The sequence below is a fragment of the Marasmius oreades genome, chromosome 8, assembly GCF_018924745.1.
Source record: "Marasmius oreades isolate 03SP1 chromosome 8, whole genome shotgun sequence".
Lineage (NCBI taxonomy): Eukaryota > Fungi > Basidiomycota > Agaricomycetes > Agaricales > Marasmiaceae > Marasmius > Marasmius oreades.
This window is the reverse complement of record NC_057330.1, coordinates 136,713-363,937: the sequence shown is the minus strand read 5'-3', so window position 1 is coordinate 363,937 and position 227,225 is coordinate 136,713. Positions and strand designations below refer to the sequence as shown.

At 45.5% G+C, this 227,225-nt stretch overlaps 53 protein-coding genes across 61 annotated transcripts; 25 read left to right on the top strand and 28 right to left on the bottom strand.

Annotated features, from left to right (window-relative positions):
• Nucleotides 1-3,155: 3,155 nt before the first annotated feature.
• E1B28_012018 (uncharacterized protein) lies at nt 3,156-3,461 on the bottom strand (the record flags this gene model as incomplete). The annotated part of the gene is made up of 1 exon (XM_043157083.1): nt 3,156-3,461. One exon carries the CDS (start codon nt 3,459-3,461, stop codon nt 3,156-3,158), a length of 306 nt encoding a protein of 101 aa, XP_043004449.1.
• Nucleotides 3,462-5,684: 2,223 nt separating this feature from the next.
• E1B28_012017 (uncharacterized protein) lies at nt 5,685-7,259 on the top strand. Its single transcript, XM_043157082.1, has 5 exons — nt 5,685-5,958; nt 6,019-6,188; nt 6,244-6,529; nt 6,596-6,957; nt 7,021-7,259. The coding sequence occupies exons 1-5, from the start codon at nt 5,889-5,891 to the stop codon at nt 7,090-7,092; spliced, it is 960 nt and encodes a 319-aa protein (XP_043004448.1). The 5' UTR covers nt 5,685-5,888; the 3' UTR covers nt 7,093-7,259.
• Nucleotides 7,260-7,545: 286 nt separating this feature from the next.
• On the top strand, nt 7,546-8,251 carry E1B28_012016 (uncharacterized protein). The gene is made up of 3 exons (XM_043157081.1): nt 7,546-7,677; nt 7,742-7,965; nt 8,017-8,251. The coding sequence occupies exons 1-3, from the start codon at nt 7,659-7,661 to the stop codon at nt 8,041-8,043; spliced, it is 270 nt and encodes an 89-aa protein (XP_043004447.1). The 5' UTR covers nt 7,546-7,658; the 3' UTR covers nt 8,044-8,251.
• Nucleotides 8,252-8,788: 537 nt separating this feature from the next.
• Nucleotides 8,789-9,415, top strand: E1B28_012015 (uncharacterized protein; the record flags this gene model as incomplete). The annotated part of the gene is made up of 3 exons (XM_043157080.1): nt 8,789-8,885; nt 8,962-9,296; nt 9,350-9,415. 3 exons carry the CDS (start codon nt 8,789-8,791, stop codon nt 9,413-9,415), a joined length of 498 nt encoding a protein of 165 aa, XP_043004446.1.
• A 580-nt stretch (nt 9,416-9,995) lies between these two features.
• Nucleotides 9,996-10,366, top strand: E1B28_012014 (uncharacterized protein; the record flags this gene model as incomplete). Its single annotated transcript, XM_043157079.1, has 2 exons — nt 9,996-10,157; nt 10,214-10,366. The coding sequence occupies 2 exons, from the start codon at nt 9,996-9,998 to the stop codon at nt 10,364-10,366; spliced, it is 315 nt and encodes a 104-aa protein (XP_043004445.1).
• A 2,823-nt stretch (nt 10,367-13,189) lies between these two features.
• E1B28_012013 (uncharacterized protein) lies at nt 13,190-15,108 on the top strand (the record flags this gene model as incomplete). The annotated part of the gene is made up of 8 exons (XM_043157078.1): nt 13,190-13,246; nt 13,306-13,343; nt 13,394-13,461; nt 13,517-13,602; nt 13,662-14,116; nt 14,171-14,340; nt 14,405-14,878; nt 14,942-15,108. The coding sequence occupies 8 exons, from the start codon at nt 13,190-13,192 to the stop codon at nt 15,106-15,108; spliced, it is 1,515 nt and encodes a 504-aa protein (XP_043004444.1).
• A 760-nt stretch (nt 15,109-15,868) lies between these two features.
• E1B28_012012 (uncharacterized protein) lies at nt 15,869-17,979 on the top strand. Its single transcript, XM_043157077.1, has 7 exons — nt 15,869-15,999; nt 16,078-16,287; nt 16,347-16,703; nt 16,765-16,934; nt 16,999-17,284; nt 17,351-17,703; nt 17,773-17,979. The coding sequence occupies exons 3-7, from the start codon at nt 16,616-16,618 to the stop codon at nt 17,836-17,838; spliced, it is 963 nt and encodes a 320-aa protein (XP_043004443.1). The 5' UTR covers nt 15,869-15,999; nt 16,078-16,287; nt 16,347-16,615; the 3' UTR covers nt 17,839-17,979.
• Nucleotides 17,980-19,520: 1,541 nt separating this feature from the next.
• E1B28_012011 (uncharacterized protein) lies at nt 19,521-20,826 on the top strand. Its single transcript, XM_043157076.1, has 5 exons — nt 19,521-19,620; nt 19,683-19,837; nt 19,894-20,179; nt 20,256-20,605; nt 20,672-20,826. Exons 1-5 carry the CDS (start codon nt 19,533-19,535, stop codon nt 20,735-20,737), a joined length of 945 nt encoding a protein of 314 aa, XP_043004442.1. The 5' UTR covers nt 19,521-19,532; the 3' UTR covers nt 20,738-20,826.
• A 949-nt stretch (nt 20,827-21,775) lies between these two features.
• Nucleotides 21,776-24,568, top strand: E1B28_012010 (uncharacterized protein). Of its 2 annotated transcripts, XM_043157074.1 has the most exons (14): nt 21,776-22,318; nt 22,384-22,601; nt 22,673-22,686; nt 22,809-22,869; nt 22,941-22,965; nt 23,016-23,035; nt 23,090-23,161; nt 23,230-23,421; nt 23,488-23,542; nt 23,606-23,704; nt 23,775-23,870; nt 23,928-23,983; nt 24,058-24,190; nt 24,251-24,568. In XM_043157074.1, the coding sequence occupies exons 1-14, from the start codon at nt 21,894-21,896 to the stop codon at nt 24,462-24,464; spliced, it is 1,680 nt and encodes a 559-aa protein (XP_043004440.1). In that variant the 5' UTR covers nt 21,776-21,893; the 3' UTR covers nt 24,465-24,568. The 2 variants fall into 2 exon arrangements, with proteins under 2 accessions (XP_043004440.1, XP_043004441.1); XM_043157075.1 differs by having other exon boundaries at nt 22,310-22,601; nt 22,673-22,698; nt 22,755-22,869.
• Nucleotides 24,569-26,855: 2,287 nt separating this feature from the next.
• On the top strand, nt 26,856-29,093 carry E1B28_012009 (uncharacterized protein; the record flags this gene model as incomplete). The annotated part of the gene is made up of 9 exons (XM_043157073.1): nt 26,856-27,002; nt 27,057-27,278; nt 27,333-27,370; nt 27,428-27,495; nt 27,548-27,627; nt 27,683-28,140; nt 28,190-28,359; nt 28,413-28,859; nt 28,915-29,093. 9 exons carry the CDS (start codon nt 26,856-26,858, stop codon nt 29,091-29,093), a joined length of 1,809 nt encoding a protein of 602 aa, XP_043004439.1.
• A 1,477-nt stretch (nt 29,094-30,570) lies between these two features.
• E1B28_012008 (uncharacterized protein) lies at nt 30,571-34,475 on the top strand. The gene is made up of 12 exons (XM_043157072.1): nt 30,571-30,943; nt 31,022-31,365; nt 31,430-32,314; nt 32,380-32,631; nt 32,681-32,721; nt 32,773-32,840; nt 32,893-32,969; nt 33,019-33,075; nt 33,125-33,515; nt 33,570-33,734; nt 33,785-34,153; nt 34,207-34,475. The coding sequence occupies exons 3-12, from the start codon at nt 32,123-32,125 to the stop codon at nt 34,224-34,226; spliced, it is 1,632 nt and encodes a 543-aa protein (XP_043004438.1). The 5' UTR covers nt 30,571-30,943; nt 31,022-31,365; nt 31,430-32,122; the 3' UTR covers nt 34,227-34,475.
• A 695-nt stretch (nt 34,476-35,170) lies between these two features.
• Nucleotides 35,171-38,873, top strand: E1B28_012007 (uncharacterized protein). Its single transcript, XM_043157071.1, has 11 exons — nt 35,171-35,310; nt 35,396-35,849; nt 35,904-36,161; nt 36,226-36,263; nt 36,318-36,385; nt 36,437-36,513; nt 36,564-36,620; nt 36,680-37,073; nt 37,150-37,314; nt 37,386-37,742; nt 37,801-38,873. The coding sequence occupies exons 2-11, from the start codon at nt 35,667-35,669 to the stop codon at nt 37,821-37,823; spliced, it is 1,620 nt and encodes a 539-aa protein (XP_043004437.1). The 5' UTR covers nt 35,171-35,310; nt 35,396-35,666; the 3' UTR covers nt 37,824-38,873.
• Nucleotides 38,874-40,125: 1,252 nt separating this feature from the next.
• E1B28_012006 (uncharacterized protein) lies at nt 40,126-42,349 on the top strand (the record flags this gene model as incomplete). The annotated part of the gene is made up of 3 exons (XM_043157070.1): nt 40,126-40,513; nt 40,746-41,802; nt 41,866-42,349. 3 exons carry the CDS (start codon nt 40,126-40,128, stop codon nt 42,347-42,349), a joined length of 1,929 nt encoding a protein of 642 aa, XP_043004436.1.
• Nucleotides 42,350-42,669: 320 nt separating this feature from the next.
• On the top strand, nt 42,670-44,828 carry E1B28_012005 (uncharacterized protein; the record flags this gene model as incomplete). The annotated part of the gene is made up of 10 exons (XM_043157069.1): nt 42,670-42,748; nt 42,800-43,110; nt 43,163-43,193; nt 43,252-43,359; nt 43,414-43,527; nt 43,596-43,796; nt 43,858-44,008; nt 44,068-44,220; nt 44,270-44,488; nt 44,552-44,828. 10 exons carry the CDS (start codon nt 42,670-42,672, stop codon nt 44,826-44,828), a joined length of 1,644 nt encoding a protein of 547 aa, XP_043004435.1.
• Nucleotides 44,829-46,522: 1,694 nt separating this feature from the next.
• E1B28_012004 (uncharacterized protein) lies at nt 46,523-47,834 on the bottom strand (the record flags this gene model as incomplete). Its single annotated transcript, XM_043157068.1, has 2 exons — nt 46,523-46,950; nt 47,009-47,834. The coding sequence occupies 2 exons, from the start codon at nt 47,832-47,834 to the stop codon at nt 46,523-46,525; spliced, it is 1,254 nt and encodes a 417-aa protein (XP_043004434.1).
• Nucleotides 47,835-48,078: 244 nt separating this feature from the next.
• E1B28_012003 (uncharacterized protein) lies at nt 48,079-49,635 on the bottom strand (the record flags this gene model as incomplete). Its single annotated transcript, XM_043157067.1, has 5 exons — nt 48,079-48,957; nt 49,012-49,256; nt 49,306-49,381; nt 49,488-49,520; nt 49,600-49,635. The coding sequence occupies 5 exons, from the start codon at nt 49,633-49,635 to the stop codon at nt 48,079-48,081; spliced, it is 1,269 nt and encodes a 422-aa protein (XP_043004433.1).
• A 968-nt stretch (nt 49,636-50,603) lies between these two features.
• On the bottom strand, nt 50,604-52,047 carry E1B28_012002 (uncharacterized protein). Its single transcript, XM_043157066.1, has 3 exons — nt 51,937-52,047; nt 51,015-51,880; nt 50,604-50,953 (listed from the first exon to the last, which is right to left on the bottom strand). Exon 2 carries the CDS (start codon nt 51,746-51,748, stop codon nt 51,083-51,085), a length of 666 nt encoding a protein of 221 aa, XP_043004432.1. The 5' UTR covers nt 51,749-51,880; nt 51,937-52,047; the 3' UTR covers nt 50,604-50,953; nt 51,015-51,082.
• A 2,601-nt stretch (nt 52,048-54,648) lies between these two features.
• E1B28_012001 (uncharacterized protein) lies at nt 54,649-56,984 on the bottom strand. Its single transcript, XM_043157065.1, has 9 exons — nt 56,768-56,984; nt 56,491-56,712; nt 56,394-56,431; nt 56,272-56,339; nt 56,137-56,219; nt 55,624-56,078; nt 55,404-55,573; nt 54,898-55,350; nt 54,649-54,842 (listed from the first exon to the last, which is right to left on the bottom strand). Exons 1-9 carry the CDS (start codon nt 56,912-56,914, stop codon nt 54,652-54,654), a joined length of 1,827 nt encoding a protein of 608 aa, XP_043004431.1. The 5' UTR covers nt 56,915-56,984; the 3' UTR covers nt 54,649-54,651.
• A 1,108-nt stretch (nt 56,985-58,092) lies between these two features.
• Nucleotides 58,093-58,419, top strand: E1B28_012000 (uncharacterized protein; the record flags this gene model as incomplete). Its single annotated transcript, XM_043157064.1, has 2 exons — nt 58,093-58,318; nt 58,388-58,419. The coding sequence occupies 2 exons, from the start codon at nt 58,093-58,095 to the stop codon at nt 58,417-58,419; spliced, it is 258 nt and encodes an 85-aa protein (XP_043004430.1).
• Nucleotides 58,420-58,738: 319 nt separating this feature from the next.
• On the top strand, nt 58,739-59,221 carry E1B28_011999 (uncharacterized protein; the record flags this gene model as incomplete). Its single annotated transcript, XM_043157063.1, has 2 exons — nt 58,739-58,994; nt 59,049-59,221. 2 exons carry the CDS (start codon nt 58,739-58,741, stop codon nt 59,219-59,221), a joined length of 429 nt encoding a protein of 142 aa, XP_043004429.1.
• A 937-nt stretch (nt 59,222-60,158) lies between these two features.
• On the top strand, nt 60,159-61,345 carry E1B28_011998 (uncharacterized protein; the record flags this gene model as incomplete). Its single annotated transcript, XM_043157062.1, has 2 exons — nt 60,159-60,936; nt 61,014-61,345. 2 exons carry the CDS (start codon nt 60,159-60,161, stop codon nt 61,343-61,345), a joined length of 1,110 nt encoding a protein of 369 aa, XP_043004428.1.
• A 699-nt stretch (nt 61,346-62,044) lies between these two features.
• Nucleotides 62,045-63,417, top strand: E1B28_011997 (uncharacterized protein). Its single transcript, XM_043157061.1, has 6 exons — nt 62,045-62,104; nt 62,238-62,330; nt 62,383-62,654; nt 62,723-62,877; nt 62,929-63,199; nt 63,308-63,417. Exons 2-3 carry the CDS (start codon nt 62,258-62,260, stop codon nt 62,556-62,558), a joined length of 249 nt encoding a protein of 82 aa, XP_043004427.1. The 5' UTR covers nt 62,045-62,104; nt 62,238-62,257; the 3' UTR covers nt 62,559-62,654; nt 62,723-62,877; nt 62,929-63,199; nt 63,308-63,417.
• A 234-nt stretch (nt 63,418-63,651) lies between these two features.
• E1B28_011996 (uncharacterized protein) lies at nt 63,652-66,064 on the bottom strand (the record flags this gene model as incomplete). Its single annotated transcript, XM_043157060.1, has 9 exons — nt 65,760-66,064; nt 65,484-65,705; nt 65,387-65,424; nt 65,265-65,332; nt 65,130-65,212; nt 64,620-65,074; nt 64,404-64,570; nt 63,901-64,350; nt 63,652-63,821 (listed from the first exon to the last, which is right to left on the bottom strand). Exons 1-9 carry the CDS (start codon nt 65,904-65,906, stop codon nt 63,652-63,654), a joined length of 1,800 nt encoding a protein of 599 aa, XP_043004426.1. The 5' UTR covers nt 65,907-66,064.
• Nucleotides 66,065-66,129: 65 nt separating this feature from the next.
• E1B28_011995 (uncharacterized protein) lies at nt 66,130-67,110 on the bottom strand. Its single transcript, XM_043160818.1, has 4 exons — nt 66,931-67,110; nt 66,757-66,863; nt 66,589-66,701; nt 66,130-66,534 (listed from the first exon to the last, which is right to left on the bottom strand). The coding sequence occupies exons 3-4, from the start codon at nt 66,640-66,642 to the stop codon at nt 66,244-66,246; spliced, it is 345 nt and encodes a 114-aa protein (XP_043004425.1). The 5' UTR covers nt 66,643-66,701; nt 66,757-66,863; nt 66,931-67,110; the 3' UTR covers nt 66,130-66,243.
• Nucleotides 67,111-68,278: 1,168 nt separating this feature from the next.
• E1B28_011994 (uncharacterized protein) lies at nt 68,279-71,441 on the bottom strand. 4 transcript variants are annotated; one of them, XM_043157058.1, is made up of 9 exons: nt 71,243-71,441; nt 70,972-71,193; nt 70,875-70,912; nt 70,753-70,820; nt 70,618-70,700; nt 70,101-70,561; nt 69,882-70,051; nt 69,382-69,828; nt 68,279-69,326 (listed from the first exon to the last, which is right to left on the bottom strand). In XM_043157058.1, exons 1-9 carry the CDS (start codon nt 71,387-71,389, stop codon nt 69,112-69,114), a joined length of 1,851 nt encoding a protein of 616 aa, XP_043004423.1. In that variant the 5' UTR covers nt 71,390-71,441; the 3' UTR covers nt 68,279-69,111. The 4 variants fall into 4 exon arrangements, with proteins under 4 accessions (XP_043004423.1, XP_043004422.1, XP_043004421.1 ...); XM_043157057.1 differs by having other exon boundaries at nt 70,972-71,174; XM_043157056.1 differs by having other exon boundaries at nt 69,382-70,051.
• Nucleotides 71,442-73,891: 2,450 nt separating this feature from the next.
• On the bottom strand, nt 73,892-74,827 carry E1B28_011993 (uncharacterized protein; the record flags this gene model as incomplete). The annotated part of the gene is made up of 4 exons (XM_043157055.1): nt 74,490-74,827; nt 74,334-74,436; nt 74,132-74,274; nt 73,892-74,061 (listed from the first exon to the last, which is right to left on the bottom strand). The coding sequence occupies exons 2-4, from the start codon at nt 74,417-74,419 to the stop codon at nt 73,892-73,894; spliced, it is 399 nt and encodes a 132-aa protein (XP_043004420.1). The 5' UTR covers nt 74,420-74,436; nt 74,490-74,827.
• An 88-nt stretch (nt 74,828-74,915) lies between these two features.
• Nucleotides 74,916-75,653, bottom strand: E1B28_011992 (uncharacterized protein; the record flags this gene model as incomplete). The annotated part of the gene is made up of 6 exons (XM_043157054.1): nt 74,916-74,976; nt 75,029-75,148; nt 75,201-75,231; nt 75,283-75,335; nt 75,394-75,528; nt 75,589-75,653. 6 exons carry the CDS (start codon nt 75,651-75,653, stop codon nt 74,916-74,918), a joined length of 465 nt encoding a protein of 154 aa, XP_043004419.1.
• Nucleotides 75,654-75,658: 5 nt separating this feature from the next.
• E1B28_011991 (uncharacterized protein) lies at nt 75,659-76,809 on the bottom strand (the record flags this gene model as incomplete). Its single annotated transcript, XM_043157053.1, has 10 exons — nt 75,659-75,701; nt 75,753-75,819; nt 75,892-75,916; nt 75,976-75,983; nt 76,034-76,068; nt 76,132-76,140; nt 76,194-76,229; nt 76,305-76,352; nt 76,432-76,658; nt 76,717-76,809. 10 exons carry the CDS (start codon nt 76,807-76,809, stop codon nt 75,659-75,661), a joined length of 591 nt encoding a protein of 196 aa, XP_043004418.1.
• Nucleotides 76,810-79,050: 2,241 nt separating this feature from the next.
• Nucleotides 79,051-82,334, bottom strand: E1B28_011990 (uncharacterized protein). The gene is made up of 23 exons (XM_043157052.1): nt 82,162-82,334; nt 81,983-82,099; nt 81,699-81,925; nt 81,584-81,631; nt 81,482-81,517; nt 81,413-81,421; nt 81,313-81,347; nt 81,244-81,251; nt 81,164-81,188; nt 81,025-81,091; nt 80,871-80,963; nt 80,678-80,812; nt 80,575-80,627; nt 80,484-80,514; nt 80,297-80,416; nt 80,227-80,243; nt 80,150-80,162; nt 80,005-80,088; nt 79,929-79,940; nt 79,745-79,869; nt 79,589-79,691; nt 79,387-79,529; nt 79,051-79,315 (listed from the first exon to the last, which is right to left on the bottom strand). Exons 3-23 carry the CDS (start codon nt 81,896-81,898, stop codon nt 79,131-79,133), a joined length of 1,542 nt encoding a protein of 513 aa, XP_043004417.1. The 5' UTR covers nt 81,899-81,925; nt 81,983-82,099; nt 82,162-82,334; the 3' UTR covers nt 79,051-79,130.
• Nucleotides 82,335-82,702: 368 nt separating this feature from the next.
• E1B28_011989 (uncharacterized protein) lies at nt 82,703-85,960 on the bottom strand. The gene is made up of 22 exons (XM_043157051.1): nt 85,626-85,960; nt 85,342-85,568; nt 85,220-85,267; nt 85,101-85,136; nt 85,039-85,047; nt 84,942-84,976; nt 84,876-84,883; nt 84,796-84,820; nt 84,662-84,728; nt 84,511-84,603; nt 84,317-84,451; nt 84,212-84,264; nt 84,125-84,155; nt 83,949-84,068; nt 83,879-83,895; nt 83,803-83,815; nt 83,658-83,741; nt 83,573-83,584; nt 83,391-83,515; nt 83,233-83,335; nt 83,031-83,173; nt 82,703-82,974 (listed from the first exon to the last, which is right to left on the bottom strand). The coding sequence occupies exons 1-22, from the start codon at nt 85,797-85,799 to the stop codon at nt 82,790-82,792; spliced, it is 1,743 nt and encodes a 580-aa protein (XP_043004416.1). The 5' UTR covers nt 85,800-85,960; the 3' UTR covers nt 82,703-82,789.
• A 1,191-nt stretch (nt 85,961-87,151) lies between these two features.
• On the top strand, nt 87,152-92,709 carry E1B28_011988 (uncharacterized protein). The gene is made up of 11 exons (XM_043157050.1): nt 87,152-88,001; nt 88,056-88,106; nt 88,160-88,222; nt 88,300-89,055; nt 89,111-89,176; nt 89,225-89,299; nt 89,419-89,493; nt 89,549-90,637; nt 90,704-92,289; nt 92,349-92,402; nt 92,462-92,709. Exons 1-11 carry the CDS (start codon nt 87,236-87,238, stop codon nt 92,483-92,485), a joined length of 4,605 nt encoding a protein of 1,534 aa, XP_043004415.1. The 5' UTR covers nt 87,152-87,235; the 3' UTR covers nt 92,486-92,709.
• E1B28_011987 (uncharacterized protein) lies at nt 92,696-94,654 on the bottom strand (the record flags this gene model as incomplete). Its single annotated transcript, XM_043157049.1, has 7 exons — nt 94,454-94,654; nt 94,077-94,404; nt 93,248-94,014; nt 93,157-93,191; nt 93,030-93,094; nt 92,846-92,967; nt 92,696-92,782 (listed from the first exon to the last, which is right to left on the bottom strand). The coding sequence occupies exons 3-7, from the start codon at nt 93,446-93,448 to the stop codon at nt 92,696-92,698; spliced, it is 510 nt and encodes a 169-aa protein (XP_043004414.1). The 5' UTR covers nt 93,449-94,014; nt 94,077-94,404; nt 94,454-94,654.
• Nucleotides 94,655-95,107: 453 nt separating this feature from the next.
• On the bottom strand, nt 95,108-95,753 carry E1B28_011986 (uncharacterized protein; the record flags this gene model as incomplete). The annotated part of the gene is made up of 6 exons (XM_043157048.1): nt 95,108-95,131; nt 95,196-95,379; nt 95,443-95,467; nt 95,526-95,583; nt 95,636-95,663; nt 95,719-95,753. The coding sequence occupies 6 exons, from the start codon at nt 95,751-95,753 to the stop codon at nt 95,108-95,110; spliced, it is 354 nt and encodes a 117-aa protein (XP_043004413.1).
• Nucleotides 95,754-97,489: 1,736 nt separating this feature from the next.
• E1B28_011985 (uncharacterized protein) lies at nt 97,490-98,186 on the bottom strand (the record flags this gene model as incomplete). Its single annotated transcript, XM_043157047.1, has 4 exons — nt 97,490-97,812; nt 97,873-97,919; nt 97,977-98,104; nt 98,166-98,186. The coding sequence occupies 4 exons, from the start codon at nt 98,184-98,186 to the stop codon at nt 97,490-97,492; spliced, it is 519 nt and encodes a 172-aa protein (XP_043004412.1).
• Nucleotides 98,187-99,230: 1,044 nt separating this feature from the next.
• On the top strand, nt 99,231-101,763 carry E1B28_011984 (uncharacterized protein). Of its 2 annotated transcripts, none has more exons than XM_043157045.1 (11): nt 99,231-99,493; nt 99,551-99,818; nt 99,880-99,954; nt 100,018-100,072; nt 100,131-100,254; nt 100,311-100,364; nt 100,433-100,680; nt 100,737-100,885; nt 100,948-101,002; nt 101,065-101,366; nt 101,423-101,763. In XM_043157045.1, exons 2-11 carry the CDS (start codon nt 99,591-99,593, stop codon nt 101,585-101,587), a joined length of 1,455 nt encoding a protein of 484 aa, XP_043004410.1. In that variant the 5' UTR covers nt 99,231-99,493; nt 99,551-99,590; the 3' UTR covers nt 101,588-101,763. The 2 variants fall into 2 exon arrangements, with proteins under 2 accessions (XP_043004410.1, XP_043004411.1); XM_043157046.1 differs by having other exon boundaries at nt 99,543-99,818.
• A 1,283-nt stretch (nt 101,764-103,046) lies between these two features.
• E1B28_011983 (uncharacterized protein) lies at nt 103,047-104,233 on the bottom strand (the record flags this gene model as incomplete). The annotated part of the gene is made up of 6 exons (XM_043157044.1): nt 103,047-103,483; nt 103,528-103,618; nt 103,677-103,736; nt 103,803-103,907; nt 103,963-104,045; nt 104,098-104,233. 6 exons carry the CDS (start codon nt 104,231-104,233, stop codon nt 103,047-103,049), a joined length of 912 nt encoding a protein of 303 aa, XP_043004409.1.
• Nucleotides 104,234-105,357: 1,124 nt separating this feature from the next.
• Nucleotides 105,358-107,200, bottom strand: E1B28_011982 (uncharacterized protein). The gene is made up of 6 exons (XM_043157043.1): nt 106,847-107,200; nt 106,649-106,791; nt 106,414-106,586; nt 106,064-106,346; nt 105,668-106,011; nt 105,358-105,612 (listed from the first exon to the last, which is right to left on the bottom strand). Exons 2-6 carry the CDS (start codon nt 106,734-106,736, stop codon nt 105,550-105,552), a joined length of 951 nt encoding a protein of 316 aa, XP_043004408.1. The 5' UTR covers nt 106,737-106,791; nt 106,847-107,200; the 3' UTR covers nt 105,358-105,549.
• A 54-nt stretch (nt 107,201-107,254) lies between these two features.
• Nucleotides 107,255-108,988, top strand: E1B28_011981 (uncharacterized protein). The gene is made up of 7 exons (XM_043157042.1): nt 107,255-107,628; nt 107,684-107,755; nt 107,813-108,123; nt 108,182-108,247; nt 108,312-108,386; nt 108,436-108,582; nt 108,651-108,988. Exons 3-7 carry the CDS (start codon nt 107,931-107,933, stop codon nt 108,869-108,871), a joined length of 702 nt encoding a protein of 233 aa, XP_043004407.1. The 5' UTR covers nt 107,255-107,628; nt 107,684-107,755; nt 107,813-107,930; the 3' UTR covers nt 108,872-108,988.
• Nucleotides 108,989-109,240: 252 nt separating this feature from the next.
• E1B28_011980 (uncharacterized protein) lies at nt 109,241-112,478 on the bottom strand. The gene is made up of 24 exons (XM_043157041.1): nt 112,439-112,478; nt 112,173-112,390; nt 111,816-112,091; nt 111,702-111,759; nt 111,571-111,641; nt 111,496-111,515; nt 111,387-111,447; nt 111,269-111,325; nt 111,196-111,214; nt 111,111-111,145; nt 110,996-111,058; nt 110,873-110,934; nt 110,802-110,817; nt 110,710-110,744; nt 110,638-110,656; nt 110,486-110,586; nt 110,320-110,427; nt 110,220-110,270; nt 110,115-110,167; nt 109,931-110,065; nt 109,814-109,865; nt 109,705-109,758; nt 109,549-109,649; nt 109,241-109,490 (listed from the first exon to the last, which is right to left on the bottom strand). Exons 2-24 carry the CDS (start codon nt 112,188-112,190, stop codon nt 109,327-109,329), a joined length of 1,629 nt encoding a protein of 542 aa, XP_043004406.1. The 5' UTR covers nt 112,191-112,390; nt 112,439-112,478; the 3' UTR covers nt 109,241-109,326.
• Nucleotides 112,479-117,031: 4,553 nt separating this feature from the next.
• On the bottom strand, nt 117,032-119,351 carry E1B28_011979 (uncharacterized protein; the record flags this gene model as incomplete). Its single annotated transcript, XM_043157040.1, has 15 exons — nt 117,032-117,207; nt 117,265-117,436; nt 117,487-117,599; nt 117,661-117,852; nt 117,921-117,952; nt 118,001-118,046; nt 118,108-118,122; nt 118,179-118,244; nt 118,304-118,387; nt 118,447-118,625; nt 118,711-118,793; nt 118,845-118,955; nt 119,013-119,077; nt 119,149-119,156; nt 119,225-119,351. 15 exons carry the CDS (start codon nt 119,349-119,351, stop codon nt 117,133-117,135), a joined length of 1,368 nt encoding a protein of 455 aa, XP_043004405.1. The 3' UTR covers nt 117,032-117,132.
• Nucleotides 119,352-121,470: 2,119 nt separating this feature from the next.
• On the top strand, nt 121,471-123,561 carry E1B28_011978 (uncharacterized protein). 2 transcript variants are annotated; one of them, XM_043157038.1, is made up of 8 exons: nt 121,471-121,642; nt 121,700-121,749; nt 121,804-121,864; nt 121,927-121,971; nt 122,027-122,067; nt 122,132-122,211; nt 122,273-122,999; nt 123,064-123,561. In XM_043157038.1, the coding sequence occupies exons 2-8, from the start codon at nt 121,715-121,717 to the stop codon at nt 123,314-123,316; spliced, it is 1,242 nt and encodes a 413-aa protein (XP_043004403.1). In that variant the 5' UTR covers nt 121,471-121,642; nt 121,700-121,714; the 3' UTR covers nt 123,317-123,561. The 2 variants fall into 2 exon arrangements, with proteins under 2 accessions (XP_043004403.1, XP_043004404.1); XM_043157039.1 differs by having other exon boundaries at nt 121,471-121,749.
• E1B28_011977 (uncharacterized protein) lies at nt 123,545-125,317 on the bottom strand. Its single transcript, XM_043157037.1, has 5 exons — nt 125,130-125,317; nt 125,009-125,072; nt 124,703-124,882; nt 124,127-124,591; nt 123,545-123,953 (listed from the first exon to the last, which is right to left on the bottom strand). Exons 2-5 carry the CDS (start codon nt 125,050-125,052, stop codon nt 123,653-123,655), a joined length of 990 nt encoding a protein of 329 aa, XP_043004402.1. The 5' UTR covers nt 125,053-125,072; nt 125,130-125,317; the 3' UTR covers nt 123,545-123,652.
• Nucleotides 125,318-125,371: 54 nt separating this feature from the next.
• Nucleotides 125,372-127,434, top strand: E1B28_011976 (uncharacterized protein). The gene is made up of 10 exons (XM_043157036.1): nt 125,372-125,498; nt 125,549-125,663; nt 125,729-125,797; nt 125,861-125,984; nt 126,043-126,187; nt 126,246-126,401; nt 126,473-126,648; nt 126,701-126,836; nt 126,929-126,991; nt 127,065-127,434. Exons 1-10 carry the CDS (start codon nt 125,407-125,409, stop codon nt 127,399-127,401), a joined length of 1,413 nt encoding a protein of 470 aa, XP_043004401.1. The 5' UTR covers nt 125,372-125,406; the 3' UTR covers nt 127,402-127,434.
• Nucleotides 127,435-128,014: 580 nt separating this feature from the next.
• E1B28_011975 (uncharacterized protein) lies at nt 128,015-132,909 on the bottom strand. Its single transcript, XM_043157035.1, has 21 exons — nt 132,817-132,909; nt 132,646-132,760; nt 132,512-132,576; nt 132,124-132,453; nt 131,708-132,052; nt 131,461-131,649; nt 131,260-131,405; nt 130,910-131,193; nt 130,790-130,846; nt 130,620-130,731; nt 130,519-130,560; nt 130,347-130,465; nt 130,141-130,290; nt 129,977-130,073; nt 129,784-129,915; nt 129,519-129,712; nt 129,096-129,459; nt 128,944-129,033; nt 128,804-128,853; nt 128,556-128,706; nt 128,015-128,496 (listed from the first exon to the last, which is right to left on the bottom strand). The coding sequence occupies exons 2-21, from the start codon at nt 132,733-132,735 to the stop codon at nt 128,372-128,374; spliced, it is 3,132 nt and encodes a 1,043-aa protein (XP_043004400.1). The 5' UTR covers nt 132,736-132,760; nt 132,817-132,909; the 3' UTR covers nt 128,015-128,371.
• A 250-nt stretch (nt 132,910-133,159) lies between these two features.
• Nucleotides 133,160-135,883, bottom strand: E1B28_011974 (uncharacterized protein). The gene is made up of 2 exons (XM_043157034.1): nt 133,691-135,883; nt 133,160-133,632 (listed from the first exon to the last, which is right to left on the bottom strand). Exon 1 carries the CDS (start codon nt 135,592-135,594, stop codon nt 133,693-133,695), a length of 1,902 nt encoding a protein of 633 aa, XP_043004399.1. The 5' UTR covers nt 135,595-135,883; the 3' UTR covers nt 133,160-133,632; nt 133,691-133,692.
• Nucleotides 135,884-136,625: 742 nt separating this feature from the next.
• On the bottom strand, nt 136,626-139,924 carry E1B28_011973 (uncharacterized protein). Its single transcript, XM_043157033.1, has 20 exons — nt 139,732-139,924; nt 139,653-139,669; nt 139,470-139,576; nt 139,241-139,409; nt 139,130-139,175; nt 139,005-139,064; nt 138,820-138,941; nt 138,620-138,746; nt 138,458-138,553; nt 138,382-138,394; nt 138,302-138,319; nt 138,228-138,242; nt 138,087-138,165; nt 137,969-138,026; nt 137,797-137,906; nt 137,705-137,738; nt 137,478-137,640; nt 137,402-137,410; nt 137,287-137,343; nt 136,626-137,222 (listed from the first exon to the last, which is right to left on the bottom strand). Exons 1-20 carry the CDS (start codon nt 139,813-139,815, stop codon nt 136,801-136,803), a joined length of 1,806 nt encoding a protein of 601 aa, XP_043004398.1. The 5' UTR covers nt 139,816-139,924; the 3' UTR covers nt 136,626-136,800.
• A 3,823-nt stretch (nt 139,925-143,747) lies between these two features.
• On the top strand, nt 143,748-148,603 carry E1B28_011972 (uncharacterized protein). 2 transcript variants are annotated; one of them, XM_043157032.1, is made up of 7 exons: nt 143,748-143,840; nt 143,912-144,013; nt 144,210-144,236; nt 144,352-146,228; nt 146,283-146,428; nt 146,496-148,052; nt 148,107-148,603. In XM_043157032.1, exons 1-6 carry the CDS (start codon nt 143,825-143,827, stop codon nt 147,667-147,669), a joined length of 3,342 nt encoding a protein of 1,113 aa, XP_043004397.1. In that variant the 5' UTR covers nt 143,748-143,824; the 3' UTR covers nt 147,670-148,052; nt 148,107-148,603. The 2 variants fall into 2 exon arrangements, with proteins under 2 accessions (XP_043004397.1, XP_043004396.1); XM_043157031.1 differs by lacking the exons at nt 143,748-143,840; nt 143,912-144,013 and having other exon boundaries at nt 144,082-144,236.
• Nucleotides 148,604-150,187: 1,584 nt separating this feature from the next.
• Nucleotides 150,188-150,569, top strand: E1B28_011971 (uncharacterized protein; the record flags this gene model as incomplete). The annotated part of the gene is made up of 4 exons (XM_043157030.1): nt 150,188-150,221; nt 150,278-150,313; nt 150,376-150,441; nt 150,495-150,569. Coding segments are annotated over 4 exons (211 nt in total), but the record flags the coding sequence as incomplete, so codon positions are not given.
• Nucleotides 150,570-165,937: 15,368 nt separating this feature from the next.
• E1B28_011970 (uncharacterized protein) lies at nt 165,938-167,475 on the bottom strand (the record flags this gene model as incomplete). Its single annotated transcript, XM_043157029.1, has 10 exons — nt 165,938-166,138; nt 166,187-166,310; nt 166,364-166,451; nt 166,515-166,667; nt 166,724-166,802; nt 166,861-166,882; nt 166,939-166,971; nt 167,026-167,263; nt 167,314-167,332; nt 167,389-167,475. The coding sequence occupies 10 exons, from the start codon at nt 167,473-167,475 to the stop codon at nt 165,938-165,940; spliced, it is 1,044 nt and encodes a 347-aa protein (XP_043004394.1).
• A 3,851-nt stretch (nt 167,476-171,326) lies between these two features.
• Nucleotides 171,327-173,765, bottom strand: E1B28_011969 (uncharacterized protein). Of its 2 annotated transcripts, XM_043157027.1 has the most exons (7): nt 173,500-173,765; nt 173,190-173,429; nt 172,756-173,128; nt 172,433-172,696; nt 171,976-172,356; nt 171,841-171,907; nt 171,327-171,785 (listed from the first exon to the last, which is right to left on the bottom strand). In XM_043157027.1, exons 3-7 carry the CDS (start codon nt 172,849-172,851, stop codon nt 171,742-171,744), a joined length of 852 nt encoding a protein of 283 aa, XP_043004392.1. In that variant the 5' UTR covers nt 172,852-173,128; nt 173,190-173,429; nt 173,500-173,765; the 3' UTR covers nt 171,327-171,741. The 2 variants fall into 2 exon arrangements, with proteins under 2 accessions (XP_043004392.1, XP_043004393.1); XM_043157028.1 differs by having other exon boundaries at nt 172,756-173,429.
• A 1,424-nt stretch (nt 173,766-175,189) lies between these two features.
• On the bottom strand, nt 175,190-176,967 carry E1B28_011968 (uncharacterized protein). Its single transcript, XM_043157026.1, has 9 exons — nt 176,727-176,967; nt 176,620-176,672; nt 176,539-176,555; nt 176,417-176,482; nt 176,284-176,356; nt 176,153-176,216; nt 175,792-176,100; nt 175,621-175,715; nt 175,190-175,525 (listed from the first exon to the last, which is right to left on the bottom strand). The coding sequence occupies exons 1-9, from the start codon at nt 176,839-176,841 to the stop codon at nt 175,343-175,345; spliced, it is 975 nt and encodes a 324-aa protein (XP_043004391.1). The 5' UTR covers nt 176,842-176,967; the 3' UTR covers nt 175,190-175,342.
• Nucleotides 176,968-181,443: 4,476 nt separating this feature from the next.
• Nucleotides 181,444-182,828, bottom strand: E1B28_011967 (uncharacterized protein). Its single transcript, XM_043157025.1, has 3 exons — nt 182,214-182,828; nt 182,082-182,158; nt 181,444-182,025 (listed from the first exon to the last, which is right to left on the bottom strand). Exons 1-3 carry the CDS (start codon nt 182,787-182,789, stop codon nt 181,920-181,922), a joined length of 759 nt encoding a protein of 252 aa, XP_043004390.1. The 5' UTR covers nt 182,790-182,828; the 3' UTR covers nt 181,444-181,919.
• A 4,847-nt stretch (nt 182,829-187,675) lies between these two features.
• On the top strand, nt 187,676-190,333 carry E1B28_011966 (uncharacterized protein; the record flags this gene model as incomplete). The annotated part of the gene is made up of 12 exons (XM_043157024.1): nt 187,676-187,849; nt 187,901-188,065; nt 188,116-188,349; nt 188,416-188,538; nt 188,593-188,727; nt 188,777-188,857; nt 188,914-189,039; nt 189,095-189,137; nt 189,208-189,290; nt 189,344-189,524; nt 189,578-189,951; nt 190,001-190,333. The coding sequence occupies 12 exons, from the start codon at nt 187,676-187,678 to the stop codon at nt 190,331-190,333; spliced, it is 2,052 nt and encodes a 683-aa protein (XP_043004389.1).
• Nucleotides 190,334-227,225: the final 36,892 nt, after the last annotated feature.

The following is a 227,225-nucleotide window of genomic DNA, read 5'->3' as shown; positions in this document are numbered from 1 at the left end:
CGAGCAACATGCGCTATCCCGGCATGGCTCAATTGCGGGTCAATACAGACACAGTCAGGGATGTTCCAATAGCGGCGAAAGGACCCGAGCAGTTCCCTCAGTGCACAAAATCAATAATATTTAAAGGACTAGAATTTAGAATTTATTGAGTATTTATCAGATCTGACACAGACGGTGTTGGACAAGTGCCATTTAGATGACCATGGACCTTATTTATATGTAAGTGACAGTAAGCAAAATTTGAGAGAGGGTAAGTGTGCTTAGGTGAGGGTAAGTGACTATGTAAGTGATGTGTAAGTGAAAGTAAGTGACTAGTTAAGTGGAGGGAAGTGACGAGGTAAGTGGAGGTAAGTGACGGGTAAGTGATGGGTCAGTGACAGGTAAGCGAAAGTGAGTGACAGGTAAGTGATGGGTAAGTGAGGGGCTATACAAGATGCAGCACACCACAACAAAAAACGAGATGCAGCACATAGCTCATTGAGCCTGAGACACAGCACACTCAGCTTAGATGCAGCACACCAACTCGGAAATCAATTTCCGAGTGTGCTTCAGATTGGACCCCACTGTGCTGTGGGTCCTGTCGTAAATTCAGGGACAACTACACTCAAAAAAAATATTTAAAAAAATCGTACGACATTACTTATGACACGACATGCCATCATCACGTGATACTGTTGATGTCGTTCAACACACCATTGTCAAACTTCCTTCCATTCTAGTCTTTTTTCCCACTGTTCTCCTTCTCAAACACTTTCAAAAAACAGTAGTTAAATAATAATCTATTGTACATACTTATTATAGAGAGAATAGAACATTTATTTGAAGTGGAAAAGGGAGGGACTGAGGGTGATGATGGATGTCGAAGGAAAAGGGAAAATGCTGTGCTGCCAGGGTCCGCGGGAGCCGATATTCCCTGCACGCTTTGGGGTGAAACAACCATGTGACTATTTCCCACCCAGTCTCAGCATGGGAGTGTGGGAAATAGTCACATGGTTGTTTCACCCCAAAGCGTGCAGGGAATATCGGCTCCCGCGGACCCTGGCAGCACAGCATTTTCTCTAGGGCTGGGTATTGAACTATTTTTCGCTCGTAATGTAATGTATAGAACTTTGGGGTCCCTCGTATCGATTGTTTTGAATGTTTTAAACGGGTTTTAAACATATAAGCGCCCGCCGCAAGTGGTAAAGTATTTTGGGGTTCAGTGCGACAATTAGCTCTAGAATGATGTATTTATTAAACTCTGCCCTGTAATTCTCCTCTCCCCAATTTCTGGCTCCATTGCTTGACCGACATGACTTGCGTGAGGGCAGTACTGGTGCAGTACTGGTGCCATGCCTTCGGTAACGACTGAGCAATTTGATAATTTCCAAATCAACATACTTGAGAAGTGAACATCTTTCCGCTGGTGCAAAGAATTATTCTGACAACGACCCCAGCGTTGAACATTGAGAGGTCAGATGTTGAATCAACCTTTTAAGGATCCGGGCAGTTGAACAAGGCTTCCGCGTTGCTGGGAATAGGATTCAAGAGGTTGGATAGTGTGGGAATGGGAAGTGGGCTGTACGTGACAGAGAAATATCATTGGCTTGTCTGATTAATTACCTAATCATGACGTAGTTCAAAACGGTTCAATACCAGAAATTTTTGACCAAGTTGGTATTGAACGTTTTGAACACGGTATGTATTTGTATGTATCAAACCAATCAATACGAAACCCAGCACTAATTTTCTCTTTTCCTCCGACATCCATCATCACCCTTCAGTCCCTCCCTTTTCCACTTCAAATATATGTTCTATTCTCTATAATAGATATGTACACATAATTAATTAATTAACTACTGATTCTGTAAGGTGTTTGAGAAGTAGAGCAGGGGGGGAAAAGACCAGAATGAATGAGGTCTGCAAATGGTTTGTTGAACAAAATCAACAGTCACATGTGATGACATCACAACGTGTCATATTGGGCATGGTACGATTTTTTATTTTTTATTTTTATTTTTTTGAATGTATTAGTAAATTATAACAGGACACAGCACACCGAGTTCGATTTACAGCACATTCACATGAGGCGCAGCACACTCGGAAATCAATTTCCGAGTCAGTGTGCTGCATTTAAGCTCAGTGTGCTGCATCTTGCACCAGATATGCTGTGTGCTGCATCTGGTTTTTCGTTGTGGTGTGCTGCTGCTCGTTGAGCCCCGGTAAGTGATGGGTAAATAATAGTAAGTGACAGGTAAGTGACAGGTAAGTGATAGTAAGTGATAGTAAGTGACAGGTAAGTGAGAGACCGAGAAGTTATTGGAGAATTACCTTCATATACGGCATCCGCACGTCTGCTGGCCTGAGTCCCAGCAACGTCAATGCTCTCCTTACATTGATGCTTAAAAAAATAATGTAAATGCTTGTCTCTGACTCGGGCTTAGACTTGGACTAGACTCCCGGCGTCAGGTGTGTATTGCTCTAGTATTCTATTACTACATTTATTGGGTACAGTACAGGTTTGGCGGCAGTGTTCTCCGGTGAGAGGCAGGTTTGGTGGCAGTGTCAAGTGTACAGGTTCGGTGACCACGGATTCGGTGGCAGTGAAGTTCAGTGACAGGTAAGTGATAGGTAAGTGATGGTTCAGTGAAAAATATACGGTCACTTACTGTCACTTACCCTGTCACTTGAATTTGTTGTGGCCCGACATGAGGCCTGTCATCTCTGTATAAGGTTTGATGTACAGCACTCTGCTGCATGTTCTGATGTGCGTTCCGACTTATCGATCATCTGGTCGAGAGAACGGAGTTTGCAGATAACCGCTGGACGCGAAGACTCGGAGTGTAAAAGTCAAAGTTTATAACCATTTCCAACCCAGTGAAATTTTCAAAACAGAATGTTACGAAGAGTAGCACGCATAGGTATGATTCGATAGGCACCAGTGCCAACTCTCCATTCGCATCATTCTCCCCAAGCGCCTTGATGGAACAGACGGCGAGAGCGCCGAGAGCTGGGCCGTGTTGAATAGGATGTCTTGGCCAACGGTCTCGCAAGCTCTGATTATCAAGGAAGAAGGAAAAGGTTAACCGTTGAAAAAGGGAATAAGTATGGAGGACGTACCAGGTGTCTGCTCATCCAACCGTTGAACGCGGCCGTTGGACGTTGAACGTTGAGGTTTATTTCGTCGACGTAAGATCCAAATCGAACTTTGGAGGTTCATATCTTCTACGCCAATTCCCAATGCATCGGGTCATGTGGAAAGGCGAGCGAAGCATATGTTTCTGATGCTGTTGTTGTTGGATGTACTCGAAAACGGCAGATGGAGAGCATTGCATTCCTGGCGAGCACCACCCAAAGTGAGCGATAGGTAACGCGGCAACTTGCAAGGGGGTCTTCTGTCGTTCAGCCAGGTCTAGAGATCTACTAGTCTTACTATTAGAAGCGATATGGCAACAATTTAAAATAAATAAAAAAACCCACATAAGAACACTGACAACATCGTATCACTCTGTCCTAACCCCCATTTCCATTCATGTCGAGACAAGTCTTCGTTCAAAATGAGAGTTCCTGCGACCTCTCCATCATACGACCTTGAGAAAAAAGAGAAAAACCCTTCATCGTCCAACTCTAGCCAGAAACACCAAAGTAAAACGTACCTCGGTGTTTTCTATGCACAGAGATATCATATATCAAGCTTCAAGTGCCGCGTCGGTGTGCTATCATAGCCTTGAGTTGTCTTCTAGTCGACATCCGTCGAGTCCGAAGTTCAAAGGAAGCGGGTGTCGTCCCAACATGCACAGGTACGGAGTGAACGTGGGAATCAGCTCGGTAGGTAACCGGTAACAGCCGGATTTTGGATGCCAGAATTTCGACTCGCTTCACGGTTCCCGTAGCGCTCGACCCGGTTACTACTGATTCTTTTGATAGAACACGAACATCGAGAAGAGGAGGACGATAAAGTATTAGTAGAAAGAGCTTGGATTCGCTGACTTCATTTAGCAGATAATCTTCATTTACGCACAACACAAAAACAATACTTTTAAGTTTTAACTACGCAAAGAGAGGGTTCCACAACTGGTTGGGATTACTCGGGTTGGGGGAATTGGAGTCGCAGTCCCACATTTGAAGCTAAAAAAGAAGAAACAGCCCCAAATTGTCAGTTGCAGTCCAGCGGGGTTCTATCACCGATATCTGAATGCGGAGCACTGTGAGCTCATACTCTAAGTACGACCCGCCAAGACGGAGGTTGGCGGTGAAGATTGGGTTGCCTGCGGAATGTAAAGGACGGTCAGGTTTAAAACCGAGTCGAGTAACTCAAACCTCACTAAAAGTCGCCTTCAGTAACTCGACTTGGCTATTCATCCCAACTGCCACACTCGCTCTCAGCCTCTCAGCTTTTGTCGCAGTCGTACCTGTCTCAACCGTGCCTGTCTACTCCTTCGATGAAATGGGAACATTTCTGATTCTTATACCTCTTCCGATTTCCAACGACGTGGAATACTAACGATCACGCATTCATGATGCCCTCTTAAATTCAACAATGAACAGATGCTGACTTTCAGCTACAGAACACGTTGGAAGCAGCCGTTCCTGATCCTGCCGAAGTTCCGTTACAGACTCGATAACTGGCCAGAAAGAGCCCAAGGCGGCGAAGCCTAGATCGGAGTAGATGTCGGCACATATTCATAGTCGGGAGGGACAAGGCCATTGAGTCCGACCTTACAGCTTTCTTCACTTTCGCGAAACTAAAATTAGGTATTACGAGCGACTTCGCGGGGTTCTATCACCGATATCTGAATGCGGAGCACTGGGCGGTCTCATGAAGAGCAGAGTATGGCGGTCGAGGTTTACCCCACGGATCTTGAGATCAAATGAGTTTCTGGGGGAGAAGTAAGGACGACAGTCAAGGACATACCCCATCCGCGATGAGTTTATCTCCTATAATCTCCATATTTGCCCTATAGTTTGTTCCCACATGGCTTATGGAGATTAACCCTACGCATACACGTAGTCGGGACGAGTATACGCAGCTACAGTGCTTCTTGAAGAGCGGGAAACAGAAAAAAATGATTAATTCTCCGAGTCAGCTCTCGTATCGATCCAGCATTCCACCGTCTTTGGTCATTGATCTTGATCTCGCGGTTCGAAGAAACTCGTAGTCATTGTCGTCGTCGAGGAGTTCAAGTAGAATGAGATATGTGTTCTCGATGAACGAGAGGAAGAACTTAATAGTGAGGAAAGAGAGGATGATCATATGTGAGAGGAGTAGGTTTTCCGGAGGCCGGGCGGGAGGGCACGGGTGGTGGCCGGTGAGGCGGGAACAAAAACACCAAAACCAAGTCCGTAGTTCCAGACCATGCCTGAACGCCAAAGAGTAGGGAGATAAATCTGTTAGAGTACAAGTATGTTACCTCAAACTTTAGCGCTGTAGGGATGTGGAGGGAGGGAAAAATCGAAAAGAAATCGCGAGGGAAGAGGCTTTGACGATGTTGAAAGCGACGAGAGACGCGGTCGTCCGACTAGGCGTGGGAATCAGGCACGCCAGTCCACCCTTACGTAAGTTCACTCCTTCTTCCGAAACGAGTCCGACGACGGCCTAGTCTGACTCTGGCTCATGCCTAGCCTATGTCAAGCGAGGACTCGAGTGCTCAAGTTCTCAGCAAACTCCAGGCCGTCGATGTCACGACTTCAAGCTTGTCATACTCCCTAGGCTTGTTTCTGACATGTAGAACAGATTCAGTTCTCGCGAGCGTAGTAGTGCCAAGAAGGTACCCAGTCAATGGTTCCGCCGTCAGTGGATAATACTCTGGTCCAAACCTTACAGTACGGTTTGGCACTTACAGGCACCCGAAATTCATTAGAGTATAAAGGACGGCACACGACTGTCAAAAGGACATACATTTTCAACCATGCTCTCGACAGCGATTGTATTCACGATATTCGTCGCAGCAGCCAATGCTGCTACTCAACTCGAAAGAAGTTCGTTCATGAATCTTCTCTGACCATATCCCACGAGTACTCACGTTCTTTTTACTCCAGCACAAAGCAACGGAATCCCCAAATGCGTCTCGGCATCCTCCAAGTCCTCCGGATCTTCGGTTGTCATTCATGACTGCTACACCGGCGACGCTTCAAGATATAACTGGGAAGTCTCCACGGCCCCCCCACCCACAGCTCCGGGCCCTATCAAGCTCTTTGGCGAAAATTTGGTGAGTTTTTTTCAACCACAGCGACGATAGATTGCTAACTCATTCCTGTTTCAAGTGCATAGACGTAAAAGACGGCGTCAACACCGACGGCACCAAACTCCAACTCTGGACTTGCTTTGCCGGAAACTCGAACCAACAATTCGTTTCTTTGAATTATGAAAGAGTCTATCAATGGGCGGGAACGAATAAATGCATCGATCTTACCAATGGCGATTTTACGGATGGAAACCAACTTCAGATTTGGACCTGCGATCTCAATAATCAGAATCAATGGTTTTCTGGGAGGTCAATTCCAGATACGGAAACGGTCGACGTCAAGCTCTCGGTTTGGTTCAATTCATGTGAGCCTCCCATTTCGCTTGCGCTGTCGTAGAATAAGGACATACGCTGACATTCTTGTTCTTTAGTCCCCCCTCCCCCAGATCTTCTGTGCCTCACTGCCTCCCAGAACACAGATGGAGCAAAAGTGGCACTTGCACCTTGTGAGAACCCCTCTACAACCTTCCCCTCTGGCAACTCGACCTGGGTTGTCCCTCGCGCCCCCCTCTATGGGCTCGTCAGGACATACGACGGCTCCAAGTGTTTGGATTTAACCTCCGGAGACACCTCGAACGGGAACGCGCTACAAATTTGGACTTGCGACGAGGAGAATCCGAATCAGGTATGGACGATTGAGTCGCTTATTCCTAAAAGACAGCCCAGCATCCGGAGGATTGGGAGGGATAAATGTGTGGATATCAGGGATGGGAAGTTTGAAGCTGGAACGGACGTAAGCTTTTGTTTTCTCTCTCGCCCACTCGAGTCGATGTGAGGCTGACTTTTCTTTCTCTAGATTCAGATATGGGACTGCGATCCGAGCGGAAATGTTGGTCTTGATCAGAGCTGGATTGCTCGACAGCTGTGAAAAACACAAAGCGGCGGACTTTTCCTTCTAACACTATGGACTTCATCTCTCATCTTCTCTCGTCTTTACGAGGATACTAGATATCATCTTTAGGTATCTAGTTGCTCGGAACTGTAATAGTAATGCTACGATTCCTTCAGTAATGGACCATGTTATGAGTGAAAGAAGAACGTGACATTCGACGAAATTAACTTCCTGCTGACGCTGGTATTGGAGAGACCTGTCGAGAGCAGCATGCATGATGTGTGGTAAACGAAGATACGCCTTATGGCTTGAGTAGACTCATTTTTCCGTGCACCGGAAAGCTTCTGAACGAGTGGTCTCAGAACCAGGCAGAGTCGAGTGACTATCCTAATGGCCTTTGATAAGCGAACTTCAACAGTCCGATGGATGACCGTACTCGGTCACGATCAGTTTGAGAGGACCAAGCGTGGGAAGAATTTCATGCAACGATTTGTCACCTACACCCACCCACACCGCACTCAGCCAGCTAACGCTTTTGCTTCTGCAAAAGTGACGACCTCATATAAAGGCAGCAAGAGAAGTCTTGAGCTATTGAAATCGGTATGAAAAACTACTTCATAGGTATGGTTTTACTGTTATATTTTAGAAAACGAGTAATGACGCGCACCTCTTCTTTCTCACACAGAATCTGAACACTCTCAAGGTCGTAAAGAGAACGTATCTCGGGCTCGAAAAATGGCTCAGAACTACCTTCAAATGCCGGAACGTGGGCTTGAGCATGGTAGCACTGCTCTGAGCTCGCTCGGCTGCATCCTCCACCTTCCGAACCAAATCACCCCAAAGGGAAATAAGGAAAGAGAGGAAGGATACATTTTATCTCAAAGGTGGACTCGGCGTTCCTCTTTATGGGTGCGCATCTCTACTTATCATCGTGACACTGTCTCATAAGTATTTACCCAGAATCTTATTACTGACTCGTGTTTGTAAGAGTCGGCACCCTTCTGCATCGGCTTTCTCGCTGTGGCTAAACTCGCTCGCGGCATATTACACTTCTCGAATTTGTTGATTGTTATAAGGATCTGGCCTTGCCATTCATGGGCATGAGGTAGATATCAATCTGTGATTTCGGGGGATCATTTATCAACATTTATTGCAACCTGAACTTCGATTTTAGACTCTCTGGATTTCCATGAGAATATGATCAAATTTTGTACATATGCGGACGTGAGCTCAGAGGACATCGGATGGCACGGTCTGTTGGCAAGATACTGGGGTTTTCGGTGAGCATTTACTCTATTGTTCGTCCTTTATTGCAGTAAAATCTTCAACAAGTACTCTACGCACAGAAATCTGACTGCAACTGCGCACTTGAGTACTTAATGCATAACATCACCTCACATAACACTCACATTTAAACTTGCCTTCCTTATAGTGATTAATCAATACCTCCCACCCTCCCTGATGCTTCCATTCTTCAGTACGAGTTTAATTGGTCTCGGCTTCGTGTTCTCCCGCTGTCCATCGCTCGGCGCTCACCCGAGTAGTAATCTCAGTCCATTCAACTTGAAGCCCTTTGTCTTTTCCTGCGGGCTCATTTTGCCGTGTGCGAAGTCGGTGTAGATGGATCACTGATTTCTACACACGCGCAGTCCAGTCCAAGCGCTCAATAAATTTCAGGACAGTACAAAAGTCGAACGCGAAGGCCACAGGAAAACCAGTCTCTCTTCACAAGATGCAGACCGTCTTCCTCGCCCTCTCAGCCCTCGTTGCAGTCGTTTCAGCCCAGGTCCCTGTCAGGCTTGTTGGTGGACCACTACCTGCAAACCCTCGTGAGTGCAGCGTTCTCTAACCCTCCCCCCCTCACAACACGCAAACATACTTATCTCGTTTCCTCTACCCATGCAGCTCTTTGCTTGGCGGCTGCCTCCAACGCCGATGGCGCCAGCATCGCCCTCGCTCAATGCAACAACCTAGGCACCACTTTCCCCAATGGAAACCTTACCTGGGTCATTCCTTCCCCACTTGGAACTTCTGGACAGGTCACGACATTCAACGGGACGAAATGCCTCGACGTTCGTGACGGTCTTACTACAAACGGGAATCTGGTTCAAGCGTGGTCGTGCGCTACTGGGAATACGAATCAGTTGTGGCAATACAATGGAGGTTCGACCACGGTTTCTTGGGTTGGACAAAATAAGTGCCTGGATATTCGAGATGGGAACCTCGCGGCTGGGGCTCTTGTATGTCGTCGTTAACTTGCATTTTCTCCTCATCTAAACTCGACTACTTTTAGGTTCAGATCTGGGATTGCATACCTGGTAATACCAACCAGTTGTGGTTTGCGAGTTTACTCGGTTGAGCTGACGTCTTCATGGATGGGACTGGGTGGATTAAATGGGGGTAGTTGTTCGATATAGGAAAAAGAGGCATAAATCTGTAACGGTTCCGCCAGCTTGTAAAAAGTAGTACTGAAAAATACCCAAATATCGTTACACCGTTAACTTTCCAAACGGACTGGATTCAGAAAAGGAAGAGAAATTGGACTGATTCAACCTCGAGCAACCTTCCAAACAACGTGGGGTTATTTTGGGGCTGATCTAGATGTATCATGTGAGCTACTAGAAAGGATTCGAGCAGACTTTTTTTCGAGTCTATTCAGAATCTTCGCGGCATAGGAGCCTAAAAGGAGGTTCAACTTGGGCGAGCACGTGCCAAATTCTAGTTTTTCTATCCGCACGCTCATGCGCTCAATGGTCGTCCTCTTAACGGCTTCCGATTCGTTCTCGGCGCTGCAACATTAGAAATGGATATGTGTTCAAGCGCCGAGCAAAATCGACGAGCGTACAGCACAGCGTTTGAACAGCCTTCTGACAGCTCTTCTCCTTCAATCATTACCTGCCTACCCACCTCACGCCTGTGCAGTTTCTACACCCCGCGAAATGTTCAACCATTCGTCTTCTCACCGGTTCGGCAACGCAACTTTCAACAACGTTCACGGAAACCAGCACATCTACCACAATCATACGTACCACCTTCAGCACCAACATCAACTTGTGCCGGCTTCTGCGGTAGAAGGATGGAAATTGAAGATGTATCGGGAGGTGCGTGCGCCCTTGACTATCGGATACGAGTCGTCTTGACGTTCGAACCTGTCTAGTATGACTGGTTTCCGACAGGCAGAATCATAATTATCAGAACCGTTCATGTGTCAGGCGTTGAACGAAAAGAATACGAAGATGATCCCGATCACCTTGATTCGTACGAGAGAAGGGACAAGTCGAGGGTGTTGAACTTATCGTTTAACATGTGACCGTGTCAGTCACAAGACTTAGACACAAGACTTCATAGACATTAGTAGTTACTCATGTACATACGTCTGTCACTATATTTACACTATCATTCACATGGATAGTTTACTTATCTACCAATAGCTTATAGACCTCACAGTAGATGACTGAGCATTCTCTCACATCTACTTATATCTACCAATAGCTATATGACCTCGAGAGATAACAAGAACCTTGTTACTCAGACACATTCATTAGATACTATCTTTAGTTCTAAACTCACACAGACGTGCTTAGCACGACATAGCACGACATACCTATTATTATACCTACAAAGTAGTATAAAAGCTAGGTAGTAGCAGCATGTAAAGACAGGCTGTTCTATACGAATATCCTACCTCTTAACTCTAACAAAGTTACTATCTCAAGTCCTATACAAAGTGAGTCATACCACTGTGCACTTAGGCTGACAAGCCTTGCACCCTGCTTTCAACAGGTTATGGGCCCCGAACGCCACAGACTTCCTAGTCAGTGTCAATGGCGGACAGACCTATGACCCTTTGCGGGACATAGAGAAGTTCACCAGTGGATATCGGACATGGCAAAGGCAAGAGTTATTTCATTCATCTCTTTCCTTCTATACTAGTATCATGGGCCTTCACTTTCGTACAAGCCCTATATCTACATTTTACACTTCTTACTCCTCTGGTCGTGCCCGCACGCTTGTGCAACGCAGACTGAGAAGGTTTCATCCATTTACACGGATGATTCACTTGGGACAACCGTTCGGACCCCAAGTTAGATAGCTTGTAAAATAGTCACGGTCACTTTCGTATTTAAATAAGTAAAAACCTCCACTATATGCTATCAGTCATATAAACGCTTAGTAGTTTATAAGTTTGTTGTTTTGGGATCGCTCGTTGGACAATGCCTAAGCATGAACCTGCGGGTTTCATGTGAGAAAGCTTGTGTAACTGACGCTGATCAATCAACAAACTTTAAAACAAAAAGCTTTCTATTGGCATATAGATTTTTACTATACATAGTGAGTCCGGGATTGAGACCGGATCACTGAAGTGACACATGACACATGGAATTAGTTATCTTAATTGATAACAACCGTTTGTGGCCAAACGGACTCATAATCTAGAGAAAAGCAGATTGTTTAATGCAATAACTTTTGCTTACAATCTTATTTCTTCTAGTGTCTTCCACATCCAACAACCAACAATCTGTCTATGTTAAAACCCCTACTGGGTTTAATGTACCAGTTGTTCCTGGTTCCAATACAGGATTTGCTGTCAGAAATACACATTTCTGTACTCTACAGTAGTTTGTGAATGTATCAGAAAATTCTTCCCATTTGCATGCATTTCCATCGAAGATCGGGATGACGGAGATTCCGGCAGTAGAAGGAGTTTCGGTGTTATTAACCATTTGCGTGTAGAGAGGAAATTCCCTAAGATTCGCGACAAGAAAATCTGATTCATCATTTCTGACAGCAAATCCTGTATTGGAACCAGGAACAACTGGTACATTAAACCCAGTAGGGGTTTTAACATAGACAGATTGTTGGTTGTTGGATGTGGAAGACACTAGAAGAAATAAGATTGTAAGCAAAAGTTATTGCATTAAACAATCTGCTTTTCTCTAGATTATGAGTCCGTTTGGCCACAAACGGTTGTTATCAATTAAGATAACTAATTCCATGTGTCATGTGTCACTTCAGTGATCCGGTCTCAATCCCGGACTCACTATGTATAGTAAAAATCTATATGCCAATAGAAAGCTTTTTGTTTTAAAGTTTGTTGATTGATCAGCGTCAGTTACACAAGCTTTCTCACATGAAACCCGCAGGTTCATGCTTAGGCATTGTCCAACGAGCGATCCCAAAACAACAAACTTATAAACTACTAAGCGTTTATATGACTGATAGCATATAGTGGAGGTTTTTACTTATTTAAATACGAAAGTGACCGTGACTATTTTACAAGCTATCTAACTTGGGGTCCGAACGGTTGTCCCAAGTGAATCATCCGTGTAAATGGATGAAACCTTCTCAGTCTGCGTTGCACAAGCGTGCGGGCACGACCAGAGGAGTAAGAAGTGTAAAATGTAGATATAGGGCTTGTACGAAAGTGAAGGCCCATGATACTAGTATAGAAGGAAAGAGATGAATGAAATAACTCTTGCCTTTGCCATGTCCGATATCCACTGGTGAACTTCTCTATGTCCCGCAAAGGGTCATAGGTCTGTCCGCCATTGACACTGACTAGGAAGTCTGTGGCGTTCGGGGCCCATAACCTGTTGAAAGCAGGGTGCAAGGCTTGTCAGCCTAAGTGCACAGTGGTATGACTCACTTTGTATAGGACTTGAGATAGTAACTTTGTTAGAGTTAAGAGGTAGGATATTCGTATAGAACAGCCTGTCTTTACATGCTGCTACTACCTAGCTTTTATACTACTTTGTAGGTATAATAATAGGTATGTCGTGCTATGTCGTGCTAAGCACGTCTGTGTGAGTTTAGAACTAAAGATAGTATCTAATGAATGTGTCTGAGTAACAAGGTTCTTGTTATCTCTCGAGGTCATATAGCTATTGGTAGATATAAGTAGATGTGAGAGAATGCTCAGTCATCTACTGTGAGGTCTATAAGCTATTGGTAGATAAGTAAACTATCCATGTGAATGATAGTGTAAATATAGTGACAGACGTATGTACATGAGTAACTACTAATGTCTATGAAGTCTTGTGTCTAAGTCTTGTGACTGACATGGTCACATGTTAAACGATAAGTTCAACAGAGGGTGAATCGAGCAACACACCTGGCTTGTCTTGTCGAAGGGATGAAAGAGTCTTCTCCATTTCTATGTGTCGCGTATACCGGAAGTGATGCACATAAGGTTGTTATGGGCTTCTCTGTGAATCAACGGATGGACTACTCACCTTCTTGAACGCAAAGGTCTTCAAACAGGATTGCCTCGCATTTTCTGGTATCAGGTGCGCCTCAGTTTCTCGTCCTTCAGCTGGCCAATATCAACGACAATTAGAAATGCCCATGTCATGCAGCTTCGGGGATTTAATGATTCCGATATTCCCATGGTCATTTTCCACGAAGGTGACTGTCATAGTATTAAGTCCTTAAACTTATTTCTGATTCTCTTTCGGCATAGAACTCATCCCGGTGCATCATGTTTTGCAACGGCACCGTGAATCATCCCTAGCTCTGCGATGCTATTTTGCTTTGCAAGCCAGCATCGTACGTTTCCTGTTCATAAAGCTCTCATCCATTCTAATAGCGAGTCGCCGTGGACATAGGCAAAGAAAAGTATGTACGGATGGTACCAGACCGAGGTGGACAGGTTATATTGCGCTAATGTTTGGATTCAGCCAAGGAATGGAAGGATCTCGTTTGGCCCTCAAGGACCTCCACCTGAATATTTTTTTACTGCGTATGCCGACTCGCACCTTGAAAGTTGCTCTGCCATTCCAGTTCTCCCCTCTGACATGTACAACACGACTTGTCTTCTCAAGTATCTTCTCAACTATGCTTCAGACGAGTTTCTCCTTGACTGCCTTGATTTGGCATACATGGTTGACCTACCGTATCAAGAAAAAGTGTACATTCCTCGAAACGATCACGTCTGGCTTTGTTCATCCGGTCGGCCTATTGCGAACTTTCAATCTGGGTCCTCTTGGATTCCTTGGGCATGGCAATCCCCATTTGTCAAAGACCATTTCCAACCGATCACCTTGGAAGATGGGAGGACACGGTATGTCATTTGATTATCTTTCGGCGATATACAGTATACTTGATCAGCTTCCAGATTATCTATAAAATCCATTGCTCATCAGCAGGCGCATGAGATCTTGATTTCATTCGAATACGAGATGGGTCCAAAACATCCATATCGTTCTAGATATATGAGATGGTTTTCCCAATCATGCAGCATTTTCAGCGCAATGAATATACCAAGGCATGAATGGTCAGATTGCAGTGAGTATATTATACCAACTTTCTGATCCCGTTCGAATGAATACCGTCTTACTTACTTTGATAGCGTTGTTTGACTTAATTTCGCTGATGCTCAGGATCGATCCAAAGACATTGGACCACAAAGGTGACACCGAGTTCATTGCCTCCGATCGGGTACCGAATCACCTCGAAACTCAGTCTTATCTCTTCGTACTTCCGCCACCTCAAGCCGTCGACAATTCTCCCGACGTAATTACTTGGATATCAGGGAAAGATTTGTACTATTGGTCCTCTGATCCTGATGGACAAACGATCATGCCGGAGAGTCAACGCGTAAGACTGGGGCTTCCTTCGTTTGTTCCGCGAGCTCAAGGTGTATACCACGCCTGGGGAACCGACACGTACGACCTCATCCGGGCATGGCAGGAGGCGAAAGGTTTTGACCCCTCGACGACCGATTTTGCGCGTTCTTTGGGCCACCCGATTATGGAACCAGTATTTTCCAACCCCATGGACGGTGGCGATGTAGAGCGTTTCAGGGCTCTCTCCGAAGATACGGGTATGTCCCCATTCGATGTTTTTGTAGCAATTGGAATAAACATTTTCATTTTATCCTCTTCAGATGTACCATCTTATACTACGCTGAAGGTCTATGATACTAGCAACGAGGGAGCCATGGATGTAGATTTGCTGACACCCCTTTCCAGCTTGCAAATGGAATCAGATGACCACGGAGCCTCTGTGATCGGAGGTTTTGTGTCCGCGAGCACGGATATGGAGGTGGATTAGGGGGCAGCCAGTTACGGGGCTGAAGCTCGTCAGTCGTCGCCCGAAATAGGTACTGGAGACTTTTGTTCCCTGGGTTTCGTCTTTTCCCCCCCAGACGAACATCGGCTCCTCATGAAGGTACCTTGACTCGCCCCCGACTTCATCCACTCAGTGCCAAGTGGGGATTATGAGTCGGCAAATTCGTGTAGAGGATCGAGAGCATCAAAATCGGTGTCTTCCCCCTCGCCTCCAGGGTTCATAGGTTCGTCTGAGTTGGCTTGCTTCCATTCGATTTTTTGATTCGTCGCTCGTCGTCACTCGAGCGGATATCGATGTACCACCATCTACTAGTTTGTGTACATGTATCAGATCACCGTCTAGCATGTCCTCCAACTAACCCTGAGATGGCACTCTCCAGACTTGTGCAGCGAACTCCCGATAAGGTGATATCTGTACCGATCTATCGAACGAGCGAAAGATACACTCGCCCTATCGCCCTGACCAGTTTCACGCGAGTCAGAAATTACTTCCTTCCGTGCTGATGTTCTTCAGCTTCCTAAATCCACATTATCCAAAAGATATCTGACTTCCCCACAATAGCTTAGGCCACTCGAAAGCGGGAAGGGAAACAGTAGCGCTCCATAACGACGATGGTAGGGGAATATGGCTGAAAGTTGGCTGAAAGTAAAAGTTCGTCAAAGCATGGGTCCAAGCACGCGGTCGTGGGAATCCCGGGACACGACGGTGGCGTGATCGATATCAACGTCAACCCTTTTTTCATCCTCCATGTTCAACTGAGTTTCTCGCCTGCATTCGACTCCGCTCATCTCAAACCCGAACCAAAATGGGGAAAGGAAAATTCCGCCATGACATTGACTCGGCCCCATGGCTCCGTTGCACTGCCTCCCAAAGGCACGCATTTCAATTCAAATTTACGCAGCACAAATGAATTTCCATTCCTTTTTAAAACCTCTTTTGCTCTCAACTTAGATCAAAGCCGAATTCTGATATGGCATGTCCGCGATGACCAGGATGTTATGCGGTCCAAGTTCAGTAAACCGTCAGCATGAACTCCCGCTGAGACGATATCATCACCGAACGGGATGGACTTACAAAGTCCATCTGCAACGTCTATCCAAGATGACTATCAGTCTTACTTTAATGGTTATTGGGAATCTCGAGAAAGGTACTCTATTATTGGTGAGTCGTTCTTTGCCATATCCTATAGATACCCTTATAACAAGTTACGCCTGGAATAGTTGCAAGGTGCACCAAGTCATTGTCGGCTTCCTTACGCCGACGTGCGAATAAATCTAAATTAGGGGTACACCTCTACATTTTCAGCTAATCCTCCTTCGTGATCTATTTCAATTTCCCGGGTTACCCGTCAGTTTTCTTGTTCTACCCATATTTTTACCCTTTGCCCATTTTTACTTGTTCTCTTGCCGAGTGCCGAACTTCAGGGGGTGTATAAAATCTCAAGGAAATATCCTCCATCTTCAAGGTTTCCGCCGGGCTCTCTCTTACGATGCGTTCAACTAGCACTTTCCTTACCCTTTCTGCTCTTGTTGCGTTAGTCTCTGCTGGCGTGCAGCTCGAGAGCAACAATATTGGATGTAAGTACTCAACGCAACCGTTTCATCCAATTCTCAATTGACAGAAATAACTCGTATTTAGTCCCTAATAAAGGAACCCAAGGTTGCATCGCTGCATCTTCCAAGTCTGCCGGCGCTCCTCTTGTCATCCACGACTGCAACACTGGCGACGCGTCCAACTACGACTGGGATATTGTAGAGTTCCCCCTAGACCCAACGCCTCAACAGATCAAACTTTTCGGTCAAGATTTGGTTCGTTTCTGCTTTTCTCCCCCCCACTTTGTCGACATCGGTGGCTGAAGAACGTCTACAATAGTGTGTGGATGTTACGAACGGAGCTAACAATGACGGTACCAAGCTCCAACTCTGGACATGCACCCCCGGAAACACCAACCAACTCTGGAGCCACACGAGCTCGCTTGGTATTTGGCAATGGGCGGGAACGAACAAGTGTATCGATCTTACGGATGGCAACGTCAATGATGGGAACCAACTCCAAGTGTGGACGTGTGATTCTAGCAATATGAACCAGCAGTTCCCTGGAAGGACCGTTGGGGACACTCAGAGCGTTACGGTTACACTCGAAGGAGGACCTGATATTTGTACGTTTTCTCCCGACGTCGTCCGACTAACTTCTTAAAAATTGTCTTCCCCGCCCCGCTTTTTAGCACCCAAACCCCGTCTCTGCCTCGCCGCCGCTGAGAACTACGACGGTGCCAGAATCACACTCGCCCCCTGCGACGACGTCAAGTCCGCCTTTGGTAACGGAAACGTCACCTGGGTCGTCCCTCGTGCCAACCTCGCTGGCCTCATCAGCACTTTCGATGGTACGAAATGCCTTGACTTGTTCAACGGAGACACCACGAACGGGAACCGATTCCAACTTTGGACTTGTGATGCTTCGAATCCGAATCAGATTTGGAAAGTCGAGTCGCTTATTCCGAAAGGAAGAGCGACGATCGATCGGGATGGGAATAAGTGTGTGGATATTAAGGATGGGAATTTCGTTCCTGGAGCTGATGTGAGTTTTGAGTTTTTCTGTTCAGTTTCCCCCTCTTTTTGAGCTTAAAATGACTTCTTTTTTTATTAGCTTCAAATCTGGGACTGTGACGCATCCGGAAATAACCTCAACCAACGCTGGATTGCGGTTCAGTAAACTATTACTATAAGTATACCCGTTTAAACACACTCTTTTGATTTCTGTGGACTATAGTTTTGAATTGGACTTGTAGAAGGCCGGTAGTAGTTGTTGTGCTACAATAAAATCAGCTTTTAATGTCGAAATATCTGTGCACGATTGAAACTTTGAGTCAAGAGATGTTCATTGCAAAACATGACATGAAAAGTAACTACAAATTCGGATACCATGACGAAGCAATTCTCTCTATTCAGGAACTGCTCACATGTACGGCTCATGCCGTTAGAATCCGAGAAAAGACGAAGACGGTGCCACCGCTAAAGGTTACGAGAATAACCAGCTTCGTTTTGAACGTCAGCCCGAAAAATCGACAACAAGAACGAGCATTATATATTATTGATGTCTTCGGGCACATGTAAGTTCCACATTTAGCCAATTTGTGTGTTTCCCTCGATATACGAACATGGCTTGTAGGTAGCGAGCCCCATCGGACAGGAACCGGTCCCGTCGAGCGCTTTAATCCATCGATGCACAGAATTCGAGACTGGGGGTGAGATATGTTGCGGGGAATGTCGGAAAAGCTGTTGGCTCGATGCTAGTGGGCGATACAGGCAATGGTGGCGATACGCAGACGAGGGTTGGGGAGGTTACGCGTCGAGGTTAGGCTGACGTCGATCATTAAGAAGGAGGTCGAGTTATGATCGGATTGTGATTCGGGGTTGCTTCGCAGGCTTTGAACGTTTTTTACAGTAAACGGTAGCTGACTCCAAGACGACCAGCATCCTCCTCTTTTTAACTCCTACATCCAGACCATTGACCAACGCCTTCTCCCGGAAGATCCTGAGATACGACTGTCAGTGTCAGCTCTTCATTCGGGCCATCGCTAACAACATTTTGTGGTTTTGGTCCACGCAGTAGCGCTGGTAAGAGAAAAGAGAAAAGGAGTCAAGAAGATGGACGCCTCTCGTTGAGCCTGAACTCGAAATCTAAAATCCATCATGGCCGAGAGCATCGTAGAGCGAACGTTCGGACCGGACTGACCGATAAGGCCGAGTCCCGACGTTCCGGCGGACGTACATGATTACATAATCATGAGGGTTGGTCAGAACGGCCATCTTCCGACGTCTTTGAGAGAACCAATTCTTCCGATCCGGTGAAAACTGCCCGCTCGAGCATGCGAAACTTTGCGCCCTACTGGTGTCAGCGCTGATTGGGCCTCGCCTCTTTACGCAGTCGAGAATTTGCCCCGCACGAAACAAGGTCGACCACAATACAGATGAGACCGAAGATGTCAGACGAGGTGGTGAGGCAATGGCTTCGGTCCGCGTTTTGCTTCTCTCTTCATGTTCCATATCTCTGACGGATATCTCGACCTTGGTGAAATTCTTTGGAAACTCTCAGCGCGCCTCTGGAGTCTGGACCCATCGAGTTCTTGACGGGAACTCTATTCGAGATGACTATCACTCCTGCTTACCCCCGCTCATAACGGATGGTTCAAGAGTCCAGAATGTTAGGCGTCATGCGCTTTTACTGTCACTTCCTCAAATCTGACACCCATATGCTACGCCGCAGAAACGACGACGATTCCCGTGTTGCCCATGATTTAGCCGTTATACGCGACCTTTGTCCTCTCAATTGACCCGTTCCTCGAGCGCCGACTGGGGGGGTATAAAACCTAAAGGAATCACTCTTCCACCCTCAGCTCTTCTGCGATGCGTTCAACTTACAGCTTCCTTACTCTTTCTGCTCTGGTGGCTGTAGTTTCGGCTGGAACGCAGCTCGAATTCACCAAGGATGGATGTGAGTACATGCAACGTGTTCACCCTTCGTAAACTCAGCTTGACCTCTACCACTCGTTATAGTCTCCCGTTGCATCGCTGCATCCTCCAAGACTCCCGGCGCTCCCGTGGTCATTCACGATTGCAGCACTGGAGACGCTTCAAACTACGATTGGGACATTGATGCCTTCTCTACAGACCAAATTCCTCAACAGATCAAGCTTTTCGGTCAAGACTTGGTTCGTTACTTCCACCCTTCTCCCTCGCGTTGATGTTAACAAACGTTTTACGACAGTGCGTGGACGTCACAAGCGGCGTGAACGCTGACGGTACCAAGCTCCAACTCTGGACCTGCACTCAAGGAAACACCAACCAACTTTGGAGTCACACGAGCTCCCTTGGTATCTGGCAATGGGCGGGAACGAACAAGTGTATTGACCTTACGGACGGAAATATCAGTGATGGGAACCAATTCCAAGTGTGGACTTGTGATTCTAGCAATATGAACCAGCAGTTCCCCGGAAGAACGGTTCCGGACACTCAGACTGTTACGGTTACACTCGAAGGAGGACCTGCTCTGTGTACGGTTTTTTCCACATTCCTCACACTGCACATCAGAAATTTAACGGTTAACCTTTTCCCCCTCTGCTCCTTCAGCCCAACCTCGCTTATGCCTCGCGGCTACTGAAAACACCGACGGAGCTCGAGTCTCTCTCGCTCCCTGTGACAACGTCGCTTCCACCTTCCCCTCCGGCAACATCACCTGGGTCGTTCCCCGCGCCGACTTGGCTGGTATCCTCAGTACCTATGGTGGTACTAAATGCCTTGACTTGCGTAATGGAGATTCTACCAATGGCAATGGACTACAAATCTGGAGTTGTGATTCCTCGAATGTGAACCAGGTGTGGAGAGTTGAGGGGCTTATTCCGAAGATATCCCCGAGGATTGATAGGGATGGGAATAAGTGTATGGATATTAAGGATGGGAATGTGAGTCCTGGAGCTGATGTGAGTTTTCCCCCCCTCTTTATGTTTTTGTTTTTTATTGAGCTTAACGGTTTTCTTTCTCTTAAGATTCAAATCTGGGACTGTGATCCCAACGGTACCAGTGTGAACCAGCGATGGATTCCTAGACAGTGAATATTTGGGATGATAATAATACCTCGGACTTTTGGACTTTAGACTTTTTTTGTGTAGGGGGTCATGGTCGACGATAATGATAATTTGAATTTGTTATGCTTAAGGGCACATCGTCATTTCAGTCGAAATGTTTGTGCACCGAAAAGCGGATGTAGATGGCTTTCGAAGGTAAATCTTGGCGAGTACTAAGCTTTTGTTTATAATGAAAGAGGATATTACGAGACCACAATATCGCATTGGATGTACATTGAAGGTGATTTTTGTTTCCAAAGTGGCACAACACTGATAGCGGATTGAGGCTAAGAAAGGACATATTAGGAGTACTTCCCGAGGCATATTACTCGTGTATAGGCAACAGGTGGGAGGAGCCTAGACCGGGAGATTAGCGAAGATCGTACTTGACGTGAACGCGAAAAGACCATTGAAGTAGTTGAGGGTAAGAAGATTGTAGGGGAAGAACTAGCCACGGGCCATTCGACCCACTGGCAACGTGCGTAGGACAGCTACCAAATTCAACGTTCAAGCTTCAAGGATTGCCGATACTGCAAGGTTCGACAGAAATGAACGTGGCGTGGCGCATTCCACAGATAAGTGCGACAATCAATTCAGTCATTCGATGATACCTCCGTAAAAGCGGTGTGTTGAGAGAAAGTCGCGGAAGAGAAAGCCTTCAACTTCGCTGCTTTGTCGCTGCCAGTGCTTGCCTTTGAGTGTCTTGACGAAGAGCTATCGGGGTGTTGACTATATATATGTAAATACCTGAGTTACATTTGTGACGTAGATAGCCAATGATATCGTTTTTCGTTTTTCGTCTTGAGAATTTGACTCGGAGATCCCTAAGACTATGTTCGGCAATTCGAAGGCGCGCCCCCCATCGGACCATCGATCTATTCGGGCGGACCATGAGGGAAATTAGGCTTTATGTAAATTCTTCTATGGACACCGAAGGACCCGACGTACGGTGAGACGTGCCGAAACGCCGGCGCATATATCCATATAACGAAGTTCTGACGCCTGTTTGGGAAATATACACCGCGTGACGGCGCCGCGATCACTGAGTCACAATGGGGCACAAAAATTTAGCGGTGGTCCAGAGCTTTCCAGGGCTTTCCATTTCTCCACCACCTTCCCCAGTCATCTTCTGCAGTTCAGAAATATGGCCTCAGCAGCTTCTCACTATCAAGGTCCTGCGTCCCTTCCTTCGGATTACGCTTTGTTGTCGCGCTATGCTGCTCGCAATACACTTACTGAACAGAACACCCAACAAGAAAACGATAGAACTGATGAAGAATCTGACGACGAAGACGTTACTCTAGATGCTTCAAGAGGCGATAGCTCCGAGCACTGGAGTGTTCCTCGTCGTCGGCGGTCCTCAAGAGTTTCCATAGGTCCTCACACCGAGCCCGCCATCGAACGTGTCGTCGCTCCACGGGTATGTTCGAACGAAAATACTCCGCTTCTCAACCCACCGCGGATTGTGGAAGACGTGGAACGAAATGATCGCACCGCACAAGAAAGCTCCGTTCAAATGTTTCGCGATGAATTACGGATCTTGACCAAGTATTCAATTCCTGTGTTTTGGTGTGTGGACATTTCATTTTTCTTTCTTGGTCGCGTGTCCAGTTTCTTATTGGTTGAATCACTAGCACACATCTTTTAGAGTTTTCCCTTGTCATTGCTTCTGTTCTCACAATCGGGCATCTATCCACCAAAGCTCTGGCGGCAATAACTCTCGGATCGATGACCGCAAATGTAACAGGACTCAGTATTCTTCAAGGGTTTACCAGTGCGCTTGATACCGTTCTTCCGTCTGCCTGGACGTCATCCCAACCCCATCTCGTTGGATTGTGGGCCCAAAGAATGGGTATGCTTCCGATTTCCGCGTTCATGTGCGGTGATTTATACACCCCTCCTGACTTTCTTTTAATGTGTTAGGTGTTGTTATAGCTGTCACGATCATTGTCAGTTTTTTGCCTCATGTCGTCGAGAATTCTTCTCACCGTTATATTTCTTTTAGCCAATGCTGATGATTTGGTTTAATGCCGAGGCGATCTTACTCGCTTTAAAACAGGATCCAGAAGTCGCTCACCTTGCTGGAGTATATTTGAAATGGTTGTCGCCGGCTCTACCAGGTGAGTATGAAGTATGTTGTGCGCTCATGTCGGCGTCATCGCTGACTACATCGCTCCTCTCTTTTTACCAGCGTATGGTTTTAATTTGGTTAGTCGGTGAGTCAGTCCTCAACGTCAATTTGACCCCGGCGCTGATTTCACTATAGGCGGTATTTTCAATCACAAGGTAGGTTCACGGCAAAGCGCGAAAGTTGATATCGACGAAATGACAATGTGACAGGTCTCTTCACCGTCCCTACACGTATCATTTTCGTGGTAGCTCCTATCAACGCGCTCTTGAACTATCTGCTTGGTAAGTAATAATTAAAACCGAAGGTCTATCGAAAGACGGCGTTCATCCGTCACGGCGTTTATTGACAGTTTGGGGACCCGAACCCATCCGTCTGGGTTTCATTGGAGCTCCCATTGCCTCCGCCATATCGTTCAATCTTATATCTCTCATATCATTGATATATGGCGTGTTTTTCGTACCCAGAACGGCTTGGTATCCTATCTCCAAGCGGACGTTTACGAGCTTGGGTGCTTTGGTACATTTGGGGCTCGGTGGCGTCGGTGTGTAACTCTATACTTGTCCATTTCCTCTTGTCTGGTTGAGGCTTAATGCCGTCACTTTAATAGGGCAAACTGCTTCAGAGTGGTGGGCTTGGGAGTTGGTCGGTCTTTCGGCTTCCTTGTGAGTTCCGGTTGTTTAGATACCCTGACTAGTGGCTGATATCGTTCCCTGGACATGATGTAGAATCAGTCCAGTAGCTCTTGCTAGTCAATCCGTGCTTCTAGTCTCTTCATCGGCAACCTTTCAAGCTCCGTTTGCGCTCGCTGTTGCTACTTCTGTTCGGTAAGAGAAAAACTTTCGGGATTGCTTTCCGAACTGTGCGGAGGGAACTGATGCGAGTTTTTTGCGTTAGGATTGGGAACCTGCTTGGAGAAAAAAGAGCACGACGAGCAGGAGTTGCGGCCAACGCGGCGCTCGCTATTGCGTTTATCATTTCAATTGTATGGAGGTTGGTATCTTGTGTCACTTGCCTCAGTGTTTTGGTTTTTTAATGTTTTATTACCAGCCTTATGTTCTTTGTCTTCCGAGATCAATGGTCGTATATCTTCAATGACGATCCCGGTGCGGTATTTTTACTGTTATAATCAAGGATCAAGAACGTTCTCTAATACAATATATCGGTTTTGGTTTTCCAGAGGTTGCAGCACACGTTTCCTCTACGCTTCCGCTGGTCGCTCTATTCCAAGTGTTTGATGGAAATGCGGCGGTCACGGCTGGTGTATTAAGGGCAAGAGGGAAACAAGTCGTCGGTGCATTATTGAATCTGACGTATGTTCCCCCCTTTCAAATCATTTTTTCTCGTTCGTCTTTGACACGATACCTTCCTAGCGGATACTATGTTATTGGTATTCCTTTTGGAATTTGGCTAGCATTTAGTTTGAATCTCGGTCTCCACGGATTATGGATTGGTCTCACGATCTCGTTGATTTTTTCTGCGGTATTCGGGACGGCGTTGTGTTTGAGAACGGATTGGGACCATGAAGTGGCGAAGGTGATGGAACGAGTTGCTCAAGAGCACAAAGCGGCTGAAGATGAGCGGTAAGGATGACGGACGCAGATTATAAGTGTTATCTCCCAAGCTGCTGTAGATTAGGGTTTGAGGTTTCTTCCATAGCTTTGGATGTATATAGCACTGGGTTTTGGTTCATCTCTGTCTCGCGTGTGAGAGGAGTGATCAGGTGAGTGTAAACATGATGAATTGTTTGGACGCCCAAGCTCTCCCGCGCTGGTCCCGATGTGGGCCAAAGCTCAAGCCGGCACAGGCGTAGTACGTAGTACAAGACAGGTGCTAATCTAATCTAAACTAAGAAAGGAAATGGGCAAGTGGAAAGGGTGGGATGAAAAAAGAAAACCACCGTTGAGATGATACAGCAGTAAATGTTCGACCCCAAAGACTCAGATACCCAAATACAAATCATATATTGCCAAGATTGAAAGGTCCGACAGAAACGAACCTCGCCTAGTAGCCCACGGATGGGTGCAATGGGCACAACTTGAGTATAGTACTGGCTTTCGTATCTGCCAATAGAAAACCGTGGAAGAGAAGGCCTTTTTCGCCGACCGACGAGCCTTCAAGTTCCAAATTTGCCTTCGAGTGTCTTGAGGAACGGTTAACCGACGCAGACTTCTCCCAGAAACGGATCATAGGTAAGAGCTTCTTTTTTCCTTTGTCTTGTTGTTCGGCCGATGTCGAATATGAGGCCCTAGCGATTACTTTGGTCGTCAAGTAGAGGTAAGTAAAAAAAGTAAACGTACCTCCTAAGTTTCATCCCAAAATCTATAAGAACGTGCCGCTCCTCTTAGACCACCTCAAGAACCGTCCATTCTCCCGCATTTATCCACCACGAGTTCTCTCAAGACAGAGAATGATCTTGGAGACCACCGCCAAACTTGGATGTTTAGTTTAACGCAAGGGCTTCTAGCAGGAAATAGAAAAAACATTGAGTGACGGGGTTAAGTATGGCTTGAAATCGGAAAGCACTCACTTGGTTTTGTATCAGCCTTTCCTGTCTTCAGGATCTCAAAGAAGCTTGGAATTAAAAAGGAAAGTTACTTACTTTGCCATTTGCGCGGTCGAAGAAGGCGGAAGGTGTAGCATCATCATCATGGGTGACCACAGCGTCACACGCGTTTCAACTCTCCCACCTCATACACGACGACACCTGCTTTCTCTATCTATCTATCTATCTGAACTTCATAATCAATGGATCTCAACTAAAAGACATCATAGTACACTGAAGCTGCTCCTGATCTCTTATACATTGGAAACACCAATGGCCGAGGTACGTTTTACTTTGGCGTTTCTGACTAGGATTGATCAATGTTTTCTATTTCTTCCAAGGTCGCACAGAGAAGTCGCTGGAACGAAAACTCGTCTCAATGTGAATGAAAATAGGGTTCAGACAGGGTGATTTCATCGAGTGCAGCCTGTGCACATACACGAGAAGGGGCCTTCTTGCGTGCGTTTTTTGTTGTTTTGAATCGTCACTGCGTTGTTTCTAATCCGAGTTTCTACACCTCGTTAACTGACGGATAGTCTTGCTATCGCTCTGGACGTGCGCTCGCCTCAAACGCATGACTGTTCATTTACTGTTTTTGGGTACATACGACAACAGCATCAGGAACATGTATTATCACTCTCCTTTCTGCTTGAACCAGTGCATTGACGATGTCAAAGATGGAATTGATGCGGGTGTTACGCTCCGTTGGGGACTTTGCTTGCTTCAACCCTAATAGGAACAACTATCTCCTCATCGGACCAGACGCGGTCGGATGGTCAGATACCTTGTACGTTCCTCCATCTTCCCTTTTTCAACAATTCTTAACATTTTGTCTCTCCTTGAGAATCAGAGCCGGCATACCATGGACCAAGGTCTCTTCCTGACCACAGAATTCAATGCCGAAGAGCTCTCGTTCTCACCGTCTGCGGCATCAGGGCGAATTCATATTCAACCGCCGTGTCAATTTCTTGATCAGTGAACCGATAGGTTCCATCCAGGTACTTAGAGGATATGATATGAAGGCCGCGTATGCATCTTATCCTACTTACGTGTGCTATGTGTTTTTCTTTCATCGTACCTCTCAATGATCCTGTTGACTGTTCTACGATAAGGCTTGTTGTCAAATTTTGAATTTCACTGCACACTCCGAGTCTTCACGTTCAGCGGTAACGTAGGAACGCCGTTCCCTCGATCTGTAGGATGTATCGGTATTCCTCACAACGCGACGCAACGACGGTAAACCTCAGGCACTGAGAGAAGAACACGGCATCAGTCGGAATTCACACCAGAACGTGCAACATGTAACTTACATCAAACTTTATACAGGGATGACAGGACTAATGCATGATGCATGATGTCCCACGAACAGCCCTTCAACAGCGTTTATCTTGCCCCATCACCACCACCAGTACTGCAGCGTCGACTCCTTCAAAATGTTCAACAACGCGTCTCACATGAATTTTGGAACTGCGAACTTGAGCATCGTCCACGGAAATCAGAAAATTGTTCATTGTCTGCAGCACGAACGTCAAGTTGCCGGTCCCGGGGAGGAGGAATGGAAAGTGAAGCTGTATCAGGAGGTACGTCGCTTGAATACTTTACGAGTGTTTTCGTTGCATTCATAGCTCTCATAGTATGACAGATTTCCTGCAGGGAGAATCAAAATCCTCAAAACTTTCACTGAAAATGGAGTCTATCGAGAAGAATATGAAGAGGACCCCTCAAATCTCAACGGGAAAGAAAGATGGGACAAGTCGAGAGCAAAATGGACTGCACATCTGACCTGTCTTGTCCAAGGGGTGAAAGAGTCTTTGCCGTTCTTAAGTATCACATACACTGGACCCGATGCGCAGAAGGTTAGTACGCATCACTCTATCGATTTGAATAGTGCGATGCTCACCTCAAAGTAGGTGTTCAAGCGGGATTGCCTCAGATATTCACGAAACCGGTCTGTCTAACCTCCTTATCCTGTAGTTGGCAGATATTAACAGCAGCGAATGAGTAGATATGGAAATGTCGTACAGCTAAGAGGGTTCAATGACTCGGATATTCCGATGGTCCTATTTCACGAAGGTGAGTATTGTATTGGATCGTCGAACACGTTTCTGGAATTCTTTCTATACAGAGCTTATTCCAGTACAACATATTCAACGGCACCATAAATACTCAACTCTGCAATGCTATCTCACTCTCCAAGCCTGCATCGTGCGTTCCTTTGGCCATGGATTTATTCCATTCTAACGTTATCACATGGCTGTAGGCAAGGCAAAATGTGCCTAAATGGGATCCGACGGAGCGGATTTCATATTTTTGCAAAAATGTGTGGATTCAACCAAGAAATGGAAGAATATCTTTCGGCCCAGCCGGACCTGAGCCTGATTTCTTTCACGTCGAGACTTTCCCCGTGTGGCAGCTCGAAAGTTGCTCAAACATTCCGGTTCTTCACCCTGCGACGTACAGCGCCGATTGTATTACCGAGTACCTGATCAAGTATTGCCCGGATCAGATCTTCTTGGACGTTCTCGCCTTTTCAGGCACACCGAACAGCACAGTGTATCCAAAAATAGAAGACTGTCCGCGTCATAGATGCCAAGTTTGGGATCGCTTTTCTGGCCGACCGCTTGCAAAATTCCGGTCCGGATGGACGTACAGAGTAGGGTATTCCTGGTTTGCTAAAGAAGACCTCCACCCAATCGCCATGGAAGATGGAAGGACACGGTATACTGTTCACTCGTAAATGTCGAGGACACATCTAATTGTCGTCCAGGTTTTCTATAAATTCGGCGGCAGCTCGGTTGCAGATACAAGAAGAATTTCTTTTAGCGTTCAGATATGAAATAGATATTCCATGGCATCAGCGACGTCACGGATGGCTATCTCAAGCGTGCAGCATTTTCAACACGCTGAATATACCAAAGGATAAATGGTCAGACTACGGTCAGCTGCGTTCCTGATTCCATTGAATATGATGCCTTCCTGACACTTGATAGATTTCATTGACTATATTGAGTTGCTCAATCTCGGTACCTTGGATCATGACGTTGAAGACGACTTTGACACAATTGCCCCCAATATTGATGAATCTGACTATTACCTGTTTGTACACCCGCCACCATCCCTTCCTGGCGGATTTCCCGACATACGTGCATGGATGTCAGGGAAGAATTTTTACTATTATTCCTCGGATCCTAACGGGAAATCTGCCATGACAGAATCCCAATGTTTGTCATGTCGGCTCCCTCCCATTGTTCCAGATGTTATGATTGACGGATATTGCTGGAACTCTGATGTGTACAATTTAATCTTGGCATGGCAAGAGAAGAAAGGTTTCGATCCCACCACGATGGAGTTCGCTCGTTCGTTGGGCTATCCTATCATGGAAGTCATATATTCCGACGTGGATGATCGGCATTTTGAGGATCTCTCCGAAGACACAGGTATGTTCCACTTGAATACCCCGACTTGAGCTGAAATAACGGTTCCCTCTCTTAGATTCACTACCGTCTCATACGGACAGGGTCAGTACTGGAGGCGAGGCCATGGACATAGACATGCCGACAGCTTTTCCACAGCTGCCAGGTATCGGTTCACCGTTAGATCGGTTCCAACCTACAGGCGACGACGAGATGGTGGATGACTCGTTCATGGACACAGCCATGGAAGTGGACTAACGATATTGAATGCTCCGCGGCCATGTCATCTGGTTGTTTTACACAATTGCAACCTCAGAAATTCATCCAGCGCGGCCCATTCCATTACCCCCGCCATTCGTCATTTTGGGCACGACGTCTTTCATCGAGATAAACTCGGATCCGGACAGGGACTCTTTCGAATCATCCCGCAGCGTGACATCTCACAGTTGAAAATAATTTATAAATTGTCGTACTCGACTGGTTTGTAGTACATATAAATCATGTTCCACCTGTTCTACGGAGATTCACTATTGTTAAGTACTTCTCTCACTTCACCGTGAAACTGTGCTGGAGAGGTAAGGCAGGAAGTGAGAAGGTACGTCGTGGAGGGCGAACTTGATCAGGGTGAATAGAAAAAGAGAGTCAGTACTTTGAATTGAAGGAATAGGAAGGTGCAACTCACAACTTCGCATCCTTACCTAAATGCTATTCCAGCCACCGATGAATCCTTCTGCAACTGACAGCTTCTCTTCTTGGCGCATTTTCTCGTTGGCGATCACTGCGACATCTCGATCCCGTCCCTGTAGCTCCAATTCCCTGAAGGCCAGAAGAGGGTATCAGAAGCGACCAAGCACGCGCCACAATATTCTAAGACTGTCAGAGCATTGTCCTAAATAAAGGCCATCCAACACCTCTCCCCGGAAGCCACCCTCTGTGATTCCACTGGACCGAAAAGGGGCTGTTGAAGTCGAGTTACAACCCGCACGGCGTACAGTCCTGAACAAAAGTGAGCAGTATGACTTATGAGGATAATGATCATTGATTAATGATGACGAACCATGGTTACCGCTTCGTGCTGCAAGCTGAACCCCCCAAAAAATTCCTGACCACCAGCAAACATGAGCTTTTATTCGGTGTTCCAGTTCCTCCGATGCATTTTGGATAGTATCGTCGACTCCCGTTGACGTAGAGATGGCGACGATGGTCTCATGGAGGGTAGGCTATGGTTCTAGGCTTCGTTCATCGACATCATTCATAGATTCGTAGATTCGCATGGGACAGTAATGGTTATCGATTGGGGTTGGTCATGTTGAAAATGGTTAAGGAGATGAGATGGAGGAGGGCCACGAGTAGTTGTTGAGATGATAAAAGATGAGGATCTTCGTGAGACCAGCAGGCTGTTGTCGCTATCGTCTTGTGAAATCTAGGGCATCATAGTGGTGCTCGCTCGACGGTTGAGCCCTTGTAATTGTTCTGCATGGTTGTTGAGTTCAATAACGAGCCTCGAAGACGAGAACACTGAGCTCAGAGTATGGGCCCCCCAGATGCGTGTTTTCTTTGTATTATCGCCCTCTCAACGAATAGAGGAGCATGAAGGCGAGTCCTCAGTAAGTAAAACGTAGGCGGAGAAGAAAAGGACGCATGTTGAGCGTTGAAAGTTAAGTAAACGCGCAGATCACGCCACCGTGTCACGGCTTAGATCTGCCGGGGGTAACATTTCCCCATTTCCCCCTCTGCCAGTGCTTTGTCTCAAACCACTTAATCTCGATTTTGACTCGCCACATCTTTCGCCATCCGCTCCTCTTAACTCATCCTTATATGCACCTGACCATTTTCTGAACTTCGCTTGCAAACATCGCCCAACAGCAACCCCAACATCCATTCAGCCTCGGACCGCAGCTGCACTTGGACGACCCAGGTGGCTGGCGTTATGATCTATCAAGCCATGGTCATGCATCTTATTCTCCAGAATGCGAAAGTGCTCAACAGCGACGGTCAAACCCAGTTCGTGATGGGGAGATTCGGAGGAAGTTGGGCTCAAAGATTTGGGAATAACGAAACGTGCGGTTATGGGCATTTTTGAGCATGAGCATCAGGATGGGCGAAAGGTTAGTTACTTCCCTTTTTACCTTCGTTGAATGTTAAGCCATGGGCACAGAGACGAGTACTATTTGACAGGATAAAAGTTCACAACATGATGGCAAATTCCAGGTTCAGCCTCTCCACCAGCTCACTAGTCGCTCCTTCCTCCGACACCCGAATCCCTCCAATCAATTTCCTTGTCTGGTGAAGCCAGAGTAACAGGTGTCACCGTATTGTCGTTCACGTTGGATTTGTGATGTTGAAGGATTCTGTCGATGATTTAGAGTCGGCTGGTTGTCGACGACGACGCCTGGCCACTGTAGGAGCTCACAGGGAATTAAAGAGATAGCGAAGCCTGATCATGAGGCGGATCCAGGAGATCCTTGAGGGGTCTCAAGGGGTATGGCTGCCTCTAGGGCGATTGGTGATAAGTGATCTGAAAGTGCAAGTGAGTACGCAGTCTTGTCTGGCTTCTTGTTCTGTTCGTTCAATTGGTCTGATACGTTCATAAGTTGGAGTTCAGACTTTGTGTTGTGCTGGCCATTCCCCCCTTGACAACCGCTGGCGCAGCTTGGTGATTTGGTTATGGCGATTGAAAGACTCGACTTGAAGATTGAAGGTTCACTGTTCTTTCAAGTTGAACGCCTTTCACTCAGCATCGAGAGCACATCAGGTCTTATCCGTTCATTTCCCGATGATCCCGAACCGAAACATTGTCATCCCCGCCGACGGCACGATAATTTGTGCTTTGGATCATGTGGACCGGTCGCACCTCTTCTCATGGAATCTCACCTCAACTTGCGCAGCACCGGTGATTCTGCGTCGGGCTTCCAGAACTTCCAGAACATAATCAGGTTCATCGACCGGATCATTGGGCAACTGGACATTGCCATCTTCATTCGCTTTACTTTCACTCGCATTTTCAATTGCTTGCTGCCCAACGGCTCTGTTGGTTACTTGGAATTGCGACTGCTACCGTGTCTTCCATATAAGTACTTAAGTACATTCCCGCTCCCACGTTTTCTGATTGACAGAACTGCCACCTGTCGTAGGTCGGCATCATCTACATATATAATGTCCCCGTATGAGTTGATGCCAATGCTGTGTTTCCTGTTCGGCGCAGCACGAGCTCCACCTTCCACATTACTATCTCTCTTACCACCATCTACTACTCCATTTCTCCCAGCACTTGTACTACATAGACAATGGGCTCCTCCGCTCGCGCTCAGAATATCAGTCTTGGCGACAACTCTACCTTTATCATCGCAGGGCAAGACGTAGTCCACAACTACAACAATGACGATCCTACCGACGTCCAACTCGCGTATCCGCACACAGGATCATCAATACCGCGTAGCACTTCCCCGGGAAAACTCACGGTGCTACATCGTACGTTGGTTCGTTCAATTTTCGAAGATGTGTCTTTTCCACGGACTGACATCAGCATGGGATCGACAATCAGGTCGACGCCAAGGAGAAGGGATTCGAAGAGGTTGGGATAGGGAAGATCATCGTGCGGGAAGATGTTTCCTCGAAGAGTTTAGTCGTTCGCCTCAAGCCGACCAATCCTTTTCAATCAAGCAACGATTCCTTGGTGAAAATACGAAGAACAGTTCAGTTCGCAGAGATCGATGGTGAAAATATCGATCGACGGTTTACGGTCCTCACATTGGATTCTGAGGATGGCGATGAGGATGAGGGAGTTATATGGAAGGCAGGTGTGTTCTTCGAGGGAGGTAACTTGGAATTGATATGTTTTGCAGCTATGGAAGCAAGTGTATGAGAAGTCGTCCTTTGGGCCCCGGTGCGTTGAGAGGATCTGGCACGATCCATAATTGCTTACAATTTGTTGCAGGAAAGCATACTTACCCCAGCTTTTTGGATTGTGCCGATCGTCGAAGCCGGCTCTGGTTTACCATCAAGGTCAGTTTTCTCATGGTTTATTACCGCTAGGGTATTGATTCGTACCGTTCAGAGCTTGTGGGTGGAGAGGATATCATCGAGGAATATGCGAAAATACCGATTGTCTTTGCTTACCTCTGGTACATACATGTGCGTATGTCCCTTCCTTCATGACGGCCCAGCTCATCCTCATGTTCAGGTCACTTCTTATCGTGCTATATTTGAAGATGGCGTCGTGAAGAAGTACTCGATTCCAGTAAGACCACGTGGTGTCCTAAGGTCTTTGTAGACTAACATACCGACAGCTTTCAGAACACTATCGGAACTGGATTTTTAACCTGAGCACTCGCTCATGGGTATATGATATCACATCTATCGCTCTCTCCGATGTTGAAGACGATTCTCCCCATGTCTTCTTCGACAATCCGCCTTTTCTTCCACGCCACTGCAATCCACGTCTCGCCTCTGGCGAGATACTGCGCGATATTCCGGATTACCTGTCTTTAGTTTCAACCCTCAAGTCAAAACCAAACGTTGAAGGCTTCAAGGACTTTTTGCGGCAAGGAATTCTGAGGTTTGGCGCTGTCATTGATCGCACGAACCCTGTAATCCTCGCTCACTTTCCTGTCGTCCCGTCTCCGCAATGGTACCATAAGAGTATGAATCCAGAAATCGAATCCAGCTATTCAAAGTCAGGTGAGCTGTCACGCCTAATTCTCCTTTCAAGCTCTAACACGCCGTGCTTTGTAGTTCCCTCGCGTCTCGATCTCACTTTTGTGAAGAAGAGCGATCATGTCCGTTTGAATCTACGCTTCTCGCTCCGACTACCATTAGAGGCTCGCCAACGGCTTCGGGTTGCCTACCTAACGCAAACGACCTCTGTCGATAAAGATGAAGTCGAACAGTCTGATCTAGGTATCGAAATTCGTTTATCCTTCTCGATCCGCTAATAACAATATGATAAGTCCTTGTCGAGGAAATTCGATTCAAACTAGCTGGAGATTTCACCTCGGATCCCTCAAGTCATAAACCGCCCATACATCTATTCGTCCCGCCTCCGGCGATTGAATGGGCTAACGGGGCCCCTTTTATTCGCTGGCCATTGAGGGCCTCGTTTTACTACTGGTCGTTTGATCCCAAAGGCAGGGATCCAATTGCGAAGGAAGATTGGCATCAGTACGGGATTCCAACATTGAAAGTCAAAGATGCGTGGATAGGGTCTAGTTGGCCAAAAGAGTTGTATGAGGCGGCTCGGGATTATTTGGCGTTGAGCAGCTACGGTATGGATGGCGAACGGTTTGCGAGTGAAAACGGGTATCCGATTTTGGTTAAAGGTAAGAAGACACCATACCGCTTGAAAGCTGTTAACTGAAGGTTCGATATTTAGGTGATCCCCACTCGGATTGAAACTCGAGGCCACACTGAAGGAGTATATCAATTCTTCAAGTAGGTTGAAAAGGTGCTCTGAGCAGGAAAAGGGTCATACGTAGTCAATCAACGCAACCTCAGATACGCCGGTCTTGCGGGGTGTCGGCATTGCGCTTTGTACGGAGCATTCGGAAGTGTCAAATCGTTAAAATACTTTTTGTTCTTTCTTTGAGGGGCCTTTCTTCTGCATCGTCACCCTCCGCGTCAAAATATTATTTTGCTGTCCCCGTTCACGGTTCCCGTACCAAGTAAAAGTACTGGGAAACCCGAACTTGTGTCATTCTCGTCTAATCCCTGAGTTATGCCTCTCTCAAAGACGACATTCACCCGTAGTCAATCGAGAGAACTGCATCATGAAGAAGAAACGAATCAGGATGCCTTCGCGTAGTCCCATGTGGCATATGCGACTAGGTCACACCACCGTGGTACTTTCTTATCGTCATCCATCTCGCGAGCTGAACGTTCCCCCCACTCAGACTTCGATTGTACCACATCTTACCTTTGAATCAACTCGAGTTATTGAAGGCCACGCGGAACATGGATCATGATGGGAAGAAAAGGAGTCTTGTTGAAGAAGGGGGATCGGAAAACGCCGAGCGGTAAGGAGAAAAGAGCTCACCGGTAGGGAGGATTCTACACGATTGATGTTGAACTGGGTCCTGTGGGACTGAACCAGAGTAAGTTTTCAATCTTATATTAAGTCTGAATGTTAACTTATGATCACGACAAACAGGTGGGACATGTCTCCTAACAAGCTATTGAACACCGAACGCTACGACCTCTTTGAAGTGTTCAAACGTTCAAGAGTTCGGTTCAAGCATAGTTTAATGTATAGATACCAATCTATCATCTCCGATGCCGATTCAAATGGGGACCTGGTGCTGGAGTCCCTTCTCCATTGACACGGTAACTCGGGGAATCAATTGAAATGTCGTGAATCCGAGTATCTCAAGTTCTTTCCCAAGAACTTTCCTTAGACGCGCACTGTCAGTCTCATTAATGGCATCAGTTCGCGTTATCCCTCCCAGTTGCCAAATGTCAAAACGTCCATCGATGGTAACCAGTGGGTAAATAATCATCATACTGTTCTTTACACCTTTTTGACAACTTTCCCCTGAACTTTGATATGATTTTATGATCTTCGACAGGCACGGTGGTCAAAACTTATATCGGTCTTGACATGAATGACTTCCTAGCGATTTATCCGGTTTTTATGGTTTCAGATTGACAGAACTTTCACATTCACTTAACGCCCCCATCATCATACCTTGGTGACTCGTCGCACGATCAGCGCTTGCGCTTTCTGTCAACGCACAGCACAAGTTTTAAATTCGACTCAAGTTCCCCTCCTAGTGCGGCTCCAGCGAGGTCAACACTACACTCTTCTTCCAGCTCTCGGAGTAGACAGGCAAGACTACGATGGACGCCGACCTTTTCTGCCATGCCCATGATATGACTTTTGGCCCCAACACGAGCTTTAACGTCGTAGGGCGCGATGTAGTCCACAACTATTTTACCTGTGTTTGCCGCCGTAATGGCCAACTTGAAGCTCGACGCGAAAGCGAGTCCTCGAAAGCTATGACGCTATCCAGCGCTTTCAAGGTTTGTGGTTCCTACTAGTAAGTTGTTCTCTGGACGGCTGATACTTGCGAACAGGAACGACTCGGAGCCAAGAAAGACGGAATTGAAGTGATTAAACGAGCGAAAGTAATCATGCGGGAAGAAGTCTCTTCGAAGTGTTTAGTTGTTCGCCTCAAACAGACGAACCCTTTTCGACCGCGCGTGGTAGAAGTTAGAAGAACGGTTCAGCTTGCAGAGATCGCGGGTAAAAATCCCGATAAAAGGTTCACAGTCGTCACTTTGGAGTCTGAAGATCCGAATCCGAATACCCTTAGGGATCAAGAAATATGGAAGGTAGACAGCCCATCCCTTCGAAGAAGGAAGGTATCTGGTATTGACAATGACTTTTTTGTGTCAGTTATGGAAACGAGTGTATGAGCACTTGTTAGCTCACCAGTGAGCTCATATAATCTGGTAGTGGTGATATACGATCGCTGACTTTCATTACAGGAGGTCATACTTCCCCCAATTATTTGGATTGTACCAATCGTCAAACCCGGCCATGATTTTCCACGAGGGTTGGGTTTACATTCCTGATTTTCTTTTTGTGTCTGATTCCCGGCGCCCAGAACTTGTTGTTGGGGATAAAATAATTGACGAGCATGTGAGAACGCCGATTGTACGTGTATACCTATTGTATATCCATGTGCGTATGTCATTCCTCCAGATTGTACGTCCAGCTCATCCCGTGCTTAGATTACTTCATGCCGTGCTCTATTTGAAGACGGCGTTCTGAAGAGGTCCTCGATTCCAGTAAGACCACAATACTATCCTATCCCTCTGCTCTTCCCTATCTAAAGTACCATAAACAGTTTTCGGACCAATATAGCGACTGGGTTTTCAACCTGAATACTTGTTCATGGATATACGACATTACATCTATTACTCTCTCCAACACAGAAATCGAGGCCCCGAGCGTCTTCTTCGACAATCCACCGTCACTTCCACACGCCTGCAAGCCAAAACTCGATTGCAAAGAGATAGTCGGCGCTGTTGGGCCTGACTACCTGCGTTTTGTCTCAACTATCAAGTTGAAGATAAACGTCAAAGACCTAACTGAATTTCTTCGCCAAGGATATTTGACATTTGGTGCTGTTGTTGACCGCAGGAAACCTGGAATTCTCGCTCATTTCCCTTTCGTTCCATCTCCTGGGTGGTACCACAAAAGCATGAATCCGGATATCCAAGCCACGTTTTCAGAATCAGGCAAGTGTTAGCTTTCAGTTCATTTTTTCCAACCCCGTGACGGGTTCAAAATAATGGGTATCATCATTGACATTAGTACCTTCGCGCCTTGATCTCAAATTCAATGTGAAGAAGGATTCCGTACGACTAAATCTCCGCTTTTCCCTACGACTAACGCCAGACGACCGACACCGGCTCCGGGTCGCCTACCTTGCTCAATCACTCTCTGTCCATAAAAACGGTATCAGGCGATCTGATCTTGGTAGGTATCGAGATCCCCGTTCTTTCCTTAAGGTTTCTGCTCAACGACAATTGATGTTTGTTTATGGGTAGTGTTCATCGAGGAGATTCGATTCAAACTGGCCGGAAACTTTGTGAGGGGTCGACCATCGGCATACCTATTTGTCCCGCCTCCGCCAATTGAATTGACCCATGGCGTTCAATCCACTCGGTGGCCATTAGCCGCCCCGTTTTACTATTGGTCGTTTGATCCCGAAGGAAAGGATTCGATCCCAAAAGAAGATTGGCATCAGTATGGGATTCCGGAACTCAAACTCAAAGAAGCATGGGTAGGGTCCAGCTGGCCGGAGGAGTTGTATGACGCGGCTCGGGACTATTTGGTGCTGAACAACTATGAACTGGATGGGGAACGGTTCGCGAGAGAGAATGGGTGCCCAATGTTGATCAAAGGTCAGAGACTTCATTCGATCTAATGGTCTGAAAGTTATTAACGGAGGTTTCCTCTCAGGTGATCCTCACGCCTCGGTATGAAAATCAAGATATTTCTGAGTGGGTATTATATGTATTCAATCGGAGAGGAGAACACTGGGCTACGTAGGACGTGATAATGCCCAGTGAATCTGTCTGGACGACGATAAACGTCCGGATACACCCACACCAGAGTCATCGCAACGAATGATTCGACTCCCTGGACTAGTGGCAGCCGCGAGCGCTATCTGGTTCAGTGCCGGGTCGACAAGTATAGCGTGCGGGACGCGATTCCCGACGCTATCAAGTGTGGCTGAAGGGAGCAGTTGGCCGAATTTAGGAAAGGCGGTCTTTTGTATCGACATGCATTTGGATTTTTTAAACCTCCTTTAATTGGTATCTTGCTACAGATTTATCCAGTTGCCTGATTTTATCTTGAAACCTTGGCAACTTTGCGACACAGGAGCAGCTTTCGTCCCGCATGCTACCCTATGAGTGGTTAACACAGACACAGAATGTTCAATAACGCCTGTTCCGTATACGTCACCGCTATCTTTCCTTTCCCTTTCTCTGTTCGTCTGCCTTAAAATGCTCTCCATCCACATCTAAAGCCTCGGAGAATATCAGTCCCATCATGGGCAAACCCAAAGAGCGAGCGAAATCCGTCGTCAAGGGATCGAAACCCATCTTCTCTTCCCATACTCAGATGTCGTTACTGTCAGAGGTCGTGGTACAGGAGCAAGTGCAGAACAAGGGGGTCCCATACGTTAACTGTGCGGCATGACGAATTGCCCGTCTGGATCCAAGAACCAGTAGTACTGCTTCTTCCCTAACATTCAAGTGTCTCTGTCCGAAAAATCATCCGCAAGTCGTGGTGGAGAGTGCAGGTAAAGGTAATGTGTTGGTCATGGGGAATCGCGACATGATCCGTCAACCAGTGCTACGTCAGCCGCATAGAAACAGGAAGGTGATCTTGCACGCACCATGTCAATATGACCCTTTTATCTTTCGGTATATTCAGCGTACTGAGAACGCGGATAACCAGCTCATGATCATCCATGATCCTTACAGCGGTTTGCAGAACGTAGGGCGCGAGCGGGTTTTTTCCCCGCGCGACCAAATTGATGTTCCGACTGAAACTGAACCTTCCAAATAGGCTCAGACCGTCTGACCACGTGACACTTAAACCTAAATTTGGATGTTGTCGCGTAGCAATCTCCATATTTGGGATGTTATATAATGGGAGTGGGCAATTCCCACTAGCCTCGCGTCTGACTTACTAATACACACAGCCACTCAAAACATGTCCGTCGCTCATTCCAAGCTCGTTCCAGCGCTAGTGCAATGCCTTGTACTGCTGAACTGGCCTTGAATACAATTTTCTCACATATGAAGACTATATGAATGTTTATATATAGCCGAAGGGACTTGTGAGGGGGTAAATAGTAGTGCTTTGCACAAAGGACGCGTCGCAACGCGCTGTGTCACACTGTGACATTGCCTGCTGCCACTCAAAAAAACTATCATTTAATGGGGTCTCATGAACGCGATACCCCCAAACTGAGTATGCCAGTCATGATTTTAATTGGTTTCGTGAAGATTGTTAAGATGAATATTGACAGAAATCGAAACTGATCAAGATATGGTTGTAATGGTGTGCATATCTCAGTCAATTTTACCTTTTAAAAAAATTCATCTTAACGTTTTCAAGTAACGAATATTTAATGATTTATCATGAATTTAGCTGATTTCTAGGACGAGCCACGAACCCGTCCAAAAAGCGGACACTTTTCTAAGTTGAGCCAAATAGAACCAAATATAATTGACCGTCGCGGGAATTGCCCACTCCCATATATAATGATATATTGCGCCAGGTCTCAGCACGTGATTAAACACAGTTTGCCCCCTCATTTCATATCAAGTTTGAACTGGAATCTCAGTCATTTTGTTTACCACAAGAGTAATCTGATACAAGATATGAAGTGGCCTATGGAATATTTAGCTCAAGGGAACTTGTAACTAAGGCTATGGGAGGCCATCTGCAAGCATCAGACTGGTCGGAAGTTTCGGTCGGAAGATTTGGTCGGAACATCAAAATTTGGTCGCGCGGGAAAAAAAACCCGCTCGCGCCCTACGTTCTGCAAACCGCTGTAACTTAACTAAACTAAACCAAGACATCACGTATTTGAGCCATGGATGTTTGGTAATTGAGCAACGACGAGAACTAGAATTCTTGACTGAATAGTAAATGATGAGAACTTGAAGAAAAAGAAAGCAAAATCGGGAACGGCGTGATCATCAGTGACCATCGATCATTACCGCGGGCCGAGAAGAAGTTGAGCTTTTGCGCTGCTCAGCGCTGCTGATGAATGGCCGACCGGCTGTGAGCCTCAGATCTCTACCCACCCTTTCCTCCTCAAACCCACCATCCGCTCGCTCAACAGGCTCTGAATCATCAACTAGTAAACATACCGCTCGTTCTCGTCGCACCAAATCACAGGAAGTAGAGCAGCCTGAAGAAAAAGACGTAGAAGAGAGACCTACTGCCAGCGCTACGATGCTCTCACCACGAAGCAGTAACTACGAAAGATTAGAAGGAGGAATGGGGCCTGGTAAAGTGAGGAATAGGAAGAGATTTGGTTGGAAGAAGTTTGCCATTGGGGCGACTATTCTTATTGGGCTGGTGTGGCTCTTCGGACCTCGAGAGAATATCAAGAGGTTACCTTGGTCGGCGTCGGAGGAGGATATGGACGGTGAGGGTTCTTTGCTATGATTCTCCTGAAGGTCTCTTTTCCTTTTTGGTGGGGAATCCGACGAGGAAAAGGATGCGTGCTCGACGCCTCGGCCGACGCAGGCGACGACGTAGCCGCTCTCTGAAGGATCTTTTCTGGTTTTTCTCCTCGAGAAGCTTTACACGAAGATGCTACGTTCCTCACCTTTATATACCCTTTTATTGTCGTGCATAATGACTGATATATCTCACAGTAGGTGACTCAAACCCAAAAACCTATCCTTCTAGACCAAACCACCATACACCCACTGATGACGACGTCGAGATCCACCCACCTCCCCCCAACTCGGGTTCCAACGCTCACCCAACCTCGTACGAGGAAGACTCCGACCCAACTTCCACAACCCACTGCACAAAACCCTATTCCCCAACATCCTCCCTCGTCCAATGGGCACTCATGATCGACGCAGGTTCGACTGGCTCCCGCATCCACATCTACAAATTCAACAACTGTCAGAAAAACCCTTCGTTCGAATACGAAGTATTCCACATGATCAAAGGAGGACTCTCAGACTACGCAGGAAAACCAGAAGAAGCCGCTGAGAGTTTAGACGTGCTCATGGACGAAGCTCTCCGTGTCGTTCCGGAATCGCTCCAATCTTGTACACCGGTTGCGGTCAAGGCGACTGCTGGGTTGAGGTTGCTCCCCGGTTCGCAATCGGCAGATATTTTGAAGGCTGTTGAGAGGGCGTTGAAAGAGAGCTATCCTTTTAAGCTCCACGAGCCCGATGGGGTTGTGATTATGGATGGGAAAGATGAAGGGGTGTATGCATGGATTACGGCGAATTATTTGTTGGATACTATCCGGGATACGACGAAGAACGCGGATCATTCCGACACGTATGCTGTGCTTGACCTCGGAGGAGCATCTACGCAAATCGTGTTTGAACCCAAGTTCTCCAAGCCGGATTCGAGTCTTGAAGAAGGGGATCATAAATATGACCTCGAGTTTCTGGGAAAGAAATACGTGTTGTATCAGCATTCGTATTTGGGGTATGGGTTGATGAAGGCGAGGGCAAGGATTCATCAGATTGTCGAGTTTATGGCTTCGCTTGATCCTTCGCGAGAGAAGGCGAAGGAGAAGGGATTGGAGGTGTTTGGGAACCCTTGTATTGCCAAGGGTATGAAACGGGATGTGGAGATTGAGGATGCGAAGACGGGGGACAAGAAGAACGTGACGATGGTTGGCGAAGAAATTGGATCGTTCGATGCTTGTAATAGGGTTATTGAACTGGCATTGGCAAAGGATGCGTGAGTAGTCTCGTGTTTTGATTCTTTGCATCCCTTACCAGCGGCTTACACACGATTTGCCAGCATCTGTAAACTCAAACCCTGCTCATTCAACGGCGTCTACCAGCCGTCTCTCCTAGACACCTTCCCCAGCGGAAGAGTCCTCCTCCTTTCCTACTTTTACGACCGCCTCGAACCGATCCTCTCTGGATCTCACGCGCGCTCTTCCTCCTCTTCCTCCGAAGATCTCATCCAAACCTCATCTCCAAGCGGAAACCCGAAACTGTCGATCTCCTACATCTCTTCTCTTGCTCGAACGATCTGCGAAGGTCGTCCTTCCTGGGACCAGAATCTCAAACCTTCCGTTGCGCTTATGAAAGAACTAGAAGGAAGACCGGAGTATTGTCTTGACTTAACGTTCATGCATGCGTTATTGAGACTTGGATACGAGTTTGGTGGGGAGAAAGAGGTAGAGCTTGGGAAGAGGGTTGAAGGGACCGAGTTGGGGTGGTGTTTGGGAGCTACCATTTCCATGGTTGGTGGCGGGAATTTGAAGTGTAGGGTGTAAGGTGTCCCCGGTCGAGTTGTCTGGGCTTTTACACCCCAGTTGCCCGATTTTATCTTTCAAGTCCCGCTTTTGGCGACTTTGCGACATAGGTGGGAGTTGCTTTCGCATGCGATATGAGTGGTTACAGAAAGTTCATTAACGCTTGTTTCGTACTATTCATCCGCATGCGCCACCCTTAGGTTACAGTATACTATACAAGTGTCAACGAAATCAAGAAATAATTTTTGATTGAATCTTTGGGCGTCGCATAACGGAGAAACAATTTCTATTGAGGAGCTCGGATTGCCCGGCCAGGCATCGCCACAGCGCTGTTCCCTTTCATGACACGCAGGTGCTATTTTACTCAGCCATCCCGGACGATCCGATCTGCAGTATCCGATTTGACCAGGTTGCCCGTGGGTGGTGAGGAATTCCTCCGTTTCTTGTGTCTTTTATAACTCGTCTCAACAGCCATCTGCAACACCATCCCCATCCCCAAGATGTCTCATGAGCCTCCCTCTCAGCCAGTTTCAGAAACGAGTCTCAAAGATGAGCGCGCCACCAACGATGTCAACGGATACAGGACTTTGGCTAACCTCCCTGGTGCCCAAAAGGGTGTCCTCCTGGGCATCTTCTGCCTTTCCCAGTTTCTGGATACCTATGCAAACTCTGCTTTGTTTGCTGCTATACCCCACCTTGCTGTCGACCTGAATATCACAAATAGCGACTCGGTCTGGCTCATTAGTGGTTACCAGTTGACCTTCGCGTCCCTACTGCTCATAGTACGTCTCAATATTATGACCTAGAGTAATTGTCTCATATTGGTCTTTACAGTGTGGCCGAGTCAGCGACTTGTACAACCCTAGTGCGTGAAATCATTGCTACTTCCGACGAACGTTCCATCACTTATTGAACACCATCAGAGATCGTCTTTCTCTTGGGTGCGACAGTCATGGGAGGATTCTCGCTCGGAGCGGGCTTCGTTCGCTCTCAGGTCACACTCATCGTGCTACGGGCGATGATGGGAATCGGTCAGTCTCGACTCTGCTCTGTTTTACATCAAAGACTGACCCGTTGACGTCTAGGGGCCGCATTGACCGTTCCCTCAGCTCTGTACATCATCATCCACATGTTCCCGGACCCGGCCTCCCAGTCGAAAGCTGTAGCGGCCTTCTCCGCTAGCGCAGCTATTGGAAATGGTGCGGTTCTTCCTGTTTTTATTGCGACCTCGTAATTGACTGCTTCCACTCCTTCTCGCTCCCCACAGTCATTGGCTTGCTTATTGGTGCGATGATCGTCACGATTTCCACCTGGCCTTGGGTGTTCTACTCATTTGCTATCATTGCTGCTATCATCTTCGTCGGTGCCGCTGTCCTGGCACCATCACCTCGCCGAGAGCACGTTTCTGCAATCGAAAAGGCCAAAAGGTTCAAACGACTAGACCTATTCGGGGTGCTTTTACTCACCGGTAAGCAATTTCCGTATGAGTTCAAGAGTTCGAAATGTCTTACTCATTCCGAACATGGCAGCGGGTCTGATTTTGTTCATCTTCGGTGTCACAACTGGTTCGGTGAACGGCTGGAATACCGCCCGATGTCTGGCACCGTTGATCATTTCTTTCTTCTTGATCGCTGCATTTTTCCTTTGGGAGGCTCGTTTACCGGAGGATATGGCTGCCATGTAAGTCCGCCAAAGGTACAAATTCTATACTATGAGGATTAACTTGTGGTCCCTTCTAGTCCCCCAAACCTCTGGAATTATACAAACTTTGCGGTACTTGTGCTATGCGGAGCTACCATGCCCTTCAATTGGTGGGGATGCGTACAGCTCCTGTTTTCTTGGATTTGGCAGAACGTCTACGGATGGACTCCCATCCAGGTTGCCCTTCGCCTGTAAGGAGTTTAATCACCCGTGGTGTATTCCTGACTGATTCGTGCAAAGCCTTCCCTTGGGATTGCTTGGTTTCCCAGTTACAGCTATCGCAAACGTGATGCAGCAAAAACTGCCTCTCAAGTGGGTTATCTTTACTGGTCAAGTTATAGGGATAGTTGGAACTGTTCTGCTTCCTTTCGCCGACTCACCTCACCACTATTGGCCATTCGCGTTCCCAGGATTTGTTCTCGGTACTTCGGGAATGACGATCATCTTCGCGACAGTAAAGTACGTGTGTCTGGCTGTTTCGGACGATATTACTAGAGTATTGACCTGCGTCATGCCCCGCAGTATTGCTGTGTTCGCGGTAACCCCGCCCGAGAAAGCTGGTGTTGTTGGATCTATGTTTAACTGCTTCCTGCAACTTGGTTGCGCTGCTGGGACAGCCATCGTTACCTCCATCCAAACGAGCGTGGACGACAGACATGGAGGACCCACAGCTTGGGAAGGTAGAGCTGCGGGACTTTGGTTCCTCTTCGCACTTCTGGTTGTTGATACGCTTTGCATCCTCGTGTTCATGAAGAACACGGTTGCCCCCACAAAGCAGGAGGCTGAGAAAGCTGTGTAGCGAAATAGACTCGTTTGCTTTGAACAGTCCAGCTTTAGACCCTCGCTCCCTTTAGTTTACATTTGTAAGTTATTCTGTCCTTTTGCATATAAACACCTGTATCGTACTACAGTCTATCTTGATTGGGGCTGTAGGAAGGACACATGCACAAGAACAACTATTGTACTTCAATTTATTCTTTCGCCACCGTACAACAATTTGATATCTAATATGATGTTCCAACTTCCACGTCGCCGAGATTCCAGAACGCTCCAACACTTACACGGCGGGTCTGACTTAACAAACTTCTCCTGAGAATCTTTCTGGTCTGTGCCTTCAGTGCAGTTGTGAACGAAATGTGCGAAGGTACGACTATCAACTGCATTTCGACCATGACGCCGGCAAACTTCCCTGCGAGAACCGCATCTAGGTCTCTCAACAACTTGAACTCGTACTAACGCATACTGTATCGTTGTAGATGAATAAGGCTTGATAACAAATTCAAGCCTGCGAAGATGAGAAGACCTTAGGGTGCCGAGCATTACACGGATCCTATCGAAACCATGACTTCGAGTGCCTGCAGCCGCGACAAATCGCAGTCTAAGTGAGTTCGTTAGAAAGAGTCGTCTAGTTAACGGGCTACCAAAGTTTAAACAACCTTACCTCGTAATGTACTGATTCCAATTGATAAACAGAGTTGTCAAAGTCTCCGAACAAAGTTTAGAGTACTTATGACTGCATTTTCAATTCCAACTGAAATTTCTAAAATTGATCGCGGAGGATGTGAGGATAACCACTCGTTGAAGGAGGTCATGGCTTTTTCAGAAAATGAGTGAACGCAATGGAAACTTTTGAGGGATTCTGGAAGGGTGCATCTGGCCACCTTTGGGGGCTGGGATGATAGTTCCGGGTCTTTATCTATCCAACCGTCGATATCTGCACCAAGAACCTTCAATCGAGGAAAAGAGCACATAAACCGGATGATATCTTCAAAATGCTCCATGCTCAATGTTGGAGAATGAGGACGAGAGGAATGCAAAAAAAGCGGGTGCATTGGAGAGAACGTTTGATCAGTATAGATTATGGAATCCGACTAAGTTCACTCCCAAACTTTGTATACCGGTAGTCCATTTGTCCTTCAAACTGCCATGTCAAGGAAGTCTCGGAACAGATCTTCAAGGTTAAATACATAACCATCAAGATCGAATATGAGATGCCGGACACATCCTGCAATCGTGGAGTCGTTTATCCCGGCGTTTGAAGCTTTGAAGGCTCGGCGGGTAGTATACGTAGTCGGTCGAAAAGGAGTGGAGCCCACGATTTGTATACGAGTCTGATGGAGGAGAGAGTAGACTTGTCACTGAAAATATTCAGGATGCGATTGAGCAGCTCTGGGGGAGTCTCAGGCAGACGGGCTGAGGAGACATACTGCAACCTTTATTACGAGGAACTTGAAGGCAAGTTGACACGTGCGTGACCCCTCACTTTAGGGCAGGTCGGGCAACTGGCAGAGCTAAACCAATTATCTCACACGCTAGGCTTAGGGCAGGAGCCTCGTAGCGATAGAATTTGCCTAAATCTCAACGTGAAGATACAAGTACAGCAAATCTTCATTCTTTCCCCCTTTCAGCAAGAAACACATACTCCCAGGAACGCATCAACAAAGTCCCAATCCTTCTCCTTCCCTTTCCACTCTTTCTTTCCTCACCCCTCAGTCAGTCCGCACCACGGTCAACTCTTCGCCAGCGTTCAATAACACTCCACTCCTTCGGCCCATCCTTGTAAAACGGAATGACCGACAACCGGCCTTGCGAATGACACCTCCGTAGGATTTTTCGGATCTGTTCTTCCGCATCCATAAAGAGGACATACGAAGCCATGACCTGGATTTCAACCATGACCCCAACAAACTTATCCGAACCGGCAAGAACTTCATCCAACTCTTCCCACTGTCCATCATCAGCCCACATATGCGAGTGTTCGAAGGGAGTAGGTTCGATTATGAACTCGATCCTCCGAAAACGACGAGATTTCAGGGTGTCGAGCATGAAATGCATCTCCTCAAATTCGTAATTGGAATCAAAGTTGACTGTGAGGATTTCTAGTACATCAAGTTGCGATAAATCGCAACGTATTGAATCGTCTGTTACTGGAACTCATCAGAGGGGGGCGGGTTGAAATCCTTGAGAACGAAAACCCACCTTGTATTCCTGTATTGTAGACACCACTGATCCTGAAGTTGAGAAGTAGATGTCTCAACGTCTTGCAACAAAACCTAGAATAATCCTCCAGATTCAATGTCCGCGTCCAAAGAACAGAGAGTTCTTCGACTGATCGTGGAGGGTGTGATGCTACCCACTCTAAGAAGTAGGCAATGGAGTTGTGGGCGAATGGATGTGCGCAATGAAAGCTTTTGAGGGATTCTGGAAGTGTACATTTGACAATCGCCAGAGACTCGGATGTTTTCTCCGAACACTCCAGCCAAGCGTCAAACTTGACACCGAGAATCTCTAATCGAGGGAAGGAGCACATAAACCGAATGAATTCTTCCAGATTTTCGTTGCAGAACCATAAATTCAGTTCTACGATATTGGAGAAGGAGGAGGTGAGGGATGTGAAGAATGTCGGTGCCGATTTGTCGAAGAGGACGTCGTCGAAGGTGTAGAATATCAATCCTAAACTTCGTAAATCCCCGCTGACCCCTTTCTCCTTCAATCGATTGACTACGCCGAGATAGTATCGAAGCAAAACTCCAGGACCAAGACCGACGGCCTTGTCGTCTTCAAACATGATATGTCGAATACGCCTCGCAATGACCGAGTCATCTTGTGAGAGAATGGATTCGCATGGTGAGTTGAAAGGCTTGGGCTTGATGCAAGTTCGATCAAAGAGGAGTGGTTGAGCCAACGACTCCCATGATTCGCATACGAGTCTAATGGTAGAGAGTGTGGCTTTGTCGTTGCAAAACTTCACGATGTGGTCGAGTAACTCCACGGGTAGTCTCAGGAAGACCGGCTTAGCAGACATGGCAAACTATATCTGTGAACAGAAGAGTCAGAATCAGATTTAAGCGTATACGCAATCCGAAAATCACCGTCGCTTTGTGAGAGGCAAGATGTCACGCGCGTGACCTTGCATCAGGGCCTAGGCTCCAAATCGATTTAACCTTAGGGCAGGTCAGAAAGAGCCCTTCGAGTGGCCTAGTAGCATGCCGCGTAGTGATAGAACTACATTCCCAAGGTAGAAGTACTTATATATACAAGTACAGCAGTTATCCTTTCTTCGCTCTGCCTCTTCGGCGAGGTTGAGGCTCGTACTCTGAATCAGAAGTACTTCTACTTCTTCCACCCTCCCTTTCCGCGTCATCCGCATCTTCATCAGGAGTAGACGGTTGTCCTCTTCTCGCTGCACCACCCTGAAACACGCCAGTCAACTCTTCGTCGACTGGGGGGCGTCTTGCCGGCCCACCAGAACCAGATAAATACTCCAGCCAATTGTTATCACCAGCACCAGCACCAACACCAGCACCGCTGCCACTGCCGCCGCCACTGCTACTTCCACCACCCCGGTGCTGCTGCTGATAGGCACTAGCATGCTGAGGCCACGAAGCAGCCGTCCCGTTCCCGTTGCCAACAGGTAACACCAACCCGTTCGGATGAGCGTTGCCAGCGGATGGCATAGCTTCAAAGATGGATAGCAGATCATTAAAAGACGATGAACTGTAGGGATGCGGATGCGGATTCTGGTTGTCGAACAAGTGTCGATGACTCGGCCCGTACATCTGATTCTGGTACTGATATTTCCCTCCGTTTTGGGTCGAGTATTGCGTTTGTTGAGGGCGGTACTGGAACGGATGATGGGGAGGGTATTGTGTCTGGGGGTGAAAAGCATCGAAGGGAGAAGACGGGGAGTTGGCTAGACTCGAATGGGGTTGGGGATACTGGGGGAAAGGGTTTTGTGATTGCTGTTGCAAATAGCCAGAGGGCATGGCCGACAGCGCTGAAGTCCTGAGATCGGGTGAGGTTTCCCGACTGTGAGTTGAGGCTGGAGTCGAGGAACGACCTCGTTTGAGAGACTTCGTCGGCGGTTGAGAAACACGCTTTGTACTGGTGTTCGTTGCAACCTTCGTGCTTGTCGTTGCTTCGTTTTTCTGGGTAGGGTATGTCCGTCAAAAAAGGAAAGAAAGTAAGAGTTTTAACCGCACTCTTTGTCGTTTCTTGGGCGGTTCAGGCTGCTCTTCCTCGTCGTCTTCGTCATCTTCGTCACCATCTGCGTCGGCGTCTTCATCTACCTTCCTTCCGCCACCTTTCCCTCCACCACGCGAAAAGTCCCCAGGACCTTTCGAGTCCCGCTCCCCAGTGAACTTAGAGTGCTTCTTTATTATATCCTTGACCTTGGAAGAACAGTACTCGTAGAGTTTCTGGGTTCCCGGTTGGGTTGGTTTCTCATCTATCAACGCGAAGATTAGCTATAGAAAAGAAAGGCGAAAGGAACTTACCAAAGATAATGACAACTACATCCACACTACAGAGAACTCCTAACTCGTAGGCTTTCTTGAACAGCCCGTTCTTCCGCTAAAGATAATAATAGATCCGATTACGCCAAGAATGTGCACAAAAATAGTATATGGTGGGCGTATATGAGCGCAAGGGATTCCCAATCAAATGGCATCTTTATTACCTTGAGAAAAGTAACTGAACGGTTGCGTTCATGCTGTAAGACAAAGAGGAAGAGAGGGAACGGTTACATCGACGAGGAGGGAAGCAGGGAGAAACAGTTGTAGACCGCTCACAGTTATAGGCTCAATTTCAATTTTTCTGCGTCCCATGTTGGATAGTCAATTCTGGCGATGGCGAGCGTCGTCGTCTTCGTTCACTGTGACGGACAGCAGGGGGGGAGAAAATAGAAGTTTGCTGACGAAAAGTTATGTCATGATTCAGGCCAAAAATAATATTGACCTCGGTCCGCAAAGCACGGCCGCCGTTCCGAGGCGTTGTCGCGTGATCAACGGGACTCCGATATGCCGCCTGCGGCTGCTACTGGACTCTCTATGCCGCAGCGTTGCCGAGCCGCAATCATGGAAGGCTCTCTGACCTGCCCTAAAGCGAGGTAAGCCTTGTGGTCACCTTGCCTTCCTCGTATCCTCCACGATCAATTTCAGATATTTCAATTCTTTGGACGAAGGATTTGAAAATGTAATTATACTCTAAACTTTGTTCAGGGACTTTGACAACTCTGTTTATCAATTGGAGCTATTACAATCAAATTACAATACGAGGTAAGGCTGCTTAAACTTTGTTAGCCCGTTAACTAAACGACTTTTTCGAATGAACTCAGCGTAGACTGCGATTTGTCGTGGCTGAAGTCCTCCTGATCAACATTCGCCCCTCTCAACATGACTTCGATGAGATCTGCGTAATGCTCGGCACCCTAAGGCTTCTCATCTTCGCAGGCTTGAATTTGTTATCAAACCTTATTCGTCTACAACGACACATTGCGCATACGAGTTCAAGCTGTTGGGAGACCTGGATGCAGTTCTCGCCTCGGAAAAGTTCGCCGGTGTCATGGTCCAAATGCAGTTGATAGTCAGACCTTCGCACATTCCGGTCACAACTGCGCTGGAGGCCCAGACTAGAAATATTCTCGGGAGATGTTGCTCACAAGGTCGTTTGTCGGTCATATCTTTGCTCAACTCGGACCAGTCGGGTAGGCATTGGAGCGTTCTGGAATCTCTGCGACCTGCCACAACATCCGACTAAATATGTATGCACCTCTCGACTTTCTGTACTTAGTGGCAAGGAATGAATTGAAGTACATAGTTGTTGTGTGTGTTCCTTCCTACAACCCCAATCTCGCTTTAGCCTCACCACTCAGAACTATAACGGTGCTGTCCTCTCGCGTCCTATAACAACGTCTCAAGTTCAACGCGTGGGAGTAGCTGGGATTCTCACTACTACAGGCTACAGTGTTAACGGTAAACGACAACTGTGAGTATCCTTGAGATCAAACTTGAAGTAGGAACTTCCAGGAAAATGTATGTACAGAAACTTGAACCTAGCGTCTGCGGCAGTAGTTTACAGTTACTCGAAGATGGTCGCACTCCACCATTGGTTACGGTTATTAACGTCGCAATCCCAGATCTGAAGCTACCAAGACGAAAATCATGAGTCGAAGGCTTGAAACAAAGGAAACCGATAAAGAGCCCACATCATTTCCAGCTTCAAACTGACCATCCTTGATATCTACACATTTACTACTCTGCCCGGCCCAATTAATCAACTTCCCGAAGGGCCGTCGATGTCGATATTCCAAAGCTGATTGATATTTCCTTCACTACATGACCAAACCTGGAGTGTGTTCCCATTAGACCCGTCTCCAGCACGAACGTCAAGGCATTTCGTCCCGTCGAAGGTTTTAATCTGTCCAGTGGTTCCAGGACTCGGGAGGACCCATGTGTAATTCCCACCGGGGAACGTGGATGCTGTATCGACGCAACGGGCGAGCGCGACTCTAGCCCCGTCAGCGTTGACAGATGCTGTCATACACTGGGAAGTAATATGCTGAGGACCTCCAACTGCTAGAAGTTGATTATGAGTTGGCGGGGGTTGAATGGGGTTGACGGTCCACTTCTGATTCGAGTTGTTCGAGTCGCAAGTCCATATTTGAAGTTGGTTCCCGTCGGTGATATTACCGTCTGTGAGGTCGATACATTTGTTCGTTCCGGCCCATTGGAATGTGAGATCGGTAGTGGATATCCATTGCTGGTTCGTGCTTCCGTTAACGCAGGCCCAGACTTGGAGTTTGGTACCATCGGCGTTGATACCGTCTGTTACGTCCAAACACTTGAAGTGAAAGTCAGCTCCGCCATGATGGTGTCGGAAAAAAAAAGGAAGAGATGAGTACCCCGTTACCAATAATGCTGAGCGGTTGAGGTGGAGCATTTACTGTGGTGAATCGACTGAAAGCCCAATCGTGGGCGGAGGAATCTTCCGTGTTGCAGTCATGGATTACAACAGGCGCACCGTCAGTGAGCAAAGATGCAGAGATACATCCTTCTCTGCCAGCCGCTTGGACTACGGTGAATGTGTAAGAATGAAGAGGTGATTAGTCGTACAGAATTGATACCCACATGCTGGATTATTACTCTGAATCTTGAAGGCAGCGGCAACGGCGACCAAGGTTGAGATCTTGAGGGCAGTGGAGCGCATTGTGTGATAGGCAGGAAGGAACAAATTGCTAGCTTGCCGTGGGGTAGAATGAATGTGTTCATCGACATTTTATACAAGGTGTTCGGAGGCGAGTTCCGTAAACGATCCAATTACTTGAATACCTTCTTGACAGCTCCAGGGATAACGGTGACAGCCCTGGGCGTGAGCGCGTGAGCCTTCTAGTCTCCTATTCGCATACATAGTAACGGTAAAAACAACCCGAATTATTTAACGGTGACGATTGGTTTGACAGGTCTACCTACATCAGTAGCGCCTCCAAGTTCTAGGCTTTTCGGGAACAATTTGCATTCAGATGTGCTCTGGAAATTTCTGCGCTTCAAGCGTCGGCGCCAGCCATGGTTTAGTCGGTCGGACGTCTTGAAGCGTATTGTATGACCATGATAATTTCGTTATGGTGATAAAGCAACGGATAAGAGTCGCGAGGTAGGTGACAACCAAGTCCCGACCGAAGAGCTTGATCATATGTTGAAGCGTCGGCTCTGTAGGGAAGTAATCAATGTGCCAGTGCCAGTGCCAGGGTCATGACGAAACGTGAGCTTGAAGGAGCTAGAATCTTTCAATGCTTCTTGGTCAACAGCAAAATGCCTACGCCGGACCTGCAGCCGTCAAGTAGGGAACCAGCACATGTCACAAACATTTCGAGCCCAAAGGTATGAACGTATCAGACCTATTGAACGAACAGTAAGAGGACAAGAAGCCAGATGACGCTGGATACTCACCTTCACTGGTCACTACCACCTATCGCCCTAAATGCAGTCATGATACCTTCTCGAGAATCCCTCGGTTTTCCTCCTCTAAATCTCCTATGAGTTCTTGCGACGAGGAAGCATATTCACATCCGCCGTCGACAACCAGCCGACTCTCAATAATCCTCAGAAATCCTCCAACATCGCAGCATGAACTCAGGTCCGGATGACATCGGTGCCCGGACTTCACTCAAATGAGAGCACTATCGCATTCTGAAGATGATATGCATAGCCATGGGTCCATGGCTTGATAGATTATGAGCTGCCTGGGTTATCCCAAATGAATTTGCGTGCATGAATAATGTGATGCCAGTCGAATTGGGGACGGTTGGGATTGAAAATTGATGGAGGTTGTTGGGTGACGACAATTCCAAGCGATCTTCAGAGAAACGGCGTGCTCCCTACAGCACCGGTGCCGGTGATTGCCAAATTCGGGAATGAATTCACGTGCTCGGAGCTCGGACCTCTTGCCAATTACACTGAAGGTCAACTGTCGATTCTTGCATGTGAAGAGGAATATTTGGATAGTGAACATATATCGGCGGCAGGTATGTGGTCAATAGCCTGATATAACCCTTCGTTCTACTCACAGCTGTTCAGTATCCCTCACTCTAATCCTAATCAAATTTCAAACCACAAGCTGCGAAACTGATGCCGAAACAACAGCAGCCATGCCGAGGGTTTTTTTTTCAAATTTCCCTAATGGTTGACCGTTGGAGTATTCCTGCTATCGCAACTACTCGGACAATTGCATGGCTACCGTGGTGTTGGAAGATGATGTGAATATCGCGTAGCAAAGTTGACGTTGAAGAGCTGTAGAGGGAAGAGGAACATCCAGAGCGAGCCCAAGCTTGTTAGGCTGACAAGAGGTGAGCTCTGCTCACCAGCTTTATTGTCGCTCATTCGCAACTCACTTTTTCTGTCCTTTTTGTTTCAGATACACTTTGATAAGGATTGAAAACGAACATACTGTACCCACGACGCCCACTTTACATCATTTGGCAGATTTTGGCGCTATAAATGCGTACCATACTCGAATCTGGCGATGGGGAAAGAAGTCCTTGGAAAGCCAATAAATGGTTCGTTCTAAACTCTTTGCGGGTGCACATATACTGAACCCTGTATTACAGAAATCATCTGGCCATTCAAGGCAACTTCTCGACGCTTGGTAGGACTGCCAAAGCTTCAAAGCGTGGAGCTCCGAAGAAGTTTTGGCGCATGGACCACATCGTTGCCTGTCCAAGTATGGCCTTTGTTTGGACAGTTTTGGGATAGCGTGACGCACGGCCTTCAATTCCCGGGGGAGTTGGTGCTACGACGATGGGATCCCCAGATGTCGCAGTCACCACAAATGAGAAAATGCTTCAAGACGAGAAGCCGTCAGTGGCAGGAGCATTCGTCGGTGGCTGGAATAACACTTGGGGTTACGATGCGAAGCTGTGAGTTGAAGCTTCCCTTTCTCTTCTACCTTGAATGTACTGACCTTCTTTTTCTATCCATCCTGATCTTCGCCTTTCTCAATGTACCTTCTTACTTCCTGCCTTACCAGAGCCGTTTCACAGTGAGAGAAGAGGTTTAAATGGTATTCACTCAACGACAGTGAGCGCTACATAGAACGGGTGGATAACGATCTGTATGTACTACGAACCAGCCAAGTAAGACAATTTATAAATTATTTTCAATTGGGAGATGCACTGCGGGATGATTCGAAAGGGCACCTGTCCAAATCCGAGGTCATGGAGATGAAAGGCGTCGTGTTCAAAATCACAAATGGTGGAGGTGATGGAATGGCTGGATGAATTTCTGAGGTTGCAATCGTGAGCCCGCTGACAGAGGACATGGAACATTCAATATCAATGCTACCACCTTTTAGTCTACTTCCATGGCTGTGTCCATGAATGAGGAGTCATTAACCATTATCATCTCATCGTCGCCTGTGGGTTGGAACTGATTGGACACTGAACCGATACCTGGCAGGTGGGGAAAAGGTGTCGGCATGTCTATGTCCATGGCTCGCTCGTGTCCAGTACCGACCCTGTCCGTATGAGACGATAGTGAATCTCCGAGAAGTAACCATTATTCCAGCTCAAAATGGTGTATTCAAGTGTAACATACCTGTGTTTTCGAAGAGATCCTCAAAACGTCCGTCATCCATAGAATATATTACTTCCATGATAGGATAGCCCAAGGAACGAGTGAACTCCGTCGTGGTGGGATCGAAACCTTTCTTCTCTTGCCATGCCGAGATTAAATCGTACACATCAGAGTTCCAGGAATATCCGCGAAATGTAAAATTTGGAACAATGGGAGGGAGCCGAAATGACAAACATTGGGTTTCTGTCATGACTGATTTCCCGTTAGGATCCAAGGAATAATAGTACAAATTCTTCCCTGACATCCATGCGTGTATATCGGGAAATCCACCAGGAAGGGACGGAGGAGGAGGAAGTAGAAACAGGTAATAGTTAGATTCATTGGCAATATTGGGGGTAATCGCGTCAAAGTCCCCTTCAACGTCATGGTCCAAGGTACCGAGATTGAGGCCCAAGTAAACCAAGTCAACGAAATCTATCAAGTGTCAGGAAGGCATCATATTCAATGGAATCAGGAACACAGCTGACGGTAGTCTGACCATTTATCCTTTGGTATATTCAGCGTGTTGAAAATGCTGCACGCTTGAGATAGCCATCCGTGACGTTGCTGATGCCATGGCAAATCTATTTCATATGTGAACCCGAAAGGAATTTCTTCTTGCATCTGCAACCAAGCTGTCGCCGAATTTATAGAAAAGCTGGAAGGCAGTTAGAGCTATCCTCAAGGTTTATGTAATTAATAGCATACCGTGTCCTTCCATCTTCCATCGTGACTGAGTGGAGAAGCTCTTCAGCAAATGAAAAATCTATTTTGTACGTCCATCCGGACCGGAATCTTGCAAGCGATCGGCCAGAAAAGCGATCCCAAACATGACATGTATGACGCGGCCAGTCTTCTGTTTTTGGATACATGTTGCTCCGTGTGCCTGTGGACGCGAGAACGTCCAAGAAGAAATGATCCGGGCAATACTTGATCAGGTGCTCGGTAATACAATCGGCGTTGTACGTCGCAGGGTGAAGAACCGGAATGTCCGAGCAACTTTTGAGCTGCCAGTCAGGATAGGCGCCGACGGGAAAGAAATCAGGCCTTGGTCCGGCTGGGCCGAAAGATACTCTTCCATTTCTTGGTTGAATCCACACATGGTACCAGTGATATAAATTAATCCGCTCCGTCCGACACCATTCAGGCATGTTGTGCATTGCCTACAGCCACGTGATAGTATGAGAATGGAATAAATATGTGATCAAAGGAGGAACACACGATGGAGGCTTGGAAAGAGAGATAGCATTGCAGAGCCGTTGAGTATTTATGGTGCCGTTGAATATGTTGTACTGGAATGAGTTCTATATAGAAAGAAATCCAAAACCCTGTTCGACGATCCAATACAATACGCACCTTCGTGAAATAAAACCATTGGAATATCCGAGTCATTAAAACCTCGTAGCTGTGCGACGTTTCCATACCTACTCGTCCGCTGCCGTTAATATCTGCCCGCTACTTGTTCAGGATAGACAGACCGGTTTCGTGAATATCTGAGACAATCCCGCTTAAATACCTAAACATTCTGGGTGTGAGCATTGCACTATACAAATCGATGCAGCAGTGCATACCAACCTTCTGTGCATCGGGTCCAGTGTATGCGATACTGAAGAAAGGCAAAGACTCTTTCATCCCTTTGACAAGACAAGCCAGGTGTGTGGTCCGTTTCGCTCTCGAGCTGTCCCATCTTTCGTCCCAACTGAGATTTACAGATTCGTCTTCATATTCTCCTCGCCACACTCTATTTTCAGTGAAAGTTTCGAGAATCTTGATTCTCCCTGCAGGAAATCGGTCATACTATAGTAGCTATGAATGCAACGAAGACGATCGTAGGCCATGCGAGCGACAATACCTCCCGATGCAACTTCACTTTCCATTCTTCCTCCCCCGGACCAGCAACTTGATGTTCGTGCTGCAGATAGTACATATTGTTCTGATTTCCGTGAACGATGCTCAAGTTTGCATTTCCGAAATTCATACGAGACGAGTTGTTGAACATCGTGAGGAGTCGACTCTGCACAGTGCAGTACAGTGCTGGTGGTGATGAGACAAGATAAGGGCTGTTGAGGATGCTGTTCGTGGGACATGCAGCCTGTCATCTGTGTATAAGGTTTGATGTTAGTACTCTCACGCTGCATGTTCTAGTATGAATTCCGACTTATCGATGATCGTAGGCTGGGTGCTATTCTCCTCAGCGCCCGAGACCTGCCGCTGTCAGATTGAGACCTAATAACGGTTCGCAGATAACCGCTGGACGTGAAGACTGTGAGTGTGCAAATCAAAATTTCTTAACTCTCGACCCTTAATCACAAAAAAGAACCATGAATAGACATGAAGTAAGAATTGCACGACACTATCCGCGTAGCAGTAGTGTATATAATGAGATGTCCATTGATAGGTACCGTTTGCGAGCCAACCCTAAGTGCCTGGATAGAACTGTGACCGTACGTACGTCTCTGTCGCAAGCAGTGAGAGCGAGTCTGTGCCGTAATTAATAAACCTCTCGGCCAATGGATTTAAGGCTCTGAGTATCGAGGAGAAGAGGAAACGGCTCAGAATCGTTGGAACTGGGAAGAGGGAGGAACGTACAAGGTGTCTTGAACGTCGGGGTTAATATCGTCGGTTTTGATGTGAAGACCTTCAGCTTCTATTCTACCTTATCAATGCGGCACCGGTTCGAGCAGAAAGGAGATTGACAACACATTTTTCGATGCTGTGGACGTATGTGTATAGCATTAGGTTCTGGGCGAATACCATCCAGAGTGAGAGTGGGAGTAGGGCGGCAAGGAAGACTTCCGTCATTCAACAAGGTCTAGAGACTAGGATTAGAAATGGCAATATAGCGACAATGAAAAAAAAAAAAGAAACGCACAAGAATGTTGCTCTCGATTGTATCAATATCACCCTGTCTTATCCATTCATGTCAAGACCCAAGACGAGTTTTCGTTTCGGCGAATTCCTGCGACTTCTCCATATGACCTTCAGAAAAGGAGACAAAACCGTTCCATCGTCCAATCCTAGTCAGAACCGCCAAAGCAAAATGTACCTCAGCCCTCGGTGTTTCCCATGCACAAAGATATCAAGCGCAGCATCAGCGTTTTGAATTTTTATAGCCACGAATTCCCTTCAGTTGAAAGCCGTCGATTCCGAAGTCAAAGAAAGCGGGCTTCGTCCAGCATGCAGAGGGAGGAAGGAAAAGTTAAAGTTACGTTGAAAACGCGTGTGACGCTGTGTGATCCAGGTTGCAAACCACCATCGTCGCCCACTACCCCAGCACACCTTCTGCCTTCTTCAATCTCACACAATCCTTTCATCTGCACGAATAACAAAATCAGTAACTTGCATTTTCAATTCCAAGCTTCTTTCGAGATCGTGAAGACTGGAATGGCTGATACAAAACCAAGTGAGTGCTTTCCAATTTCAAGCCATAACCTATTGACTGTCACTCAACGTTCTTTCTATTTCCTGCTAGAGAAGTCCATCATCTCCCTTACGTTGAACTAAACACCAAAGCTAGACGGTAGTCTCCAAGATCGTTCTTTCTCATGAGAGAACTCGTGCTAGATAGATGCGGGAGAATGGATGGTTCTTGAGGTGGTCTTGGAGGATTGAGAGGGGCTGAGCGGCACGTTCTTATAGACTTTGGCATGAATTTAGGAGGTACGTTTACTGTTACCTACTTACCTCGACTTGACGACCAAAGCAATTGCTAGGGCCTCATATTCGACATCGGCCGAACAACAAGACAAGCTCTTACCTATCCTTTTCTGGGGAGAAGTCTGCGTCGGTTACCGTTCCTCAAGACACTTGAAGGCAAATTTGGATGGCTCGTCGGTCGGCAAAAAAGGGCGTTCTCTTCCACGGTTTTCTATCAACTACGAAGCCCACTACACCACCCTTGCACAGAAATTTGAAGACTGCATTCTGCTTATCGCACGTTTGTTTCTGCCAGACCTTCAGTCTTGGCAATACAGGATTTGTATTGGGGTATCTGGGTCTTTCGGTCAAACAATTACTGCCATATCATCTCAGTATCTCAACGGTAACAAACCATTCCGCAGCGATGTACATCTCTACATGTACGGTAGAATTTCCATCTCAAAATCTCCACCGACTCGCAAAATTGTTCTTAGATCTCCCTGACCAGCGCAATACCGAGTCATTTTGGTTCCGAATTGGTCGAGGCTCCGGGAGTTTTGACTTACGAGTGGAAAAGGAAGAAGACATTGACGTGTTTGCTTGCCTAGATCTGGTTGAAATATCAGGAAACTGTAGCGTCACGCAACGACGCATTTCTGTTTACTGAGTTCAACTAATTCTTGAGGATCGACTGAAGAGGAAAAGGGAAAGGGGTGTCAAAAACGTTGTCGTAGTGAATTTCAAGGTATTACGAGGTGAACAAATATATTAATATTATCCAAACTTTTGGTTGCTAGTGTTACAAGTGCGGACGTATGGTTAGGAGTACAGGATTTCGATACTTGGAGCCTCCCGTCTACTATCGCACTGTCCAGTCGCCCAATGATCCGAGTGGATGATGGTGCTGTGCAAGTCGAGATGGCTCGGAGATCGAAAAAAGGAGGAGAGAATTGGTGCCATGTCGAAGAAGAGAGTCGCCTTGCGTACCAAACCGTAGTGTTGTCGTTGCGATAAGGTGCGAAATACGTCGCAAATGATGTTTAACAGGAGAAGGGGTCGTGACCGTGGTGGAGCCTGTAACGAGAGTGCAGGGGAAGCGCTCCTCGGGTTGGGTATGATTAATAGTTGGTGCATGAAAGAAGACAGCGTTGGTTGGGAGGAACGATGCCGGGTATGGATGGATGGATGGGCACACCTGATGTACTTCTCGACGCTGAGTGAATGGCATTCCACCGGGAGTCTTGGATGATGTTGCGATGCTGCGGGGACTACGAGTGGAAGACCTCAAGCCTTGAGTGAGTTTAAAAGGGGAGCCGGAGAACATCGATACTGAGTCACATCCGTTAGAGCGGAAAGGGCAAGGAACTTGTCGGACGCATCACAGAAGAGCTGGAAACTGTCTGTGGGCTGAGGGTGAAGAGTAATGCAATTCTTGTATCACTAAGTCGGCGCTCGGTGAACTGGGGTTCTTAAAAGGACAAAGGTTGAATATGGGCACTCGAGTAGATACTAGACACTGGGCAACAAGGAAAATCGTCGATGCTTCTGCGGTTAGATCAGCCTATTGACGCTACCGCCTCTCAGTCCACTCCATATCCGTGTCCATGAATGAGGAATCATCCACCATCATCTCAACATCCTCGTCGCTTACTGAGGATAATTATGAATCAGATCCTGGGTCTTGTGTCGGTAACGAACGAGATCCCGGTGATGGATACAACGTACTTGACGAAGAAGACGGAAACGAGCATACTGACATCGCCGAAAATTACAGTGACGACCAACACTCGGTCTGTAGCAACTGCAACCCCTCCCCTGAAGAAATGGACCAGTATTCTGCCTCTGGAGATGATTCGGATCTCGAAGAAGAATACGGCACTGCAGAAGGTTACAACGACGGTTACATGTCAGACGATCAGGCTGAATACGGTGAAGAAGACACTTACGAGAGATCGTATCCCGAAGTCTTCATTGCTCTCCAATTCTCCAAAAGCGTGTCCCCGCCCAAAACTCCTTACTCGGCATCGTCTCTGCCTGCGCCTCCACTTGACAAAAACTTGTTCTGTCATTGCCAGCCCAAGCCAACGTCAGCCAACCCTCACCAACTCCATTCAAGAGTCGAGTCTTGTGTTGTCGCTATCGTTGGCTATCTCTTCTGTATCTTGGTTTTGTCTGTCAGATGTACAGTGTTGGTACAGAATCAGAACAAAGAAAAGGGCATGTTCAACGTACCTCGGTCTATCTGTTTTCCTACATTCCCTTGTGCTTTGTGTTTGTCATCCTCCAACAATTCGCTCATTTCGCCGTCACGTCATCCCAAGATCCTCGTGGACGAAACAATGAGTACGAATACAACAGGAAGCAAGAAGAACCGACCTGCTTGTACGCACGAAGGCCGACTATCCCCCTTCGCTTCAGCCCTCGTCTCTCCTCACTGAAACTCTTTTGTTGTTTTTTAGACTTGCTGCTGAGTAAAATTGCGGTGTACGGCCTTGTTTTAGTCCAGATCTGGTGCATTTCCAGCATCTGCAACGCCGGCGATTCCACCAGTGCATTGTTATACAACCTACATAAACAAACGGTCGTCGAGGTCAATCAACACGAACATAATCATAAAGTTGACAAACTAGATTTACTCACCAGGTTTTGCTGGTCAGATCCAGCCACCCCCCTTCGTTTCACTCCTCGTCTCTCGTCATTAGGCGACCTAGGGAAGTACGACGACATCACAAAGATGACCGCCGTCGACGATCTCACGAAGAGAATCGCCCAAAGGAGTCACACGAAGTGAACTCCTTATATCCCCTTCACGGGTCCTCAACCGGCGGTCTTGGCAAATCTTCAATGTTGTCAGTAATGTGCAAAGATAAAGGTCAAACGGAAGCTGTATCAACATACCTGTTGTGCATGCAGCTTCTATCAACTGATACCTTCCTTCGACTCTGCTTATGGAATTAGCGTTGCAGGACGACGAACGTTTTCGATAATGTACCTAGTACTCTGGCTGTGCCCCAGAGCAGTTCCTCCCATCCCGCAGTTTCGCTCGCCCTCGACACGCCGTGTATCGCTTTACTTGCGTTGTGTTGATGCGGTTTGTCGTTTTTATACGTTCACGAGTATTCTTCAACTGATATTGAACGATTCTGTGGATATATCAAGGAGCTTCAGTATTGAAAACCACCAAAGACAAGACAGAACGTACCTTGGAAGCTGGGATTACCATCCACCTTCTGTTCCCTTCCCTCCTTGCTTCCGCTCTCCCTCGTATCCTAAATCTTCCCGCTTCATCGTTCGTGTGCTGGAAACTTTCAATTTTAAGGCCATTCGACGTGTCTTCTGGCCGTTGAGAATTCGGAACGCTAGCGATGTCGTAAGTAGTGAAAGATCAAGCTGGAAATTGTGACAGTGCAGCGGCGGCGAAACCAATATGGTTCATGGTTCTCACGATTTTGTCGACGCGGATATCCGGCAACCCGTACAGCCACCGGCAATTCACTCTTGGACGATGGCGTAACTAGCAACACAACTCCCTTCAGCCATTTGCACCACAGTGAGTATCGACTAGTAATACCAGCCTGCACGACGTTCAGAACAACGGCTCGTGTCCCTTCACCACCATTGCCAATAGCAATGAGGCAGCCTGTTCGCGATGTCTAATAACTCGCCTTTTCACACTGCCTTAGGAAATGCACGTAGGGGAGCAATGCACACTGAACGTCAACCGTCGATTCTTGCATGTGAAGAGGAATATTTGGATAGTGAAAATATATCGGGAGGTACGTGGTTAATTGCCTGATATAACCCTTCGTTCTACTCACAGCTGTTCAGTATTCCTCACTCTAATCCTAATCAAATTTCAAACCACAAGCTGCGAAACTGACGCCGAAACAACAGCCTTAGCCATGCCGAGGGGTTTTTCCCTAATGGTTGACCTTCGGAGTATTCCTGCTATCGCAACTACTCGGACAATTGCATGGCTACCGTGGTGTTGGAGAATGATGTGAACGTCGCGCAGGAGAGTTGACGTTGAAGAGCTGTAGAATGAAGAGCGACATCCAGAGCATTTTCGAGCGAGCCTAAGCTTGTTAGCCTGACGAGAGGTGAGCTCTGCTCGCCAGCTTTATTGTCGCTCATTCGCAACTCACTTTTTCTTTCCTTTTTGTTTCAGATACACTTTGATAAGGATTGAAAACGAACATACTGTACCCACGACGCCGACTTTACATCATTTGGCAGAGTTTGGCGCTATAAATGCGCACCATACTCGAGGGTTTGCAAGGAATCTGGCGATGGGGAAGGAAGTCCTTGGAAAGGCGATAAATGGTTCGTTCTAAACTCTTTGCAGGTGCACATATACTGAACCCTGTATTACAGAAATCATCTGGACATTCAAGGCAACTTCTCAACGCTTGGTAGGACTGCCAAAGCTTCAAAGCGTGGAGCCGTCGAAGTTTTGGCGCATGAACCCCATCGTTGCCTGTCCAAGTTGATCTTGGATGGACTTTGTTTGGACAGTTTTGGGATAGCGTGATGCGTGGCCTTCAAATCCTGGGGGAGTTGGCCACCAACGAGAAGAAGAGAAGCCGTCAGTGGCAGGAGCATTCATCGGCGACTGGAATGACACTTGGGGATGCGATGCAAAGCTGTGAGTTGCACCTTTCCTTTCTCTTCTACCCAAAGTATTGACCTTCTTTTTCAATCCATCGTGATCTTCGCCCTCCTGGACGTACCTTCTCACTTCCTGCCTTACCAGAACGGTTTCACAGTGAGAGAAGAGGTTTAAATGGTATTCACTTAACGACAGTGAACACTACATACAACGGGTAGATAACGATCTAAATGTACTACAAACCAGCTGAGTAAGACGATTCATAAATTATTTTCAAGTGGGAGATGCGCTGCGGGATGATTCGAAAAGGCACCTGTCCGAATCCGAGTTTTTCTCGGCGAAAGGCGTTGTGCCCGAAATTACAAATGGCAGAGGCGATGGAATGCGCTGCGCTGGATGAATTTCTGAGGTTGCAATCATGCAAAATGACCGCGCCCGCTGACAGAGGACACGGAACATTCAATATTCAGTATTGATGCTACCATCTTTTAGTCCACTTCCATGACTGTGTCCATGAATGAGGAGTCATCCACCATTATCATCTTGTCGTCGCCTGTAGGTTGGAACTGATCGAACGCTGAACCAATACCTGGCAGGTGGGGAAAAGGTGTCAACATGTCTATGTCCATGGCTCCCTCGTCTCCAGTACCGACCCTGTCTGTACGAGATAGTAGTGAATCCACAAGAGGTAACCGTTATTCAACCAGCTCAAATCGGTGTATTCAAGTGTAACATACCTGTGTTTTCAAAGAGATCCTCAAAACATCCGTCATCCGTAGAATATGTTACTTCCATGATAGGATAGCCCAAGGAACGAGCGAACTCCGTCGTGGTGGGATCGAAACCTTTCTTTTCTTGCCATGCCGAAATTATATCGTACACATCAGAGTTCCAGGACCATCCGCGATATCTAAAATCTGGAACAATGGGAGGGAGCCGAAATGACAAACGTTGGGATTCTGTCATGACAGATTTCCCGTTAGGATCCAAGGAATAATAGTATAAATTCTTCCCTGACATCCATGCGTGTATATCGGGAAATCCACCAGGAAGGGACGGAGGAGGAGGAAGTAGAAACAGGTAATAGTCAGGTTCATCATTATTGGGGGCAATTGTGTCAAAGTCGTCTTCAACGTCATGATCCAAGGTTCCGAGATCGAGATCCAAGTAAATCCAGTCAATGAAATCTATCAAGTGTCAGGAAGGCATCATATTCAATGGAATCAGGAACACAGCTGACCGTAGTCTGACCATTTATCCTTTGGTATATTCAGCGTGTTGAAAATGCTGCACGCTTGAGATAGCCATCCGGGACGTCGCTGATGCCATGGAATATCTATTTCATATCTGAACCCTAAAAGCAAATCTTCTTGCATATGCAACCGAGCTGTTGAATTTATAGAAAGGCTGGAAGGCAGTTAGAGCTATCCTCGACATTTACGAGTGAACAGTATACCGTGTCCTTCCATCTTCCATCGTGATTGGGTGGAGTTTTTCTTCATCAAACCAGGAATAATCTGTTTTATACGTCCATTCGGACCGGAATCTTGCAATAGGTCGGCCAGAAAAACGATCCCAAACATGACATGTATGACGCGGCCAGTCTTCTGTTTTTGGATACATGTTGCTCCGTCTGCATGTCAAGTCGAGAAGGTCCAAGAAGAGTTGAACCGGGCAATACTTGATCAGGTACTCGGTAATACGATCAGCGCTGTACGTCGCAGGGTGAAGAACCGGCTTGTCTGACCAACTTTCGAGCTGCCACTCGGGATCAGCGTTGACGTCAAAGAAATCGGGCCAAGGTCCCCTTGGGCCAAAAGATATTCTTCCATTTCTTGGTTGAATCCACACATTGTCGCAAAAATAGAAAATCTGCACCGTCGGACACCATTCAGGCAGGTTCTTCTTTGCCTACAGCCATGTGATAGTGTTAGAATGGAATAAATATGTGATCAAAGGAACGCACGATGCAGGCTTGGAGAGAGAGATAGCATCGCAGAGCTGTCGAGGATTTATGGTGCCGTTGAATATGTTGTACTGGAATCAGTTCTATATAGAAAGAAATCCAGAAGCCTGTTCGACAATCCAATACAATACGCGCCTTCGTGAAATAAAACCATCGGAATATCCGAGTCATTAAATCCTCGTAGCTGTGCGACGTTTCCATACCTACTCGTCCGCTGCCGTTAATATCTGCCCGCTACTTGTTCAGGATAGACAGACCGGTTTTGTGAATATCTGAGGCAATCCCGCTTAAATACCTAAACATTCTGGGTGTGAGCATTGCACTATACAAATCGATGCAGCAGTGCATACCAACCTTTTGTGCATCGGGTCCAGTGTATGCGATACTTAAGAACGGCAAAGACTCTTTCATCCCTTTGACAAGACAAGCCAGGTGTGTGGTCCGTTTTGCTCTCGAATTGTCCCGTCCTTCGTCCCAACTGAGATTTACAGAATCGTCTTCATATTCTCCTCGCCACACTCTATTTTCAGTGAAAGTTTCGAGAATCTTGATTCTCCCTGCAGGAAATCGGTCATACTACAGTAGCTATGAATGTAACAAAGACAATAGTAGGATATGTGAGCGACGTACCTCCCGATGCAGCTTCACTTTCCATTCTTCCTCCCCCGGACCAGGTACTTGATGTTCGTGCTGCAGACAATGGATAATGTTCTGATTTCCGTGGACGATGCTCAAGTTCGCAGTTCCAAAATTCAAGTGAGATGCTTTTTTGAACATTTTGAACGAATCGATGCTGCAGTACTGGCGGTGGTGGTGATGGAGCAAGATAAGGGCTGTTGAAAGGCTGTTCGTGGGACATGCGGCCTGTCATCTGTGTATAAGGTTTGATGTTCGCTGCATGATCTGGTATGAATATGAATTCCGACTGATCGTAGGCTGGATGTTATTCTCCTCAGCGCCCGAGACCTGCCGCTGTCAGATTGAGACCTAATAACGGTTCGTGGATAACCGCTGGACGTGAAGACTGGGAGTGTGAAAATCAAAGTTTTTTAACTCTCGACCCTTAATCACAAAAAAGAACCGTGAATAGACATGAAGGAAGAATTGCACGAAACTATCCGTGTAGCAGTAGTGTATATAACGAGATGTCCATCGATAGGTACCGTTCGCGAGCTGACCTTCCGTTTGTCCTAAGTGCCTGAACAGAACCCCGTACGTCTCTGCCGCCGGCGGTGAGAGCGAGTCTGTGCCGTGATTGATAAACCTCTCGGTCAATGATTTTGCAGGCTCTGAGTATCGAGGAGAAGAGGAAGCAGCTCAGAATCGTTGGAACTGGGAGGGACGTACAAGGTGTCTTGAACGTCGGGGTTAATATCGTCGGTTTTGATGTGAAGACCTTCAGCTTCTATTCTATCTTATCAGTGCGGCACCGGTTCGAGCAGAAAGGAGATTGAGACACATTTTTCAATGCTGTGGCCGTATGTGTACACATTAGGTTGTGGGCGAACACCATCCAGAGTGAGAGTGTAGTAGCGCGGCAAGGAGAACGTCCGTTGTTCAATACGGTCTGAACTAGGATCAGAAACGATATAGCGACAATGAAAAAAAAATAATGAAAAAAACGCACAAGAATGTTGCGCTCGATTGTATCAATATCACCCTGTCTTATCCATTCATGTCAAGACCCAAGACGAGTTTTCGTTTCGGCGAATTCCTGCGACTTCTCCATATGACCTTCAGAAAAGGAGACAAAACCGTTCCATCGTCCAATCCTAGTCAGAACCGCCAAAGCAAAACGTACCTCAGCCCTCGGTGTTTCCCATGCACAAAGAGATCAAGCACAGCATCAGCGTTTTGAATTTTTATAGCCACGAATTCCCTTCAGTTGAAAGCCGTCGATTCCGAAGTCAAAGAAAGCGGGCTTCGTCCAGCATGCAGAGGTGGGAGGAAGGAAAAGTTAAAGCTATGTTGAAAACGCGTGTGACGCTGTGTGATGCGGGTTGCAAACCACCACCCATGACGCTACATCGTCACCCACTACCCCTGCACATCCGCCGTCTTCAATCTCAACCCAATCCTTCATCTGCACGAATAGCAAAATCAGTAACTTGCCTTTTTAATTCCAAGCTTCTTTCGAGATCGTGAAGACTGGAATGGCTGATACGAGTGAGTGCTTTCCGATTTCATATTGACTGTCACTCAACGTTCTTTCTATTTCCTGCTAGAGAAGCCCATCATCTCCCTTACGTTGAACTAAACACCGAAGCTTGGAGGTCTTCAAGATCATTCCCTCTCTTGAGAAAACTCGTGGGTGGATAGATGCGGGAGAATGGATGGTTTCTTGAGGTGGTCCTGGAGGATTGAGAGGGGCTGAGCGGCACGTTCTTATAGACTTTGGCATGAATTTAGGAGGTACGTTTACTTTTTTCCTTACCTCTACTTGACGACCGAAGCAATCGCTAGGGCCTCATATTCGACATCGGCCGAACAACAAGACAAGCTCTTACCTATCGGTTTCTGGGAGAAGTCTGCGTCGGTTAACCATTCTGCAAATTTTTGAGACGCTCGAAGGCAAATTAGGATGGCTCGTCGGTCGACTAACCAGGCCTTGTCTTCCACGGTTTTCTATCAACTACGAAGCCCAGTACACCACTCTTGCACAGAAATTTGAAGACTGCATTCTGCTTATCGCACGTTTGTTTCTGCCAGACCTTTAGTCTTGGCAATACAGGATTTGTATTGGGGTATCTGGGTCTTTGGGTCAAACTACGGCTATACAAAATCCCCACTTATTAGGTGTCCAACTCGCAAAATTGTTCTTAGATCTCCCTGGTCGACGTGACCAGCACAATACCGAGTCATTTTGGTTCCGAATTGGTCGAGGCTCCGGGAGTTTTGACTCACGAGTGGGAAAGGAATAAGACATTGACGTGTTTCCATGCCTAGATCTGGTTGAAATATCAGGAAACTGTAGCGTCAACGACGCATTTCTATCTACCGAGTTCAACTAATTCTTGAGCATCAATTGAAGAGTCTGAGTTTACTGCTCTCCACGCTGTCGAAACGTTGCCGTAGTGAATTTCAAGGTATGACGACGAGGTGGACAAAAATATTAATATTATTCGAACGATACCAATAATACTGATTTTGGTTGCTACTGTTACGAGTGCGGACATATGGTTTGGAGTACAGTAATTCGATACTTGGAGCCTCCTGTCTACTATCGCACTGTCCAGTCGCCCAATGATCCGAGTGGATGATCAACCAGGAATCCGACAGTGCAAGTCGAGATGGCTCGGAGATCGACATGAGGTGAAAAAAAGGAAGGAGAGATTGGTACCATGTCGGGGGAGAGAGTCGCCTTGCATACCAAACCGTAGTGTTGTCGTTGCGATAAGGTGCGAAATACGTCGTAAATGATGTTGAACGGGAGAAAGGGTCGTGGTCATGTTGGAGGTAACGAGAGTGCGGGGGAAGCGCTCCTCGGGTTGGGTATGATTAATAGTTGGTGCATGAAAGAAGACAGCGTTGGTTGGGAGGAACGATGTCGGGTATGGATGGATGGATGGGCACACCTGATGTACTTCTCGACGCTGAGTGAAAGGCGTTCCACCGGGAGTCTTGGATGCAGCGATGCAGCGGGGACTACGAGTGGAAGACCTCAAGCGAGTGAGTTTTACAAAGGGAGCCGGTGAATACTGAGTCACATCCGTTATTAGGGAATTCGAGCTGCGTTCCAGCCGAAACTAAGGCAACCAGAGCGGAAAGGGCAAGGAAGCTGCGAGTTGAACGCATCGCAGAAGAGCTGGATCCGGAAACTGTCTGTAGAGTGAGGGTATAGAGTAATGTAATTCTTGTATCACTAAGTCGGCACTCGGTGAACTGGGGTGTTTAAAAGGGCAAAGGTTGAGTATGGGTGCTCGAGTAGATGTTGGGCAACAAGGAACGTCGATGCTTCTGCAGTTAGATCAGCCTATTGATGCTACCACCTGTCAGAGGGCCACTTCCAATCTGTGTCCATGAACAAGGAATCATCGACATCATCCACCATCATCTCCACATCCTCATCGTCTACGGATCGGAACCGACTAAATGCTGAGCCATTATTCTGTAAGTGGGAATGAGGTGTCCGCGAGTCTACGTCCATGGCTCCCTCATCTCCAATGCCGACACCATCTGTATAAGGCGACGTTGAGTCTAGGAGAGAAAACCGTTATTCCAGCTCAAGTCGGGGTATTCAAATGTAACATACATGTGTCTTCGAAGAGATCCTCAAAATGACCATCATCCGCAGAATATATTACTTCCATAATAGGGAGGGCCAAAGAACGAGCAAAGCCCGTCGTGGTGGGATCGAAGCCTTTCTTCTCTTGCCATGCCGAGATTAAATCGTACACATCAGAGTTCCAGAAGCGACCATCAGTGTTTACGTTTGCAATAATGGGAGGGGGCCGACATGACAAACGTTGGGATTCTGTCATGACAGATTTCCCGTTAGGATCCAAGGAATAATAGTACAAATTATTCCCTGACATCCATGCATGTATGTCGGGAAATCCACCAGGAAATCGTGGTGGAGGATGTAGAAACAGGTAACAGTCGTGTTCGTTGATATTGGGGGCAATCGTGTCAAAGTCGTCTTCAACGTCATGATCAAAGGTACAGAGATCAAGATACAAGACAAGCTCGTCAATAAAATCTATCAAGTGTCAGGAAGGCATCATATTCAATGGAATCAGGAACGCAGCTGACGGTAGTCTGACCATTTATCCTTTGGTATATTCAACGTGTTGAAAATGCTGCACGCTTGAGATAGCCATCCGTGCCATCCGTGACATTCCTGATGCCATGGAATATCTACATTAAATTGAAACCTAGTCCAAATTTGGGATTTTCCTTGCGATGTCGAATTTATAGAAAGGCTGGACAACAATTAGACCTATCCTCGACGTTTACGAGTGAGAAGCATACCGTATCCTTCCATCTTCCATCGTGATTGGGTGGAGATACCATTCAGCATGCCAGGAATAATCTGTTTTGTACGTCCATCCGGACCGGAATCTTGCAAGCGGTCGGCCAGAAAAGCGATCCCAAACATGACATGTATGACGCGGCCAGTCTTCTGTTTTTGGATACATGTTGCTCCGTGTGCGTGTCAAGTCGAGAAGGTCCAAGAAGAGTTGATCCGAGCAATACTTGAACAGGTACTCGGTAATACGATCGGCGCTGTACGTCGCAGGGTGAAGGACCGGAATGTCTGAGCAACTTGCGAGCTGCCACGCGGGATACCAGTGAGGGTCGACGTGAAAGAAATCAGGCCTTGGTCCGGCTGGGCCGAAAGATATTCTTCCATTTCTTGGTTGAATCCACACATTTTTGCAATAATATGAAATCCACTCCGTCGGACACCATTCAGGCAGGTTCTTCTTTGCCTACAGCCATGTGATAGTATGAGAATGGATTAAATAAGATCAAAAGAGGAACGCACAATGCTGGCTTGGAGAGAGAGATAGCATTGCAGAGCCGTTGAGTATTTATGGTGCCGTTGAATATGTTGTACTGGAATGAGTTCTATATAGAAAGAAATCCAGAAGCCTGTTCGACAATCCAATACAATACGCGCCTTCGTGAAATAAAACCATCGGAATATCCGAGTCATTAAAACCTCGTAGCTGTGCGACATTTCCATACCTACTCGTCCGCTGCCGTTAATATCTGCCCGCTACTTGTTCAGGATAGACAGACCGGTTTCGTGAATATCTGAGGCAATCCTGCTTGAATACCTACACATTCTGGGTGTGAGCATTGTACTATTCAAATCGATGCAGCAGTGCATACCAACCTTCTGTGCATCGGGTCCAGTGTATGCGATACTGAAGAAAGGCAAAGACTCGCTCATCCCTTCGACAAGACAAGCCAGGTGTGTGGTCCGTTTCGCTCTCGAATTGTCCCGTCCTTCGTCCCAACTGAGATTTACAGATTCGTCTTCATATTCTCCTCGCCACGCTCTATTTTCAGTGAAAGTTTTGAGGATCCTGATTCTCCCTGCAGGAAATCGGTCATACTATGGTAGTTATAGATGAAGACAATGGTAGGATATGCGAGTGACATACCTCCCGAGACAGCTTCACTTTCCATTCTTCCTCCCCCGGACCGGCAACTTGATGTTCGTGCTGAAGACCACGGACAATGATCTGATTTCCGTGGACGATACTGAAGTTTGCGTTTCCGAAATTCAAATGATGTGAGTTGTTGAACATCGTGAGGAGTCGACTCTGCAGTACAGTGCTGGTGGTGATGGGGCAAGATAAGGGCTGTTGAAAAGCTGTACGTGGGACACACGGCCTGTCATCTCTGTATACAGTTTGCTAATCGATGAACGCAGGCTGTGTGTTCTTACACTAACGCCCAAGGTTTGTCGCTGTTGCGTATATGGCCGTCATGTTGCGAGATACCTTCTACACATCGAGAGAACGGTGTTCGTGGGTTACCGCTGAGCGTGAAGACGCGGAGTGTGAAAGTCAAAGTTCAGTCAAACTTCACAACGAACCCTTTCGTAGAACAATCAACAGGATCATTGAGAGGTGTGAAGAAAGAAATACACAAATGCCCACATAGCACACATAGGTATGTTAAGATGCATACGGCCATTCGTATCATCCTACTTTTGTCAAGACAAAGTGCAGATCGGACGTATCTTCGGCCCTCAATTCCATGGACCATCTTCAATGCACGGGTTCGAGCGGAATGGAGAATGAAAGCACATTCATGCTGTGGGCCGTATCTACTCAAGAACAACAGATGACAGCAATATGTTTCGGGTGAGAACGCATCTACAACGATAGCACGGCGGTAAGGAGCCATTTATCCTTCAACTAATCTAGAGATTAGTATGAGAGATGATATACCCACAGTGGAAAAAAAAAAAAAAACAACGCACGCAAGACCGCTAACCAAGGCCTCATCGACATCGCCCACGCACAGACAGCTGCACTCGAAAATACCTTCTTAACCCCATTCAAATTCATTCACAACGAGACGATGGTTTCCTGCAACTTTTCCGTATACGGCCTTGAGAAAAGAGACAGAACCATTCATCATCTATTCCTAATCAGAAACGCCAAAATGAAACGTACCTCAGCCCTCGGTGTACAAGAATATCGGAGGTAGCATCAGCGTAGTATGGTCTCCGTGTAACGTCTTTCAGTTATGACCTGTCGATTCCGAAGTTCAAAGAAAGCGCGCGTCGTCCAGCATGCACAGGTGGGAGGTTGAAAAAGCGTGTGACGCTGTGTGACGCTGCTTGCATCCATGAGCACCCATGAGCACCCATAATGCTACCTATAATGCTACTTGTCAAAAAAGAAGGAGTGCGTTCTCATTTTACGCCATTTTCTATCGACTTTCGTTCAACATTCTTTCTATTTACTGCTAGAGCAGCCCATGACATCTTCGACATTGAACTAAACACGCGGGTCTTCGAGGCCATCTCTCGGGGTGAATAGGTGGTAGATATGGTGGTGCTTGAGTGGTCCTGGAAGGATTGAGATGACGGTCGTGCTTTCGAAGTTTCCATCTGGGATAGAACCAGGATGAGGTACGTTTACTGTTTTACTTACCTGGACTTGAAGCCTAAAGCAATCGTTAACGTTAGGATCTTATATCCGTCGGCCAAACAACAACACAGAAGAAGACGAAGTTATCAGATCTCACCTATGGAAGGTTTCGGTTTCTGAAGACAACGTCATCCACGTTTACCAATCTTCCGAGGCACTCGAAGGTAAACTCGGAAGACTCGTCCGTCGGCGGAGCAAGCCTTGCCTCTTCTATACAAAACAAATCTACGTCCTAGTATACCGCTTTCGCAGAGAAATCGTTACTTCTCTTTGCAAGCCAACGTCGTACAGTCAACTTATGGGACATTCTTCCCTTGTTCCCGTCTTCCGGACTTGATCCTATACGACCCCGGCATGTACGATACCATTTTGGGCATGGGAAGAGGAGAGGGGGTTTGATCCTTTGACGATGTATTTCGCTCGATCTTTGGTTTTCCTATGATGGAACTGATATCCCCCGAGGTTTTGGATGTGAATGGAGAACATTTTGTCTCGTTCAAAGTTACCGGTATGTTGACTTCATACTTCCTAACTGGAGTTGGAATAACCGTTCGCTTCTTAGATTTAACATCCTCTGCAGTAAAGGCTTCTCTCCGATCAAGGCGAGGAAACGATGGATGTAGACTAGTCGACACCTACTTCCCACTTACAGGATACCTGCCCATCGTCCGGTCAGCTTCGATCGGGTTGGCGACGAATGTGCACACGAAGATACGAACATGGTTGTAGATCACCTCCTATTCCCAAGCAAAATCTCTACTCCCGTTTATGTAGGTATGGAGGTTGACTATGAGGCGGTATAACGGAACGAATCCGGTGCACTGTTCACCGAGTGGTCATTTCACGCTATCCTCGCACTTCCGGGGCCTGTCCAACTTCATTGAACTGTGTTTCCGGGTCAACAAAGGAGTTGTACGGGGTTATGGGGGTACTTGTCTTCGCCGTTTATGGGGAAGAGAAATATCCGAATCGAAGTCAGAATGAAAACTGAAGACTATCAAGTTGTCCTCCAGGCTGCGTTCACAACTTCCTTTGGCATAATAACGTTAACGCCTTATTACGCCGCATATTAGTTCCTGCGAATATATGTGTTACTTGTAAGTTGAAACGTTAATCTACACCCCGAGAAATTTAACCTTTTCTTTATCAGACAAGCCCAGTTTTAGCATCGGATTCCGTAGTACTACTCGCATCCATCTCGTCTTCCCTTAATCCGAACACCATCGAATCGTCGTGTCTATCTTCGCCTTTGCCAAGACAAGTTGGTGGAGAGATTTTGCAAATGAGAATATAGGTCGCGAAGGATATCGCCCAACCTGATAGGAAGATTAGCAACACTGAATAGAAAGGAAATAACTGAGATATCAATTCGTTTTTGGTACATACCAAGGAAGAACGTCAATCGGAAAAGCTTTACCCAATTATTGTCCAACGTCGGATCCCGCACTAACATGATCAGTCCCGGTAAGGTAGGGAATACTGCGATTACCCAAGCCACCAAGGGTCTCCAGTGAAAACCATGCCAGTACCTATGAGTCCCCAAAGATTAGCGAATCGACGCAGTTGGGGGAAGAACGTGGGTCCTTACCAATATATAGACTTCTCGTCGCCAATATAAAGGTCTTGCATCTTGAGCTTGTATCGTCGTATCACATGATAGTCTGCGAGCATCATACCAACGAACGGGGATACTATGAAACAGTCGTCACAAAAAGGTTTCGACATCGGAAGAAATCTAACGCACTGAATACACCCCATCCAGACAAGACAGTGAGGAAGATACTGGCGTTAGCAAGATACTGCCAGGGGTTGGAGGCGAATCCGAGGAGTGCAAGTATGTATGCTCCCCTACGGATGTTGAGGTATTTACTAGGAGGGGAAGAAGTGTCGGGGTTCTGGAGCGTCTTTGGGAGGGAGGGATAAAGTAATGCTCACGGGTTCAGTGCACTATAATGGCCAAGTTGAGTCAGCTCCGTGTGTGGGTAGAAAAATACTTACGTCATGTTCATGCTCCCGCTGATTGAATTCAACACGATACTAATACCTAACTGCGCGCAAATGCATCCAAGGCCAGCGAAGAATCTGTGTTTAAAATATCAACACAGGTTCTGATCGTTTGAATGGGAACTGCTCACACCGCCGCTCGAACTGAACGTCAAGTCCACAAATATCAGTCTAGACCGTTCCCTCCGTAAAAAATGTCGGAGTCCATACCTCGAGGGGAGTTGCCACTAAGATGAAAGTCAGGACGTGCTGGCGGCCGCTGACGACAGACGGACTCACTAGAAGTCTTGAAGTCTTCCCACAAGAACGATAGGGTTCCATATAACTTCGCCAACAATTTGCGATGCACACGAAGTGACCACAATACCGATTGTTGACGTCACGATAATCATTAAAGGACTAGGTGAAGAGGATATAGATTCTCTTAGGCATCGAGACGAACTGCACTCACGCGGCAAACATTTGGGAAAGTGTAGGTGCCACTAAAGAGGTTCAGAAATCCGACCGTCAAACACAGAGGAAGAGTAACCTACATGGTCGATTGGCATATCGCGTCCAATCGCTCTGACCTAGCGTACCACCGCCCCTACGAATGAGTTCAGCATTTCCACCCTTCAAGGCAGAGTCACTCGTGCGAGACTTACCAAGATCCTAGGATTGAAGTCATCCCAAACACCATCGACCACCCAACGCTGCCATTGATTGGCTGTCCAGGTTGCTTCCACATCGGTCCACCGCCATGTACAGTAGACACGGCCCAAGCCAATAGGCCAATAAGTCTGTAGAACATCAACATCAAAGTTAAACGGTGAATGTGAGGGTGTCATTTTAGCACCTACGTTCCGGAAAAGATTATCGAAGAAATGATGAATGGTCGTTGTAGTCGTTCGGGAGGGATACGCATGATTATTAAGAAGAAGATATAGAAAATTCTGAAACAAGGTCATTCGTCCTGAGGGTCGTGTCGGCGGAGAAAAGGAGTAGTAAAAACCCAACAACGTACAACATCCCAATCAAGTCCTTCGTCATGAGGACACCGCCCGCGAGCGTTGAATTCATGTGGGCCAAACCTGAAGATTCAATTCGTCAGTCGGGCCTTGCTCCGCCGTGAACTGGGAGCGGAAGGGAAATGAACTATGTACCAGGTATAATGGCGCCTAGTGTAACCTAGTACGGGTTGGCTTTAGCTTATTCACCGGGGGATCAGGAGTTAAGTAAAAGCTTACGGTAGTTGCTACGATATCTGTTAGCTATTTAGAAGAAATCACGATTAAGTCGGCGTACCTTGCCCACCCCAGTAGGCCTGCAAACCATCGAAGCTGGAAAAATTGAAAGCTGTCAGAGAAATTTCGAATGGGTCCAGAGTTCATCAGGACTCCTACAATATAGACCTGTGACGACAGAGTAAGACGTATGTACTCTTACGGAGTAATGCCTAACTCACGTAGATGTTGAAACAATGATCGGAAAATAGGATCCCCTTAATTGACGGCAGAAAATGACGTTAATTGAGCGTGGAATTCGATTTCTTCAACGCAGCTATCGTGTAACTCACCGCATTCCCCATGTGAATCTACAGGCTACTGAAAACCCGATGTGGTGCCTAAACGTAAACGACGACAGCGAGCACGTTCGAATTAATAAAATATTTCACTGGCAAAGGGCCCAAGACTACAACGAACCTTTCACCCATCCATCCACATGCAACAGATAACAACCCGACGAATAGAGATCCAACTACAATTGCTCCAATAGCTTGCTGGGGAGTCAGACCGAATGCGAGAAGAGTTGACCCAGTGGTGTATGCACTGATGCACATTCCAGAAATACACCAATAGATGAAGTAGGACCAGATTTTGTATGTTCGACGTTCCGGAGGCATAGGAATGAGATCTCTGTTAGTCCATTGCTGTTCTAGCGGTCAACAAAACCGATTAGAGAACGAGAATTAAGAATGAAAGACGTACATCGTTTTTGTAGTGCGCATCTTGATCGATTGGAACCTCAATTCGTTTGAGGAGTCGACGTAAAGTGGACTGGGGAGGAGTACTTGAATTCATCCTTAGGGTCCGAATGGGGGGAAAACGAGACACCCTGACTTCTGTTATACTTTCTAGTTCTCCTCGTACTAAGCTCGCGCGTCTCACGGGGACATACTCCACCCCCGGTGACTGCACCACTCGTGTGTTCAAAAGCCCATACGATGGGCAAATTCAGGATCTTGTGGGAGGGCCATTGGCCAGTAGCGGTTTGGTACGATAACGTCGGAAACGGGAGAGGAGTCGCGGTCTATTGACGGCATACTTAAACTACCCCTGGATACTCCACGTGACCCTATACACACCTTACCTCCGTACCTCCATCAAGTAGATTCAAGGTTTACTCGGCCGCGCTGTGGTTCGATATAGCTTGTGATTGTGGATTTTAGAGCTTTGGCTTTGCACTCAAAGTTATACACAGCGCTTTGCGGAACGTAGGGCGCGACCAGTTTTTTTTTCCCGCGCGACCAAATTTTGATCTTCCAACGAAATCTTCCGACCGAATCTTCCGATCAGTCCTGATGCTTGCAGATGGCCTCCCATAGACTTAGTTTAAGTTCCCTGCAGCCAAAATTTTCATATATTGTTCGAATATTATTCTAAGACACTATTATGATAAGAAATCATGGCTGGAAGTCTTGGGAAGTCCAGTTCAAACTTCAGATGAACTTTCAGACGGCATGGTGAAGAATCACGTGCTGCCATTTAGCAGACTAGCACTGCTACTAGTAGCACAGTCTGACAGTCTAGAAGTCTAGTCTCGAACCATCTGGACATGTGATGGCCATTCCAAATATGGATATTTTTACGCGACAAAGTCCAAATTTAGGCTGTAATGTCACGTGGAGAGACGGTCTGAAGCTTGGGTCGGAAGATATGGTCGGAACATCAAAATTTGGTCGCGCGGGAAAAAAAAACCGGTCGCGCCCTACGTTCCGCAAAGCGCTGTAACACAGCGTGAAATGGAAAAATACCCAAGTGGGGAATTGTTCGTTTTTGTGACAAGTTCTGAGAATTCCCTTGAAATTCGCCAGCTCCTTTTCTTTCCTCTCGCGAATTGTGTGTCTACAGAATTTACTGAAAATTACCGAGAAGTCACCCAAAATTCACGAACTGCCTTTCGCTGGACTTGGCGAAATTATTGTTCATGGCACCCACTGGGGGCATGTTACACCAGTGTGACCATCTCCTCTTGACCTCTCACCACCTCATCACAGGGTGTCGTTGACGCAGTGAACGCTGGCCCTGTTCACAGCGTCGACGACCCTCTGAATGATGCTCCCTTTCATCCTCATCACATTAACCTTAGGAACCTGAAGATATGTAGCCACGATAATCAAGACGTTACGGAAGGAAGGAGTAATTATTAACGGGTGCGTCACTCTAGTTCAGCGCATACATGCTGCTGACACGCCGTATAGGACATAACAGACAATTTCAATACTCGAATTATTACCTGTGTGCCGCGGGCCAGAAGAATTCGAAATCATTCGTTATTTCTGTACTTCACCAGGAGAGAGAGGGCTGAGGGAGCTGCTGACGGTGTAGAGCTTGTGGATTCCCCAGCAAAGAGCAAAGAGCCTGGGAGCCTGTCTACTGGGTCCAGGCATGGGTCATTGCTGGAGACCTATTAGAGTTTTGAGGAGGCGGATGCATTGAGAGAACTTGGAGTCGAATAGACAGCTTTTCCCTATCCTCTCGAATGTAAATCCTCCCATTATCAATTCAGGCCAAATTGACACGCTTATCGATGCGAATAGAGCTGCAGAAGCAGCGAAGGGAAGAGCGGCGAAGCGGGTGCATGAGCAAAAAGCGACCATCGGTGATTTGTCCGTATATGGTCCGATTTTCTGAAGCCCAAAATCTCCCTACTTGTGTGCCGTGAATTCCTGGTAAATTGCTCGGAAATTGCGTGAAAAGACTAACAAAGTCCCATTCGTCATTTTGTCAGTACATTTTTAGATAATTGTCAGGTTTTCCCACAAGTCCCCAACAAGTTACTGGTCCGGCTTTTTCGCCATATTACCCTGTGTAAGTTCTCTTTGATTTTTGACAATCTTCACTTGAATTCTCCCGGCCCAGAGCTAGTAGCTACAATTGTCAGATCAGTATACATAATTATAAGTAGTACTATAGTATCAGAGCTTCGATACCGGCAACAGCGAACAAAAGGAAAAGAAATATTCGAATTGAAACCAGAATTAAAACTGAAGCGCCCGTATACTCACCCAGGCTGCGTTCAAACTTACTTTGGCAAGTTAACAGCCAACATAGTGATCTGTTATGCGAGTAAATACTGTGTATACATGTAAGTTGAGACGTTAATGTACACCAGGGGAAATTTAAACCCTTTCTTTATCAAACATATCAGTTTTATCATCGGATCCCGTAGTACTACTCGCATCCATCTCGTCGTCCCTTAATCCGAACGTCATCGAATCGTTGTGTCTATCATCGCCCTCGCCAAGACCAGGTGTCGGAAAAACTTTGCAAATGAGGATATAGGTCACGAAGGATATCGCCCAACCTGATAAACATCAGAAACATTGACCGGAAATGAATAACTGAGGAATAAATAAATTCGTTTTTGTTACATACCAAGGAAGAACGTCAATCGGAAAAGTTTGACCCAGTTATTATCTAGCGTTGCGTCCCGCACTGACATGATGAGTCCCGGTAAGGTAGGGAATACTGCGATTACCCAAGCTACCAAGGGCCGCCAGTGGAAACCATGCCAGTACCTGTCCCCGGAAGATTAGTGAAACGACACAGCTCCGGGCGAAAGAAAGTGGGTCATTACCAATAGATAGACCTCTCGCCACCAACATAAAGGTCTTGCATCTTGAGTTTGTATCGTCGTATCACATGGTAGTCCGCGAGCATTATACCAACGAACGGGGATACTGTCAAACAACAGTCGTGACTTGTCACCCACATTGGAAGAGATAGAACGCACGGAATACACCCCATCCAGACAAGACAGTAAGGAATATACTGGCATTGGCAAGGTATTGCCAGGGGTTGGAGGCGAACCCGGCCAGGGCGAGTATGTATGCTCCTCTACGGATGTTCAGGTATTTACTAGGAGGGGCCAAGAACTGTCAGGGTTCTGGAGCGTCCTGAGATAAAGGAGGACTGACGGGTTCAGTGTACTAGAATGATGGCCGAGATTAGCTACCACCAGGGTGGTGGGTGGGATGAGACCACGAGACTTACGCCATATCCATGCTCCCGCTGATTGAATTCAACACAATGCTAATGCCTAACTGTGCGCAAGTGCATCCAAGGCCAGCGAAGAATCTGTTTTTGAATTGAACACAAGTCAACACAGCTTGTTGTCATTTGAATTGAAACTGCTCACACCGCCGCTCGAACTGAACGTCAGTTCCACACACATATAAGAAACAGTTTTCGTCAGAAAAGATGTCGGAGTCGTACCTCGAGGGGAATTGCCGCTAACGTGAGGGTAAGGGCGCGTTGGGGACTGCTGACGGACAGAAGGACTCACTAGAACTCTTGAAGTCTTCCCACAAGAACGATAGGGTTCCATATAACTTCGCCAACCATCTGTGATGAGCACGAAGTGACCACAATACCAATTGTTGAAGTCACGATGATGGTTAAAGGACTAGGTGAAGAGGTTCGATAGATGTTCAATAGAGGTTCCGTTAGGCATCGAGATGAATTGCACTCACGCGGCAAACATTTGAGAAAGTGTAGGTGCCACTAGAGAGGTTGAGGGCTTCAGAAATCCGACCGTAAAACACAGAGAAAGAATGATCTTACATGGTCGATTGGCATATCGCGTCCAATCGCTCTGACACAGCGCACCACTACCCCTACGGAAGCTTAGTATTTCGACAGTGGAGATCGGACGACAGAGACTTACCAAGCACCTAAGATCGAAGTAATCCCAAACATCATTGACCACCCAACGTTGCTATTGATTGGCTGTCCGGGTTGTTTCCATATCGGTCCGCCGCCATGTACGGTGGACACGGCCCAAGCTAATAGACCGATAAGTCTGGAGACATCAACATCAAAGTTACACGTGAATGTAAGGATGTCGGTTTAGCACCTACGTTCCGGAAAAGATTATCGAAGAAATGATAAATGGTCGTTGTAATCGTTCGGGAGGAATACGCATGATTGTTAAGAAGAAGATATAGAAAATTCTGAAACGAGGTCATCCTCATGAGGCGTGTCGGGGGGGAGAACAAGTAAAACTCGACGCACAACATCCCAATCAAGTCCTTCGTCATGAGGACACCGCCCGCGAGCGTTGATTCCATGTGGGCCAAACCTAGCAATTCAATTTGTCAGTCAGGCCCCGTTCCGTTGTAGACTCGGAGTGGAAGGGAATTCAATTATGTACCGGGTATAATGGCGCCTAGTGTAACCTAGTGCGTGTTGGTTTTAGCTTATTCACCGGGCGATCAGGACGTAGAAGCTTACGGTAGTTGCTGCAATTTTCCGTTAGCTTCGATTAGTTGTTAAATAGAAATCACAATTCAGTCGACATACCTTGCCCACCCCAATAGGCCTGCAAACCATCCCAGCTGGAGGGAAATGAAAGCTGTCAGAAGATGTTCGAATGGGTCCAAGAGTTTGTCAGGACTCTTACAATATAGCCCTGTGAGTTGTGACGACAGAATAAGATGTATGTATTCCAAAGGAGAAATGTCTAACTCACGTAAATGTTGAAACGATGATCGGAAAATAGGATCCCCTGAATTGATTGCACGCGATTGAGCGTGGAATCCGACTTCTTCAAGGCAGCTAGCATGTAACTTACCGCATTCCCCATGTAAATCTACAGGCGACTGAAAACCCAATATGGTGCCTAAACGTGAACGTTGACAGCAAACACGTATGATTTCACTGGCAAAGGGGCCAAGACTACGACGAACCTTTCACCCATCCATCCACATGCAACAGATAACAACCCAACGAATAGAGATCCAACTACAATTGCTCCGATAGCTTGCTGGGGAGTCAGACCGAATGCGAGCAGAGTTGACCCGGTGGTGTATGCACTGATGCACATTCCAGAAATACACCAGTAAATGAAGTAGGACCAGATTTTGTATGTTCGACGTTCCGGAGGCATAGGAATGAGGTCTCTGTTGGTCCAACGCTATTCGGGGGGTCACAAAACCTATTAGAGAACGAAGATTGAGAATAGAAAGCGTACATCGTTTTTGTAGTGCGCATCTTGATCGATTGGAACCCTCGATGCGTTTGAGGAGCCGATGGAAAGTGGACTGAGGGGAAACACTTGAACTCATCCTTAGGGTGCGAATGAACGAGCCTGAAAAAAAAAACGAGGGACCTCAATCGACTTCGACTTTTTTATCAACTTTTTATACTTACTTCAAGTTTCTCCTTGTAAGCTCGCGCGTCTCACGGGGACCTTGCCCCTTCCCGATGACCGTAACACTCTTGTGTTAAAAAGCCCATAAGATAAGCAAAATTAACGATCTTGTTAACAGGGCTTTCAGGTGTTTGCGGAAAGATACCGTCGGAAACGGGAGAGCATGAGGGACACAGCTTGCACGGTATTGACGGCATACTTAAAATTTAAAACCCCCCAGGATATTCCACGTGACCCTAACACACTATAATTACTACCTCCATCCGAGGTACGGTTTACTCGCTGTGGTTCGATACAACTGCGATTGAAGAGACTTTAGGATTTTGTATTTCAAAGTCGTACTTTGATTTGACAATTTTTGCTTGCATTCTCCGAAGCTGTAACTAAACACAATTTACATACATAATTAGAGCTTCGACGCTAGCTCGAACAAAGGGAAAAAGACATGTCCGAATTGAAACCAAAATCAGAAGTTGAAGACTATTTCTGCGTTCATACTTCTTTTGGAAAAACAAAGGTTTAAAAGGTTCCTTACGATGATCATGGGCAATGGGGTCTTCTTTATTATGCAAGACATGTTACTTATAAGAAGAAGTTGAAACGTTAATGTACACCCGTCGGAGAAATTCAAACCTTCTCTTTATCAGACATATCAGTTTTAGCATCGGACCCCGTAGTACTACTCGCATCCATCTCGTCGTCCCTTAATCCAAACACCGTCTCGTCGTTATGTCGATCTTCACCTTCGCCAAGACTAGGTGGTGGAGAAATTTTGCAGATCAGGATATAGGCCACGAAGGATATCGCCCAACCTGATAGAACAATCAGAAACACATAGCTGAGATAAAAAATCATTTTTGTTACATACCAAGGAAGAACGTCAATCGGAAGAGCTTGACCCAGTTATTATCGAGCGTCGGATCCCGCACTGACATGATGAGTCCCGGTAAGGTAGGGAATACTGCGATTACCCAAGCCACCAAGGGCCGCCAGTGGAAACCATGCCAGTACCTGTCCCCGGAAGATTAGTGAAATGACACAGCTCCGGGCGAAAGAAAGTGGGCCGTTACCAATAGATAGACCTCTCGCCACTAACGTAGAGGTCTTGCATCTTGAGTTTGTATCTTCGTATCACATGGTAGTCCGCGAGCATCATACCAACGAACGGAGATACTGTAAAACAACAGTCGTCACACAAGATTTCGATATCGGAAGAAATAGATCTCACGGAATACACCCCATCCGGATAAGACTGTAAGGAATATACTGGCATTGGCAAGATACTGCCAGGGGTTGGAGGCGAACCCGGCCAGGGCAAGTATGTATGCTCCTCTACGGATGTTCAGGTATTTACTAGGAGGGGAAGAAGCGTCGGGGTTCTGGAGCGTCCTGAGGTAAAGCAATACTCACGGGTTCAGTGTACTAGAATGATGGCCGAGATTAGCTAGCACCAGTGACCAGGGGCACCAGGGGTGGTGGGTAGGATGAGACTCACGTCATGTTCATGCTCCCGCTGATTGAGTTCAACACAATGCTAATGCCTAACTGCGCGCAAGTGCATCCAAGGCCAGCAAAGAATCTGTTTTTAAATTGAACACGAGTCAACAAAGCTTGTTATCATTTGAATTGAAACTGCTCACACCGCCGCTCGAACTGAACGTCAAGTGAACAAATATCAGAGACCGTTCTCTTCGAAAAAGATATCGGAGTCCATACCTCGAGGGGAATTGCCGCTAACGTGAGGGTAAGGACCGGCTGGGGACCGCTGACAGACAGAAGGACTCACTAGAACTCTTGAAGTCTTCCCACAAGAACGATAGGGTTCCATATAACTTCGCCGACAATTTGCGATGCGCAGGAAGTGACCACGATACCGATAGTTGAAGTCACGATAATGGTTAAAGGACTAGGTGAAGAAGTTCGATAGAGGTTCTCTTAGGCATCGATATGAATTGCACTCACGCGGCAAACATTTGAGAAAGTGTAGGTGCCACTCAAGAGGGAAAGGCTTCAGAACGATTGTCAAACACGGAGAAAGAATGACCGTACATGGTCGATTGGCATATCGCGTCCAATCGCTCTGACCCAGCGTACCGCCACCCCTATGAATGAGTTTGACATTTCGACCCACGAGACAGAGTGTACGACACCTACCAAGCACCTAAGATTGAAGTAATCCCAAACATCATTGACCATCCAATATTACCATTGATTGGCTGTCCGGGTTGTTTCCACATCGGTCCGCCGCCATGTACGGTGGACACGGCCCAAGCCAAAAGACCGATAAGTCTGGAAATATCAAGATCAAAGTTACACGGTGAATGTAAGGTTGTCGGTTTAGCACCTACGTTCCGGAAAAGATTATCGAAGAAATGATAAATGGTCGTTGTAGTCGTTCAGGTGGAATACGCATGATTGTTAAGAAGAAGATATAGAAAATTCTGAAACGAGGTCATCGTCAGGGTCGGCGGAGAAAAGAACAAGTAGAACTCGACGTACAGCATCCCAATCAAGTCCTTCGTCATGAGGACACCGCCCGCGAGCGTTGATTTCATGTGAGCCAAACCTGAAAGTCTAGTAGTCAGTCGCGCGCCCTGTCCCGACTCGGAGCGGAAGGGTACTGAGTTACGCACCGGGTATTATAGCCCCTAGTGTAACCTAGTACGGGTTGGCTTTACTACTTGTTACCCGGTAACCAGGAGATAAAGCTTACGGTAGTTGCTGCAATTATCCGTTAGATTTTAGCTGTTAAACAGAAGTCACAATACAATCGGCATACCTTGCCCACCCCAATAGGCCTGTAAGCCATCCCAGCTAGAGAAAAGAAGGCTGTCAGAGGATATTCAATGGGCCCAGAGTTTTGTCAAGCCTCTTACAATATAGCCCTGTGACGACAGAGTAAGATGTATATACTCGAATGGAATAGTGTCTAACTCACGTGAATGTTGAAACGATGATTGGGAAATAGGATCCCCTGAATTGACGCAGAAAACGACACCGAGGAGGTTGATTGAGGAACGATTTTGACTGCGTCAAGACAGCTAACATGTAACTTACCGCATTCCCCATGTGAATCTGCAGACGACCGGGTAACCGATGTGGTGCCTAAACGACGACAGCAAACATGTTCGCGTTAATCAAAGATTTCAATGACAAGGGGTGCCAAAACCACGACGAACCTTTCACCCATCCATCCACATGCAACAGATAACAACCCAACGAATAGAGATCCAACTACAATTGCTCCGATAGCTTGCTGGGGAGTCAGACCGAATGCGAGAAGAGTTGACCCGGTGGTGTATGCACTGATGCACATTCCAGAAATACACCAGTAAATGAAGTAGGACCAGATTTTGTATGTTCGACGTTCTGGAGGCATAGGAATGAGGTCTCTGTTGGTCCAACGCTATTCGAACGGTCACAAAACCTATTGGAGAACGAAGATTGAAAATAAAAAGCGTACATCGTTTTTGTAGTGTGCATCTTGATCGATTGGAACTTCGATGTGTTTGAGGAGTTGACGCAAAGCGGACTGAGGGGGAGCACTTGAACTCATCCTTGGGGGTCGGAACGAACGAACCTGAAAAAACGAGGTACCTTGATTTCTTTTTATACTAGTTCTCCACTTGTCGGCCATATATCCACAGCCGTCCCACGGGGACACACGCGGTGATGGCGCCACTCGTTTTTACCTTCCTCGGAAAACTACAATGATCAAGTCGAGATCAAGATAGAGCCAGCAGAGTTTCGGTACAGCTTATGTTGCCTATCGTCGTCGGAAAGAAAGAGAAGAGTCACCGAAACTACTGACCAGCTCACGGCCTGCACGGTATTTTCGGCCACGTGTGCTTAGCTGTGACCCAATGTGACGTGACCTTTTTTACCATCATCCGTATGATGCCCGAAGTTCACACTGGCATACGAGTGCACTTCAAGGGACTGATGGATGAATAGATGGAAGTGAAGGAAGGTTTTCTGTACGCGGTAAAGTCTTGATAATACACTTGCAAGGGAGAAAACGCACACCTCATCTCCCGAAGCTGAATTATGTCCTGATAGATAAACAGGCAGATGACCAAATCCAGTCTAGGTCCATAACGTTCAACTTCACTACCATCGCGCAGTCTTTGTGGATTTCACTGAGCCGCTTGTACATACAACCTACACGGTCGAGCATCTAGCATCCACGATCCTGATATATCTTTTCACCGAGACATAATCAAATTCTCGACATCCATCTTGCGCTCGCTGTGCCTCAAGCCTTCTTGTTAATCAATTCAGTGATGGTCCGGAATTCAGTCTATGAAAGAATTTGCGGCTTGCATCAGGGTCCAACTACGCATACACATGTAATGTACGTATGTGCGCAATATGTGCGGCTACGGCTCGATTGTCACTGCCGTCAAATTCGTAAAGCCAACTGCAACCCTGGCGGCGAGACCTGTCTAATCAACGAAAGCTGGCTCCTCACCATTTTGGACGACACTCCGACAGTTTGCATGATCTGTCAACCTGCAAACCCCTTGGAACCCTGAAGCCTGACTGGAAGTGTCAGCGCCAAGCTGCCATGACATTGGGTGTCGCAAGAACTCGAACTCTCAACGGCATCCGAATCTATGTACCATGAAGAATCGCTGTTTTTAGGTGGTCGTACTATGCAGCGGTTAGGCGACGTCAAGGCCCCTCGTGAAGGCTCAAAAGGACTCTACTCGGAGAGAGATTTCGGCACTGAATCCTGCCGTATATGTGTCATTACAGTCGTAAGTAGCTCAGTTCTGGCTCAGTTCGTCCATAAAGGTTTATGATTACGATCTGTACATGTTCCCAAACTTTACATAGGCTACCTTTGAACACATAACCGTAGATATATTCTCGATGTAGGTTGGCAACAGATCCATCTTCAGGAATGATCAAGGAATGATCGCAGTGTTGAGCGTGAGAACGCGGCTTATGTGACTGTACATGTGTATGCATGGCAACTTGAACTTACGCGTCTGCCTGCATCCATCTGATTCGCCCGACGACGAAGGGCGTCTAGAGCAATCCTCACAACGACAAGCAAAACAGTGAACTATGTCAGATCCACCGGCAAAACCCAAGCCAGGATCTCTTCGTGATCGTATCGCTGCTTTCGAGAAACCTTCTTCCTCAACGCCCTCGGCAGCACCCCCACCGCCTCGACCCAAACCTGGGGGAATATCATGGAAGCCCAATCAACCATCACCGCCATCCACGCCATCTGCTGGAGCTGGGGTTGGAGATGGAGAGAAGAAAATTGGAGGGATGTCTGCGTCTGATGCTAGGCAGACGATTGGTGTAGGCGGGAGCTTGAAGGCGCGTATGGCTGCGTTGCAGAATAAAGGTGGATTCGGTCCGGCTGCGACCTCACCGCCACCTCCCGTATCGCCCAAGCCTTCAGTAGAGAAGCCGAAGTGGAAGCCTCTGCCAGCGCCAGTCACATTACCAGACGACGTTGAGGATGAAGAGAAGAAGGAGAACAACGAGGCGGGAGAGTCTACAGAAGATAAATCGAGCTTCAAGTCGCCCATTGAGGAAGAAAGTGTACAGCCAGAATCAGAATCGCAGGAGAAAGACTCGACCGCAGAAGAACCACCAGCTGAGGATGCTGACGTCGATCCAGAGGAAGAGGAAAGACGACGCAGAGCGGCTCTTGCAGCCCGTATGGCTCGACTAGGCGGCGCTAGAGTTGGAATGGGACCGCCTGTTTTTGGAAAACCGACGATGAAGAAGAAGGAAACGCCTAAGGAAGATGATCCTCCTAAGGTTGCCCAGGTTGTATCCGTCTCGCCTCATCAGGCAGAGGAAGATATTAGTGAAAGTAAGCTGAGTTCTATTCTATGGTCAACCGAATAACTGGATTGATGAATCAAAGGCAAAGACCTATTATTCAAGGAGGAACATCTGATTAACGAGCGCGAGGGCGGTAAGCAAGCACGCTGACCTGTGTATGAAGTTCCTAACAAAGATCCCTCCCAGTCAAATCTCCGCCTGCTGCAACAGTTACAACTGGCAAGTCTGAAGAAAAAGAAGACCAAACAGGTGCGCGCAACGTCGTCCCGTATGTTTCTCGATACTAATAATATTTCGTTATGAATCTTTTCCTTCGTCCACGACAGTCGTATCACCAGATAGTACATCAGTCAAATCGCAAGAAAGTATCCCAGTTAAATCACCCGATTCTTCTTCCCTCCTTTCACCTGAACCGCCCTCATCTACTGGATCAACCCCTTCCCCGCGTAACCCAAATGCCATGCCCATGTCTTCGATACCGCGAAGAACGGCCCCGCCTAGAAGGAGAGCCAAATCACCCGTCCCTCTCCCTCCGGACTCGGAGCCCGAGCCCGAAATGAAGGAGGAGGAGGCGAAGGTACAGGAAGAGGATTTCCCGAACGATGATGAGAAGATTGTACAAGAAGAACCAGACGAGAAAGTTAGTGCAGAAGCGGAAAATGAAACCGAATCGAAGGGCAAACCAGAAATTGTGGCACCTCCTTCACGAAAAACATCTGTAGGAGAAACATCTTCCGCTCCTCCCGATGGGCTGACTCCTGCTTCATTTTCGACCCCGCAAACCGGGGCTACACATGGCGGGGATGTTTCTGAGGAGTCCGTGTCGAAGTCCTTTAAGGAGCAAGAGATCATTCCAGAAAGGGAGGATGAAGGCGAAACTGTCTCCAAACTGGAGGTAGAGAACCATGAAGGCGCACCAGAAGCTGAGGATGATCCAGAAACACGCAAACGGAGGATCGCCGAAAGGCTTGCTAAGATGGGTGGCGTCAACCCGTTTGCTCCTCGTCCTCCGCAGAGAAGATCTTCTGGAGCTCCAGATGTACAAGCTCCTGTGCGGAGGGCTTCCGTGGATTCACAAGAGGGCAAGCACACTTTTCTTTTGTTATTCCTCATGAATACCGACAAATCTTCTTTTAGGAACAGACCGACGGAAAAACATTGAATCAGGGCCTTTCAGGAAGGCATCTGTCGACTCTCAGAATGGTGAGAACCAAACTAGCGTTCTTGTGATATATACTTAATTTCTTCTAGTACCAGCGAGACAAGGCAGCATTGGCTCAGTCCTCTCAGGGCAGAAGAGCGATGACGCAGAAGCAGAGGCAGATGGTAAATTCTGATCCGCTTTTTTCCCATTCCACTTTCGTCGCCAGAGATATATATCAGCTCCCGTTTCATCTGTTCTTGTTTGAAAATATCAAAACTCTTATCGTCCTCGTTATCTATAGACATCCTGAACTACGAACCTGAATATGAGCGGTCAGATATCGGTGACGAGATCCAGGTTGTAGATTCCCACGAAAGTACGTGCAGCTTCCTAATAAATCAACCCCTTTGATCTCTGATTGTTATACTTAGATGACGTTCTTCACGACCGTAGTGAACATGAGCGACAAGAAGATGACGAGAAGCCACCCATGGCGAACCTTGAAACTAAACCTGCTCCTATGTTCACTCCTACTCCACCTGTCGACGAACCCGAGAAGAACCCTGAAATTGAGGAAGACCTTCCACCTCCACCCCCACCTCCACGCCATATTTCCTCTCACAATGAGAAATCGCCTCTTGAATCTTCGACTTCTCCCCATTCACACCACCCTACTCAAGATAAAGAAGAGATTATGAGTTCTCCTGCTTCCCCTTCCTCCCGACATATTCCCCTACCAGCTCGAGATACAGTATCCCCTCCGCCACGACGAGAACAGGAAGCGAGTTCTCTTCCCTCACCTCCTGCAACCAGACGGTCTATCCCACCTCCAGCTCGTATAATCCCCCATACTCCCGAAGAGGAACGGAGAGGCGAACCACTGAGCGAAGCGGAGGAGCTCCCAGTTCCTCCTCACGCACCCTCTTCCCCACCTCCTCGAAGGTTACCTCCCCGACAGGTTCTAGATGACGATGACGGGAATGCTAGCGATGCATCTGCTGCCCCACTACCAATCCCTCATCCTCAGCGCAAGTCATTTTCACTCATGAAGTCAACTATGAGTGATAGCGGCGCGGAGGAGAGTGAGAGGGAACATGATGAGGATGTCAAACCTGCGAGGATTGTTCCACCTCCTCTCTTGCCGCTACCGCCCTCCGTGCCGTCTACGTCTCGCCCAAGTAGAATGGTCCCCCCGCCACCACCGCCGCCATCTGCTGTAGAACCCCAACCGGACTTTTATGGCGATGAAGAGGAGGAAGAGGAGGAAGAAGAAGAAGAAGAAGAAAGACGACCGATATTGCCTACACCTCCTCCACGACACACACAACCCGCTTCTGCTGTCCAAGATAAAAATGACGATGCACCTTTAGTCATTCCACCACCTAAACGCAGCTCTACTTTGAGAAGTTCTATATCTCATGTTTCCGCTCAAACGCAACCCGCTCCAACAGTTGCGACACCTGCGGTTTCTGTTTTGGATCATGATGGAGGACAAGAAATTTTGGATGAGGAGGAAGGTGGTGAGTAACATCCTTGTATTGATTTTGTATACTCGTTCTAATATCGAGGTTGATTTGATTTCCCAGACCCTATTGATCCATCATTCCACAGCCCCAGTAGGCGGACATCCACGGTGAACTTACGTGGAGACGCGCAATTAGAACAACCAGAACTACAACGAGAGCCTGAGCCTGAAGAGGATGAGGAACAAACTCGGAGGCGGACTATTGCCGAACGAATGGCGAGACTGGGTGGTATCAAGTTCGGTGCCGCACCACCGATCCCTATGGGTCGGCCAACCCCACCTAGGAGAGAACAATCTGTTGACGAAGAGCAACAACAACCTTACAATAATGATGACGAGGAAAGTCCCCAGTTGACTGAGGAGGAGGAGGAACGGGCGAGGAAGGAAAGGATCGCCTCGAAGCTGGCTAGTATGGGTGGAATGAGGTTTGGTATGATGCCGGGAATGGTTCCCCCCAGAGCGCCAGTGCCACCTTCGAAACCAGCAGAAACCTCATCACCTTCCTCTGCTACCACACCTCCTACCCCACATGCACCTTCTTCCTCTCACCCCAATCATCCACCTCCACCCCAACGTGCGCTTCCTCCCCGTCGAGTTGCGCCACCCCCTCAAGATATAGAGTCTGATAATGGTGGCAGCCAGGGTACCTCGGAAGATGGTGTCAAGGTTGAAGCGGAAGAGAGTGAAATGGAGGAAGTTGGTTACGAGGATGCCCAAGAAGAAGCTGTCGAGATCGAAGTCCCTCCACCTCCTGTGCCCACTCGTGAAGGTCGTCGTGCATCGGCACAACTAACACGGGGTACAACTCAATCTCCTCCGACTCGACCAGCTGTACCACATCCCATTCGAAGACCGAGTGTACCCCAGACCACCCAGCAAAGGAAATCGTCCGTCGATACGATACCTTCACTTCCACCTCCAAAGGTACCTCAGTCTGAATCGTATGTCATGGTGGAAGAACCGGAAGGACTCGATGCAGACGATCAGTTTCCCCCTCCTCCTCCAGCTCGACCTACCGGTCGTCCACCTCCGACCAGAGGAGCACCACCTCCGCCGCCCGCACCTATCCCTGTTCCCACAGGAGACATGTCCGAGAGTATGACATGGGAGCTGCCAGATTTTAACAACACACAAGCCGATCTCTCGCTTTCGTTCGACGACATAGGAGATTCTCCCACTGTACCACCTCCAGCTCCACCAAAATCACCAAAGTTGACCAAAGCACCCCCTCAGGACCTATCATCAGAAGACCTCATGTCCATTTGGGGTCGGGTTGGTGTTCAGATATGCGAAGTAGCGACTGGTCTACACGACAGATCCAAACGTGCGCTTATCGGTGACGGTACATACCATGGATTCGTCGAAGCTACCCTTCGAGAGGTACCGAATGCCAGTTCTGTCTCTTCAGGTTCGTATGGATACTTGATCTACATGCAATCCGGTAGTTCTGTGCAGAAAAGGGCCAGCGAGATTTTACCGGGCGATGTTTTGTGGCTACAGGATGCAAAGCTGAAGGGGCATAAGGGTATCCAGACGTACAACCAGCATGTGGGTGCGGAGGAGCCTTGTGTAGGGATTGTGAGCGAATTTGAGGCGAAGAAGTTCAAGATTAGGGTATTCCAGGCGAATCAGCATGTCGGTCAACAGGTAAGGAGCGGTTTTTTTCATGATTTGTGTAAAAAGGTTGACGATGGTATCTTTTCCAGACCGTGGAATCGGTCAGCTACAGACTTGAAGATCTGAAGAGTGGGGTCGTGAAGGTGCGTGGAACCCTAAAGTCTCTGTTTCCTTTGTATTCTGATCAAGAGCACGAGTTCAGGTTTTCCGAGTATTGGAAGCATGATAGTTGAATCGTCCCCTTTGTGTTTATATCCCTTGATCATTGAATCTAAGCATCCCTCAGTCGTTGTATTTTTACATCTTTACTGTTCGCCTCGGGGCAACAAGCCCCCTCTCGGAAACCTCGTTTACATAGAGACGTTCCCTAGCCCTATGTGGTAAAACAGAGTTTCTACAGCCATTGTACATACAGTCATCGCATTTACTAGTGTATCTACTTTCCGACACTGTTGAGATAGTTGAGTCGAACGGGGTGGTTGTCGAGCTCCGTCCCTTTCCTTTCAACAAACCCGAATTGGCCCTGCCGTCGAAGAGTCGGAAAGTGACTTAAATAAGGGGCCACAGATTGAGATCGTAAGCTCACCTTGCTCAAGACAAGGGCAGATTCATTCTTGTCGACACTGATGTAGCGATTGAAGATACCAGCGGGGGTGATGTATAGAGTGTTGGCCGTAAGGGGTACACGAATCCAATTGTTGCTGAGGTCTAGGATAGACTTTCAGTTAAAGAGAGGAATGCTCCCGCAATGTTGAGAAAAAAACACACACCTCTGAAATCAACAAAGTTGTTGCTTTGCAGGGTGTACCACATAACTTCGTTAAGGAAAATGTGCCTTTTCATCGAATAGAAGACATGAGCTTTCAAGGAGCTCCGAGTGTGAAGGAAACAACTCACTCTGTAGACCATGTCTTCTCGTTGGCTGCGGAGGTCTAGAGGATGGTCAGAAAGATTGTTCCTTACGAATGTAAACAGTAAGATGCATTACCGATTGGATCGCTTGGATGTCAATGTCGGCGGGGTAACCGCGTTGCGCAGCGATGGCCTTTAAGCGGGCTTCATATCCTTGCTGAGGAACAGGAATGATTTGAATACCCAAAGATGCCAGTACCTCTGAAGAGACGGAAGCCCCCTTGTGAAGAGGCGCTTCAGCGCCGGGTTGGTCGTCGTAGAAGTATGCAGAGTTCATGGTAATGGCGATGATGGGAGGTAAAGGTCAAAATTGAGAGCTACGAGTAACCTGAGATGTTTTTTGTTTTTATAGCCCTGGAATGGGTTGAAACATGCTCTCCACCTTACCGTCACGGGCCGCAAGACACCATATCGATCTGACATGGGCGTTATCGGGGTTGCAAGTTGTGTGAAATGGTGATGGGTAGAGGGCGTGCAGTCGGCGTCTCGAGAAGGGTGAATTGGTACGAAAGTCACCTTGTATCCATGTGGGGCATGTCCCAAAAATATCTGTAATTGAACGTACGATTTCTATCATCTTTAATCGACCATTCATTCACCATGATCTGCAACGTTCCACACTCTGGATCTTCCTCATGTCTTTCCAAGAAACTCATAGTTGACTTCTCTGTCGCTCCAGCCTGGTAACTCTATCTGACGGAGAATGTTGAGGTCTGTGCTTTCGATGGGGGAAACGGTACGATGGGCCCAGCGATCAAATTGCATTTTTGCGTTGTATCCCGAAATTAGGTGCCATTTAGATCTTTATCGATTATCCCGAATCCTTCGTAACCGGTACTTCTTCTAACGAATGTAAAATTCAGTCACCAGGTTGATTAGAAAAGTCAGAAACGCGAATCAATCACCAGACTTCCCGAGATATTTTAGTTCTACCTTCCCAAGACGTAACCCTACATAGAGGCCATAGAACACCATCCGCGGAATATCCAAGTTTGCGTAATGCGGTCACAGAAATCAGGCCTCCGCGGAAAGAGATAACTTCCAGGGACGGGCGAAGAACCGAAACTCGAGAGTATGAGGTAGGCAAACCCTGCGCAAACCGGTTCTGGAATCTCTATTGGATTTTCCAACTTGTCATTGCTCATGCTGCGGACTCCTTCAATGGGTGACGCATATCGACGGCGCTCATTCAACCCTTCATACCGGGATCCCTATTGGTTCCTCGTGGCAGTCCTGGTATAAACAGTCAGCTAGGAAATAAGCAACCAAGCTCAGACCTGACCCTGATACGATGGCCAGATGTAATGCGTGCATGAGAACCCAAGATAAAGAACGTAGTCGACCTTACCACGCGGGTACTATTTGTGCAAATGGCCTGGAATTTGTAACAGCTTCGATGCTATGAGCGTTTACATTGAGTAACAAGTGGCCATATATGATTCGGGGAAGGAGAACGTTTTCTAGCAAATGACTAAGAAAAAGCCGTAAAGACGCCGTGCCAGCGGACCATTTTTATCCCACGGTGATCAATTTATTTTCGATTCCATCACCTCCAGCTTGAGGGCCTTCAGCTCTTTTGGAACACCACGACCCACTGGAAGTGTTGCGAGGTGAGCATGAATTGGTGGGGCTCGACTTGGTGCCCGAGGTGTTAATTGGCACCGGAAGATGTGGTTCAATGGATTGGGGCAAGTGCCTCGACTCAAGGGAATGTAACCGAGATTTTGCGAGAAGCGGGGGCACAGGTACGACGTTCCTCTACCTCTTATCCAGTCGTATAACCGTCTCTACTAACCATATCATTTAGGGATTACACGTGCGCGATATAGTAGCGTTCAATGTCCGAGGACTCTAGGTAACATCCATTGGTTGCAGAATTCAACTGACCCGCACATACGGTTGTAGCTCGACTCGGATATCTCGCTTCTCTTCATGTCTACCGAGAAGTTTCCCCTGACATCTTTGCGAATAACCGTATGTTAGTCGTGATCGGATGGACGCAGGGAAGAGCAGATGTGACATACCTCGGCTGGTAGTTTATTTGGAGCTTGGCTTTTTCCAGAACTTTGCTCCGTAGAGGAAGTTTCAGCCGTGTTAGTACCTGTTTCCCTAATTGCAGCCCGAAAGGTAGTCAAGAAATTCGATTCAACGTCATCACCGACGATATTGATCGGCGAGGATGTTCTTTTGGGCGTTCGCGAGTTGAGCCTGAAAGTCGGGAACAAAAAGTCAAAAAAGGACCATTGAAAGAGAACGTTAATCTATGGGCACCTTGCCAATACTGAGACGGCATACACTGTATATGTTACAATCGTCAGAGGTAATGCTATACGAACGAAAATGTCGAGTTTTACGATTCGCTCCGGCTTCGAAAATGGAGAGGTAGATCAAGTTGGAGGGTTGTAAGATAAGCTTTGTAAATGTCACCGACGCTGAGCGGAAAATAAAGAAAGAGAAGACACACCACGATGATCACCGATATCGCTACTGCACTGTATTAAGGGCCGATTGAATTGAAGACATACAAGGAGCATGTTTTTTCCCCACCTCGTAACAACACCCGTACTAATTGCGTATATCATGATTTTCCGTATGAGTGAGTCCGTTCTAGTGCTAATAGATCAGTACGTACGCAAATCCTGGTTCTCCAGTAGAGCATTTACCGTTGAATTCCCGACCGATTGAGGTACAAGTAATAACACAGTACACCGGCACAGATTACGTCCCCTGCGCTCGAAAAGGTTAAAGGAACTACGACGAGGAACACCTGAGGGTAATGTCAGCCGTTCAACGTTCAATATACCTGTGGAGGAGTTACCTTTCCCGGAAATATGATTTGGGCCGTTGATGTTTTGACCCTGTAAAATCTCAAGCATAAAAACACTGGAATGAAGAAAGTCGGTTTACCCAATGCCAGTGAGTGCTTTAATTAAAAGCGTCGTAAGCCATCAAGAGATATCACCACCTGAGGTTGTGGAAGCCGTTTACGCACCTATACTAAACCCTAGTAGGCCAAACACGGATCAGCGATTATGCAACCCCATCGATCTGCTCACAAACCCAACTGCGTTAAAGCCAATGCCATCTTAGGAATAATCTGTGAGTACTTCTGAGATGCGGAGGATATCAAGGAGCGCACTTACAATGACTCCAGGAAGCCAAAAACCTCTTCGGACTGTTGATATGTGAATATTATCGACGAACATCGAAAGGAAGTGAGGACCGATACTCGCATTGATAGATTTGGACAATATAGAATAAATGGGTGATGAACACGACTACGCTCTGCAAGAACGTTAGGGCCGCCATTGAATTGAAGCATACGGAGGATGAAAGGTCTTCTCACAATTACAGCGTACGTGGCCTGTTTGAGCGATGTATCAGCGTATAGATACTCCAAAATGAGGAGTTTTGTCTTACGAGCAGGCTCCTGTACGGTCATAAAGGCATGTTATGAAGATCGCCGCGTGTAGATACGAACAAACCCACCAAATAATTCCCAATAAAAAGAAAGGGGTTGTGTAGTTAGTGACCATGTAATAATAAGATGCGTGGGCCAGCAGGCTTGTATGGAGCGTTTCGAGAATGCTACAAGTTCATATAATGAGCGAAAAGCTAGCTTGAATATGGGAGTATGAGACATGCAGTAAGGAGATGACCTATTAGATACTTTCAGCACTATCCGGAGCAAGATAAGACAGTACGGGGTCAGCGGAACACTCACAGTGGCCTTCACGATGAAAGGGTCTCTCGGGAAAGTTTGGAAGTATGTATATGACTGGCAACATACAACACCGTATAAACTGAAAATGATTCGGGGCGTAAGAAGCCATACACAAGGAAACTAAGGGAACGAATTTCGTACACAGAACATGCGACCAACCCGACGAGGAATGCCCCGACGGTATTGTCGTATAGCGATCCTGACGCCATCTGTGGAGGATATAGAGTTCTTCAGGGTTCGTCTGTGGCTTATATCTAGTGAAAAAAACGGTTACGTAAATCTAAGCCAAGCCTCGTGACGGAGGAACATACAATAATGCCTTACGTCCCTTTCCTTGACAGCCTGGAGACCAGCGAGAAACCTGCACAGCCAACATTGATTAAGTTTTGCCTTTCTGAGTGACTCCGAAAGAATGTTGAATACACATTGGTTCTCAAGCTCGAGTAGATTTTTGACACAGACCTCGACAGCATGTGCATGCAAGAATCGAAGTTTCCATCCTGCCTCCACAAAGGGATCACATCGATCAAGAATAGCCTTCCATCTGATTCTGTGGGAGACCGAGGATTATATGCATCGTGTGGACCGTCGTTGTCACGCCTGAAGTCTAGAGGATAGCCCATTGTGCCTCTCATGGACCGTCAAAGGTGTCCGGGAAAAACGTCGATGTAACGACAAACTGTATCCTCGGAGGCTCGAGGGCCAGGCGATCCTCTTTGAACGTCTGACCATGACTCTGCCATTGTTCCACGATATGTTGCGATTGACTGACAGCGAGCGAAACCATCTTTCAATTTGACATATACCCGGCGCCTGCATTGCGTGTAAGAAAGCCAAAAGATCCCTTTGGATAAGTGGGGCCGTCGTGATGGATTGACTGATTTCAATAGTACTTGATGGAGAGACCGTACTAGTTACTAAGTGGAAAACAGTCAAGCACGACTCGACGGTTATATGGGGTTAAGGAGGATACAGACAAGTTTCAAATGTGATTCGGCATATGGGTTTTCTGCGAATGGAACCACTGAATGACAGTAAAAAATATGAGAAGGGAAGGGAGTAGGAATGAAGGCAGGCGTACCTTCCACAGGCTGCATCCGTTGATCCTCGCCACTTTTCCCCCGATAAACCATTGACAGGTTTCAAATTCAATGGTGGACATCTAGCGAGAAACTGGGCACGGTCGGAGTAAATATACGTGGTCCAAACCTTGTACAACAACCAGATATCAAAAATGAGACTATTAGGAGCCGTGACAAAGTATACTTACACTCTTGGAAGATAGTCGCATCGGTTTGATAGTCTTGCAACGGAAAGGAAGTCGCTAACCCAACTCCGGAGCCGAATACCAAACCCGCACCCACGTTAGCGACAACGCCGAACCAATGACTCCTGATTGAATCACATCCAATGTTCAAATTTCCTTTGTAGTATCAATGTATCCGCTTTTTCCCGTCAAAGAGATGAGGGAGGCTTCAAAGTTTCAGTGTCCATTGCTGTTTAGCACGTTCTGCTGCGCAACTCGAATTCTTGAGGCGGCCCTCGTTAATGCCATCTCCATTGATGTTGAGGCACCCGCTTCCTCCATATGTCCTGGATTGACTAACCGAGGTCTCGTAGGCACACCCCAAGTCCAGTTTTAGGCCGGAATTGTCAGTGAAGTGGCACAGACAGCGAGAACGACGCCAGCTCTCGATCTTAGGCGGCGCCACCAAGCACATGCTACTTAGGCCTATCGACTAATTGAATATTGAACCATCAGTCTAGAGGACCGTCGGCATGACAGATGAAAGGTTGACAGGCTTACTATTAGGACGAATACCGACGAGCTTGTTCGGGACTCTATTACCCGCTGATTTTTTGGTTGGACTTTATAAAGAAAATCCATAATTGAAGATCACTGATGTCACCAGCAAGGTATTGTGGGCTGCCTGAGTGAAGCTGGCGCTCGTTCACCTACGTGCGGTGACTAGTGACTCTTCATACCAAAATCCCGGTTGATCCCTCTGAGTGGCAATCCCAAAGCAGTCATAACAAGTAGCCAAATCGGAAACTAAAGCTGACCCTGATACCATGGCCGAATGTCATGTGAAATGAGAGCCCTATTTGACCCATTAGCGATGACGGGTACGACTCTAAAGAAGGTTTACTGCGTAGCATCTTCAGCCATGAGCTTTTGCTTGCTCGTGAAACGATCTGGGCTTTGAAAAGAAACTCCTCTGAGGGATTACGTTTTGGGAAGATAGCTGAGCTGTCACACTGTGACGCATGGCATAAACCGGATAAAACCTCTCACGGGGTCTGCTCTAAACGCAGAGGACATCAACGTACGACTCGGACTTCTTCACACTCTTCAGCGCTCACTGGCGCCAGCTCCCGCAGGCTCGACCTCTAGCTCTTTGGGACAAATAAAATCGCCGCGTCCCCACGCGAACGTAATCACAGAATTCGACCCGACTTAGTCCCGAGATGCTCGATATTCATTTCTCTAATTGATTGACTTCTTAAGAGAATGAATTTGCGGGAAAGACTTGAATGCTAGGCTGTGTCAAACGAATTTTCCTCCGAATCACCATTAGGTCTTTCCTATTATCCCAAGTAAGTTAGATCTCTCCTGGTGTTTTCTGATAAAAGGCATATGACGAAGCCCGATAGTCCCTCGCTTATCTTCTCTGCTCTTTTCAAGACCAGTCGGATGACGGAAGCTCGCCAGTTACTCGACCTCATAACCCGCACCGCAGACACTCTCCAAGAACTCTGCGCAGATTATCCCAGTACTTTGAACGATCCTTCTCACTCGGAACCCACAACCAGCAATGATATTAAAGTGCAAAGATTAGCCACAACAGTCAGTGTAGCTGCACTCCAACTAGCTGCAATTTTCGAGCCGCCACAGATCTCGTTATTACACGTTGCATCGGGAGTACGTGGTCACACTCGCTGTGGGTACATCAGGCTCATGCTAAGAAAATGTTCGCATGTAGGCTCTCAAGACAGCTGCGTTGCGGGTATGCCTCGAAGGGAATGTGACCGAAATTTTGCGAGAAGCAGGCCCACAGGTACGACGGTTCTTCCACCTCTTATTCGGTCATATAACCCCCTTTACCAACGATACCGTTTAGGGATTACATGTGCGGGAAATAACTGCGTTCAATGACTTGGATCCAAGGACTCTAGGTGACTTTTGGGTCTGTTTGCGGTTGCGAAATTCAATAACACGCGCATACGGTTATAGCTCGACTCCTCAGATATCTCGCCTCTTTTCATGTCTACCGAGAAGTTTCTCCTGACACCTTTACGAACAACCGAGTTTCAACCGTGATGGACACAGGGAAGAGTGTGGCGGAACTCTTTCGCTCGTGAGTTCTTTCTCAATGTCTTGCAAGCTGTCGGAGTGCTAAAAAACTATCCTTAGCCCAGAGACAAAGCATGATAATACGAACGGCTTTCCAGCTTTCCTCAGTCATCAGTTCAGCCTTTCCCCCTGATTATACCTAATCAAGATACTGACGGGTTTATCCATGATTTATGTAATAGGATGGATGAGATATCCAAAGCCGCGGCGTACAGTTGGGAAGCGATAACTGATCCTCGCTATCCATCCATCACTCCGTTGGAAAAAGCATTGTTGAGCGAACGTGACGGGGAAGTCGGCGTAAAACCGGCGGATAGTAGTAGTTTCTTTGACTTCCTCCAAAGACCAGAGCAAGCACATCGTCATCGTCGATTCGCGATAGCGATGGAAGGAATGGCAGCGATCCAACCGTTGGACTGTTTATCCCGTGGTGAGTACCCAAAAATCAAAGTTTCCTTGTCAGTCGTTGGTTAAAACGCAATAAAGCGTACAACTGGGACTCGCTCCCCGAGAACGCGCTCGTCGTTGATGTCGGTGGCGGCGTTGGGACAATATCACTCGAACTGGCTAAGCAGTTTCCAAAGTTGAAATTCATAGTTCAAGATCTCCCGAGTTTCATCGAGAAAGGGAAAGCTGTAAGTACTCGACAATCATAGTATACTGTATCCGGCATTCTCGCTCACGTGGAATATACTAGCTATGGGCAGAACGCCAACCGGAAACATTGGAGAGCGGACGAGCTATTCTTCAAGGTGAATACATTAAGTTCGCTCAGGCTTTCCCCCTGCTGAGAATCCCATCTGATTCTACGAAGCACACGACTTCTTCACGCCACAGCCTCAGGAAAACGCGTCGATCTTTCTTCTACGACATGTCATACACAACTGGTCCGACGAAGACTGTATCAAAATCTTGAGTCTTCTTCGGAGAGCAGCACGGGATGACACAACGCTCTTGATTTTGGAGATCATCATGCCCTATGCGTGTCGAAAAGAATCGTCGGATGATACATCGAAGAATACCGAAATTCCTGGTGCAACTGCTGAGGAAGCCCCGGTCCCGTTACTTCCAAACTTTGGTGCAGGAAACGAATTCGCTCATGTGCTTGATATGACGGTGAGTTCGGTTCTCAAGATCCGGCGGTTATTTAGATTAACAATTTCAATTCGTAGATGTTCTCAATCTTGAAGGGAGCTTCGGAACGCACTATAGACCAGTTTTCTTTGCTTCTCCTCAAGTCTGGGTGGAAAGTGGTTAAAGTGAATCGGTTGTCGGGAGATGCGGCCATGTGGCAGGCAATTGAAGCGATACCTTTTGCTGAGATCCACAGACTCTGAACCGATTTAGGGTGGATTCGAGAATCTTCTCGGTGGCGTAGTACTACATAATTTAGATATCGATATTATGCGGCTTGTGATGGGTAAGATGGAAAAGAAGGGGGTAAAGTTAAAAGAATTCTTGTATACGGATAGAAACACGGTCACAGCGAACTTTGTCCCGTTTTAAACTCTTCTATGAACTCGGTCTCTTTTGTGAGATACCAATAAATTGTATAAGCACGTTCCTCAGTGGGGAAAGAACACCGTTGCCTACAGCAGGACGAGGTTAGTTGAGAACAGATCGCTTTGAAGCGCAGATAATCAAACTGTGGTTTAATAGATATTGAACCACATATAATATTAAATTAACATTAAACTAAAGAGCAAGTTCAACTGCAAGTTGACCCAAATTGAGTTCAACTGTGCAGTTCAACCAAACTGCATTACTCTAAGGTACTTGTGAAATGTTGGGTTTTTATACTAAGTAATTCTAACCTCTAAGAACAAGTAGAAGAATATGATAAGTACAAAATGCAGTGTAGTGTAATAGTGAGTAGCATTATTGTTAATAAAGTATAGAACCAATGAAGGCTGATGTTAATGATTTTGATTGTGTTACACCTGCGTGTGGTCCCGTGGGTACTTACCATTTTTGGATGTGGCTGTGTAAAACCTACCAGTAGGGAAATTAGTCACACATAACCTTTTATAGTAAGTGGGAAAGAAGGCACACACACGTTATACTATCCTTCCACTTCTCTTAGACTCTGGATCATCTTGGTACAAAATACTTTTTATACCATTTCATGATTGTGTTGAATGAACTCCAAAGTTGAACTTGGGGGGAGTTCAACATACAGTTGAACTTCCGGGTTGAGCTCAATCATGAGTTGAACTTGATTTTGTTCAAGTTTGAGTTGAACTTGAGGACTGTTGAGTTTATTCAGCACACAAGTTGAGTACTAAATCAGAAATAGTATTTTATACCAAGATGAACTAGAGTCTAAGAGAAGTGGAAGGATAGTATAACGTGTGTGTGCCTTCTTTCCCACTTACTATAAAAGGTTATGTGTGACTAATTTCCCTACTGGTAGGTTTTACACAGCCACATCCAAAAATGGTAAGTACCCACGGGACCACATGCAGGTGTAACACAATCAAAATCATTAACATCAGCCTTCATTGGTTCTATACTTTATTAACAATAATGCTACTCACTATTACACTACACTGCATTTTGTACTTATCATATTCTTCTACTTGTTCTTAGAGGTTAGAATTACTTAGTATAAAAACCCAACATTTCACAAGTACCTTAGAGTAATGCAGTTTGGTTGAACTGCACAGTTGAACTCAATTTGGGTCAACTTGCAGTTGAACTTGCTCTTTAGTTTAATGTTAATTTAATATTATATGCAGTTCAATATCTATTAAACCACAGTTTGATTATCTGTGCTTCAAAGCGATCTGTTCTCAACTAATCTCGTCCTACTTTTCCCGTTGCGCGGCCCAACGCCAGAAATATGGAAGGGAAGCGAGCCGATAAACACGCCTTGGGGTCACTTTGATCAGGCCTCGAGCGCCGGCGTATTTTTTGTATCGTCCTTCGAGGACGCGCTTCCCTCTCGGAACTTGGACGATGTAAGGACCGGGAGCGGGAGTTCCCCAACTCCACCTCAAATCCAGCGGATGCTACGGCAAAGGCGGAGTAGTATGGCGTATGAGTATCGTCTCTCCTACTCCCAAGCCGAAGTCTGGAATTAAGAACGGCGAGGTAGCTGTTAGACTCCACCTTTCCCATCAGCATGATGATGGGGAGGTATGAATCAGCGACTCGCGGACTAATCAGGAGTAAAACCAGAGCGGATAATGCCATGAACGCTGTAGGTGCAAGGCCCAAAGTCATCATCAAGGCTGATAACCCAGATCATAAGGTGATTGAGAGCAAGGAAACTTACCAGTCAATGCGCCCGTCGTCACGGTTAACCACAGGACCTTGGTTATCAGCGTCCTAGTGCCCTGCTGTACCCTTACTTTCGATCGTTTAAGCTGAAAACAAAGCCGAGATTGATGTCCAATTTCAAAATCACATAGGGTATGCACTTACGATCAATCCCATGAAAATCGAGATCGTGGTGTCGCAGAGAGCCGAACATGTAGCCCATATCTGCCGCACAAAGAAAGGATAAAGATTTGAGAACTAATGAGGATTTAAAACCCACTCCGAGCTTACAATCGTGATAGTGTCCCTGGTCAGAACTGAATTCAAATCGAGCGCACCCAATTGTATGATATGTGCGCCTCCGACGAATGTCGCTGCCGTACTTAGCAGAGATAGCTAAAGGAGAAACAAATTAATGAATGTTCCAAGAGGTGTCTTTAAAAAAACCAACGATGACCACTGAAACTATCATGATCTTCGACCTGGATAAGACCCATATTCTCCAAGCTGAAAAGCATTGACATAGCAGCCCGACTATCGAACGCCATGAACATTGGGCAAGGAGAGAATGAGAATACTAGCTCACCAATTCCAGTTTTGATGACAAAAGCCTCGTCTGCCCAGTCCACTTGATTATCAAAGAGAAGAGTAACGTTCCCAAAGCCGCTTCCAGAAAACAAGTACAGTTTCCTGGCTACCCAAGCCGTCTGTAATGCTTCCATGATATAGATCGAATAAAAAATGATTCTGATCGCGAGCTTGTCTCGGGAAAATGACTTGTGATATAGGACTGAAGGGAACCTTTGGTGAGAAATACTTGACAGTAATGATTGATGAGGTTCTCACAAATTTGGATGGTGAGGATGCCAAAGAGGCCCCAGTGAAAGAGCGAGGTGAGGATCTGCAGTTATACCGAGTCGTGACTTCGTCGATAGCATCGAGATACAGCTTGGTCGCTCACCAATGTCTCGCTCCTAGGAGAAGTGGGTAAGCCGAATGTGGCTGGCAAAAACGATTTACGTACACCTCAATAGCTGTAGCTACATCGATAAAAACCGTAGTAGACATGGCGCGGTCGGGAAACGAGTAATAAGGAAATGATGGGTAAACGTTGTTTTGTTGCGGACAGAGAGCACATTTTCTATGGGAAGAGAATACATAAGTAAAAGTAAACCCCGCAACCATCTCTGATGAGATGCAGCCGCCGCTTTGATGACATCAAGTCTGGTCTACTTGAACTCCCTAGTTAGGAACAGCAATCCGTTCATTGGAGCAATAATAGATCGAGCCAATTAAAAATCAACTTACATGGCACACGCTATCAGTCCCGGATGCTTTTCTTTCTGAGTTCTGTTCGCCGCCTATTAGGATGGCCCGCGACCAAAAATTTCGTGATTGTTGAAGTTGAATGTTGCGTTGAAAGCAAGCAGGTCGTGTTGAACGCTGCCTTTTCTAGTCTCGCGGCCAGCCGTTATTCAAACTCAGATGCAGCTCGGCCCCCCGGCGGCTCCGTTCCGATCAGTTCTTTCTTGGACAACGGGCACCGTCACGGTCATGCGGCCTTCATTTGAGAACGTTTTCCAGTCGTATATCTGTGATATACCTTCAATACTTTCTGTAGAAGGGACGGCGTCGACAGAGGGAGACGATGGGGGGAAAAGACAGAAAGGCTCTTCGTATTCGTACATAACTAGTACTATATAAGGAAATACGGAATATGAAATACATCTATCTCGGGATGGACGGTGATGTCGGAGCGACCGCAGCCAACAATGATCGGGCCGATCCTCAACACTTTCCACCTGTCACTTCGATACATTGTCAAAGGATCTCCCAGGTTCTCCAGCCTCAACTGAGTACACAGTGCTTGACCACTGATAACGATGCATGCAGGCAAATTGCGAAGTGCTGAAGGGTGCTATGTGAACAGATATTCGTAGTGAATGGTAAGGAAGTCAATAAGGACAGAATGAGTATATTTAGAGCGACATAAATTAGCTATCTGGCCATGTCGGCACTAGTTCTCACCAAGGAACCTCTACTCCTGGCTAACGAACCACATCTGGTTGTGGTTTGAACCGTCACAGTCCCAAACTTGTAGCTATACCGAGACTCAATCAAAAGTTCCGGAAGTAGCAGGAACGACTAAAACCTACCGGGTTTCCAGCAGTCAAATTACCGTTGGTGATATCGATGCATTTGTTTCGTCCCGCCAGAGAGATTGTAGATTGAGGAGAAGTTACGACTTTCCAGACCTGGTTATCATTTCCCACATCACACGTCGAGATTTTGAGGAGGTTACCGTTGCTTGAGTCACCATTGACATCCAAGCACTTGCTTCCTCCGTAGGTCTTGATAGGACCCGACAAAGGTATCGTCGGCACGACCCAGGTTTGATTCCCGGCCGGAAAGGTTTCGGTGACTCTATCACAAACAGCGAGAGCAACACCAGCTCCCTCGGTATTGGATCCTGCCACCAAACACATTATGGGTAGACCGGCTGAGTAAAAGGTCAGCGTAAGGTAGTAGCGCAAGCATTAAGGAATCCCTACCATCGGGGTAGCCACCGACGAGGTTGGAACCGTAACTTTCCGTGTTAGGGACCTTGTTACCGCTAAACTTCTGATTCGCGTTGTTGAAAGCACAAGTCCATATCTGAAGTTGAGTTCCGTCGGTAATATCTCCGTCGGGGAGGTCTATACATTTGTCGGTATTAGCCCATTGGAAGGTAAAATCGTTGACAGAGATCCATTGCTGGTTGGCACTTCCGTTGACACAGGTCCAGAGTTGGAGTTTGGTTCCGTCGGCGTCAGAACCATCCTTGACGTCCAAGCACTGAGAAAGGGAAAACAAGAGAGATAAGCATCCTTGGCAACTCAAACGAAGATGATTGAAGGCAAACCTTGTCTGTGTTGAAGAGTTTGATCGGCTGTGGTCCAGCGTTCTGCCTAGTGAAGAGGGAGAGAGCCCAGGTATGTTTGGAAACATCTTCGGTATTGCAGTCATGGATCACGACGGGAGCGCCGTCTCCATTTTCGGAAGCAGAGATACATCCTTGCTTTGCAGCAGCGTCGACTTAAGGTAATTCAAGGTTAGCTTTAGGTAACTCTTTTCCACCACCACGAAAAAGCACGCACGTCCTGGAGCGCCACTTTGAAGCTGGTAAGGAAAAGCGACGGCGACTGCAGCAAAAGAAGCGAGAGTAAGGAGTGGGGAGTGCCTCATGAATAAAGAGCGACACAAGTAAGAATATGAAAACGATGAGAAGTGATGGGGACAGCTGGTTAAGTGCTCGTGAGTCTTTATGCATAAAGGAGCACCAGTGCCAACGCTACCTTCGTCACCCGTTTCAGACCATTTTGTGCCCGATCAACCCGCCAACATCAGATGTTTGAATGCATTGCGGCAAAACAGCGGGTTCATTGAATTTGACGACTCGCGTGCGATCTTGAATTCCATTCATTGTCCGTCGAGATTTGAAGATGAAGTTCCTGATGGCTGCAAGTGAATACTAGTAGTGTGGGAGGACTTTTTTTTGCGAGCAACGGCTGCGGGCCAGTTCCAATATAAATCAACTATCCGAGTCAGTTGCCGGCTACGGCCTGATTTTTATCGAGACATAGAGATATCGTATGATATGTTGAGCAAGTCGGAAAGGGCGTCGAAACAGAGAAACAAGGCGCAGTTCCGGACCGGAGTACACAAGCGCTCATCAGCGTGACCTCGCTTAACCAAGTTTGGCCATCGAACGCTGTAGCTCTTCATCCCTCTACTCACTTCCCAAGATAACTGCGATTTTCTCTTATAAATCTCTTCTCCATCCTCGAAATAAACCATTCAGTCGGTCAATCCTCGCCAAACTCTCGCTGCACGTACTGCGCATGCACTGTGGCTGAACGTTATCCGTATCGTGTTACATGTCTAACTGCGGCACAATTTTGACCATCTCGTCCGGCAACTGGCTTTAGGACTCAGCAGGACGATGGGTATCTGAACAGACATCGCATTCGTTATTTCCTGCCAGCTGTGGGACTAGATTGGCAGATAGCGGAATCCACAGGAACACAATAATCAGACTATTAACAGTCGAGAAAATCTCCGACTTTGAGAGTGATGGGTATGTCGAATTCAGGCTTTGAGACCCCCCTCTACGTTGCTTATAACGTACCCAGAATTAGCCCAGTTACCCTTGGTGCGAGCTCTTGAGTTCACGGGTTTCGAAGGAGAGTAGGAGGGTCGGGAAGGTACGAAGAACTTGCTTCGAAATCAAACCGAAGTGCTACTACTTGCTCCACTTCCAGCACCACACCCGCTTGCCGAGTTGCTTTAGCATCTTGTTCGACCATCACTAGGCCCGACGAGGTTAGCGGCCATGTGGAGAAAACGTGCAAATTAAGTTATTTATTGGATGTAAGGCGGATGCTTGCGCGCACCGCAGAAGACATCGTGGGCGCACAAAACGTGGTAAACATGCCGTCGACAGCTTATGGGACAATTGGAAACGCCCCGAACTCTTCCTTTCTCTTCCTCTCTCGTCGCACGGGGATGTACATCAACAGTTCACTGGTTGAAGCTCGACAAGAATTATCAGGGCCTGAAGTACCAGATACCAGTCAGTCACCAAATACTCAACTATCGGAGCACTCTCTTGCTCAACGAACTCCCGTTAGAAACGGCCGTATACCAGCTTTTGGCAATAGGGCTTTTCTGGATCCTCTCTAAGATTCCGACACTTTGTGAGTAAATAACATCTAATTCATGCCTTACGACCTGACTCACGTCTAATTTGAAACGTTGCAGGGGCTTACCTCCAACTTCTATTCAATATCCCTCCGGAATGGCCCATGCGAGTATTCCCGTCGTTGAACAGTTACAGTGCGTATTTCATAAGGAGGACACATCATGTTGTTGACGTATGTTACAGTCAAGTCGCATCCTTATTCCTGCCTGAGTTATGCCAGCATCGTGTTTTTCGGCCCTATGACCTTCGCCATACCTCCGGTCGTATTACAAGATCTCACAGTCCACATTCTTCTCAATTTAACCTATCTTTCTCATGGAATGGCCTCCGGTAAGTAAAGCAACAGACTAGACCGAGTCCATCTTCTTGATCCTCTTTATCACCTCCCCCCCGAATAGACCGCCCGTTGGCCAGGTACTACCATAGTTCAAGTTCAACGTATGTTCTGGCGTTCGCACCTGCAATATGTAGATTCGAAGTCGTCTTCTCCTGGTTGGAAAACGCGGCTTCGGTCTATAACCAGTGGACGACAAACCACATGCCGCTGATCATATTACGATTACTGGCTGCTGCGCTTAGCGTGTATATCGTTCTTGGCCTATTGTGGTTATGGACATGAACAAACTGGGTTTTTTTTAATTATCAACGCACTCTTTGTAGAATTTGTCCATATGTTTGGGTTTGATGTTGTAGATCCCTTCATGATGCAAGTACATAGGCTTCTTGGCAATCGGGGAGACTGAGATCTAATCAGGTTTTGGAAGGAAAAATCTCGACACTAACTCCCCTCAACCCTCCTTCACAGCTTAGATCTCATGCTAGATTGAATTTCCTTTAATTCAAAACATTTTTGTGATTTCCCGGTACTTCCTTCTCTACACATCTCCGCGCTACGTACGCGCTTTGTTCCGTCCGTTCAATTACCTGGCTATTGGGTCGCGTTCAACCGGAAGACACATTTTGTTCCCATTGTAGCTTCTTCGTTCCAGAGCTCGTTCGCGCTCTGGATTTTATAGGTGTAATTGGAAAGAAAAAAGAAAAATACATGGAATGACACATCGGACACTGGCTTCGTCAGTACAGATAGCGGTAACCTTTCCTTCTTTCCATCGCTTGTTCGAAGGTGATACCCTCCAACTTAGCGGCCTCTTCTACTCTCGTTCTATCGGCGCCCTGAATAGCAGCTCTCTCATCTTCATCCAGTTTCCTATTGTCCCGAATAATCATCTGGCGAATAACTAGAAGGAGAAAGTAATAAGCATTCAGCGGGTAGTTAGATACCGAAAGTCGACGTACCGAGCGCCATAACCGAACTCAACGCCAGTGCAGCGAGAGAGACCGCCATAGACTGATGGTACGCAGGGCCCCATTCGGCCTTCCAGACGAAAGACCCAATACTGGATCTAAGGTTTTAGCAAATGCGGGTTACGAAGGATGAGGCGACCAACTCACATGTTCCCGATATTCCCGCAGCCATTCACTATTGCAATCGCGGCAGCCCGTTTCCTGTGCAAGTGCGTCAATAAACAAAGGGGGATAATTTGACGGCTAGTTGCCTCACGCTGGTGGTCGTGGTATGACGTTCGAAACCCATACCAAGTTCATCGCAAACCCTAAAATTAACAAGTGGTGTCAGCTGACGGCGGAAAAATCTGCCCGCCATAATAAAGAAACGTACCGACGTAACCGCACGCCATGAGGAACATTGAAACGTATCGAGCAGCTATGTTCATGGTGCTGAGGCTGATAATGAAACCGAGCATGACGCCCCACCACCAGATGGCAATGTGGAAGTAACGTTCGCCAGTACGATCTTACGGTGATTAGCGTTCAATGAGAGGACCAAATCAAGTGAGGCCTACCAGTATGCCACGCGTTAAGGCAGCACACTACCGTTGCCACGATCCATGGCGGCCTAGAAGGAACATTTCAGTAAGAGGAACCAAACCAAAGGCAAAACGACGCACGCTGCCAACACCAATGAAATCGTGGTTGAGAAGCCCAAGGTTGAGGTTAAGCTAGCGTTTCCGATCAGAACTAAGACTAATCGAACGAAAAGAAACGTACGTTGGGAAAAAGTTGACGAAACTGAGGCCCAATAATTGTGCAGTCGTCATGGATGCAAACAGTAAGACTTTCGGATCTGTAATGGCCAGCTTCAAACCATAGATGAAGCTGTCGATTTCACCGACATGAGCCAAGGTTACATTGTCCGTATTAAAACGATACTGACGAGTCTTCCGCGTTATCTTGGTCGGCCTCTCCAGCGTCATCCGCTAGGCGTGCTTGAGCAAGACGCCGGTCCGAGGCTGGGAGCCATCGAGTATTATTGGGCTAATATGTTCTCAATGCATAATCAAGGAAGCGGCTTCACAAGCGACGTACATAGTCTGGGAGTAGCCACCTATAAGAAATACGCTTAGTCAGTCCCAGAGATAGCAAAAATAGTCAACATACATCGTCAAGAATCCTATTGTAATGGTTATTGCACCCTACACCATAGGTTTCAATCAGTTCGAGAGCGTGAAAACGTCAATGGATGACCGCACTTCAATGAAGAAAAGCCTAAAAATGAAATGGATTAGCTGCAGGTTCGATAGACACAACGAGTTGTTAATACCATCTCCATGCACGAATGCCACGTTTTCCTTCCATGTTGTGGAGTATTCCGGCAGCCATAAGCTGGAAGACGCGGAAGACTAAGTTAGCAAGCCTTCGGGAGCGGAACATGCTTATAACTGACCGATCCGAACGCATTGGATATTAAAAGACCACCATAGAGAACAGCAGATCGAAATGCGAGTTCCTAGGATTCAGATAAGAGACAGGTGTAGTCGTTGATGCACCTTAAAACTCGCCTTTTTTGTGTACCAACGCGATAACAAGTATATGGCTGTAACATTGGGTCAGTTCGTTGAAATGACCGTGTAAAAGATGCAATACCTCCAGGATAGAACGCTGCCTATAGTTTCGTGCATCAGGATTCGTCTGAACTCTGAGGTGCTAGAGAGCGTACTTCGGGTAGGCCGATGAATATGCGGCAAAGCAAAATCCCGGTAAAGTTGTGAGTGACCTAGGTACCAAAGATGATACGTGTGAGCGGGATGTCCAAATAAACATGTGGCCTCACTCACTCCCGTCATCATACTCGTAAGGCCCCAACCGACGACACATGCTCCAATGTAGATAGATGGCCTTGAGAGCTTTGTTAGTGAGAGTTGGAGTATGAAAGTGAACAGTTACCTTGTAACATAATTGAGGGCCTAGGGGCGACGATGAGCGAAGCTTGAACACCGTAGATGTTATGAATCTGCTCACCATATTGGAAGGTATTTGTGCGGGACAGTATGTGACATAAAGAATAGACAAGATCGTTGCATACTGAATATCTGTTGAGGAAAGCGCGTGTGAGAAGGAGTAGCATTACAGGTTAGTAAACAAAGACACGCCTGTGAGCTTGAGATCCTGCTCCAGTCCCTGTAATCTGGCGGTAGTAATTCCGTTTCTCTGAGGACAAGAAGTCAGCCAAAACAAGCAAAAAATCTGAAAGCAAGAAGGCTGACGTCGATATAATTCATGATATATATCGCGACAATCGTTGGCAACACCCTCATGTCGAGCTTCCGCACAAGTTTCCGTTCTGCGGCGATTCGTTCTGGAGTGCCTGGTTCGGGTAAAGGATCCTCGAGCCCATAATGGCCATCATGAGTATGTTGCGCCTCAAAACTCTCGACTTTTTCTTTCTCTGTTCCATCTGGGATGGGTTGGGCGATCAAGGTCATGATGGTCCAAGACAGGTGAAAGTGCGGTCGAAGGTGTAATGGAGTTATATTTGAGTCCTTTCATTGGTCACGTCGATGAACGCCGTGAGTTTATAAATATGATATGAATTTAAAAAGAAAGAAAAAAACAGGACGCACTCCGGGAACACCAGGCATCAGCTGATAGTTGAATCATAAAAGTCGCTCCAAGGCTCCGACCTTAAAATGTCCGTGCTAACTTCGGAACAAGCTATCGTTGTAGCATAGCAAGTATCGAGTGGGCTGACCGTTCGTTGAATTTCCTTCATGACTTCCAGCAATGGTGATAGGGTTTCGAACCACATCCGTGAACAGGAGTTGGAACTACAGTGGGTCGCCTGCCAGGGCAATGGGTTAAAGGACGACCTAGAAGTAAATCTACTCACACATATAGCCGGTGACAGTCTAGTAAATTGGGAAAGCTCAACGTGATGGAATATCATGTGCTGAGCCGGTGCGTTGTCCACTTTAGTAAATCAGTCACGCGTATTATGCCACGTGGCCAGTACTGTACTCAAGCTGGCCTCGTGTAAAACTCCCAGGGTTCTCTGGCTGCACAACATGAGCTAGATCACCGTGAAGGAGAGAAACAACGGGAAAATCCTAGGACTTCACTAATAGATAAGTTAGACAGATCGAACTCTGCGAGATGTAAGTTCCGGCCCGTTGCCGGCCCGCTCCTCATACATTTCAGGTTCTGAGTGGGCACTGGGGCGTGGAGTCAAAGCATTTGTTCACGTCGTTTTGGAAGCCTTAAAGAGCTACGTGAATATATCTAAGAGCCCAGAATTCTCCGATTCGACGGCTGTATTTCGGGAGGCGACTTCGAGGAAGACTTTCTCCGCGGTAGGACAGCTTGACTCGTAATAACTTTGAAATTTAAACAGACTCATTTCGAAGAAGCACCGAGAAAAAATTGGCAGCGGTCCGTTTCAATCCGGCGGGATCAAAAGAAACAACACCAGACCACGTTCAGATTTGAGGGGAGACTCCAAGGATTATTATGTCGTCGTGACTCGCCGTCATGCTCATGCTGCCCATAACTCGTCGGACTCGGCCTCAAGCCACCCAGCATCGACCCCTGTTAGGGGGCTTGTTTACGACCTTCGGCTTTGAAAGAAGTTATGAATGGCCACCCTGGCTATGCATACTCCTCTGCTTATCTATAAGTCTATACGATGGCCCTCGTCGGATGCCAGGGGAAATAGTAGATAGTAGATACCCACTCTCGCTCAGCAACGATCATCCGACGAGTATTCTCATCCTGACCATTGAGCTGTGTAAGGAAACCAGTGAACCGGCGACCACTGCCCGAACACCAATCCTGCTGGTGACAATTACGATCCAGGGCTCTTTAAACTTATTGTCCGCCACTGATCGTGTTTGATCAAAGTTCAAACGTTCCAGGCCGTCTCGAACAACGACTCGTCACAGAGCCATGAGTTACTGAATGAACGAGAGTCAGACGCTTCCCAATTTCACTCATAGTTTTCATCGGCCTTTCCTTTCCGCAGAAGGTGGACCCAAGATCGGCCAATAGGAAGCTTTGAGACTTCAACAAACAAGGCAATCTATGAGACACCGGTCAAGTCCACCTGCAATTGCATGCTTGCACCAGGAAACCACTATGACGGTCCTAGGAACAAACTGAGCTCGGAAGTCGAAGCGGGAAACCCGGGTTGTGAAGTCGTAGGAAAGAGATCATTACCACCAGCCAACTGCGGTACAAATTCATATTTGTTTTTGTTCCACTTACCAAGGGTCCTAACATGCATCGGGATCGTATATTACGCTAGTACGAAGTTATGTGACCGGGAAGCCATGTAAGAAGCTCCGGGACTCCCTTGAAGTGAACCTTCAGTGGGTTCACATTGCACAACCTGGAGTCACCATGTTCACCAAGACCCCATTTTTCTTCCGAGTCTAGGCCGCTATTCAATTGCTTGGCAGGGTACGCCGAGTCACCGTGCTGTTTTCGTTCCCTTCACCTCGTTCCATTAGCCCGGGCTTTAGGGTCGATTAGACCAGATACCAACTTTCCCTCCCCACAAGCCATGTAATCGACTAATGAAGAGGACCCAACCTTAAGAGTTTCCAGGACCTCGAGCACTAAATGCCGCGACAGGAAATGAAATCTAAGTGAGCGAAAAGAAAATGCTAAATTTGGGAAGAACGAACATAACGATTAAAATCTGTCCGTAACATTCGTTGGCATGTAGTCCGGGCTGAGTGGGTTCAGCGTATCAAAGTCGACTTCCACAGTCACTCGCAAGAAATTCCACTGCTCGAGAAACGGGGAGCGTACGGTCATATGTGCAACCTGACGGAGCCCGGATCTCTACTCGCAAGCGAAGTAAGTCGAGTACACGGATTTGAGTAGCTTTCCCTGCATCATATCGAAGCTGCAGCGAAAGACAAGAATGGGAGAAACCGTAACTTACCGAACGCCGTTTTTAGCGAACTAAAACTATTTCTTCTTTCTTTGATTATATTTCTTGATTTCATTCGCGCCACAACGTCAAGTTGTTCTTCCTAACTTCGTGGCCCCAACCAACGAGCCAACGGCTGTCCCCGGTCGATGTGAGCCCCGTCCTCAAGGCCAGTGTGGGAATCGGGGGTACAAACGATGTTCTAAGCAGAGATAACCTCCCGCTCCTTCGTACGTGCTGCTTTGTGAAGAAGAGCGAATTTCCTTCGCTCCCGCATGTCTAGAAATCCAAGCACTTGCCGATGATCCCATTTCCACCGACCCCTCCACTTGTGACGAACGCTATGTTACTTGGAATCAGATTCGAGGAACAGATCAACTGCCGAACACACTTCATTTTCTCACTCACATCCGTCTGAAGCGCTAGCCGTGGCAGGCCGCAAAGACACACATATTTGTGTTTTCTGATGGAAGATTCAATTATCTGTTGAAATTCCATCAGGGTGCAGCGAACCCTGAATCCCCTCTCCCATCATAAAATGATTACTGTTTGGGGGGCAATAGCTGTTGAGATAGATGAGATAGTACCCAAGGGTGGTCAACGACAGCTGTACGCTTCTTTCCAGAGCTGAATGAGTCCTTACTATTCGGAAGCTGGCCAAATACCATCATGCTATGGATGGCGGAGGATGTTCCCTCGCCACCTGTATATTTCATTCAGTTAAATGAACACACGTTCTTCACCGACGAAAGGGGTCTCTACTTTATCCAGTAGGACTAAGCGAAAGGTTGTCCATTTCGTGCTGCGACTCTTCAAAGCTTCGAGTCCCAGCGACCGAGTACAAATCCCGCAACCTTGTTTTCCGTCTTCAGGCAGAGAGAAAAAAGATCTTCATATCCAGATCGGGACTTGACAGGTCAAATATATCATCTGTTCGCAGAGTATGAATAGCAGTCTAGGTCCAGACACTCCCAAAAGACTATTGGCTGTGTAAATGCTAACCTGCATCAATGGCGCTAAAAACATTCTAACCAGAGTCAGATTCGGTAGCAGTTGTGATTGGAATCCGTTCTCAGTTGAGCGAAGCCCTAGAGTCTAAGGAACATCATATTGTTGTAAGTTGTACAGATAGAATGCACGGTAGGAAACACCGACAAAGTTTTCATCAGGCCAATTACTCCCGATCCATCTTCCATCTTCTTCTCTGTTAATCCTCAAAAATAGGTCGTTCGGCGGCGGTAGTCGGTTCTGATCGTTTCTTCTTTCCTTCGTGGTGAGAGGAAATAATCTTTGGCTTTGATGGCGTTTTCGACGCTTTGGCTAGCTCCAGGCGTTCCTCTACACTGAGTTCAAGGGTCCCGTGGAGTCGGCGGAAGGGAAGTGTAGGGGGGGATGCTATTGCTGACGAAGACGACCATTCATATCCATTCGTGGCGTTCGGCGGTGGGAAGTTTCCCGCAAAATGGGATAACAAGAGCTTCTCGGAGCATATTGAAACCGCTTCAAACCCTCCTCAATCGGATGATCGTCGAGACCCGCCTGACTGTTAGTTTCAACAGTAGTTCCGACCCGTTTGACTTGTTGCTTTCCAACGCTCTCCTTGTTCATTAGAAACCATGCTAGCTCGTTCCTTCAAAGAAGCTTCCTTTTTCGGTAGTCAGTATGTAGATCGTTAATGGACTCTCGGCTTGACGTACTGCATTCAAGCCTTAAGGCCGTTGGTCGACCCAAGCAATAAACTACTCAGCTACCCATTCTCCGTTTCATCTACCCTTGTGGCGCCTGTCCGTCAGAGCAACCTAACGCACGGCGGCGGTCGAATGTGCTTGTCCGCGATATATCCTTGATACATTCCATTCGTTAAAAAAAACTCGTTTCGTGCCGAGCCTAGATGCGATGGGGGAGGTGAATTGGAATTCCAATGACGATATAGAATTTAAACCCACAACGCCTTCTCGACGGGCGGCCAAACGAATCCGATTGAAGTTGAGAAAATCTAGGGATATTTTCTTGTATTCTTCCTCGCCACCGACACTTGAAGTCCATTATTAAAACTTGACGCGCGGGTGAACTCAATAGTTCCGCCTTGCTACTAGAACTGTAAGCAGAAGTTGAGGAGAGGAATAATTCCTCATATACACCTCAATCCTTTTGGTATTGAAGGTAAGGTTGTATAAACTGTAGGAAGCTTGAAATTGAATTGTCGTCGCTGTCCTGTCCAGAACGGTACGAACACTGCCACACCTTGTTTACCGCTGTTGAAATCGGGGGTTGCTAGGTGTAGGCTGTTGATTCTTGAACTCCGTCTTGCCTCCGTTCCGTGGGGGAAGCCTGAAACTTTTCATTATGTCCTCTGATATCCGAGATCTAAGACCGTGGATCCGTTGCCGACATCGTTGAATTCGAATATTGAGCGGAGAAAATGCGAGGCTAACCCCACGTCTCGTCGTGGGAAGGACAGTTTTTGAGGGCATCTATTGTGGAGGTAGGCGGCGATGGGAGCTGGAAAAGTGAACTAGACGCTCGACAGTAAAAGGAATGGCAATAATAGAGGGGGGTTAAGCTGGAGCTCAATATTTAAGTATTTTGATTACATTAATTAGGAGGAGTGCTACAAAATATATCGATACATAATCGCGAAACCGCGATTTTTATTGTGACTTCTGAGGACGATTCTTTCTACGCTCTTGACGTCGAAGGTACTTCCTAGCCTTCGGGATACCGAACTACAAAGGAGAACAGTCAACACTAAATCACCGCAAACGAAAAAAAAAGGTACATACCCTCACAGTAGGGAACAAAACCAAAAGGAAACCGCCAATCACCCAGCCCCATTTTACCGTGGCAGGAAAAGGTGTCGGGAAGAGACCTTTACTCCATTTAAAAATAACGAGCAGTTCGGTAACGATAGTAGCCAGGAGAAGCCAGACATGCTGGCCCATCCTGACCGCTTTCCTGTTCCCAGTTCAGTAACAAAATACGACTTCGAAAATGTTGGTACCGACCTTGGGTTATTGATATACTGATAAAGCTCTCTCACTGCGGGCAAACCAGCGAGGAATACGCCTGCAAGGCGTGCTATTATTATTGGATGATCCGGTTCCATCCAAAGCAAATACTGGTACGTGTCAAGGGGTCAATTTACGCAGGAAGTAAATAAACTGCTAAAATAAACTCACCTTGAGGTAAAACGGATTAAGTTCAGCAGCCAGAAAGACTGCAAGCAGGAGCACGACAGCGAAAAAATGCGTAAAGTCCTGCGCTATGCCCCATTTGAAGGCGGTAAAGTCATGTGGTGAGAACTGACTGAGAACTCGTTTTGCCTTCGAGCGGAACCCGCGAGATTGACGGAAACCACGCCACTCATACGGCTACGGGTGCGAGGATCGAACGTCAATTCATACGTTCGAAGGGCAATGATCGATCTGGGAACCCGCACCTGAACTTCAAAATATTGGCAGACCTTCATTCCTAGTGCGAATCAGTTATGGGGAATAGGATCCGAAAGAGTTGATTTACCCAGATATGTTCCGATCCAATTGCATAACAGAACATCTAGTATCCACTGTCAAACAGAACAGCGCCACTGAGGAGACACTCGATGATCTAGACTTCGGGAAACATACGTGATCCCACCAACACTAGAATCACAAGGTCAGCGCCTGAAACCAATGTGGCTGGAGCTGGGCGTACGCACCTCGTCAAAATTGGCAAGTTGATGCTGTAAACTATATTCTGCAAGCTCAAAGGCGATACTAAGAATCTGTTGCCATCATCACATGTCAGTAACTCAAAATTAAAGGAGGTAGCGAAAAGACTAACCCAACAGAACCAGTAATCTCTAAGAATCATGGCCTTTCCAAACCACCCAAGGGCATGAGCGAGACAGAAAATGTCAACAGCGTTCTGCATCGGCGGCGCGGAAAAAGATCAACGGCATATTCGTTTACGACCGAATAACGTACCCATATGGTTTTTAGATTAAACGAGCAATCTTCCCCGTAGCTTCTCTCTGGCAACGGTTTACCCAAGCTGGGATCCAGGTAGGTCATCATGTCACGGGCGGATCGAAGATCCTGAAATAAAAGAAAAACGAGGGCCAACTCGTAAAGGAGATTGATTCCCAATACCATTCTCCAAAATGCTAAATGAAAAAAAAAAAAAAAAAAAAAAAAAAAACCGAGAAAAAACCTAAGCGCACTGAGATTCGGATGACAGTGAAAGCAGACCTGGGTGCGGGCGAATAAAGGGTCCGTCGCGAAATTGGATCATCGAGAACATCAGGAATGACACGATGGCGGCATAAACTCCCCTGAACAAGAGAGGTCATGACAACTGAAATGAGGTCAGAGGGGAAACATACATTCTGCGCTTGTCACGACCCTCCTCTAATACGTCCTGAGTCGTTGCGACGTACGCGAGGACTACCAGACCAACGGCGAGAGCAGATAAGGTTATAGGCTTGTAAAAGAACCTGCAGAATGAATCGTTAAGCTGCCGACTATTTCATTCGGAGAACCGCTTAGCGCACTCGACACTCGTATCATGTTTCTCTTGAAAGGGAGTTATCCTTGTATAGGGTTCGGTTCTATCGGCCTGCACAACAAAGGAGGGAAAGACCAAATGGATGAGGAGTTGCTCGAAACTGGAAAGAGATTCGACCGCACATCATACCCTAGCGCATTTCAGGAGATTTGGCGTTAGTTATACTCTTACGCGAGGTTTGAAAGGCAGAATACTCACACTTCACCGGAACACCATCCAGACCTGGCTTTGGCTCAGGGTTCACTACAGGAGACAAGTGAGGATCTGACTCTTCTCCCGGCGATGCTGGCGACAATTCTGGGTTTTCGTCCTTGACAGTTTCCATTCTTGCGGTTGAAGATCGTGAGCCCTGTCTAGCTTCAACTTCAGCCTTCCCAAGATTGTGAGCGAGTTCTTGAAGACGCGGCAGAGAAGTACAAGGTGTTCCAAATGGTAGAGAAAGTTGAGGATGACCCCGCTACTCCCGTTCCTGCCCGTTGACGTATGTGTCACGGTGTCACAAACAGGGTCACGCCGTTCCTCCTTGTTCCTAAAAGTTAACATCGTCACAACGTCGCCTCGTCAAGCGTTGTCAAATAACCCGGTCTGTTCATCGGCCTTTGCGGGATCTTTGCTATTTCCGATTGTTTTCATCGGAAATCAAATTCACGGTGTAGTCGTTTTTGACTTCACAGAAGGTTGACACGTCCACGCCTCTTTGCCGCATGTTTTGTTACGTTCACTATCGGCTACTCTTCCTGTTCTTTACCATGGCACCAGTGGGAGCATTTCAGCTGTTCTATACCTCAAGGCGTTCATCTTCGCGAGAAGTCACAGTGACCAAACAGAAAATTCGAAGACATCCAAAAGGCGCGTCGCTCATTGCTTGCGCGCTCTTTGACATTAGACCTCAAATTCATAAATATCCTGAAATCTCGGTGCCTACGCACAGAATAACTTTTTTTGCCCGAGTCAATCGCTTTCCTTGTTTCTGGAACCCCCTTCGGACGCGCCGTGTATGCCTTTCTCCTTTTGCGAACGGGTTTCTGAACAAGCCAAGATTCAAGATACCGTCAAATACCGTTGCATTGGCGGGACACATCTACTTAACACGCCACGATCAGCCGGTCTCCACACCTCGTGCGGGAAGGAATTGATATGATATACTTGATTAAACGAAAGTCCTGACTCGCAACTTTACTTTTCGTGTCAGTCTACATCTAAGCTAGTGGTGGCTTTTATCCCGTCTCGGTAAGTGATTCAAGTATGCTCAATTGCTCTCGTTATTGCGACTCAGGTATTCATTACAGCCAAGCACTCGTTATGCTCATCAAATTCGACTCTTCGAGAACCTGATGGCGCGCTGAGCTAGTATCTTCCCCCCTTTCGATCATGGCCTGGAATAGTCCGTCATAGCGATGGCTGGGTCTTTACTGACTTATTGGCAAGCCAGCACATGACGTGAGTCTATAGTTGGTTCTTCATGGGGTTGGGTGACTGATATAGCAAGGGGCACAGAATTCAGATAAACTCACCGATTTATCCGATGTCCTGGAAGGTTTGGGGCCTGTGAATCGGACTTCTTACCCAGTCTCCCCATGACCCGCCTTCCACGGATGCTTTCGCATGCGGGATGCCCTCAATCTCAACGATGCTCAACGATGCTCAGATCATAAGCAATACGATTTATAATCGCCCTTGTGCAAAGATCCTCCTACTTTTTTCACTTCGTTTGCTTCGTCGCGAAGTTTTTACACCTGGGTGATCAGCGAATGCCTCGAGGACATTGGGGCGACGCGGTACTGGTATGCGTGTTTTTGGGAACGTTCGATTCTGATAAGCCGTATCAACTCACGATTCCTTCAAGGGAGTGTGCGTGATTTGTGCTTTGGCCCCTTGTTTTCTATTCACGAGTTCATCAATCAAGTTACCATTTGAAGAACTCGACGGGTCGGATGTTTACCATTACACACGCCATATGATTCGAGCGTCATTGTATTCATGGACCCTTCCCCGTGCTTTATGGGAAGCAATAAATCTATAGTGACTCGCGCCTGCGCCGGAGTACGCAGGTGAGCCCTATATAGCACTTACCTCATTTACCAAATTTCGTCGGCTCGCGATTTGAAATACGATGTCTATCTCACAGATGACGATGGATTAACTCGAGCATAAATAATAATCTACCCCAGTTTAATGAGAACAGAACAATATATAGGAGGTGCATGTGGTGAGTTGCTGTCCCGGGTTAGTTGTCGAGAATACGTCCAACCCCCCTTCACGGGATGAGGTGGAATGTGAAATCTCGGTGATTCGGGAGATATATACAGCTGGCATTCAAGATGAAATCCGGAGGGGAAACGAGGAATACCTCAGAATTATTTGGGTATCATTTTGATCCTCAGGGCGTTCGCGAGAGAATTTTTTATTATTTTTTAATTGTCATCTTCTGTGACTCTTGTGACGGGGTCTCCCAGGCTCGTGCCTTCATGCTTCGAGCTGCCTTCCGTTTTGGGAACGCCTTCATCTGTCAATGTAAGAGTGGGATGCCGGCACTGGATCTCATTTTTACGATCTTGCTGGGTTTACTTAATTACTACCAGGACACCTCTTAAGGTCGCAGACAAATCACCTCGAGTTTGTTCCTTTTCGCCCTCGACCATGATGACCTCTGACCCTTTCCCACCTCTGCAGCTCAAAGGCGAGATAATGGACCTTGAATTCACTGTTGACACGGACCACCGGTACGTTGTCGACTTGTCTTTCTTCTGTGCATCCCGTTGACGAGTTGACTGCAGGAAGCGCAGGAGGAATCGAACGACCCAGAGCTGCTTGAATTGTCATACTTCCAAGCGGAAGGTGCTTCTTTCGTCCACTTATTGTCCCGTCGACGACAGATTCTTACGAGCGGACGTCTTCAGTGTGACCGAAAACGACCCTGCCAACGGTGTATTCAGCTCGGGCTGGTATGATGGGTTTTAACTTTCGCTGGCTCTCTAATAATTTTCATGACTTCTTCAGACTGGGCTTTGCGTTTACGAGATTGACGATCCTGCGTTGAGGTGTGTACAATGCTTCTCATGAAATAAACTTGCGAGTTAATCGGATCCATCACTTATTATTCAGAGATGACCCAACATTGGACGAAACGACAAGACTGAGAAACAGGATTGCAGAACTGGAGAGCCTCGTGCGCGAACTGCGAGGTACGTATGTTAACTCATCGGTGAAGTATACTAAACCTTACCATGATTGTTCTCCCTGAAGGCAAACCTCATCCCCGCTGGGCGGAAACTACTTTTCGTGATGGCGATCCTAATGAAAAATGGCATTCCCGGGCTGCCAAGTGTTTACCAGGTGGAAAGCGTCGAGCCCTCTCCCCGGAACTAGTTCAGGACAGCAACAACACAAGTCATCCAGCAACGAACGGACGGTCCAGTGTACTATCTACCCTTCTTTCCCCAATCAAAACCGAGACCGGTTCCGATCCTTCCTCTCAGTTGTATCGATTTTCCCCCTCCCCCGCACCCTCCATGCGTTACCATACCTTCCAGGCAGACGTTCGTAACCCTCCTGTTGAGGGGAATGGCGGTCAGCGGTCACCAGCTTATCGTTCTCCTACTTCTGCTGGATCATATCAGTCTTCCGTTGCTCCTACATCTTCTAGTCCATACGGGGGCACTTCTGGACATACAGGTTCCGCGCACGGCTCCTCATATTCTGATGGCGGAAGTAGCACTGGTGCTGCTACCTATCCTCTTTCGGGAAGCGACGATGGTCGACCATATTCCGACCACTACTCGGCAAGGGACAGTCCCCCTCATTCGAACAGCTACTGCCTCTGTCGTAACAACGCGGCCGTCAATCACTCGTACATGGCGCTCTCTCAGCAGCTTCAGAGTACTCTACACACTGTTCGTCAGTACAACCATCACTCTGCCAACACACGATGCATGGTATACCGGTGCATCGCGGACCTAAACTCAGTATTGGGGTATGTTTTCGCCTCCCTCCACTAAACCAACCCTGACTGACTTCTTCTCCTTCTCCTTCTTTAGTACCAGAGGTAACGATACGACTGACTGCACGGCACCAGCGTATGACAGTAATACCCCGACAGACAGTGAGATTCTGACACCTGCCTCGTCGTCTAGTGGACCGACATCCTTTCATGCTGGTTCGTCTCCAAGTGGTGGCGTTTCCCCGCACGAGTGGCCGTCCATGTCCCCCACGACCTACAACCCTTACTTCCCAATCCCTGCTGGAGCAGGAGAATCTCATCACTCCATGTATACGCACGTCATGTCTTGACCCAGTTTTCCCGTTACATAGTCTCTCAATGCGCAATTTTCAAGTTTTCTTCGCTTCTTGCTTTCACTGCTTTCACTTGTCGATTACTGTACTACCTCTTATCTGCTATGGACTGTTAGCTATCATTGTCATTATTAGTCATTACATACCCCTGCCGTCCCTTGCCTTTCGCTTCTTGTCACGATGTACGACACGGTACACCTTATGATACCATGGTCCGCTTTTCCACGAGATTTTTAAAAAGACCCGGCGACATGGATTATGATTTCCGTTAATCCGTTCCAAGTAATGTAATGTACTTTGGAAGAGTTTAAGTAAAGAACGAGAGAAAAATAATCAAGAGGGGGACCGAAGGTCAAGTTGGAAGCGAAATGTACGTTCGGAAGGAGTGTTCGTAGGAGACTTATTGTTGCTGTTACCTATATTGCCTCCCCATCTCGTCACTTTCCCATCGACAAGCTTCCATATATCTCGTTCAATGAATGTCACCTGCCCATCCCTCCGAATTAACAGGACAGTCGACAAACGCGTGCCATAATATTCAGCCCTTCCGCTGCCCCACGTAGCTGGAAGGGGTACAACCTCCACCGTGTTCCTCAGTTGGCTTCGCTCTGTGAGAGGTTCTGGGGACTTCCAGCTAACAAGAAAAAAAAAACGTTGTGACGGCAAGTGAGTAATGAACGATACCGCTCAAAAGCGAAAATTACTAAATGACAGCAAATTGAAAAAAAATAAGGGTACTTCCGGAAAGGAGGAAGAGAAAGAGAGAGAAAAAAATCCGAAACATGAATTAAAAGATTAAAAACTCACGAGAGTAATTCAAACAATCGGTCCGCAAGTTCGGATTCGTCGGTTTGCTTGTTTGAAGCTTGAGTTACTTGTGATATGAGATTCTCTAAATCTCGCAATCCATGTGTTACTTTGGGCCATTCACTTCCATCTCCATCGACTCCATCGACTCCATTAGAGAACCCACCACAGGAACGTTCCTTCGCGCTAAGTTGACGGGAAGTGATTGGGCCACACGCGCCCCCGTTTGTGACTAAAGAAGAGTTGTCGTATCGTAGTTCCAAATCGCTGGATTGTGATGATGTAGCAGGTACCACTCGAGGCGCGAAAAGAAGGAGGTTGAAGCCGGAGTACTTGGCGTCCCGAGGGAAACATTGTCTGACCTGCTCTTCGAACGGCTCATCAGATTCGAGGAGCAAGAAGGACGAAACAAGAGAGCCCCTCGAGGTGATAACAGACGGATCGAACGCTTCAGTAATGTTTGTTCTACATACAAGCGGTTAAATCAGTATGATTAGAAAAGGGGCCTCCGCTCACACGATAGCGGAAACCGAAAAGTTTGCTAACATGGGAGGGGTGGGGTTGGACTAAACTCACAGTACAGCAACCTTCCCGGTCCGGGAGAGGCCTAGCCAGGTACCACCGCCCATTTCGTCGATCCCTGACAGGATTGCACCTGGTGCGTTCGAATGAGCCTCGTGGTCGTGTTCGAACGAATGAAAAGCCGCATCCTTGGTTGGTCGGCTGAGATATTCATCGCGATTGCTACATAGTATTCTAAGGAGAGAACGATCATCAGTCGTAAATTCATCACCCGAGGGAAAGACAAGGATCTGTTGCCAAACTGGTTCCTTGTGCCAAAAGAAGGCCTAATTGAAGAAGAGTTAGGAAGTTTCCACTTACAACGAGTAATCGGGATGATCAAAGGTCCAGAACACGATGCACATTTACGATCCCGTAAGAGAAACTGAACACACCAATCAGGCGAACGCAACTCTTCTCGCAAGAAAAGTAGATGGCTCACTGTCAACTGAGATTTGGAGTTGATAAAGTTTGAGCCAAAGCGTGGGTACGATTGTGGATAACGGCGCTTGCTATGGAGTGAATGATACTTAATGGACTTGATAGTGGCTGGCAAATCTAACAACTGGCAACCTGTAAGGGATAAGTATTGCGATGACTTGGTGGTGCGGAGGCGGGGAGACACGTGGGAACAATGTGTCCACAGAAGCGGATCATCGGCAGGCCATATTTGGCGGAAATTGTTCACACGCTTCCTTTTTTCCCAACATCATCATCGGATGAATTTCAGTAGCATCGTCGTGCTTGACAATGGCGGACATACAATTAAGACCGGCCTTGTTACAAGCCAGGAAATCAAACCTTCTCCACAGTAAGCGATAGGTTATTCTGAGGGTTATTCTAACCTGGGGACTCTCGTAGCCTGATTCCGAATGCCATCGTCCGTTCAAAGGGGGACAAGATGACCTACTTCGGCCACGAGCTAGAAAGATGTAGAGACTATTCCTCTTTGCATTATCGTTTACCTCTGGAGAAGGTCAGCCTACTTTAAATGATTACAATGATGCGGGGCGAGTGGAGAATGCTTAATCAATGACCTAGGGATATATTGTCGACTGGGATGCCCAGAAAGCGATATGGGACGGTGTATTCTCCGACCAAGTTTTGGGCGTACGTGTTTCCGACGATGTTAAGAGGCTTGGCAATCAAGTTCTCCCGCTTTTTCCTTCTTAGATCAACACGACTCAATCATCTTTGATATTGACGGAGCCCTATTTCAATCTTCCTAATATCCAGGAGGTATATGATCAATTCATATTTGAAGAGTACGAGTTCTCCTCATATTACAGATGTACCCGTAAGTGCAATGATTTGGGGATGCATTTAGGACTCGGACTGATTCCGTACGACTCAAGCCGCGTCTTTGATACCTTACGGACAATTGTTCTCAGTTGCAGGTTTACCTCAACCCGAATGTATGACAGTAGTGGACACCGGCTTCAGTTTCACACATGTCATTCCCATTTTAAAGGGCAAAATCGTCTGGAATGCTGTCAAAAGGTTTTCCGTCCTTCTTATCGCGCCAATGAAATCAACTGAACGGTTTGATTATACCCAGGCTAGATGTTGGCGGGAAGTTATTGACCAATCATCTCAAAGAATTAGTCTCATTCCGACAATGGAATATGATGGACGAGACGTACATCATGAACGATGTCAAAGAAACTTGTTGTTACGTCTCTCAGAACTTTAAAAATGACCTTGAAATGACTAGGTGAGATCCGAATCCCCGCAAAGAAACAGCAGAAAACATGTTGTATGATTGACAACTCGCCTCTTTCTCAGGCTGGACCCCAAAAATAATTCTATAGTACAGCAATATGTTCTTCCCGACTTATCGGTCCGCAAACAAGGTCGCATTCGAAAACCAGAGGACATCGTCCCCGAATCAGATCAGGTCCTTGTGATGAATAACGAACGGTTTTCTGTCCCTGAACTCATTTTCCGTCCAGATGACATTGGTTTGTGTTCCCCATCTACGCATTTCTCTTGTTCTACTCATTACGTATATAGCTCTAGATCAATGTGGCTTAGCGGAGGCAATAGCTGTTTCTATCTCGCTTCTACCAGAAGATTTACGCGGCTTGTTTTGGGCGAATATCGGGTTAATTGGGGGAAACTCGAAATTTATCGGCTTCCGACAGCGTTTGTGAGTTATTGTTTATGCTCAACACCTCCCGCGTGTGAACGGGGGGGGAGCAATCCAAGGCCCCCGAACCTGCTTGATGTCTCTTTTTGCAGGTTGTCCGAGGTTCAGCCCTTTGTTCCTGCAGGGTATAACGTCTGCATTTATGAGTGCGATGAGTACGTTTCTTTGACCCCATCAGCCAAAGCGTCCATTTGATTGTGACCCGTGTTTCCGCCCCCTTCTCTACAGTCCAATAACAGAAGCGTACAAGTCTGCTCTTAACGTTTCCTCATCGTCGGATTTCATAAGTAAGGCGGTCGTCACTCGGGCTGAATATTTGGAAAAAGGCAGTAATGCGTCATGGGAGAGGTTTCGCGACTGGAGAAATGCAAAACCTACTACAGAGATATTAGACGGGATGCTCGATGAGGAATCGACTATCGGCACGTCAGCAGCGTCCGCGTCAAAGGAAGGACGGGACTCTCGAACTTCGACAACCGTTGACGGAAGTAATACCTCGGTTGGGAGCAAAGTTTCGAAAACGAGAAGTAGCGGGCGTATTGTGGTAGGCGGGAGGGCCCGGTAGTAGTAGTAGAGCCACTTTGGTACTTGTCGGTGCTTTTTTTCCTGTCTTCTCGAATCTCGAAGTACAATAGTCTGTTTGGCAAACGTCTTCTTCCGGTGGGTTGGATATGGAATTTTCTGAAGCCCTCGAGGGTTTCCCGATTCGACCCGTCTTTTACAGTATCTTCTTCCGGGTATTCGTTCTCCGGACCCATTCTGGGTTATCATAAGTGGCATTTGCATGAAAGGGTACAACTTCTGGATGGGCCTCGTGCGTGGAACCCTCCCTCGGATCTTTTCCTTTTGAAGTTCTCAATACACCGAGTGACCGGTGTTCTAGTACATGCCTACTGACAGACGTCGCGAGGGGGAAGCAATAAATTACTAACTCGTCAAGGTAACGAAAAATGCTGCGGGCGTATGTAAACTGATTACATCCCCAGTTACGATCCTGACCCTGAAGATAGGATTTAATCACGGATCCAGCAGCTTGGCAGGCGTGAGGAAACCAAAACCAACAAAGAAGTCTGCGCCATGAGGCACTTGTGGACAGGACATGAGAAGCCTCAAAATCAAGTACACGGTCCATTAATCACGATCCAAACCTCAAACAGTGTAGTGGGCAAAAGCTGAAACCGGAACGGATGCAAAACCATCATACATTATCACCAGCACGGCGGCCATTCTATTTCTAACGAAGGAGAGCCTTCTTACTCGAAATCATAGAAAGTGCAAACAGAAACCCAAAAGATAGGAACATCAGGTGAGAAACGGGTTGAAAAAAATAGATTGGTTCTTGTCGTGCCCATACCATTTAGGTATGGAAAAAAGGTAACAGTGGTATCCTAACAAACTCTCGAGCCGTAAAAACAAACGGGGATCGTTCTCGAAAGCATAACAGAAAAGAACGTTCGTCACCTCACTATAGATAGATGATAGTTGATCATAAGCTCCCCTCCCCCCTCGGCGCTCTGTCTCGTTCCACCGGCTTCTCAAGAACGAGAGGCCTCCGCCGGAGCATCAGCTAACCTCATGACCTCCATAAGCAATGTTTGCTGTTCCACATCCAAAGATGTCGTAGCAGCCTGATATCCTGCGCCATTGCGGATTTGGAAGCCTTATCCGGGGTACCCGTGAGCATACAACAGAACAGCAGGAAAGGGAAGGAGAACTTACTGGTCAAAGCTTGCTTGAACGAGGAATAGAGGTTGACGTTATCAAGTGGACTGATATACCCCAACTCCTCAGCTACAGCTTCGTCTTCATCGTCACTGTCTACGTCTTCTCCATCCTCGAGTTTCTCCGAACGCTCGCGAAGGCGGGCACCCTGCGAGAAGAAAGAAGAGAAGAAACAATCAGAACCATCCCCCAAACAGCAAGAAGTAAAAAAAAAGCATGTTTGACATGGGCGGACCGTGACCTACCTCCTTCGCGAGCATCTCTAAGTAGGCAGAATCTTCATCCCAAACGTCCTCTACGGGGAAAGGGAAAAAGGGATCAGCATGAAGTTCAACGCAAAAAAAGCGCGATGAAAACCTTAACGGAAGAGAAAACTGTTACTCACCATCATCACCGTGGAGGTTAAGCAGCTTCTCTTCTTCGATATCATCGTCATCAGAATCATCCTGAAGTGACTCTTCAAGCGCCTTTCTCTCTGGAAAAGAAGAGGTTTTTAATATCGGAAGAATCGAAGATCGAAGGAGAGACAACACGTACCCGCAACAGCTTTCGGCAGATCCTTGAACAGTTTGAGAATCCCCCCGACGATTCCAGGCCATCCTTCTCTCAACGATTCGGGTATCGAAGTATGGTCTAGGTCGAGTAAACTTGACAACGCGAGGATGCTCAGCTTTTTATCGTGCACTCTCGGAAGTAAATTATCGTTTTTATTGATGGCAGCGAACCACTTGTCAAAGAAGGCTCGGGCGGATCCCGGCTTGGAGCTTTCCATAATATGAAGTGCTGCGGTTGGGTTGTAGAGGACGCTGTTGACCAAGACGTTGAGGAGTGCCAGCTTGAGGCTTGCGGTCTCTGCAATTTCGAGGTAGTCCAACGCAGTGACGATAAAGGTTTGTAGAGCCTTGAGAGGAGCCGTCAAAACGTGAGGTTATCGGCTGAAGGAGATGTGGAAACTCATACATCATCAATATGGCCACGTAAGTTCAGGAGGACCGATTCGGCCAGCTTGCACCCGTTGACGCCATCGTTTTCACCCAACTGCTTGTTGGAAAGCGAGGTCGAGTAGATATCAACCAACATCTGCTTGTAATCTGCACGGGTTTTGATAACCTCGCTGCCATAAGAAACAAAATTGTCCAACGGGGCGAGCATCTCTGCGGGTTAATATTTTTGACGGGAATCAGAAACAGCCACTCCTCGTGGAAAAGCAGTCGCATCAGCTCACCTTCCAAGAAGTCAACCGCATCCGACTTGAACAATTTATAAGTAACCTCAAAGACAGGCCACATGTTGGGTGAAATCGTGCGGAGCTTGAACGTTAGGCTATCAATGAGATCGTACATATTGTCGAAGAGATCTATGCCATGCGGGAGTTGTGAAACGGCGCAAAAATTTCGTCCTTGACTGAAGATGCTTACCAAGCAGCTTGTTCTCCAGTGTAAAGACGACGATGGGGATGATAATCTCTTGAATCTGTGTCAAGATTTCCGGTGCATTCTCAACGGTAGAGACGATCTAAAAGACAGGCGAATGATGACTCAGTAAACGTTAAAAGGTTACTTCCGACACCACCAAAACTCACCGTCCAGATCGTCTTGGCCACTCCCATCGCGGCATAAGTCTTATCATCGTCACCTTCCGCCATCAACGCTTCGAAATCTCCACCCGAGTTGGCAACCTCAGCTTCCTCTTGAGCCATGCTTTCTTTTGCAAGACGCAAGTACGAATCGCACTACGAACAGAAAAGATCATCATTGAGAGGTCAGACCGCGTAAGAAAGCCACTTACCAAACTTTGAGTAAGCTGAGCTGCTACGGGGAGAAGTTCGGCGGTGAATTGATCAACCATGACTTCCATACTATGATTGAGAATGTCGAGATCGGTCTCATCGGAGAGCTTCAGGAGATCTACAAAGCGAGTTCAAACGAATTCACACCAGAATAAGGTAACACCAAGTCACCTTGCACGACTTTTCCAACTTGAGGGGAAACCTGAGCTTGAACTGAAAGAACTCGTCGTCAGTGACCGGCGAACTTACGTGATACAATAGACAAAGCTTACCAGACTCATTTGCGACAATTAACTCTGTCAAGGCCAAGACCGCTTGAACTCTGACAGGGAGCTCGTGGTCGTCAAGGCATGCAGCAACAGCTCTGAAGTTCTTGTTCAAGCTCTAAAAACGAGAAATAAATTCACCCCGTCACTCTATTATCGCGGGAGGGAAGGATCACCTCTTCATTAGACCATTTAATGCCAGATTTCACTACGGTTCCGAGAACTTCACATGCCTGATCGTAAGGTGGTTTCAGTCATCGTTGGCACTTCGATACGAGAAGCAAAAATAAACGCACGATAGCTCTCAGATACGGTTCGTTGCTAGTGAACTCCGGAGTAACGAACTGCTCAACGAACTGCTCCATGTTATTCTTGACATCGGGGTGCTTCATAATCCAAGGGCCAAGCGCGGCAGTCATATTCAAGGCACCAAACCTCTGTGGCGGAGCAGAGTTGGATCTGAGGATCGTGTTGATTATTGCTAGAATAGGCATGAAGGCGGTCTTTGTCCTGTTACCAGCCAACGCGAATAGGAAGCTTGTCGCGGCCGAAACGGGGGTGGCGTAGCTCTCGTACTCGTCTGTTGTTCGAAGTAAAAAAGGAAGTTTTTAACGTAATAGAATGAGAAAGTGTTAAAATAACTTGCCTACCGCAACGCGCACATAGTCAACAGGGTCGTTCTGCCATAGCGCTTGCTTCGACGGGGTAAAGCACAAGTGCGGGAAAGCGAACGAGGAGACGAGGGTCTCGAAGTGAGGTTTGAGCAGGGTCCAGGTAGATTTAGGCTTCACACTATGACGAATGTGTTAATCTTGAGAAAGAAGCTGACTGGAAGGTAGGTACATACCATTCGGTGAAGAAGGAGAAGATATGATATTGACATTTCTTTGACAGCCACGCTTGACCAGAAACGTACAGTTCGACCTGCCGCAGGTAGATGTTTAGGATCTCTGGGGCGAACATGGTGACAAAATGCTCTGCGAAATGACTATATTCTTTTTGCATGGTGCTAGGTAGCTGGGAGGGGTTGCCGAACCTTCGAATGAGATAACGTCAACGACGACAAATCAATGTGAGGTATAAGTCGAACATACCGATGGAACAGACGACCCAAAGTAGCAAACGCCCATTTCTTAGCTTTCCACCACTCACATCGTTCGCGTTCGTCTTCATCTTCTGGAACGGCTTCCTTGGGGATACCGAGGTTAACGACAGCAAACAAGAGCTGTCCCCAAGGTACCAAGCTCTCAGCACTTTGCTGATGGGTGCTAAGGTTGATGACAATACTGGTTTTATACGTCTTGAGTATTAAGTGAAGCATGGTTGGAATCTCCTGCGCCTGGGATGGTGGGGTTTGAAGCATCTGCTGTGCTATAGACGCAAGGGTCGGGAAAAGTTGTGCCACAATTCTGGTCATCAAATCGCTCTTCTGACGGAATCTGGTTTAATAGAAGTGATAGACGCCAACTTAGAAAACGTATAAAGACTCGTGAATTTGGATGTCTCGCACCTGAATGCTTTCACAGTTTCTAAAGCAGCTACACATCCTGCATGCACTTCTCTTATCTCTGAGCTTCCTAGCAACACCTTGATGTCGTCCAGCAATCCTGGCCACTTATCGGGGAAATCGGTAGAGGCGACGTTTTTCAAAGCGCTGGCGAGCTGTAAACTGATACTGCGAGAGGGCGATGCAGCAATGAGAGATAGGATATTCGATCTGATCGCGTTCTTGTCCGACTGAGCCAGAGGTAAACGGTCGGCACGACCTGTAGGAGCTTCGAGGGAGTAATGCGATCCGACGCGATTTTTCACCCAGACTGAACAGGCTTGGCGAGTGGCGCTAGAAAAAGGAAAAATGGTAACCCAAAACAAATGAACAAAACGCGTAGGACACGTACATATCGATGGAATCTGCGCCGATGATTTGCAGCAAGGCCGCGATCATCCCCTCCTCATTTCCAACCTGCAAGAAATCCGCAATGAGATGAGTCGATGATTCAGTACTGTCGATTGGAAAAACGATGATAATAACCTTGCGAATTTCGAGTTCTGCAGCTCGACGAATGTTTGGATCGGGATTAAAAGTCGTAGAGAAGAGATTCGTTAGAGTTTGTAAGTCCATTCTAGAGATGAAAGAGTCTCCAATTCTGTCAAGATGATAGTCAGTGGCAGGACCTGAAAGAGAGCCTGATAAGTCGCCTACTTTTATAGTTTGTAATCTGTTCAGAGGTGTTACAAAGGAAAGAAAGAAAGAGTTAAGGGGAATGCCCAACGCCCAGGATGTTGGGACAAAAAAAATTTCGGGTAGACCACGTGAATTGCAGGTGTCTGATATTACGCGCACCAGCTACGCGGCCCAAGCGAGCAGTCATTTCCGTTGTTCCCTTTTGGTCGCTCTCTCGGACTCCTCGTTCATAAAAGGACAAGGCAACCATTCACAGGAACAAACGCCACCGTTGTTCGTTGTTCGTTAGACAGTTACGAAAGTTCTCAAGCTACAGAAGTCAGATGGCCCTCAAATCTATTGTTCCTATTAACAACGCCTCTTGCGGTGAAAGATAGTATAGAAGATAACATTATACATATCAGGGATACACGATATTTATGTTAAGTATGCAACAAGTTACTACCACATAGCGAAGGAAACACCACCGAGGATAATAATCCTTGGTGATTTTAGTGGGTTCTGGCTAATAATCTTAGAGGCATCGTAATAACGAGATAAAAGGTGGAATGGAAGATCCATAATGGGCACACGAATGTAAACAAAGAAAGAAAGTCCCGCTCATGGGTAGACATGAACGCAACAAAAAAGTTGAAGATAAAAGTGGACAACCCGAAAGCGATAGTGAGAAGCGAAAGTATATAACGAAAAGAAAAACACGAAACACGCGAGAACAAAAACGTTCAATGAGATAGGTGCATGATCTTTGGAAAATCACGGCTGTAGTCGTTGGATCGCCGTTCATCGGTATTATGGGAACCGCCAGGAAACGAGGGGGGAGGATAATGAATAAATCTGCCCGGGAGGTAAACATCACTTGGAATTCCTCACCAGATGGATAAAGCAGACAGACCTTTAATTTTCACCATACGAACTGACCCTCTTCAATGCCAAAAATTCCGGCAACTCTTGATCTTGTCCACGGAAACAGTCAATAGGAATAAGTCCGGGTCCACCCTCCGCAGCCTTCCCTTTCCCCTTTCCCACATGTGCTCCAGCCTTTCGCACTGCAACCCACCCATCATCAAACACTTGGACGATAGTTACTTTATCGCCTGCAGAAACAGCCAATTCGTCATCTCTAGTAGGTAAAAACGGCCGACGAATCACTTCGGTTTCCGCCAATTCGCTAGGAGACGAAGGTGACGGAGGCAGTGGGTCAGAGAACGGGTTAGACCCAGGGTCGCTCGGGGAGAGGGCTCCGTCCGCAAGAATACTCGTTCCCCTTGTTCGACGACTCGAGTCAGGAGGTTTAGGAAACGAGAACGATTCCGTCGGCGAGAATGGTCGAACGGACATGGGTGTCAGAGGTTCTAATGATAACAACAGATCTGGAGGGAGCTTGATAACTTGACCTTGACTATAGGGATCACTGGATAGAGATTGAGCACTTTGCATTGGCGTATTATGATCCAACCCAAAATCTCCATCTGCATCTGTAGTCTGTACAACGCTAACCAAAATCGGGGGTGGAGGAGGGGAACGAGGGGATATCGGGGTTCCAACCAGTCTCTGGCTGAAAGTCCCTGGTACATGGGCATCTCGAAGTTCGGCCATCTGGGGGACAGGTACAGGAGGTGTGGCAGGTCGTGCGTGCCCAAGTTCGGTGGACATATCGTACGCAGTCGCAAAGCTACTACGCGCAGAAGCGGGACCGGAGCTGTCATGTCCATCGCTGAAATCATAGGCAGAGCTAACGACAGCTGTTCCATTCCAACGATCGCGACGTTGGTTACGGATTGCGATGAGACGACGTCTTCGGAAGAAGACAAGCAGTAGGAGAAGTACGACACCGCAGGCTACCACGATCCCAGCTATTGCACCGGAGGCGAGTTTGTTCGAATTGCCGCTGTGGGCTCCATTGGTACCGTGAGTCTGCGTCGTGTTAGAGCTTCCTCCGTCAGAACTCCCAATACTTCCTCCTCCACCGTTCCCTACACTAGAGCTCCCAATACTTCCACCCGCCTGAGAGGTAGGTCCTGCTACCGCAGCTGTCGGAGTCGGTCTGATAGAAGAAAGGTTCTGACCAGCACCGGAGTCAGGCTGGGAGGAGGAGGTCTGGGACGCTGGGGCGCCAGCAGCAAAAACTGGATTCGAGGCAGGCGACCGATCCGAGCCACTAACACTCTTGCTGGACGAATTGCTTCCTGGAATAGTCGGCGGGCGCTGAGGAGTGTTGTTTTGCCCTTGACTACCTTGACCTCCTTTACTTCCACCTGCATTCGACCCTCCCGTTTGTCCACGGTCGCTCTGACTACTACCTGTGTTCCCAGTATTTCCATTATTTCCGGTATTCGTATTCCCTCCTCCCCCTGAACCACTTCCAGTACCGGTACCGTTTCCAGAGTCGTTTCCAGAACCATTCCCAGTACCCGCTCCTGATCCAGAATCACTGCTATTACCAGAACCGGAACCCTTACCACCATCACCATCACCGTTACCAGTCCCCGAGCCACCTTCTTCGCCGCCCCCTTTTCCATTGCCGTTATCATTGCCGTTACCAGACCCGTTCCCTGGATTACTCGGAGGCGCTGTAGGACTCGTCGGAGGAGGATCCGCCTCTGTCGGCGTAGCCGTCTCGGGACCATCGACAAGCCACGTCACGGCAGGTTTAATGACAGGATCCAATAATGGAATGGAAGGAAGTGCAACAGGTAGTTTGACAGGGAGATTGATAAGTCCAGGCTCCCGTTCTTCAACTGAGCGTCGGTTCACTGTCTTCATAGACATAGCAGCGTGTCCTCGTCTGACGCGCATTAAGGAAATCTTTTCCGGTTGCTCGTGGAGGATTCAGCAGGCGGTTGACGCGAGGATAAACGGGGTATAAGAGATTTTGTGTCGAACACCAAACGTGGTGCTTTAATGTTTAGATTTTTAAGAGAAAGTCAGGGTTTAAAGGAGTGTATGTGGAACACAGTCGAATTACAGACTGGAACCGAGGACTGGGTGAAAAAGCCTTTGTGGGAGAGGGATGGATGATGAAGGTCGTGAGGAGGAAAGGGGGGAAAAAGATCCACGAAATGTGGGGGTTAAAGGGAAACTCGGCAATCATTGTGTATTGATTCTGATAAGATTCGGACTTGCTTCGGGCTGTTCCCTTGTGGCAGCACGTGGGAGCTCCTTGACGACGGTCGAGAGCGCGCTGATGAACGAGTGAAGAGATCTGATGAACAAACGCTCCACCTATAAGTTACCAGCTTATACCTCACCATCCCGCTCCGTACTCCCCAAATTTCTCCAATTTTCCTGTGTTGGTAAGTTGAGATTTGGTTGAAAAACTCCCGCATGGAACCCCACTCACATTCTTCGACAATTTCAAAAAAAAACAAGACTGCTTCCGTTCACCCACAACAATTCGCATATGGCGATTGGCAGCTGGTGTCAGTTAACCCGAGTGGTGCGAAAAAAAGCCATTACTCCGCCAGGTACGCCATCAGCCGCTGCCTTGTCATAGGGACCATACAGAGGGAAATTTCTTGGAAGACGCCTGCTTGGACAACTTAAAACCAAGTACTCTGTTACCTGTACTTCAGATTCTTCATGCAATTTAACGACCCTTGCCACTTGACACGCCGTCTCTCGATCACCCTGAGGATCAGGTATCTACTAGATCCATTCCAGGTCAGCGAAACGCGGTTGATGTAACAATCTTGAAACAACGTACGGCCCCAACCAGCCTCCAGGCTTCGAGCTGTGGCTTTTCAAAAAAAAGAACACCTTCTCCCACCGACCAAGCATCGCCCATATGATGCAAAACACAAAAGACTGACAGCGTGACAGCGAAACCACGGGGCTTCCGAATAAAAATATCATAGAATTGAGAAAATAAATTAGTTTTTTCCCTCGAAAAACACAGAGGAAGAAAGGGTACGTTATCAATAGAATAGAATCTTACACTACCTGGAAAAACAAGGTTCCTTCCTGCTTTTGTTTTGTTTTCGGGAACTTCTTTGTTTCTCCACGCTACCGTAGTATACCACTCGCTCCCACCGCCAGAGACTCCCTCGGAACTACCTCATACTCTCCCACGTCGTCTTCTGGATCCTCGTCTTCTAAAAAGTCAGAGGCAGACTTCCTCCGATGAGAATGATCCATATCCATTGTCCGGGTACCCATTTCTGTCTCGTCCTCATCGTCCGTTACCACATGTAGAGGCTGGTACTCGACGTCCTTCCCACCCCCACCCTCACGACGACTACTTCCGCCATTCCTACGTAAAAACCGCGGAAGCCAACCGTTGGGAGGGTAGTTTTGGAAGTTCCGTGATCTTGGTTTGGGTGTGGGTGTGGGGGGATACTCTGAATTCCCTCCTGATGGTAAGAAGGTCGTTCTTTCGGAGGAAGAATCAGGTCCGAGGGCGGAAAAATGGGATTTGGTGTTGTCTTCTGTAAACAGTTAAAAGAAAACGAGATTCAGTGACGGGAGTAGGAAAACCCTTCCAAAACGTACCTTCTCCAAACACCGCGTCCATTTCTTCGAGAGGCACTCCTTTGGTTTCAGGATACACTGAACCGGCAAATCCGTTAGCACTAGCACTTCAACACACTCGGACGGATGAACTCACGAAAGTAAACTGAAAACGGTGCAAAGTCATGGCTGATTCAGAAAACGAAAGCAACAGCGAAATATCGGTAGCTTACCCAACACAAAACTACACATGCAAAAGAATCCATGCATAAAATACAATCGCCACGTAATGACCTCTTGCAGATACGGCGTAACTTCTCCAACCAAAGTGTTGAATGCCCAGTTCGTCGCCGTAGACAGCGATACACCCTTTGCGCGGACGGTCAGAGGCATGATCTACGAGGGGGAGCGGGGCGTGTCATTGAATCGCAAAACACTCGATGCATGAAATATTGTTCACCTCTGGAGGGTATAACCACGGAATAGGACCCCAACTGAAAAAATAGAAAATTTTCATAAGTAGATAGGAAGAAGCGGAGATGAGAAACAGACCTGTATCCAAAAGCGGCATTAAACACAATCACGCACACCACGACAGCATTCGGAGTGGAGGGTGTATCGAGGTACATCCAGTACCCAGTAGCGCATAGCGAAAGGCACATCTACATCGTATCCAGGTTATCAGTTTCCGGTAGATTTCGAAGGTGTGCGGGTTACGACTTACCACTGCTGCACCAGATAGCAGAATGGGCCTTCGACCCCATCGATCAACTAGATACCACCTGGTATACGAGGTCCCAATCAGTGATGTAAAGTTTCAGCCGTAGAGAAAAGGAACGTACGGTGGAACCGTGCTTAGAACGTATATGATAGCATTAACGCCCGTCATTAATATAGCTTGGCGACCCTTCCAGCCAGCAGCTAAACCGTTGTAAGATAAGTGAGCGGAGCGTGCTGCATGGATAAATGCACCTTTGGCGTACCTTCGAAAACCTTGGCTGTGAAAAGGATGAACATAATTGAATATCACAACAACGGAAGGCGGCAAGGGACTTACGTGCGTAGTAGGAAATGACTGATTCAGGAGTGACTGTTAACGAGGTCTCCGGATTACAAAAAACGACGGCGTTTGCCTACCATTGATCCCGTTCTGTATGACATACGCAGCGGTTGTGAGCGATCTTGACTGTCCCAAAGGAAACGTGAAACAGACCAGTTGTGCAAAAGCTTGCGACGACATAGCTAACAACACTCTCTGCTTATATTTCCTCCACATCATTCCGTACGATCTTCCTTCTCCAGATTCTCGCTACAGAGGGCCACGAAAAGGGATCCGTTAGAGATGGTGGAAAATGTTGGAGGAACGCAGACATACCTCTGACACAACTTTGTCCTTGATCTCTCTAAACTCCGCTCTCGCTGTCGGATCATCCAAATCACCACCACGCAAGTCAGCAATAATTCGCATTCCTTCTTCATCCTTATCCGTGTCTATCAGCCACCTAGGTTTCAGTTCAAAACGCACGTCAACGCCAGTCCAACTTTTAGCGAGTAAAGTGTACCATGACGACGAACCTCGGGCTTTCAGGCAGAACTAACGAACCGAGAGCAAGGATTCCTCCAATGATACATTGTAATAGGAGGGGTATCCGCCATGCTAGATCCGAGTCTATAAACGAACAGAAGTAATCTGTCCACTGTCAATCCGACGGCAAACCGACATGAGCAATCAAATTCTTGAAAGGAAGACCCGAGCGCACCACTGAGAATGCATATCCAAATACATTTCCCGTAAATTCTACGCAAGCCAATGCGCCTCTCTGAGAAGAGGTGGAAAATGAAAATTTCAAATCTTCGTCGACGGAGGAAAGGTTCGAGCACGCACATGATTAGGAGGAGATATTTCACTTTGATATATAGGAACTATTGTTCTAATGAACCACAATCCGCAATGTTAGTACGTGTTTCACTGTCCAGGGAAAAAGAACAACGCAACGATAACAACCCCACTCCACATCCACTAACAATCCTTCCAAGCACTATAACCGCAAATCCAGGAGTGAACGTTTGAATGGCACCTCCAATCGTAAAAACCAACGCGCCGATGAACAGCGTGCCTTTCCTCCCGATAATGTCACCTATTTGACCTGCAGCAATCGACGTGGCTTGTAAAACCAATTTAGATGAGGGACATGCGGATATGCTGTGAGGAACCAAGGGCTTACCAAAAGCTCCTACTTCCAACACCGCAACCATACTTCCAATTTCTATCGGTCCAAGCGCATGAAAGTACTTGTTGAAATGCGGTCCTGTTATTATTCCAGACATCACGCTGCGAGAAGAGAAAAACAGCCGTTTTTCAGTACAACGTCTGGCTCCATTTGATAACTTGAGATTGAAAGAATCACCCTTGGTCATATCCGAACTAAAAAAAAACAAAATAAAGAAGTCAAGACCCTCGTCTGGAAAGAACAAAAAAAGGCTCACAAGAAATACGCCTAAACTAGCGAACAGCGAGACCGCGAACAACAAGGGCTGACCAACGAGTCTCCTTCGGGTTGCAGACACCATTGTTGTAAGACCTAATGCAAATTCGAGTCCAGGTCTACTGCTATATTATTCTGGACTTTGCTTTGACGGGGCGTTGAATCATGGATTGGGGAGGAAGGGGGTGATCACGTGGAAAGGCGGTTCCCGAACATAACGGCGACGCCGTCAGCTACTGACGTCCACAAACTCCCACAACGCACTCAGTCTCGATATTCCCAATTAAGCAAGCTATCTAGCTCAGCGCTTCAGCGCGCGTTGGAATCTGCCTAGGGATCTTATTCTACCTGACTGCATCCGTAGTCCGGACAAGGCGGTAGAAATGGAAGTTCGAAAAAGTCGACAGGAACTTGGAGTTCAGCTCGGTGATTGAATTTCGCGGGCGGATATCAGCTGTTAGCGAATCGGATAGAGTGGAAGGGTACGAAGCCCGGCGGTTAGCTCTAAGCATAATGTATTCATTATACAGTCATAAACTCTCAGCGCTTTGACCTTTATCGACATCTGACAACCGTTCCTGGTTCGAAATGCCTGGCCTTCAAGACAAAGTGCTGAAAAACGGTTCATTTGTCCTTGGATTCAGACTCGTGTCCTGCAGGACTTGAAGCTTGAAAGCTTGAAGGTCAACGTTTCAACCACGGAATAATCTAGTAGGACCAGCACTCGTACTCAGTTGTGGCCATTATCGAAAATTCTAGCCGCCATATCACGTCAACCTCACGAAGTCAAGTGCGGACACCATGCACCTGTCCCCCTCTTGCGCACTGGTTAAAGAGGCGCTCTTGACCTTCGAAAGAGCGAAGGAAAAGCGTCAACATTCTCCCCAAATCTACCAATGCGCCTCATCGCAACCTCAACGTTCAACGTTCAACATTCATCCTCACTTTCCTCTCTCCCCTCAGACTCGTATCAAGAACAGCCGATTTCGTGCGTCTTCCCTTTTCCTATTTTTTCCCTTTCATCTAACGCTCAAAACCATCCCACCCAGCCTATCTCTCGAAATCAGCCTGATCAACAACACCCCCCCCCCCAATCTCCGTCAGGTTCCTCCAAGGCTACGTGTACCCAGGCCACGAAACCGAGCCTGTCGTAGACTACAACTGGCGAAGGATCGTGTCTTTGGATGGTTGGGAGAGTCAGATCGGTTTACCTCTTTATGCTGATGGAGATTTGGTGGGGTTTTTCAAGGTTGACTTTCCTCGTTCCTTCACTCTCATGTTTGAACATTTACGGTTTCCACTTTTTCAGTACAGGTTTGCGGTCTACGGTCAGATTCCTTCAGGTCCATGTAGGTGTTCCTTTCCTTATCGACGTCTCGATGACGGAGTTGTCATTATGGTTTCCAGCCCCCAAGTTTCGAGCATGTCGAGTTGTTACGCCAACTTTACGACGTAAGTAAAAATTCTGTTCCTTCCTTCCCAAGTTTTTGTTCCCGCATTCCACCGCTGATTTTTGTATGACACAGAACCTCACCTCATTTCTCTGTGAAGTGTTAAAACAAATCCCTTTTTTTTCGAAGGGTCCACGCCGGCGCGGCGAGAACATAACGTACTCAGCTATGTATTTTGTAAGTGGGGAAATGACTCATAATCTATATTACGGTTATAGAATGAGAACTCGACAGTGTCAGGAAGGCACAAAAGTTGCGCCCAGAATCGAACATCAGCTTCTGGGTTGTTCAGGACTGTGACAGCGTCCCAGCGCCATGTCGCAGTCGGATATATATTCACACAATCGGACAGTCGGAATGGAAGGTAGGAAGATTTGTTGTGAGTTTCGACCCACCTTCTACGCGAAGTTCATCTGTCATCGTAATGCAATGTGCCTATTTCGGCAACCGGGCTTTCAACACAGAGTAAGTAATGGATCGTGGTACCGATGGGGTGTCCTGTAGATGCGACTAACCCTGTTAAAGATCACACACACACTAGGCGATTGGAGACGCACTGGACTCTGCGGAGTCGGTCAAAGCAACAACAACTCATTTTGGCGTTCGGATCGACGTTTTTTTCCCCCAGCCAGCGTCTCTGATGAGTACAACTTTCGACGACTTCTTGCAAGTCTTCTCCCTTCAAACAGTCATCATTTCAGAAGACCCGACGTCTTCGAGCCGCTGTATCACGTCAACTTTTCCTCTTGATCAAGGCAAAGTCAAGACCGATGGATGGGTACCTTTTTTCACTTCCCGATCAGTTATAACCCCCCCCCCCCCCCTCCAACTTGTGGAAGATAGAGGAAATCACTTCTTCCCTGAACCTCATCATCATCATCACCATCGCCAAAATGCGTCTCATCGGAACCTCGACGTTCATCCTCGCTCTTCTCTCCCCTCTGGGGCTGGTATCAGGAACAGCCGATTTCGTTCGTCTTCCCTCTTCAAGTTTCTCTTTTTTCTTCACCGACGCTTACGCCTGTAAAACCGTTACACACAGACCATCTCTCGAATGACCTTCATCAACAACTCCCCGACCAACACCGTTAGGTTCCTTGAAGGCCCTGTGAACCCAGCCCACGAAACGGACCCTGTTGGAGTGAGCGATTGGAGAGAACTTGTGACGTTGGATGCTTGGGAAAGTCAGAGTTTGACTCTTCATAGTGATGGAGATTTGGTGGGTTTTTCCCTCCACTTGAGCTTGTACATCTATAACTCGAACCTTGTTCAGTACCGATTTGCAATCTTCAATCAGATTCCTTCGGGTCCATGTGAGTGTTCCCCCCCCCAGTATTTTAACTTGATGCCATGGTGATTCTAGCACCCTTGAACTTCCCTCTTTTCCAAATTTCGAGTTCGTCGAGCTGTGTAGCGAACTTTACGGCGTAAGTTCCATTTTAGCTCCTCCATAATTCGTCAATCGGGTGTTCATATTCTCGGACCCGATTTCAGGACAACGCCCCATTTCGCTGTGGTGTGCTGAATAAATTCAAATTGTATATTTGTTATTCTTTTCACGGCCTTTCGGAACGGATTGGGAGGAAATATTGATACTGTGGTACTTGCGAAGTATGTAAGTACGTAAGTAGTGCCCTTCAGTACCAGCGAAAGAAAGGGTCCAAAGGGTGGCAATGACAATCTAAATGGCTCGAATGCGAGTGCGGGGGAACCGCCGACGTCATTGACCTTGGTAACCGATCAATTTCAATTTTCACGGGACCGTGTTTCTATGACATCATTTTAAACTTCCGCCCCTGGCCTATTACTATGGGCGCTTATCTTGAACATCGATGGTCTGGGGTATTGTGGTATGTTTTTTAAAAAGTAAAGTTTCTGCAGTTATAGTCTTGTACTTATTATTGAAGGTGAAGCAAATGGACGCGAACGAGCGACTTACCCATCTCAGGCGTGTCCGTGTCCACCACCGTCATATTCGCCTTTGGAGCTCAGAACGGGGGTGGCATTGAGGTGATGACGGAGGAGCAAGGAATTGTGAAAGCTAAATGTATTGTTTCCGGTCAAAGGGGTGCGTTTCATCATGGAAATATAAGCGACAGTTTAAAACTTGCTTGAACCCTCTTTTTTTCTGTGTGGTGACCATGACACGCTTTGGCATTTCATTTTTCCTTTCATTCAGGTTTTTGTGGCGTCAGTGTACAGTACGTACAAACCTAATGTCTACATACATGGGTCCTTCCTTTCTCATTCCGAGGATATTCAGGGGAATGGAGTTACCTGAAAGACTTTCAGACACAGGTCGTGTGGGAACATAATGCCTGAGGTGAGCAGATACATGAATGCAGAGCTCGGAGTGTATGTTCATGAGCTGACCCCGAAGATCCCAGACCACCCCGCACTCAACAAATTTAGAGGCCGGCAGAATGACCCATTACGTCGCCTCGCTAGTTACTCACTCCGAGGAAGATATAAGCGAGCTACGATTGTCATGATATCATCATTCCCACGGTGGGCATCGTAGTACATATACTACCCCTACTTTTCGTCGAAACTTATCTTCTTTGCCCACAGGTTCTAACAAGCCAACAAACACACATATTTCAGTGAGTTTTCTCTCCAAGGCCCCGGTCGTTGAATGCAAGGATGGATAACGAAACACGTTTGAGTCCTTTCAAACCTTTTCAATTGCACGCATTCTGACTGCGATAGGTTTCGCTGTTCTTCCCGCAGAGTTCACCAGACAAGACGAAGCAGATAGCGATAGCTACGAAGATAGTATAAGAAGTACTACACCAAAGCAAGGAGTCCGTCTACGCGTCGCGAAAGGAGAAGGTGAGCCCAGCCAGTCATGTGATTCTGAACAAATAAACCATAATGTCGGCCGATGCGATGTTCTTTCGCTTTCGGTTAGGTTGGACAACGGTTTTCTCCCTTTCCCCTTCCTTTCCTTTTTCTTTTATTCCTTCTTTATTCTTAGTTTGTTCACGGATCCTGAACGATGTCCTTCTCTTATCCTTTCTTGCTCTAGAACTGCTATCAGGAGGGTTGACTGGAGGTATTCTTCTGGTGCGTTCTCGATTCTTCCATTGCTTTCGACAAAGATCTTACACTCTTGTTTTCAGGTTCATGTTCTAGCCTTGACACTCCCATTCAATACTTATTATTTTAAGGCCAAGAAGAAAAAATTGCTGAAAATTGGTTAATGCCTGGGGATGTCGAGAGCCATATGCCGCCTGGGTCTTCCTCTTCCATGTCCGCTGGTGGTTCAGCAGGAAATAATCGACGAAATCAGCCAAAAAGACCTGCCCAGGTTATAGATCACGTTCCCCCTCTTCCTCCTGCCCCGACCCCCACATACCATTATCCGTCTTCCTATGGTCAGCGTCCTGCTTTCTACGGCAGTGGTCAATACACGATGCCCGCCATAGCTCCAGCTCACGTTCACCACTACCCATACCCACCCGGACAAGGATTTCGGGTTCCCGCCGATCCTGGTATGTTGTCTCCCAATGTACACGCGAATTACCCGTCCATGATGACGGCTCCCTATCCTTACCAACACCAAAGGCATTCTCCAGAATGTAACTCTCCTTCCCAGGCCGGTTTCTCAAATCCGAACATCTATGGCCCTCCTCAGCACCAACACGCCAACCCTTCGCCACCGCCACCCTTTACCAATCATGGGCAGTTCCACTCTTTACGGTATCCCTCACCGATCCCTCATTCTCCTCCTTACACTGGTTATCAGACACCCGCCCCGTATTCTTACCAATCCCAATCCCAATACAGCTACCCCAGGCCTGACTCTGACGGTCAAGGAACATGGTGGTATTTACCTGTTGCCCATCTACCTCATTACGAGTCTACTCCTCCTCCATCGGCATCGTATCAAGCACCACCGTTTACGATGGGATATTCACCCGTCAACCATCCACCTCAGCATCATGAGACGGAACCGTCGCCTCCGCATAGGTACCCCAGCTCAGTCACAGTTTCATCGCCTCCTTCTCTTCCCCAGAATCACATCCTTCGCCCCCCCATACCATCTGGGTCTTTTCACCCTCCACAGCCGCAGCCTCAGCCTCAGCCACAGCCTCCGCCTCCCGTTTCCCTATCACCAGCTCCACCACCTCCTGACCCCCCGTCACCACCCAAAGTGGTCGTTCCACCTGAGAGCCGTAAATCATACCACCCAAGCCCACCTGCCCACCGTTCTGAATGGGTGATGTGGACAGGAAACGTTCCACCTGACGCCACGCATGACGAGCTTTGGAGGTTTTTCACACAGAAACCGCAGAGCCCACCCGTACAACCGCAATCACCATCACCGTTATCTTTATCTCCCCATTCCCATCCCCATCCGGTTTCGGGTTCTTCATCCTCTTCGTCGTCGTATCAGCACCCGAACCCGAACCCGAAGCCGGGCTCAAAACTAAACTTGATCCCGAACCCGATTCCGAACTCGCACCTGAATTTGAATTTGAGTCCAGTACGGAACTCGAATAACGGTGTCGTGTCTATATTCCTCATATCGCGTTCTTCCTGTGCGTTCGTGAATTATGAGAGTTTATCTACTCTTGAGATTGCGATACAAAGGTTTAATGGATTACCTCTGCGTTCACATGATCCTCGGTGTCCGAGGTTGGTGTGTAGAGTTCGGAAGAAGGATGATGATTTGCGTGCTGGGGTTGGTGGGCAGAGGGGGGTTGGGATGCATATTAGGTATATTAGGGCGAAGGAAGCGCGTGAGAGACAACAAAAGAGGGAGGAAGGTTTGGTTGCTAATTCGACTTCGACTTCGACTTTGACTACTTCGACTAACGCTGTTTCTTCGGCTTCCATGAGCGAAGAGGACAGTGAAAGTGTTGTTGCTCGTGCGGGGTCTGTGGATGGTGCTGGTGGTGTAGGACGTGGTATAGGCAAACGGTTCATATCAAGTGGAGGAGGACAGTCGAATAATAGTTCGGGAAGTTATGCGTCTACGACTTCGAGTTTGTTTACGAGGTATTTTCCGAAGAGGTTTTTTATTCTCAAGTCGTTGTCTCAGGTGTGTCCCTTTTCGTTTCCTTGCTTCGCAGGATTGCTGACTTTTAACTCCTAGTACGACTTGGACCTCTCCGTTGAAAAGGGCTTGTGGGCAACTCAGAAGCATAACGAAGGAATTCTAGACCAGGCATACCGGACTTCGTCGGAGGTGTATCTCATATTCGGTGTCAATAGGAGTGGAGAGTTTTATGGGTATGCTAGGTTCGTTTCATTTCATTTGTTCTCTTTGTTGCTCTTATACTCAATTTACACACCTACGCTCAAACAGAATGACAGGCCCGGTGAAAGGCGAACATGCAGTGTCTTGGGGTCCTCGTACGGACTCTGCATCTTCCGTTGCCTCAACCCGATCATCTCTTTCACCCGTTACCGGACGAGCGTCCGTTCAGGCTGATACGATATTCGAGGAAGGACCATCTGGTAGTCCCAGAGCCGTCTTTGAACGATCCTTTGGGGATATTCATACCGGAGCGGGTTCTAGTTCCGCATCCGCCAAACAGTTCTTCACTGACCATCTGGTGGATGAGAGTCCTGCACCTTTGACTGGTAGTTCATATTCTGCTGCTGCTGCTGTTACGCCACCTGTGTCTTCTTACGCCGAACGAAGATCTGCACCGGCGGAGCTTAAGGATCATCATAAGAAGATCACGTTGCAGACGCCTGTTATGAAGTTTAGTTTGGATTATCCGAAGATGAAGGGGATGGGAACCAGTAGGTCGATGGGGGAGGGGATGGGGAAGGCTATTACGACGATCCCACCGGTTTTGCAGAGAGATTTTCAGTTGGATGAGGAGGCGCCTGTTAGGGCTATGAAGCGTCCGAGTGGTAGTGGGAGTGGGAGTGGGAGTGGGAGTAGTAGGAGCTCGAGTGAGGGGAGGGAACCTTCTGGTCAAGTGGACGGTGTTGTGGGGAAGGGGGGACAGATGCATTCGCCGGGTGAACTAGGCCCTTCGGGTCAAGTGGACGGTGTTGTAGGGAAAGGGAAACAGTTGTCGCCCTCGCTCTCGCCATCGTCATTTCCACCAGGTGTTTCACCACCCCCTTCTGGTTCTTCGCCGCCTGCGCCTGTACCTCCACCTGCAGCATCGCCTCGGGCTGGTAAAGAAAAGGATCGAGAAGAATCGTGGGGAGATTCTTTTAAAGTCGAATGGATCCAAACAGAGAGGTTACCGTTCTATCGAACGAGGCATATTAGGAATCCTTGGAATCATGATAGGGAGATCAAGGTTTCTAGAGATGGAACGGAGCTTGAGCCTGGTGTGGGGCAGCAGTTACTTGATGAGTGGGAGAGGTATGTTAAGGAGAAGGAGGAGAAGGAGAAAGGGGTAGATGGTGTGGTTGGTGGGGAAGAGGATGTTGAAGGAAAACCAAAGTATACTCCTTCTGTGGTTGGGGTTTCTTCTTCGACGAGGAAGTCTGCTGTTGGGAAGAGGAATGGATAAAGGGCGGGGAGGGCCGAGCGGTCATCTTCAAGCGGCGCTGATATCTATTCTCTCTCTTTTTTTGATTGACGAAGTCCATGACGTGCGACTAAAACCCGACCTGAACAAACATACACGATAAACTCCCCAACACGGAACCGCTTTCAGTTCATCGTCTAAATGGCGCGAGGGGAATACTTCCAAGAACGTCTTGTTTGGCCATCCTCGGGCTCGTCCGCACTTGGAATGTCAGCAGCAGGTAGAAGAGAGAGAGGAAGAAAGAAGAAGGGTGAGGGAGGGGAAGGGAGCAGAGCGAAGAGAAAGAGGATCGAGGCAGGAAAAAAAAACATTTGTCGGAAAAAACACGCAGCTCAACCGTCCACCAAATAAAATCCATCATTCATGTAAGCCTCTTCCCGCTTAATCTTGTTCTTTAAACTGACTCTCCTACGCTACAGTCACTCTTTTTGAATTCATTTTTTCTTCTTGGTTAACGCAAGACAACGGATCCTGCTTGTCATTCACGATACAAGTCACTCGTTTAAAATTCAAACTTCCTTTTTACTCCAATATCGTTCCTCGCGACTTTTTCCGTGGAGGTTTATTACTTTGCTTTTTTTGTTCTCTGTGGGTTGGGGTTCCGTTGGTTGTGCTATCCCGCATTCCATTTTCTACCCCGTCACAAATATTTACCGACCCAAACCAAGTCTTTCCCCCCCCGTCCCCTACCACCACACGCTGTCTTACCTCTCTTGTTTTTTGGGTTTTCCTTTTGGGTTTTCGGTTTTAGGCTTTTTTCTGCGTAACACCAGCATCGATTTGTAGCTATAGACATCATCTCTTTCCTTTTTTTTGTGCTTTTTCATATCTCACATCCACGACAATTACTGTACTGCTTGGGTACGACTGGCATGCAATATACACGGAGCGCCACGATGAAAATTTCTTTCTGAACAGCAAATCAAGTCGCAAAAGTTGCTTTGAAAGTTGCCGGAAGGTTAATGTAAGGGAATATAAGGTAAAATCAGGTGATTGAGGACAACAGATGATGTACATAGTCTGGAAGTAAGGGCCCGGGCTCAACAAACTGCAGCAAATCAGACTTATGACAAAGTCCACATTAGCAAAAAAATTTGAGAACAAAGTGTTCAAGGACCAGCAAGTAGAAGCTTATATGGTTCATGATGGTAGAGAAAGGAAAGCAATGCTGATGTGGTACAACAAGGGGCGTTTAATCCCTCATTCTGCCCAAATCCAGCCTATTCGCCCTCAGGTTACCAGTGCTGGCCCCGTCTTCATTCTGAATGGCCCTCATGCAAACAAGGTTGTTATCCGGGGTACCAATTTCAAAGCACCTGATGGAACTATTCGTTTGTGTGGTTTTGAAGTACTCATAGATCAGACCGTGGGCATTCATGTGCTGTTTGACCAGGAGGTCGTGTTTTCTCCCGAAGATGTTTGTGTTCTGTCAGTGGATCACAGCAAGGTAACTATGGTTCTTGTAGAACAAATAAAAAATTGGAGGAAATCTCAAGCAAAGATTGTGCAGGGCTATGGCAAACATGGTTAAACTGTATTTCTAGTCTTTAGATACCCTTTGTACTGTATGATACCCGCCATTAGATGTAGTACTTTTGTAATGATCCTATCATACACGTTAATCTAGCTGGAAGACTCAGAACTCCCCTTGAACGTGTCTGGCCTCTTTGTGGCTCAAGGGACTAGTAACTGCTTTGGTGGTGAAGCCAACAGACACCGAGTTCGAGACATAGAGGCAGTTCATCCTATCCAAAGACAACGGCATGCCTTATTTCGGTGAAGCAGGAATACTGTTGCATATCAATGTGTGGTAAGGCATGTGTTGATATTGAAGCTATATCACTCAAGCACATGCCACTTCTAGGACGTCAATATTGCATATTTGTGCAATGTATTTGCCTCCAGCCGACCACAAAGTTTTTATCGTGTCTATCTTTGGTCTCCCATACATACAGTCTCGGTTGGTAGTTATTGAAATGTGCTAATGATTTTGCTTATTCAGGGGGAATTAACTGTGTATATGGAGATAGAAAACCGCTGAAACACTATTTGCATTCTGTTCATCTCCCATACATACAGTCTCGGTTGGTAGTTATTGAAATGTGCTAATGATTTTGCTTATTCAGGGGGAATTAACTGTGTATATGGAGATAGAAAACCGCTGAAACACTATTTGCATTCTGTTCATCGCCTATACGCTTCATGACTAGGGTCCTAGAAGCATTTGCCGCCTCCCAAACCCTGGCTCCTAGAGTTTATGTCAACCACATGTGAATTATTCAATACCTAACTGCGGCCATTAACTGTTGAAGAGCCGCATGTTGGGATTAAAATATTCAAAATCAAACAGTAGGTTCAAACTCGCCTCATCCTGTAGTCATCACCTCAAGGTGCTACACATGAAGGTTCTATGATAGATGAAATACAAGAAAAACCCACTGGCTACGACTCGAAATATTTAAGGGTCTTCATCAATCACCATTTCCCCTAACCAATCGACATGGCCCCCAGGAAAAAAGGCAAACAGCCCAGTGGTCTGTCATTCCTTCGTTTCTTCGTCGCCACCGTGTTCTTACCACTTCACTCACAGATATTCTCAATGCGCCCACTTCTGCACCCGCTCAAGGTACCTTTACAGCCCAAGGAATTGTTCATATTTGTTCCCTCATCGCTGACCTCATATATCAGCTGCTCAGCAGCAACTTCTTAGACGAGGGCATAGCGCTGCTGCTTCCACCCCTGATCCTTCTGAAGGTTTGTCTGCTATGGTACATTCTCTGGCCTTCCTCCTACTCATGTAGTCATAGAGCCTGCTGGACCTTTAATCAATCCTCTGTCCCAGACTCAGGATATACAGTGTGATGGTTCTGAATCCACCCCTTGTACATCCACTCGTTTGTGCCTAACCTCACAGTAGTTAATTTGATTTTTGCCACCGTAGTCCAAGTTCAAGCGCCAACAGTCATCCTTCTTGCACAGAGGGTATCACCTTCTGTTATATCCTTAGGTAACGTACCTCATTCTTTCAGGTTTTCTTCTGACTAAGCTTGATCTAGACACAACTGGTGAATCGCACAATTACTGACACACAAATATTGCCATTCTTGATAATTCTACCCGTGAAGGTACAGATAAATTTCCATCCGCATGTACAACAATTCTCAATTCTCAATATCTTCCTTCAGACAAGGGCTTGCCTCCTTCCTGGGAACCCAATACCTGTATCCTCTCCCTTTATTTCTCTTAATTGGCAGCTTAATATTGTTCCAGCTTGGCGCTCCATGAGACTGCACACTCCAAATCGGAATTGTCTCCCAGTGACTGTGATGGGGGTAGATGCCCCACCAGGATGCAGAAAGAAGTAGGCCCAACCTTCAGATGGTGATGTCATGAACCAAAACACTTATGCCAGCTGAACCCTGCCAATCAACATAGTACTGGCCCCCCTTCAATTTTTCTAAGTCTTAATCTTATCAATAGATCCTTGTTATCAACTATCCCCATTCAATTCTCAGTAAATCCAACTGGCAAGTCATCTCTGCACAGGTCTGCACAGGTTTGCACAGTCATTTTGACTCATCTCTTATCTCTAGTCATAGCATAGCTGTACTCATGTATTAATTGACTCATTAATGACTCATTAGATAGATAACAGAATAGTATATAAGGCCTGAGGTTTTCTTGCAAACCTCAGCCTTGATATTTGTAACCCTTGTACCCTTTTGTCCCTTTTGTTCCTTTGTTTCTCTCTCTGTCTTTCTCTTTCTCTTATTTCTTTAGTATCTACTCAAATATATTCTGTTTTCTCTCTCAAACCAATCTCTGTCTGAATTCTACTGCTCAAATAGCATCTCTAAGCCTTCTGAAACCATTCAACAAACCCTTGGATAAGTATTTCCATTCTTAAATCACACTCTAGTCTGTAAATCTGTAGTGAACCTCTAGTAGTATTCATTGTGCATCCCTAATCCCCCTGACTTGTATCAACTTGATGGTTCTCTGAGTAAGTCTTGAAACCTCACCTGTTGAGTGCATCAGAAGAGTTTTCAATTCCTGACAGGTGAGTTTAATTTGACGTCACAATCACAATCTTATTCTAGCTCATGTCTTTGCAGCTCTTGGTACTGGCTTGGAAGAATTTGTTTACAATGAAGCTGCAGGTGACGTTTTCTCAGTGCGGTCAACGGCCAGGGGAGCTCTTGTGCAAATGAGTACGTACAATTGGTTACTTTGTATTTAGATCCTCCTAATATCCTGATTGTCCAAAGGGGAAAAAAGGCAGATTCTTGTCAATATCGAAGAGGGTACATCCAGATTGTTTAAATCTTATGTCTGATACCGACATCATTTCTCCCTAGATGATGCAGATCTGTCTTACATTGACATTGACGATGAGGATGGTATTTATTCAAGCTACAACATACCCCTTCAGTCAACACCAAAATCTCGCCGTTCTGTTGCTTTTGGAGGTATTTCCTATGTGGATTAGTGTTCCCATCAGGTTGGGTTGGGTTGGGTTGTGCCTGAGCGATAGCTAGACTTATCCTAAGTTGATTCAGAAGTTGCCACTACTTTGGCAGGGTATTCCAACCAGCCATCACTGATTTGGTCATTCCCTTGATATGGCTACAAAGTCCACAAGACCAACTGTTACTTCCAAGGTCCACTTCTACAGTTTTTGAAGCTGGTTTGTTACCTCAGCAGTAAGATTGTCAGAGTACGCCAACTTCTGAAGCATTCTACTAGCAGCGCAGGACTCAGCCCTAGTACTTGTATATCTCTTCAGATTTACCCATATTATCATTATAAAACATAGAAAATATCTTATATTTTGTTAAAATCAGCGTGCAGGCATGACAGTGGTCCACCACAACGGACCCTACCTCCAATTCATCCTATGATTTGACTCTATTCAAGGATGCCTTTCTCATGGTCCACTCAATGGTCATCAATTCCACCCAACTTCATGCAAATTGTTCAATCGGTTAGGAAATGCAATGGCCCAAGTTGGATTTTTGAAAGTCGACAATGTTCAATATCCGGAGCTGTTGAAGCTTGGGCATATGAAGTTAACTTCTTCCTTTCTCTAGTCCCAGATTCTATCCTTTATCTACCTGAACATGGTTATTATGGTTTCTATTCTTTCAAGCCAAACCCTGCTAGATATTTCTTTCCTGGGAGTATCAATTATACACTGGAAAATATGAGTGTTCCCCAAGACTTTGCAAAGTCTTGGACTTTACTCATTTAATTCTTTTAGGGGATGATAGACAGGTTTCTATGGCATATAACCAATTACCCGTTCGCTCTAGAACTGTAGACCCTACCTACCATTATATCCCAATCCTTTGTTAAAGTGTAGAAACTGTCTGAAATTTGAAACTGTGTCAAGCAATCAAAATTCCATTTCTATTCCCTACACTGTAGTTCCATTCTATTCTTAGGTCATCGAGGCAACTTTGTGAAGTCTACGGAATTGATAATTTCAAAATTTCCAGTAAACTGGTGTCCTCTCCCCCCAATCAAAAGAAATGTCAACCCCTGTTGACCTTGAAACATATTTAAGAGTCTCTCAAAATCATGAGGTCTCCAGAATCCTATCCTTTATCCTTTTTATCTTTACCCTGCTCAATGCCTGAATCACCCATTCTCAACTGGTCTGGACACGAGGAATTCCTTGCCAACCAGTCTAGTTTCCTCAAGCAAATGGAAGACCTTCTCGACAGCAACAACCACGTCCTTGTGGAAGCTGGTGCTCAGTCAATTGCCAGCTGATTGGTATGTTTTCCCCAATGCATAGTTCTTTAATATACTGACTTCACAAAGACTCCCTCCATATCTAATCACCATGTTAATGGGCAAAGGATACTCAAGAATCAACCTAATATCAGAGCTATGGAAGTAGCACCAACACCAAATCAACTCAAAAACTAGTACGCTTCCATGTAAAGTCTATCAATAACTCTACACACCAGGAAGATTGCAAGGGTGGACTGCTTGGCAAAGGTTATGCACAAGATCACAGTCTCAATATTGTATAAGGTTCTTATAAAATCAAGTTGTAACTGCAAGTGTAAAACACCACAGCCATGGGGTTCAAAGGGTTGTGTAGAAAGCTCTGTTTATTGTCCAGTGGACTAAGTGGGACTATGAATTTCATCTATGGCAGACTAATTCGAATGATTGAAGACTATTGCCCTCGACAAACACAAAAACAAAGTCCTTGGTGGACACGAACACAAAGACCCTTGACGGATCACGAAACAGTAATCAAGACCTTGGCAGTCTACGGATGAATAGTTCTCAGGTTTTGACCTCAGCAGTCTTGTATGTCCAAATCAATCTTATCATATCACTGTTCAATGACAGGGCAAATCACTCTATTGGGTGTCAAGAGGAGCTACACATAGGCAACTCACTCAGGATTTTCCTACATATGGATAGTACTTTTTTTATCTACGGTTACATGGACTGCTTTTATACTGCTTCTACACTAGCTTAATAATCATATCCATACTTGGCTTGTTGTTAGAGAGAATGTGCCGTAGCTTGGAATCCATGCAGTTTTCCTTCATTGTCCAAGTAAATCTTGCCACTAAGGACTACTACATGTGTAGAATCCTGTCTGCAGAGCTTTCCATACTCATATTATATGTTTCAGATGAGTCTAGACTGTTCTTCATTCTTATTATTGTTCATAGAATGGACTCATGGAGGCGTACTGTATGGTAGTTTCTGCCTATGGAGCTTATTCTACTATTGGACTGCACTTCTGACGGTATCAAACCATATGGACTTTGTGAGATCGCCATTGACTCTCCCGCTGCGTGAGCCAAAGCAAGTTTCCTGCAGAAACTACCCATTCCTGTCCTGAACAAAATATAGTATGAAAGTCTCTGCAGATCCATGCATGCTGTTCCAAAGAACAAAGACAGGCAAACCTCCAGTGGAGGATGGTGCTAAGACCAAAGGCATTCATTAGTTATCTCTTCACAAATTTAAGAAGGTACATTTCAACTTTGCAAAGTTCCTGAAATAACCATCAAATTTTAGTCCAGGCCCAACAAGGTTTCAATCCCACCTTCGTCTACTCACAAGAGGGCTCGAATGACCACACTCGTCGTGGACACCACTGAAGAGACATCTGGTAAGACAATTTTCCATGTCCAATATCCAGTATTCTCATTTCATTCCTAGAAGAACTTCAACTTCGTGAAAAAGGCCATGCTCGGGTTATCCACACTGCTGGACTGTTGCCTTTTGTCAACTTGTCCTCCTATGACCCAGAACAACTCCTCTCCATTGCTAACTTCCTCAGGACTGAGATCATCAATCTCCAGCACACTATTTTGCCTGCTCACAGCCAGTACAAAGCTAGCGTTGCTCAGCTTGACAATATTAACCACCAACGCCTCATGAAGTTAGGTATTGATGATACCATGGACGTCGAAGCCATTGAAGTGTCCCTCAAAGGCAAAGCGACGGTCAGGGAGTCTCAGGTTGGTCCTTCCAAGTTAGGCTATGTTTCCATCTAAAGTTCTCAATCCTTATCCTTTCATTCCTTAACTAAATACAAAATCCCATACAAATAGTCGGACATTTTTGTAATAGTTTATATTGTGCTAGTGCGCTATCTGAATATGATCCATTTGTTGATCCAATCCATCTTTTCTAAGTTTCCTAGACTTTAGTGAAGTTGTTTAAGTCTTTGTTTTTCTATAAGTTTGGAACTTTTTCAAAGATATGATCTTTATCAGGACTATAGTCAATCTCTTCATCATCTTCAACAAGTTCATCCAACTTATCCTTGGGCAAATGAATAAGTCTCTTGATATCCTTTGGCAATTCAATAGGTTTGTAACATGCAACATGAGGAAAGACTCTGAAAGCCCCAAATTTTCCACGCATTAGTGTACCATCCATCTCAGCCAAAATATATGATCCTCCCTTAGTTCTTCTAATCAAAGTACATGGACCAAAGTACCTTGGGAACATTTCCTGTCTAGGTTTTTCTCAATCTGAGTATTCTGAACTTGCACCAAAGTTCCCAGTGCAAAATCATATGGCTTAATGGTATGCATATAACCTCGTTCAAATTTCCTCAAATTCTTCCTTTTATTTTCTGTTATCCTTTCGACCATTTCTTGAACGTGAGTATGGTGTTTGGCAAGCACTTGCACACAATACCCAATAAGTTCTTCTCTGGTCCAAATCCTTTCTGGTGTTTTCACCAACCAAGTTGCTTCAACAAGGTCAAGTGGAAGTATAGGTTCTGCCCCTAATACTGTATGAAGAAGTATAGTGAACAACCTATGCTTTTCCTTGTAGTAATATTATCTGCCTATAAAATGTGCTTCAAGAAGTAATACCAGTGATGAAGATTTCTGCTGGTAGCCTTTGCTAAGGCTTGCTACAAATCTTTCCATTGGCTTGCGAATTATACGGCGAAATCCTAATTCCGTGAATTCCATATTTATCTCTTAACCAATTTGCTAGAGCAATCATCTGAGGTGCATTATCCATAGCTATTTCCTCAGGCATTCCCCATCTGCATAGAACAGGGGAATTCAAAGCTGATTTGAATCCTCTATTTTGACCTTATTTTGACCTTTATTTTGATCCAAATCAACTGAAATCAACTTTTCACTTTTAGTTGATTTTACCGACTGATTTCAGTCTCCTCGGCATTTCGTCGGTGTTTGAGCTGAGTTTCAAATAATCTAAGCGACACTGCAGCGTCGCGTCTTCCAACGCCTCATTAAGTATTTATTCCTTTCCCATTCAAGTCAAGACCCCTCCAATACCAGTCCAATATACTCAATAAGCAAACATAAGAGCGGCAACAGGAGTGACTGAACAATGGTCAAAAAGCCGGGAAAGGGCAGGAAGAGCTGTGGGTTGAAAAGGCCAAAGAAGGAGAGTGAGATAGATTCAGTGGAGGTGGTACAGTAGAACCTAATAATTCAGTTGGTATTATTATTATCATCCTGGAAGATGACAGTGATCTGCGTGCTGTGGGAGGACACTATTAAAACTCCGATGGTGCCATGCCCGCCACATGGCCAAATCCAGGCCAAATCAACCCATTTACTTTGAACTCCTCATTTTGGAAGCTGATTTCGACCTTATTTCGACTGATTCCAAGGTGAAATAAAGGTGAAATAAAGTTGAAATAAAGTCGAAATAGCTGATTCAAATCAGCTTTGAATTCCCCTAATATTATCAAAGAACCATTCTGCAAGTTGCCTCATATTTTCACTAGCGATGACCCTTGCTTCTGACCAATTTGACAAGGTGCAACGTCCGTGGACAATATTTTTACAACCTCTGCTAGCTGGTGTCATTTTCATAACATCAATGTGAATCTCTTGGAAGAGGGAGGGTATGTGCATAAGGATGGGCAGAATTCTAAGAAGATCCAACCAACGATCCTAACAAGGTTTGCAAGACTTCACGAACCAATCAACATCTTCCTTGAAGTGTGGCCACTAAAACCGTTTTTCAATTAAGGCCTTAGTAGCAAACATTCCTTTACGTTCAAGGTTATCATAAGCTACCATTAACATCCACATCCTCTTTTCCTTAGGTACAAATAACCTATGATTACTGGAATCATCCAAAGATTTACGATACAATCTTCCTTCATCATCTAAGAAAAACTATACAGCTCTTCTTATAAATTTGGTCTGTTCTGAGTTACTCATTGACGAAGTTATCTCTGAGTCTGAATCTCTTAACCAATGAATAATCTTTGGTATTTTCTGATCCTGTTTCAATCCTTCTGAACTTTGGTGAAGTTCATCATATGGATGGTCTTTTGACCATTCCACATTAATATCTGGTGGGATAACTAACACTTCTTTAAGTGAAAAGCTATTCACCATTTCTCCTCTCTTAAAAAGCGCAGACTCGAAATAATATTTCCACAGTCTGTCTTCATTGCGGTAATGCGACTTAGTTGACTATGCTACAAGGTTCTTTTTGCACTTTAAACAGTGCTACGGAGCGATATTTATCGTATTAAGAACTAGAGTGAGCCCGAATTGCTAGTTAAAGCTAGTGCCGCTAGTAGAATGTGCCGTAGGCGCAGCTAGACCAGTTAGAGAGAGCCGTAGATTGTGTCAGAAAACTGTATGACCGTTCGAAACCTGTAGAACACTATGAGCAGAGGACTTAAGCGGTAATTCACCGAGTTCTACTCTCTACATTCTATTATGCACTGGCATATCAAGGGATTGTACTATTAGAAGACTTGTAGTCTTCACAGAACCGTTCGTAGCAGAACTTAATGGAGTCAAAAGACCTTCATACTAGGAGAACCTACTTCTACGGGGGATTTAGTTGACAAGAAATCGGACATAGGACCACACAGACTAGGAGAAATTTGATATGACCGTAGATTGAGTCCCGATCTGAGGAAAAGACAAAAAGACATGATACAGATCCCAGATCACAGATAGAGTACCTAGGAACCAGGCAGGAATGAACAATGGATCTCGGAGTCCGCGCTGTTCATGTGCTACGGCGATTCGGAACTCTGGATCCATATGCTGGAACTACTTGGACACACAAAGTCCATATGATTTGATAATGTCGAAATGCAGGATAAGGTCCGTAGGCAGGAAATACCATATGGTACACCTATGTAGGTCCATTCTACATGCTGAAACAAGAATGAAGAACGGTCCAGATTGGCCCAAAACATATGATTCGAATACGGAAAAGCTCCGTAGACAAGATTCTGCACATGTAGCAGCCCCTAGCGATAAGATTCCACATGGATTCGTAGCTACAGTGCATTATTTTTAGAGATGAAACAAGTAGAGATAGGATTACAAAGCTAGTGTAGAAGTAGTATAAAAGCAGCTCATGTATCCGTAGATAAAGCAGTACTACCCGTGCGTAGGAAAGTCCTGAGTGGGTTGCCCGTGAGTAACTGCTCTTGACACCCAATAGAGAGATTTGCCCTGTCTTTGTGCAGTGAAATGATAAGATTTGATTTGAACTATACGAGACCGTCGAGGTCAAACTAGAGAACTATCCGTCCGCAGGCCGCCGAGGTCTTCGTGATCCGTCAAGGGTCTTAGCGTTCGTGTCCGCCGAGGACTTAGTTTCCGTGTCCGTCGAGGGCAATAGTCTCCAATCGTTCGAATTAGTCTTACCGTAGACGAAATTCATAGTCCCACTTAGTCCACTGGACAATAAACAGAGCCCCTACAAACCCTAGAATCCCCGTAGCTGTGGTGTTTTACACTTGCAGTTACACATTGATTTCATAAGACCTTCATACGATATTGAGACTGTGATCTTGTGCGTAACCTTTGCCAAGCAGTCCACCCTTGCAATCTTTCCTGGTGTGTAGAGTTATTGATAGACTTTACACGGAGGTTTACTAGTTTTTGGGTTGATTTGGTGTTGGTGCTACTCCCATAGCTCTGATATTAGGTTGACTCTTGAGTGGTATACTTCGCCCATTAGCAGACTTCTTGAAGTTCTCAACATCCTTTGCTAATCCAGAGTTATTAATAACCTCAGTCAAATATCCTGATCTAGGATCAATAGCATCCTTGAAATTTTCAAAGTCCAAGGGAGACTCAGTCTGCCCTTCTCCCATTCAAAATTCAACAGGCTTTCCATTGCCCTCTACTAAGAATTCCTCCCAGCCTTCTGGTCTCTCAGTAGATCCACCATCCAGAGGTGGTCTTGACAATCCATCTTGTCCATGAACCAGACTTTTAATATGAACTAAGGTAAATTTCCGAAGTCACATTTCTTCTATCCAATGGTTAATACTAGCATTTGGAGATTGTCCAACATTCCCTTCATATAACTAGCCCACCGTTAAGTTCCTGCAACCAAAGGTCTGATATTTTATAGCTCTAAGTGTCATTATCAAACCATAAAGTTCTTGTTTCAGTTGTGAAAACCTAGCTTCCCTCTCATTGAGAGTAATTGAACCAAAATAATTGAAGAACTTCCTTTTAGGATTTTCCTTATCTACTTGATACAAATAAAATCCCACAGCATGCCATGAAGTATCCACTTCTAATGCAATTCCACTTAGGTTCATGTAGTCAATTGGTCTAGGAGCAGGTGCAGTGCTAATAGCATCTTGTATTTTGCAAACTGCAACTGTTCTTCCCCAATTTCAAAAGGTACATTTGCCGCTGTCAATCTAGTCAGAGGCCTAGTGATCTTTGCAGTCTTTAATAAACATCTGCATCTGTCCTGTAGTGCCTAAGAAAGACTTAATATGTGTTTTATTTTCGAAGTTAGCTGGATCCCAAGACGGGATCAATTAGCCAACTTCTCCACAGATTTTTCTCCTTCATAGGAAACTCTATGTCCCACAACTAATCCTTCAGACACACACAAGAATGCTCCCGGTCCTGAAAAGGTCCCTTCAACATACTTCATGCACTGTACTATGCAGTTAACATTTTTAAAGTGTTCCCATACAAATTTTCTAATTCCTTTGTTCTCTGGTATAGTGCGCGCTCTCAAAACTTTCTAAAACCCCTTTCACAATTTCTCCTTGGAAGCCTACAATTCCTTATCTTCCTCATCAATGTTCTGTAATTCCAGCAACGCCTTGATAGCATGATCTGCCGAAATTTCAACTTCCTGTCCCAAAATTCTTTCAGCAATATCATCTGCTGCCTTCTGTTTTATGGACTTCCAGTCATCATCTGACCAAGATTCCTTTGGCTTAATAGCCTTCCTTATTTATTCCAAATGCTTAGAAACTATCCTTTCATTAGAAGACTTAACTTTGCTAGGATTATCCTTCCTAGGGAGAGCATAATCTATCAGCTGATAAATTCTTTCAACTGGTTCTAAGTGATCAAATGGTCTCTCCTGAGGAATTTCTTCTTCTTGAATTTCCTCTATCCTTGTTTGTCCTGAAGACTTCAGCGAAGTCGCTGTATCTTCTGCAATTATATCCTCCTCAATTCTCATCTGAGGAATTTTATGCTACTTCGATTGATCAAAATTTTTAGGTGCCAAAATTACAACTTCTGGTCTTAATTTTTGTTTAGGCTCCTCCAGGGTCTTTTGGGTATCTGGGGCTCTAGAGTTCTTGCCCTCTTTGTTTTGCCCTTTCATTGGATCTCCTAGTTTTTTGACCCTCCCAACTTTTTCATAAGAACTGCTAGTGCATGGGATTCATCTTCCCCAATTTCCTCAAGTGTTTGTTCCAACACGAACTGAAAACTGTTTACCACTTGCAGCTCTTCTTCAACCTTATACAACATACTCTAAGCTGCTGCAAAATTTATCGCCATCCATCGCTTTTCCTTGGCAATGGCTAACACTCTTTCTGCACAAGTAGGACCTAGCTCACTGAACTTCACAAAGGGAAGTTGGCTACCATCCTTCAACTCAATCCTTCCTTTGGAATTCCTTTTCACAATTCTATTCTCAAGCATTTTTGCTTGCTCTGGGCAGTCCCTCACAGTATACCCTTCTTTAACGCAAAACCAGCACCCAGAAGCCTCTTCATCACAAGTTAGAGAAGGAACACCAGAACCACCAGTACCTCCCACGAATACTCCAGTTTCAGAACCGGAGGATATTTTGGATCTTTTTCAACTTTTTGCAGGAGACTTAGATTCAGACTTGGAAATATTGAGTAGAGCTAAAATGGCAAACTCAGTACATTCAGAAGGACCAGAACCCCAGGATAGTGTGGTTCGATCAGTGAAACAGTCATGGATGGACCTCTTGGCAGAAGCCAGAGAAGTCTTGAAAGACAAACATAAAATGAGATTGCACATCTTTAATAAAGACTGTCTGGAAACTTTTGAAGCATGGTTGACTTCGCTAGAAGATTATTTTTGATGGAATAACATTGAGAATGGTGAGGCAAAAATCAACATCATGATAACCACAGATGGACTTGACCACCTGAGAACTTCTCGAGGATGTTATAACTTTGGCAAAAAGTTACGACTGGGAGGTTTTCAAGGATGAGTTGTTACAGGAATTTCCTGAAGCACAAGATAGGAAGATTGGTTCAAGAGAACATATCTGTGAGCACACAAAGTACATTTCGTTCAGTCATACTTTCAAATTAGCGGCATTTAACAGAGAATTCAACTTAGAAGCCAAAAAGTTGAAGAATACTGAACCACTGTTGACCACAAATATTGACTTGGTCTCATATTATTTGAATACGTTGGAACCACACTTTGCGGACAAGATTAGAAAGCATTTAGTAGCAAGAGCTTTGTCTGAAATGTGGAGGGACACTGACATTCGAGAGAAACTCAAGAAGCGTCAGGACCCTTGGACAATTGATCAAGTCCAGGAAGCTGATATTACTATGTCAGCTATAATGGTTCAAAGTGTTTATGCATTAGGACTTGGAGTTTCGGGAAAAGATACTTATTCAGGTGCCTCCCGGAAGGCCTAAATAGACTACATGGTGTAAAACAAACAGCAGATTAGTATGTTCCTCCAATTCCAGAGATACAGGATAGAAAAATAAAGGATGAATGGGAACACAAAGTATCAGTGTCAATGGACATGTACAATGTGAAGCTTTGTCAACTTGGGCATCAAGTTCCCGAGCAGAGCAAAGCAACCAAAAATACAAATTGGTTACTTCTCAAAGTCATGAAGTTAGTAAAGGTTGGTGCAAAGAATGGTAACTAAAATAGTGGGAACCAGTATCAACAACCTTGCAATTGACTGGATAGGCCACGCAATAACAATGAGACTTTGGCCAAGTCAAATTGACTTGATGATCTTCAGTCTTCGGTTTCTTCATTGAAGTCCCTTATTCTTTCAAAAATAGATACTGCTGAAGTAGTTACACCAACTAAGGCTCTATCTTTTATTACTCCAAGTCTGAGACTATCAATCTTTTGTTGCAATTGTATATTTTCCTTTAGAAGAGCTCCTTGCTTTTCTAACTCCTGTTCCTGCTGGATCTTAGAAATTCAATGTTCGGTTAATTCCAAGTGTCTGTCACGAACCGAACTCTGAACAACCGCTGCACTTAACAAGGTAAGGTTTTAAGACTTACGCGGGGAGCTACAGCTAACAACAGTTAATCCAAGGGGGACTAGAGGGCAAAATGTATGCTATTAAAGTTAGATAAGGGCTCTGGTTACTTCTATCCTAGCTAGAACTGACACAATACTTGAATACTCACTGGGAAGGCTTTGTTTAAGTAACAAGAACCTTTGAACACTGGGAAGAATGCTTGTAGGACACTATAGAATGTCCAAGAATACTGAGGAATTGCTGGGACTCAAGGAAAATCACACAAGGATAGAGAGATAGAGAGATAGATTGCAAGAGAGTACTAAGAACAGACAATACAGAGATAACAACAGACAAAAGTGTGTAATATCTAGGCTGAGGTTTTCCAGAGAAACCTCAGAGCTTTTATACTACTTAATAGTGTACTTACATGTGATTATTATAATACTGCGGACAGGCTATGCAACGACTACAGACTATGCCCGAGATGACTGCCTCAGGTTTTCTATGACCGGATTTTAGCTACAATGAGTATTCTGGCAGTCCCAAAGGTCAATTGAGATCTCTATACAAATTAATATCGGTAAAATGACCCTAATAATATGTATTGTATACTTGTGGGTTGTAGGTCAGCTGAGAAAAAAGAACACAGGTCACATATGGGCTCACCAATATTTTTATGGGGGTCCTAAAGGCTCAGGGATGTTGTTTTCGATACAATCCATGACAGTGTCCTGCAGCACTCAAAGTCTGTGTTGATCTCATGCGAGAAGTTCTAACTGCTTTTCCCTTATCTGATTTTTTAGATCTGGGTGCAATCTTGACAAGGACTTCAGTTTGATCTCAACCAAATGAACAATTGTACTTTTTGTAGAAGTGAACTTCCTCAAAGTGTACGGTATCGCACTGAAAATCGGATTTAGCCTTAATATGCACATTTTTAATTATTTTATTAACATTTGAGTTATAAAATAAGGGAATGTAGGACTAGGGTGAGCCCAAACTACTAGTCAAAGCACAAGCCTCTACGTGAGACTTTAGCAGTACGAAAAGTACAGAATCAGAAAGATGAGAGGCTTTGTGAGGTTTCAAAAACAGTAGAAACTTCAAGAAGCAGCCTCTTAAAAACCTTCATATTTTGAATAGAAGGCCTCATCATACCTTGCAGAATGCTTGGGGCAAACATAGGGAATTTATTGAACACTTTACTTGAACTTCACAAAGTATTGTTGGACAACTCGGACTTAAAGGAAATAACAAAGAATATATCAGACAAAGGAACTACACACAGACTTAGGATAGAAATATCTGATTCCCATGAAGTTATAGGAAAAGGAAAGGATTACAACGTTCCAAAATAAAGGAAATCTAGACCTTGCAAGGTTGACATGACAGTTGTTACTGGAGACAGGAACACAGGAAATATGTCATGGACAGTGACTGGTTCTTTTCCTTATTTAGAGGACATCAGGACAATGGCGACATAGGAGATATGTTTCCAAGGATATGTGGGCAACTCGGAGACCTCAAGAAGTCTAGGCTCTGTCAGTGTAACATGGATACAGACAGGGGACTCTTGGCTTATTATTTTTATTCATGGTTTCTGGCACAATCTCTGGCATTATACCTGATTAGGCAAGTTTCTGTTCGACTGAAAGCAATTTTTTTATTATTCTCAAGTTTACTACATGTCTAGGATTTTTATTATTTTTATTTCGAAAAATGTATATAAGGGAGGGTAACAGGAAATTTCCCCCCAGCAGCCTACAAGCGGAGACACAGTTCATCTACTAGGCCTACCTCAAGGATTTTACCTTTGCCCCTCACTTTGTCGAAGTTTGGTGTTCTGTGTTTGGATTGGATTGATTTGGACCTATTGCAATGTGGATTTGATTGGATTGTTATTGGAATTGAACTTATATTGAATTGGAATTGCATTTGGACTTGATCAGAAATTTGAACTTGAACTTGAACTTGAACTTCGCGAAGTCTTGAGAAAAGCTTTGTTGAATCCTTATTGTTGAAATATTGAACTAGTGTTTTGTCTTGTCATTTGATAAGAAGGAATAGAACCTTGATTGAATCTCAAAGACTGAGTATCCCTATATTCTCTCTTTCTTAGTGCCTCTTAGTGCAAACTAAGGCCTTAGAATACCGACCTCCACCCCATACTCTAAGAACACTCTTAAAGAAGATTTGGAATATACACACCTCAGGCGGTCACACAATAAGTGGAACGACTGAGGTGCTAGGAGTATGTACTTGAGTAAATAAGGTGGTTGTAGATAGGGTCACATCCATGAAATAGGGTTGTCCATAGAATAGGAGAGATAGGAGAAATAGGTAAAATAGGAGGGATATTCATTTCCAACAGTATCTATACAAGCCAGAAAAATAATATACTCAGCCAATGTGTACTCAGTACTAGTGGCAAGTCTTATTAGACTCTAATTCACAGGTACTCATTTGACTCACTATGAGTCTATTACAGGTTAAAAATCTGTAGGACCTATGAGTACTTGGAGTAGATGTTATTTATTTTTTGCTACGAATATCCACCCCTATTTCAAATTCCACTGCACAAATGACTTTTACACTCTGACTCTGCATTAGTATTACATCCCAACTCGCTAGAATTGAAGAATCTACCAGAACTAATTTATCAGGAGTCAATCGTAAGGCAAGCTGACAATCAAAGGGGAAAGAATGACTCCTAGGTAGGATTGACAGTGAAGTTCTACAGTACACTTGGAGTACTTATATACTACACTACTTGAGGGGTAAGGGGTCAAGGGGGCAGGGGCCTCCCTATCTAGGATGGTCTACAGTGATTGCAAGTCAGACAGAGTGGTCGATGGTGAGGGGCCAAAGGAATTGAAGGGAGGACAATCACAGAGATTGGGATGATCAAGTATGAGGACAGGAGGAGTCACAATAGCATGTAAGGTGCTATGAAGGAGTACTCAGAGTAAGGCAAGTTCATGACATAATTTAAGAAAAGTTGACTAGCACACCACTCAATCTTAACATCTTTTTACACATTCATATAATTATATTTTTATAAAATTAAAACCATAGATTCCTTGAAAGTTATATCTACTATGATGCTATATACCCTTTCCAGCTAGCAATACAAATAAACATTGAATTTTAGAATTCTGTTTCATATAGCTCTACAACACCTGACTTATACTTCCATCATTTAGAGCAAGAGTGAAATTACTATAGTATATACATCTCTATCTATATCTTATCAATCTTATATCTCCTCCACTCCTTGTAGGTCATTGACAGCAATCCCAGGCTGCATTTGTAGGTGGATGTCGACAGTTTCTTGTCTTGTACTGGTCTGTTGACTGGCCTGGGAATTAGCAATATGAAATGTTGATATTGTTTGTTGAACACTTTCAACAGCTTTTCCATATGCTACCCGGGTAATGACCATTGTAGGGGCAAGACCCTACAAAGATAAGTTAAATGTGGTTAGCAGAAAAAGCTAACTACTCACAGACATTAAACCTGTAACAACTGTCAATTCAACTGGAACCTTTCCTGTTGACTGGGGATCTATTGTAAATTCAACCACAACTGCAGTCAACAGTGAACCTGCATATAGCAGTCCAGACTCAATTCTGACTTTCCAGTTAGTATAGAAGTTGTAAAAGAGAAATAGATTTGTACTCACATGATACCTACAATATCATTATATCTGGTGCATACTGACTGTCCCATAAATTGTCTTGCTTGGCGAGTAATCCACCAAATGCACCATCCTTTTGTAGAAAAGTGCTGTTAATCTGGCTGAAATATAAAGTTACAGAGGCAAATAGACTTACCAGTCAATAATGACAATATAATTTGAAAAATAGCTATTGCTATCATTCCTCCATAATCAATGTCCTGCACTTTGGCTATAAGATTGGAATTGCCAGGCTTTGATGTGCTGCCATATCCAATTATACTGGCAATTATACACCCAAGGTCAATGCCTGTTTCAATAATTGTAAGTATATCAGAGAATGATGCTCTCAACAATAAAGCAAACCATTCAGAATACATGCAGTAAAAGCAAGTGGAAATAAAACAAATTTGTCTGAATTGAAGATAAGATAACAGCGATGAATCTATAGAAAAGATCAGATACTATTGCATTGCATTCATTGAAGGCTTTGAATGACTCACAAGCATTGTGTCAGCTATTGAGCTGAATTCATTAAAATCAACAAGTTAATTAGACCAAAGAGTAATTTGTGTACATACTTCATAAGAGTTGAAGTAATACTTGTGATTCCACTGCGATTGCAGACTAGATATCAGTAGCAGAGTCATTAGAATAATATTACTCACAACAAAGCAGTTTTTACATCATCTCCTGTGAGGTACTGCAAAATTGAAGTGTAATCCTTTGTTGCTGCAGCATGGAACTGTAGGGAGGCTTCTTGGAATATTTCACAAGTATAGATAGCAGTATAAATAGTAGCTAGTGTAAAGAGAGCTATTGTGCCCCTTTGCTGTAACTTGTGAACAGGATTAGACTGGTGAAAAAGAACATGAATTGCTAGTCCAAATGTGAAACAGTAAACTCCTAAAATTGGGATATGTCATCAGAATGGTACTGCTGGAAAATATACATACCATATAGGAAGAATAGCACCTATAGAGAAACAATTTCAGCATTCATTGTTCAGACATGTAAATTTGGATACAAACAGGAAGAGAAGAAATTGGTTTAGTGAGGACACTCTTAGCACTAAGTAAGGGTGCTAAAGCCTCTTCAAGTTCACTGGTGGAAGCCATGAGAAATTTGAGGTTTGCTTGTAAGGAGTTGATGTTGAGTAAGTAAATAATGAACTCTTATAAAGACTCACAAGAACCAAAATTGTTGAACAAATATACTTCATCTAGCATTGATGATCTTAAAATCAAATGATAAATTTCTACTTGCTTTTGATTGAATCAGATTGAGTCTGCTACAATGTACTGGAGCATCTTTTCTTGTAGTTGTTAGGCAAAAAACTACAGAGATAACATAGTCTAGTTGATTTGAATCATTATTGTTATAAAAATATAGGATAAAAATCCAACCACACTTACTATCTAACGCCTGAGCAGCTTGGACTTTGTCAGACACCACTGAGATTTGTTTATATCCCTCTAATATTAAAATCATTGAACTGATCAATGTTACAGACTAATTGAGGCAGTAAGTCAGTTTTATTACTGACATAGATTGAAATAATATTGGTATATCCATATATTATCCAAGTTTCTAGGATCTTGTATCATCAAATGGAAGTCGGAAGTATTTCTATTCAGAATGAATCTGAGCTATAAATATCTGCTTTCTTTATTTACTTTCTTACAGATATGATACCAAGCAGTTGAGAGTGTTATGCAACTCAGTCCCCAAATAGAAATCATAAAACTAGTATCTAGAAAATTAATAGAAGCTTCATTTCTCAATATAGCTTTTCAATATCTATAACTGGCCCATCAGAAATCAGATAATCACTATAACCACAGTGGATATTCACATCTCAACTTCGGGCAATGACAATAGAAAGATAAACTGATGGTATAGAAAATTATATATATTGAAACTGTTCAACTTTAAGATACTGTTTGAGTGCTGTGGAGTAATCCAGACTGGAAGTAGAGCAATCTTTATTAGTAACTTTAATGATGCTTGAACTGGAATAAGTACTTACATTCATGTCTTTTTATTCAGAAACAATAAAACTTATTAGCATAGTCTCTATAAGAACACTGCACCTTTCAAAGTGTTGTTTATTACACCTGCCACCTCTCTGTTTGATCTTTCACATAGATATACTATTACTAAGAAAAACCTCCACTTTTTTAGGCTTTAGTAAATTAAAGAAAGGTTGTGAATTAAGAAAGAAATTTGAGTACAAAACTAATTCAAATTGCATCAGAAGTGGCAGAGTTGCACACTTGTTGATTGGTTTGATTGAGTGTTTGCTTTGGGAGATTTCTTCTTAGAGTCTTTCCACCTCAAAAATCTAATTCCCACATTTCATCACTTCAAAGTATATATTACATCTGTAACATGGTATCAAGGATACAAATATATAGAGAAAGGCCCTGAAATGTAAAATAATAGCATTTTGTTGTAATGAACTGAGATATATTTAAATGGGAGCAATTGAGGTTTTACCTCAAAAGTCCCTGATTGGAATGAGGGATAGGGTAGTTTGAACTCACCCAAAGATCAATGCTATACTCTGTTCTGAGCATCAGGTCATGCAGTTGAGAAAATTATACAATTACTAAGTTCCCACATAAGAATCTTGCAACCGGTATCTAAAAAAAAAACCAAAAGTTTCAGTTCATGAAGGGTTGTAAAGGATATCCAAAGACCTCAATACAGGAAATCCACAGAGCTTTTCACACAACTATTGGGAAATGGTAGTAATATAAATTAATTATAATACTAGACATAGGTACAATAGCAGCCAGTAAATATCAGATATAGTATATATTGAAGATATTGGGTAACCCAGTTCCTGCCCCAGACAGACACCATATGAACTTTCATTCTTCTACCCTCTGAGAGTGCTGAAATTGAAAGGCAATTAGGTGTTGGAGTCAGGAAAGTGTGTATAATCTAACTAAATTAATATGTGATTAGTTTTTTCTTGTGGCAGTGCTGATTGGTGCATTTAGTAACTGTGCATGCTTCGACCTGATTGGTGATAATAGTCAGTGTCAGGAGTTGATCCTTGAGTGAGGCGAGCTGACAATGAAGAAGAAAGGAATGACTCCTAGGTAGGATTGACCAGGCAAGAGTAGGGTTCTACAGTACACTTGGAGTACTTATATACTACACTACTTAAGAAGTAAAGGAGTCAAGAGGGCAGGGGCCTCCCTATCTGCAATGGTCTATGGCAATCGTGGGTCAGACAGTGTTACATCCATGCCGGACTGATCCGGACTGACTGGTCACAATCACTTTCATTCTATTCTTACTTACTCCACTTACCTTAATCTCCGTACTACCCATTAAAGCCTAGACTATCGGCTTGGGAGTCAGCGGTCCGAATGCGGATCCGACTACTGTCTCCATCTCGGACCTTGTACATTCTATCCTATATAAGATGTACAACTTAGTAGTTATCTTCTTTAGAATTAAACTCGACTCTGGTTTCCCAGTGACCTGGTCTAAGGCAGCTCGACTCAGAGAGCTGTTGTTCAATAACTTCGGCTACTGTCAAGACTCCGTCATTCTCTTCACTATCTCCTTCGCTCTCCTCATTGCTCTCCAACACACTCCAATCAACTCCATTTCTTCCCTCTCTTCATCTTAGATCATTCCTCTTCTAGTATATCTTTCAGTACATATCTTATATCTTATCTAATCGTTTCTCCTTTCAGTTCCATTCAGTTCCGAGTCATTCCACACATCCTTAACAGACAGGATGGTCGACAGTAAGGAGCTTAAGGAGTCGACAAGGGGGTGATCATGGGAATTGAGACAATTGAGTATATCAACAGAAAGGGTCATGACTACATGTAGAGTATGATGAGTTCGTGGCACACAGTCTCTCACCCAACTCTGAAGTACTTTGGGGAGCTGCTTGGATATGTGGCAAATATTGCAAGTACATATTGATCTTGGTCTAGGATTGAAAATTCGAACAGGATTGTTTTGACACCGATGACTGTGAAAATAGAGACTGAGGAAGAGAAAGCCAAGCAAGCTTCACAGGTATGTTTGTTGGTGGATATAGACTATGTTCTGATGCCCCCACTAATAGAACCAAGACCTGGACCATCCATACAGTTTTGCATTTGATACAAAGGAAGAACTGGGCCATTGCCCATGTGCATGGATCTTTGCTACTTGACATTTTTCCATGCAAATCCCTGACAATACTCTCTTGCTAAGACTAGAGTAGCTTTGGATACCATTGCCATCTGTTCCATGTGGAACCAGTATGTCGCATTTTGTCAGTTATATATGCATACTGAAATGAGTCTATAAACTACATGGCAGGATTGCCCTCAACTCGGCACCACCAGTGGTCCCTGGCTGGCCCACATACCACAATGTGTGGTACGAAAAAGAATTGATAATTATTTAAGTCCAACGCCAGGTCAGCAGGATAGAGTTCATTCACAGATAAAAGCAAGTATACAATACTCCCTCCCACTATTCAAATTTGTGTTATGGATACAAAAATAAATAGCAAAGTTGCCTTTTAATTTGGTAAAAACTTTGGTGGAATTCATGCAAACTAGTACAAATTTGTCCCAAATATTTCTGGGCATTATCTTAATTTATGCAAATTTGCACAAATTCGCATTTTAGGATTTCCCTGATGCATGATGAGGTGGAATCCTGGTTGTGTACGACTAGGACAGGATTATCATCATCTTCCGACTGGACCACTGTCATGATACATCCTGACTAGTCTGGAATAGTCATCTTTAATGTAAATATTATTGCTGGGTCACCTAAATATTCGTTTCTTGGAATGGGCCACAGAGATGGAAGATTCTTGACCCCAGCCTGAGGGTTTAAGAATCTTGACAGGACAACTAAAGATCTCGGAACTGACTGTCTATTCGGGAGCTCGACTCTCGAGGTCAGTTTCTAAACTCAGTGTTCGACCTCCCGGAGTGTGGCAAGACCATGAAGAATACCTATAGCGTACTAGACGGACTATATATTTGTCTGTCGGAGTATAGCGACTGATGGCAAGGAACCATGTGTGAGTAAACTCAGGGACCAGAGGAGGAATGTCTAACGGACACCGTACAGAATGCCTCTCAGTAAATTAGTACCACTTAAGATGATGGACTGAGGAATGTTGTACCATGCAAAAAGCAAAAGGTCTATTATACCAACTCCAGTAAGTTCTAGCTAACTCACGCATCGCTATCGTAGTGACTTAAATAAACAAAAAGAAAGGACGGCGACCTCAATTGTGAAGGTTTTTTTAGTAAAATCCAACCGTCAGCCAATTGTTCCGCCGCCTTGGTATCATACTCTAAGGGATATTCGAGTGACGAGAAAAGGGGTGACGACTCGTAACTCGTTTAATCCAAGTCCTCGAGGCTCTCATCGTCAAAGTCGAGTCTTCCTAAAAGAGGGGATTTCGTCAATATCAAAAACTTCTAAGGGTGAAGGACACTTACGTTTACCACCAGCTGCCTTCTGTTGCTGCTGGCCATCGGCGGGCGGTTGAGCTTGGGATTCAGTGGACTATCGTAGAAAAGGGAGAGGAAGGGAACGTCAGAAATTACTTTATGGTGAAAGCACGAAAAACTTACAGCATCCCCGGCACCGGCACCAGCATCAGCACCACCAGCACCGGCATCGGTACTGACATCGCCGTTGTTAGCGCCTTCGTCGCCAGCACCGTTACCAGCCTGAGCGCCGCCTTTGTTGGCAGTTTCAGCACCGTTGGCGTCGTTCCCATTGCCAGCGGCAGTAGCGGTTCCGTTGTTGTTTCCCGTGTTATCGGCGGTAGCGGTGCCGTTGTTATTGTTTTTGTCGCCGCCGTTCTTGTTCTTGTTCTGCTGGGCTTTCGCCTTCGCTGCTGCCTTCTTGGCTGCCGCAGCGCCGGCTTTCTTTCCTTTGCCTTTGCCCTTGCCCTTGCCCTTGGCATTAGCAGCGCCAGTAGCAGCGGACTGGACGACTTTCGTAACGGTCTGTAAAAAAAAAAAAGAAAACGGGACAGGGTATAAATAAAAATCAATCACTAAGAAGATGTCACTGTCCACTCACCACTGTGACAGTAGTAGCGGCGCCACTCCCAGTCGCCGTTCCGTTAGTGGAAACACCAGTATCGGTGCTGTTACCAGCTTGGCCTCCAGCGTCAGCAGAACCGTTGTTGCCGCCCTCAGAGCCAGTCGCCGTGTCGGTCTGGTTCGAGCCCGCCGCCGATTGTTGGTCATCGGTCCCGGCGTTGTCACCGGCGTTGTCTGCACCGTTATCCTGGGCCCCGCCAATACCGCTTAGGATTGTCTTCCCGTCAGTTTGACCGGCGGCCTGAAGTCATAATGGGTTAGGAGGGAGTCGAGAAACTTGAGAATGATAAGGAAACGCACACGAGCCATTAAATTGGTGTTAATAGGACGAGGAAGGGCAGCGACAGATCCTGCCAGTGCAACAGCGACGAAGGGAACGATAGTCTTGAACAACATGATGGAAAGTTTTAACGAGAGTTAATTCGAGGTGACTTTGAGATGAAAAACGGTTGGTGCTCTGCACGCAAATGTTTGAGTTTAGAGAATGAGAGGATAAGCACTACACGTCGAGTGGGGAAGAAATTCGATCACCGGCGACCGAAAATTCGAACAAAGAAAGCGAGCGAAAGAGAAGATAGAGGTTGGCACAACCAGACCTGAGAAGCACAGTGAAGGGAGGAATGGGAGTGGGAAGTCGTCATTATAAGGCCTTGCGGGAGTTTAGTGCAAATAACTATCAATACCATTATGAAATTTATGAACGCCAAGAATAGAACGGAAAATAACATAGTTACCATAGCCACTGGAGACAAACCTGTGAAAGGGGAATACAAAACGGTGGGTTGGTAATACGTTACTCTTCATGCAGTGGAGATCGCGTTGAATGGGGTGATGGCTGGAGGTTTCATGCATTCATGCGTTGGGTCCCCCATTTTTAAATTTTGGGGTTCATCAGTTCGGCTAGCTGCTGGGGCATGGAGTCGGAGCAGCCTGTACGGGAGTGTGTAGGGAGGCCGCATATCCCTCGTTGCCCCCTGTAAGATTAAATAAATGGTTGTCGTTACCATGGCCAACCCGGTTTTCAATGTCTATACAATTACTTACCTCTGTCCATGCCACTCCAGTTGGGAGGTTTCCAGGACCTCGAGAATCACTGCATGTACCTCTCCTCCAACCGAATGCAACATGATCGTCTATAAGTAAATGATCATTGATGGGAAATCGGTTTCACATAGTCGAACGTTCTTTATCGGGTAACCGGGCTCGATGATTGATGTACAACGAATGTCAGAATCGATATTCGGGAATCGGTTGATATCCTCCACCAGAGACTCTTGCGGGAGTCATGGTCAAAGTTCAGGAAGAAAGAGTGCGCGCGCGTGACAGTAACTGAAAGTGCGTGAGTAAATTTAGAAGCTGAGTCTCACGATCCTAAGCATCTTACATCCACTGCCTCCAGGAGACAGGCACTTGAACTGCCTTTCAGACTCTATAGCACGGCTGCATAAAATTAGAGGCAGGTACGCATGGTCTTTCCTCCCCGATAAAACGATCCTGTTTACCTCGAAGATCCCTTTGATGACTCGCGAACAATCATGACACGCCATGATGCGGAACAGAATCAATTGTGTCACCCTCGACTTTTTCCCTTGATCTATCTGATGAAACTCGTACAGCATGGTTATATTTGAAATCGAAATTACAAATTTAGAGGGCCCTTGAATCCTCCGACGGCCTACAGCGGCAACGTCCATCCTTTCTTGTGAGGGAGTCTGTTGGCAAGCGTAGCATGCAGATATATAAAGTGAGTAGCTGTTCTCCTATGTTCTTCTTTACAGGCTTCCGGAACAGGCTGATATGTCGTATCAAGGACTTACCGATACTCGGGAAGATGATAAAATGAAGAACTTCGACACGCTCAAGTGGGAATACGCTGTTCAAGGGTATCAACCCTCCGTTCATATCTCAATATCGTGGCACCTAGTACGGGATTTAATCATCGCTGTCCGATCAAGGCCACATTCATGATGTCGACCATCCATTTCCCGCCGTGTCCCCCGTCCCCCCAGTACTGGCCTTGACGTATTTCGATTTACCTCGCCTCGTTCTGTCAACGCTGAGTTAACGGAACTTTATTAATTATTAGTAGATGTATATGCTGGCTATGCCCGCCGATATCACCGTGATTCGTAACTTCGTCAATGGTACTGGGGAAAGCTTCAGTCTCGGTTTCGACAAAATAATTTATCCTCCCCCCTCTTCTCCCGGTACTCGCATCATCGCCGCCTCCACCAAGACGCCGCGCACACGTACCCACAAGTCAGAACGAGCGCATCGACATTAAAGCGATCATCGTCAGGAAGATTGAGGCTAGGCTGCTGCTTCCGCGGCCTTTGAACGGAGTGGGAGAAAAGGACCTTTTTAGTAGCGGGTAAGTAGTAGTGACGACGGACCACCCAAGATTAGGATTAGTCCCCGAGTCCTAGCTCGATGGTGCTGAGCGCTGATCACTGGGGTAGAACTGGAAGTTGGGATTTTGGAATTTCACAATACATAATTCCGGCGGGGAGAAGCTATCCTGCTAAGCAAGGCGCCGCTTTGGGTGTTTGTCGATATCGCTTTACATTGACTTCAGGTTCGGGAGAAGGAACTTCGGTCACATTACACATCATGATGGGTGACAACCTTTCTTCTGTTTCTTTTTTTTCTACGTATATTTACTTTCCTAGTGGGCAATAACATCTTCGACTGAGAACATTCGAAATGACATTCATCGCTAACACTGAATGATAATGCAGAGGTGGGGTATAATCGTAAAAATACAGTAATTGCTAGTCCCTGTCTGTCCGTCCCTAATGTCCCAATGAGATACAAGTACAACTAAACCCTAAAATGCCCAAAATAAGAGTGTCCACATGCACATAACGCTGTTTCCACTTCCTCGAGTTCAAGGCACCACTTGCACTCGAGGCGGAGACAACGGCCTAAGCTCAAAAGAATTTGACACATCTGATTGCTGAAATTGACTGGTAAACTGGAAACTGTTCGAAATCGTTGCGCTCGTGCCACTGACAAGGCTGCCATCGGGTGTCCTAGTAAGATGGTTTATGTTGAAGAGGATACGGTATCCCTAGAAACCGTCCGCGTCAATGACATGCATATGAGTTGGGGAGAGGGGGGGGGTGCCGTGTGCGCTGTCACTGGCAGGTGCGATAAACAACTCACGCAAAACGAGTAGACTGTCAAAAGCCATGAATACAGAACACCGGCGAACGCGTGGTTCTTCAATCCGTACAGCGATGCTTCGGCAACCAACTCAACTGTCAAAATTCAAAATTCAAAAAAAAACCCGGTGAATTATCGTTAAAACAGGCGGAAGAGTATTTGAGTACGCACTGAATAGGAGGAAGAAGGCCCATGTTCCGTCTCTCATCAATAACTTTACAATCGGAACGTTCCCCCAACCCATTCGTAATCCGGATAGAAATTGGTAGAGCGTCAGGGCGAATAGAAGGGCTTGAAAAGCGATTGAAGCACCGGCGTAGATGAGGAGACCGGGTGGAACGAGTAGGACAGTACAACGTTCGTCGAACTTGACCCCAGGGAGAGCGAGGCCCAAGCCAACACACATCCCGGAAATTTCGAGGACGTAACAAATATAAACGAGTCTTTGAATGTGTTTTTTGGCAAAGTAGAGAGCGTATACTGTTGGCAGTTATAGTCGGGCGTTTACAGATAAAGGTCAGGAAGGGCTTACTTCGTGAGAGGAGAACGAAGTCGCATGACATGATAATACATATTGAGGCAACTGCTTGGTAGACCTGCTCGCGAAAAAGTATGAATGGAGTTCAGGAAGCTTTCCATGAGAAACTCGGGAACACGACGAACCTGCCATATGAAACAATCGTGACTGGTGAAATGAAACTGCGGAGTAAGTTCCGTGCCGACAAAAAGTAGAGGTCTGGTGTTCAACGTTCAACGATGAGTGATTGAAAAAAGGTACGAAGGACCAAAACAGCACATTTGGACGAAGAGGGGCACGTAACGAACAAAGAAGAAGTTGAACTTCATCCATGTCCAATTACGCCTGTTCCGAAAACAGTCCTTCAGCCTGAAACTCTGATTCACGAGTAGCCTACATACGGCCAGAAAAGTTCAACCTGGAATGACAATCTTTGCGTCAGTCTTGCAGTTCTGTATTGCAGTAGCAACATGTCCACGTACTTCTTCGTCGAATGTTAAACAGATGTCGTAGAACAAGAAGGCAAGCGCTGCGACTGTTAGAAAGGATTAATAAAAAAACCTTCGGCGTGAAAGGTAAGAGTACGCACCTGCACTCCGGTTGACTGCCTGAGCTCCTGCCGCTGTCTCCACCGCACTAGGTAACGGTAACTCGTCAGGTAGCGCCTGAAGGACGACCTCGGTTAGTTTTGAGATGTTAGGCATCGATATCGACCATCGTTGGTACGAGCCAACCTAAGATTTTTCCCCCGTTCCCTTTAATATATCCCGGAATACGTAAATAACGTACTGCATCCGCATGTGTAGGACTATCGAATTCCGAGAATTTTAGGTATTGACACATTTGACAGGTGCAACGAATCCGATGCACTTCTTTCGAGAATGCTGGCATGTGAGGTCTAACTATTGGGCGTTGTGGGAGTTTGGAAGGCAATCCCTTGATTCGGGATGAGATCTGTCTATGGGCATTGGTCATTGTCGTGTACAACGATGGAGGCAATGCCATCAGTTCAGTAAATTGAGTGCTTCTGGTATTGATGGTGAGAGTTAAGAAATCGGACTCGGTTGTTGTCACAGTGACTAGTTATCCCGGTGACAGGTGGCTCAACGCCGCTCACTGGTAATTATGTAAAGGCGACTAACAAACTCTGATTCACCCCGCCGCCACAAAGCTTTATTGACAGTGTATTGAGTGGGCTGCGTCGATGCGAAAACTCTATGGTACTTAAACGCGTCAAAAAATCAAGTGGATTTTTTGTGCGAATTTTTTCCCCGCAGAGTCAAAACAGTGTCACGCAGTTGGGGACATTCGTCGCAAAGTCAACTTTGTGAGATTTTGTGCCGATTTTTCCCCCGCAGAGTCAAAATGGTGTCGCGCAGTTGGGGACATTCGTCGCAAAGTCGGCTTTGTGAGATCCGCACAATCACAGTTTCCGGGTTCGGTCGCGCGATCGAAAAAAATTTCACCGCAGAGTCCTGATTGTGCGTTTTCTCCGCAAAGTTGCGATTATTTTCGTCGCACATTGAAGTTCAGATTTTGACGGTCCGGCTATTATTACCCGGTCAACCCGGTCAGGTTTTCTAGTGATGGCGTGCCTCGGCATTCTTCGGCTGTCACCAGTAACAGTGACGTCTTTATCACAAGTTTCCCGGCAAAAGCCGACAATCGGCGGGCGGACAGTAAACAGCTGACAACAACGCTTTGCTGGCAGCCTTCGTTTCCTCATTCCCCTTCACCGTCATAAATCAGTTTTCAGGCTGCTCCAGGTAGTGATAAAGATCAAGGATGGTAAGGTATGGCCACGAACCTCAATTTTTTCTTTTCACACCCCCCAACTAACCTGCTTTGAAGGAGGAATCAGACTGGATCAAGACTGGATGAGGGATTGAGTATATTTCCTCTATTGGTGACAAGGGCAAGACAAGGGTCAACGGTGAGTTCGAAATACTTTCCTCAAAGCCCGTCACCTCAGATTGAGCTTGCCATGCACATATCCTAGGTGTTCAAACGACTGACTCGTCCTCAGGGTTTAACGTCAACATTCATCTTCAAAGCTTCACCTCCGAGTCACTTAACCTCCCTATGGTCAGCCCCTTCTGTGCGAACCAATCCCTTACCTCATTCGGGCCTCAATTTTATCGTTACCGGTCCTCAAGTCAAAAAGAAGGCACTAGCGAAGCGAAGGCCCTGACGATCAGTTTTCCCTCTTGACATTCCGGATCACCTTGAACAAGGCTTTCTCTTTTCCTGTATGAATGACGAATGTCGTACCCTCTTATATCTTGAAGTTACCTATCGTACCTGTACTTTCTTCGATAACGTTGTAGATCTTGTCGTCAGTGAACTCTTACACGTTATGGAGGCCTCTGGACGTTAACTGACCAGGTTATACCTTCCAATCTATTTCTTGACCACTCTACCCTGTTGAAACTTAATTATCATCGTTATAAAGTCCTTTCTTGAATACGTCGAGAGCTACCCTGTATGTGCAACTCCAAAGTATCAAATTCCCCGAGCCCTGGCCCTATCTCACAGTAAAGTTTAAGCTGTGTGATGAAAAAAAAGTAAAAACATGCCACTGAATCTCGAAACTGCGAGTGGAAACGCAGTCTCAACTGTGCGGTGAGATTCTTTTCGATCGTGCGATTGACTTCGGAAATCGTGACTGTGCGGAATTACGGAGTTGAGTTTGCGACGAACGTCCCAAACTGCGCGACATTATTTTGACTTTGCGAGGAAAAAATCCACGCAAAAAATCCACTTGATTTTTTGACGCGTTTAAGTACCATAAAACTCAACCAAATCGGCGGCATGATGGGTTCGTCCGCTTTTGACGGTTCGATTAAGGCTAGTAAAGGTTGGTATCGTGTCGACAGGAATTCAGATACTACATATATGATGGTTTGTGCCGGGCTTACGGCTCTGAGCGCCAACTAGACGCAGAAGTTCCGCAGAAGCGTCGCCAACGACAAGTGAAACGGAAAAAAAAACACCGATGTTCCATTTCTCATCAGTACCGTTTGAGAATGGGGACTCGACACTTGCCCGTCCGATAGAGGGTCAAATCCAGTAGGAGGGTTCGGGAAGCGATAACAGCGCTACCGTAGAGTAAACGGGGGAAATGGTGGAAACGAATATGGCTGGCATAACATCAATTTGTCGAAGATAATTCCGGCCTGAGAGTCACTCGACCAACACGCATTCCGGTATTTTCTAGGATACAACAGACCTAGATGGACTTTCAGGATGCATCTGTCACCTCCGTATTTGAAGGTGTATACCATCGTGGATGAGAGATTGTGATATTAGATCTGACTCACCGCTTGACGAACTTCAATGTAGAACATAATTTGATGCATGTAAGTAACAAAACCGTTGGTAGATGTACTGCACCGACGTCTAAATGATTTACCAGTGATTGGATTTCAAGGATTGACAGATTGATGGGTATCTTGAAGTTCGTGTCTCTTTTTGGCAGTAAACAAAACCTCCCTGTGGGACTTTAGACCCAAAACGGGCTTGGAGTTCAGATTCGGCTTGGACTATGTACTCGCAATGTGCCATATACATCGATCGGAGGTTCATAGAGAGGTGGCATGTATTACTGTTGAACCACGAAAAGTAAGCGATTTCCTTTCGCTCTGAGAAACGACTCCTTCCCTTCAAGTTGTCCGTGACTAGATGCGGCCATCCAACTTGAAAAGATTCATAAGGGCTACTGCGCATTCTTGATCGTCTAGGCGAGAAGTCCTCTACCAGGCTCTCAAAGCTCATAAGAGCCCGATTCACGAAGCTGATTGATGAACTGCATACTTCTGGAAATGGTTCCGATACTGATCTCCCTAGACTTCTACTAGTATAATGGTTGATGTTGAGGAGGATATGGTATCCCTATAAAACACCATAATTAAGTGACTCCGTGGATGACAGCGGATGATAACGATCATAAGAACTCACGCAGATCGAATAAGCCGTCAAAAGCCAAGGATAAAGTACACCAGAATAACGCAACGATTCGTCAGGCCATAAAACGCTGCGTCGGTAACCAGCCAAACTCAATTAATACGAGCGTGAAGAATCAAGCTTATTATATTGATTCGGAGAAAGCACCAAATCAATACTCACCGAATAATAGAAAAAACACCCACGTTCCATCCCTCATCAGTAATCCCACGATAGGAACGTTTCCCCAGCCCAGCATGGAGGGAACAAAGATGACTGTACAACGTTCGTCGAAGGGGATGCCCGGGAGCGAGGCCGACGTACATTCCTGCGATTTCGAGGATGTAACAAATATGAACAAGTCTTCGAATATTTTGATTGGGGAAGCGGAGAGCTTATACTGTGATGAGGGCCCAGAGGTGAGGTTTGTATCGTGACTTTATTGAAAATTTGTAGGATAACGATAACGGATAGGTTTACTTCGTGAAGCGAGTACGAAGTCACAGGTCATTATAATGCAGACGGATGCAACTCCTTGATACACCTGGTTGCAGAATGGTATGGGTGACTCGAATACTTGAATAAGAGATTCAAGATCACGAACCTGCCATATGAAACAGTCATTACTAGTGAAATGGAACTGAAGACTGAGTTCTGTCCCGACGAGAACTAGAAGTCTGAAGGTTCAAGGATTCGGAGCGGTTCGGAAGAGACTACAGTCCAAATCACGCACATTTGGACCAGGAGAGTCATGTAACGCATGAAGAAAAAGCTGAACTTCATGAACGTCCAGTTTCGCCTGAAATTCCGAAGGTACTCCCTTAGTTTAGCGAGTCAGACTTCCATATTTCATAAGTATGTACCCCACATACGGCCAGAATGGTTCAACCTAGATTTAGAATGAAAAATTTGCGCGAGTCTTGCAGTGCTGTCTTCCATTAGCTTCTTCCTCGAATGTCAGACAATTGGCAGAGAACAGAAGGCAATCGCTGCAGCTGGACAGAAGAATTTCCGCATGAAAAAAGGGTTACTCAGTATCGTGGAGACAACCGCAGGAGCTCCAATAGTCGACCGTAGCGCGGGTAGTACCACAAATCGTTAGGTCCAACGTTGAGATGTTGGACATTGACGTTGGCCACCAATACTGGGGTGAATTAACCTCGAGCTTTTGTTGAATAATTGAATGATATGCGAGAAGTAAAACCGTAAACGTACTATGGAAACCGCAGGTGGGCCTTTACTTATAGATTTTAGACTCAGGTCTATCGTGCAAGATGGCGAAGGCAGTGCTTGGGTAAGTAGGAGCAAATTGAAGCAACAAAATCAAACTCCGCGCGCGCTTGTGCGCCTTGAGGCGTATTACTGTCACACTTGTTGACATGGTTGGGATGAAATCGTACTCGTCGTCTTCCACACCGCCGCGCTTCGCTGCTTCCCTTCAATATCATTCTCCAGCGCCCCTGGCAAAGGTTTCCCCCCAGAGAATCAGATGATTTCTTTCACTCATACACCCTCAAGATTCAACAGTGTTTACGTTCCAGTTTCAGCCGGGTCAGCTGGCAGCAATAGGTGACCCGAGTTGTTTCAACCTCATCTCAATCAAGATCTGGCATGTTCTCAACAGCGACGTACTTGCTTCCTTCCGACAGTTCGTTGGTGCACCATTCGTCAAGATTTCTTCGGTGTGACAGTTCAACTAGTATCTGAGTCTGGGCTCAACAGTGACTCAGTTGTTGTCTGCTTATTCTACTTTAGTGTTCTCGACTAATTATGTCTTACTCAGGTTCGAGCCACTAAAGCGATTCCCGACGACTTGAACGGGCGGCGTTATGGGAGATTTTCATCGAGTATATTTGGACAATGCTAGCTGCCTCAGCGGTAACTTTCCCTGTATGGACCACGATGGTTTCGGCAGGTGGATCTTCAGCTTTTTGCGGTTCTTGGATCTACGGAGACGAAGATTCAGATGGCTGCGGACCGAAAATTCGGTGCATAAACTTACGGTGCGATCGAATCGATGGAAAATCTGCTCGAGGCGACAGATTGACGGGATCCTTGTGTTATGCCAGTGGTAAGTTCCTATGTTTCTCGAGGTTCAGTTTGGATAGTGACTAAGGTTAATTCTACGACTCACCAGATTCTTGATAAACCTTTTCTCGTCAATCTTCTCTGGATCCTTCCTCCCACCGCTTCCCATGGCCTCACGCCCGACTCTATTCATCCAGATCACATTATATACGGCCATTCCTAACAGTAACAAGCTTTGTACCGCCAGTATCACCGAATGCCCAATCTGAACGTGCAAATCCCAGTCGTGATTGGCCCACTCCGCTTTGATACTCCCTTTTCCATTAACTGTTACTTGGGTGTTTAATCCAAACGCAATAATCCACCAAGCAACTAACACAACTCCCCATATAACCCCGGCAGTCGTAAAGTACCGATGAACAGGACCATTCGATTGCCTATAATTGGCGGTTCTCGTCAAGAGAACCGCATCCGACTTGCGGCGAATATGTTCCCGGTATCCGAGAGTGATAATGGTGCCGTGGTACCCAAGGGTCAAGAATGTCGCTATAAGAGTGACCCAGATGACTTCGACGCGGTAGTTGACGAGGGATACGGCGAAGGCGATGAAAGAAAATATGGAAGAGAGTGTGGCGAATATGATAAGGGGGACGGGAAGGAAGGGGCTCGAAATTGAGAACATCGTGACCGAGACGAATTGTTTGAGCGAGGGGATCAACCCGAAAGATTGTTGGATATCATGAGCTCAAATATAAATAGTATGTTTGGGCCGGACCATGCACAGGAACCCCGAGTAATGATAACGACGCATGAGTTTCAGGTTCAATTACGCACGATGATGTCCTGTTACTGCCACATCAACTGATTCGGCTATATACCAAGAACGCCCAAAGAACAAGGGACCATATAGTAGGATTTTCATAGCCTTTAAGCCACTAAACAAACTTGTTTCAGCTTTCCATCCCATCCAGAGTCCCATCTTACGACTCCTGGTCAATTCCCCATCATTACTGCCTTTCACACGGAAACCCATTGGCGGGGATGTCGGACTAAGTTTAAGGAGGTGGCGATAAATTGTAAGTACATCGTAGAAAAAGAACGGTCCAGTATCAACTTGGTCTCTCCATCGGTAGCTCACGAATTGTGGTCTTCGTGATACGGGATTTCAAAATTTCACTAGTCACTAGTACCCGGCCCATACCGATGGAAGGAACCATAATGAAGTTCAATGCCGACGTCGCCGAGAAATGCATTTCCTATTAAAGTTACAGTAAATACTACAATAAGCGTCACTTGACTTTAGTATATGTGATGCTTCAGCAGACGGCGATGGGTTATCAACGTTTCAACCTGTAGATTATCACGATTCTCTCCACCTACCAAAACGGCAGTCCTTGTCGAGGAAGACGTGTGACCATCATTCCGTCAGATCCCGTTGAGGGTCCATGTGTATTTATCTATCTATCTCAAATCTATCTATCTACCCTCTCTCTGTCTCACACCGCGTGTACACCCTCCAAAAATCTCAAATGCCAAATCAGTAGCTTCTACATGAATTTGAGCTGGGATGGGGTATTAAATAATTGACTGTGGCGCAAAGAACACGGTCTCCATAGTAAATACAGCCCAAAGGAAGTGTCAAGGGGTTACAGTATATAAATTGTATCATAAATTATAATCTCTTTTGAATTGAAAGAAATTGGCAAACTAGCGAGAAGCATAAACGTCTCTCGGGATCTGCATCTAATTCTCCCGTGGGGGCAGATGCACAGGTGACTCGATACGCACGAAAGCCTTACACAGAGGTCCGACATACCTCAACTGAAGTTTCAGTCTCCCGATCCGAGTCCGGGTCTTTCAGACCTCGAGATTGCGTCATGAAGGAAGTAGAAACATACTCCCCAATTGTGGCTCGGAAGCTCGTCCGGATATTCGCCAACTCCACTCCGACTCCACCTTCACTGGCGTTGGTGCCACTGACGACAATGGCGCCGGAGGTTGATGGGGTGGTTCGTGAGTTGAGTCTGATGAGAGAAAAAACGAACGGGTTAGTCACAGTATTGAATGGGAGAAGGCCCGAACTGAAACTGTGGACATTGATGATCCTCACCTTACTAATACTGAGACGGCATACACTGTAAAGAAGAAAAAAACAGGAGGAACATCTTTAACGTCAGTAGTAGTAGTGAATGACAGGCGCCGGGCTTTACTCACATTTCGATGAAGCCTCAAAGATGGAGATGTAGTAGATGAAGTTGAAAGGCTGTAACACGAGCTAGTCGATAATGACACCGTGAAGGGAGCTGATTTTACTATGTCCTGCCAATAGCAGATGTCATGATTCTCCAGATGAGTGAGTCCGTTCTGTCAGTGTTGTATTATCAGATCCACGGTTTATTAATACTATTCGACCTAGGTTCAAGCCCAGAGACTAGTAGGACTCACCGTTTAATTCCTGACCGGTTGATATACAAGTAATAACACAATGCCCCAGCACAGAGAACATCTCCTGTACCCCCAACAGCCATGGGAACTATAACTAAGTATACCTGCAGACATTCACGAAGGTGGTCAGCATATTCAACAGTGAACAAGTTGTGGAAATTTGAAAAAGGCGCAAAGATAAAATTTGATTGTGCTACTTCCCAGCCTTACCTCGCTCGTGAGTGTGATTTGTAACGCGGATGTCTGAGCTCTGCGGTTCAAGACGGCCTTGAGCACACAGAAAATATCAAGACGGAGGGGCATGACTGAACTGACCCGACCACACTGAGGGCTATAGGGAATTAGTTAGTAAGTCTGAGGTCTTGTATAAGCACGAAAAGTAGTTCATGCTCCCACACAAAACCCTTTACACCCAACATCCAATGATAATTAGTGATCATGACGGGCCACTCAGAAATAACAGGGTGGCGAACCAAACTGGGTTAATCCTAGAGTCATCTAAAATTAAAGGAGGGGTAACATTAACAGTGCAGCACTCTCAACTTTTGAAGGAGTATTATATCTCCGGGGCAAGGGTTACTCACAATGAGTCCTGGCCACCACGAAACCAGGGTGATTCTGTTCGACTCCTGATATAGATGACAAAGTAACATTAGTCTGGGAGACATAATCAGTACACAACCATGTATTTATCATTGAATCCCAACCTGAGTTTGAGTGGGCACTTATCAACAGCCTGCGCATAGATGGGCAAGATGCAATCAGTTTCTGATGAGTGTCTGAAATTAAAGTCCCAGTCTGATGATGTCTGGCGGTGTATGGTCAACATCAGCCCAGATTATGGCCGGATAGGGTCAGGATACCGTTACGGAGTCACCTCAATTCAGACTTTTGGCTATTTGTCACGGTCGGCCCACATTTGGTCCGTACACTGTCCAAATTTTTTGAGATAGTCAGATTAGTACTTATCTATGTTAGCAACATAGCCGAAAAAAAAAAAGAAATGCGCATTTAACTTGTTATGCTAAAAAATAGGCTTGAAATAATTACCGTAATTTTTTTTTTCGGCGTGTTCAGGGTTCTGTCCTGCGCAGGGTAACTACATGTGCGCCCAATGTGTGCCCCCGAGTTCCCAATTGATTTTGCTCCACCAATGCCCCACAGACGGAGTGGGTATTTCTGGATCCCACATGGGTCCTCTCCACAGAAGTGTGTTATGCCAACAAATATGACCAAAGAAGGCGCAATGTATAAATATGCCCGCCGCACGCATCCTGCCACACCGCTAATAACGCTGTGTAACACCACTAAATATGGCTAGTAAACACACCTCAAGCACGAAGTGCGCAAACCAAAACCACACCAAGAAGAGTATACACAAGTGTAAGGGGTGGAGGTCGGTATTCTTAAGGCTTTAGTTTTCACTAAGAGGCACCAAGAAAGATAGAATATGTGGGGTTCTTCGGTTTTATAGTTGTTTCAATCAAGGTTCTTTCACTACAAGGGTGACAATATGATTCACAAATCCCAAAATTCGATATCTGACTTTTCAACAAAGCTTTTACAAGTCTTCGCCAAAGTTCGGTTTCAAGTTCAATATCCAAACTAGACAATAGCAATCCAAATTCAATATAAGTCCAAATTGACTTCAATATCCAGAGTTCAATTCCAAGACAATATGCCAATACCAAATTCAATTGCAATAATCTAATCTATCCTTCCAAACACAGAACACCAACTTCAGTGAAGACTGGGGCAAAGGTCAAATCTCGAGCGAATCCTAGTAGGTGAACTGCGTCTCCTCTCGTAGGTTGCTGGGGAAAATCCCTCTTTCCTGCCCTCCTTATATACAGTTTTTCTAATAAATAATAGTAAAAGTCCAAAATGTGTGTGAAACTAATAAATAATAATGAAATCCCTTTCAGTCAAACAGAAACTCGCTTAATCGGGTATAATACAAGAGTTTTATGTGCTGAAGTGCCCAATCGAATATTAAACTGAATATCTATTCCTTGTTTCCTGGTTGCGATGTAGGGACTTGACTTCGCCGAAGTACCCGACATATCCGCATTCTCCTGTTTTTCCTAGGGAACGAGTCCCTGTTTCAGGCGTATCCATTCTTCCTGTTCCTGTTCTATTCCTTTTTGGAGAAGATCTAGCCTCGATCCTAGGCCCTGTCCCCAAGGTTTCCCTCTTGAAATCAAATAACACGTGCACTTCGCTGAAGTCCGTGTTTCCTTGGTTTTCCGAGAAATTCCTATTCTTTCCATTTTCCGTTTGTGAGAATCGGATGTTCCTTCCTTTATCCTTGTTTGGATTTCTATATCCGAGAATTCCAATATCCGAGCAGTCCAACCAGACTTCGTTGAAGTTTCAATAAATTGTATAATAAAATCCCTATGTTTGCTATGAGCATTCCAGGAGTAAGAGGAGGCCTTCCAATACAAGAACGAAGGTTTTTAAACGGCTGCTTCCTGAAGTTTGTACAGTTTTCTGAACTTCAGCGAAGTCTCTCATCTTTCCTAATTTTGTACATTTCGTACGGATAAAGTCTCTTGTAGAGGCTCATGCTTTAACTAGAAGTGCGGGCTCACTCTAGTCCTATTAATCCCATAATTTATAACTCATAAGTGTTAAAATTGTATAAATATGCATCTTTAAGGTCTTTTCCAATTTATATCGCGATATCTCCCCCTAACAAAAGAAAGGACTGTCCCCAGTCCGTCTTAGCTGCATTGAAGTCAATCCGCAATCTTTCTGCCTTAATCCGCAATGTTCCTTCTGGTTGGTATGCAATTCTATGAAGTTCACGCATATTTTGCGGGTACTGGACCCTTTAATCTATCCTTTTTCTTATCTATCACATCTTATCAAGATGATCTGTTCCTGCTATTGATTTGACATCTAAGCCATCAAGGGTCCGATGTATTAAACAGCAAGAAGTCTTCCTTTTTGGGAAATTCCCACTCCACTTGGTTCCGCGAGAGGGAACTCGCACTTTTTCTAAGTCATCCGGCATATGCCGAACCCCCTTTTTATGTATGTCCCCCTTTTCGCAAGTTTTTGTTTAACTTCCTTCCTTACTTTTTCCTTCCCTTCTAACGCGTCGTCTCTTTCTTAGCCATGTCTCTGCTTCCCGGGCTTACGGAGTTCAATAATCACGGTATCGAAGTGTTCAACAACGATCTCTACCGCGTCCACCGCTGCTTTCAAGATGCAGTAACGCGTCCTGTCAAGAACGAAGACGAGCGCAAGGCTCTTATCAAGGCAGCCTTCCAGTTTGAAGAACGCGGCCTCGTAAGTCAATCTTCTTCCATCCTTTTAATCTATCTGATGTTTCTTCTATAGAATCGCATTGCGGATGAGTTCCGCGCAAAACATACACATCGACTATTCCCTACCGCTGTCGGCAGTCTTTGCGCTGCGGTTTCCCGCCTTGCACCTCCGGAGATCCAACCTGATGCTTGGATTCTATCCACAGATGAGCTCGCTCTCTGGGATAGTTACAATTTGGTGCGTATATAATCCATTCTTTTCCTTTTCCTTTCTAACCAACTTCTCAGCCAGCCTGCAATCTTCGTCTTTCTCCCAACCAAAACTACTTAAGTGAAGTAGCCCCTCTTGCGGTATTCAGTCCTCCAGCTTGGACTCCCGAATATCGACGTTCCTTGGATCTCGCCCAACGGCGTTCACTTTCCGCAAAGAAAGCTCGGCCTCCACCTTCTGAAAGTTCCGAAGTCGAAATCGAAGCGGTTCCGCCAATCAAGAAGCCTCGACTTTCTTCTTCCGCGAAGAGGGTAAGTTTCCTTCTTTCTTTCTTTTATCTTTCCTTATATCTTATTTCAATCTTCCCTTTGTTTCAGACATCGACAACTGAGCCAGAAACGGCTTCCGAAGACGGTGTTGACAATGCCGCTGAAGATGACGAAGAAGAGGACGATTCCGGCGAATCCGAAGTGGATGAGCTAAGGTCGTCTCCCCCTGTCGTACGTATCCTTTTCCATATGTTCTCCTAATCTTGATGCTAACCTTTTCGGTAGCCCATGACTAGGCCAACGCGAGGACGGGCTCGAGGATCCGGGCGGGGCAGAGGCAGAGGTAGGGTAGAGGTGATCATTCCGAACTGGCCTCGCCCAAAACCTCTTCCAAAACCTGCTCCTTCTCGTCGATCCACTGTAAGTCCTTCCTCTATCTATTCGTTCCTTTCCTTATTCTATTTTACAGACCATCCGCGAAGACGATGAAAGGCCATCTCCTTCAGTTCCTCTGACCGTCGAAGGTCGTCCGACCACGCGCAGTACCACGGTAAGTCATCCTTTAGTCTGTTTAAATCCTTTCTTTAGTCTAAATTTCTTTCTTAGGCTGGCTCGTCCAAGGCTCCTCCCGCTTCATCCAAGAATACTGTCAGCGAGAAGGGAAAAGGCCGGGCGGTTTCAATAAGCCCTCCGCCTGCCAAAAAGAACATCCAACGTCGGCATACGGACATGGTAAGTCCTTGCCTATTCCTTTTTTTATTCTTTCCTACTTAACCAACTTTCTTAGGAGTCGCATGATGTCAAGCATCCGTTAGCGCGGTCCTCCGTTGGTAAGTTTTATTTATCCTATCTCGTTTCTGAATTTCTAATTTAATTTTTTTTTTTTTTTTTTTTTCTTAGAAGTTCCTTATCGCTTCAATGTTCCTCGCGGGGAAGCCTTCTCCCTCCGTGATATTTTGGAGTCTGGGCGATCTATGAAAGTGGTAAGCTTTCTTTTGTGCATCTTTATTCCTTTGTTAACTTATTCTTTTCCTAGGAGATGCGGATTTCATGCTTGACATGCATTATTGCCCGCGTGGAGTGCAACTATGTCGGCCGGTCCGACAAATGTGCCCGATGCAAAACTTATCGGTACCTTTGCGACTGGATCCTCCCTCAAGACGAGGCCTTTTCTCAGATGGATCAGGTTCGAGCTTGGGGTGCACCCACTCCTGGTCGTAAGTCTTTAATCTTTCTTTCCTTATTCTTTCTAAGTTTTGTCTCTTTCTAGACTTCCACGAGCGCATGGTCGAGTTGACCTGGCTTCTCGAGACTCAAGACCGACTCTCTGCGACTATCCGTTCTCTTGCCGACACCCTTTCCCTTACTCGAAAGAGTATTACGGACAAGGAGTCCGAAATTCGTCAAATCGCCACCAACCCCAAAATCGTGTTGGAGTACCTTCAGCTACATGCTGAGGGGCTTCAACTCTCGAGGGAGTCCATCCGCGGTCTAGGTTGTCTTTTCGAATGGCCCTTGGAGTTCAACTTCGCCGAAGACTTTCGCGAGGTGTCCGTCCAAGGATCTCAAACGGTGTTCCGGAACCTCAAGACTCAAGAAACCTTTTCAGTTGATTTGAGCGGATATTCTATTCGTCGTCCTGAGGTACGTTCCAATATCTTTTCTTATTCTTCTATTCTGACTTTGCTTACAGTTTTCCCCGCTTCACTTACGATTGGCTGCGGCACTTCCCGGAGTTGCCGAGAGCACTTCCGCCACCGTTCTCGAGGAACAGACGGTCGAAGAGGAGGTTCGAGTTGAGGACGACGAAGAGGTTAACAACCCTATGGTTGTTGACACTCCAAGTTCTTCAGCTGAGCCGCTTGTTTCTCCGCTCGAATGTAAGCCATTCTTTTCTTCCTTTATTCCATTTCCTGACCCAATTTGCAAAGAGTCGCTCTCAATCGGACTTCGCCGAGGTCTTTGGAGACCGGGACTTCTTGGCTTTATACGGGCCCTATATATATCTTTCTTGCGTATCTTGTAGACTACTTGTAGTCAGACTTCAGTATACAGTGGTAGAGTCACTTTAAAACTCTTTTGTATTCCTACCATCCTGCTGCTTTGCAGCATAAAAATACAATGTTGTATTCCTTTCTTTCTGGAGTGAAATAAGAAAATTTCCCTCTAACTTGTTTTAGAAAATTCCGATAAAATACCCCTTTATTCTGAACTTCGCCGAAGTCTCCAGGCGAGGTTACCACGATCAAATCCTTTCTTTACACTATCTTTCCTTCTATCATGAGGTTGGCTATTGAACAATTATACGCCATGCTAGCTCATTGTGAGTTTTCTTATCTTATATCCAAGATTTCACTAACTTCGCTGAAGACGCATATCCTGCCAATTTTATTCCTCCAATTGGGGGTCCTCCTTATTTCCAGGATGACAATCGCATTGTGCTACGGATTCCTCTTTCTACTGAGCGAGAAGCTGAGTTGGCTATACAACTTCAGTTCTTAGTAGCTATCCGCCACAACGGACCATACCTCCAATTTATCCTTTTATTCGATCCTGCTCAAGGCCGTATCTATCACGGTCCACTCAATAATTATTGATTCCATCCGACTTCACGCAAGGTGTTTAATCGACTTGGCAACGCGATGGCTAGAGTTGGATTCCTTAAGCTCGAAGTTGCTTCTATCCCCGGAGCCATTGAAGCTTGGGCGTATGAAGTTAACTTCTTTCTTCCTTTAGTCCCCGATTCCGCTCTCTATTTACCTGAACATGGGTACTATGGGTTCTATTCCTTCGAGCCTAACACTGCTAGGTACTCTTTTCCAGGAAGTATAAATTATACTCCCGAAGAGGTGAGTTTTCCAAGACTTCTCTGAAGTCTCCGAAAATTTACTCTGATCTTTCCGTAGGGGATGATAGACGGATTTCAATGTAATATTTCCAATTACCAGCTCGCTCTAGAACTGTAGACCCTATCTATCATATCCCAATTCCTTTGTTAAAGTGTAGCAAGTGTCTGAAATTTGAAAATGCGTAAAGCAACCAACATTCCATTCCTGTTCCCTACACAGTATTTCCATTACATTCTTAGGTCGCTGAGGCAACTTCCCTAATGTCAGCGTAGTTCCATTCCATTCTTAGGTTGTCGAGGCAACTTCACGAATTTATCCGCATTCAAAATTTAAAATTTCACGGAAAAATCGGAGTCCTCTCCCCCTAACAAAAGAAATGTCAACCCCTGTTGACTCCAAGAACGTATAAAAGGTTCCTCAAATTCTGGACATCCTTATCAAACAATCTTTCCTTCTTTCCATCGTTTAACATGTCAAACAAGATTCCAAACTGGAGTGGACGCGCGGAGTTCCTTCACGACCAGCCAGGGTTCCTCAAACAAATGGAGGACCTTCTCAATAGCAAGAGTCACTTCCTGGCCAAAGCCGGAGCTCGCTCTATCGCCAGCCGCTTGGTATGTTCTCGACCTTTCCATTTCCCGCGATAATCGCTAACTTCGCTGCAGTCTACTTCCATGTCGCACCATCACATTGGCAAGGATCCCGAAGCATTAGAGTTCGTTCAGAAGTGCTTTGCCTTACTCGAGAAACTTCAGGCTGTGCCTGGAGTTCCGACTATTCCATCTTATGCTGCTCATAAAGCTTTTATCGCCGAAGCCATTGTTTCTCGCGACCAGCATGAAGAGAAACTCCGCCAGAAGGCCGAGGAGAAACTCCACAACAAGGCGAAGCCCACCAAACGTCCCGTGGTAAGTCTTTTATGGACTTCGCTGCAGACTATGTTATTCCTTTCTTTTAGAAGTCCAATGCTTTCGTCGAGTCCGACGACAACATGGAGATCATTGTCGATGCTCCTGTCCGCGCCAAAGTACGCTCTTTAATCTTTCATTATATTCCCTTTCTTATTGACAAGTCCAAGTCCGAAGGCGTCAGTGCCTCTATCCATGCACCACCCAAGGCCAAGCAAGCGAAGGTGTCTGGCAAATACAAGCCCCTTCAGCAAATGACTATCACCAAGAGCAAGAAAGTAAGTATCGACTTCGTGACATTCTTTTATTAATTTCTGCTATAGTCTGGGCCTAATGGAATTTCCGTCCCACCAGTCTCTAACCACAAGAGGGCTCGTTTGCTCACTCCCATTGTTGACACGACCGAGGAAACCCCTGGTACGCCACTAATCTTGTCAAGTTTTCTTTTCCATCTTTCTAACTTCAGCGAAGAACAACTTCGCGTCCGCGAGGAGGGTCATGCTCGAGTCCTTCACGTTGCAGGGTTGTTGCCCTTCGCCAACATGTCCAAATACGATCCTGAACAGCTCCTTTCCGTCGCCAACTTCTTGAGGACTGAGATCATCACCCTTCAGCACACCATTTTGCATGCTCATAGCCAGTACAAGTCTAGCCTTGCTCAGCTCGAAGAGATCAACAATCATCGTCTTGGGAAGTTAGGTATTGACGATTCTATGGATACTGAGTCCATTGTAGAGGACCTCACCAACAAAGGCAAGGCTAAAGAGTCTGTAGCTTCCACTTCCAAGGGAGGATATGTTTCTGCCTAGATCTCTTCACAATATTCCTTTCTTTTCCTTATAAAATACAAAACTTCCATACATTTAGTCGGACACTTTTGTACTCGTGTTAGTAGCGCTTGATGCGCCCATAAATCCGATCCTTTTGTCGATCCAACTAAAACCGTTTGATTTCTCAGACTTCAGCGAAGTCTAATTGTTCTTCGTTTATTCGTAAGTTGGGGACCCTTTCAAAGATATAATCCTTATCAGGTCCATAATCGACTTCATCTTCTTCTTCTACAAGCTGATCCAACTTGTCTTTCGACATATGAATAAGTCTGTCTATATTTTCTGGTAATTCAATGGGTTGATAGCGTGTAACATGTGGGAGCACTCTGAAAGCGCCATATTTTCCCCTCATGAGTGTACCATCCATCTCAGCCAAGATATATGATCCTCCCTTGGTTCTTCTTATGACTATACATGGTCCAAAGTACCTTGGGAACATCTTTCTATCTAAGTTCTTTTCTATTTGAGTATTTCGAACTTGTACAAGCGTACCCGGTTTAAAATCATATGGCTTAATGGTATGCATATAATCTCGTTCGAATTTCCTCAAGTTCTTCCTTTTATTTTCTGTTATCCTTTCTACCATTTCTTGAACATGAGTACGGTGCTTAGCGAGCGCTTGTGCACGATACCCAATGAGTTCTTCTCTGGTCCACACTCTTTCCGGCGTTTTTACAAGCCAGGTAGCTTCTACAATATCAAGTGGCAATATAGGTTCTGCCCCCAATACAAAGAAGTATGGTGAACATCCTAACGTTTTTCTAGTAGTTATTCTATCTGCCCACAAAATGTGCTTCAAGAAGTAATACCAATGGTTCAAATTTCCGCTTGTTGCTTTCGCTAAAGCCTGTCTCAGGTCAAAGTGTGCTCTTTCAATCTTTCCATTGGCTTGTGAGTTGTAAGGTGAAATTCGAATTCCACGAACACCATACTTATCACGCAACCAGTTGGTTAGGGCAATCATCTGAGGAGCGTTATCGGTAACGATTTCCTCCGGTGTTCCCCATCTGCATAAGATATCATCAAAGAACCATTCCGCAAGTTGTCTTGTATTCTCACTAGCAATGGCCCTTGCTTCTGACCAATTTGATAAGGCGCAACGTCCGTGGACGATGTTTTTGCAACCTCTACTAGCTGGTGTCATTTTAATGACATCAATATGAATCTTCTGGAATAGTGAAGGGGTGTGTGTGAGGACAGGAGGGATCCTTAAGAGGTCCAATCTTCTATCCTGACAAGGCTGACATGATTTTACGAACCAATCAACATCTTCTTCGAAGTGTGGCCACCAAAAGCGTTTTTCGATAAGCGCTTTAGTAGCAAACATTCCTTTATGTCCAAGGTTATCATGAGCTGCCATCAACATCCACATTCTCTTTTCCTTTGGTACAAACAACCGATGGTTACTTGAATCATCTAAGGGCTTACGGTATAATCTGCCTTCATCATCTAAAAAGAACTTTAAAGCTCTTCTTATAAAATTCGTCTTTTCCGAGCTACTCATTTGTGATGTTACATCTGAGTTAGAGTCTCTCAACCAATGAATAATCTTTGGTATTTCTTCATCCTGTTTCAATCCTTCTGAACTTCGGTGAAGTTCATCATATGGGTGGTCTCTTGACCAATCCGCATCAATATCTGGTGGAATAACTAACACTTCGTTAAGCGAAAAGCTATTCACTATTTTTCCTTTCTTGAAGAGCGCAGACTCAAAATAATATTTCCATAGTCTGTCTTCATCACGAACTTCTTGAAGCTCTTCTTCAAAATCCTCTACATCCTTTGCTAATCCAGAGGTATTAACAACCTCAGTCAAATATCCTGATCTAGGATCAATAGCATCTCTGAAAATTTCAAAGTCCAAAGGAGACTCAGTCTGTCCTTCTCCCATTCGAAATTTAACAGGTTTTCCATCATCCTCTACTAAGAAGTCTTCCCAGCCTTCTGGTCTCTCAGTAGATCCACCACCCGGAGGCGGTCTTGACAATCCATCTGGTCCATGAACCAGACCTTTAATATGTACTAAGGTAAATTTCCAAAGTCTTATTTCTTCTATCCAACGGTTGATACTAGCATTTGGGCCACTGCTGGGATTGTCCAACATTCCCTTAATGTAACTAGCATCAGTTTCAACTGTTAAATTCCTGCAACCAAAGGTCTGATATTTGGTAGCTCTAAGTGCCATCATCAAACCATACAGTTCTCTCTTTGGTTGGGAAAACCTAGCTTCCCTCTCATTGAGAGTAATTGAACCAAAATAATTGAAGAACTTCCTCTTAGGATTTTCTTCATCTACTTGATACAAATAAAATCCCACAGCATGCCATGAAGTATCCACTGCTAGTGTGATTCCACTTGGGTTCAGATAGTCAATTGGTCTAAGAGCAGGAGCGTTCTTAATACCTTCTTGTATTTTGCGAACTGCAACAATCTGTTCTTCACCAATGACAAATGGTACATTCGCCGCTGTCAATCTAGTCAACGGCCTAGTGATCTTTGCATAGTCTTTAATGAACATCCGCATCTGTCCAGCAGTGCCCAAAAAAGACTTGATATGCGTTTTATTCTCAAAGTTAGCTGGGTCCCAAGACAGGATCACTTCCGCTAACTTTTCTACTGGTTTTTCTCCTTCATAGGACACTCTGTGTCCTACTACTAAACCCTCTGATACACATAAGTACGCTTTTGGTCCTGAAAAGGTCCCTCCAACATACTTCATGCGCTGAACTATCCGATTTACATTCTGAAAATGTTCCCATACAAATCTTCTTATTCCTTTATTCTCTTGGATGGTTTCAAATGAACCATCTGAAGTTTCATATCTTGTGGCTGGTCCTCTGATAGGAACATCATCGATATATGGTCTTGTTACATGAGGTATTTCATCTCTAAAGATATACGAAACATCTTCATGAAAGATAGGTACAGAATTAGTCCAACCCATTGGCAATTTAACCAATCGATAGGGACCAAAAGGAGTCTGGAATGTAGTATAGTCCCTAGACTTCTCATCTATTAACCTTTCATCATATCCAACCCAAATATCCAACATGCCTAAACATGCCCTTCCTGAAAAGCTAGAAGCGATTTCTGCAGTTCCAGGCGGAATACCTGAGTGTTGAATCGTAACTCGGTTCAAAGCCTCAAGACTATGAACTAAGCGAAGGCTTTTTCCATCTTTCTTTAAAACCATAAACCATCTGGACCGATAAGAGGAAGTAGTGGGTTTGTAAACACCAGCTGCTATCTTATCTTTCAAAATGTTACACACTTCTTCATAAATGCCAGGAGGTATAGGAATATTCCTTTCTACCCAAGGAGTATGAGGCAATACTGGAAACTTTACAGGAGGGAAGAAATCAGTTCTGAAATTTCCTCCTTCTTCTGCTGTCCAAGCAAAACCCTTCTCTTGAGTGAGCATAAAATGATGCAACAATTTTCTTTCTTCTGGCCACAAGAAATCTTCTGAATGATTCTTGTCAATGCCATCTTTTCTTTCCTTTGTATATCTTTCGCCTGGTGAATATTCAGGTGGATGTTTCGACAATTCAGGTAATTCCGCAAGCGGATCGCCTGTAATATTCCTTTGAACCCGAAATTCTTCTGGCATTGATGCAAGTTGAGGTTTAACCTTCAAATGCACTGGTTTATACTTTCCATAGACTGAGACCTTTTCCAAATTCAAATTAGGGACCGTTTTCTCAACGCCTTTTTCTTTAACTTCAAGTTCACTGAAGTCTTCAGAACCATGAGAATCTAGATTTCCACAGTCAAAGTCTATGTTATCTCGCCATACACTAAATACGGCATATCCTTTTTCTTCCTTTGACCTCTGAAAATCCTGGACTTTCTGAGATGCAATCTGATCTTCGAAATTAGCTGCATTAGCCAATACGAAAGCTTCCGCCAACTCTTCTTCTCCAAAGTGGTGAGAGTCTGGCAATTTATATCCTTCTATTTTTATGTTTCTATCCTCGGAAAATATAAAACTAACAGCAACCTCTCCTTGATCATCTAGCAATTCCTCAAGGCTAACTGAAAATTTAATGTTTCCGACTTTTCATCATTTTCGTATTCCTTTCTGGACTTCGCGGAAACCGCATCTTCGGATTTCAGTGCCGGTTCCCTTACTTTCGGACGGATTCGTTTTCCACCACCTCTCGGGTAAGTAGGGATTGTACATTTCACGCCAGTATTAGGACAAGTGGCAATAATATGTTGATCTCCATCCGGGAAATTCTGAATACTCGAATTGGTCAAGGCATCAAACAGTCTACCCAATAATACTTGATACGGCACTTCCTCAACAACGTGAAGTTGGAGATAGACCGTAATTTCTCCGAACCGGAAGGGCACATTTCTAGCTAACCCTTTAGTTCTTTGAAGTTGGCCATTAGCCGATTGCATCAAAATATTGGATTCCGGATCCCATGTCAGACCAAGTCCAACAACCACAACCATATCAATTGCAACTATCTGTGATCCGCCGTCAGTGACAGTTTCAACCTCTTCCTTAGAACCATTTATCTCAGGGAAAATGCATCGGAGGGTATCCATAACCCTTGCGACGATTATCACTTTCTTTCTATCTTCCGGAGGTAGGTCGCTGATATATTGTTCTACCGCGTCTTTGTGTACCACCGAACCTTCTTCAAGATGGCCTCGGGGCTCCTCCAAAATTTCGAAAGTCTGTGCGACTTCAACGTCTTCGATATCGACAAATTCGGTATCTTCGCTGAAGCCTGACAAAATGTCTCGTCCGAGCTTTTCTTCTGTTCCGGCTTCTTTAAAGAACGCATTCGCATTTCTTCTAGGAAGCCTTCGGTTCCTAATCTTCCGCATCAAAGCTTTTTGTAATTCCGGAGAGGCTTTAATAGCATGCTCTGCCGAAATTTCAACTTCTTTCCGCAAAATCTTTTCTGCAATACTATCGACTGCTTTCTGTTTTACCGACTTCCAATCCATGTCGGATAATGAATCCTTAGGCCTTACAGCCTTTCTGATCTCTTCAGCACGAGTAGAAACTACCCTTTCCTTAGAAGAACTATTTCCTTTAAGTTCTTCTTTCCTTGGGAGAGCATAGTCTCTCGGCTGAAATATCCTTTCGACCGGTTTTACACGATCAAATGGTCTTTCCTGAGGAACATCTTCTTCCTCGATTTCTTCAATTCGCGCTAATGCGACTTAGTTGACTATGTTACAAGGTTCTTTTTGCACTTTAAACAGTGCTACGGAGCGATATTTATCGTATTAAGAGCTAGAGTGAGCCCGAATTGCTAGTTAAAGCTAGTGCCGCTAGTAGAATGTGCCGTAGGCGCAGCTAGACCAGTTAGAGAGAGCCGTAGATCGTGTCAGAAAACTGTATGACCGTTCGAAACCTGTAGAACACTATGAGCAGAGGACTTAAGCGGTAATTCACCAAGTTCTACTATCTACATTCTACTATGCACTGGCATATCAAGGGATTGTACTATTAGAAGACTTGTAGTCTTCACAGAACCGTTCGTAGCAGAACTTAACAAAGTCAAAAGACCTTCATACTAGGAGTACCTACTTCTACGGGGGATTTAGTTGACAAGAAATCGGACATAGGACCACACAGACTAGGAGAAATTTGATATGACCGTAGATCGAGCCCCGATCTGAGGAAAAGACAGAAAGACATGATACAGATCCCAGATCACAGATAGAGTACCTAGGAACCAGGCAGGAATGAACAACGGATCTCGGAGTCCACACTGTTCATGTGCTATGGCGATTCGGAACTCTGGATCCATATGGTGGAACTACTTGGACACACAAAGTCCATATGATTTGATAACGTCGAAATGCAGGATAAGGTCCGTAGGCAGGAAATACCATATGGTACGCCTATGTAGGTCCATTCTACATGCTGAAACAAGAATGAAGAACGGTCCAGATTGGTCCAAAACATATGATTCGAATACGGAAAAGCTCCGTAGACAAGATTCTGCACATGTAGCAGTCCCTAGCGATAAGACTCCGCATGGATTTGTAGCTACGGTGCATTATTTTTAGAGATAGAACAAGTAGAGATAGGATTACAAAGCTAGCGTAGAAGTAGTATAAAAGCAGCTCATGTATCCGTAGATAAAAAAAGTACTACCCGTGCGTAGGAAAGTCCTGAGTGGGTTGCCCGTGAGTAACTGCTCTTGACACCAATAGAGAGATTTGCCCTGTCTTTGTGCAGTGAAACGATAAGATTTGATTTGAACTATACGAGACCGTCAAGGTCAAAAACTAGAGAACTATCCGTCCGTAGGCCGCCGAGGTCTTGATTACTGTTTCGTGATCCGTCGAGGGTCTTAGCGTTCGTGTCCGCCGAGGACTTAGTTTTCGTGTCCGTCGAGGGCAATAGTCTCCAATCGTTCGAATTAGTCTTACCGTAGACGAAATTCATAGTCCCACTTAGTCCACTGGACAATAAACAGAGCCCCTACAAACCTTAGAATCCCGTAGCTGTGGTGTTTTTACACTTGCAGTTACACATTGATTTCATAAGAACTTCATACGATACTGAGACTGTGATCTTGTGCGTAACCTTTGCCAAGCAGTCCACCCTTGCAATCTTTCCTGGTGTGTAGAGTTATTGATAGACTTTACACGGAGGTTTACTAGTTTTTGGGTTGATTTGGTGTTGGTGCTACTCCCGTAGCTCTGATATTAGGTTAACTCTTGAGTGGTATTCTTCGCCCATTAGCGCATTATCTGGGGACTTCACTGAAGTCTCCGTTTTCTCTCCATTTTCTTCTTCCTCCTCTCTCATCTGAGGAATTACATATCTGGATCTATCGAAATTCTTAGGTGTATTTATTACAACCTGCGGTATCAATTTTCTAGGTTCCTCTAGGGTCTTTTTGGTATTCAGGGCTTTAGCATTCCTGCCCTCTCTATCCTGCCCTTTCATCGGATCTCCTAGTTTTTTGACCCATTCAATTTCTTCATAAGAACCGCTAACGCGTGCGACTCATCGCTTCCAATTTCTTTCAACGTTTCTTCTAACGCATACTGAAAACTGTTCACTACGGTCGGTTCTTCTTCTACTTCATACAACATACTTTGAGCTGCTGCAGAGCTTGCGGCCAGCCATCCTCTTTCTTTGGCAATTGCCAACACTCTCTCTGCACGAGTAGGACCGGGTTCCTTCACATTTACAAATGGAAGTCGACTTCTGTCCTTCAACTCAATCTTTCCTTCGGAATTTCTTTTCAAAATTCCATTTTCCAGCAACTTCGCTTGCTCTGGACAGTCCCTTGCAGTATGCCCTTCTTTGCTACAGAACCAACACTGAAGATCATCCAGCCAGTTGGACTTCGCCGAAGTCTCGTTATTATTGCGCGGCCGATCTGGTCGATCGCTCGGTCGCTGGTACTGGTTTCCACTACTTTGGTTACCGTTATTTGCACCAACTTTCACTAACTTCATGACTTCGAGAAGTAACCGATTGGTATTTTCGGTTGCTTTACTCTGCTCGGAAACTTGGTGTCCAAGTTCGCGAAGTTTCACATTGTAGGTATCCATTGATACTGATACTTTGTGTTCCCATTCATCTTTTATCTTTCTATCCTGTGTCTCTGGCATCGGAGGACGAACGTACTGATCCGCTGTCTGTTTTACACCATGAAGTCTATTTAGGCCTTCCGGGGAGACACCTGAATAAGTATCTCTACTCGAAACTCCAAGTCCTGGTGCATAAACACTTTGAACCATGGTAGCTGACATTGTAATTGCAGCTTCCTGGACTTCATCGATTGTCCAAGGGTCCTGACGCTTCTTGAGCTTTTCTCGAATGTCAGTGTCCCTTCGCATTTCAGACATAGCTTTCGCTACTAAATGCTTTCTAATCTCGTCCGCAAATCTTGGTTCCAACGTATTCAAATAATACGAGACTAAGTCAATATTCGTAATCAGCGGGGGCATAGTATTCTTCAACTTTTTAGCTTCTAAGTTGAATTCTCTATTAAATGCCGCTAACTTCGACGTATGACCGAACGGAATGTACTTTGCTCGTTCACAGACAGCAAGAAGACGCTCCCTTGAGCCGATCTTCCTATCCTGCGCTTCAGGAAATTCCTGAAGCAACTCATCCTTGAAAAGCTCCCAGTCGTAACCTCTTGCAGAGGCAATAACATCTTCGAGCAACTCTCGGGTGGTCAGATCCATCTGTGTCATTGCAATGTTGATCTTCGCCTCATCATTCTCGATATTATTCCATCGAAAATAATCTTCTAGCGCAGTCAACCAAGCTTCAAACGTTTCCGGACGGTCTTTACTAAAGACCTGTAATCTCATCTTATGTTTGTCTCCTTTCAAGACCTCCCTAGCTTCCGCTGTGAGGTCCATCCATGACTGTTTCACTGGTCGAACCACATTTTCCTGTGGTTCTGGTCCTTCTGTATTTACTGAGTTTGCCATATTAGCTCTACTCAATAATTCAATATTAAAATCTAAGTCTCTCTCAAAAGATTGAAAAGGGTCCGAAATATCTTCCGGTTCTGCAACTGGAGTATTCGCTGGAGGTACCGGTGGTTCCGGTGTTCCTTCTCTAACTTGTGACGAAGAGTTTTCTGGATCTTCGGTTTCTTCGCCGAAGTTCCTTATTCTTTCAAAAATAGATACAGCCGAAGTAGTTGCTAAGGCTCTATCCCTTAATGAGGCAAGTCTGAGACTATTAATCTCTTGTTGCAATTGTATATTTTCCTTTAGAAGAGCAACTTGCTTTTCTAATTCTTTTTCCTGTTGGATCTTAGAAACTCGATGTTCGGTTAATTCTAAGTTTCCTGCAGCGCTCGAAGTCTGCGTTGATCTCGTTCGCGAAGTGCTAACTGCTTTTCCCTTATCTATTTTCTTAGATCTGGGTGCAATTTTGACAAGTACTTCGGTTTGATCTCAACCAAATGAACAATTGTACTCCTTAGAAGCTAACTTCTGCGAAGTGTACGGTTTCAAGAATTCTTTCTTTCCAAGTAATACCACCCCCTGCGGTGGTCACCAGATAATAACGCTGTGTAACACCACTAAATATGGCTAGTAAACACACCTCAAGCACGAAGTGCGCAAACCAAAACCACACCAAGAAGAGTATACACAAGTGTAAGGGGTGGAGGTCGGTATTCTTAAGGCTTTAGTTTTCACTAAGAGGCACCAAGAAAGATAGAATATGTGGGGTTCTTCGGTTTTATAGTTGTTTCAATCAAGGTTCTTTCACTACAAGGGTGACAATATGATTCACAAATCCCAAAATTCGATATCTGACTTTTCAACAAAGCTTTTACAAGTCTTCGCCAAAGTTCGGTTTCAAGTTCAATATCCAAACTAGACAATAGCAATCCAAATTCAATATAAGTCCAAATTGACTTCAATATCCAGAGTTCAATTCCAAGACAATATGCCAATACCAAATTCAATTGCAATAATCTAATCTATCCTTCCAAACACAGAACACCAACTTCAGTGAAGACTGGGGCAAAGGTCAAATCTCGAGCGAATCCTAGTAGGTGAACTGCGTCTCCTCTCGTAGGTTGCTGGGGAAAATCCCTCTTTCCTGCCCTCCTTATATACAGTTTTTCTAATAAATAATAGTAAAAGTCCAAAATGTGTGTGAAACTAATAAATAATAATGAAATCCCTTTCAGTCAAACAGAAACTCGCTTAATCGGGTATAATACAAGAGTTTTATGTGCTGAAGTGCCCAATCGAATATTAAACTGAATATCTATTCCTTGTTTCCTGGTTGCGATGTAGGGACTTGACTTCGCCGAAGTACCCGACATATCCGCATTCTCCTGTTTTTCCTAGGGAACGAGTCCCTGTTTCAGGCGTATCCATTCTTCCTGTTCCTGTTCTATTCCTTTTTGGAGAAGATCTAGCCTCGATCCTAGGCCCTGTCCCCAAGGTTTCCCTCTTGAAATCAAATAACACGTGCACTTCGCTGAAGTCCGTGTTTCCTTGGTTTTCCGAGAAATTCCTATTCTTTCCATTTTCCGTTTGTGAGAATCGGATGTTCCTTCCTTTATCCTTGTTTGGATTTCTATATCCGAGAATTCCAATATCCGAGCAGTCCAACCAGACTTCGTTGAAGTTTCAATAAATTGTATAATAAAATCCCTATGTTTGCTATGAGCATTCCAGGAGTAAGAGGAGGCCTTCCAATACAAGAACGAAGGTTTTTAAACGGCTGCTTCCTGAAGTTCGTACAGTTTTCTGAACTTCAGCGAAGTCTCTCATCTTTCCTAATTTTGTACATTTCGTACGGATAAAGTCTCTTGTAGAGGCTCATGCTTTAACTAGAAGTGCGGGCTCACTCTAGTCCTATTAATCCCATAATTTATAACTCATAAGTGTTAAAATTGTATAAATATGCATCTTTAAGGTCTTTTCCAATTTATATCGCGATATCCGCTCTTCCTCTTATGTGAGTAGGACTTAACTCTTTTTTCTTAACTGACTGACTGACACTTACTGTAGGGCAAAGATCTCAGCTGTAGTAGTGACAACTGTAGTTGCATGCCGGCTCTGATTATATTTCTCGATTGTTCATTATTCCTTATGTGTATATATTTGTACTGCTCTTAATATAATATAATAATATAATAAATCTTTTATTGGAATCAGACACGAGCGAGAACTGCAATGATTATATCAAATATTATATTAATTTCCAAAACAAGTAGTCCAAGCTAACCCAGACTGGTGGCCGGTGGGTATCTGATAATAATACGACATCTCATCATCTCAGCCCATCTGGCGATGGCTGGTCTGACATCAACACACTGGACTCCTCTGTCAATCTGACCATGCACTCTCAGAATGAAAGGCCAAATCAGATTTGAACTTGAATTTCAGGTCTATACCAGGTAACATCAATTTGAGAGGCACTAACAATGACTGACGGTATTGATCAGTCCATGGACATTTTGGTCCCAATTTCGTGGTGTGGAAGCCAAAAACCTTTCCCTACTGTTGACAAGGGTGTGAATATTTTATGTTTTGTCAGTGGGCTGGGTTCGACCTGAAGGTAGGAATGATAACTTACAGTGGTATATCTGAACAGCGTAGAATGTTTGAGTGATGACTACAATCAAGCTCTAGCGTGAAAGGCGGCAGATGCCATCAGCCTGAGTGCACAGTCAAGAATTGAGGATCAAAAAAAGATCTTCTCACAATCGCAATAACAGTGGCCTTTTTAGTGACTCTGTATTCGCATAGAAGAATCTTCTGTGAATAAGCAGGAAGTTTGTGTACAAGGGCACTCCTGTATGGACATCAAAATGGTGAGTCGTATGATAACTGGTCTTCCCATAGACTAAGGATCAACTTATACCAAAGGGTTTGAAACAAAGCTAAAGGATTCATGTAGTTGGTCACCACATAATAGTAGGATATGTGGGTGATGAGGATCATATGGACCGTTTCTAGAATGCTATAATCCAAAGTAAGCAACTGGAACTGATTAGAAGTAAAGATTGAGGGTGCATACAACGTACAACAAGAAAATGACCTGTTTGTTCGGAAGCTTCAATCAGTGCTGAAAAAGATGGCTAACCACCAACCTAACTTACCATGGCTTTTGCAATAAAAGGGTCTTCGGGAACAGTTTGAAAATATTTGTATGCCTGACTGCATACAATTCCGTATAGACTGATAGAGGTACAGTCCTGCAAGTGAGAAGGTCATACAGAAAGACAATGTAGAGGTTCAACGTACACAGAACCCAAGACTAGCCTGATAAGGTTTGCTCCAAGAGTATTGTCAAAGTGAAGTCCCTATACCATTTTTGGACTTGGGTTGAAAGGTGCTCTGAAAAGCTCTACCCAGTGAGACAGCTCTTTTTATCTGGATTTTAGGCTACTGTAATGATGTTGAAGATTGGTACTGCAGCGTGAATTGCAAGTTAATCCAAGGCAGTGACTCTTCTAAGGGCCCCTTCTATTAAAAGCGATGAGCAGCTAAATTGATGGCCAACAACGTTTTTAAATTCAAGTTTCGTTACCAGGTAGCGAGTTCTTGGAGTTTCACACAGCCAGTGGTAAGGAAAGAGGTTATAGGGTGGACTAGTAGAACTCCTGCAAATGGAATGATGGAGGGCCGCATCACTTCGGGATGGGTAGTCATCAGTAAAACAAACCTCCTTATGAACTTTTTTAAGGACTGATAAGGAGGATAAGGAGGATAAGGATATAAGGGCATGTACTTTTTTAGGGAACGTCCACAAAGTCCAAAAAAGTTCAAACACCCAGAAAAAGTTCAATAAGAAGGATAAGGAAAGGAAAAACCTGGCCTCCTTAGCCTCCTCTTTGACACCTTTTCTATACTTTTTCCCTACTATTCTCAGTCACAGATATATCAGAATTGGTCAAAATATGGCTATATTCTCTTCTAGCATACACAATGACAGGCAAATAACCATACTACATAGTACATAACCACTGTAAGTATCATAACAGCAATATTCTTGCAGGGAGATGAAGTGTTGAGGATGGTGACGGCAGGACTGGTCCCTAGCCGACTCATTGTTTGGTCTGCTTGTGCAGATGACTAACAGAGGTGGGAGATCAGTAAAAATCAGTGTAGAGTATAAATAGAAAGAGAGCATACCTTCCATTGCAACAATGTACATGACTGTCTCATCCAGCTCAAACCTCGGCTCTGAATAAATGTACATTTGTGCCAATGTCATCCAGTCTATCCTCCTTCAACATGCTTGATGGCGACTTGAAGCTGCTGTCAATTGCTGCATGTCAAGAACAAGATGTGCTACAATTCCTGGCCACCTTAAATACAAGGTCAGAATCTATAAAAATGAATAGAGAATGAAGGGCATGCACCTTTGATTTTTGGGTTTAGTACTTTGAGTTGCCTGTTATGAAATCTTGGATGAAGGGGAGGAGAGGGAGGAGGAAGCAAAGAGAAGTTGAATCGCGTGTGTGATTTGCGGAGTTTTGTTGGACTTTGAAACAACTTAGCTACTTTTTATCAAGTTCGCTTCCCTTATTATTTCACAGGTTCTGCTACAAGTACAATAAGGAGATAAGTAATGAAAAGATCCCACAACCTGAGAAAAAAAGCTTTAAAAATCTTCTTGTTCTTTTACTGATTAGTACTTGTGCAGGGATTTGAAAACAACTCACATCAAGATCCAGAGTTTCTGTGGGGAACTTGCAGCTCAGTGCTCAGTGCTCAGCACTCATGAAGTGGCAGGTCTTTCTAAATTGTAGATGAATGAATGTGAGATACATAGAGTGACATGAATGGATGACAATAAAGGGCGAAGTATACCACTCAAGAGTCAACCTAATATCAGAGCTACAGAAGTAGCACCAACACCAAATCAACCCAAAAACTAGTATACCTCCATGTAAAGTCTATCAATAACTCTACACACCAGGAAAGATTGCAAGGGTGGACTGCTTGGCAAAGGTTACGCACAAGATCACAGTCTCAATATTGTATGAAGGTCTTATAAAATCAATGTGCAACTGCAAGTGTAAAACACCACGGCTATGGGGATTCTAGGGTTTGTAGGGGCTCTGTTTATTGTCAAGTGGACTAAGTGGGACTATGAATTTCATCTACGGTAAGACTAATTCGAATGATTGAAGACTATTGCCCTTGATGGACATGAAAACTAAGTTCTCGGCGGACACAAACGCTAAGACCCTCGACGGATCACAAAACAGTAATCAAGACCTCGGCAGCCTACGGATGGATAGTTCTCAAGTTTGACCTCGATGGTCTCGTATGTTCAAATCAAATCTTATTGTATCACTGCACAAAAACAGGGCAAAATCTCTCTATTGGTGTCAAGAGTAGTTACTCACGGGCAACTCACTCAGGACTTTCCTACGCACAGGTAGTACTTTTTTATCTATGGATACATGGGCTGCTTTTATACTATTTCTACGCTAGCTTGATAATCCTATCAGTACTTGTCTCATTTCTAAATATAATGCACCGTAGCTATGAATCCATGCGAAATCTTATTGCTAGGGACCGCTACATGTGCAGAATCTCGTCTACGGAGCTTTTCCGTATTCAAATCATATGTTTTGGACCAATCTGGACCGTTCTTCATTCTTGTTTCAGCATGTAGAATGGACCTACATAGGCGTACCCTGTGGTATTTTCTGCCTACGGACCTTATCCTACATTTCGACGTTATCAAATCATATGGACTTTGTGTGTCCAAGTAGTTCCACCATATGGATCCAGAATTCTGAACTGCTGTAGCATATGAACAGTGCAGACTCTGAGATCTGTTGTTCATCCCTGCCTGGTTCCTAGGTACTCTATCTGTGATCTGGGATCTATATCATGTCTTTTTGTCTTTTCCTCAGATCAGGACTCGATCTACGGTCATATCAAATTTCTCTTAGTCTGTGTGGTCCTATGTCCGATTTCTTGTCAACTAATTCCCCTGTAGAAGTAGGTACTCCTAGTATGAATGTCTTTTGACTCCGCTAAGTTCTGCTACGAATGGTTCTGTGAAGACTACAAGTCTTCTAATAGTACAATCCCTTGATATGCCAGTGCATAGTAGAATGTAGATAGTAGAACTTGGTGAATTACTGCTTAAGTCCTCTGCTCATAGTGTTCTACAGGTTTTAAACGGTCATACAGTCTTCTGACATGATCTACGGCTCTCTCTAACTGGTCTGGCTGCGCCTACGGCACATTCTACTAGCGGCACTAGCTTTAACTAGCAATTCAGGCTCCCTCTAGTTCTTAATACAATAAATATCACTCCGTAGCACTGTTTAAAGTGCAAAAAGAACCTTGTAGCATAGTCAAACTAAGTTACATTAACGAGAAGCTTAAATATTGCAACTTTTCAGTAAACATACAGTGCCGGCTTGTCCAGCTTTTTTCAGCTTTTTCCCCACCAAAAATACAGAAAAGCTGACAAGCCGCAATCTATGTCCCCTTTGGGACAAGTCAGTTCTGAGTGTGCACATCCATATAGAAGTAAATAGAATTACATGAGAGTAATTACAGCTTTTCTTATCTATATATAGTTAAAAAGGTAACGAAAAGTGTCTTGTGCCTTGCCTGTCATCAAAAAAAGCTGAAAAAGCCTAAAAAAGGCAAAAAGCATTATGTCATTTTGCTAATAAGTTCCAAGGACAGACCATCACTGCGAGGAAGAATCAACATTGTCCACACGGATTGAGGAGACCACGTAAGATCTTTATAATGATTACCAGAGATTGTGTCCAGACCCATTATAATGATTAGCTGTGCATTTCCAGGAGCTACAGAATATTAATGTAGCTGCTCCCCTATATAATATCCTATTCATTTCCATTACTACTATTCTGTGCAGGGATATGCAACATTTTCTAGTTCCACTTCTCCACACTATCTACCATATTAAAAAATTGACCAGAATAGTTTAGTAGTGTTCAAAATGTTAACCTAATTTTATCAGGATTTAGGAAAGCTGTAAGAAGTGTCAGGGAGTGTCCAAGAGTGCGACAAGAAAGTGCAAATCTTTTTGTCACGGATTGTCACGTCTGGCAAGATATCGGCCAGTCATTCTGCACAGCAAAGCCCATGCCAGGCAAGCTGCAATGATGGCACTGATATGTTTCACTGCCATTGCAAAACTATTGCCAGTGATGCCTTGCACAGTCTCTTTTTGAGCTCAAAAGTAACAATAATGACTAAGACTGTATTACAGTAGAGAAAATAGTACATTACTATGATTTATCTGGTTCTAGAGGCTGGTGTAAGGTATTTTTACTGGAGGAGGGTGTCATGAACTGAACCAGTAGTAGTACCTAGCGCCGACTTTTCCACCTATACAGTCAACTGCGGTTGGACTCGGCGTATGATCAAGGGAGATATAGTGTGAAATGGGTTGATTCGTAGGAGAGTACTCCTAATCTTAGAGAAGGGGTCATCGTTATAGGAGTACAACCCTTTCTATTAGATAGGTATATAAGGAGTACTTAGTGGTAGGTAGTTCCTTAGAATTTGATCTCCTTTGTCCTTCATCCTTTATCCTCTGTCCTTTATCCTTTCCTATCTTTACCTTTCGCCTCTGCCCCATTCATTCTGTCGCTCTACATCGTCCAGGTCGCCTTTATTAGGGGACTCACCATCTAATTGTAGTCCGGACTTGTCCTAGAGTCCCTTCTCCCATGTTAGAGTACAGGATGGGGTATGCATGGATTAGGTTACAGGTATGTGGTACACTACATTGGTGTACGTTGGGTACAGTCTATCATATGCTCTCGTTGTCATTGGAGTACCGGCTCATGAGGATATGGTCCTCATTGTAGGATGCTCTCATCGCCGAAGGTCTACCCTCATTATAGGAGTACAGTTCATCGTATGGTTCACAACACAGTTCATCGTATGGTTCACAACACAGTTCATCGTATGGTTCACAACACAGTTCACGGATATTCACAACACCGGACATCATCATTATTCATTCTCCTTGGTCGCCAGCTCTTGTCATCCTCCATTGCCGATAGGCCCGTGGGATGGTCTGCCAGCATTAGTCTGGAGTATGATCTTGTAGTACGGAGTACCGGGGTTTGGTACCCCTCGGAGTACGCTCTACGTGGGTGTTGGGTTGTTTTAGGTGTATGCTATCCTCAGCGTCAGGGCTTGAGGCCCAGCATATGCATAGGCAGTTCACCCTCCTGACAGAGGGCCACAAAGGAGTTTTATGCAGCCTCGGGAAATGTTGTGATATTGCGGGAGAGGAATAGGGTGCAATAGGTGGGGTTGATGACGGTAATGAGAATTGGTGTAGTTTTCAAGGTGGGGTCAATTCGAAGGCGGCTGTACTGGGGGTGGACTGAGAGTCCATTTTTGTCAAGCTCAAATGAAGGAGCAACTCATTTGTTGCCATGAGGAAAAAGCCCCTTGAACCAATTGTGGTGCTTCAATTTGGGATTTGCGTCAAAATGGGCCTTGAGCCTGATCTGAAGTACCTTGCTGGTTGCATTGTAAGGAATCTCCAGTGCAGCGCAAACATCTTCAAGTTGGGTTTTGTTCTTGGTCTCCTTCTGCTTTCCTCGGCTCAAAATTCGTGAAGAGTGGCACAGTGCTTGGGGCATGAACGGAGAACATGGGGGTGGAGGGTGTAGGCAAACATGAATGCCACATGTGTGACTTGAAACACGAATCAACACAGTCAATACTGTTTGCCTCAGCATCAGAATCAGAACTACTGACATCAGGATTGAACTCCGCGCCACTTTTAGTATCTGTCCTTGTGTTCCCACCACTTTCATTTCATTCCTCCTCCCCCTCATTGTTATTAACTGTTCACTTTTCTGGCCCACTGAAACATACTAACCAATGGACAGTCCCCCTATAATTTTCTACCAACAAACCCTACTCAATTCCGCCATATGCACAGCCTGTACAGCCTCGCCAAGTAACCCATGCTGCGTACCCCTCATTCCCCAAGGACTCTTTTACTAATTTTTCTGAGAAAACCCCTTTTCCAAGTGTACACCTCGTTCTGGCAGCTTTTCATTACTAAATTCTCTCAAGTAATGTTTGTGCCGAGGGTACACCTCACCTTTATTTCTTTGTACCTATTTACATAACTGTAGAGTATAAAAGCCCTGAGGTTTCCTCTCGAAACCTCAGCCTAGATATTTTTTGTACCCTTTTCCCCCAAGTTACCTATCTTCTGAACTCTTACCTCTTATTTTTACTACTGAATATACAATGTTCAACCTATAACCCCACTCACTGTGTGAACTACCTCAACTACTACCTTGTAACATTGTTACAAGCATCAAAGTCCTTCAAGCATACCATCCAATCACCTTTTGCTTTGCAAAGATCACTATTAACATTCACCAACCTGTTGTACAAGCAGATACTCTAACTATATACATCTTGCCTCTAATCCCAACCTAGTCCAGATAGTCATAGTGAGTATGCAAAGTGCACGACTCCTAACACTCATCATCAAGAGTGACACCGTCATCCTCTCTATCCTCTCCTCCAGTAAAATCTGCTGGGTCGAACTCAATACATCTAGCCCCCATGGCAGGGATTGAGGGAAGGTCGAAGGGGCATGAAGTTTGGTGGAGGTCAAAATGGTGCATAGTCCTGTTTGGTGAAAATATCAGGATTTTGTGGATTGACACCCGACTTTCTCCAGGCATTCAACACTGTCTTCTCCTTGAACAAATGTGCTCAAATGTTCATATATTCCTTCATGACATCTTTCAGCTGTATTCCCATCCTGGTCAAGTTCAAGATTTCATCGCAGGGGGAGTACCAGGCCAGTGGTCTAAAACAGCCAACATCCAGTGGTTGAAGGCAGTGGGTGGTGTGGGGAGGGAGAGATGATAACATTGTGCTCCATTGCATACTCAATCCACTCTTGCTTGGTATGTGATCCATGTCCATCAACTATCAACAATAGCACCTGACTTGTTTCTTGCAGTGGCCTGTGGAACAAATGACTTCTTGAACCACTTAAAGCTGATTTCATCATCTGTCCAGCCATTTTCCAAGGTTGCGATACTGCAAGTACACGGGTTTCAATTGGTGAGTATATCTTACTTTGATGACTTTCGAATGACTCACAAAATGTCGTCATCAACCTCAAACCATTCTGGATGATTTGTTGCCCCTTGAACACAAACAGTGGCTTGATTTCCAAGGTTCTGTCTGCACATATGGTATCAAGAACCACTCCACATGATTCTAAGAAACACAGCCAGTCCACCAGGACCCACTTCTCTGTGAGGGTAAGTAGTTCTTGCTGTTTGTGTGCAATCTTCTTTGGCTGAGCAGTGTTGTTGCAGCACTGTAAGCTTGTCTACCCCAACTCTGTGAACTGGCTGATATGCTTGCTAATAACACTTGGAACGCCCTACTAATGGGACTGGAAAACACACCTCAAGCACAAAGTGTGCAAACCAACCATACCAAAAGAGTGTTCTTAGAGTATGGGGTGGAGGTCAGTATTCTAAGGCTTTAGTTTGCACTAAGAGGCACTAAGAAAGAGAGAATATAGGGATATTTGGTCTTTAAGGTTCAATCAAAGTTCTATTCCTTCTTATCAAATGACAAGGCAAAACACTGGTTCAATATTTCAATAGTAAGAATTGAACAAAGCTTTTCTCAAGACTTCGCGAAGTTCAAGTTCAAGTTCAAATTTCAATCAAGTCCATATGCAATTCCAATTCAATATAAGTCCGAATTGACTTCAAAATCCAAGTTCAATTCCAACAACAATCCAATCAAATCCAAATTGTCAAAGGTCCAAATTAATCCTATCCAAACACAGAACACCAAACTTCGACGAAGTGAGGGGCAAAGGTAAAATCCTTGAGCTAGTCCTAGTAGGTGAACCGCGTCTCTGCTCGTGAGCTGCTGGAGGGAAATTTCCTGTTACCCTCCCTCCTTATATACACTTTTCGAAATAAAAATAATAAAAGTCCAAGATATGTAGCACTGGATGCAATGTACTGTAAAATGCATGCATTATGTTAATGTTTATGGTGAATTTATTTTAATTTTTTTTACAAAAGTTCTGGTGACTTATATTAAAATTAAGCTTGTTTTATACTTTAGAAATTTTAGAATAATATTTAAAGAATTCAAACCATAGTACACATGTTTTATATTAAAGCTATAAAAAATTTACATTAAGGTTTATTCAAAAATTATGTAAAAGTCTTGAACATCAAGTATAATATAAGCAAAAATTCTTGATTTGATTATAGAATAATTATGTTAATACCATTCTTCAATATAATGTTACATCAAAAATAGAATAACTCAGGTGCATTATACTATCATTATATTGCTGTAGACATTTTGTGAGAGATAAAGTAAGTTCAAAATACTGTATTTGAGTTATAGTAGTATTATGCTAAATTATAAGCCAGATATAAGTCTCTCAGACCACTCATCATCTCAACAGGTCATTGAAAGCAAGTTTAGTATAAATACAATATAAATTACAGATGTTTTATTTTACCAGTACAATTTAAAAAGATGTATAATATAAGTACACTTTAGTCACTATAGATATTATAGAATGCTTATGTTAAATAGTTTCTGATTGAAGTGGAGGTTGAAATTCAATTATCTACACACACCAACCTATAATGTGGAGAACAAGACATACCACCTGTTGAAATTACGCCAAAAGAAATATAGCTCCACTGGTTGCCTTCTATACTAGTGTTTATTGTAGTAGCCTAGCTGTAAGTCTGCATCAATAAGTTGCTGGTCATGATATAATGGTGCAGCAGCAACAGTGGTGGGCACCGCCAGCGTCCTATCAGCAACTCACCCAATTTGGTGGTGAATCTTCTTGGCTTTTAAGGGCTTTTTGGGGCTTTCATCACGTTATATGACATAGTATAGCATGATACAACATAGTATAGTGTCATCTGACATGGTGTAGCATTATATAACATCTTACAGTGCCATATGACATAGTACATCATGTCACATAATGTAGTGTTGTGCAATATGACATAGTCTAGTGTCATCTAACATGGTGTAGCATTATATAACATCTTACAGTGCCATATTACATAGTACATCATGTCATATGACATAGTGTAGTGTAATATGACATAGTCTAGTGTCATCTAACATAGTATAGCATTATATAAAATAATATACTGCCATATTATATGGTACATGTTGCAATATCATACAACCTATACATATGTCGCCAGACTTTGGGACCTGCATGGGAATGAAGATACTGTTGAAACTTGTTCAGTAAGTTGTCGAATGTTGACTCAACCAGCAAACACATTTCAACAATATTTTATTCAGGTGAATCATTGTCAATGTTGGAGTACCTGAGGACCTTCAACATCCTCATAAAAGCTTCTCCAAGATATATGACATCTCGTTCAAGCATGCTCACTGGTTGCAAAGGTGACTGTGGGTGACGATGGTGCTCGGAGTACTGTTGACAAGCTTGAGGCACAACACTGCATTCTAATCCTATTCAGAGGGTCTGTGAAACCCTACTCAGCACTGCAGCTATCACTAAGACACACAAAACTTCAGATACAGATCTGCACCTCTTGATGCCATCCTGAGGCTATAGTAAAAACACATTTGGCAGAGAGCTATCATGCCCGATGAGATGCCAGTGGACACCAGCAGACATTATCAGACATTTTCGGACCAACTCATGCAATTCAGACAAAATTCAGATACATTGTGACAATAATATCATGATAACTGCGCCGTTTTCTTTTTCAACTTCGCACTCATCACTCAGAGAACTTGAAAAATTCTGTTTCAACTATGCCTGAGTGAAAAATCTTCACCCTGCCTCCCTTCTTGTGGCCGCCCAATCGAATTGCTAGTGGATGGTCTGTGTGCAGGAATTGCCAGGTCTTTTCAAACCCTGTGCCCTAATGGAGGCATCATGTAACGCTTCCTCTTACCACCATCACCTCCTTCTCTGCTCTCTCTCTGGTATCTCCTCTGTCCATCAATATCTCTCCTTAGGGATCAATGATCTTAGCAAGGTAATGACTGGAAATCTATGGACAAGCAAGAGTAATAGCAGCATCAGGTGTGTAAGCCACTCACTGCTCTGAAGCCCTTGAGCTAATAGTGTGCTTAATCATTTCAGATGGCTGTATGCAGCGGACTGGTAGAGCTGATTTGTAAACAAGCGACGCACATTGGGCTGGTTTTAAATGAACAAGATCGAGGTACTTTTCAGTTTCTTTGTGTCTACTATGTTTACTCATATCATTATAGCGCTACCAACAGTTCTTGAGGGAAAGAAACTCAGAGGTAAGTAACTCTTCGAAAATCTTGACTAGCATGTTCTTCAGCTAACAGGAGTCTCTTCTAGAAAGCTACATCCGTAACAGCAACAAAGAAAGCCATTAAAAACTGAGGGAAAGGCAAGGCTATGGGATGGAGGACAGTAGGGGGTGGGGAATACTGGGAATACTGAGAATGCTAGATAATCAAGTTGTGTCAGGAATCCACCGCAATCCAAAGTATTCATACAGTATCAGACAAAGGTGTACAATGTCAGAAAAAACTAGTTTTTTCCATTAAGGCACATGGAATCTGAATGGGTCAGCTGAAATATGCTGCTGTCCGATAGCATCCGAAAACAGTTCCAAATAAATACTCTCAGAGCCATTGTGTCATGAACTAAACCAGGAGTAGTACCTACCGCCAACTTTTCTGCCTATAAGGTCAACTGCAGTTGGACTCGGCGTACGATCAAGGGAGATAACATGTGAAATGGGTCGATTCATAGGAGAGTACTCCTAATCTTAGAGAAGGGGTCATCGGTATAGGAGTACAACCCTTTCTATTAGATAGGTATATAAGGAGTACTTAGTGGTAGATAGTTCCCTAGAATTTGATCTCCTTTGTCCTCTGTCCTCTATCCTTGGTCCTCCTTTATCCTTTCCTATCCTTACCTTTCGCCTCTGCCCCATTCACTCTGTCACTCTACTTCGTCTAGGTGGCCTTTATTAGGGGACTCACCGTCTAATTGTAGTCCGGACTCGTCCTAGAGTCCCTTCTCCCATGTTAGAGTACAGGATGGGGTAGGCATGGATTAGGTTACAGGTATGTGGTACACTACATTGGTGTACGTTGGGTACAGTCTATCATATGCTCTCGTTGTCATTGGAGTACCAGCTCATGAGGATACGGTCCTTATCATAGGACACTCTCATTGCTGAAGGTCTACTCTCGTTATAGGAGTACGGTTTGTCGTATGGTTCACGGATATTCACGATACCGGACATCATCATTATGCATTCTCCTTGGTCGCCAGCTCTTGTCATCCTCCATTGCCAATAGGCCCGTGGGATGGTCTGCCAGCATTAGTGTGGAGTATGATCCCATAGTAGATCGGTAACAGCACTAAAAACTACTACTAGGTGCAGCAAAACACACTCCAAGCACGAAGTGTGCAAAACCAAACCCAACACTAGCAATTAGCGTAGTTGATTTGTGGAGGTCGGTATCAATGGACACTCTCAGCAAGGTTCACTGAGAACTCTAAGATAAGACTTCAAAGGTGAGGCTTTTGTATGGTTCAAACAAATTCAAATTCTGTGTTCTCAAGTCAAAATGACAAAGCTTTCTACAAAGTTCACTACTTCGAGGAGGTGTTCAATTCTTTCTAAGTTCAAATAGAACTATCAAATTCAATTCAAATTCGAGTCAAAGCAACTCTACAAGTTCAAAGTTTCCAAGTACCAAAGTGGCAACAAATTCAATTCAAATTCAAAGTTCAAATCTAATCTTTTCCAAATACAAACACCAACTTCGAAGAAGTGGGGCAAAGTATGAGCCAGAGTCCCCTAGTGAAAGCACTTAGGCTTCTGTCGTAGGTTACTGGGGAAATACTGCTGCTACCATCCTTCCTTATATACGCTTTTTCGAATAAATAATAATCAAACATCAAAGATATGGTAAAAAGTCGAAAATATAGAGAAATCCCTTTCAGAGATACCAAAGTACCCTTAATCAGGTATAGTACATGTCAATTAGATATAAAACTGTCCAGAATATAGTATTCCTTATTCCTTTTCCTCATATTTTCTTTATTCCTGTTCCGAGTCGGATATCTTTGACATTTGCATGTGGATACATCCTGACCCCTTTTTGTTTCCAAGGCAAGTCCCCATGTGCTCCCTTGTTCTCTCTTGTTCTATCCGATCTGGAATAGTCCAAAACTGTTCGATCTACATTCCAGGGATCGTTCCTATGGTTCTTTCCTGGTAGAATATCCTTTCTGACCGGACATCGACAACATCCGCCCCTTTTCTTGTTTCCAGCTGTAAGTTACAGCCACCGGCATTGTTTCCATTCCTTAAGTCCGAAGTGGACTTTAGATAGTTACATCCGTCCGATTGTTACTTCCAGATGTACTTCTAAGAGTTGTTTCCGTCTTTTCAACCAATATCGAAGAAATCAATAAATTGATAGTAAAATCAAGTGTCCCCATGTTTGCTACAGATAATTGCGAGTGAGACGAGGCCTATCCAAATGAACGAAGGTTTTTAAAGGCTGCTTCATCAGTTCCTACAGGTTTCAGAACATCGAAGACTCTCATCTATAGGGTGTTTCGTACTTTCTGTACTTCAGATAACCCGCAAATAGACCCGTGCTTTGACTAGCAGCTTGGGCTTGCTCTAATCCTCATATTATGTTCCCATTTTGATTATATTATATATAAAAATGTTAAAAATGCGTTTATTTAGGTACTAGTAGAGTATATATATGATATTGGAGTACCGGGGTTTGGTACCCCTCGGAGTATGCTCTACGTGGGTGTTGGGTTGTTTTAGGCATATGCTATCCTCAGCGTCAGGGCTCGAGGCCCGGCATATGCATAGGCGGTTCACCCTCCTGACATCTAGCTGCGCCCATGGCACATCCCACTAGCAGCACTAGCTTTAACTAACAATTCAGGCTCATTCTAGTTCTTAATACGATAGTTATCGCTCCATAGCACTGTTTAAAGTGCAAAAAGAACCTCTGCAGCATAGTCAACTAAGTCGCATTAACATTATATGATGTGATGTACTATGTAATATAATGCTATACCATGTCAGATGACTTCAGACTATGTTGTATCACACTACACTACGTCGTATAACATGATGTACTATGTAATATGGCACTGTATGATGTTATATAATGCTATATCATGTCAGATGACATTATACTATGTTGTATCACGCTACACTACGTCATGTGACATGATGTACTATGTAATATGGCACTGTACTATGTTATATAATACTACACCATGTTAGATGACACTAGACTCTGTCGTATTGTGCAACACTATGTCATGTGACATGATGTACTATGTAATATGGCACTGTAAGATGTTATATAATGCTACACCATGTTAGATGACACTAGACTATGTCATATTGCACAACACTACATTATGTGACATGATGTACTATGTCATATGGCACTGTAAGATGTTATATAATGCTACACCATGTCAGATGACACTATACTATGTTGTATCATGCTATACTATGTCATATAACGTGATGAAAGCCCCAAAAAGCCCTTAAAAGCCAAGAAGATTCACCACCAAATTGGGTGAGTTGCTGATAGGACGCTGGCGGTGCCCACCACTGTTGCTGCTGCACCATTATATCATGACCAGCAACTTATTGATGCAGACTTACAGCTAGGCTACTACAATAAACACTAGTATAGAAGGCAACCAGTGGAGCTATATTTCTTTTGGCGTAATTTCAACAGGTGGTATGTCTTGTTCTCCACATTATAGGTTGGTGTGTGTAGATAATTGAATTTCAACCTCCACTTCAATCAGAAACTATTTAACATAAGCATTCTATAATATCTATAGTGACTAAAGTGTACTTATATTATACATCTTTTTAAATTGTACTGGTAAAATAAAACATCTGTAATTTATATTGTATTTATACTAAACTTGCTTTCAATGACCTGTTGAGATGATGAGTGGTCTGAGAGACTTATATCTGGCTTATAATTTAGCATAATACTACTATAACTCAAATACAGTATTTTGAACTTACTTTATCTCTCACAAAATGTCTACAGCAATATAATGATAGTATAATGCACCTGAGTTATTCTATTTTTGATGTAACATTATATTGAAGAATGGTATTAACATAATTATTCTATAATCAAATCAAGAATTTTTGCTTATATTATACTTGATGTTCAAGACTTTTACATAATTTTTGAATAAACCTTAATGTAAATTTTTTATAGCTTTAATATAAAACATGTGTACTATGGTCTGAATTCTTTAAGTAGTATTCTAAAATTTCTAAAGTATAAAACAAGCTTAATTTTAATATAAGTCACCAGAACTTTTGTAAAAAAAATTAAAATAAATTCACCATAAACATTAACATAATGCATGCATTTTACAGTACATTGCACCCAGTGTCAAAGAATCTAGAAAACGCACAAGAGACAAGAATGAACATCCGGAAACCCATGCTGCACCAATTTCCCCTGGAGAACAAGCCGGCACGACATTTAACAACATCTCAGAGGGTAGTGATGGAGATGATGGGGAGGGAGTGCAAGTATATGAATCTGGGAAGGATTTGTTCATTGCTATGAGGAAGATTTTCAGAAGGGGTGGGACTGGAACAAAGATGAAAGCAAAATACTATATACTGTTGTCGGAGGATTTGGAATACAGCATTCCTGACCGCGATAGGGTAGTGATGACAGCCAGAGATGTGTGGCAGTCAACAGGCTATTGTTTCACATACATCTATAACCTGGGAATAAATCAGCTAGCTTATTGAACTGAAACAGGGTGAAAGAGAACACAAGGCTTCTTACTGGGTGGAAAACATGATACTGGTGCTCACAAGATAGCAGCCACAAGAGAAAATCAAAGCCTAGCCAACGGACAGGAGCAAAACACTGTGACACTCTGGGAATGAAACAATATGACTGTAAGAGTCGGCTGACCATTACTGCACACACCATCAACAGTCAAACAGAGATATTCATTCGGCTGGAACACCATGTGCCTCACCTTAATTACGAAGATGTTTCTATGCCAGAAACTGCCCTTGAGTACATCCGGGATCATCTAGAATTCAAACTGAACAATTTGGTCAAGGTTTTGCATCTGGACTACCACCGAAACATTACAAATGCCCAAGTATACTCTGCTTGGCTACAGCTGAGTGAGATTCTATGGCGGCGAGATAATGAACAGATCAAATCAGCAAGTCAGCTTCTTCGAGAGGATGTTTTTGATGCTGTTCCAGTTGATGGAGTTGTTCAATTAGCATGGGGGATGAAAAGGATAGCAAGGAAACTCACTGGTTGTATGGTTGTAGAAATCGGGATAGATGCAACATGTGAGTCAGGCAAAAATTAATGTTCCATCAATCTAACAAGCCTACTAGTCAACACCAACTCAAAGGGGTTAGAACTTATGGAGTTCTGGATGAATAGGATGGTGGCAGTTACCCACTGGCATATTGCCTACTTTCCACCGCTTCTTCAACTGTAATTGGCAAATGAATTCAAGCATTAGGACAGTTTGCAAGGCAGTTACGAGACATGTACCGGGTACATCCAAGACACTACCATGTGGACAAGGACATGGCAGAGATTCACATTGAGCAGGAGGTGTGGCCTGAGGTGAACATTTTATTGTGTTATTGGCACTTGAATCGGGCAGTGGAGGAAAGGCTGAAGAAGAACAAGTTATCAATCACACCTTATAACGTCCTCAAAGCTCACCAGGAGTATTCATTTATTGATGTCACCTTTGTTCCAAAAACCAGGCCAGATCCATTGGAATACGAGGGGGGGGTGTTTGGATACCGTTCATCCTCCTGCAGCAGTATTGCCGACTCCCAATCCGAATGCAATTATTTTGTGTTTACCTTCAACTCCCAAGTTTACCTTCTGTCAGAAATCATCCAGTTAATGCAAACGATCAAACAAAGGTTGAAGGCCGTTCAGTAGATCATATAGAGGATAACGACGAGACAAACAAACACCCTTTCTGTCCACGACATCTATGCCAACCTATCTTTGACATGATGGAAAGGCACTATTGTGCACATCCCATGATCCCTGGTTATTTGGCACCCACTCCAGTAGGAATATGATATTGGGCTGTAAAGCAGATGTATGAGTTTTATGAAGCAAATGAGCTTTGTGAGGCATGGTCATACCTGTGGGAGAATTGGTACTGAACTGGAAGATGGGAGTTATGGGCAAGGTCCTCAAATCCAAAGGAAATTCCATGGTTAAAAACAACGATGATCTTGGAAAGCCACTGGATGCATCTGAAACATGATTACCTTGATCATTTTTCGAATCCCGCATTGAATTTCTCATCTGGGTGGTTGTGATTAAAGCGGGCAGAGCATACCTGAATACATTTGAGAAAATCCTGGAGGATAATGGATGTTGGACTCACCAATCATCATGGTGGAAGGACTTCAAGTCAGGATGGAAGCATTGCCAAGATGTGGTCATCAACCTTCCGATGAATCCAAAGTACCGCCCGGATCCTTTCCGTTGGGTCTGCACTCTGCACTTGTCCGTATTTTGGATCAAGCCAATTTCTGGTGTGCAAACATCTTGTACAGTCAGTTGAGAAGGTAGACCCAGTATTCTTTTGGGAAGTACAAAGGAACTGCACCATGCCATGGTACATTCATCCTTCACTCTGGCCATTAGACATCTCATTCCCTACATTAGACATCTCATTCCCTACATTAGACATCTCATTCCCTACCATTTCTTCACTGACTCAACCTGACCCCAACATATGTGCAACATATGAAGATGACGATGGGGCCTTGCTAACCCCGCTAACCCCAGTTCTGTGCAGTGATTCTGATGACGAAGACGAACAAGACAACTTTGAGCTTGGGTATCCGGTGGATTTGATGCAGAACTCACCGAAAGAATGTATCTGCTTCAAGAGTTACATGGGATTTTGGAATACAACAAATCATTCAGAGACCACCGGATATTACAAGTCCTGGATAGAAAAGGAAGTAAGCTGTTCCAGATGATTAGAGAATGTTTGGATAAGGAAAAGAAGATGAACAATGCACGATGTAGTCGGCCAGCAACTTGGGACCCCACTTTCAGCCAGGTGATGTTCTTTTGGGCAAGACCATCTCTTACAGAAAGAAGCACTGTAGATAATGAGTTAGAGATGTGAAGGAAAATAGAGAAATATTGAATAAACCTTTAATTGAAAGTGCTTAACAAAAATTGAATCCTAGGGAATTTGAGAGTATATTGTAGGTATATAACCAAAGGTACTCACCAATTTTGGGACCTTAAAAGTGACAGCTACTTGCTCTAGCTAACTGTTGAGGAAGACTCGCAGCTTCAGAGGATAGTCATGAAGGTGACATGTCCTGGTGGCTACATCCAAGCCGGTTATCTTATCCTGTGTCGCGTGACGTGTCAAATCACCAAAGCGGCTGACCATTACTTTCCCAGAAACACATGGTGTCAAGTGGGGGGCGAGCTAGGGTAGCTCTCTTGAAGCACAGTGCCTACATGCCGAAAGACGTGCAAGGACCCAACTTTACCTAACATGGCCCAGATTACTTCCCGATCCCCACCACAACACACCCTGGCAGAGTTTATATGAAAGTCAGAATGATCAAGCATTCATCACCACTATGGGCTTTGATGTCACCGCCTTTCACAACATTTGTCAGGAACTCGCCATACCCAAGTACTCCATAGTACCTCACGTGCTCCTAGGAGTCATTCTTTCCCCTTCTATCAGCTTGCCTTACCCAAGGATCGACTTCTGACAATATACAAGAGTACCCCAGGGGCAACCTGACCTTCTCTACTCTCACCAACCTTTAGTTTGGAAACCTCTAATCTTGATCGCTGTGCACATGTCTGCCATCTTAGATCAGGATAGCCACATAAACCCCAACATCTCTCAACACGCTGGACCAGCGCTCCCTGATCCAGATACCCTCGCTCAAGGAACTGAAGAATGGTTCCAGAGTCTCAACGCACAGCAGCAGGATAGGGAACTCAATGTCAACATTTGGCGACAACTTAGCCAGTTGAATACTCAGAACGAAGTCATTGCTAGGTTACTCGAGAAGAGAGTAATGAAAAATCCTCTGCTACAAAGCCCAAAGCCTTCAATGGAACCCCCAAGGCATTAATCCCTTCTTCGCCCAGCTCTATATTTATTTCCAAAGGAATCCAGAGAAATATGCTGTGGACCATGCAAAGGTCCTCGAAACCCTTGCCCATATGACCGACAGAGTACTACTTCCTAAATGGGTGGCTAATGAAATCCAGGAAATCAAGAATGGACGGTGACCAGCGTCATTCATTGACCTGAAGGCAGAAATCCATCAAGATTTCACTGGTGGTGACCAGAAGGACATAGCACAGAGGAAACTCCACAGCCTGATCCAGAAACCTAGCAAATTGGCTAGTCAATTCTTCCTTGAGTTCGAGGAGTACCAAGCCAAATCCAGGCTCGAAGAGGAGGGACTCCTGATGCTTTCAAAAACGAATCTTAAGCCGTTCCTCATTAGTTGTATCTACGCTATGGATCCTATGCCACAGACCTATGACAAATGGAAGGAAGCAGCAATTCGACCTCCAGGAGCACAGTGCATGGACTCTGAGAATGGAGCATAATGTGCATACTCAGGCAGCCAAACCTGCAGCAGCAGTACCCAGAGTACCAACAACCCTTTCTGGAATCAGGTATCTATGGTACCCACTGTATCAACCACGACCTTGGGACCTGCAGAAGCTAAGACAGGGACAGGTGTAACCTTCGGAGGTCAAGGATGACCTATGGAAATTGATCGAGCCCATGTTCATCCTAATGCTTGGAGTGGAGACCATCAGTGTTACAACTGTCAAGAAGTTGGCCACCTTGCACAAGACTGCCCTCATCCTAGGGTTAATCACATGTCTCAACTTCTTAATGAGATCCAGTTGTTTAGCACTGCAGAGAAAGTGGAGTTCAGGAAAATTGGAGAGGAGGCGGGTTTTTAAAGCCCCTTAGGAAGAAAGATACGCCACCTAAGGGACCCTTTGTCTGTAAATCCAATAACAATTGGTTCAGTGTTTTAATGAACGAGAGTGACTTGGTGAAAGACAAAGACATCAGAAAAGGAAGTGGGACCATGCCATTGAACTCAAGGAAGGTTCAGAACCCTTCAAAAGTAAACTGTATCCACTATCAGCAGAGGAACAGAAAGAACTTGACGTGTTTATAGAAGAACACCTGAAGACTGGACGTATCTGTATCTGTCCATCGGAGTCCCCCATATCCTCGCCCTTTTTCTTTGTAAAAAAGAAGGACGGGAAACTGCGTCCAGTGCAGGACTACCAGAAGCTTAACGTGATGACAATCAAGAATCAGTACCCCATTCCCCTCATCTCCGACGTACTCTATAAACTCCAGAATGCCAAGATTTTCACAAAGTTAGATGTACGATGGGGATACAACAATATCAGGATTAAAGAAGGGGACGAACAATATCAGGATTAAAGAAGGGGACGAACAATATCAGGATTAAAGAAGGGGACGAACAAAAGGCAGTGTTTGTGACCAACCAGGGCCTTTTCGAACCCTTAGTGATGTTCTTTGGCCTAACAAATTCCCCCACAACTTTATACAGCTGGAAACAAGAAAAGGGGCGGATGTCAACGATGTCCGGTCAGAAAGGATATTCTACCAGGAAAGAACCATAGGGACGATCCCTGGAATGTAGATCGAGCAGTTTTGGACTATTCCAGATCGGATAGAACAAGAGAGAACAAGGGAGCACATGGGGACTTGCCTTGGAAACAAAAAGGGGTCAGGATGTATCCACATGCAAATGTCAAAGATATCCGACTCGGAACAGGAATAAAGAAAATATGAGGAAAAGAAATAAGGAATACTATATTTTGGACAGTTTTATATCTAATTGACATGTACTATACCTGATTAAGGGTACTTTGGTATCTCTGAAAGGGATTTCTCTATATTTGCGACTTTTTACCATATCTTTGATGTTTGATTATTATTTATTATTCGAAAAGGCGTATATAAGGAAGGGTGGTAGCAGCAGTATTTCCCCAGTAACCTACGACAGAAGCCTAAGTGCTTTCACTAGGGGACTCTGGCTCATACTTTGCCCCACTTCTTCGAAGTTGGTGTTTGTATTTGGAAAAGATTAGATTTGAACTTTGAATTTGAATTGAATTTGTTGCCACTTTGGTACTTGGAAATTTTGAACTTGTAGAGTCGCTTTGACTCGAATTTGAATTGAATTTGATAGTTCTATTTGAACTTGGAAAGATTGGAACACCTCCTTGAAGTAGTGAACTTCGTAGAAAGCCTTTGTCATTTTGACTTGTGAACACAGAATTGAAATTTGTTTGAGCCATATAAAGCCCCTGTTAAGGACGTGCGGAATGACTCAGAACTGAACGGAACCGAAGGGAGAAACGATAAGATAAGATATAAGATATGTACTGAAGGATATACTAAAAGAGGAGTGATCTAAGATGAAGAGAGGAAAGAAACGGAGTTGATCGGAGCGTGTCGGAGAGCGACGAGGAGAGTGAAGGAGGTTGAAGAGAATGACGGAGTCTTGACAGTAGCCGAAGTTATTGGACAACGGCTTCCTGAGTCGAGCTGCCTTAGACCAGGTCACTGGGAAACCAGAGTCGAGTTTAATTCTAAAGAATGTAACTACTAAGTTGTACATCTTATATAGGATAGAAATGTACAAGGTCCGAGACGGATTGTATAGTCGGATCCGCATTCGGACCGCCGACTCCCAAGCCGATGGTCTAGGCTTTAATAGGTAGTACGGAGATTAAGGTAAGTGGAGTAAGTGATTGTCGCGTCGGTCCGGATCGGTCCGGCATGGATGTAACAGTATCCCCCTCTTAAGGTTCTTGCCCTCAAGAACCTTTCCGAGACGGAAACTGATGTAAATATAGTAAGGTGGAATTCGAAAAAAATGAAGTGAGTCGGATCCGTGCGGAGTCCGATGAACGTGATTTTCTAAGTTGCAAACGATCGAGTGATTGCCGAGAGGCAAAGGGAGACAAATAAGAAAAAGGATATATAAAGCGTACCATGAAATTTTCTAAGTCCATTCCCCCTTAACCTCCTTCCTTCACCATCATGAGCGCAGTCCCCACCGAGTTCCTTCCCCTTCTTACGCCTAGACCCACCCTTAACAAACGAAGACCATTCGACAAGCCGCGTCCGATCGGGGTCGAGCCTTTTGATGCATCCAAGTTCACGCGCCCCGGCGGAGTTTCCGATATGGAGTGGGCAAAAATGGTGCGAGACGAAAAGAGTCGGATCCGAGCGGCGCAGGAGGAGTTGGATGAGTGGGAGTGGGAAAAGACGGCTTTCGAGGATGAGGAGTATAAGAAGGAAGTGAAGTCGGCTCATGAGCAGGAAGTGTGGGATACCGAGCAGGCTGAGCGTAGGGAGAAGTTGGCGAAATGGAAGCGAGACGAAGCCGAGCGGGTCCGACGAGAGGAAGAAGAGAGGAGATCGATGGACGCAAGCAGGTCCAGAGCTCGACAAGAGAATGAGGATGATCCGATGGAGGAGGACGTGGCTGAAAATGTAAGTGCTTCTGTTATCAATTTAGCCCTTACTAATCTTTTGTCTAGTTGAAGCTAATGACCCCTTTTGACGCGTACGAGCTTGGAGTTGAAGAGGGAAAAGATCGGGCGAGGTGGCCGATCGGAAACTATATGGACGGAGGAAAGAAGAAGCATCTGACAAAAGATGTGGAGTCCAGTCGGATTGTAGCGGCTCCGAAAGGTAAGTGCTTTTGATTCGGTTTCCTGTTTAAACAATAGCTGACTTGTTCCTAGTTTGCGATCGTTGCTCCTTGAAGGAGCTCGACTGTTCGGTCCCGGCGACCTCTAAACAAGGACACGCCTGCACAGAGTGTAGGAAATCCAAAGTCAAGTGCTCCTTGACTTCGGGTGGACGCTCGGCGCCGATCGTTCCTGACAGAGATAGCGTGTTGGAAGAGATACTGGAGGAGATGCGGCGGAGCAACGAGCTAGCTGAAGAAAACAATGCGCTATTACGCAAATTGGTTCGGAACCGAACGGTCACGAAGAAGAAGCTTCAGTTAGAATCGGTAGAGGTTCCTACTCGGGCTCCGAAGCGGAAGCGATTAGAGGAGGAAGAGGAAGAACCAAGCGAGAAGAAAAAGGGAAAAGCAAAAGCAAGGGAAGAGGTAGAAGCGGATCCGACGGAAACCGGAAGAGAGAAGGAAGGGGACGATATGGAAGTAGAGGAGTAAGGAATATAGACGGCCGATGTCGGACCTGAATAGCTAAAATTGTATATAGATTTGAACGTTACTGGCCATTTGGGCTTTTAAAATTGTAGACTTTTCTTGAAATTGATCAGAGTGAAAAGAATGAATAAGGATCATAAGGATCCGGCGGGACCCGGTCTATTAGGGTACCTAGCGTGAAATTCCGTAATGATCTCCTCGGCCTGGAAGTTATCGGCCGGGATCCAAGAGTATTCTTCGTCAGTACCTTCATATCCTAACCACCGTACATAGTACTGCAGCTTGCATCGGAACCGTCGGTCGATTTTGGAATCGAGTATCTCCGAGACCTCGTAATGATCTTCAGAGTCTTCAACGATAACGGGTCCGGGCGGGTCCTGGACATGATTAGGGATAGGATTAGGAAGGATAGATTCTAGTTGAGAGACGTGAAAGACGGGGTGAATAGAGCGGAGTTCTTTCGGAAGCCGAAGAGTATAAGCAACTGTGGACGGTTGAGCTATG

Coding starts and splice junctions, on each gene's coding strand:
- E1B28_012017 (XM_043157082.1), top strand. CDS start 5,889: ATGCTCTCGACAGCGATTGTATTCACGATATTCGTCGCAGCAGCCAAT. Junction 6,530..6,595: donor CTCGGTTTGGTTCAATTCAT/GTGAGCCTCCCA, acceptor CTTGTTCTTTAG/TCCCCCCTCCCCCAGATCTT. Junction 6,958..7,020: donor AGTTTGAAGCTGGAACGGAC/GTAAGCTTTTGT, acceptor TTCTTTCTCTAG/ATTCAGATATGGGACTGCGA.
- E1B28_012016 (XM_043157081.1), top strand. Junction 7,966..8,016: donor CTCGGCGTTCCTCTTTATGG/GTGCGCATCTCT, acceptor GTATTTACCCAG/AATCTTATTACTGACTCGTG.
- E1B28_012012 (XM_043157077.1), top strand. CDS start 16,616: ATGCGTTCAACTAGCACTTTCCTTACCCTTTCTGCTCTTGTTGCGTTA. Junction 16,935..16,998: donor AACTTTTCGGTCAAGATTTG/GTTCGTTTCTGC, acceptor CGTCTACAATAG/TGTGTGGATGTTACGAACGG. Junction 17,704..17,772: donor ATTTCGTTCCTGGAGCTGAT/GTGAGTTTTGAG, acceptor TTTTTTTATTAG/CTTCAAATCTGGGACTGTGA.
- E1B28_012011 (XM_043157076.1), top strand. CDS start 19,533: ATGCGTTCAACTTACAGCTTCCTTACTCTTTCTGCTCTGGTGGCTGTA. Junction 19,621..19,682: donor CGAATTCACCAAGGATGGAT/GTGAGTACATGC, acceptor CACTCGTTATAG/TCTCCCGTTGCATCGCTGCA. Junction 19,838..19,893: donor AGCTTTTCGGTCAAGACTTG/GTTCGTTACTTC, acceptor GTTTTACGACAG/TGCGTGGACGTCACAAGCGG.
- E1B28_012010 (XM_043157074.1), top strand. CDS start 21,894: ATGGCCTCAGCAGCTTCTCACTATCAAGGTCCTGCGTCCCTTCCTTCG. Junction 22,319..22,383: donor TATTCAATTCCTGTGTTTTG/GTGTGTGGACAT, acceptor TTGAATCACTAG/CACACATCTTTTAGAGTTTT. Junction 22,966..23,015: donor GGTTTTAATTTGGTTAGTCG/GTGAGTCAGTCC, acceptor ATTTCACTATAG/GCGGTATTTTCAATCACAAG.
- E1B28_012008 (XM_043157072.1), top strand. CDS start 32,123: ATGGGCTCCTCCGCTCGCGCTCAGAATATCAGTCTTGGCGACAACTCT. Junction 32,315..32,379: donor CGGTGCTACATCGTACGTTG/GTTCGTTCAATT, acceptor ATCGACAATCAG/GTCGACGCCAAGGAGAAGGG. Junction 34,154..34,206: donor GTATCCGATTTTGGTTAAAG/GTAAGAAGACAC, acceptor TTCGATATTTAG/GTGATCCCCACTCGGATTGA.
- E1B28_012007 (XM_043157071.1), top strand. CDS start 35,667: ATGGACGCCGACCTTTTCTGCCATGCCCATGATATGACTTTTGGCCCC. Junction 36,162..36,225: donor GGGATCAAGAAATATGGAAG/GTAGACAGCCCA, acceptor TTTTTGTGTCAG/TTATGGAAACGAGTGTATGA. Junction 36,264..36,317: donor GAGCACTTGTTAGCTCACCA/GTGAGCTCATAT, acceptor CTTTCATTACAG/GAGGTCATACTTCCCCCAAT.
- E1B28_012002 (XM_043157066.1), bottom strand. CDS start 51,748: ATGCTCCACCTCAACCGCTCAGCATTATTGGTAACGGGGTACTCATCT.
- E1B28_012001 (XM_043157065.1), bottom strand. CDS start 56,914: ATGTTCAACAACTCGTCTCGTATGAATTTCGGAAATGCAAACTTGAGC. Junction 56,079..56,136: donor TCTCTTTCCAAGCCTCCATC/GTGTGTTCCTCC, acceptor ACGTGGCTGTAG/GCAATGCACAACATGCCTGA. Junction 54,843..54,897: donor GGATCTCTTCGAAAACACAG/GTATGTTACACT, acceptor TACTTCTCGGAG/ATTCACTATCGTCTCATACG.
- E1B28_011997 (XM_043157061.1), top strand. CDS start 62,258: ATGCACACTGAACGTCAACCGTCGATTCTTGCATGTGAAGAGGAATAT. Junction 62,331..62,382: donor TAGTGAAAATATATCGGGAG/GTACGTGGTTAA, acceptor ACAGCTGTTCAG/TATTCCTCACTCTAATCCTA.
- E1B28_011995 (XM_043160818.1), bottom strand. CDS start 66,642: ATGGTGTTCGCCCACAACCTAATGTGTACACATACGGCCACAGCATTG. Junction 66,535..66,588: donor CGGCCACAGCATTGAAAAAT/GTGTCTCAATCT, acceptor AAGATAGAATAG/AAGCTGAAGGTCTTCACATC.
- E1B28_011994 (XM_043157058.1), bottom strand. CDS start 71,389: ATGTTCAACAACTCACATCATTTGAATTTCGGAAACGCAAACTTCAGT. Junction 69,829..69,881: donor GGATAAATGGTCAGACTACC/GTCAGCTGCGTT, acceptor GACACTTGATAG/ATTTTATTGACGAGCTTGTC. Junction 69,327..69,381: donor GGATCTCTTCGAAGACACAT/GTATGTTACATT, acceptor TTTCTCTCCTAG/ACTCAACGTCGCCTTATACA.
- E1B28_011990 (XM_043157052.1), bottom strand. CDS start 81,898: ATGCCTCCGGAACGTCGAACATACAAAATCTGGTCCTACTTCATTTAC. Junction 81,632..81,698: donor TGTGGATGGATGGGTGAAAG/GTTCGTCGTAGT, acceptor GTTCACGTTTAG/GCACCATATTGGGTTTTCAG. Junction 79,530..79,588: donor GGCGAGAGGTCTATCTATTG/GTAATGACCCAC, acceptor TTCCGGGGACAG/GTACTGGCATGGTTTCCACT.
- E1B28_011989 (XM_043157051.1), bottom strand. CDS start 85,799: ATGGCCGACAAGTGGAGAACTAGTATAAAAAGAAATCAAGGTACCTCG. Junction 85,569..85,625: donor ATGCACACTACAAAAACGAT/GTACGCTTTTTA, acceptor CCGTTCGAATAG/CGTTGGACCAACAGAGACCT. Junction 84,604..84,661: donor AAGGACTTGATTGGGATGCT/GTACGTCGAGTT, acceptor ACCTCGTTTCAG/AATTTTCTATATCTTCTTCT.
- E1B28_011988 (XM_043157050.1), top strand. CDS start 87,236: ATGTCAGATCCACCGGCAAAACCCAAGCCAGGATCTCTTCGTGATCGT. Junction 90,638..90,703: donor TTTGGATGAGGAGGAAGGTG/GTGAGTAACATC, acceptor TTGATTTCCCAG/ACCCTATTGATCCATCATTC. Junction 92,290..92,348: donor ATCAGCATGTCGGTCAACAG/GTAAGGAGCGGT, acceptor TATCTTTTCCAG/ACCGTGGAATCGGTCAGCTA.
- E1B28_011984 (XM_043157046.1), top strand. CDS start 99,431: ATGCTAGGCTGTGTCAAACGAATTTTCCTCCGAATCACCATTAGGTCT. Junction 100,255..100,310: donor GTGGCGGAACTCTTTCGCTC/GTGAGTTCTTTC, acceptor AACTATCCTTAG/CCCAGAGACAAAGCATGATA. Junction 101,367..101,422: donor CTCATGTGCTTGATATGACG/GTGAGTTCGGTT, acceptor TTCAATTCGTAG/ATGTTCTCAATCTTGAAGGG.
- E1B28_011982 (XM_043157043.1), bottom strand. CDS start 106,736: ATGAGGCACTCCCCACTCCTTACTCTCGCTTCTTTTGCTGCAGTCGCC. Junction 106,587..106,648: donor TCAAAGTGGCGCTCCAGGAC/GTGCGTGCTTTT, acceptor AATTACCTTAAG/TCGACGCTGCTGCAAAGCAA. Junction 106,347..106,413: donor AACTCTTCAACACAGACAAG/GTTTGCCTTCAA, acceptor TCCCTTTCTCAG/TGCTTGGACGTCAAGGATGG.
- E1B28_011981 (XM_043157042.1), top strand. CDS start 107,931: ATGCTTGCGCGCACCGCAGAAGACATCGTGGGCGCACAAAACGTGGTA. Junction 108,387..108,435: donor CCCGTCGTTGAACAGTTACA/GTGCGTATTTCA, acceptor CGTATGTTACAG/TCAAGTCGCATCCTTATTCC. Junction 108,583..108,650: donor TTCTCATGGAATGGCCTCCG/GTAAGTAAAGCA, acceptor CCCCCCGAATAG/ACCGCCCGTTGGCCAGGTAC.
- E1B28_011980 (XM_043157041.1), bottom strand. Junction 111,326..111,386: donor TTACGAGTATGATGACGGGA/GTGAGTGAGGCC, acceptor TTTGGTACCTAG/GTCACTCACAACTTTACCGG. Junction 111,059..111,110: donor CGCGTTGGTACACAAAAAAG/GCGAGTTTTAAG, acceptor TCTGAATCCTAG/GAACTCGCATTTCGATCTGC.
- E1B28_011978 (XM_043157039.1), top strand. CDS start 121,667: ATGATGACCTCTGACCCTTTCCCACCTCTGCAGCTCAAAGGCGAGATA. Junction 121,865..121,926: donor GTCATACTTCCAAGCGGAAG/GTGCTTCTTTCG, acceptor GGACGTCTTCAG/TGTGACCGAAAACGACCCTG. Junction 122,212..122,272: donor CCTCGTGCGCGAACTGCGAG/GTACGTATGTTA, acceptor TTCTCCCTGAAG/GCAAACCTCATCCCCGCTGG.
- E1B28_011977 (XM_043157037.1), bottom strand. CDS start 125,052: ATGTGCATCGTGTTCTGGACCTTTGATCATCCCGATTACTCGTT. Junction 124,592..124,702: donor ACCGGGAAGGTTGCTGTACT/GTGAGTTTAGTC, acceptor GCTTGTATGTAG/AACAAACATTACTGAAGCGT. Junction 123,954..124,126: donor CGATTGTTTGAATTACTCTC/GTGAGTTTTTAA, acceptor TTTTCTTGTTAG/CTGGAAGTCCCCAGAACCTC.
- E1B28_011976 (XM_043157036.1), top strand. CDS start 125,407: ATGAATTTCAGTAGCATCGTCGTGCTTGACAATGGCGGACATACAATT. Junction 125,499..125,548: donor GAAATCAAACCTTCTCCACA/GTAAGCGATAGG, acceptor GGACTCTCGTAG/CCTGATTCCGAATGCCATCG. Junction 126,649..126,700: donor TTTCCGTCCAGATGACATTG/GTTTGTGTTCCC, acceptor TTACGTATATAG/CTCTAGATCAATGTGGCTTA.
- E1B28_011975 (XM_043157035.1), bottom strand. CDS start 132,735: ATGGACTTACAAACTCTAACGAATCTCTTCTCTACGACTTTTAATCCC. Junction 132,577..132,645: donor CAGAACTCGAAATTCGCAAG/GTTATTATCATC, acceptor GATTTCTTGCAG/GTTGGAAATGAGGAGGGGAT. Junction 130,732..130,789: donor TTAAATGGTCTAATGAAGAG/GTGATCCTTCCC, acceptor TCTCGTTTTTAG/AGCTTGAACAAGAACTTCAG.
- E1B28_011974 (XM_043157034.1), bottom strand. CDS start 135,594: ATGCGCGTCAGACGAGGACACGCTGCTATGTCTATGAAGACAGTGAAC.
- E1B28_011973 (XM_043157033.1), bottom strand. CDS start 139,815: ATGGTGTCTGCAACCCGAAGGAGACTCGTTGGTCAGCCCTTGTTGTTC. Junction 139,065..139,129: donor AAATATCTCCTCCTAATCAT/GTGCGTGCTCGA, acceptor ACCTCTTCTCAG/AGAGGCGCATTGGCTTGCGT. Junction 137,641..137,704: donor CGTGGTTATACCCTCCAGAG/GTGAACAATATT, acceptor TCCCCCTCGTAG/ATCATGCCTCTGACCGTCCG.
- E1B28_011972 (XM_043157032.1), top strand. Junction 144,014..144,209: donor ACGCGTCGCGAAAGGAGAAG/GTGAGCCCAGCC, acceptor TTCTTGCTCTAG/AACTGCTATCAGGAGGGTTG. Junction 144,237..144,351: donor ATCAGGAGGGTTGACTGGAG/GTATTCTTCTGG, acceptor TATTATTTTAAG/GCCAAGAAGAAAAAATTGCT.
- E1B28_011969 (XM_043157028.1), bottom strand. CDS start 172,851: ATGTTGTTCAAGACTATCGTTCCCTTCGTCGCTGTTGCACTGGCAGGA. Junction 172,697..172,755: donor ACACCAATTTAATGGCTCGT/GTGCGTTTCCTT, acceptor TTATGACTTCAG/GCCGCCGGTCAAACTGACGG. Junction 172,357..172,432: donor CCGCTACTACTGTCACAGTG/GTGAGTGGACAG, acceptor TTTTTTTTACAG/ACCGTTACGAAAGTCGTCCA.
- E1B28_011968 (XM_043157026.1), bottom strand. CDS start 176,841: ATGCCTAACATCTCAAAACTAACCGAGGTCGTCCTTCAGGCGCTACCT. Junction 176,673..176,726: donor GGCAGTCAACCGGAGTGCAG/GTGCGTACTCTT, acceptor CCTTTCTAACAG/TCGCAGCGCTTGCCTTCTTG. Junction 176,217..176,283: donor ACGATTGTTTCATATGGCAG/GTTCGTCGTGTT, acceptor TTTCGCGAGCAG/GTCTACCAAGCAGTTGCCTC.
- E1B28_011967 (XM_043157025.1), bottom strand. CDS start 182,789: ATGTTCTCAATTTCGAGCCCCTTCCTTCCCGTCCCCCTTATCATATTC. Junction 182,159..182,213: donor AAAGGTTTATCAAGAATCTG/GTGAGTCGTAGA, acceptor CGAGAAACATAG/GAACTTACCACTGGCATAAC. Junction 182,026..182,081: donor TCCATCGATTCGATCGCACC/GTAAGTTTATGC, acceptor TCGTCTCCGTAG/ATCCAAGAACCGCAAAAAGC.